Below are 281,648 nucleotides of genomic sequence, written 5' to 3' on the forward strand. Positions count from 1 at the left end.
AACGGGGGTGTAACGGGGGTGTGATGGGGGTGCAATGGGTAACGGGGCTGTAACGGGGGTGCAACAGGGGTGCAACAGGGCTGCAAAGGGTAAGGGGGGATAACAGGGGTGCAAAGGGTGTGTAACGGGGGTGCAAAGGGTCACGGGGATGTAATGGGTGTGTAATGGGGGTGCAAAGGGTCACGGGTGTGCAAAGAGGGTGTAATAGGGGTGTAACGGGGGTGCAAAGGGGGTGTAACAGGTGTGCAATGGGGTGTAAAGGGGGTATAACAGGGTGCCAAGGAAAACGGGGGTGCAAAGGGTGTGTAACGGGGCTGTAATGGGGATGTAACGGGGGTGCAAAGGGTAAGGGGGGGTCACAGGGCTGTGGTGGGGGTGTAACAAGTGTGCAAAAGGGGTGTAACAGGGTGCAAAGGTTGTGTAATGGGTGTGCGGTGGGCAATGGGGGTGTAAAGGGTGCGTAACAGGTGCAAAGGGTAAGGGGGGTGTAACGGTTGTGCAAAGGGGGTGTAACAGGTCTGCAAAGGGTAACGGGGCTGTAACAGAGGGGTAACAGGGTGCAACAGGGGTGCAACGGCTGTGTAACGGGGGTGCAATGGGTAACGGGGGTGTAACGGGTGTGAAAGGGTAATGGAGGTGCAAAGGTTGCGTCAGGGGTGTGCAGCGGGGGTGCAAAGGGGGTGTAAGGGGGGTGCAAAGGGGGTGTAAGGGGTATGCAAAGGGTAATGGGTGTAACAGGTGCGTGATGGTTGTGCAAAGGGTGTGTAACGGGTGTGCAAAGGGCCATGGGCATGTAACGGGCGTGTAACGGGCGTGTAACGGGCGTGTAATGGGTGTGCAACAGGTAACGGGTGTGTAATGGGTGCACAAAGGGTCATGGGTGTGTAATGGGTGTGCAACAGGTAATGGGTGTGTAATGGGTGTGTAATGGGCGTGCAATAGGTAACGGGTGTGTAATGGGTGCACAAAGGGTCATGGGTGTGTAACGGGTGTGTAACAGTGTGCAATAGGTAATGAGTGTGTAATGGGTGCACAAAGGGTCACGGGGGCGCAAAGGGTGTTGAATGAGTAACGGGAATGCAATGGGGGTGTGCAAAGGGTGTGCAACGGGTGTGCAACAGGTAACGGGCGTGAAGGGGTGTGTGCGGGGGGTGTGTGCAGCAGGTGCGTGACGGGCAAAGGCTGTGTAACGGGTGTGCGAAGGGTAACGAGCGTGCAAGGGTGTGCAATGGGTGCCAGGGGGGGTGGTACCGGGGTGTATTTGGTGCCGAGCAGAGATACTGGGGTGTGCACCGAGGGTGTAACGGGGGTGAGTGGCCATCGGATGGGTGCGGGACGGGCAGGGGGGCGTAATGGGGGTGTCACAGGCAGGGGGTGTAACGAGTCGGGGGGTGCCCAAGGGGCAGGTAGGGGTGGGTGCAGTGCGGTGGGTGTGTAAGGCGGGGGGGGTGATGTCTGCAATGGCGGGTGCAAGGGCAGCGCACACCAGGGCGGGGGGTGCGCACGCGGCGGGTGTCACCCCGGTCCCACCTGGGGGTGGTGTCGGGATGAGCCCCTTGGGTTCAGACCCGTCTCCGGTCTTCCCTGCTTTCCCTCGGCTGAGCATCCCGCCCCGGCCCGGCTGCCGCCCCGGGATGGCGGCACATGGCGGTACTCGTGGCACACCATGGCACAACGTGGCCTGCCACTGCACACACCATGGCACACACGGCACGCACGGCACAGCGCGGCACACACGGCACACTCTGGCACACACAACACATGACGGCACACCACGGCACATCATCACACACTGTGGCACACCGTGGCACATGATGGCACACCACAGTACACGTGGGACACCATGGCACACATGGCACACGCAGTACACCACGGCACGCACGGCACGTCATCACACACCGTGGCACACACGGCACACCATGGCACATCGTGGCACACCACGGCACACACAGCACATCATCGTGTCCCATGGCACACCCGGCACACCACGGCACACACAGCACCACATCACACACCGTGGCACACCGCGGCACACTGCGGCACATCATCACACCCCATAGCACACCCAGCACACCGCGGCACACCCAGCGCACCATGGCACACCACGGCACACCATGGCACATCATCACACCCCATGGCACGCCATGGCACGCACAGCACACCCAGCACACCATGGCACATCATCACACCCCATGGCATGCCATGGCACACCGCGGCACACCTGGCGCACCCCGGCAGCCGTCACGCTGCCTGCCCGGCCTGTTCCAACAGCCCGGCCACGTGTCCCGCAGTCGCCCCGCTGGCCGGCGAGCCCGGGCTTGCCACCGCCACCAGCTGAGCCGCAGTCCCTGCCCGCAGCTCGGGTGCTGCCGGCACCTGCGCCGAGCCGGGCTGGGGCCAGGAGGGTGGCTGCAGGCGGGCTGCGGGCTCGGGATGGGGCACGTTGCGACCTGCGGGGACGCGTGGGTGCCACGCGGCCTGTGGGACACGCAGAAGCATCACAGGCGTGTGCTGGCACGCACCTCTGCCCGCGCACACCATCCCCCGCCATGGCATCTCCTTTGTGCGGCCACGGGGTGCAAACACGTGCCCTTCCCCAAAAAGCGGGATTCATTCTGCTTCCCGGGAACCGCCACCACTGTCCCTCGGCGTTGGTAACCTGCCCGCACCGTCCCCTGCTCGGAGGCAGGTTCCCCTCCGCGTCGCTGGCGGAAGGGGAAACTGAGGCATGGCCCAGGGTGGGAGATACCCGGCAGCAGGGACTGCGGTCGCGCCCGCAAACCGCAGCCGGAGGACCGCGGTTTCCTCTTGCTGGTGGCAGCGGTGACAGCGGTGACAGCACAGGGGCTGAACCCTGCTGGCATCCCTGGGACGGGCTCCGAGCTCCCTGGCCCCTCTCTTGCCACCGAGGCCACGGTGTGTTGGGTACGAAGAGGCCGAGCCCGGCGGGGGTCTCTCCTGGGATGCCGGGGTGTCCCTGGGGTGTCCCCGGGCTGAGGCTGCCGTGGCACGGCTTCAGGCGGGCGCCGAGGGGCCGCCAGCTCCGGCGTTGGTACTTTCCCCCCTCCCTGTGGCGACGCTCAGATTAAAGCATCTGCCACTGATGCTCGATCCCGGCCATTTTTCGGTGCGTCGCAGCCAAAAATCGCCGTTTGCATCTGCTGCACGCCCTGAGCTGGCAACAGCTCCCGCAGCCCCCCCCCCCGATTCTGCAGCCCGGCGCCCGGGGCGGGGGACAGGCACCAACAGGTCTCCCTTCGGCTTCTCCCACTTCTAAGAAAATGAAATGCCAAAAAAAAGAAGATGAAGAGCGGAGCGTTGCGGGGGCCCTGCGGCGCTGGGGGTGCTCGGAGCTGGGTGGGTGCCACCGGAGCATCCCTGCTGGCGCTGGGGGTCAGCAGGGGCCCCACCGGCCCCCGCAGCCGGGCTGGGTGTTCCGGGATGGATGCTGCTGGGGATGCAGGTTGCCCCAGCAACGGTTGCTATGGAAAACGCTTCCTCGGTGAAATTTCCAGCCATATTCATGTGTCCGTCATTGTCCTGGGGACAGTCCCCGGTGTCTGGCGAGCCAGGCACGGCCGGCTCCGCACCGGGCAGGCTGCCGCCATGCCGCGGGGGACTGTCTGTGCCCGGCCTGGCTTTTCCTGGCTTTTCCTATCTTTTCCCAGCTTTTCCCGGCTTTTCCCGCATGGGAAGGTGTCAGAGGACCCCAATTAGGGGTGTCCAATGGGTGCCAAATAGGTCCCCCAAATGGGGGAGCACAGGAGGCACGCAGGGGCCAGGGCAGCAGGCTGTGCCATGCCACGTTAATTGCCTAATTGCTAATTAATGTCCTGTTGGCCCAGCCACGTCCCAGCCATCAGATGGGTTGCATTTGGTGAACCCACGCCGGGGCACAGCTCCGGGACAGTGGGACATCCCGGGACAGGGGGGTGGCACTGGGACGCTGGAAGGGCTGGAGCCATCCCCAGGGGACACCAGTGGCTCCGAACGGGGCTGCGGCTCCTGCCCACCATCCCTCGGGAAGCCGCATCCCGTCTCCTGGAGCAGCAATAGGATTACACGGGACTGAGTCTCCTAGCAATGAAGGGAGAAATAAATCCTGTAAGGCAGGACGGGATTTATTAGACTTCAATATTCTGGAAATAATGAGGACATTTCTCTCGGCTTGTAATATCACGGGACCCAACAGGATCACAACAAGGATTTATCCCCGTGCCTTTCCCCGGCGCTGGGTGGGTTTTCAGCCACGGAGAGGAGATGGCGCGGGGGAGACTGCTCGTCTTTCCGGAGAGCGGGATGGCGGGGCACCCCCTTGGCCTGCAGAAGAGCGGAGGCGGAGCGCGGCCCTGGGGCTGCCCCGACAGTAGCGTCTCTGTTCCTCTCCCCATTCATCCCCCGGCGAGGGCTGGCGCTGATCCTCGCCCCCGGCCGTGGCTCGCCGCTGGCAGCGGGAAGGGCTGGCTGTGCCGCCGCCGCCGGACGAACCTCAAACCAGCCGCCATCACGCGCGAGGACGCCCCGGGTGGGGATCTGCGCTCCGATGGGGCGGGAGACCCACGAGCTGCCCCGTTATTCCACATTAATCGGCGTTAAACCCCGCTGCGGTGCCGGACGGGGCATTGCTGAGAGGAAAAGAGGTGGGAGAGGCTGGAAACAGAAGAGGACGCCGTCACCCCAACATCACCTCCTGGGCATCGGCCCTTCCCGGACCCCCCCCGGGGCTAAAGGGAGATGCCTCCTGGGGCCAGCCCCACGCTCTGCTCCCTCCCTGTATGTCCTGCCAGCTGCGGCACAGCACACCGTCCCGCTTTGCCCCATGGTGGCTTGGCCGGCCCCGAAATCCATCGTGGTCCTTGGGATGGTCCTTGGGATGGCCCAGCGGGTCCCATGGGATGCTCCCCGGGCAGGCACCTCTCAACCTCCTCCCACGCCGGGAGCTGGACGTTTATTCCCGCATCCCTGTCGCCCAAGCAGCTTTAAATGCAGGTTGATTCCCACAGCCCCATAAAATTTGGGATTCCCCAAACCCCGACGAACAGCTCAATAAAGGCGACCCCGGCAGCTGGTTTTCCCGCAGCTCTGGAGCGTGGCTGCCGCGGCAGAATCCCCGACCGTCCCATCCCGGGCGCGCAGAGACAATCGCTGCCTTGTTCGGGGCTCAGCCGCACAAGGGGCCCCTTCAGGTGGCCGGGGAAGGGGGAGCCCCTTGGGGCGAGGTGATGCTCGGGCCATGGGGACTCCTTGGAGGGACAGAATTACCCCGAGCAAATGCCTCGGGTGGGTCCCGACCCTCGGAGGACACATGAGCTTCCCGGAGGAGACAGCTCAAGGTGGGAACATCTCGAAAGAAGGACACACGTCTCCTGGGAGCTTTGCCCCTTCCAGAAAGCTCAGGGCTGGCGGGGGCGCTGAGGGGTGGCAGGCGTCAGGGCCACCCCCCTTCGTGGGAAGGCGGTCGGGCAATGGAAATAGCAAGCGGATTGGCTTTTTTTTTTTTTTTTTTTTTCCCCTTTTTTCCCCTTCCTAAGCAGCCAAGCTGTGTTTTCTGGAGACCTGTAAATCACTCCTCGTCTTCAGGAAGGAGAGGCGAGGAATACATGATCCAACCAGGCAAAAACGCGGGACGCTTGGGAGCACGCGCCCGGAGGAAGCCAGAAACCGGCTCCAGGCTGGAGCTGCCTCTGGGCTGTCCTGCCCAGCCCGTCCCAGCTTGTCGGGCTGGGAATGGCACCGCAGCCCGGCGTCCCCCAGCCTGGCCAAGCTGAGCCGAGCCGTGCCAGGCATGCTACGCTGCCAGGAACCGGGGAGCCCAGCGGAGAGAGGAGTCGAGCCTCTCGGCCACCGCTGCTAAACCGCACTTTTCCAGCAGGTCAGGTTGCTTCCAAGATTTCAAAATTTTCCACGTTTGCTCAGCTGAAGGGAAGGGGAAAAAAAAAATGAAACCCCCAGAGAAAAGAGAGCGAGCAGTGCTGGGCTGGCGGGCAGGATCCCCTACACTGGGGTCACCGATATTCCCAATTTACCAGTGGAGGCTGGCCAGATCCCACTAACACACCGTTAGCGTGCACGTAAATCCAAAGCCACCCCCCCGCCAAGCTCTCCAGAGCCCGACGCTGTGTCTCTCCGCACACAGCCTGGAGTTCTTTAAGGCTTTTAAGAGCAGGGCCGGGCTTGGTGCCTCTGGCCTGCGGGACCTCCAAAGGTTTTCCTGTTGCATCTCCGTTCAGTTCTTCATAACACAATGCACAGAATCATCCTCCATTTCTCGCCCCCAGGATGCTGCCGAGCTGCTGGAGCAGAACGAGCCCTAAAATGCAGCCGCATCGGAGGCCGGGCACAGCAGGCAGCGTCCAGCAGCAGCCGGGATGCCCGTGCCATGGATTTTGGTCGGCAGCCCCCGGGGAGCCAGACGCCGCCGGCACCCAGCCCATGTGGGGGTGACGGGACCCTTCCCCGCCTCCGTCCAGCGAGCGAGGACCCAGCCCTGCAGCCATGGGGTGACAGAGGGCAGAGAAGGTCCCCAGTGTCCCCTGCAAAAAGCAAATGGTTTCCCCCGTTTGGCGCTGACAGTGGGGCCAGCCCTCCAGCCCCGCTGGTGGCCGCCCTGCAGCCCCTGCACCAGCGAGGATCTGCTGCCAAACCAGCCCAGCTCGCCTCGGGGTCCCTGCCGGGGGTCACCCTGCGAGCAGGGCAGCCCCTGGCCCGCGGGGAGGAGAGAGGAGGCGGAGATGGTCCTGCACCACCCAACGTGGACCAGCAGCCCGGCTACCACCACAGCCCCCTCGCGGGGCCAGCCCAGCAGTGGAGGCCGCTGCCGCCAGCCCCACTCCCGAGCTGAAACCTCCCCGCCGCGGCGCCTTGCACGGTGACTCCGGTTGTTTTTACAGCCAAAACCAAAGCAGCAACTGGCTTGGGAAGTGTTTGGAGATGAAAACATGTTGTCACCCCTGTTGTTTTGTTTCTGTCCAATTTCAGGCTGGTTGGAGCAGGTCCGCGACAGCTGATTCCGTACAGAACAGGGCGCCGAAGGCAGCAGCTCTCCCCCGAGCACGTGGTGTTTTGTTCTCCTGGATCCCACAACGCGGCCGCAGAGCAAGGGCTGACTCAGCAGCTGACACGTGAGCCCAAAGCCGAGACCACGCTCAGAGCCGCGGGCAAGTGGCCAGCGGCAGCGGCGGCATCGCTCGCCCTGTTAGTGGGAAGGATGGGGCTGGGTGCTGCTCTGCCCCTCCCCGGCACGGGCTGCCCCATGGAGCGGGCTCAGAGCATCCTGTGGGGAAAGGCCGGTGGGCACCTCTGCTCCGAGGACATGCATGGGCTAAACCTGGGGAGGTGCCGAGCTCGGCCAGCCGGAGCAGGAGGGATGGCCGAGATGACGGTGCGTTGCTGGCCTCCAGCTCCGACCGCTTGCTCCACACCCAGGCAGCTTTGCTTGCGGAATGTCCCCATGCGGCCAGGATTTGGGTGGGTTTCCTCACTCCTGCAACGCTGCTACGGGAGGGCTACGCTGGCCCCATCACCCCCCAAGTCTGGATTTTATCCCAAAGCTGTCCCCAGGGATGGGACTGGGATACAAGCACTTGCCCTGACCCTTGGGCTGCTATCAAGGCAGACACCGGCCACCTCTGAGCAGGGATTTTCACGGTCGCAGCCAGACACTCGTTATTGCGTGTGACCCTTAATTTCTTTGCCCTCTGCGTCCCGCACAAACCACGCTGCCGGCACGCAGGAGTGTCGGGATGGAATACTTTATTCACACCAACGCGCAGATCCTGGCCCATGCTGCCTGCTGCAGCTGCTCCCATCTTCTTGACAGCGTGAACAAGGAAGGATTTCTTCATCGACTTGCTTAAACCCCCCCCCCAGCATCATCAGACCCCACAAACAAGTACAGACAGTTCGGCTTTGTCCGGGCAGGAGCGCAGCACGGAGGGGCAGGGAGCGCTGCGGGGCTGGCGGAGCGGGGAGAAGGGCTCCAGCCCCGAATCCCATGGATTATGCACACACAGCAGCCACGAAACCTTCCTGCAGCTCTTCCCTCAACCAAATACACCAGCCCAGCCTTAACCCAGGCTCTGGCACCCTCCCAGCCTCGGGGGCTCCTCCTCCTGCCAGAAGCACCCGCGGTTGGCAAAGGATGGGTGCCGCCATCTCTTCTCCTTGGAAAGCCGCCTTCCAGAATCACGTCGGTCTCTTCTGTCACCTGCTGGACCCTTTAACCCTCAAAAAGCCCCCTGCCCACTGACAAACACCCTCCCCAAACTATTACAGTAAAAGGAAAAACCCGTACATTGAGACATACAGGCTGAGTCTTGGGTAGAGAACGGTTTCCGTGCCCGGTGGTCCGGTGGCTGGCGGCCCCCAGCCAGCGCTCAGGCACAGAAGGGAGCAGGATCCCCCGCGGCCACCCCCGGCACATCAGGGCTTCATCCTGCTCAGTCTGATGTCGCGTTCGATTTCGAACTGCCTGTGATCCACGCGCTCCAGGAATGCTTTCCTCTCGATGTACCTGCGGGCAGACAAGGGGCAGGGGCTGTGAGCAGCGCCGGCAGCGGCCCCCAGCCCGGGGCAAAGCCCACCCCAGGGGACGCGCAGGGAGGGAAGGCATCACCTGCCTCCCTCCCTCTCTCTCCATGAGCTGATCGCCGCACTGAACGTCTCCTGCGGACACCGAACCTGCTCTGGGTGCCTCCTGGGGGACTTGCAGAGGTCTGGGGTCCCCACAGTCCCTAGGCTGGAGCTATGGGCTGCCTGCTTCTCCTTCCAGCTCTTCTCTTACGGCTGAGAAATGACCTTCACAAACAGCCTGGGTGGGTTGAGGGCAGGTCCTTGGTACGAGAAGCAGCTCTGAGGCTGCCCAGGCCATGCTGCCCCCACACCCCCCCGCCCAGCAAAGCACCTCTCCACTGCGGCGGCACGGCCCACCGTACAGGCTGGTAACGGGCCCAGGGAGCAGCAGGGAAGCAAACGGCATCACCCGGCAAGCCCGCGGCAGCTCAGGGATTGAGGCCAGGGGTTTCCCAGCCCCAGACCAGCTCCTAACCACCGCCGAGTAGGTACTTCTCCATCTCAGCGCTGCAAGGAAGAAGGTAAGCACGCCTGCGCCTGGAAAAGCACCCTGCCGCTCATTAATGGCATGCAGCTGAATTTTAATGTACTTTGCTGCAAACCCTTGCCACAGATAGCCCGGGGCTGTGCTACTAATTAACCTACAGAGGGAGCGAAATTGCAATTCAAAACAGGAGCTGTAATTGAATCATCACAATTGTTTTGCATTTGTTCCAGGGTGGCAAACACTCGGGCTGTCATGACAAGGTCATTACGCTCGGCACCGGTGCGAGATGCAGGAGCCGTTGCGTTGCGTTCGGCATCTCTCTGCCGGGAACCGGAGAAGCCAGTCGCTTGAAAGCAGGAGTGAAGGCTGCAGGGGAGAGGAGCTCGGTGGGTTTTCCAGGCTCCTGGGTGGCTGGCAGCGTGCACGAAGGTGCCTAAGACCCAACTGCACAGCAAGGTTGAAGCCTCCTCCTACCACCAGCCGTGGTCCCTCTAGGGCAGAGGGGCTGCACCGCCTTTGGTGACAAGACCCCCGCAGCCTGGGCTGCATCCCCAGCAGCGTGGGCAGCAGGGCAAGGGGGGGATTCTGCCCCTCTGCTCCGCTCTGTGAGACCCCCCTGCAGTGCTGCCTCCAGCGCTGGGGCACCAACAGCAGAAGGACACGGAGCTGTTGGAGCGGGGCCAGAGGAGGCCCCGGAGATGCTGGGAGGGCTGGAGCCCCTCTGCTGGGAGGACAGGCTGACAGAGCTGGGGGGCTTCAGCCTGGAGAAGAGAAGGCTCCGGGGAGACCTTCCAGCCCCTGCCAGGCCCTAAAGGGGCTCCAGGAAAGCTGGGGAGGGACTCTGGAGCAGGGAGGGGAGCCATGGGACGAGGGGGAAGGGGTTTACACTGCAAGAGGGGAGATTTAGCTGAGATCTGAGGCAGAAATTGTTTGCTGTGAGGGTGGTGAGCCCCTGGCCCAGGTTGCCCAGAGAAGCTGTGGCTGCCCCATCCCTGGAGGGGTTCAAGGCCAGGCTGGACGGGGCTCGGAGCAACGTGGTGTGGTGGGAGGTGTCCCTGCCCAGGGCAGGGGGTGGCACTGGGCGGGCTTTAAGGTCCCTTCCAACCCAAACCATTCGATGATTCTATAAGGTCTCTGCTTTATGCCGTTATCGAACCTATGCTACAGACTCTGCTGTGCTTTATGCCACTATCGAACTGGCACTGAACACGCTCCCAGGACCAGGGTGCCTTCGCCCTTGCTGCAAGGGATGGCCCTGACACTCCTGCCCACCCAGCCATCATTGGAAATGAACTAATCCGAATTCGTTTCAGTGATTCCTGCCCCCCGCCAGCTCTGTCCCTGAGTGGATGAAAAGCCCCGCGCATCCCTGCTGCCATCCCATTCCCATCGCAGCCCGAGCCCGTCTCGCGCTGACACAACTGGGTCAGCTCATCTCCGCCGGCTGCGAGGGGCAGGGGCTGAGCACGGCGTAACGCAGACGATGCGCTGGCTGCCGGGAGGTATTTTTCTGGCCCCCTGGCCGTCAGGGGAGGGCTGTGCCTCGAGGCCCCCTCCCCACGCCGGCTCAGGAAAGGCGGGCAGGGGAGTGTCGCTTCCCTTCATCCCCGCAAGCAGGGAGGTGACCCGCGCCCGGGGCCGGGCTCGGAGAGGCCACGGGAAGGAAGTCGAGGGGGGGTCACGTTGTATGTGACAGTGTGTCGTATTGCTGGGCGTGTGGTTTTCCTCCCCCTCCGCTGCGGAACACCAGCCGCAACCACGGCCGGGAAGGCGAGGGACCGCTGTTATCCTGGGAACACCCCAACCACCCAGGCCACTGATTTTGAAGCTCCTTCAAATTGTGACTCCCTTCTTCCAACCCCAGCAAGGGGTCAGAGCCTTCCTCCTCCTCCTCCTTCTCCTCCGTGGCTGCCGTGCCTCTCCAGCTGGCAGGGACTCGCTCCTGGGGGATCGATACGGATCACGAGCCAGGAATGCGGTCTCACGGCTCTGCATGGAGGAGGAACCTCAGTGTTACCCGGTGCCGTTGTCCTTGGCTGGCCACAGAAAAGCGCCGCTGGGCCCAGAGCGGACCCCGCAGGGCACCACCTGTGCACGCACCATGGTTTATGGGGCAGGCAGCCGGGGAACAAGCCCGGCCGGCTTGTACTACACGCACAGGGAGGCTGGAGGGGCTGACGGACGCTAGCAGGGAAGCAGCGGGTCTGCAGGGTCGGTGCAAGCTCCCCCTGAGCCCCAAACCCTGCGCCCCAAACCCTGCGGCTCCCTCTCCGGTTGCCAGCCTGGCTCCGCGCTGCCAAACAGCAGTGCAAAGTGCACGAGGCAGGCACAAACACCCGTCCGGCCCTTCTCTAAATAACCTTTGCTACCTGAATCGATAGCTGCCCGTAAATTATCAGCCCGTGTGGAAACCGGGCAGCTGTGATGCAGAGGAGAGTAAATTTGTTGGGAGAAGGGGCCGTCTCTGCTAACGAGGGCAGCTGCAAATTGCTGCGGGGAGGGTTCCATCCGTGACCCCTGCCAGTCGCCATCAGTCACCCAGCGCACGGGGCTGGCCCCGCACCCCGAGCGGGGCTGCTCCCCCACCGGGCCTGCCCTACAAAGGCGGCCCAATTAAGAGGCCGCATTTCCATTTATAAAGCCCACGGGAGAGACGCGACAGCAAAGGGGAGAGCTGCCTTCCCTCCTTCCTTCGGCCCCTCCTGTCGAATCCGACACAACCCGGATCCTGCTGCTGGGGAAACGCGAATCCCCGTCCAGGGCTGGCGAATCCCCGTCCAGCTGCCCGAGAACCGGCACCAGCAGCAAAAAAGATGCCGTGGCCCCGTTGCTCGGGCGCCGCCAGGGAAGGGCCGGGGAGGTCGGAGGCAACAGAGAGCTCCAGGCTGCGAACAGCCACTTCTGCAAGGTTACTGCAAAAAAGAGAAATTTAGCCTGCCCTCCCTTCGGAGCAAAAAGAAACGCCTCCTGCCTTCCTCCAGACAAGCAGGGCCCATCTCTAGCGCACGGCCTTGGGCAGACGCTTCCCGGAGTGAGTTGTGGCTTTCCTCGTCAGGCAGCCGTTTTTAATTACAAAGCAGGACAGGCAGGGACCAAAGGTTTCTAACGTATGTCGGCACCAGGGATAAAGGCAGCGCCCCGCTCCCTCCTGCCTGGGTTGAAGGGTTAACAACCGCTCATTACGGTTTTTATAGAGATGTGTAAATGATTGCCCACGGAAGGGTGAGCAGAGCCTACGTTATTAAAGGAGAAGAGGCGGCTGCGGAAGGGACAACGGGCTCCGGCAAAACAACCCGGAGCCGGCGGCAGCTGCGTCTGCGTGATCCGCGCCCCGAGCAGGCTGTGACGGAGCAGGACGCTTCACACGGCGGGCGCTTGCAGGGGGCCCGAAAGCAGAAAGGCAGTGGGGGTGCACGTCCAGCGGTGCTTCTCCTTTCTCCCTCCCTTTACCTTGGAGGTGGATGTAATTCGCAGTGAGCAGACACTTGTTGTTCCCCTCACGTTACACGCCTGACTAGCAGAGCTTTGTGAGGACTGTCTGAAGTTATCAGGGCGTCACATTTCTCATTTGTTTAATGACAAAAACCACTTGCCAACAGCCCAGCGGATTTTCTAGCCTGGGATGCGAGCGGCAGCAAACCCCAAAGCTGTCCAAGCTTACAGATGCTCTTAAAATCACTGTTTTGCTTTGCTCATCTTTTTCAACGTGCTGATCCCTTCTTCAGCCTTCAAGGACCATTACGTTAGCATCTCCGGAAAGGTCCGCCAGGCGTGAAGAGCGAGCTGTCCTGCTCGTATGGGGTGAGAAAGGAGACAGCACTGCCCAAGAAAGGCTGACGCACGAGGATTGAACAAGCAAAAGATGCCACAAAACGCTGGCGCAGGGGTTGTCCCCGCCTGTCTGGGCTGGGTGCAGTCCAGCTGAGAGTGATGGACCCCGATTCACGCTGATTCCAATGGCTGCGGAAAGAAACTGTGCGTCCCAGCAATCGGTGAGAGATGGTTTGGCTTTTAATGGCGGTACTACTGCCGCCATCAGCCCCGTCCAGAGGAGCGAAGGCCCAAAGCCGTTACCACAACTTGGCAGCCACTCCGGACACCTGCGTAGGGCAAATTCTTAGAATCATAGAATTGCCCAGGTTGGAAGGGACCTTTCAGATCATCAAGTCCAACCATCAGCGTAACTCTGACAAAAGCCATCACTAAACCATATCGCTCAGCGCCACGTCTGCCCGGCTTTCAAATACCTCCAGGGACGGCGACTCCACCACTTCCCTGGGCAGCCTGTTCCAACGCTTAATAACACTTTCCGTGTAAAAATTTATCCTAATCTCCATCCTTAACCTCCCCTGGTGCAACTTGAGGCCGTTTCCTCTTGTCCCATCGCCTGTTCCCTGGGAGAAGAGACCGACCCCCCCTGGCTACCCCCTCCTTTCAGGGAGTTGCAGAGAGTGAGAAGGTCTCCCCTCAGCCTCCTCTTCTCCAGGCTGAACACCCCCAGCTCCCTCAGCCGCTCCTCACAGGACTTACTCTCCACATCCCATGTGGACAAGCCAGGCGGGTGCCACAGACAGGAACAGGAGCATTCCCTGGAGGTGGGTTCTCCCAAAGCAGCCTGCAGCTCCTGATGGACCTTCATGGGACAAGTTTACCTTCACCCTCCTCCTCCTCCTCCATCGCAGACAGAGCCTGGTAAGCAGCCTGGCTCTCCCTCCAGACTCCTGGCACGGGCCATTTCAACGGAGAGACTTGCGTACAGGGCTCCCACGGTAGCGTTCGCCACGCCGCAGACAGCAGTGGTGATGCTCTGCTGCACGCGTGCTCTGTCACGCGATGTACATCCCTTACCCCCTTGGGTTTCAGGGATCTGGGAGGAAGGCCCCGTCCCCTCCAGCACTCCTACTGAATTGCTGTGCTTGTTCAAGGGTGAGCGTCCAGAATCAGATCAGGGCAGATCTGACGGAGAAGGGGTGTTGTGGAAGGGTGCAAGACCAAACCGACAAAACCCGGCAGTTACCAAATATCTACCTGAAATATAAAATCCCATCTGGTGGAATGCAGAAGCTCTGAGTTTTTCCCGCAGAGTAAAAGAACAGCTTACAATAAAAATACGTTTTATGAGCTGGCCACTAAGCCGGTTACGTTTTCCCAGAGCTTAGCAAAGCACTTGTACGGGAAACGCCACTTCTGATCTTATTATCCTTCCCTGCAGTGCACGTTATTAACTTTCTGTTTTATTTACAGCATTGCCATTTACTTTTACGATACTTCCATTAACTTCATTGGAGCGAACATCGCTTGATGCACACAACCAACGCCCAGCGCTGCCATAATCTTTAACACACCTTGCCAGCTGTTCTGGGTTTGCATACATCTTTACGCAGGAGGAGGGAGGACAGACGCAGCTGGAACGTGTCATTTGAAGAACGGAACAAAAAAACATACCTCCCAATTTGAGATATTTAAAAAAAAAACAAAACAAAACACAAAAAAACCAACAAACCAGGGCAAAGGCAATTGTGTTTCCTCATGGGAGTGCTGCATTCGACCGGTTCACGCTGCATCTGTGCCACTAGCGGGAGAGAAAATAAAGCACAGCCAGACTCTACTTGAGCTGGACTTGAAGAACTCACGAGGTCGGTAGTAGAGAGCGATAGGTGCTTGCAGACTTTCCTGTCTCCCTGTGATACCCACAGCAGCTCCTGGCTTTATGTATCCCTAGAATAAATCCTCAAGAAATCCCACAGGTTTGCTGAACTCTCTCTGTAGCAAGCGATGGGGTTCCTGCATGTATAGGAAGTGGTGGGAAATGCTGGACTATTACTAGGTAAAGTCCCTCTTACCCGTCTTTCCCTCGGTTATGGATCGCCAGCTCCTCCACAATCCCCTCCTCCTCCTTGAAGTTCTCCCAGTCCAGTTTAGATTTCTCCAGTGTACTCATCTTCTGCTTTTTGGAGCCGATCTTCCCCAGGAGGCTGCTCATGCCGCTTGGCCTCTTCACCCTGACAGAGATAAGGAAGCAAATGTTACTTAAATGCAGGGAGACAGTGTCAGTTGGCAATGAAAAACGGAGCTGAGAAACGTCACGCGTGAGAGTGGTGGCCTTGATGGTGGCGAGCCACCTCCACTTAACAGATGGCCACCAACTCCAGGCAGCCTGCAGGCGGCAAGGTCACGCTTCCTGCAGATCCTGCTCCGCCGTTCCCCTGGAAGCAGCAGAGTTCATTACACACATATCTCAAGTGCTCGCTTTTTTTGTGAAAGGGCTTTTTCATTTATCTTCTTAAGAGAACAGAAAGCTTTCAGGCCAAAAGAGATCATTAAATCATCCAGTTTGACCCCTTGTATATACCAGGCCAAGCCATTCCACTGATCACCTCCACGCTAAGCCCAGTCCTTTGTCTTGGGTTTAAAGTGTTGTTTTCTGGAAGGCATCCAGCCTCAGTGCGTCACCAGCGCTGACAACACATCTAGGAATTAACCATTTCGTTGGTATCAACGCGCTGGTTTTCAACTTGACTTTGTCTAGCTTTAGGGTCTGGTTTCTGCTGCTTGTTCTAAATTGAAGAGTAATTTGGTGCCCAGGCTGGTCTCATTAGTAACGTACTTGCACACCATAACGAACTTACATCTGAATTTTATTTTTTTTTTTTGACAAACAGATGGAGCTCTTTATGCCCCTCATGGAAATGCATTTTGTCCCAGCCCGTACGTCATTTCTAAGGCTTTGTCCCCCTGCTTGTGTTCCAACGGCCTTTGAAGAGGGGGGCACCAGAACCGGGAGTAACCCCCACCTTCCCCCGATTGCAAATCTGCTTCTGCCCAAGGATTGCCTAAATCCTGGTAGTTACACCATCACACGACACTTTGGGTCCCGGCGCACGTGCACTGCGATCCCACACCATCTCCTCGGTCCCAGTTTAGCAGGAAGAACCACCTTGGTCTTTCATCTCCTTGTTCTTAGAGGAGCGAAATCCCACCGGCTTGGCGGGGCCCCCGAATCTCCCCTTCGTGCTGGGAAACGCACACACAGGGCCGGGTCAGCCGGGTTGCCCTCCGAGGAAGACAATTCTCAGGGCCAGGAACCCGTAAAACAAACTCGTATTAACCCCTTCTTAAACCCCCCCGGGAGAGAGGGGCAAACAGCATCCCATTGAACTCGGTGTTTACACACATTCCAGAGATAACTTCAGGTCTGCGGGGCCTTTGCCTCCGCAAGAAGCCGGAGAGGAAATGATTCTCGTTCCTGGGAGATGGAGGAATTCGGGGAGGGGGGGGCCCCAAGGAAGGCAGCCAGGTGAGCGCGGCAGACGGCTCTCCATCAGTGCTCTCCAAGCACCTTCTGCCCAGGGGTGGCCGTTCTTGGGAACGCATCCAAAGCTCTCCTTATCGCATCATTAGCGTGGTTTATGCTTCCATAATTTGCAAGCCTCTAAAGGAAAATAATTCCGCAGTTCATATGGAACTAAATCAAAGAAAATAACATCTTTGTAAGCCTCAGTCAGAAGGTTCTCAATGCAAGAACGGCTGGGACGACCACTTGGGGTTGCATCTTCCTGACATTGATATATTGGGCCTACAAACCCTGGATTAAGGGCATCTTGGCAGGCTCCACAGCCACAGGACAAAGCTGCCTGACCTTCCTCATACTGCCCAGCCAGAGGAGCAGGAATATCCTCTTATTTCCTTCAGTCCCTGCCCACTGCTGGAGAACATGCCAATAGCCCACACTTTTCACCCTGCAGGGACACAGAGCAGGCTGGATGCTCTTTTATTCTCTTTTGTCCCTGAATATCATCTCATTGAGACGGCTACAGCCCTCACATCATGATCACGCAACAAAACCTTGATCCTCGCTCAACCTCCGATTCTCCCTTGTTTTTCAAGACACGACGGCTCCGAGTATCCTTATCTGCAGGTAGCTGGAAAGTGCTGCGAGGGGGCAAAATGCGCAAAGATGTTCTCAGCGGAAGATAAAACCGGAGAGATTCGGTTCCCACACTTGGCTATCTAGGACTCCACGTGAGCCTTACACAACCACCAAACCCAGTATCAGACGCATGTTCAAGTCGCAAGGGAGTGGGAGGAGAGGAGATACGACAAGAAGGCAAACCCAAACACAACATTGGGCAAGCGTCCCCTGTGGCAGTCCTTGCCGAGCAGCTGCCTGGAAGGCAGGGCCTGATGCTTGTGCCCGGCATTTCCTTACGCTGCACTGGGAGGCCTTGGGTTTGACTTAAAGTAAAGACGCTCTCAGACAGATCTAGAGAAGTTGCTATGGCTGATCCAGCTGGCAATGCTCCTCTGCCCCCAGCTCGGCAGGCAGAAGGTGTTTAAATTAACACAAGCTATTCAATAACACATTTCTCTGAATAGACTTAACTTTCCAGACTCACTTGCGCTTACAATTCTGCCTACCTTTGAAGTGGGAGAGAAGCAGGGATGCAGAAATGGAGGGTGTTGTCCCTTGTCCCTACGTGTCTCCTAAATGGGTTTTGGGGTAAAGAACCCCGATGGCATAAGAGGCATCTCACCTGTCCAAGGGCACTCACAGCTCACCTGCATCCACCAACCCTTCCGTGGGTGGGAGCCTACGGCCGCCGCACAGCTGTACTACAGACTCCGCAAAGGACATGGCACGCACCTGGAAAACCCCCTTGAAGCCGTTTCAGGATCTCTCCTGGCTGTTAGAGATATCCCTGCCCCACAGACAGAGCGACAGGCAGGCTCGGAGGCAGGCTCGCGCACGTCAAGACTGGCGTCTTTTCAGCTGAAGAGCTGAGTTGGGACAAGGGCCAATGGGCCAGGCTGGGCTGCAGGACTCGTCCCTGCACGAAACACAGCCTGGGACGCACTGACAGGCAGCTGCTGTCCCCAGACCACAGTGGAGGACATCCATGAGCAAAGGGAACCAAAGGCAAGGGGGATCGTGGCCAGAGGTGGAAGCTGAGGCGGTGCTGGCTTCACAGCAGGGAGCGGGGGCTGCAGGCTAGGTGAAGGCCGGTCATCACACAGCTTTTCTCCCATGGGAATTGCTGGCATAAATTAACGACCTCTGCATGCACACAATCCACCTGTAACAGGGCTCAAGGCCTCTGAATCTCCCCTTGGCTGTGGATCTCAGGAACATCCCTTAAAAGATACAACTCACCCCACGTTTGAAGCTACTGAGTCTAGGTTGATGGACCTCCATCAAGGGCTTCCAGATAGCCACAAGACTACTTGCAAGTCAATGGTCCCTTCAAGGCAAGGCAACATAATGAAACAGGGCAGGCTATGTCGTACCCTTGTGTTGACGACTACTCCAAAAATACTGCTAACATCTGGTGTTGTCCCCATGCTGGAGGTGGGTCCTGGGCTGGATGACCTGGTTCTGCTCCTTTTTGGACAATTCTATGCTCCTTGAAGCAGGACCAAGCCCAGGCCAGGCAACGAGATGGAGCCAGGCACGGGCTGAAGGACATGTTCAAGTCTGCTGCTGAGTCTTCACTGCGCGCTGAGCCTTTCATCACCCTGAATAAATCCAACAGCAAACCTGGGGGTGGGAATTCCTACGCTTGTGCCAAAATGAAGTAAATGAGAGACATTAAAGTCCAATTAAAAACTTGCTTGGCCTTAAATGCCTCATCTGTTTAAAAAGCAAGTAAAGGGGCCTGATTAATTGCATTCAGTGCCAACAAGAGGAATTATTACCCTTTTTGTACTCATTAAGGGTATCTGCTGTGGCATCTTTAATCACTAAGGCATTTAAAAGAGAGAAAGTAATTTGCTAAGACATAATGGATCCCGGGGATGAGAATCAGGACAATCGCCTATTTAGGACACAAAGACACGCTCTCACTTTCCACGGTTAAAAAGCACGGCTCGAATCAGCCACTGAACCAGCAAATAAGCATGCTGGTGAGCTCTGCCCTGGCGGGGGGATTCCCCTGCGCCCCTCTAGCGTCGTCAGGACAAGGACCGTGCCTGTGCGTCAGCCGGCACCGTCACACAGAGGGACAAACAGAAAGCCAAGGGCTCCCTCGCCGACCCACCGTAGGTGAACACACTCTGTATTCCTGTCCTTAACAGCAAAGCTGCCTCCCACCTCGGCGCGAGCCTGCAGCCCGACCTCGGAGAACTGCTGCTGCACCAACGATGAAGTGTCACTGTCACATGTAATCCCTTGCTGTCCTGGAACGCAAAGGTCAGCAGCGTCCGGGAAACGCGCGCCTGCCGCCGAAGAGGCAGACTTCATCCCAAGCTTTAGAAAATAATCATCAAGCAATAGGAAAACGGGGCTACGAAGGCCTCATCGTGCGTCCTGCCAGTTCTTCTCCCACCCACCCACAGATGAGGGCTCCGAGGCCTCCTGACACCAACCCCACACGCACTAGAGGTTTCGGTACTTCATCAGCCTTTCACTTATGTTAAGTTTTCCCCAATGACTACATTTCCTTGCTCAGCCTATGACTTGTTGTCTTCTTCCTCGTAGTTACTAAGAACAGATCACTCCCTCACTTTTCGCAGCAGCCTTTTATGTCTTTGAAAGCTTTTTATATCCCCCCCCCAACCCGGCTCAGCTCTCTCTTTCCTAGACTAAACAATCCCGGGTCCTTTCAAGCTTTTCTCATTCCTCACGGTTTCCATCCCTCTGACCACTCTCCCTGGACTCTCTGCTATTGGCCCACATCTTCCTCGAAACGCAGCATCCAAAACAGGAAAGAAAGGGCTTCAGCCGTGGCTTTACCGGCACCAGGAGCAGGAGGAATACTTCAGATGCTTTGCGAAGCATGCAACTCTGTACACGGCCTCCTGTGACGCGTGCCTTTTTCACAACCGTGTGACAGCATTGACTCATGTCGAGCCTGTGATTCACTGAGATTTTTGTCTGCACCACTGCTGCCAAGCCAGTTATTTCCTTCCTCGACTGGTACAGATAATTACTGCTACCCAGAGGCAGAGCTTTGCACTGGTCCTTCCGCGCTCTTCCTCCCGTTCGCCCTCATATTTCCCTTGACACGACGGATCTTGGATGTCTTCACAAATCAGCCTCTCCTGTTCACAACACCCGTGCTGCAGCTGTTGAACAGTAACACCGGGGAAAGTACCGCCCGTTTTTGTGAAATACCAATGGAGACAATTTGGCAGCTGAACTAGCACCAGTTGGCCAACAAGATCAAGCTGATGGCCAGAAGCAGGCAGGGACCAGCAGGGTCAGACTGCGGGAGGAGGTGAGGCCGCATCTGGAGTGCTGTGTCCAGTTCTGGGCTCCCCGGTTCAAGAAGGACAGGGAACTGCTGGAGAGGGGACAGCAAAGGGCTACCAAGATGATGAGGGGACTGGAACATCTCTTTGATGAAGAAAGGCTGAGGGACTTGGGTCTCTTCAGTCTGGAAAAAAGATGACTGAGGGGGGACCTTACCAACGCTTATAAACACTTAAAGGGTGGGTGTCAGGAGGATGGGGCCAGGCTCTTTTCAGTGGTGCCCAGTGACAGGACAAGGGGTAATGGGCACAAACTTGCGCATAGGAAGTTCCACCTCAACATGAGGAGGAACTTCTTTCCTGTGAGGGTGGCAGAGCCCTGGCACAGGCTGCCCAGAGAGGTGGTGGAGTCTCCATCTCTGGAGACACTTCAACCCTGCCTGGACGCGTTCCTGTGCCACCTGCTGTGGGTGACCCTGCTCTGGCAGGGGGTTGGACGGGATGATCTGCAGAGGTCCCTTCCAACCCTACCATTCTGTGATTCTGTGAGGAGCTGTGATGGCTCATGTTGCCTGTCTCCAATGAACAAAGGATGCCCAAAGGACACCTACTCACGGGTTGATCAAGAAGCCAGCAGCGTCCCTGGCTCCACCCGGACCTCCTCCCTTGGGGATGACAAACCCTCTGCTGCTCTGTTTCTGCTGGCTCTACGGGAGTGTACAGACGGCAAACCCTGCGCTGCTTCTCCATCCACCTTCCATCATCCTCCTCCTTATGGGTAACAACAACTTCTGTAGCAGGAAAGTCCTACTTCTGTCTTCTAACAGTACTTTTAAGAAGGGCTCAATTCGTAAGAAGCAAACGCTGAACACAAGATAGGATGTGACTGATGCTTAGTTAACACCTCGCCACTCCCCCACCCCTCTTCTTGTGGCACGTTTTGGGGAAATACTGTGAGCAAATGCACTGAAGAGGACAGTCACCGATGTACGCAAATTGTGAGTGAGATGCTCGTTTTCCCTCCCTTAATGAAATCCAGCCCCCGAAGTCCCTGTTAAACAGGGTGGCTAATAACCTACTTTGTCAATGAAGATCTTGTGACAAAGTGGCTGCTGCAAGGCTTGGAGCAAGAAGCACATTTTTTAGATGATGCTGATTCCACCAAGGCCTCCTGCACACCCTGCAGCTACGTGGTGGAAGAGACAAGATAACAGAGCAGGACATCTTCTCTGGTCTCATCACAGGCTTCTGCAGCTCCCTGAACAGAGACAATTTGGTACTGGGCACCCTATCACCTTCTAGCATAACCCAAAACATCTGGTGACCCTCCATGAGGCACCGCAGAGCAACCTTTCTTTTTGCAGAAATAAATCTGGACTCACAGAGACGACATGATTTCATCAGAAGGAAATCTCGCGAGGGCAGGAAAGAACCCAGATCTCCTGCCCCAGTCTTTCTTTGTACTCAAATTATTAAAGAAATCAAATTTACCATTGAAAAAGGCAGGTTACAACTACTACCTAAAAAACCCACTCTCAAGGAAGGTTCAGAGCCAGGATGGAGAGTTTTTGTTGTGCATTAGATGATGAGACCATTGCAGTGGGGAAGGGGATTCCGCTGTCTGGCATAAGAGGACAAGCAGGAGGCATCTGCTGGCAGGTATTTCAGCATGACAGCTTTGCAAATGTTCATGCAGAAGAACCCAACCCCAAAATAAGCTATAACACGAACCACTTCCCTGCTTGCCTGCCTGTAACGCAGAGCAGCACGTCAGGTCCTACTATCAGAACAGGATGCTGGCAAGTAAATGTCACCGAGTACAGAAAGATGGCATCTCAGGCCACGCCGCCCTGAAAGCACCGCCTTCACCAGCCTGGGCTGCATCCCCATCAGCGTGGGCAGCAGCGTGAGGGGGGGGATTCTGCCCCTCTGCTCCGCTCTGTGAGACCCCCCTGCAGTGCTGCCTCCAGCGCTGGGGCACCAACAGCAGAAGGACATGGAGCTGTTGGAGCGGGGCCAGAGGAGGCCCCGGAGATGCTGGGAGGGCTGGAGCCCCTCTGCTGGGAGGACAGGCTGAGAGAGCTGGGGGGGTTCAGCCTGGAGAAGAGAAGGCTCCGGGGAGACCTTCCAGCCCCTGCCAGGCCCTAAAGGGGCTCCAGGAGAGCTGGGGAGGGACTCTGGAGCAGGGAGGGGAGCCATGGGACAAGGTGGAAGGGTTTTAAACTGGAAGAGGGGAGATTTAGGTGAGATCTGAGGCAGAAATTGTTTGCTGTGAGAGTGGTGAGCCCCTGGCCCAGGTTGCCCAGAGAAGCTGTGGCTGCCCCATCCCTGGAGGGGTTCAAGGCCAGGCTGGACAGGGCTTGGAGCAACCTGGGCTGGTGGGAGGTGTCCCTGCCCAGGGCAGGGGGTGGCACTGGGTGGGCTTCAAGGTCCCTTCCAACCCAAACCATTCTATGCTTTTGTGATGATCAAGCCCCAACCTTCCTGCAGCCCCTATCCTCCCCAGCTCCCCTCCTCACTGAAGCCTGCGATATTTCCTTGCAGCGCGGTGATGGCAGCTCTGTTCTCACCACCCCAAGCGCTTCGATGGCAGGGACGCAGGTGAGAAACTCTGCCGCTCAGAAGAGAGAAGAAGAGCACAAGGTTTTGTAAATAGTAATATCTATTCCTGCCACGAACTGCTGTAAAGCTGAATAGTTTCCTTAACGGCAGGAAATGGTTCTCATACAAACTAACCACAGCTGGGCAACTGATGCAGCCAGTAAATACTTTCATTTTAATAAAGTGGAAGATTCCTGCCCAGCGTACCATGGGTCGCCCGCCCCGCTGTCCTCCCTTCAAACAACAACGTGCATGGGTGTGAGAGACGCTGCAGGAGGAGGATGTATGCAGAGACCCGGCTGGTGGCCCGTGTCCCAGCTCTGCTCTTCACTCCCAGCCTCACCAGACCATCTTCCTCGACAGAGGAGCAAAACCGCTGGTGGGGAGGCAGAGGGGCCCACGGCAGGAAGGGGAGCATGGTGCCATCTGCTCCTCAAGGTCAGGGTGGTCTGGCTGGATGGAGCAGGCAGCAGCAGAACGATGGTGCCCGGTACTGGTAGCTTGCAGGAACCTTCCCCAGAATGATAAAACAGGTCTTCCTCTTCAGATCCTAAAACTGAGCAGCTCTTCCCATCCCTCACCCTGCGTAACTAGCCAAGGACAGAAAAATCTCCAGCCGAGGACAGAAAAATCTCCCAGGGCCAAACCCAACTGCATTTCTTTTTTTCTTTTCCCCACTTGGACTCATTTCCCGAACGGGCACTCGGATGGATGTGGAGAGCAGCCCAGCCCCATCTCAGCCCTGCCTGTCACAACAGGTATTTTAAAAAAACAAACAAGAAAGCCTCCCTGGCGCCAAACAAACAAACACTGAAATCCCAGGTGGGGGAAAAAAAACAAACCAACAACCAAGCGAGGAGGAAATGAAGATAAAAGGCAGGATGGTGATGACGCTGTTTGGAGGGCAGCAAACATGGGGCATGGAGAGGACCAGACCACCTGATTCCCACTGCCTGGCCGGGGCAGTGCCGTCCCACGAGCTCGCTGCCAACTCAGTGGTGCCTATCCATACGCTCCGCTTGCTGATACTCAGCATTTATACCCTAAATCACACATAGATTGAGCCAAAGAACCTGCCTGAAAAGCTCTAGGAGTAGCAGTGATTTATCTTCGTGGCGAGGATCATAAAGCTCCTCGCACTCTGAAGAGCGACACGCACCAAACCACGCTGGAAAAGGAGCCATGACTGGGGCAAAACCCATTTGGCGGTGCCACGGGGCACGACGGAGCAGGCAGCTGCATCCAGGGGTAGCAAGAGACGCAAGTACACTGGCAAAATGCAATTACCCTGCCTGCCATCCTGCCAACAGACTGAGGCAAACTTACTGCTACTGCACGCAGGGCTTCGCTGACAGCAGCAGTCGGCAGCTCCCGGTGAGAATACCCCCAGTACAATTACCCTGCAGAAGGTGGCTGGTCTGGCTGCGGCGGGGCCAGCCTGAAGTACTTAGAACAACGACACGAAAATGTGGATTATCTATAGATTACAACTCGAGCCGACGGCGTGAGTTAACTTTTTTCAGGCTTTTGTTCAGACTTGCCAACCCCAGTTAACCCCAAGTTGCTTTGCCATGGCTGCTGTTGCAATGCGAGCTAGCAAAATCTGAAGAGCTAAGCGGAGAACCCAGGTCCTTTCTGGTTTCCGATGTCACCAAGACCTCAGGAGACATACCACATGCCACCCCCCCCACCCCCCCCACGACTTCAGGACAGCCTCACGGTGAAGACCCCAACATGAACAGTGATGCTCACAGCTTCTTTCCACTTGTAGGAAGTCTTTGACACCGACTGCTGAGCTGAGGAGGTAATCCAGAATCACAGCACAAAGCACAACCGTTGTTAAAATAAACAACGTGTCAGACACATACGGAAGGGAAGGTGCAACCTCCCAAGAAGCAAGTGATACCTCCCCTTGCCACACACCTGCCCGCCTTCCTACGGCCAGGGCCTACTCGGAGAAGAGGTGCAGATGGAGATAAAAGGCACCGTGAGGCAAGGAGAGCCGGAGTGCTACACGCCGGCCAGCCCGGCAATCGGAGCCTGGCCGAGATGACAGGGTTTCCATCAGTGTGGAGAGGCAAGGGCCGATGCGCCAGACTAAATGCCTGCGTGATGCTGCCTTGGTGAGGACTGCTGCAGGCAGCCGCAGAGCTTGCCACGGGCACAGTGGATGCTGGATGTCTCTGTGTCTAAATATAGTCAGTGGGGAACAGAGATTTGTCACAGCGGAAAAAGCCATGTCACTCCCAGCTCCCAGCAGCAGCGAGCAACGGCCCACCAAAGGGCAACGCGCTGGAATTCCAGCTACTGTTTTATTGCTGTTTTATTAAACCAGTGCAGTGAGTTTCTGTGCGACTTGACAAGTTGTGTTATGCTGCGTCACTCCGGCAGAACACACCTCACCTTCAGGAGGGAAATAAGTGTCACGGTACCAGTTTATGAACACCAAACCCGACAGGGCAGGTGGCGAAGGGGCTTGCAGAGCATCACGCCACGGGATGCCAGTGGAGATCCCAGTTAGTGACTTATTTTCTGGTGCACTCTCCGAGATATACCAACACTCTGTGCTCATCTCCACATCATGAATCGTGCTGGATAGGCCTTGCCAAAGCACAGGGCTGGAAAACCAGACCTAAGGGCTGCCTTGCTCCAAAACAGGACAGGACAGATGTGGTACCATCTTCTTCTCCAGTCCGCTCCCCAAACTGGGGGACAGCCCAGGTGTGAACATACAGTAATACTGCATGCATACATATAGTCATTCCAGGAATAAAACCAGAGTTGGGCCTCCATGTACGCCAAGAGGCAAGTTTTCTGAGCAGGGGAGAGATGGGATGCTCAGCTGGAGCATCAAGGAGGTCCCATCCCATAGCACCCAGCTCTGCACCCACCTCTCCGGAGGACCTGGTTGAGAAGCATGGGCTGGAGTCTCATTTCACAGGCTTTGGAGGACAAGCAGCACATCAGTTCTGAAGGAGCTGGCTGGCTCAGGCTGAGCCCCTGACCTGCAGGTCCCCTTATCAGCAGGAAGGGCTCATTAGGGAACGGACCAGAGTTTCCTGCGCAGGACCGAACCCTTTGTGAAGGGACTGCTGCCATGGAGAACCCACTTCCTAACAGCCAGAGGAAGCAAAATATTTTCCTTGGGCCTCTGAGACAGAGTTGCTATGGGGTGGCTGTCAACAAAATAGAGTTGCAGTTGTGGAGCTGGGCAGCGCACGCCACGCACGGGCTGTTACTGCAGGAGAAAGGTGCTCCCAGCAGCATCACTGCCTGCCCCCAGCGCCGGGCACGATTCAGAGCGGCATAAGGCCCCTCTGTACCAGCGTAACTGCAGCTGCCCTGCGGGCTGTACTGGCAGAACTATTTTAGCAAAAACAAAATCTCGCACCCTCCTAATCAGTGTGACATTGTGCGGAGACCAGGGCTCGCTCTGGCTCCTCTCCAGCCCCCAGCACAGACGGAGCCTGTGTCAGTAGCAGACTCTCCTCCTGCATTTGCAGCGGGCCAGCCAATTACGTTACAATATCTGCGTATGGAGCTCAACAGGAGCTTAATTGAAAGAGCTGTAGCATTCAAATGACTTCTGATACTATGAAGACGTTAACGATTCCCACCCAGTGCTAACCGGCCCTGCCTGATGCTCGGCTGATGGGTAAGGACCTGTAAACTCGGGGCTTGTCCGCAGCCAAAGCTACGCCCCTGTTAACTCAGCACCGCAGCCGTGGCCAAATGCTGACGGAGTTGCCCTCTCCCAGCTGGAAACCGCAGCAACTCCTCACACGAGCTCTCCTCCGCCCAGGGCATCCATACCATACAAAACCAGACCTGCTCCTGCCACCCAAGGACCACGTACACGCACCAAAACTCTTCTCACACGGACTAATCTGGACCTGCACGGCACTGCTTGCATGGATTCTTTTCATTGAAAAATATTATGCGTGCTCTTCATACATAGTTTACGTTGCTCTTCAGTTGTGTAAACATTTTGGGATAATGATGTGCCAGTTTCAGATGGATTTTGCTACACCAGCACAGAACCAGCCCCCCTACCCCACCCCAAGGCGGCTGGCTATATTTAGTCGGGTATCTTAGGGCTGCCACCGAGAAGTGGCAAGAAATGCCTGTTATAAAGCTGTCTGCACGTGTGTGGGGGGGAAGGTGCCCTGCTTCTACTATTCCCATTTCCGACCCCATGCAGAGAAATCAGCAAAAACGCGGATACAAACAAGTTACCAGCAAGCTTACGCTCCTGCGTGGCTGTGAGGCACCTCGTGCCCCAACGGCCGGCAAGAGCAAAGAACAAAAGGGAGAAGGCACGATGCTTTTGGCATCCACGACTAACGGGTTGATGACCCGAAAGCTGCCAGAAGCTACTGCAAGTTGGTAGCTGTGGCGTTGAGTGTGTTTGCTGGGCTACAGCTTGGGTCATATGCTGGAGTATTTGAGAGTAACACCCTGCGTTACGCCCATATTTAGCCATGGAAATAAGTGTGACTTGACTTTCAAACACTCGCAGCTCCCACTGACTTCACTGGGTTCAGTTGAGATATTTCAAATAAAACAATAACGACCACAACTCTGGGCTGGGACCAAGCACAGACCGTTTTTATCTTAAAAGGCATTTCTTTGAGAACGTTCCGGGCTGCTAGAACCAACGGCACCCAAGTTATTTCACCGTGCAACCTTAAAAAAAGTTGACAGCTTTGTCTGCAAAATGACACAGATTAATTGGTGACCGATCGGTAAAAAAAGAAAGAGTTAGAAAAAAAACTGCTGGCAAACAGAGGAGAAATTCTTCCTCTCTTCAGAGCCTCACTCTTTCCGCCTTTGTCTAACAGCAGATCTTTTGTTGGGGATTTCAGTTGCGAGCAGCCCGGAGGTACGCGGGGAATGTCTTGGTTATGACGAGCCCTCCGGACTGGTGCGCGGACTCGGATTTAACCGGCAGAGAAACCGCTTCCCCATCACGCCTAAGAAGTCCTGCTAATGGAATTGTTCCAGCGCTAAAGGGATTTCAAAGTGAATGACTGCGGATGGCAGAGCAGCTGGTGCGGCTCCCAGGTGGCTCTTTCCAGCGCGGTGTGCCACGCAAGGAGGATCTCACCCCCCAGCCACCCCAGCCTTGAGAAAACAACCCCCAGGGTGTCCCCCCCCCCAGTAACGCAGAGTCCCCGGCTCTGTCCCTGTGACTCGTAGACAACCCCCAGCTTTAGTCCCAATTAGCTGCCCACTGTACGAGATCAATGCCAGGCTTTGATCAAAATGAGGTGAGAAAGGCAGGACAGAAGTAGGGAGGGACCCCCTCCCTCCTCCCCCAGTAATTAATCTGACAGCTTTAAGAATAGTTCTGATTAAAACAAATAACGCCGCCTTCCACTGGCTAATGTTTGCAAAGCTCTGCAGCCTAGGAGAGGGGAAAATTCCCAGGAAATTAAGTCAGGGCTCCCTAGCACAAATACGTCGCTACAATGAGCTAGAGCCCGGTGGAGCAGTTGCTTTGCAGCGTCATGCAAGTTAATAAATAGCACAAATATAATATATTGTCTTCCAGTGGAAAGCCTGGCCCGGCAGCACGTGGGACTATGGGGGACAATAAACATTTGGGCACTGCTACAAGCGGCCATAAAACAAGAATGAGGGTTTGATCACGTTTAATTGCTTTTGGGAAGGGTAACACCACCGGGGTATCCATCATTATTACCTTCCCTTGCATGAGACTGTCCCATCACGGATTAAGGGCTGGCAAAACGACCCAGAAACGACCCAGATCAAAGAGGGTATTTCAGGGGGTAAAGAACGGGGGGGAAAATACCCTAAAAAGCTTTAAAGATGTTTGCCATATAAAACCTCAAGTCCAACACACGAGAAAGCAGGTAATAAAAAGTTAACTGCTGAAAGGACGTGCTTTTCTTCTCAACTACAACTTTCTAAGGCTCAGAAAAAGCTCAGTAACAAACCAGAGGACAAGCGCAGAGAGCCCAAAATGTATGTAAGAAGAGAAACTAAGATTATCCCGTGGGGTTTTTTTGTTTGTTTGTTTGTTTTTTTCTCCAGGGCTTCACTGAAATGTTTTGCATGCCTGAGGCTGGCAAAGGCTACCTCCCAGCGCCTTCCAGCTTTGGCAGCAGCCACTTTGAAGAGCTGCCCTTCCTCTTCCCAGGGACCCACCTCACTGGAAATAGATTTCAAGTCCCCAGAGGAAGACCATGGAACCAGCTGACTTCTCCCAGCCACCAAGCTCAGTTGTCACCTTCCAGCTGGAGGCAGGCAGAGGGGTAAGAGCAAGCCTTCCCTTCCGCCCACGCCAAGCGGGAGGATCCCAAACGGATTTTGCAGCTAACGTCCACCTACCAAGAGCTGCTTGGGAAGCCACAGCTCTCGCTCAACGTGGGGACCGCAACCCAGCGGGGCTCCCACTACCTCCAGCAGCCCCCTGCCGAGGGGGACGGCAGGGCAGGAGTTTTCATGACACATCGTCTCTGGAATTCACTGGTGAGCGTCCCACAGCCTTTGCTTGGTACGATGCCAGCGCCGTTTCTCAAATCCTGCGTGACCTACCAGCTGCTGAGGGCAAAACAGCAAGGCATCCATCATCCAGAGAGGAGACGAGATCGGCAGGCTGCTGATGAACGAACAGATAAATTCCCTCCCATACTCTTGGTTGGAGGGAGCTGGTTTGGGTCCCCAGCTCTCCCAGTCATTCCGCATGATGCTGGGCAGGTCATTTAGTCCCTTTGGAGCAAGAGTTCTGTCTCGGGAGGCAGAGAGCCATGCAGCAGCACTGAGCAAGGCAGGCAGGCCGCCAGCTGAGGACTCAAACCCCTTCAGGGAACTGTAACAGTTACGCGGTAAACGCATTAACCATGGGAACAGCTTCCCAAAGGATGTGGTGGATCTCAAATTGTAAGTCTTTCCATTGCGAGTGGATGCCTCTTTCAAAAATGCAGGCTGTAGTTCAACCACAAGCGCTTGCAGGGAAACGACCCCAGTGAGGGCAAGAGCTCGGACCGGGTACCCAAGCAGCCGTTTCTGACCTTCCGGCTACAAACCTGTGAAATCCCTGCTCTTTGCACCTTGCCATAGCAATTCAAGGCTTTTCTTGGCTATACTCCTTTTTCATCTCTTGGTGCAGCCCAATTTTCAGCTGTTTCTGTGATCTAAATTCCCTTCGACCCGACCTGTTGAGCTAAACAGGTCCTAAACCCCCCTAGCTGGTTTTGGTTGGTTGGTTTTTGGTTTTTAATTACACATCAGATCTCCTGAGGAAAGTTTCTCTGTCTCTTTGCTTCAGATTCTGTTTCCCCAGCACCAGTTTCTCGGTGAAACTCCCAGATGAGGACTAGCCAAAGCCCCGACAGCATTCAGTAGCCAACGACCCACGCTGCTAGAGACAGGTCTTCCACCATCCTGCCTGCTCTCGGTTCCTGGAGAGCATTCCTCGGCAAGAGAGAGATGAGACTGAATCTCACCCGTAGCACAACGCCGCCTTTTCTTTGACTTCAGGCCCCTGGAATGCTGGAGCTCTGGGGAGTCCCCAGTGGAACTCTGGATCGGGGAGGGGAGCCATAGGATGAGGGGGAAGGGGTTTACACTGAAAGAGGGGAGATTTAGGTGAGATCTGAGGAAGAAATTGTTTGCTGTGAGGGTGGTGAGCCCCTGGCCCAGGTTGCCCAGAGAAGCTGTGGCTGCCCCATCCCTGGAGGGGTTCAAGGCCAGGCTGGACGGGGCTTGGAGCAACCTGGGCTGGTGGGAGGTGTCCCTGCCCAGGGCAGGGGGTGGCACTGGGTGGGCTTTAAGGTCCCTTCCAACCCGAACCATTCTACGATTCTATGATTCCAGTGGTTTGCAGTGGAAAATCTGCCTGCAAACAATTCCGATGCATTTCAGAGGCTACTGTTAACAAACGGGGAGAAAAACACATTTGAAGGGAGAAGAGAGGTAGGGATAACAGGGGACAAGTAGGGCTAACACTTCATTTTCCTGAGGTCCACCCAAACCAGCCTGTGCTGGTCAGGAAGTTGGAACAGGCAGGTCCTGTGCACCCTCCTGCCTGCAAACCACGCTACAGGGCTCTCCAGCGCCAGGACCAGGCTCCGCAAATAGCAAGAAGGTCACACTGAACATGGCAGGAGACCAGCGGGAAACAGGAAACTTTCTGCAGGAACCAAAAAAAAAATAAAAATCCCCTCATCTGCCTCAATCACAGTAATATATAGTGTTCTTGTCCTTATCTGGAGTGTCATCGGGCATTTCAGCGGGCCTGCCCTCACATCTCTAGCGGGGCTCAGCTGACCCACACGCACACCTTGCTGGAAAGGCTTACTGTGTCATACACAAAGCTGTTCCTCCTTTTCTCACCTCTTGGCTTTCAAATTTCTACTTCTCTTCAGGATCTATAAACAGAGATTTGAGGAGTCGGCTTATACCCAATAACAAGTGACAGCCCCCTCCAGGATGTCTCTGCTACAGCACTTCTCCTTCTGAGACTCTTTTCCTTCCATTCCCAACCTAAACCATCTCCACACACAGAAAAGCCCAAGCAGGGTAAATCCTTGCCAAGGGAAGAAACTCTCCCATTATTCTCATCCAAGAAAGTGGCACAAAGGAAAAAAAGACCAGAAGGGATGGCTCGCATCCCCGGGTCACAGCAGCGAGCTGGAAAAGGCTCATCTCCAGGAGGACAGAGTGCCAGCACTTCTTTTTTTAACTTAGCAGCTGCAGAATTTAAGCTTTATTAAAAGCCTATTTTGCCCTTGCTAATGCAAAGGAAACCACCTCCCTCCTCTCCCCTCCCAAATAAAAAGCCAAAGTCCGCAGACAGACATCCTGTAATGTCACCTTAGAGAGAGGTGGCAACTTGACTCATCTCAGTGGGACGTGCGGCACGGAGCAGTTTTCTTTCACTTCAGGTTACAACAGGAATATACTGCTCCCACAGCTCAGCCTTGCTTTGAGGTTTTATTATGAGCAATCCAACATACCTTCAATATTCTCTGATTATGACAGAGCAAGACAGGAAGAGATAAGCAGGGAAAACAGGCAGGCTGGATTCTGGGGCCTCCAGGCACCGCTCATCACCCTCAGTCTCCCACTTATTTGCAGCGTGGCTGCAGGCAGACACCCCTCTCCCAGAGATACACGCTCCGTGATGGGTCAGAAAAACCCCTGTTTAAACAGCCTGCCTACAGTATATTTTAGTATGACACAAACAAGAGGCCGCGTTATTTGTCAGGTCAGAATAACAAGCGATGGAGAGCACTGAACTACACACCATTTACTAAAGGCTGTTCTCCAACGACTATTCTAAGCCTGCCTCAATTTATAGATTAATCTGCTGGATCGGTAATTTAGGCCATTTGATGGTTAGCGTTTAGAAGCGCACGTTTCTAGGACGGCTGAAAACCTGCTTGTGATTTACAAAATTACTGTGGGGTCTCTAGTGGCTTGGGCATTTGTCAGAGGCAGGTGTTCTGCATTAGCCACATTCTCCCTTCTCTCCCCCCCATCCAGGTTTAATATCAGCAATGAAATACTAACTGCTCCCGCAGCATTCACTCTAAAGCAGCAGAGCAAGCGTGAGTCTTGTCCCCCTTCCCATTTCTAGCCCGCTGCGTCAATCACTATGTGATATTAAGGCTTTAGGATGATGTCTATCAACCAGCTGGGATGGGGGAGAACGGGATCAGAAAGCATCCAAATAATTTGTGCCCTCTCCACGCCCCGGGGAGGGTGTCCTGAGCCACCCCAGGACAAGCAGCATTCCTCCCCTGCATCCTCGCTTGCGGAGGACCCAGAGCGGGATTTGAAGAGAGGAAGAGCCAGCCTGCCCCTGTTCGCAGCTAGCCCCTCCTTTCGCCCAGCCCTTTCTGACTCCCACCCCAAAGCTGCTGCTATCTCTCAGGCCTGGGTCGGGATTCCCTTTGGAATCTGGCAGCAGAGCTCTTTAAAATGGCAGTGGGAATCCCTCCTAAGCAACGGGACTAACCGTCCTTCCTCGAACACTGAGGCATCGGCTCCAAAACCCTCCCGGAGCCCGCAGCGTCTCTGCAAAGCGGGCAGCAAGCGGTGCTTCAGCCGGCTCTCAGCGTGGCCCGATTCATAACACAAAAGGAAGCTCCAATCCCTCAGGGCTCAGATTTTTTTTCCAAACTGGGTAAACACAGGCAAACACGCATTATTTGCATGCACAGCAACTGGGACAAAGGATCTGTGGCCAGGTAGGTGTCTAACCGGTGGTCCAGGCGTGCGGGAACATGTGTGCAATCCTAGAAGTCTCCAGCTAAAAGAGTCTTATCTCTAGACTGACTCTGTGCTGCTTCCAAGTCTCGCTCCGAGATTAAAAAGCAGCCTTTGTTGTTTGGAATATTACCATTTCAGAAAAAAACCCCACCCCTGCTCGGCCTCCCCCCACCCCAAAGGTTTGGTTTGTAACCCAAAACATTGGCGCCTTAATAGCAGAAGGTCAAAGCCCTGCAGTCATTAGGCAGATTATATTTAAGAGCCCGATGTGCAGCTGATCAGAGACTTATTCCGTAAAGGATTGAAATGGCAAGACAGCGCACCTCAGCAAGCAATCTCATTTAATAGTCAATTAGCAGAGATGTGCTCCTCTGAGCTAAAGATCACTGCAGACAAAAAAAAAAACAAACCAAACCCCACCACCATCAGCTTTCCTCCGCTTTTGCCATTAAATCAAGCCAGCTGATCCACTCCTTCAGCCCACCCTTAACTGGCAAAGCTGGGATGCATCTAAAAGTCAACCAGCAGTTTTATCCCAACCGGGACGGTAATATTCTTGATAACAAGCAATTTTTATTTTTTTTTTTTTTTTAGGCTAGAAGGGGACTGGAGGGACTCAGAAGCCAAAAGGAAAAACCCCAACATTTTCAATACAAAGCCTGGTCTCTGGGCATGTAATTAAACCAGGGTGAATTACAATCCTCCAACAGCGACTCCCCTTGCCGATCCGAATACCTAAACCCCACATGGGCTGTCGCACATCTGGGAGAAGGAAACAGCTAACTAAAGGCAGATTTGCATAGTGTTGATGTATTCGCACCAGCCAAATTACAGAGGAGGGGGCAGGCCACCTACATCCAGCCACATGTTGGTAAGAAGGGAGCGCTGCGAACCAGAGCACCCACCCACAATTTCCCAGGCACACGGACATCAGCGTAACCAAGAGCACATGGGAGCTCGTCTCTAGAGCTGCCAACCCCACTGTTCAAAAGCCGTGACTCAGCCCCCCTCCAGTCGAGGTTAGCTTAAAAGCCAGACATTGCAGAAAAATAAGAAAATCGGAAACAGTATTAAGTTGTCTCCTAGTTTCTAAGCCTTAGGTTAAGCCAGCCAAGAGTGGCTGGGCTTTCCTTCCAGCGACCAGAGGCAGAAACTTTCTTCTCCTCGCTCGGAAGCTGAGGTTCTTACCTGATCGCCTTCCCCCGGGGACTCGAGCATTAGGAGGAAAATTTGCCAAATATTTTAAGACTTGGCGGCGCATTCAAAGCTAGCATCCTCCCCTCCCACAATCAATCAAATATAACACTGGGTGACTCTGGATTTGCAACAGGAGGCTTGTGCTAACTGGTTAAGAGGAGAGTTGTTGCCCACAACCCAGCCCGGAGAGCCTGACGGAAAAGTTTATGCCACCAAATCAGTGCTCTTCACCGAGGCCCTTTTTTAAGGGTTTCAGCAGGGAGAATAAAGACTTAAACTGTCGCTTTGAGTGACCGCGTTGTGACCACAGACCACGTGAACGACCCTCAAAAATCCCCTATGCTGGAGGAGGTTGCAGCGCAATGTCACGCTGCAGAAAAACAGGGTTACTAGCGCAATCCTCTGGAAAGCGGCAAAAGCAGGGTATGAAAGCGGTCCATACCTGCACAGCGGTACTGCCAGAACAGAAGCCCCAGAGATTTCAGAAAAACACTCCTCTGATGCAACGCAAACAACTCCTGGACACAGCAGAGAGGCAACACGAAAGGATCTAGGCGTCAAATTAGGGTTCCTCCACAAACATCTCTGCAGGCTGGAACCTGCCCTGGGGACTCTGGTTTACTCTCCTGCCCTGAAGAGTGGGGAGAACACAAAGATGCCCAACGCCTGATAACCAGCCTGGTGATGATGAGCAAGGAGAAACGGCAGCTGACTTTCTCCTCTTATCATTGCCACGCTGACTCCGCACGGGGGTAACACAAGCAAAGCAAGAGTGTCTGAGCGCCCTTTTTTTTCATCAGCAGAGCTAAACTGAATGGCGCAAGGCTGGGGAGTGGATCTGCCACTAGAGACGACCATTTTTCACTGTATACCCTCGCTTGAATGCCACAGCAAGAAGAATAAATTCTGTCGGAAGAAAAACTGACAGCTCTTTCCATTTAAATACATGCCTAAAGGCACAGCTTAGAAGCAGGATTCTTATCTTATGAACAAAAAACCCCTTCAGTTTTCTTCTCCCTCGTAGCAAAATCCTACAGAACCATCTCCCAGGTGGGGTGCTTACCTGAGCAGACCCTGCCACGCTCAGCTCTGCGGAGAACAGAGCAAATGGGAACATCTGCGTCGGTACAATCCCAAGTAACCACTTCAGAAGGCAAGTGTTTATTTTACCTGGTTCCTCTGCTTTCTGAATTTGAGGCAGAATTTCCCCGCTGGCTTCCTGACCTCGCACACTTGGTTGAGCTGAAAGAAGCACCAAGCGCTTCTTCCAAACTCAGGAGGAGCCAAGAACAGCTGGCGCACCAACACACGAGCAGAGGGGCCAAAGCTACAGGTGATACTGGTTTCTACCAGGAAAGGTGACCCGGAGGTGTTAACTCTCAGGGTTAAACCATTGGAAGAAACAATGCTGCACTTCAGAAGAGGACAACCCCTCGGTCCTCCAGGGGTGTGAATGAGGCACACCTGGGGGGAGAACACACCTAGGGGAGACAAAAGTGGTACAGAGAGATGGAGCCAAGTCTCCCAGCAAACTCGGTGGGAGGGCTGAGGGTATGCGCTGGCTCCTAGCTACATCCAGCTACCAGGATCACCTCGTCTTCACCTGGCACTTCTCACCTTCAAGCCCCGAGGCTGTTACTACTAAAAAAGCAAAGGGATCAAGGCACAGCAACTGAAATCCCTCCTCTGGATTAGACACGCAGCTGAGTTACCAGCACTTTCCTAGCACGGCCAGGCTTTCTCAGCCAAGCCGCACATACAGGTAGCATACAATCCAAATGAAAAAGGAGACAAGTAACAAAGGGTACTTTTAGCCACGGGGCTTCCCCAAGGCCTTCACCCCTTAATGGGGTGGCTGCACCCAGAGCCACGTGGAAAACCCAAGCGAGCTCGGAGCATGGCAGCAGCGGGATGCAGAGATTCACCCTTGCCTGGGCTGCTCGCCGCTTCGACCACCCTCTGCCCTGCAGACACGCACCCTTAGATTGGGCTGAAGCTCCCCACATCTTCCTCGGCCACACCACGTGTGCCTAGTGATACAGAGGGTGCTGGGTCTGGTGCGCCCAGCTCCCCCCCCATCCCCAAGACAACTGAAGTCAGAGCTTTCTATGTCCAGTTAAGCTATTAACGAAGCGAGCGTCCCAAGACATCAGCTAAGTCTGTTATGCCATACACAACCAGCTCACCGGCAAATGCCCTTGAAGCAGCTCCATCACTTGTTTCAACCTGCCGGCGTAAAGACGCACGTCTGGCAGGAGCACCTTCAATACTGCTCAGGCCGCTCTGGAGAAGGTTGTGTGGGAACCGTTCACACCCTGCCGAGCGTGCGCTGGTGCGAATTCAGTCTGTACGCTGCTCGTTCCTACGATGGTGCAGCTCCAGGAACAGCATCCTTGTTCCTGCCACATATATCTGCCTCAAAGGGGACACGGAAGCTGCTGGGTTTGTTTTACACTGGGATCCAGGCTCTCCCCACCTTCCCACATCTTTAAATACAGACAGCTGGAAGCCCTTCTCCAAACTATTTTCCCTTGCTTCTTTCTTTCTTTCTTTTTTTTTTTTGTTTTTTTTTTTTTTGTTTAGGACAATGATAATCTGGTCCTTCCTGATTTTGCCAGGTAATTTTCTGGAGATCTCAGGGATGGTTGTTTTTCTACTGAAGGGCTAGGGCACCCCAAGGCTAACGAAGGCACCCCGTCCCCAAAAAGGGTTTGATAGAGAGTTGAGACAGCCAAGGCAAGCGGGTACAGGAAACTTCCAAAGCTTCTCGCATTACAGGGACAAGGCAGGCACAGAGAAGAGATCATCCTCCCCTTTGTTGTTCACGTTTAAAGCCTACGAAGCCCCATATATTAAATTCCCACGTACGTTGCTCGGTCTCCTGCATTGCAAGCGAGGCTATGTCATGAGAACTCCAGCACAGCACATCCTTACCCATCAATTTTGGGCACCAGGGCAGGGCTGTGGTAAGCAGCAGACCAAGAGGGACGTGGTTTTATTCCCTGTAGGATCTCCACACGCTCCCCTACCCCCACCCCACTCAGAGGAAGCAGCGAGGAAAAGAGGAGCATGCTAGACGCTAGGCTTTGGTATTCTTCGTATCTACAAATACAAGTTTCTTATTAAAAGATAAAGAAAAAACCCTTTCATCCTCCACTCCCCGACCTAATCTTTAAATACCTAATGAAATATAAGTAATCGAGAGATGCTTCTAGCAGCTGGGGGCTCAGTCATCCCTTTCATGTACACAGACAGAAGCTGACTAGGACTAAGGGTTGCTTAACTTAAAACTGACAAAGTTTGATCGCTCTGCCTGGCAATGAATATTAAAAGCAATGACAAGATTGACATTATCTAGCTGCACCGTAGCTTCTATTTTTTTTTTTTCCTATTTAAATGCTCCATTCCTCGGTTCTTACTGCAAGGATCCGAGTCAGGAAAACACAGCTCAGGCTGACATCTTCCAGAAGTGCCTGTAAAGCCCAGCTTTCGGGGTGCCAAACTTAATCCACTTGAAAGGGCACAACTTCGAAAGCAACACGATTTCCCGAGCACAAACATGAATAAAAACACTCCTCGCGTTGTCACGCGCTGCGCACACGTTCGAAGCTTCAAAGAGGCACCGCCTGATTTCTCTAGATGTAGGGCGATGTTGCAAAACCCCCTTCACCTTCCACAGCCAGCTCCGTTCTCCCAGAACCGACTGCAGAGCGGCAGTAAGAAACTGGAGCTCTCCCACACACCCCAGGGACCGCCTTAACTACAGTTTCTGCTCCGAACGATGACAGATGTTTCCCTGAATGCGCAGAATTCATTTTTTCCCCTAAAGAAATGTCTTAAAAGCTGCTAAGTGGCTCTCCCTGAACGAGCGGCGGTTAAACAAGCGCATAAGGCGGAACAAGCAAGTTGCCAAAATGCTTTCTCTCTTTGAATAGGAGGAGAAAGCACCATCGCCTGCACAGACTTGCTCCAACACCCAAATTGCTCTCGCCACGAAATGTATGCCTTATTTCTAGCTCTCTCAGTCACTGCTTACAGCTGCTTCTTGGTGGGCTGGGTTAAAGAGCACCTCCCGGAATTAAGAATGACGTCCTCGTGCAGAAAACTATAGGCTGAGGTCAAGTCATGTCGTACATGATCCCTTCTAACCCGAAAGCTGTACTTCAGCTCCCACGTTCATCAGAGCCCCCACGTGATCCGACGGACAACTCGTGCTGTGTTTTGTAGGGGAGGTGGGAGCTGTTTCCAGGTAACAGAGCGAAAACCTTGGGGCTGCCCAAGGTCACAGAGGACGTCTCCGCGGCAGGGCACCCCTCAGGCCCTTCTGCAGCTGCTGCCCCCAGCTCCGCAGAGAGCGGACAAAGCCTCTCGGGGGATCCCCTCGTCCGTTAAGGCTGGGCCAGCTGGTTTCTCTGCAGCTGTAGAACAAATCTAAGCAGAGCTCTCGCGTGGGCTGGCAGCCCCACCTCTTCTGCAGCAAGGACGCGGGCTGCAGCAGCACAGCTTGCCTCTCCATAGCAGAGATGCTCTCCTCCTCTCGTCCCGCGGAGATGCACAAGCATCACTGACAGGCTAGTCCCACGCTGCCACCAAGCCTCAGCGCTGTTCCGGACTCACCTCTTCAGGCTGCCACTTTAATCACTACAACTCCAGAGAGGCAGAGGCCCACCTCTTCCTACCTCTTTTTTTCCCCCCCATCCTTTGAAGGAAAGAGGCATTTGCTATCAGTCAACCACAAACACTGTTTTCATCACCGGATGTACTCCTTGAGCATCTTGTCATCAGAATTTGTGTTCTTAAATCAGAGAATGGTTTGGGTTGGAAGGGATCTTGAAGCCCACCCAGTGCCACCCCCTGCCCTGGGCAGGGACACCTCCCACCAGCCCAGGTTGCTCCAAGCCCCGTCCAGCTTTGTCCCTGAAATCTTGAAACCTTTCAGTAACAAGATGCTCACTGAATGAAAGCTGAAGGTCAAGCGCTCACACAGCAAAATCTAACTTGGCCCGGCTGCTTTGCAAGTAGGATATTGTTTTACTGTACATTAAAAAAAGGTAAGAAAGGCCAGCACTGGGCATAAACAAGCTGACTGTACATAATGGACATTGTTAGGTGTCTGAATAGGTCACTGCCTCAAAGGAAAGTTCAGCTCCGCAATGCAGGTCTCGAGCTCTAAATACCAAGCAGAAAGCATCCCTGCACACTCACGCCCCATGCATTCAGCGCAGCTGGATCTTTTTGTATTTCTCACTGTCCATTTCCTCCTGAATTTCCCTAGTTTCCTTCCATTCGAATTATGAGCCTTTGTTCTTTCTCTGCCCTCTTCCTCCTACTATTTTGAAGCGTACAGATGGAGTCTATGGGTAGGGAAGCAAGCAGAGTCACAGCACGTTAGAAAAACAACTTTCGCAGCTTACTCATAGTAAAAATAGGACAAACCAGCTCTAGCATTGTATGGAAGTAGTGACCCCCATTGCAAGAGACAGGACCCTACCAAACTGCAGCTACAACCCCAAAGAATTTTGTCTCTATCAAATATTAATGCATTAAAATAGGGCCCTCTAGGAAGTTCATTTAAGCCTGGTATTTGCTAAGACCTTCAAACCTTGATGGGGCTTTCCACCAGGACTCCTATCATCCATCATGGTGGAATATTCTTCTTCCCATTTTCAGGTCTCGAAGTACCGCAGCAGCCTGTGCAGTAGAGCTGTCCCAACTTTGAACATGGCTTAACTGAGACATCCCGAGCAACCGGTCTGAGTCTTTCAGTACGGGTATGATGCTGACAAGCTTCTCCTTTGGACTCGTCCAAGTCGCAGATTACCCACTACCGAGATGAATTTTCTAAGAGGCACCCGCTATGAAAAACAAACACAGAAGCTGGGGTCGCTGGTGTACGGCTCCAAGCACGTGCACTGGGGAAGCCCAGCGGGCAGAAGGGCAAGCTGAGAGGGGTACTCACCCCAAACGTGGAGGGTTAGAAAACAGCATTAAAGACAGAGCCGGGGAAATGCTGTAAACACCTACAGAAGGAGTTATCTAGCTGTCGTCGCCCTCACTTTTCTCCAGATTTCATGACTAGAAGTGCTCGCCATTAAGGTCCAGACACGCCGTGATCTTAGGGGTGCTCTGGGACCATGGCAGTTCCCGCTCCAACGGAGCGGCGCTCAGCACTCCCCCTCGCAGCAGCAGAGACAAGCTTCGCGCTGTGCACGTTTTCTACCGCCTTTCTTTCCAAATATTCAAAGACAACCTGTGTGCATTACAACTAGCATCAGGACTTCTGCAGCACTTGAGACTACCCGCGCTGTCAGCTCTTTCAGCGATAATAATCACCTGTCAAAAATGCAAATCAGACTGGAGAAGGGTTAAAAGGAAGAAATATGAGTAAGCACCTGGAGCTGTAAGCCAAGGCAATCAAGAGGCTGAATTCAGCTGCTTTGGTAAGTACCTTTTAATGCAACATGTTCCTCCTCCAGTGCAGGAGTCCTAGGGTGATTCCACAATAGTCTTGTGCCTGTGGCTTTAAATTTGCTAAGAAATAGCCTATGCACTCATGCACACCATGGATGTGGGGGAGGGTGAAAAAAGAAAGATTTCAGATTACAACAAGAACAGCATTTGTCACTTGCTTTAGATGGTGTGAGAGGCAGTTTCCAGGCTCTTGGACTCGGGAAGAATATTTTCTGTTCCATTCCTGATGTGCTTGGCTGCCTTCTGCCAAAACCTGTTTTAAATCCGTTAATGAAACTAGGCTGAGTCTGCATAACTTCTTAATTCCCCAGTGGAAAAAGGGCACTTGAGTATATTTCCGGGAACGACAGACACCCACAGTTCCCACCATTGTCATGCGAAGCGTGGCGCTCTGGCCAGCTCCCTCCGCAAAACCCACTTTCTCTCTGGAATATCACCCCAAGTTGTCACCGATTGTTTATGGAGAACACAGTAACTTAATGAGATTTGCTTTTCTCTTTATAGCAGCACCTCGCTACCGGCTAGTCCTGCATTGCTCCCACGTTCGCATCCAGTTTCACACACATTAGCAAAAGCACACTCGGGCACATGGATCAGGTCTTGACACACATCTGCTCTGAGGTCACGAACGGATCTGCTCCAGGTAGTAAGGATGGTGGGAATGATAAGGAAGGCTTTTTATTCCTGTATTGCCCCACTCGTGCTCTAAAGAGACCCACCCAGCACCACATCCGTGCCCCCTCTCCTCGAGAGAGGAAGCACAGAAGAGCAGCAGTCATAGAACCATAGAATGTTGGGGTTGGAAGGGACCTTAAAGCCCACCCAGTGCCACCCCCTGCCCTGGGCAGGGACACCTCCCACCACACCACGTTGCTCCAAGCCCCGTCCAGCCTGGCCTTGAACACCTCCAGGGATGGGGCAGCCACAGCTTCTCTGGGCAACCTGGGCCAGGGGCTCACCACCCTCACAGCAAACAATTTCTTCCTAAAATATAATCCAGATCTCCCCTCTTTCAGTTTAAAACCATTACCCCTTGTTCTATCACTCCACTCCCTGCTCCAGAGTCCCTCCCCAGCTTTCCTGGAGCCCCTTTAGGGCCTGGCAGGGGCTGGAAGGTCTCCCCGGAGCCTTCTCTTCTCCAGGCTGAACCCCCCCAGCTCTCTCAGCCTGTCCTCACAGCAGAGGGGCTCCAGCCCTCCCAGCATCTCCGGGGCCTCCTCTGGCCCCGCTCCAACAGCTCCGTGTCCTTCTGCTGTTGGTGCCCCAGCGCTGGAGGCAGCACTGCAGGGGGGTCTCACAGAGCGGAGCAGAGGGGCAGAATCCCCCCCTCGCCCTGCTGCCCACGCTGCTGGGGATGCAGCCCAGGCTGCAGGGGGGTTCTGGGCTGCCAGAGGACATTGCCGGCTCGTGATGAGCTTCTCATCCACCGACACCCCCAAGTCCTTCTCTTCTCCTCAGGGCTGCTCTCAATCCATTCTCCGCCCAGCCTGGATTTGTGCTTGCAATTGCCCCGACCCACGTGCAGGACCTTGCACTTGGCCTGGTTGAACCTCCTAAGGTTCACACAGGCCTGCTTCTCAAGCCTGTCAAGGTGCCTCTATATGGCATGCATCCCTCCAGCTCCATGCAGTGTGCAAGAGCTGTGGGGATGCTCCTAGTGGGAACTAGGTTTGGCCTCTCCAGAACCAATCCTGCTTCCAGAGAGGAGGTGGAGGCCCCATCCCTGGAGACATTCAAGGCCAGGCTTGATGAGGCTCTGAGCAACCTGATATAGGTGAAGATGTCCCTGCTCACTGCAGGGGGGTTGGACTAGACGGCCTTTAAAGGTCCCTTCCAACCCAACACATTCTACGATTCTATGATTCCAGGAGCTGAAACGGTCCCCAGCAGAAAGCAGGCAGCTCTTTGCAGATCTGAGCGCAACCTGGAGATGTCCCTGGGGACAGAGAAAGACCTGATCTAGAGGACCATGGGTGGGCCTGCAAAGACATACCCATGTGCTGACAAGTCATGTCATAAGCAAGGCCCATCCACCTCCATACCGCAGCTCCCAGGACTGCAGTTTGCACCAGCTGAAATCCTTTAAGGACAGGGACCGCTGTTAGTAGCGACATGAGCTGTGCCCTGGGACGGAGCCTTTCTCCAGAGATCCGGAGAAGAGACGGCGAACGTTTCTTATAGAAAAATCAGAATTTTTCAGGCATATGAAAAAAACCCCCCTCTGTCCCAGAGTGTTAAGGCACTAGTAGAGTACATTCTTTAAAAAACTAAGTTAAAGGACAGAGCAACAGCTAATAAAATGGGCACACAGCAGCAGTATTTTTTTGGCAGAAGTATTTTAAGGCTAACCTCCTGTTCCACGAACAGTGGCAGCCTCAATGGGAAGGATCGCTGAGTCAGCTTTTGCTTTGGGCTTCACAATGTGCTCTATGTTTTCCAGCAGGCTATAATCTACCAGGGAAAGATGAAGTGGGGGCAGGAAGGGGGTGAATGTAAGAGCTTTGAAGAAACGTGGAAAAGAAAAATATGAAATTCAAGCCTCTGTTTAATTAAGAAGTTGAAGAAAATGATACCACAATGCCATACGTTTGAGTGAGGTATGATTGCAAAGACCATAGGCACCAGCAGTTGCACGTATGTGACTGCAGCGATGCTCTGCTGGGACACGAAATATTTTTTCTTGCAACACTACGCAAGAAATGATGATGTTACCCTACTAATCACCTTAATACACATGCACGTAGAGCAGCTCTCGGAACAGGAGGTACTGCAAGTCATCTGTTGTCCAAAGGTCGAGCCTAATCCAGGACCTTGTCTCTAGCACTGCCCAATTGCACGCAGGTAGGGAAAGATGAAAGTTCAAGTGTAAAATGATCCTTCCTCAGTGTACCTTCCCTGCTGCAGGAAAACAAGGTCATTTGGGAAAGATGAAGAGAAGACCTTTAACTAAGATGGAATTTCCTTCATGATTTGAGCCCCATCCACCTCTTCCCTGCCATTGGCTCCAGCGCTCAGCTGTTGCAGAGCTGTTTTAGCATTCGACGCTGGCAGCCAGGCTAGTTTCAGCTAAATGAACTGAAATAGCTCAGCAAAAAGATCCACCGAGCACGGATGTGAGAGGACTAGCGGGAACACAACAGCCAGTGGCCCGATCTTCTGTCTGACGCTGCAGCGGAGCCTCAGCCTGAAAGAAGTGTCATGCACAGGACCACTCTGCGACCAGCGCCTTTTGCAAGTAGCCAGGAAAAAGCCTTTATGTTTAAATAAAGGACTTGGCAGAGAAAAATCACTTCCTCTCATTTACTCGCTCCACATTGAGTGAAACTTCAGTTGAATTAAGAGAATGGGTTGTTGTCCCCCTCTTCCCCCCCCACCAGTCTTTCAGTGTGGTTTGCTTTTTTGACGTGAAGATAGCTATCCAAAAGTTTTATAAGCTTGCTTTTTCTTTATCAACTAAACATGCTAAAGTGCTCAAAACTACAGAGCAGCGTACGCAACTAGCGCGCACGCTAACTGATGACAACTCCTCTGCCTTTGATTCATCAGATGCTGAGACCCCTCTGGCTCAGGACAAAAGGTGGGTCTTCTCCTGCACAGCTTCACCTTGCCCAGATGAGTCCCAGCTGTGCCACGATGTTCTCTGCCACCCTCAGCAACAAATATTTTGAACTTTTTTCCCAGCAGGAACTCTACCCTACACTGGAACAGCCTGTAAAAATTAAATAACTAGTTATATGTTGTAGACTACACTTATTCCAACCAGTTAACGTAAAAGCTGGCAGTGAGACGCAGAAGATCTCCTACAGCCAGCTCCCCATCTTCAGAGCAGCAGGGGAGGAAGAGGGGCCGCAATGCCCGGACAAAGCTCCAGCCCTCTTCTCGCCGCTACGCAGCCAGCCCGCGTGCCTCGACAGGCACTGCCCAGCAAATCCAGCTCCGAGAGAGCTTATTAGAGCAGGCACAGCAAGGCACAAAGCCAGCTGGGATTCGGAAGCAGCGCGGCTCAGCCTGCACAAAGCTATGCTTTTGCTAGTAAGCCCTCCAAGAACTGGCAGGTAGACTCTGCGGGGAGCCAGCTCGGGGGTCCGCGGGCCCCTCTGACAGTTTATTCACAAGCCACGTGATGGCTCCCTCGCTGGGGAAGGGGCAACCGCACGCGCAAGAAACCCAGCGTGTTCTGACTGCGTATTAACTCTGCACGCAGCTTGAGGTCCGAAAAGGATCAGCGAGATGAGAGCAACGCTGAAAGTTACTTTGAAAAGTTTTCTCAGCCTTTATCGTGCCTTCTGGATGACTGTTTGACTTGATTAGCCGGTGAAGAACTGCACAGCGGAACAACTCGGTACTCTCTGAACTAAGGCTCTGGAGATGATGACGACGACCTACCACATCCAGCTCACCATGCCTCCAGCATTTCCACGGAACGGGGTCTTCACCTCGTCCTCCGCAGCAATCAATCCATAGGCGCCTGGGTTCCTGGGCAGCTGCTTTCTTTTCAGTTACATCACAAATCACAGTAAATAAAAAACTCTGTCAGGGGCCTCTTCCTAAGACTCAGCCTGAATCTTTCCTTTCCCACTTTCAGCCCCACGAGTCCACAGCCTGTGGACCCAGGAGGACGCCGTCCATTATTTCTGCATCTGAAGCACGTTATCGCTTTGCAAAGCCCTTTCTTTTGTTTTGCACAACACTGAATTCCCCGCAGCATTCAGCACAATCTCTGAGCTAACGCTTCAAGGCTCCCAGACTGTCACAGCCACAGCCCTGTTATATTGGTATCAGTATTTAAAACCAGAAGGCCCCTTCCTCCAACACAATCTGCATTTCCCGGTTTATCACAAACAGTAAAAAAAAATGCACGCACGTGCGCTTGGCTCAAGGTGCACATACAAAACCAGATTCACTCATGCATCGGCCAGACAGCTGACATCCATCCTGACATTTATCTCCGTGTATGAGGAGGAAAGATGAATTACTCCCAGCTATATGACTCCAGAGTTTGCCCTTGGTCAAGCTGGTTAAGTGTCATAAATCAGCCACTGTGCGTCCTCAAATACAGAGACAGACACCTAGAGAGAGCTGGAGAGCCAGAGGGGCAGGAGCAGACTGAATTAAGTAGGCATAAACCCAACCATGTCCTAGTGACATCTAAATAAAACCCACAAGAGCAGAGCTCAAGCAATTTGCTGTATTCTGGGAAGCTGTGGTGTATTTCTAACTGTTTCAAATGATTTGTTCAACAATTAGCTGCCGCAGTTAATTCACCGCAAAGAAAGGAGAGGTCTCTTCAGTTATTGAGGTCTTCAACTCAAGATTAGCTAAAATCCTTTACCAGGAAGGCCAAACAAAGGCCACTGGTTTGGCTGGGGAGAAGCGTGCCGTGCAGGAGTTCAACCCAGATCAACTCCTGAGCGTTTCTGGCCTTCAGCTCCAGCAGCCGGCCAGAGGTTTGCGCTGAAAGTAGTTGACTAAGGAGCTATTTTGCAAGTCTGCCGACGTTGGGCATGCCCAATTCAGACAGGGTTTGTTGGGTCTTCCTCGGTACCACCAGCATATGTCACAAACCCACTCTTAGGGCTCAGATTCTCTAGAGAATGACGCTGGAGCCTAGAGTCCACCCTGCAAAGCACAGCTCCTGGCAAAGACGGGGCACCGAGGCTTTGCGTTTTTTCATTGCTCCCCAAAAAACCCCAGTAGCAGCAAGAGGCCAGGGTAGGCTTGTAAAGGCACCGCGTTCCTGAGGCAGCTGTACATACTGCCCGAAACTGCTACAGGCTGAGAAGTTTGCGATGGTTCGGTCTGCCAGAGTGGACAAAACTGGACTGCGCTCAAAGCGCTCCTCTCATTTCAGGCAGGGAGCTGACTCCAAATGGTCTTTTGGAATGACTTGGGATCCTGCACTTCTACTGGCTAAAAGGTATATGAGCTGACTGAGGTCCCCATCCCAGGTTCAGGATTCACCCCACTGAATCCCCAGCTACTGAACTCTTGGGGCTTCCAATGGCATCTTCAGACATTCTTCCACGAGCCACCTGTCCTACAGGGCAGGTAGTGGCAATAAATCTGTATGTTGTGAAGGTTTTTCCTCCTGTGTACTATACCAAGCTGTAACTCATGAAGCCAATCCACCACCAACAAATGCAGAGGCATCCTCAAAGCTTTCCCCAATACCCTGAGAATGGGATGGCTGGAAAGCCGATCCGGCTCGCCTTGCCAGGCTTCTGGTTCAGGGTTGTGCCCTGCAGTGAAGTTACACCCAGCACAGAGCGGGATACGTTAACTGGCAATCAACGCTACAACGCGACACGAGAGGCGTGGAAGGGGGAGGAAAAGCACAGCAAATGGGAGAAGAGACAACTGCACAGTTTGCTTTGGCAATCTTAGGCGGAGAATGACTTGGGAGCTTTCAGGACCATCCCAGGCTCCCTCGGTTTATAATTTTGATACAGAAAATTAAGACTTCTTGACTCTAATGGCTGGTATCCAGGTACTCCCCGTGCCAGCCTGTCACCAAGCAAAGCAGCAGCAGCTCTGGCACAAAGATGAGCACGCCTAGGGAACGTGCCAATTTCTGCCTGGTCTTTAAACCCCAGGACACCGCACTGAAGGTTTTCCACAACCTGTGGCAGAACCTGCATGGATTTATATTCCCTGTCCTGTCAATATGATCCCATTGCCTCCGAAAGGAAGAGCATGGCCAGAAATCCCACAGCCAAAGACAACACTCACTTATTTGTTTACAGGTGTCTGTGGTGCCGATGATGTCCGCCCCAAGCTACCGCAGACCTGACACAGAGTCCCATACTTGTTAAAGATGCCTTCAGCAGCTATGGACAAGGCAGCACGGATACCTACCGACCCGGCACGACATGAGCATGGCAGGTCGTGGCGCAGGAAGGTATCAAAGCCGGCCAAAGGCTCTGCGTGCCATGCAGAGCCAGGAAAGCACTCCTTGTAACGGCAGCGCTACCTACTTCCCATCCAGCTCGCCTAGGGCTAAAGCAAGGAGGCAGAAGGCATTTTTTTTTTTCCTGGAGACATTTGTTTGTAACAAAGGAAGTTGGAGACAGTCAGCTCTGTAGTGTCCCTCAACAGCTATGACCAACAACCTCTTACTAATACTCACCAGCACTTTTACTCCCAAAGGCTTTGAAGAGAAGTTAGTATGAAAAACCCTGCCCGTTTCTCTGAGTGTGGATATTCTAGCCCTGGAAAAGATTCAAACCCTGCCCTGCAATCACAGCACTGACCAGGGGAAAGCTGCTAAGCATCTCGACTGTCCTGTAGGACTAGTAAAGCTGACGATATACTACTCCTTCAAAGGTTTCTTAAGGGTCCTTGTTAAATGCGATGGCCATGAAACCATAAAGCAAGGAAGGAGACAGCTATCTTGTACAGTCTTCAGAGTCAGCCCAAAGCACACGACCTGTTTTGTACTCATCTGTTTGCAGAGGCCATGTAACTCTCTAGAAGTGGTTTTGTTTCCAAAACAAATGCTACACACTCTTCTCTGACTTGGGAAAGTAGAAACACTCCCCCCCCCCCCCACCCCCCCGCCTCCAATGCAAACAGCCAAACAGTGCTGGCCAGGCTCGCAAGCGCACGCGTGCGAGAGGGAAAGGAAACGGAGAGTCCTTCCAGCTTTCCAAAGGGTTATTGCAAACAGCAGGGAGGGAGAAGGGATTTTACACATTAGGAAAAAATACCGTGATGGTGCTTGTCCTTAAAGGGAACACTGCACAACAAAAGGCCTTGGGCTGCACCGTCCGTTTAGCACTTCCCTAATGCAAAATGTGCATTATTCGTGAGAAGGAGACCCTGGCAGCAGGGTGTATATCGCAGGCTGCAGCACAGCTCAGCGTGCCGGGTGCTGCACAAACCACTGCTCAACCACCTTCATATTTTTCTGGCCTTTGCTGTGCATCATCCAGAGCCTACGGCAAAGCCAAGGACGTCCCCACATACCGGTCTCCAGAGAGTTAGAGATATCGCATGTACCAGCTGCTTCCTCAGCCGTCCTGCAATGAGAAATCTGCAGGTCACAGATGAAGAGGCAGGCGTGCTGCATACCAGCCATCGTGCAAGGAAACAGCACGACCACGCTGGAAAATGAGTCTTTCAGCTCTCTCCCAAGAAAGTTTAATAATCTCATCTTTCACGCGCTTACGCCTCTGCTGTTTTTTTTGCAGAGCTTCCCCGTGCTGGCAGGGACGCAGCTCCAGGCGATTGGGGAAGGTTACGGGGAAGGGGGGTAGGGGGAGATGAAGCCTTCGGCTGAATTCCCACCGGCTTTGCATTATGAAAGCCATGAGCTGCAATCAGCCAGCCTTTGCGGGTTGGCTTTAACCCCCTCCTCGCTGCCAAGCGAGCATCTCAACTGACCTCCTCACAGCATGCACACACCGGTGACGCAAAGCATACACACGCTCAACTGCAAGGCAAAACAGGCAAGCACCTAAACAACTGCCATTTGCTTTCTCTGGGTGAGTATTTTCCAAGAGGTGCAAGTTTCCCCTGTGCTTGCAGTTGTGGGTGCTGCAACCCGGCCTGCTGCTCTCAAGCCTGCAGCTTAAAGGGAAAAAAAAAAAAAATTGAAAAAAAAAATATAATAGTGCTACAATCCAACCCTGCACATGCCCAGGACTTGTTACTTCAAGAAATGCCATCATTGTTCTCAAGCCAGGCAGTCCGGCGATGAACAGGCATCTGTATTGTCCACTGGCTGCCTGGAGGCTTATAGCAACAGCGCTGAAGTACGAGCTCCTAAAAGAGTATGAAAAGCTACCGCGCAAGGTCAGATCAGACTCATCTATCCAGGATTATTTGCTGATAATCAACAGTAGACACTATGAGAACAGAGGGGACAAAATGCCTCTGCCCCTGAGATCCCCAGAAAAAAAAACAACCGTCTCCAATAGAAACTTCAAATAAATCACTTCCCTCCACTCCCTGCCTCAGTGGGTACAAGAGCATCTCGCACACGTCCTCCCACACCCGGAGGGACGTCTGCGCGGCTGCTGCCAACGCAACACCAGTTATCTGCCTCCGCAGAGGGTCCCCGGGCACAGCGACCGCCCCGAGGACCCTGCTCGCTCTGAAGAGCGCAATGGCAAGGGCTGCGGGGCAAAGCCGACTTGGGCTGCAACCCAACGCTTCAGGAAGGCTTTGAAACTCCTTGGATAGGGAAATAAAGTACTCCATGGCTTGGCAGACCGGATTAGAGCACCCTGGAGAGCTTGAGACAGTCTGGTGCTTGCTTAAGGTGCCCTTTCAGCTCAGCCTGCGCACCAGTTCACCCGAGGCTCAGGGTTTGGGGCAGGAATAAGTAAGGGGAGTGCAAGAAGTCAGGGACTCTGAAGTGAACTCCAGCCATGCTAACCATCCTCACGGCCAGGAACCAGCAGAGGGAAATCCCCACGGCCGGGGCAGACACTTGCTCAGCCTCTCTGGAGCTTTTTTCTGGAAACGAACAAAAGAACGGTTGCGGCGACTGCTGCCATCAAAGAGGCTGGAGTTCTGGAGGAAGACCACGCACCCTCTGAGAGCTCGGAGTCGCACCAACATCTCCTTTGAGACAGGAAGGGGGAAAGCCGGCATTTCAGTTGGTAACTAACCCTAATTGCTTGACATCAAGCCAGCCAGCCTGGGCATGCCGGTTTTCTAAGCCTGGTCCTGCACGAGGCTGACAACCTAGCGAGCAGATCAAAGTTTTGGCTCACAAATGGGCTGGAAAATATTGGTGTGCTGATTTTTCCATGAATGAGGCCACCAGTATGTGATTTTCCATGAATGAAGCCACTAGTATGAAAAGCCTGGGGCAACCAGGCTGCCTGAAAGCAGGGAGCATCGCTCGGCTCCGACTGCCACTCCAGCCTTACTTAGCTGGTTCATATTTTCTGAAGGATGATTCGGCTGAACTTGTTCCTTGACGTGAGAAAAAGGGAGGAACGCGAGTGTGGGAAAGCAAGACGATGTAACACAAACATCTAGTATGGGGGAGACACTCAAGGGACACGGTGCAGCTCAGTTAATATGCAAGGAGGCACTATAAAAGCAAAATAAGGCAGGAGTGGAAACAATCTCCTTGGTAGACACATCCCCAAGCCGTGGCACAGCTGGGAAGAGGAGCTCTCAGCATCCACCTCCAATCCCAGGCTTTCACCGTAAAAAAAAAAAAAGGCTGCCCCTCTCACTCCAAACAGACCGAGTCTAACATGGGAAGATACAGGGGCTTCCCTTCGCAACCTTGCAAGGGGTCTGGAATAAAAATACAGCTGGCTTCGTTCCCCATTAGCAGTTAATTTCCTCAATCATTTTCACAGAGGGAGAAAGAGAAATGCTCATGATCTAAGAGATGAAAGCAAATGAAAATAAGCCTCATAAAACCTGTGCTGCCCTGAGGGAAAACTGCCCCACGACTTTCATTGGGGAATTATCAAAGGCCCCAGACTGGTGGGGGGTTGTTTGTATTTTATAAGACAGATGCTTTAGAGAGTATAAGTCCTCAAATAGCTGAGATTCCATTCTGCTGAACCTCCAACGAGACTAGAAAAAGAAACAGCTGATCCCAGTTAGTCCGGCCTGGGGATCCAGCTTAGCCACATCAAGACAGAGGACTGAAGCAAGGCACGGAGCCATACGAGCACTGCTAAACTTCTTTCCAATAAGATGCCACTGCCCCAAGCAAAAGCAACCACACGCTTGCTAGCATGGCCGCAGGAAAGAGCGGAACGAAGCTAAAAAATCTCATTCATTTCTATTGCAACATAGAGGCTGGGGTAGAAGGCGTTGACTCATTTAGCCTGAGAACAAGAAAGGATTGCTCCTAAGAGACTAGTTTAAAAGAAGGATGTTTAGTGCACGTTCTGCTTTGAGTCTGGGAGAGTGGGTACGGAACTTCCCACACTCAGAGCTCTCTTTCTTATCGGAAAAGGCCTAACATAAGCTCAAGAGCAAGAAGTGTTCAGAGAACGGGCAAAGACTTACTTTGCTTCTCAGCAGGGCTGCAAAGCCCACACCGGTGCCCTTGCTGCCACCAAACCTGCGCCAGCCGGAGATGGGCATCCTCTGCGCTGCAGGCTCTGATCTCGTGTGATGCTGGAAGCCTTGGTCCATGCTGACTTCAGGAGGGGAGGCAGATGTTCGGAGGATAAGGTTGTTTGGAATGCTTTACAATCAGCATCTTATTTACTACGGCTGATGGAAACCCGTCTCTTCAATACTGAACCAACCATCATTTTCCCTAGTGACAAACCACCCCCTTCCCCGCGCTTACAAACACCTTTCCACACTGATCCCCGTCGGGTAATTAATTTCAGTCCACCTAGCAAATAAACCCAAGATACTCCAAAAAATCACCCAGCCTCATTACGACGTGGATTCAAGGAGTGGATACGCATAAGCCAGTAGACAGACACTAACAATGAATAATTAAAACAAAAATAAAACCAACAAAGGATCTAAGACCTGAAGAGAAATTACATGCTTGGAACAGCCACCACCACGTTTAATCTTTCACAACCAAGGTGTACGAATAGGAAAGAAGTAAAACTAGCTCTAGGGCACACGGCTGTTGCCCCTGGCTGGTTCATCTTGTGCACAGAAAAACATGTCGTGTACTACTCGCCCCCAGAGGTTCGGCTGTGGTGCCAAGGGCCGCATCTCTCCGCCTGGGAGAACAGCACTCTCTGGAGCGCAGGAAGGGAAGCGCAAGAGAAAGCTGAGGAGCCCTGAAATCACTAACAAGAACAGAGCTATTCAATTGCTTGAGTGACTCCTGAAAAAAACACCACCTCCAGCCCCCTCAAAGGTCTTGGTTACTTGATTTGCATCCTCGTTGAGCCCATGCAAGCAAGATGTGCAAGAGTTTTAGCTAAATAACCGCTCGCAGCTCATGCTGAGCTCAAACTGGACTGTAAATTCCTGCTTTCTGAAGGAAAAAAGCCCATGGGCTTGCTGTGAAATGAAATTGCTCCCTAGAGGCATGCGAGTGCTGCAGCTCTTGCTCTAGATCATCTGAGGTTTAAAGAAGCTGAGAGCTTGTGCCCATTTCACCAGCGTCCACTTAAGATCTCAAGTAACCGGTGTTGGTCATGACAGCAAAGGGATCCAGTTAGCTCCAGCCAACTCCCGCAGAACGAGCACCTTTCACAAGAGAAAAGCTTTGGATGCAAAGCAGCTCCTAGGCCTGAGGGGAAGGTTAGCTTTGAAATCGCAGTAACGGGTCAGGAGGCTGCAAACAGGCTGAAGGTTCTCCCACCATCCATGGCCTCCCACCATTCCTCCTCCTGCACGTTGAAGGCTGGAGAGAAGCCATGGACAGATGCCTTCGGGCTGGAGTCCCTCTACTCCAATGCCAGCATGCAGCAGAATAAATGACTTCTAAAAACAAAGCCCTGAAGCTTTTCACACCATGTAATGGTCAGTCCACATGAGCTGCTCTACGAGGGGAGGAAAGCAGCCATGATGAACAGGCTAGATTTCATCTTGCTTGCTTTGTTTAGGGCATGTATATGTCTCTGGGTCGGAGCTTTCTCGCAGTGCCTCATCCTGCTGGGTCTTGCACTGAGGTCCAAACCCTCACGGACCAAACTCAGCCCCGGGGTCGGCAAGCACCGCAGCTCCTGAGCTCCGTGGGAGCGGTGCCCACTTGCTTCAAAGGCAGATTTTACCCTGTGTTTATACCAGCCTACGAGGCATGAAAAGGCCTAGGAGGTCACACATCCACCGCTGCAATTTCAGGCAGGATCAAACAGAAAAGCAACAGCTGGGCTGAGTGAGCAAGTCCAGGTTTAATTACAAATGGTTTTGGTAATAAGCAAAGGCAAGAACAAAGCCAGTGAAAAACCTCCCTTTTTCTTCCTGGCTCCTGTTCAGGCCGTGTAGAAACAGCTGCCTAGAGGAGAATCTCAAAAAAGATCCACCAACTATGTGGGTTTTTTGAGTTTTCAGGACTGCCACAGAAACACTTTGACAAGCAGCAGGGACCGACGGGCGGATGGGAGCCGCTCACGCCGAAGAGCATGGGTCTGTGTAGGTATTTCCCAGCCTGTAGCTCAACCCCCCCCAACCCCTGGCCACTGCGTCTCAAGGCACACGTGCACGAGTACACGCACACAGTCATTCTGCAGTAAGCTGCGCGGAGGATTTCATTTGCTTTAACATCCTCTGAATATGAAATGGTGTTGCAAAATAGGATTACTAGCGCAGAGGATGATGGAGCCAGCTCGTGGGTCCCCGCCTGGCCCGGGGGGAGAGGGCAGCAAGCAGCAATAAGAGCTCTGGGGATGCCCACAGAGCTGACTGACCCCTCCATTAGGTCACGTACTTACAGCCAGGAGCTGCTCTTGCTGCCCCCAAAAGGCCCAGGAGGGGTGGTAAGGATGGGAAACAGGCCCTAAAACACATAGGCAGGTGAGAAGGTGTAGCAGCGTGGGTGGAAGGCTTTTTTTGAATACCGGGAGCCTTCCACCCGGTTTTTGTGATAGCAAATTAGAAGAGATCGGTGGATCCCCTCATCACATCCGAGACCTCTGACAGCATCTGTGAGAGCCTAACACAACCTAAGAGCACTACGGAAACATTGCTGGAAGAGAGAACCAGCCCCAAACCCCTCCAACCAACCGATACCCACTGCTGACAGACCGCTGCCTAGCTGGGCGTCACGGGAGGACACGGTGGGAATAATGGGAAGGCTGGGAAACCATCACATCCCTGGGAACCAAGGGCTTCTGACCTTTCTAGCAAACCCTGCTGAGAGAACTGGGTGGGTTGTTTTGTACTCATGGCTTTAATTACAGCCAAGTGTTTAAGTTATTCTCCAACCACCCCCATGTCCCTCACAAGCACAAATCTAGCTTTTTATAGCACATCCGGTATGGATGTTAAACACATTCAGGAAATGCACTTTCAGCCCCAAACATCCCTTCCCCTGGACCAGTTAGGCTGCAAGGGTTCGTAACGTGGAGATGGGGAACCGGATGTTTGGTTTTGTGACCGCTGCTTTCCTGGATTACTTCTGTCTGTTTAGAGAAGGGAAATTAAATAAATGCAGGGTAGGCTGGCTGCATCCAGAAATAATGCGAGCTGCTTGCAAGGTGAAGAAAGAAAAGCCAGATGGAGAGGCCACTCTTAGCTGCTTGAATTCCCTACACACAGGGCAAGGCTTTTTTTTTTTTTTTTTTTTTTTTTGAAATAGCTGACAAAGCTCCTGGGGGCTAACAATGGCTCACAGCCCAGCGGGTGTCCACAGGCACATCTACATCCAGGATCCCAAAGCACATGTTTTTTCGGTGCCTTCCAGTGATACCGACCCAGAGCAGGGCTCTCCTCTAACGCACAAGGGAGAAACGCACCCTCTCCTGCAAAACTTTAAGTAGCCAAAGGGCACCAGCAAAGAACCATCAGGCTATGCAGGGCTCCGTCGGTCCCCAGGTGCTGCTCTGGCACGTCACCGAGGCTTGTGGCTCTCTGCTCCAGGGGAGCAGGGCTTGGACAATAGCTTGGCTCCAAGTCTAAAACCTGACCTTTGTAATTTTCTTAACATAAGGGACTCGCCTCTGGCTTGAAGGAACACTGCAAGCCTGCTAGTAATTTTCTCACCTGAAAATACCCTGGCTGACTTCCCAGCTGGAAGCACCCTCCTAAGCCCAAAGGCAATCTCAGGGATCAGTCTCAGATGCTATCCCAAGGTAGAAGACTCCCTGGAGCGCTCGCAGACCAGGGGGCACACGCTGGCCAGGCTGCCCCAGACAGTCTCCTGGTAAACTCTCAAGAGCGCTGGGCAGCTCCATACGTGGATCAAAATAACCGCTGCCGCCGTATCACTGCACAAACCCAGGATATTCTGCAGCAGGTTGCGAAAGGGAAGGCACACGGGGCTGCACTGCATCAGCATTTGCTGCTCTGAAAGAAGGCAAGCCATACAAGCCCAGGGTATTTTTCCCCTCCCTTCCCCACAGCCAGGCCATCTCGTTTTCTGGGCAAGCAACTGCCAGTAGGACATCACACATCAGCAAGCTGAAGGATGACCTAATTAAGCTGCTTCCAAAATAATTGCACCGGAGGAAAGTTAAAGGAGTCCTTGAACTCATTATTTCTTATATTGATTTTTATTCCATTTTTTCCACATTTGATGCGGATCCTTCACTTCAAGTGTCTGCAGCGTTAACTCAAACTGGGCTCCGGCTATTTCTCCTGAGCGAGCAGAGCTCCAGCACAAGCAGCCATCACCTCGGTAATGACTAGGCTGTGCAGGCACACTGGCCACCCACCTCCTCCCCGGGCCAGTTGATAGAGGAGGAAACACAGATGCCAGCAGAGCAGGAGGGGGAGCAGCCCATGGGGCTCCCCCAGTGAGCCACCAAACCTGCCTGCACTCAGAGCAGCAGCGTGTTTGCTGGGGGAACTGGAAGGCAGGTCTGAAGACCCAAGACCACCAGCAGTCCGCATGACAAGGAGCTTCCCTAACTTCAGCTGCCACCTGAACCACCTCTGTGGCTGCCCAAGTTGAAGACAGGATGCCAGTCCGACTCAAGGCAAGTTCTTCCAGCAGAAAACCCCATACACAACACTTGGGTTACAATTAATGACCTCTGCAGGGACGAACCCTTGTGCGGCGTGAACAACAGCAACAAGACTACGCTCGTCTATGCATTCATTCATCTCAGGGAACGGCAGCTGTCAAGAGTCACACACACGCATACTGTGCTTTCACTACCCTGAGCTAACTACAAGCTCTGCAACACTTAGCTGGAAAAAAAATGAGTGACAATTCAGCTGCAGCAACTGAATAACAGCCTATCTCGGGGAAAGGCAGCCTCAACTCGCACTGGAGAATCGCTCTTCAGCAGATGGGAAGGACAATGTATTTATTTGATGGGTCTCGTTTCTATGTGACCAAATCGTACGCAGCTTATGTCTTCCAAATATAAATGCAAATGACTGACTTAAATAAAAATCATTGTTGGAACACAGAAGCATCTCCTCTGTTCCGGCGGAGCGGGTGATCTCCCAAGCTCATCAGGAGCCGCAGAGTGGCATGTCAGATGCACAGGGGACCTGACCTCTTTGCACCTTTGACAAACATTATGATAATCTCAGAATTAGGTGTTAGAGCTTGAACGGAAAGTGACAAATCCACATCGAATTCATATTAGAAGACATCAAAGAGGCAAAAGCATCTCTCATTCAAATGCTCCCCCAAAGAAGCCACAGCCCAGCCTGTCGTGGCTTTTTATGGTCCAGAGAAGCACCTTTCAAAGGGACTGCAGGCAGTCTCAGGCATGTTCCTTGGCTACCTGCAGTTTCATCAGGCCGCTCAAGACATTCAAAACAGTATTTCCTCACTAGGATGAATGATTTACGAGGATTGAGAAATTCGAGCCTGAACATATGAAGTGAGTCACTGGGACCCATGGGTTGCTTCTCCCGCTTCCGCCCCGCCCCCCACATTAACACACCTTCCAGGCCTAGTCTTGCTCCCGCTGAAATCCTGCGGAAAACAAACACCCATTAGCTTAAATACCACAGAGCCTATGTAGACTTGAGCGCTGTCTTTCTCACTAAGGGTCCATACCTGCGTAAAGAAACCACATACTCACCCAGAGACTGTCGGAAAAGCAGCTGGAGCTGCTGCCTGCCATTTTTCTTGCTGCTTCAGAAAAGATTTAGCTTCTTTTGAGGTTGAGTCCACTTCTTTAGTCACTCTGGTGGAGGAAAAAAGATAAACCAGAGGGTAAGGAAGAGCCATACTCACAACAGCAAAACCAAAGATCCAGCAAGGAAACGCAGAAAACAGGTAGAGGAGTTCCCCACACCACCTGCCCAGGGACCACCTCCATCAGCTGCAAGCTCAAGAACATGCATCTTGTTAAGATTTCATTCCAGTGACAAACCCTCTATATTCATGGCAGAAAAAAGGAAAAGAGTAGCTAATTAGAGCTGGGGGAGGAGGGTTGTTTTTTTTCTTTTTCTTCAAACGAACAGGAATGCTTATTCATTCAAACAGGCCTGTCTCACTAGCAGCTACTGAATGCTCTGCTCAGGTCACTGGGGGCAATTCCAGGCTCTTAATTGGGCTCTTGATTTCCTCATTTGTTGGTCAGTGAGGCAGCTCTTCTGCCACAGCTGTTCTGCCGCCCACGTCTCACAGCCCACGGCACCCGGGCTTGGCAACATCTGCAACCCAAACCAGAGCACGGAAAGTGGCTGAGGGGACGGGGAATGGGAGAGAAGGCTCTGACGAGGCAGAACGCAGAGATTTGCTCTCATTTTCATGTTAATTTTTGTTTGAGGCCCCGAGGGCGCAAAATATTGAACTTCAAAAAAATTTTAAGTCAATACGGCATCTACAGCAGGGAATGAATTACAAACATGAGAAAGAATCTCTAGAAAACCACTCAATAATTAATTGTTAGAAAGCCCCAGCTACTTTAGCCCCCATTTACAATGACCTGCCTCCAGCAACACGCTTTTCACACTCTCAGTAGCTCTTAATGAGGTGCCCCCCTTTGCCAAGCTAACAATTTTGCTCCCTTGGAGCACAAGGCTGCGAGCATCTCTGGGGCCCTGCAGCTCCGTGGGCTCTGGGTGCATCTGCTGCCGGCAAGGGTGGGTCAGGCTCGTCCCTGGTGTAGAGCATGTGCCGACGAGAGGCTGAAAACCTCATTGCTCAGAGGATCTGCCGCGGTTACAAATCAGGCTAATCACTGTTTGCCTCCTGCCCACCCACTTCCGTGTGGAAACTGGGTGATGGACGCAGAGAAAGCCAAGGACCTGCAAACCTCGCTGGGTTACTGCTGGGTTGGCAGCGAGGAAAGCGCTGTGGAGTTATTTGCGAAGCCTGGAGGCACTGATGCCCCTAAATCCCACTTGCACGCAACTAGTGCACACGCGTCCCTGTCCTGAGAGCGAATCAGCGTCTGAAGAAGCTGTTAGGGAAGAGAAACTGTTCTTCCTCAATCGCCCCAGACTGCAAACACAGTGGAAAAGGCACGTTCAGAAATAAGAATACATTCTTGTGCTGTACACCTCCTGCTCAGCCTTGTTCTGCCAGTGCAGGAGGAGATTAACCCTGTTTCGCCCCCCTGCACTGTCACATGCCTTTCAAACCGGCAGCAGTCACGCGGATAGACAAATCCCACGTTATGAATATTTAGAAGTGTTTGCTGATCAGATTGGAAAGGGGTGGGGTGGGAAAAAGCAGTTCAGGAGGGAACAAAAGCCTGGGTACAGCACTGTCACAAGTTAGGACGCCCCAAACACACCACCCAGTCACAGCCCTCGGCAAGGACAGTCACGCCAGGCAGCAGTCATACCCCGAAGGTTACTCTACGTCCACCAATTTCCTTCGGCAGAATAAACTCAGTATCTTCATGCAGCAACTAGGCAGAACTCCCCACAGAGCCCCCCCAGCCACCAGTGCCGGGTTCGGATTAAAAATAAATAGGCTGGGGGATTGTATTAAGCGCAGCATCCAAGGGGCTGGCTCCGTCCCCTGCCCAGCTGGGGAGCAGCACCGTTTCGCATGTACTCTGCAGCGTGGGCTCCCGGCACGGTCCCCCTCCTCTTGTCACCCCCCTGCCCTCTTGTACCATCAGGGCCCACCCCCGGCGTGCAGGAAGCGCAGGAGCCGCCGTGAGAAACAGCAGGCTGAGCCCAAGCACGCAGGAATTTCAGAGGCGTAGCGTAGTAACTACATGGCCTGGAAATAAAACCCTCTACGCTAGCCTTGATGCAGCCATGGGACCTGCTCCTGAGCTAGGTCTCAGCAGGTTTCTGGGACTTGAAGAGTAAAGGACCAAGAGGAGGCAGGGAAAGGAAGCCGAGGTCACAGAAAGCACGCCTCGCCGTTAACTGCGCTTTTGGGCTAAGAGATGACAGCCCAGCTCAGCTCCCACAAACTAACAGGAATCCGGCAATTAAATAGCTTAGAGGATTTGGACACACACAACGGGGAGCAGGTCTTCAAAGTCTGTGGCAGAGCTTGGATCTAAGTGTCGGGCCCCTTGGTCTTGACCTCAGGAGTACCTTCAGTCTTCTCTAAGCCAGAGACAAAACTGACTGACGTCCGTCCCACCAGTTGAGGTAAAAGGCAGGCATGAAGCTAAGATGCACACGAAAAACTTGCCAACCTGCAAGAGTAACCTACAGAGTCAGCACGCCGTTGGTTGGAGCAGCTCTTCAAGCCGCAGCTCTACAAGCCACAGCTCTCGGAGCAGGAAGATGGTCAAAGCCAGAAAGGGTGAGAAAGGAGGATCCTCCACCTGCTGAGGCCCCTCAACGTGATGCGCAGGGAGGGTCTGGCATGGCCCTTTGATGACAGACACTTCCGCAGCAAAGAAATCACTTTACTATCCAAGAGCACGAGACGGGTTGCTACTGAGGGATTACTCAGGCTTCGATACTTGCTTCCTCTGCGGCTGGGCACAGAATAGAACACTTTGCTCAATTTTTTTCTCCCCCTCTGGCCCGCCAGCAGCTGCTCTAGCATGTATTTTTGAAATTGTCCGCTGTAGAAACTGAGATGCAAAGCTGCGGGCAACCTGTTCCACCAGGACTGCCCAGCTGGGAACAGAGGAATGCGTCAGAAATGTAATTAAAAGTGACCTTTCAAGGCGATTCCATCACAAGACCCACTGATTGCCTCATAAACTGAAACAAAAGCAGCTCTGAGGCAGGCTGCCGCTGGGCCGATGCCAGCAGCGGCTTCTGCACCACTCCACCAAGAATGACAAAAGAAAGAATATTAAAGGGCTTTACAAGGTATTAATTCAGGTTGTGCACATTTCAACCTTTCCCAGATCCCAGGCCAGGAAGGAAAAAAAAAAAAATCCTCCGGTCTGCATTATTATGGGAGACAATAACTCTCCATGTAGAAACCAAAACATTTCTTGTTCTCCATGGGGAGAAATGGGAGCCATTAATCCAGCTGGAAGAAATCACAGTCATTACTAAGGAAAATTACAAGACCTTTCACTTTTAAATACTTGATAAATAACTATTTGCCTGACTGTTTACTGGGATGCTATTCACACATTGTAATCCAGGAATAAACAAGAAAATAAGTATATTGTCAGCAGTAAAACAAGTAGCTAGTGTCTCGCCCACTTGCAGACCCTGTAATCACACACAAAACCACTCGCTCTCATCACTTTCCCGTAAAGATTTCATTATACTGCTATGCTATTAAATTGCATAATAAGACTTTCAAAACGCAGAACAGTTATTAATTTTTTGAACCGTGCTGGAGCCTGGTAGCACAGATGATGCTACTGTACAAGGTGCAACTGTGAAATAGAAAGGTCTTCTATATTTAAAAGTTATTATAAGGCAAATACACTAGAAACTAGATCACTAAGTGCCTCTAATACTTACAGGTGTCCTCCTTAGGACCCTTCATCTCTGAACAAAGCTCAAAGTGGTACCCAAGCATTTATCCACCTCGCCTGCTGTTTTCACGGAATCACGGAATCTTCAGAGTTGGAAGGGACCTCTAGAGATCATCTAGTCCAACTCCCCTGCTAGAGCAGGATTGCCTAAAGCACATCCCTCAGGGCTGCATCCAGGCGGGTCTTGAAAATCTCCAGAGAAGGGGACTCCACAACCTCCCTGGGCAGCCTGTTCCAGTGCTCTGTCACCCTCACCGTAAAGAAGTTTTTCCGTGTATTTGAACGGAACTTCCTATGTTCTAGCTTGTGCCCGTTGCCCCTTGTCCTGTCAGTGGGAACCACTGAAAAGAGCCTGGCTCCATCCTCCTTAAACCCACCCTTTAGATACTTGTAAACATTAATCAGGTCCCCCCTCAACCTTCTCTTCTCCAGGCTAAAGAGTCCCAGCTCTCTCAGCCTTTCCTCATAAGGGAGGTGCTCCAGTCCCATAGTCATCTCGGTTGCCCTTCGCTGGACTCGCTCCAGTAGTTCCCTGTCCCTCTTGAACTGGGGAGCCCAAAACTGGACAAAATACTCCAGTTGTGGCCTCACCAGTGCAGCGTAGAGGGGGAGAATGACCTCCCTCGATCTACTGGCCACAGTCTTCCCTATGCAGCCCAGGATGCCATTGGCCTTCTTGGCGACAAGGGCACACTGCTGGTTCATGGATAATTTGCTGTCTACTAGGACCCCCAGGTCCTTCTCCGCAGAGCTGCTTCCCAGCATGTCCGCCCCTAACCTATACTGGTACTTGGCATTCTTCCATTTTGGTGCCCAGCTGCGAGTACATTACTTCCATCTTCCACTGAAGAACTTCTCACCCTTCCCTTTACATTTACCAACTGCAGCCCGTGTGCAGGGAAGAGGCCCCAGTTAGGTACACTGGGTACCAAGCCACAGGAAGACAACCCACGTGCTGTCATGGGCTGTCCCAGAAGCTGTTCCACAGTTCCACCAACTTACAGTACTGAACTGCAGCATCCTAATTTAAGAACAAGGGTTTGATCTGCTCCCAGCAGTCCCCTCAGCCACATACGCAGCTAGAAGGAAGGAGGAATACAGGCTAAAACGAGCACCGCATTCACACAGCTCCAGCTAATCTGTGGGGCTTAAAACCGAATTGTCGTGCTTCGGTTCAGTGGCAGAGTAAGCCTGATACGCCAGTTTTTTCTCCTGCGTTCTGGTCTTTACACCAGGTGCAGAGTTCCTAGGTGGGAAGAGGAAGGGCCCAATCCATCACATCATCCCACTCCTGCTCCCTTGGCACAGCACATCACCCACACCCCGGGATTCACCCCAGCGCAAGGGTCAGGCGCCTCTGCTCTAGCACACTGAATCCAGTCCTGTTTGCAAGAAACAGAAGCGGGGTGAGGGATGCCAAGGGCGCAGCGCGTCAGGGAAGTGCCCAGCTCAGCAGTGAGGTGCCCTGCGAGCCCTTACGGAAGCTCATCAGCAGAGCCACATCCTTGCAAGGACGGGAAAAGGGTCTCGGAGGCAGGACAGGGGAAGCTGGGAAAGACAAACAGCCACATCAAGAAGGCTTGCAGGCTTCTGCCCATAGCCTACTGTGTAATAGCAACCTTATGTATCCCAAGTGCCAAAATCTTTCCAATTTACCCCCAGGTGGCTCAACACAACTGCACTCTCCTAACCAAAATGCCTGGTGCACATCCTGATGAGAAAACACGTGGTGGTATTTGGGTATAAGGGGACTTGAGGCTGAGAAGATGGTTAAGATCCCTTATCTCAGCAGCACAAAGGTACCATCTCCCCTGACCTCCATGCTGAGAAAGGGAGAGTGAGAGTGGAATCTGAAAAAAGCCAGCTCTTCACCACTCGACTCAGGACACACAGCCCTCACTTGGGAAACCTGCCCCAGTTTAGACCTGACACAATTATAAAACTTTCCACATGATCTTAATGTTGTTAGCTCTGGGGAATCACAGACCAAGGCGGGGGAAAATGAGGCTAATTACGCTTTTCCAATATTCCCCATCTGTGTCTAGCCTCATTAAGTAGTCCTCCAGCCTTCGGGAATGATCACTTGAGGAGCAAGCAATACTCATCTACTACAGGGGTCTGTAAAAAAAAAACAAATGCCTTCTGAGCCAAGAGGAGTATTTTGTCTGCATATTTTTTCGGTGGGCTCGTGCGCTTGAGCTGCCACGTTCTGGGTGCCTTCCACAGACAGATGCTGCAGCCTGCAAGATCCTGAAGCCGCAGGAGCGCACATGTTCAGCGCCTTCCAGCAGAGGATTAAGTCCTCACACAACTGAACCTCCAGGCCACATCTGCCGGCACACTGGGTACGCATTTATTTTATGCTGGATTACCTGGTGTAAAGCAAACAGAGCTAAAACTGACAGCTCCCCATCACTTTTCTAATTTCAAAAGCAAAATATTAGTTTTCTCCCTTTCAGAGAAAAACCAACATTCCCCAAACCAGGTGGGAGAAGCTGTTCCCTGGGAAACTGAGCCTGTTCCCTGAAGCAACACAGACAAGACCAGGCTGGAGCGACTGATAATTTTGTGGGCTGTCTCTCTGCACAGAAGCTGCTGGCTGGTTTTTAAAAAGAAACAAATCTTATCAGAGGCTCTCCCGGAGGCAGGCGAGGGCCAAGCTGCCTGCCTGGTGCTGCTCCTCTCCAACCAGTCTTGCCCAAGCTGCATCTCAAACCAATTCGTCTGAAAACAAGCAGAGACGAATGGTATTTTAACATCAATAATGGATAAAAAGTACTTTTTGACATCCACGTCCTAACCTCATAAGCCTTGAGGGAAATGACCAATTTTCCATCATCTCCTGCATGGCAAAGACTCTGTGACAGATGTAAAGAAAACATAGGGACAATGCTGCCACCTAAGATGCTGATCAAGCTGTCGGGCCCCTCTGGGGCTTCTGCTTGCTACTTCCAAAAAAGGGTCTCTAAATCCCAAGGGGAGTAGCACTCCAATGACCGAGCTCCCACTGGGGCTTGCAATAGGTAGAGCACATCAAACGCGGCTCCCTGGAGTCCCTGACCCACAGGGCTTCACCTTCCCCTTAACTGGAGCTTTATCCACCCCAGTTTAAAATATCTCCAAACATCGGGTCTCTGCTTGCTTCTTCAGATAACTGTTCCCTTGGCCAGCCCCAAATCCCAACGAGCGCTTTGCATTTCAGTCTTTGAGGCATCCTGTCGTTTTTAGTTGTACCTCCCAAAAGGATTAACTTCAAATTATGGAACGCACCCGGAAGCCGAGCAGCTCAGGTGAGCAGATGGTGTGAGTGCGACATTCCTCTGACCCTGTCAACCACGACTTGCAAGTATGCCCAAAGCAAGACAGACCCCTGCAGCCCCACAACTCCTGCAAAGCAGCGCAGTGTTCATGTTGCAGGACTCTTCTCCCGCCAAGGTAAGGAGTATTGTAGGTCTGAAGAGCCAGGGGTTCAAAATTCAGAACTTAACAGCTATGAACACTGGACACAAAGGTTGCGCAGATCGCAACAGGAGCCAGCACACGCTACAAAGGAAAAGCATCCCCATGGGGAAAAGGCCAGGCTGAGCTTGACTCGGTTTGTAATGTGTTAATGAGATAGTAAGGCAGAGAACAGCTTTGCTTTCCCTTCGGGCTAACACAGAAACCCTCCTGCTTCAGAATCTCTTAGTTACAGAAAAAAAAATAATCCATTTCGCAAGCTGCACTTTCCGACAGGGGAAACCCCAGGCCCAAGGGCTGCAAAGCAAGCTCTGCCAGCATCTCACCAGACATCAAAAGCCCCTTTCTGAGCCTGGAGCTGTCAGGAATGAAGCAGCAGCTTGGAAGCAAGGGAAATATGGCAAGCAGCAAAACGCTGGGACTGGATCTGAGGCCCCTGCGACGAAGGCATGAACAGAGGGACAAAAGATCCCCTTAACGAATAGCAAAAGAGCCCCTGTGAGACCTGAATAGGTCACTAAGCGCCTTCTGTTTCCAGATTTTTAAAAGTCAGGAAGTTGTCTGAGAGCCAGGTACAGAAACAATGTCTCCTCCCTTACCTACTGGGGAAGGGTGGGGTTTTTTCTTAAATATTTCCACAGTAACTACACATAACACAGGCAGAAAACACTTGGAAGAACCTGAAGATGGGAGAACAGTCGGCCATGCTTCTCAAAGCTGATGGGGCACCCAGATATCACAGGTTTGAAAGCCCTCGAATTGCCCAAGCTAATCTGGAGGACAAGCCATCATTTTGGAGATGCTCTGAGACTCCTCCCACCTTAGGAGATCCCAGCTGAGCCTTTTCCATCACACTGATTACCAGCCAAAACGCACAAACGAAGCCGGCACACACCAATTATTTCCTTAAAAGCATCAAAACCGTATTAGGAGCGTAAGATGCCTTTCAGGTGGGCAACTGCTCAGTCACTTTGGGATTTTCGAAAGCATGGTAAGATAAAGGAGGAAGACAGGAGTCAGCACGTCGGTGAATGCCAGGTAACGCGCTGGACAAAGCTGGCACTACTGTGTAACACTTTGCAAGTCACAGCCCCTCTGCGCTTTAGTTTCCCCATCCAAGCAGAAGCCTCATCTGCACATCGACTAATGAAAATCCTCAACAGGATTTTCGTTAGGCCGTTCCCCTTCTCAAAGCACGTTAAGCAGACCGTAACATGATTTACTTTAGAAGCAAGTGCTCTGGCTCAGAGTTCTGGCTAGGTTTCTCACACTGTTTACAAAGTTTTAATTTCTGCAGCTGCCTTTGAGGAAGGCAAATGCCTAACGAGTGAACCAGCACACAACACAGCTCCTGCTCGCACTTAATGACCTCATCTCTGGGCCACCGTCGTGCCCATCGGCGTTGTACAACATTAGGATTCCCCAAGGAAATTCTGAAGCATCAGGGAATGGATGCAGACAGAAGCATCAGGGAATGGATGCAGACAGAGGAAAGGTTATCCAAACGTGCCCCCGAGACCCTTTCATTCTTAAGCGTCTTTTGAAAGGTAACATATTTTCACTTACTGGCTTAAGCAAAAAAAAAGAAAAAAGAAAAAAAAATCAATAGCTGTTTTTTAAATTGGAAAAGCCAATATAAACTGTGGATAACCGAGGCACACTCTGACCTCTAAGAATAACAACAGCATAAGGACAGGAACAGGCTGCTGCCTACACCCCGTTTTGCCAAGATCAGCACTTTGGTGCTTGTTTGTAGAAAAGCAACCAGGCACTTTTTAGACTCCCAGCTCTAAACAACGGTCACATCGATATTCCATGTAATTCTGGGTGGTTTGATTTCTCTTATGGTCCCAAGGCATCATTCCCAGGCTCCTACTGATCAGATTAAATTTCTGGAAAAATCTTAAAAGCCAAGGTTTTTGCACTGTGCAAGCCTCACTGAGGAAGTGGGCTATCACTGGAAAGTGGCTAGAATACATTTCTCCAGAAATCCTCAGCCAAGGAGGACTGAGGATAAAACCCTGTGAACATCTAGCATCACCGGTCATCAACACGAAACCGAAGTCCTCAGAGAGGCCAGACTTCGGAGCAGCTTTTCAAGGGGCTACTGAAATTTGTCTTACTTTTCCTAACACTTCCCTGCTACTGTAGACAAAGCCATTGCAAAAATCACATCAAAATAGGACGAGTGATTTCTTCCTCTGCCCCTATTAGTTCAGTTCATTGTCTTCCATATCTAATCTGAGCACACCCATCTATTTCATCTGGTGGAAGCTGTGCATCACTTGCTATCCACCTGGAAAAAAAAGGCACTGCTTTCCAAATACAGGGCTTCAGGACAGATTCTGATAATGTTCCCCCACCTTCTCACGTATATAAGCAATACAGTACAAGCTGGTGAGGGACTTTTTAGGATGCTGGGTAATGGTGGGACTGGATTAAAACTAGAGATGGGTCGATTCAGACTGGACGTTAGGAAGAAGTTCTTCACCATGAGGGTGGTGAGACACTGGAACAGGTTGCCCAGAGAGGTGGTGGAAGCCCCATCCCTGGAAGTTTTTAAGGCCAGGTTGGACGGGGCTCTGAGCAACCTGGTCTGGTGGGAGGTGTCCCTGCCCAGGGCAGGGGGGTTGGAACTGGGTGATCTTCAAGGTCCCTTCCAACCCAAACCGTTCTATGATTCTAAAGGCTTTCATAAAAAAAGCACGCATGGAACATGTCACACACGTATCAGCCTTGAACTGACACTGCAGCATCACACAACATCAATAAGAGACACACATCCAAATGACTGATCTTTCTCCTGATTTTAACAGCAACTGTCCTTCACTCAGCGCTGTGCAAAACCCCACGAGCACAAAACAAATGACCAAGATTCACACCCAGCAAGAAGCAGGAGCGTGCTGCCAACCCCTTGCTATTATTCATCCACTGGCTTTCCTGAAAAGCATCACAAGGTAAGGAGAGAGTTAATGGTATTACGTGTTCTCTCCGTGCTAATTAGCCTAACACATCTGACTGAGCCATGCTGAGACCATGGAGCAAGAACACAGATGGACAATTACACATTTTTAAAATTGCTCTCTGTGCCAGCTTTAAATCCTGAGACTTGTGGGAGTCAATTCCCTGCTCTTTTTTTCCCCCCCTTGAAACACATTAACTCTGTCAGCCTCAGCATTCTCCCCACTCCTGCCCAGTGCTTGCCAGGAAGAAACAGAAGCAGGAGCAATTGCTCAGCTACCTTAGCTGTCTTCAAAGCAATAAAATAGGAGGTAGTCTCCCAAACTCCTTGGCTTACACCCCCTTTGCTTCCCAACTTTGTCACATTTGGTCGGTCCCAGTTGTCATGTAAGGAGCAGATAGGACATCACAGCCACTGAGAAGGAAATCAGAGGCTGAAGGAGGACTTTGGAAAGCTGGAGCTGTTCTCAGATGCCTCATCTGCTTCTCCAGCAGCCACTTCCACCTGCTCTCTCCTGAAAAGGGTCGGGATCAAGGGACTGAAGTTCTGGAAGAGGACAGCAGATCTGGGGTTAGAAAGAGTGAGCAGTCTAGGACATAGGTGCCATTCCTTTATATTCAACAAGCACACAGATGAGCTAAGATTAAAAAAAGAGAAAGAGTATTTCAGTAGCGAGGGGCAGCACCAAGAAATCCCCAAGAAGCAGCATTACAACTGCAGAGAACTGAGTTATAACCTCAGCGCTGCTGCGCACAGGTCAGCACTTCTCCTCGGCACAAGGGAATAAATCCGTCCTTAACCAGCTCTGCACAGCTCTCCCGAGCAGCTCACCAAGGTGAAAAGTGCGGCAGCCCAGCTCGCAACGCAGACCGGGCTCAGAGCTCGCTGCCCCACTCAACCAGGCCTAAGCTGAAGGATATGCTGACCTTGAGAACTCCATGGGACACCAAAAAAAATAACCACCCAACTATGGCCATGGCCTGTCGCCCTGCCTGCACAATTCCCATCCTCAGCAGCAGTCTTGTACAACGGAGATCTGCACTATTGGCCGAGAAAGGGCTTTTGTTAGCACAGGCAAGCCTCCTGACAAGAACCTACCCACAGCCACCTCACTTCACCTTTGCTTCTGCTCAAAAGGTCATGAATTTCACCACCAAAACCCACTGATCCAACTTAAGGTCCTTAAGTTCCAACTTAAGAACAATCTCCTCTAAATAATCTTTTCTTCTGGAATCCTTTAGGCAGGATGAAAACCTGTGAAGCAACGACACAGAATGTGTAATGAGGTTTCTTCCAGGAACATCCCAGGCGATAACCATTTACAAACAGTAACAGACGAGAATCCGGTTCTCTTTAACCCCACATCAACTGTAGCAGATGAAATATTAACCTCAGCCAGTATAAACCCCAGTAATTACTACAATGATTTAAGCTTATAACGACTTGGTTATTAATGAGATGCTTCATGTACCTCTTTCAAGCTTTGTGTTTTGCTTGTGAGATGCAACAGCCCCACTGAGAACCATCATCTTCCCTAACCTAGAACACAAGCTGCCTCTCCCTCTGCTCAGCACACACAGCCAGCACAACTTGTTTCCTCGCAGCACGGCGGGCGCACAAATAAAAACACTCATCTTGTGGGAGACCAGAAGCTATTCTATGTCACAAATCCAGTCTCCTAGAAGAGTCAACAGTAGGGAGCCGTTATCCAGGGATGGAATTCATGTCTCACATATAACAGCCCAGAGAAATTTTCCTGACATGAGTTCGCCCAGTTCCTTCTACGAAACTGTATGAACTTTTAAGTATTCATTATATGCAGCAGCAAGTGCCATACTCAGCATGACGCTGCTTATTGTCTAGTATGTTTGGCATCTGGCCCTTCCTAGTTTTATTTGGTGCACGCAATGCCTGAGTGAAGCTTGGATCCCTGGGTATCCTGAGCCATGAGATCCGGGAGCCCCGGTGAATCAGTGCATGGCATCAACTCCAGCATGCCTTAGTTTTCATATTCCCAAACAGGGAATAACAACATTTCCTTAAAAAGTGCTTGAGATACAGGGACTGAAAGTTCTGTAGGAGAGCTAAGGATTTTCCCTCTTTTCATCTCTAAAGCCTTCAAGGACTTTGAACACATCAGAGAGCTTTGTGCTCCTTTGTATATACCTCTGGACTAAACGCCTTAATAAAACTCACGTAAGAAAATCTTAAAAACGCAAACAATATCCACGGAATTGGGTCATCATCTGTCCCTTGGAGCAAGAAAAAAAGACCACCGTTAAGTCAGGTGATTTTCACATCTGTGAATTTAGGCTGAGAGCTCTCCCAGTGAGAGCACTGCGCAGGGCTCACTGCCCCACCAAACTTGGGCACTCCTGCAGGGAGTTTCAAAGCAACAGTACGCTTTAATCAGGCAAACACTGAAGAATAGTTTCAAAAGCAGTTTCCTGAATTAATCAGGAAACAGGCACTTAAGAAGCAGATAAAGATTACCGAGCTCAACCCGAAAAGATGAACTTCAGTCAAACTCAGCAAAAAATCTCACCCATCTGCTCAGCCTTTAAATATTAAAGTAATCGAAGAGTTCACTGGAGAAACATTTAGCTGTTATGCAAGGTGCACGGTAAACCCCCAGCTCTAAATGCTTGAGGTTCAGGGCTCTGTGGTCTGGCAATTCCTGACACAGCAGTAAGAATGATGCCTTCAGCACTTCTCAGCTGCTCGGTAGGAGGAAGGCAAGCAGCATGCAAGAAAGTACCCGCTGGATCTTTGCACTCGCTTATCCCAGCATTCAGACAGCAGAAAGGAGATCTTGAAACCTCTTCCTGAAACATTTCTACATGGATCCAGGCCCAGCACGCTGCCAGCGGGCCACGCAGCTTTCATGACAATTCTGGGCCCAGATGTGGTGAGAAGCCAAGAATTACAACATAGGAACCTCTGCCAGCCATGCCAGAGTGCTGAAAGGAACAGGTTCAGAGTGGGCAAGCACAGCAAAGGAGCTCGAGAAAAAAGCTCAAGGGTTAATTCAAAATCTAAGAAGTCAGATTTCGCATCTGAGAAGTTATCTATTCGCCACCTACCAGCGGTGAGGACTGGGCAGGAAGGGACCACGGTGATGGCCATCGCCCAGCCTGCTGGCAGTCTTTCTGGATCCCCAAAACTGGTATTCCTGGAGAAGACAGCCTTGTAGGAAAGTAAAGGGAGCTGTGACAGGAATGCCTTGCCTTGAGGAAAAGAGCAGGGCTCTCCCCAAAGACAGATGGAGAGTGGAACCCTACTACGGTCTTGCTTTAGCTTGGCTGCTTTGTTCGCGCACCTGGGGAAGTGCCCGAGGGTCACTGAGGCAGCAGAAGCCACAGTTTTGCCAGCACGACACAACACTATCGGTACAGCATGTCGACTCTGCGATACCAGGAAAACGTTCCCAACAAAAGAATAACCTGAGCGAGTAAAGCTTTGGATTTAAACCACGCACGCGCAGAACCATGAAGCTTCTAGTTTTGAGTCCTTTACTCAGAATCTGCAACATATGAACAAAGCAGGGTGTCGAACACAGGCCTCCCATTCCTGAATTAGCACCCAAGCCAGACACCACGACTCCTCCCAACTTCGTTTTGTCTCCCACAGACCAAAGGAAGGTAGACAGAAGATGTTTCAAAGGCCAGATGGCACTTTGCTCTCCCCTCCCACGTTGTCACACTGACTGTGACTGACACCAGGGGCTGGGCCAGCTCCACGGATGCGAGCTCCATCCTGCTGCAGTCCTGGACGGACACAAAATTGATTTTCACAGAAGGAGCAGAGAAGAACCATTTTGACACGCTGAGCGCCGTGGCGGTTTAAAGAAAGCCAAGGGCCAAAGTAGTTTGGACCACCAAAGAGAAAACAAGCCTCATCATCCAGCAATCATGTTTTGCAACAGACAAACCCTGGCACCAGGGATGCGATTCCCTATTAATGCAACCACACGTCCTGCACTGCGAAGCAAGCTGATAAAACAGAGGCTTCAAAGGAGCTTAAACCTCCTCTGCCGGTGAGAAATGGCTTGAACTCCCATTTGGATGCTGAACTGCTTTGCAAATTGGTCCCGCTGCCCATGGTTACAGCTGTTGGGGTGACAGTCACCTGCTGCTCCTAATCTATTTAACACCAGGCAGGAATGAAAAGCAGACAGGAAAGTCACAACTGGAAAACAGAGAAATCAGGTAAAGACCGTTTCTAGTTCCAGGATTCAACAGCTTTGGTTTTACAAGGTAACACTGAATCACATATTTTATAAAATTAAAAGCCACTAAATTTAATTCTTTATTTGGAAATTGGTAATTTGTAATACTCTGAGCCTGAAGTTCAGCATTAGCAACTGACACAAGCACAGACTAATCAAAATGGACATTAAGTGCAACAATAAGCTGTAGGCGAGTTGACAGCTTAAAGAGGAAGGTCTTTCACTATTCCAGCACAGCCCTGTAGCTGGAGAATTCTTTCAAGAGACTTCTGCTACTCCAACCATGCAAGAAAAGTTATACCATCTTCTTACAGGAGAAAATAAATTGTTCTCCAACACGAGAACACGGCTAAATGATCTTCTGTTAAGAGCTTCAATGAGCAGACTGTTGAAATTCGTGCCCTGAAACTATCAGTGCTTAAATACTGATCTAAATTCTTCTCAAGCTTTCAGAAGAGCAACACTCAGAAGTAGCCCCAAACCATTTAGACAGGAAAGCAACAGAGACTGCTCTCTCATTTCAGTTCTTTCAGTCCAGAAACGCGCACACACGCACACAACTACCGTGCGTTGGCCTTCGCAACCAGCAATTTGCCAGCTGCTTCCCCAGGCAAGGAAGTCAGCGTTTGGTATTCAGAGCATTTGCAGATGTTAGGGTCCTGCAAAGAAATCCTCCTGCTATTCCAAAGAAAAAGCAGACCTCTGGCCCTCACCTACTGCCGTTACAGGAAAGTACCAGTCGCTGTAATCAGTGATAATGCCTGATATCCTACCCACAGCTAACAGCGTAATGCACTCAGAGATGCGAGACGTAGCAAACAGCGCAAAAGCTTCAGCTTTGAGTATTGCAAAAAACAAGGGGGCAAAAAGCATTGAAGGATTTTATTTTTTTTTGTTATCAAAGAGCTAAAGAAAGTAGCATGTGGTAACTCTGGCACCAGCAGAAAACAGTCCTCCAGACCTCGCTGCAAACTTTCTGCTGCTGGCTCTGTAACCTCTCGATACAACGGCTGCTGCAAACAAAAAATACATTAGCCTTGGTAGTTTGCAGGATTACAAGCTCATGGTTGCCCAGCCTCTACCTTCTGCCTATTTGATCAAAATTTAGTTCAAATTTGTATCAATTCCTTTGCAGTACCCCAAGGGAAACAGTCAGTACTGAGCAGGACAAAGGACAATAGAAAAAGCAACTGGTGCAGAAAAATACGTCTTTATCTAACTTGGAAACTTCTTACTATAGCTATTAAAAAACTACAGATAAGATACCGATGTCAAAAGCCTAAACTCAGCATCTTGGGAGCCCTGGACAACTTCTGTTCACATAAGGCAAGCCACTCTTTGAAGGACAGAGAAAGTATCCCCAACTCCTCCAACAAATATTACCAATAAAAGCAAGAGCAGTGCTGGTCAAGCTAATTTGTAACCGCCATGCAAAGTCTAGAATGCCAGAATCAGACCAACATCTGAGTAATTCTATGCTTATATCAGAATTATCTGGGGCTTCTTTTAAGAGACAGATAAACAAAAAGCTCCAAGGCAGACATTTTTACTACCTCCCTACTTTAAAGAGTCCTGCTTCACAAAAAACCCTAATTCCTTTCCGCTCACGTTCTGAAGGAAGCCTACGAGGCAAGCTTCCCTGTAAATCAACCTCCTCCTTGAAGCGATGCTTATGTTAGGACATGATGCTCACCTACAACACACAGAGGGACACGTCCAGGCTCCAAATCAGATTGCACGCTGATTTCATGCGACCCCCAAAGCACCAGGAACGCAGTTCTGCCATACGCCATCTGATGATGCGTCAGAACCCAACCAGGCTTTTGTATGACAGCCCTGAGATCCTATAGCTTCAGCTATTCCAACCTGGTAGGACATCGTGTTTGAACCAAGAAAAAAAAAAAAACCAAAACAGGAAAACTGGGTACAAACAAGCTGGGAGCTGAGGAAGGGAGTGAGCATCAGAAGACAAAATTTCTGTCTGCAATTCTGCTACAGAATTTTATCTGTCCATGGGAAAGACTTAGTCTTTCCTTTGTAGGAAGGGTATGATGGATGCTCTCTCTCACAAAACCTCCAGTGGCACGTTCTTTGCCATTTCATCAGTGAATGGAGGGTATTCCTACAGCCCAGGTTTTGCAAGGAAATAGGAAAGTCGCTTCAATGAGTCACGATTCTCCTCAGATTTTTCAAACAGCTCAGGCAGCAGTGCTGAGACGAAAAGCAAGAGCAGCGGAAGGCCCTGCTCTCCGCTTCCTCCTCCAGGTTTAGGCAGCGCGTGTGTCATTGCTGGGAACTGCTGCCCTCTGCTGTCACACAAAATACCGGCGAAATTCTCACCTGACAAAACCAAGTTTACAGCTACATATAAAAAAAATAAAAGTAAAAATAAAAAAAAGGAATTACACCATGGTAACAACCACAAGGTCACAGTGCATTCAGATTTCACGTGTGTTCACGCAGGCCCCTCAGTTCCGGTCTTACACACTTATAAAATGCCTGCCCCTTTTTGCGGCACATCCTAAGAGGCATCTTACAACCCAAACTCAGCCCAAAGGACGATTTTTACCTAGCCCACCACCTTTGTTGCAGCGGCTTCAGAGGTAAAAGCGCTCAACTATTAGTCCGTTCAGCAAAACGCCACTTGCTCTCTGCAGATCTTTGTCGTGGATTGCGCGCGTCACCAGGGAAAGTGCCAGCAAGTATCCGGCCCCCAGCACAGGGCTTGGACTAAACTGCAGGAATAAAATGCATTACTGCCATCCCTGTGGGGCCACCTGCTATTCCTTCCTTATCTCAACCTTCACAGTGGCAGTACCACCACGAAGTTTTGCCAACGGTGTCCAGATGGGGAAGGCTAAGTGAATTTACAGGCATGTTTTGAAGTTGAGCAAAGACTGAAGTCTGCACATAAGGATACTCTGCAGCCCTCAGGCAGAAAAATCTTGGCCTCATTCTCCTTGAGGCCTGTCTGTGCTCATCATCAAAAAAAAGCGTGAAGGAAAAAGAAGATACACTGTGCTTCACAGCGCATCTCCAGCCTGCTAGCGGGAGACCAGCACCCAGCTTGCACTGAACCCACAAGTAGACGCGTCGCATCTGCCAACTTACCTGACTTCCTCACCAGCGAAATCAAACACTTTGGTGATGGTCACTTTTCCTGAATCTTTTGGCTTCTCAGACTCTTTTGGTTTCTCCTGAAGCTTGTTCCCACTCTTCTCTTCTTCAGTCTGTGAAACATATGAAGGAGAAAGCAAAAAAATGCATTTGTGGGGCCAAGCAGAGCTCGGGTAGCACTGCCATTTAGGTTGTCTGGTCAAAGCAAGTCACCCACAGACAAGACAAAGGAAACAAACACCCCTCCCGCCAGAAGGAAATTCCCCACTTTGGTTCCAGGCTCTCACTGGAGCTCAAGGATCAAACCAGACCCCAGACGAGAAGTGAAATTGTAATTAAATGTAGGAAGGGGCAAGAATAACACTGCTGTGGTTCAGAAAGGAAGCAAAAGCCTGAAGACTCGCAGAATGGCGGGGTTGGAAGGGACCTCTGGAGATCATCCCATCCAACCCCCTGCCAGAGCAGGGTCACCCACAGCAGGTGGCACAGGAACGCGTCCAGGCAGGGTTGAAGTGTCTCCAGAGACGGAGACTCCACCACCTCTCTGGGCAGCCTGTGCCAGGGCTCTGCCACCCTCACAGGAAAGAAGTTCCTCCTCATGTTGAGGTGGAACTTCCTATGCGCAAGTTTGTGCCCGTTCCCCCTTGTCCTGTCACTGGGCACCACTGAGAAGAGCCTGGCCCCATCCTCCTGACACCCACCCTTTAAGTGTTTATAAGCGTTGACGAGATCCCCCCCTCAGTCATCTTTTTTCCAGACTGAAGAGACCCAAATCCCTCAGCCTTTCTTCATCAGAGAGGTGTTCCAGTCCCCTCAGCATCTTGGTAGCCCTTTGCTGTCCCCTCTCCAGCAGTTCCCTCTTCTTCTTGAACCAGGGAGCCCAGAACTGGACACAGCACTCCAGATGCGGCCTCCCCAGGGCCATGGCAGAGGAGGAGGATGACCTCCCTCCACCTGCTGGCCACACTCTTCTTGATGCCCGCCAGGATGCCATTGGCCTTCTTGGCCACAGGGGCCCATTGCTGGCTCACGGTCACCCTGTTGTCCACCAGGACTCCCAGGTCTCTTTCCACAGAGCTGCTCTCTAGCAGCTCAGCCCCAACCTGTCCTGGTGCAGGGGGTTATTCCCCCCAGGTGCAGCACCCTACACTTGCCCTTGTTGAATTTCATAAGGTGTCTCTCCACCCAACTCTCCAGCCTGTCCAGGTCTCTCTGTATGGTGGCACAGCCTTCTGCTGTGTCAGCTACCCTGCCCGGCTTTGTGTTATCAGGAAACTATCCCCTCATCCAGGCCATTGATGAATGTATTGAAGAGGACTGGACCCAGTACTGACCCCTGGGGAACACCACTTGTCACTGACCTCCAACTAGACTCTGTGTCCCTAATCACGACCCTCTGAGCTCTGTCTTTCAGCCAATTTTCAATCCACCCCACTGTCCATTCATCAGTTCTCCCAAACTAAGAACCGCCAGGCAGTAAAACTGCTGTGGTGGATTACATAGAAATATGTTTATTTTCACTCAAGAATATAGAAGAACACAACCCATCAGCAGGTAAAGCAACACTGATTTTCACAGAGAACTCTGAAGATATTAAGCTACTTGTCAATAACGTCTCCCTAATTTGAGAGGGAAATATCTTTATTAAGCAATTTGTCAACACCACCTCTTAATTTACTCCATTGCAACTACAGCTTTTAACGGTATACACAAAAAAATCTCAGACCCTAAGACCCCAAAAAAAATCAAAACAAAACCCAAAATTCTTGCTCTAAATCAACCACACACCACAGAGATCTTCAAACAGATATCTTAAATCCAAATCAAGAAGTTCACAAAGAGAACAGAGGAACTGCATCTCTCCATAAATTATTCTGGGCTGTGGAGGAACTTTCAGAGACCATTCACGTTTTAGTGATCTGCCCATAAAAGCAGAACTGCTCAGAAGAGAACTTTCCCCTCTCTCCTTCTGTAATTCTACCTGTAACCATCCCAGCTGTTCCGCCAGTGACAACTGAGGTGGAGAGACACAGGAGGGTTCAGATGAAAGGACTTGTCTCAAAAAGCTGCAAGCAAAGATTACACAACCGCACTTGTTCTGCGACCTTCCAACAGTTGTAGAAAGAAGCTTCACACAGTGAACTGCACTCGCCAGGCATCACCGAGTCAACAGTCCAGACTTGTGTTACAAAATACTTTTTTAGCTGCCCACTCAAAAAACCCCATGACAATTCTAGCAACAGAGGGTCAGTTTTGGTACCTTCTTCCCTTCTGCCACCCTCAGTGTGAAAGGTTTTGCAAGGCAAACACATGCATTTGGTTTTATTAAGAACCAAATCCTTTTAAATAGCTGACTACACACAGAATTCTCTCTACAGAGAACCTCTGCAGACAGAGAGCGAGAGCACGTAAATGACATTTATGAAGGAAAGTAGAAAAAGCTAGATTCATTCTTGTTACAAACATCCATCCCAACATGCGGCATCTTCCAGACCCCCACAGTGTATGAGGATGAAGGCACAGACATGTCAGCACAGGTCACTTCTGCTTCCCCACTCACACACACGGAGTCTCCCCTTTTTTGAGCAACAGGAAAGGCAAAAGCCTCAGGGGAGAGCCGTGCCCACAAGCACAACTCATACGGAACCTCATTGTGCTGCTGCTACGTCACGAGGAGAATCCAGGACCGGGAAGAGAAGCCAAGAGGGCTCCGTGGGACACTCTGAGATGCTGACAAGCAGCTTCAAGAGCAGCACCGCCAGATCACAGACCTCCCCACCTGGAAGGAAACCAGGAGCTTGGTTTGCCCCACGACGGGACTCCAAGCTTACAAAGCAAACAGGCAGAGGTGAACCCAGCCTCTTCCCAGCTCTGACTGACTTTTGGTACCGGCTAGAACCAATGCCATGTGGTCTAAAGCTTCAGGCCCTTCCCACACTCCCTGGGTGAAGGCCCAGGCCCCCGTTACCTTCTTTCCTTGTGTCACTTGTGTGGCAGCCACCGCTTTGGGTTTCTGTCCCACATCGCTAAGGAAACTGGCCCAAAGAGCATCCTCTTTCCTTTTTTCTTCTTCTTCTCTGTTTCTTTCCACCTGCTCTACATTATCCACTTCCTCCTCTTCCTCCTCCTCTTCACTCTGCTGAGCCTTTTCTTCCTCTTTCTCATCTGGCTCTAGCAAGAGACCTCCTTTCTTCCTCTTCCTGGAAGCAGATACCAAAAAAAAAAAAAATATATATATATACACACACAGAGTGAGGTGCTGCAACAGTATTCCAGAGCTGAACCAACACAGTATATTGTGTTCTCGCTAAGACATTCTACCTGAAATGTTTCCCCTAACGTCTGGGGGTGAAGCTAATTAATTAAGAGATGATGCTGTTCAGAGAACGCAGCGAGACCGCAGCAGGCAGACCCCTGAAGTGGTCTGGCACGCGTATAAGTATATAATGGACTCCGGGATGTTGTAGGAACCATGAGGGGAGGAGAACCCGGGCAGAATAGGAACCAATTTTAAGTAAACTGCACATATGTGGCACCAAAAAGTGGTTTTTACCTAAAAAGGCTTATTCAAAGGACAAGAACTAGCTGCTGGGGAGGGTTTCCAGGCACGGCGTCTTTCGAGCCCGAGTATCTCTGCCTTTGACGTGAAACCGGAACGAAGAAAAGCCGTTCTCAGCCCCTCAGCGCTGCACCCGCCGGAACGAGCCCCGGCGGAGGCGGCTCCCGGCCGGGCCGGGCCGAGTTAAACGCGGATGTTCCCACCCGGGGAACCGGGGGCGGCTCCTCCCGCGGCCGTACCTGCTGGCGGGTCGGCGGGGGCTCCTCCTGCCGCGGGGCGGCCGCGGGCTGTCCGGCGCCTCCTCCCGCACCAGCTCGCTCACGTCGTCCTCGCTGTACTCCGCACCTACAAGCACAGCCGGTCAGCACAGGGACCACCGGAACCGCCGCCGCCGCCCCCGGCCCCGGCCCCGCTCACCCGAGGGCACGTAGTCCTCGTCCTCGGCCGAGGAATACTCCTCCGAGCCCGACATGATGCCGGCCCCGCCGCCTCCTTACGCCCGCCGCCGCCGCCGCCGCCTCCTCCTCCTCACGCACGCCCGCCGCCGCCCAGAGCGTCGCCGCCGGTGCCGTGGCGCCCCCTGGCGGGGTGGGAGGTGACTGCGCCTACCGAGGCGGCGCCGAGGACGGGAAGCAGCGAGGGGAAAGCCGCCGAGGGGGCTAGAACGCCCCTCCAGCCCCGGAGGCGCTTCCGGTGCGAGCGGGCTCCCGGTTTCCTTTGCGGCCGACAGTCGTTCCCATGGCAGCGCGGGGGCGGGGGGGCGTGTCCCGGCGAGCGGCGGTTGGCGGGCAGCCCTGTCTGTCACGGTGCGGCGCTTCCCATTGGCTAGGAGGGGCGGAAGGGGGCGGGCGGAAGGGGAGCCGGCGGATGGCGGCGGCGGGGCCGGTGAGGGGATGGAGGGCGGCGAGGCGGGCGGCGGCGGGGGGCTTCTGCAACAGATCCTCAGCCTCCGCCTGGTGCCCCGTGTGGGCAACGGTACCACCACCTACTCCAGCCCGCTCTCCACCTTCCCAGGTACCCTTCCCCGCCGCGGGGCCTGCTCGGAGCGGGGCCCTCAGGCCCGTGGGCCCCGAGCCTGCTCTCACGGCCCTTCTCTCCACAGAGATGTGGTATGGCGTCTTCCTGTGGGCCCTGGTCTCCTCCCTCTCCTTCCACGTCCCGGCCGCTTTGCTAGCGCTCTTCACGCTCAGGCATCACAAGTACGGCAGGTTCATGTCCGTGAGCCTCCTGCTGATGGGCATCGTGGGACCCATCACCGCCGGCATCCTGACAAGTACGGTAGATGCTCGAAAATAGCGGCCGGGTGGCTTTTTCAGAATCAGAGGTTGCCTTCGGGAGCGTGGTGTACCGCGGCATTCCCTGGGTGGAGAGGAGATGAATGCTTTGGTTATATCCCCCCCTCGCCCCATGTTTGAAAGAGTTCATAGAATAGAATCATACGATCATCTAGATTGGAAGGGACCTTTCAGATCATCGAGTCCAACCCTCAACCCAACACTGCCAAAATCACCACTGACCCACGTCCCTCAGCACCACGTCTGTCCAGCTTTTAAGCACCTCCAGGGATGGCGACTCCACCACTGCCCTGGGCAGCCTGTTCCAATGCTTGACAACCCTTTCCGTGAAGAAATTTTTCATGGTATCTGATATAAACCTCTCCTGGTGTAACTTGAGGGCTCTTGTCCCATCGCCTGTCCCTTGGGAGAAGAGACCGACCCCCCCTGGCTGCACCCTCCTTTCAGGGAGTTGCAGAGAGCGAGAAGGTCTCCCCTCAGCCTCCTTTTCTCCAGGCTGAACACCCCCAGCTCCCTCAGCCGCTCCTCACAGGACTTGTGCTCCAGACCCCTCACCAGCTCCATTGCGCTTCTCTGGACACGCTCCAGCACCTCAGTGTCTTTCTCGTTGGTGAGGAGCCCAAAACTGAACACACATAGGTGGAGCATCCCACCTACCAAGCCCTTTGTCAGGGATATAGCACATGCCCGTCAAGTGTAGAGCCGCGTGGGCTTTCAGGTTTCTGAGCACTGGGAGCAAAAGCACTTGCAGGTTTGGTTTCTGTGCCCGGAAGTGGATGATATTTGTGGTTTGTGGACTGTGGCGTAGAGGATCTTGTGATGAGAGTATGTCCAAAACTGCGGCAACCTCCAAGCCTTCTGGAGGCCTCAGTAGCGTTTCCTCACCAATTTACCCATTGCCACGTTGGTTACTGGCTGAGGTTTGTCACTGTAAACCCAGTCCTGCATTTCTGCCAGCCGGTGTGTAGGGGTTTGGGGCCCTCTCCCACAAACCCCCTCTGTTCTCTGTCCCAGTCTCACATCCTCAGAGACTTCCCCCTTCGTCCCTGCGGTTTAACAGCGTGTGTCTCACGTGCGCTGTCACACATTCACGTTTTGGCTTTTTCCCCTCTCTGCAGGTGCTGCCATTGCTGGAGTTTACAGAGCTGCGGGGAAAAAAATGATTCCCTTCGAAGCCCTCATTTTAGGAGTGGGCCAGACATTCTGCGTGGTGGTGGTTTCGTTTCTGCGCATTTTAGCCACTCTCTAGCTCTTCCTCAGACGCTGGAGATCACAGATTGAAGGAAGAGCAAAGGATCTGCTGCCGGCACCATCTCTGAAACAACCAACCAGTGAGCGCAATTCGAGGGGTGCCTCACCGTGTGATTCTCCACTGGTTAAAAGATACATGAAGGCCTGCTCCTGCCTCCAGCATGGCTGCAAATTAAGCTAAACATTGTGAATTTTGTTACTTTTTTTTGTAACATGAAGTGCCAAGTGAAACTTTATTTCCCTGGAGGATAGGAAAATGGATTCCAGAGGAGGAGGCCCACGTACCTTTCACCAGTGATGAATTGCAGGTGACAGCGGCTGTTCTGGGGTAGAAACACTGCCACAGAGTGATGTGATGTCTTCGGAGCTCACTTAACGCTTTGAACTCTTGCTGCTTTGTTTGCAGTGAACCTGAAGCTCTTTTAATGTGAATTTTCTAAATGAGAAAATTAATTTGTTTTCTTCCTGGCCCCAGCTTCCTAATACCAGGTCTTGGTCATAGTGAATTTGGGAGCAGCAAATGGAAAACTCTTTTTAGACAGATGAAAAGTGCAAATCTGTGTCCGAGAGCTGTGACTATGAATGCTGGGGCAGGGGAAATAACTGGCACTGTTTTTATGAATTTTATTATGGTGAAGCTCTCCTGGCGCTGTGTACCTCCTGCCCAAGAGGCAAAGCAAAGCTGAACGGGCGCTACGCCCTGCTGCCCACACTAGAAATCCCAGGGCGCATGCGTGACCGTGCGCTGTTGCTTCTCAGGCTCTGAAGGAGCCTGGTATTTTTAATCTTCTCCCTTTTCTTTTTACTTGCTGATCATGTTTACATTGGTGTGGCGGAACTGGGTGTCTTCACTGACATGTAAACATCGCTGGCCGGCTTACAGAAAATGCAGCTCGCTGCTGCTTCGCTGGCTGCGCTGGTGACAACTGCATGGCTGGCACTGGGCTGTTGTGACTGGGGCTCCCCGGGTGTGGGGGCGGGGAGCGTGCTGCGTTTTCGGCATCCCACCTGCAGCGTGCCAGTGTGGGGATGCCTGCGAGGAGCCTGGGTGATTCCCGCGTCCATCAGGGGCATGCTGTGTGAACGCAGCCCCAAACCAACCCTTGCAGCAGGCAGTATGATCTCTCCTAATGAATTGTTTTAGTTTGTTTCATTTTAAGTGATTTTTAACTAACTCTTAGATCTGCCTTTTTGCCTGGAGGCATGCCACGCAGCCGGGGCTCTCCGTTTGCTACCTGGGCGCTTTCTGGGGGCTTGGTTTTTTGGGGTCCTTGGGGAAGCGGAGGTTGAACTCAAAGGATGCGGCTTTGTAGCCGGCTCCGTGGCTTTGCTGTGATCCGTGTTTGTTTATCGCCAGCTGACAGTCGTGCGGGCTACCGAGGGAAGGCGCCGTCTGTGTCCAGCCTCCCAGGACACAATTCCCATCTGTGGTTTTGCTGAACTCTTTTGATTTCTAAACCAGCTTGCCTTTTTTACCTGCAACATTTCGTAAGGCCAGTTATCTTCCATGAATCCCATGTCCTCTGTGCTGAAACAACCCTCAACAGGGCCACGGGTTGATCATGAAGAAAGGACTTCTCTTTATGTACTAAGTTATCCAGAGTGGTCTGTTGACAGCTGATGGAGAGAGGTGTTTTTTGGGAACTATTTACTGAGGTGACTCGTAATTTTTAGCCTGTGTTAATTCAGGGAATGAGGCTGTGCATTTTAGGAAAGACTTTAATGTGAATCCTTCTTAGGTGGGTGAGGTCCGAGCGGTGTAACACATACTAAACCCTGGATCTTCGGAGTGCCCTGTGTGCTGTGCTGATGGTAGAGAGCCGGCTTTCCTCCCGCCGCATCCCCCGGGGGACGGTTGAGCCTCTCCCTCCCTCTTTGCTTCTGCCCCCAGTGAAAAAGCAGGAATAATGATCTCTCTAGATGTCTTTCCCCCTTCCCACTTCTTATTTCAAATGCCTGCACACACAGCGCATGTCCGGAGTCCCTGGTTTGATTCACGTGAATTAAACTGTGTTTTCCTGGACGAATTAAAAGTCCCTCATGGGACTTAGACTGGGCGGGTCTGGCCTTACCTTTCGGGTGACACTAGAAACTGTGTCCTGGGCACCCGCTGTGCTTCCCTTTCCCCCTGCCCTGGCGCCTGGCATCCCTCAGTAGCAAGGACTAAGCTGATTCCAACTGGGAAAGCACTTTATCAGCGCGCCATGGCACAAGGATGGTTCCTCTGCAGTAACGGGGCTGAGGCACACAGGGGACTAATCCAGGCTGTTAAGAGCTCAGAACAAATGGAAAAAAAAATCACTTGGTGCTGGGCAAACTGAAAACCTCCTGATTTTTACCCATTGTGATGACCCGAAGTCGTTTTTGGGGATGTGGGGTGCTGCTTCACTTGAAAAGTTGGCAGCTCGGCCAGTGTTTGGAAGTTGAGTGGTTGGAGCTGGTGGTGCCTCTCTGTGCCCAGGCGCTGGGGAATTTTCAGGGAATTCTTGCATAAAAGGTGAAAAATCAGCTGCTGACTTGTCGTGACAGGTATTAGCGCTGGGGAAGAGCTCTTTGTGTCGCCCCGGTACTCACAGACCTTCCTCCGCTCCCCCAGCTGCCTTCCTGACCTCCCTCTCCAGTAAAACCAGATCCAAACAGGAAGGAGGAATGGTTTTGAGTTGATGCACCAGATCGGTCGCAACCGGTGGTTTCCTCCCCTCTCATCACGTCGCTTTGGTCTTCCCTTTGTGTTCCTTATCCTGAGTGAGGCGAGGCGAGGAATTCCTTCAGTTTTCAGCGGGTTTTGGTAGACTTCGCTCAGTCAAACTTGCCAAAAGCTGCCAAGAGCTTGCAAAACTGTCAATGCCGAGGTGTCCCGGGCTGGGCAGTGCCCTGAACCCCCGTCCAGGAGTATCGGCCCAGGAAACACCTTGCAGAGAAGCCGCTTGCCCTGGGGAAACGTTGCTGCGCGAGTCGAAACTCGTGGCCCCGCTTTGTGTGCACGAACATCCTCTGTGCTGATTTAGATACCGCCCGACTTCCTGTCTCACTAACGACTGCGGCTGTCGCGAACAAATCTTTGTATGATAGAAAACTCTGTAAATTTTATTTTTTTACTGACACTTCTGATCCTGGTGGTGATTATCAGTAAATTCTGTAAAGATGGAGGTGAACGGAGTCACGTGTTTCTCCTGACGGGCGACGAGGTTGTGGTTTGGGAAACAAGCTTTGCTCCTGCCTCACACGGGGCAGGTTTCTCCCGCCCGGGGCCCTCAGCACCAGGAAATATCCTGGTTCTGGTGGTGAGTTTTGTCTCCATCAGGGGCTGGATGTGCGCCTGCAGCCAGGCACCGCAGCCCGAGGTGACATCTTGCTGCTTCTCGGCTGTTGGGGATGTCCCAGCTTGTTTCAAGGCTGGGAGTCCCCGTTCCCCAGCGGACGTGCGGGGTCCCCACAGCCCCTGGGCTCGGTGCTGGGGTTCTCACCCTGTGACCGTGGCTTTGCCGGGGCAGTGTCTCCGTCCCTGTACATGGCTCAGGCTCTCCTTGGGGAGCAGGCGTGGGGGGTCCCACTGTCCCCTTGCTGCTCTCTGGATGGCACCCTACACCTGACCTGCATGACTCCGGCTAAACCAAGAGCCAGAGCGATGCCTGTGATACGGGACCTGCATTATTTTTCTGTAGAACCATAGGATCATAGGATGGTTTGGGTTGGAAGGGACCTTAAAGCCCACCCAGTGCCACCCCCTGCCCTGGGCAGGGACACCTCCCACCACACCACGTTGCTCCAAGCCCCGTCCAGCCTGGCCTTGAACCCCTCCAGGGATGGGGCAGCCACAGCTTCTCTGGGCAACCTGGGCCAGGGGCTCACCACCCTCACAGCAAACAATTTCTGCCTCAGATCCCACCTAAATCTCCCCTCTTCCAGTTTAAACCCCTTTCCCCTCGTCCCATGGCTCCCCTCCCTGCTCCAGAGTCCCTCCCCAGCTTTCCTGGAGCCCCTTTAGGGCCTGGCAGGGGCTGGAAGGTCTCCCCGGAGCCTTCTCTTCTCCAGGCTGAACCCCCCCAGCTCTCTCAGCCTGTCCTCCCAGCAGAGGGGCTCCAGCCCTCCCAGCATCTCCGGGGCCTCCTCTGGCCCCGCTCCAACAGCTCCGTGTCCTTCTTGTGCTTGTACATATCTATCTACCTGGATACAACCTACAAAGGCTGAGATGGGCAAAACATGCCTTTGTAAGAGGGTTTCCCGAGAGCTGGTGACCACGTGCCTTCGCGTCTCCCCTGGACTACTGGGCAAATGTGCTCCGAGGTCAAACCAAACCAGCCTGAAAAATTCACATCCCGAGTCGGCGGGGGTCCAGGAGCTTTTATTGGCAGTAAAAGGTCAGCACGTTCTCTTGGTTGCCGCGGGTGAGGATGACGGGGGGTCTCAGGTCCTGCGAGAGGGTCTCCAGCCAGGCCATGTAGAGGGAGCTGGGGCAGCGACCCTTCCTGCCGATGGGCAGCGTGCTGCGGCGGCAGCGAGGGGCCGGCTCAGCGCGGCCGAACACAGACCCCTCGGCCAACCCCCCAAGCTGAGCTCCCTCCTTAGCCCCTCTCCCAATCCCATGCTAATTTGCAGGTTATTTCCCTAAAAAAAAGGGTCAATGCCACATCCTCCCCCCACCTTCATGGTGGCCGGATCCCTTGGTACCCTCCAAGGGCTTTTCCCCGCGATGCTGCACCGTTCCAGCGTGGCGCTGGGGTGTGCGGCCAGGATCTCCCCGCGCCGGGGGAACATCCAGAGGGACCATTGCCACGGGGTAAGAAACAGGCGGTGCTGGCACCTACATGGCTATGAGCGCCGCGTCCCGCGAGTAATCCAGCAAAATCTCGTTCAGCCTCACTTGTCGGAGCGACTGCGGAGCAGAGAGGGTTGACGTGCAAAATAATTGTTTCCAAAAAGACCGAATTTTGTCTCGAAAGCAGGAGACCCTCTGCGGGAGTCGTCCCCACCACCGGCGCTACCTTGGCTCTGTTTTTGTTGACCTCCTCGTCAGAGATCTTCCAGGGACAGCCCTGCCTCATCTCGTTCACCGTGGCCTCGTCCTTGAAGCCATCGTTCAGCCGGAAGGGAGCGATCAGGTCCTCGAACCTCCTGATGCTGCAAGACAAGCAGAAGGTGCCAGGGAAGGGGGCCCGGTGGGGTGGGTGGTGGGGTGTTTTGGGGGTGCTGGGGGCGGGGGGAGAAGGAGAGGGGGACGGTTACTGCTCCGGCCGGGGTTTCTGGTTGATGTCGGGGAGGATGTGGACCTCGTGGAAGTCAAGGCGGAACTTGCTCAGCAGAGAGACGATCCTGCCGGGGGGAAAAGGAAACATTTGCCAAAAATTAGCAGGGCGCGGTGGCTCTGGAGGGGACCCGTCCCGGCAGAAACAGAAACCCCCGCTGCCATCCTTGGTTTCCACTTGGGTTTCCCCCACACGGCAATCACATTGAGTTTTTGTAGGAGCGAGGCAAAGAAGCCATGTTGGAGCCCAAAAACCCATTACAGCAAAGCCCAGGGGACTCGGGGAGGGGGAAGTGGCTCCTGCCACCCCCCCATGGGGACAGCGGCGGTGGCCGCGTGGCTCAGAGGAGCCGCAGGTGTGAGCGGCCACCAGCACTTACGCCTTCCTCTCTTCGTCCATCCTGTTGATCTGCCCGCCGACGAACACCCGGATTTTGCACTTTGCCCACCGCTTCTTGCGCCCCAGGAGGTAGGGGATGAGCAGCGTGAGACCTGGCCCCAAAACACCCCGTGGGAGACGCGGCAGCGGTGACCCCACGGGCTCGCCAGTGCTTTCTCGATGCCAGCGATGCCCTGGCACCACTCGGCGAGGACTGAGCCCTCCCGGGCAGCGCGGTGGAGGGGCTGGGTTCGCCTCAGCTGGACAGACGGACGGTGAAGAGCCACAGCAGCTCAAGGTGAAGGTTACCTCCGTCGTCGAAGAGCCAGTAAATGTCGATGGTCTTCTTGCCCTGCTCGTTCTGGAAGATGGTGCTCGCCTGCTGCTCGCCGGCCAAGGCGGCGGGGTCCGCTGCTGGGGCGAGAGGGTCCCGGTGTCGGCGATGGGCACTGCTGGCCACGGATTAAAGGCCACAGATTCCTCCTGGCCCCAGCTCTGCTCCCCATCGCTGCCGAAACCCACTGCCCTGCCTGCGAACGTGGCTGCCCGAAAGTAATCCTCGAAGCCGGGGATGCTCTTGGTGGCCCCGAGCCAGCACCAACCTGTGCCCGGGGCTGCTCTGCCGCCGGTGCCATTCCCCTCGGGGTGCTCCGCTGCCTCGAATGTGGGGTTAACTGGGGAGGGAGGACAACAGCACGGGCAGCAGGGCAGCACCCTGATGTCCCCATCCCCTTCGGTTCCAGCCCAGGAGTGTGACCTTCACCTGGGGACACGTTGCTGGCTGGCACGTCCCAAAGCTCCGGCACGTCTCTGAGCATCTGCCCAAAACTGCTTACCGTGAGCGTGCATCACTCGGGAAACGTTCAGCCCTTCCTTCATTCTCATTAAGCACACGCCGTACTTGAAATCGAAGGCGTCGCTGGAAGGAAGGAGAACGCACTTAACGGTGGCCAGCTCGTGTTGGGTGGCACTGCCAGCCTGACCAGACGCCGCACACGTGGCCACAGTGTCCCCACATTCACTCGTGGGGCCACCACCGGCGTCCCCGGGGGTGGAGGATGCAGTGTGGCCGTACTGCAGGATGCCCACGTAGTCCTCCAGGCTCTGCGGGGACACCGTCCGCCAGTTCCTCTTGTAGCCCAGGGCCAGGATGTTGGGTCTCATCTTCCCAAGGCCGGCAGCCTATGGAGAGATGTCCCCATGAGACGCCATGGACACGGGCGATGCCAGCCCACAAGGGATCCATGCAAAGTAGGGTACCCGGAGGTCGGGGAGGGGGGTCAGAGCCCCCCAAACCGTGATGGAAGACCTGACGGTCAACGGCCAAAGGTGGCTCTACCTGGATGAGCATTTGGACGCCGCTTCTCAGATCCTCAGCCACCACATCTGTGTAGAAAGCCTTGATCTTCCTCTTCCTAAGCCACTTGATGTGTCCATCTGCCGTCAGCCGGGACTCCAGCATCTTCTGCTTCTGCGGTCCCTGGGGAGAGAAGGGGAAGGGACTCAGGTACAGGCAGCCCCTTCCAGCTGCTGGTCTTGCCACCAAGGACCTCCAGCTCCTCTCTTCCCAAATCAGTGGCAAGACCTGATGGGTGGTTGCAATCACAGCAAGAAAACCAGCAAATGTGGGAGCCAACAGCCAACACACACGATGCCAGCAGCCCCCTGGCTGTGGACAAGCTGGCGTTTGCTGCACCATGGCTCCAGCTGCTCTTCAGGGCTGTAGGACCACTCCTGTCCTCTGAGCAACCGCCTTGTCCTACCCCATCTTTTCTTTGGCAATTAGTTGGCAAGGGGGAGCCATTAGCCCACGTGGACATCCTGGTGCTTCATCACTGTTGCTTAACAAGCTGGAGAGGCTTTCAGACAAAACATTTCATCATCTGGCGGCATGCAGATGTGCACGTTTCCACCCACGGCCCCGTGATCCAACCAGGACACATCTGGATTTCCCTGGAGCCCCCAGGACAAGGAACCAACTGGCTTTTGCAGGCGACTCACGATGAGCACATTGCCGCAGAGCATCAGGCTGAGGTTCTTGGTGAACGTCCCCACGAAGTCCACCAGGGCCGGGCGGAAACTGGGGGGGCCGGTCAGCACCAGGCACTGGGGTCTGCGGGCGGGGAGAGGGAAGGGCCAAGGCTGGTACTTGGGAGGCACCGAGCCTCTCTGGAATGAGCCACGTCTCTTCTCCCGTGCCCAGCCAGTGGCAACTACAGGGAGCATCTTTAGGACGATACGAAAACATGTGGTTGAGCGGCCACCCTCACTCTTTGATCGTTTTATATCAGATGAGACCAACGCGTCTGTGTCTGCCTGGTACCGGGAAGGGAAGGTTTGCCCTGCTTTCCACCTCTGCCCACATGGCAAAGGCGTGGGATTTTGGACACAGCCACATTTTGCTGGGGCTACCGGTCGCTGAGGATGGTGGTGAGGACGTGGCCATGGGCATGAAGCCATCCCGGGTTTGTCGGTGGTGGTGGTTGGCTCTGCATCCCCCCTCCCTCCACGCCTGGCATCATGGCGAGCCGCCCTTGCCTGTAGTTCTTGATGTGCTCCTCCACTTCACTCAGCCCCACCGAGTAGTTGAGGGCCATGTTGTACGAGCTGGCTTGCATGGAGGAGCCCCAGTTGACATCTACGTGGGGAAGATGGATCAGTAACGGGGCCAGACACCTCCGGGGGCATCGCCCGTGCCGGGTTACCGCCACGCACCCGGCTTTTTGTAGAGGACGTATCCCAGGAGGAAGATGACAATGCCGAAGGCAATGAGGGCTGCCCACCAGGTCAGCAGGAACATGATCACCACCGAGACGGCGGCCCCGAAGAGCGCGGCCCACTTGCTGTAATACCGAAAGGAGGGTCGCCAGCCTGCACGCAAACACAGACAGCGGCCGCTGCCGGGACGGGGAGCCGGACGGGGAGCCCCCCGCCACACGGCACGGCGTGGCACGGCACGGCACAGCCCACCTGGGGAGTTGGTGATGGAGGCGTGGAAGCAGCTGAAGTTGATGAGGGCGTAGGAGCAGAGGAAGAAGTTGGAGATGATGGGGGCGATGGCGTTGAGCTCGGCTGTGGGGAGGAGGAGGAGGAGGAGAGTGAGTTGGTGGCGGGGACGAAGTCACCCGGCTGGCGGCGGGCACCGGGAGGGCGCCACGCACCTACCGATGAGGATGAAGCCAACGGCGATGACGTAGGTGAGCATGTAGCCGCGGATGGGCTCGCTGTTCCTCCCGTAGCCCTTCCCGAAAAAGCCTATGAGAGGGTAGAGCTGGTCCTTGCAGAGACACTGTGGGGAGAGACGTGTTGGGGTCTCCAGACTTTGCCGGGGACGTGGGATGGCAGCGCCGTGGTGCGTCTTGCACCCGTAAGAGCAAGGACCAAACTGGTCTCATGCCTTCACATCCTCCTCGCCCCTCGTGGGGCTGCTGGTGGCCACAAAGCCCCACGGCGCTGAGCACGTCCCCTCCCCGCAGTCGTACATCTGCTGCCAGCAGCGTGACGCCGGGAGCATCGCCCGCTCCTGCTGCTGGGCTCGGGGACGGGAGCCGGCGGACACGGACATGCCACCCCCTTACCTGGAAGACTTTGGGTGCTGAGACGAGGCAGGCCAGCGCCGAGGAGAGGGTAGCGCCAAAGATCCCTGCCGTGATGAGGGGGCCGAATCCGGACACCATGCTCATGCTCTGCCCCAAAAGCAGATGGTCAGGACCCCCAGCACCCCCCGTGCATCAGCCCCTGCCCCGGCCCTAAGGGATTTCCAGCCCATGGGCCCCATCCTGCCACCCACAGGGCTTTTCCATCAATGTTATCTGGACAGTGAAGTCCAGCCACATCCAAAAGCCCGAGGAAAATATGTTCCCCGGTGTCTCCCGGGATGCTGGGGGCGAGGCGGACACGGGGCTGTCCCGGGAAACCCACCCCTTGCAGCACAAACCCGGTCAGGAGCTGGGACCGGGGGGGAGTGACGGCCCCCAGCAGCACCTGGTAGTAGTTGCTGAGCCCGTATCGGCAGCTCTGCCGCTGGGCGCAGGCGGTGAAGTTCCAGCCGAAGCCGCAGGCCAGTCCCTCGCAGCCCGGCGAGCCCACCGCCACGCTGTCGTTCAGGCTGCCCGAGGCGTCCCGCACCACGCAGGCGCCTGGCAGGGGGACACACAGCACCCGCTCACCACCCGCACCCGTGCCGGCCCGGGATATCGGTGCCAGCATCTATGGCTCGCTCCCCCTTCCCACCACCTGCTTCCTCCCAGGCCACCCCTTTCAGCTCACCCAAGGAGGTTTTGCTCACCGATCGTAGCAGAAAGCACCAGGTAGGACACGGTGGTCCAGAAGATGGCCATCAAGGTGCCCTTGGGGATGGCCACGGCGGGATCCTGCCCAAGGGAGTCGCAGAGAGATGTAAGACAGCTTTCCAGCAGCATCTTAATTGTGGCTGCTGTTTCACAAGAGGGATCTGAATTCATTGCGACACAAAGGGGCAGAGCATCTCCTGGCTGAGCCTTCCCCAAAGTTTCCGGAAGAAATGAAATAGAGTCTAAAAGCTGGATCAAAGCCAAAGACCTGGGAACACAGGGTCGAACCCTGAGACGCACCGGCTCAGGCAGCAACGCTCAAAACCCACCTTCAGGTCACCTGAAATGTTGGCCCCAGCCAAGATGCCAGTTGCCGATGGGAAGAAAATGGAAAACAAGCCGAAGAAGGAGCCCTCGGGCCCACGCCAGTTGGGCACGAAGTTCTGGGCAAAGATTTCAGCTAGGGAAGAAGCAGAGGAGAAGCATTTGGGGCCTCCCAACCGCCTTTCTCCTGGCTGAAGCAGCTCAGCGCTGGCTGGAGGCCCACCGCTTGTGGCGGGTAACCCATGGGAGGAAGACGTGCATTTACTGACATCTCTCAGCGAGGCGCACCTGCCCAGAGCAAACTTCTCCCCCAAGGGCAGCAAAAAGCCGGGCTCTGGTGATGCCCTTGGACCTGTTGAGCGTAACCCTGACCTGTGGTGGACCCACCTCGGTAGCTGAAGAAGCCCTTCGCTTGCTTCTCGGCAGTGGCCGGGATCACCGTCCCCACCAGGTAATTTATGAAGGAAACCAAGATGACGAGGAAAAACAGTATCTGCGCCTGCCAGACCAGAAAAAGCCAGCTGAGGGGTCAGGGTTTGGGTGCCGAGAGGGTGAAGGACGTGTTAGGAGACACCCTCGCATGTTTTGGGGGAGCTATGGGCATCCTCTGCTCCTCGGATGCAGCAGGGATGGCTCTCATCAGCCCAAGGGGACAAGGTGAGCAGAAGAAGCAAGCGGTACCTTGGCTTCCCACTCCATGCCGGCCAGGGAGATGCCCAGCAGCACCGTCACAGTGACGACCCCGATGATGCGGATATCGTTGGTGGGGTCCACGATGAGGGAGTTGTGCTCCTGGGGAGGGGGAACCGTCCACGATGTGGAAATAACCCTCTCTCTTACCCAACCACCGGCATTGCCATTTCTTTTAGTAGTTGGTGGTTGATTATCGGTGGCCCAACGTTAACATAAACGTTGATAATTAATGCAGCTTGTGCGGGAAAGACGTGGGGATGAGGAGGTGGGGATGGAGGAGGTGGGGATGAGGAGGTGGGGATGGAGGAGGTGGGGATGGAGGAGGTGGGGATGAGGAGGTGGGGATGAAGGAGGTGAGGATGAGGAGGTGGGGATGGAGGAGATGGGGATGAAGGAGATGGGGATGGAGGAGATGGGGATGAAGGAGGTGGGGATGAAGGAGGTGGGGATGGAGGAGGTGGGGGGGACGGGACACAGAGAACACACAGAGCCGCTCTTTCACCTGCAGCAGGTCCCGGACAGTTTCGGCAAAGCCCACCGTGTGCATGGCCACGGCTACTGCGTTGGCGAAGGCAAAGATCAGCCCGATGGAGCCACCCAGCTCCGGCCCGAGGCTCCGGGAGATGAGGAAGTAGGTGCCCCCTGAGGTGGCAGGAGCACCCCATGGTGTTATCTGCCTCCCCCCGCAACGTTATCTGCCCCCTCTCCTTGCACCTCACAGCCCGTGCTGGGAGGGGCACAACATGCTACCTGACTTCACTTTGCCGTTGGTGGATATGGCAGAGATGGACAAGCCGGTGATGGTGGTCACCGTCACGGACATCAGGATGATGAGCCACGTCAGGGCTGTGGAGAGAGGGCACCACTTCGTTCCTGCATCCCCCCAGCCCCATAGACCCCCCCCCGGCCTCCCTAGGAGACCCCCAGGGACCCTACACATGGCCCCACGCTCGATGCTGCTGGCACTGCCACCATCCCCAAGGTGTTTTGGGGAACGGCGAGCCCGGTGCCGCCGTCCTGCCCGCCATGCAGCGCCGGCACCCACCGATTCCCGCCTGGGCGGTGATCCAGGGCAAGCGCAAGTAGAGGATGACTCCCCAGATGTTCAGCATGCAGCGGATCTGGGGAGGGGGGGACAGAGAAGGGGACCTCAGTGGGCGGGCGCCCGGGGACAGCGGGGGCCATGCCGGCTCTCCTGCTCCTCCAAGAGACCCGCCAGGGAGGGCAGGGGCATTGTCCAGAACACGGACGCTTGCGAAAAAGATTATATATATGTATATTGGGAAAAACGTGACGATGGGGAGCAAATGCATCGCCCCCCTGCTTGGAGGGGGGTGGGAGGGCAGGAGGATGCTCCCCGTGGGACCAGTCGCACTCACCATCACGCCCTTCACCCATCCGAAGCGGACGGGCTCCGGCGTGGGGGCTCTGCCCGGCTCCTCCGGTGCCTCCTCTGGCCCGGCCTCCGGCACGCCATTGCTCCGCTGTGGCTCCGACAACGGCGGGCGGAGGTGGCCCGTGTCGGGCTGCGGGGACAAGGGGAGGGCAGGTGAGGGCGGGCAGGGCTGAAGGCAGCCGGCCGTCGCTGGGGGAGAGCTCTGGCACAGCTGGAAACAGCTGGGTTATCCCTTCTTGGGATGCGCGTATGGGCACGACCTCAAGAAGCAGGAGACGCCACTCCATGGTGGCCCAGCCAGGGGGATGCCGGAGGTGCCAGCGGCGCGGATGACCCCCGCCTTACCTTGAGGATGGAGTGGAGGTCCGCCAGCGAGGGCCTGCCCCTCCTGCCATCGCCCACCCCGTTGCTGTTGGCGTAGTGCTCGTAGGCCGGCACCACGTCCACCGTGTTGTAGCCGAAGGTCCTGGTGCAGAGGGTGCTGCTGGAGAGGTGGGTGCCGTCGCAGCCGGCCCCCTCGGCGGGCGTGTAGGGACCCCGGCCGCCCTCCTCCATGCCCAGGAGGGTGCTGATGGTAAAGCGGCCGCTGCAGCGGGACAGGGTGGGGGGCAGCTCCGGGACGGGCAGCTCAGCCATTGCCGGGGCGAGGGACGGGGCGGAGAGGGGTTCACCAGATTTATACCCGGCAAAACCGGCGCGAAGTGACCGGCACCCACCCGCCGCCGTTGCTAACGGGGAAAGGAATCGGCTCGAACCACCCCGAGCTGGTCAGGGGGAAAAAAAAATAGCTGGAAGGGGTATCAAAGCTGCCGTAATGGGCACCGCTGCCTCCCGGCGCGCGATGCGGGCGGCGATAACGGGTTTGAAATTAAGTCCCAAGGACAGAGCGGCAGGGAAATGCGGTGCTGAGTTTGCCTCCGGCCCCGACCCAGGAACATTCGGTTCCCACTGGGATTTATTATGGAAAATGGGAGTAAGACTCCCACGCACCCTCGCCCTTCCCTGGGATACTGCCCCCGACCCAGCAGATCCCGTACATCTTGGCTGCAGCATCGAGTGTGCGGACACGGGGAGGGAAATGGCCCCTTTTTCTCATGGTGAAGCCAGGGGAAAGGGGGGAGTGCGACCCCGAGGGACGGGAGGGATGTCGAGGGGCTGGGAAGGGGGACGGAGGGGCCAGGGGACACGGAGTGGCGGCAGCCGCGTCCCTCTGCGATTGCCCAGGGCTGGCAGCAGCGATGCCCACCCTCCCACAGCCCCCTTTCCCTCCTAACCCCGGGGAGGGGGAAACCCCCCAAAAGCACCCAGGGTTCCAAACTCCCCCAAATTTAGTTTAATACGCCCGATTTAATCCACCGCTTCCCATAAAAGAGGAGCGGAGGCCACGCTGCCGCTCAGCGCTCACCCTACGGCCACCAGCAGCGAGGACAGGGGGAGGGACGGGCGTCATTTATACCCCGGCAGCCCGCTGTCACATGTGCTCCGAAAAGCAGTTACAGATAAGATCGCCGAAGACGGCAGGCAATAAAATTGGAGGGCAGCACCAGAGTCCATTTGAATTTCAGCACCCCCCCCGCCGCGCTTTGCAAGTTAATGGAAAATTGGGGCTGCCCGCCCGGCTGCCTCTGGCCATCTTTCGCATTCATGCACAAATTTTAACCTGCTTTTTGAGGACTTGCTTTGTGTTGTTTGTGCGCGAGCGGCCAGACGTCGTCCCCGACGGCGTAAGGCAGGCAGCCCCCCCGCACCCCACCGCTCAGCCCCCCCAAACCCCGGCACCCGTCCCTCTGCCGGCCCAGGGGAGGGAGAGATGGGGACGAGGGGAAAAACCCTCGCCCCTCACGCCGCCCGCAGCGCTGTCCTGGTTTGAGCAGCACAGGATTGATTTCTCTTTCAGTAATTTTACTTTTCAGTAAGGTCTCTTCTAATGCCTGGGAAAACTGCACTTTCAGAAGACTCCAGTGCCTGAATTGGTGACAATATTTACTTTATCGCCAGCTCTGGGGCGCGGGTTTCAAGGTCTCGGTGTTTTCGAGGTGCGGGGACAAGGGGGAGCGAGACCCGGGCATTGCCCCAAGCTGCCAACAGGGTTATTTCATGCCATGAACGGCACATTCAGTATAAATTAGGAAGTTTGCTGAGTTCTCCCTCTCTCCCCTGATGGCTGCCATCCTGAGCACTCCTCGCCCCGGTGCCGCAGCCCTGAGCCCTCCCCTTCCTCCCGCAGCCGCAGCGCTCGCAGGGTCCCACCTTGGCTGTCCCTGCGGGGAGTGCACGGCTTCTGCTGGGGAACGGGCTGGGAATAGTCCTCGTGTGGTTTATATTGGTATCGGGATCAGTACTGGTTCTTTATTATTATTATTAATGTTAATTATTTAGTCTTATTCTATTAAATGTGTTTATATTTCAGCCCTTGGGTTTCCTTGTTTTTTCCCAATTCCCCTTCCGGAGTGGGGAGGGGTCACCGGGCGACAGAGTAATTGTCTAAACGACAATAAATTGCTGTGGGTTCCTCAAACTGTGACAAAGGTGGACACCGGCTTCCTCTCACAACAACAGAGGCAGCAGCAGACTCGTGCCCAGCAGGAATGGCTTTATTTTAGAACCTCATTATTTCACCAGAAACGCTAACTTGCCCAAATCAGCAGGAATCACGGAGTCTCTTAACCAGGGGGTATCTCTGTTAAATGCGGCGCGGTCAAAGATGCTCCAGGCGAGAGAGGAGACTCCAGAGAAGATGCTCCGGGTGAGAGACGAGACTCCGGAGGCCGGGCGAAGAGCGACGCGAGTGGTATGATGCAACCCTGGTGTAGTGAAATAGCCGGATAGTAGGATGCGCTTGTCGTCGGCCTGATTCACAACACCAGCTGCAGCAACAATACCGGGGCCGTCCGGCGCTGGGAGCGGGAGAGGAGAGCTCCAACCCCTCCGCTCGCGCAGTGAGAGCTGCCACGTTGCTTCCGCAGGGCTTTCCCTCGCTTCCAGCCGATCCCCTGGACCATTCTGGCTATTAAACGCATCCAGTGAACGTGAATCGAATTAGGCAGAGAGTGGTGCAATGCTTTCTACGCACCTTTCTTTTAAAGTTTGCCAAAGCGCTGTATTCTGACTTCAACGAAGTTGTTAATTGTCCCGTTTCCATCCCCGCGGAAGAGGGAACCTACCGCCCTGGGTGACACGGGAAGGAAGCAGGGACTCTGCAAACCCACCGTGCGCAGCAGGACTCAAGCTTCTTGGCTGTGCAGGGAAGGAAACCTGGGAAAACAGATGGTTATTCAGGCCACCACCAGCAGCCTTACCTGCCAGGGCCAAAGGCATCGTCTTCCATCTTCCAGACACTATTCCCATCCCTTCCAACTTCAGAGCCAGAGAGAAACAGGACAAAAGTGCCGATACGGGGACATGAACGGTGGCCGCATTTGAGCGCGGTCCCACCCCAGGGACACACAACTAGAATTAACAATATCCCCTTTCTTTCCTCCAGGCTGGAAAGCAAAGAGCTGGCTGCTTCGAGAGGCCGGGGTTTATTAAGGTTGGGGAGACAAGTGTTGAGAGGGTAATAAGAACAACAACAACAACAAAAAAATCATGATTTCATTCTTTCTGAACATAATTCCTTCAGCTCCTGCAAGGAACAAGGTCCAAGTGCTGTCTTAGACAAATGCAGCAGTGGCAGGAGAATGGAGGAGCCACCCCGTTTAGCATTTGTCTGGAAAACAAAAAAAATCAGGATGGAGATGCAGAATCTGCAGTCCGTGGGGAAACCCAAGCAAAGGCAGAGGAGCGGGGCCGTACCTCGCAGGCCGGAGGCAGTAACCTGACTGTAGGACCAGCTGAGCCAAGCGTACGCTGGGGTAACGGTGCAGGCACCGCTCTGAAAATACTTGGAAGAATGAATGTTGTTGGGGGGGATAAGAAAAAATAATAAAACCCCAAAACCCAAAGAACCTGAGCTGAGAGGACGGGACGCACTGAGAGCGGCTGCAGGGCAGCGTTTAGGAGGGCACCCAGGGCACGGTTCAGCAGGGCTTCTGCTCCTTGGCACCCGTTAAAGCCTCACATGAGCTGGCTTGTCTTCCTTAGCTCAGTTTAGTTTTTACCAGAAGCCCACGGTTAACCCCCGGGCAGAGCTTTAACTTGTTTTTTCCTCCCCCCTGCACTGGACAGGTAACATAGGGCAGATTCCTCTGCAACTCCCCCGTAAATCCAGACCACGTCAACTCCGAGCTGGTTTGAAGGACGTGCAGGATACGAAGCGTTCCGAACTGCCGTGCTGACACCACGGTGCTTGCGGATGTGAAACATGCACAGGGATGAGCCATGCAAACCCTGGAGAACGGACCGGGATGCGCTGCATGTTGCATCCATAGCGGGACGGAGGGTCACACACGCTCCCACGGCAAACACCTTTTCACTCCTTCCTCGAATCCTCTCTAGCAACACCAGCCTGAGCTGCGTTTGACTCAGAGTAACAAGCCCCCCCCTTAGGATGCACCTCATCTACCTGGAGGCTCTTCACTGCCGAGGGTTAGTCCCAGAGTAGGAAAAAGCAGATGGAATTACCCTAAATTTAATCTGCAGCATTCACCTGTACTTTTTTCGTGTACAAAGGGTCAGAGCCCTCCACTGACTTAGAGAAGATTTATTAACTTAATTAAGATTTATTCTTATACTCAGAATAAATTCAGCTCAGATGAACGTCCACAGATCTGCTGCAAACTGTGCTGGCAAACTACAAACACTGACTTGCTCCGATGTTGCCGCACATTATCCCAATTTTCAGTTCGACCTGTGCGAGTCTGCCCAAGCAGATCGAAGCCCTTTTTGTGTATGAGGAAAACGGAGGCAGCTCTCGCTACGCCCTGGACGGCACCACGCTGGAAAAGCGAGCATTACTCCCTGGTGTAAAGGGAGTGCTTAGTGACACCACCTTTGAGCAGGCTGCTCCAAACACAACCTAAAAATTCACTGACAGCCCGAAAAGCCCCTCCAGCAGAAGGAATACTTAGAAAACCAAGGCTAAGCCTTAGCAAGTCTGAGTGTGAAGGTACAAAGACCCAGGGGAGCAGAACCACGTTGTCCCCTCCAGCAGAATAAGTGTGGGGTGGAGAAAAAACAGTGACATCTGGAAAACCACGGGGGTGCCTTACTCAGCAAAGCACCAGTACGTGCGTCAGCATCTACCTCAATGCAGCAAAGCCCTTGCAGTCGTGCAGAGAAGAGACGGGTTCGCCAAAGCCAGGCCCAGGCGTGGGGCTGGAACCCGCCGCTCTTGGGAACGCGGGAAGACGGACGTTCTCAACCTGCACAGGAGCAAGGAGAAATCACAGGGCAATCAAGAACAAATCGTTTAATTCCAACTACGCGTGGCACCTTCTGTTATACCCACAGCCTCTCACATCTTGCCTGAAACAGGGCTGGGCTTTACCTTTCCAGGGTTAGTCCCAGGGCTTTGACTCCCTGGGGTTCGTGTCCTCTGTCTGTGTATCACAGAAGGACCATCTTGGCTTTTCAAAGTATGAAATACCCCAGTTTCTGCCTAGCTTAGAGGGGACCAGAGGCTGGAGTGACAACCACTGAGCTCAAAGGGAGCAAGCTGCATACAGTCATCAATTTTCTCTTTTACTAACACCTGTGACAGCTGAGAAGCACTGGAAAGCATCTGCTACAGCCATCCTCCAAGGGCAGACTGGAAAAGGGCAACTTGCTGTGTTTACAAGGTCCCTAGGTTCAACGTTTGACATCAGAAACACACCAGTGAGGCAGCACAACAGCTCAGCTGAGCAGGGGATGGGCCAAAGGCAGGAGAACGAGGTCCCGCACACGGCCTCAGTGAGAGCTGAGCCCCAAAGGACTTCTGTCCCTACGTGGAGGGTGGAGCAGGAATTAGAGCGGGGAAGGTGGCTTTCACCCTTCCCAAACAGACTCCGGCAGACGCTGTCCCTCTCGCTCAGGTCAGCGGTTGCCCGAGGACAGGTACAGACTCGCCAGCCGCTCCGTACGTGAGCTGGTTTGATGCTGGGAGTGACTCGAGGACAGGGGCTGAGCGCCAGCAGGAAAAACACAGCAGCAGGGATTATCCGTACGTGGGGCAACCCTCCTCCAACCAGGTCTGGCTGCGAGCGTCAGGAAAGATGCCTTGCTCTGCCTCCTGCTTTTTGGTAACCTTTTCTCTAGGGAACTGGATGAATTTTCGACCGAGACATACCAAGAAGCACTCACGCAGCAATACGCCAGAAATATAATAACTAATAAAGTTTTCCACACTCACCTTTGACATTTTGTTAGACAATTCAATTCTGCCCCCCCCCAAAATAACTCCCTGGTAACTCACCAAGGCCTCTTTACCTGCAGGGTGTTGTCCGGGTCTCAATCAGCCTTCAGCTGCAGCAATCCCGACCGTGCTGTAGGAGCGCTCCGTGCCACGCATTCCCTAGCTATATTGGCTGGGAGCCCCAGCAGCCAGTTCGCTAACGCCGAGATGCGGTTTTGGGTGGCTCGGGCAAGCCATCCCTTTGCTTCCTGTCCAAAAGGTTGACAAAACTTATGCTAAAACGTTTCTGGTGGGAAAAAAAAATGATTAGGAAATTGTCATCAAGCCAGTCAAATATCGCTCTATGCTGCTAAACTCAGACATTGCAAAATGGAGATTAATTCTCTCCCACGATAGCTATTAACATGCAAAGGTTGAAAATCAGCCCCTAGAGGTTTTGTTGCCTGTGTTGCCTGCTCTGTACCCAGAACCACATGAGTTCTCAGATCCCAGTAACACAAACGGAACGAGAACAAGACAGCAGCAGTGTGGAAAGGCGTGTGTGCAGGGACCAACAAGAGCAACCACCAAAACTCCTCCCATTTCATTTCAAAGGTAGGCAGCCTACGTTCAAGAGAAAAGCTTATACTATAACACACTCCCTGGGCTTTCACACAGAGTTAATTCTATCTCAAAACATTTAAAGCCAACTATTCTTTAATGCCCCTCGCTTCAGCGGGACTCAGGTTTCCCGCTAAACCAACAGTCATATCTACCCACGCCCAACGCAGCCACACTTGGACTTCTTACTTCTCCTGGTGAACTCGATACGGGATCATTTTGAACGCAACTGGCAAAAAACTCCTGTGTTGATCCAAAAAAATCTCTCCTACCAAAATATACCTGTTTCCCAGCCCAGCTGCTCCTGCAAAAACTTCGGCGGAGCTCCAGGATTTGCAGAGCTGTGTACATCTGAGACGCCGACCCAAGAGTTTAAACTTCGTTAGGCATAAAGGAGTCTCTGCAGCACACGGAGCTCATTTGCACCACATAAACACACACACACCCCACACAAGACAACATTATGGACTGACAACAGCGTGTCACGCGTGCAGTGCATCATAAACAGATTTTCAACATTTAACATGCATTCAAAAAAATAAACAGACCTAAAATTTGCAAGCTGTATGTTCAGCAAGCATTAAATCACAGTTTTCTTCTCCACTTCCTCTTCTGCTATATAATTGCTCATTCACCTCCTTACTGCAGATCATAGAACCATAAAACGGTTTGGGTTGGAAGGGACCTTAAAGCCCACCCAGTGCCACCCCCTGCCCTGGGCAGGGACACCTCCCACCACACCACGTTGCTCCGAGCCCCGTCCAGCCTGGCCTTGAACCCCTCCAGGGATGGGGCAGCCACAGCTTCTCTGGGCAACCTGGGCCAGGGGCTCACCACCGTTACCATAAAGGATTTCTTCCTGATATCCAATCTAAATCTCCCCTTCTTGCGTCTGAGGCCGCTCCCCCTTGTCCTACGGCTCCCCTCCCTGACCAAGAGTCCCTCCCCATAATCTATGGCTTCTTTCTCTGCACAGCCCCTTAACCAATTCAGAACAATTTCCTAAATACAAAACAATTTAAAAGAAAATGAATAGAAACATAAAACCACAAAAACCGGTGAAAATGAAAATGTCAAAAACAAATAGAAACCAAAGAAATTTATTTCCATCAACAAAAATACAGAATACAAAACGATACTGGTCCCACCCTCTGAACGCACTAAAGACAGGCACGGGATGCTGCAGCCCTAAGCAAAAGCTTCTCGGCTAATTCATAAGGACCTCCATTTGCACCAGTCTTGCGTTGGTGTCTCCCGATGTTCTGTAAGGGATCATCCCCGCAAATGTTATCAGTGCACGAGCTTGAGATCGAAGTTGCTAAAAAAACCAGAAAAATAAAGCACAGTTACTTTAGCATCAAAAAACCCCACAATGAAAGCCGAGTTAAACACTTGCCTTTTCAAACAAGCAAATGTAACCTTTATTTCTCAGAGCTGCTCTCTGGATAATATATCTCCGCCTTTGGAAGGAAATCCGATTATTTCCTTTTGCAACCATTAAAAGCATGTCGAGACACCCTTTTGCGTAAAAAAAAAAATAAATCCCATTTATTTAAAATTACCCAAGAAAAAACATTTTCAGCAACGTGGGCCGTTGCTGTACTGCAGCAATCTTGTAATTTCTGCAGGGAGTGGGCTTTCCCAGGGCAAGAGGATTCTTTCCCACAGTTATAAACACCGTCCCTGATGCCCATCTGGGAAATTCTACCCCTTTTTCGGGGTGATGTTAAACCAGTCGGTTATTCAATTGCAACAGAGGAACTTTGGAAGCTGATAACGGAAAAGCCGGGATGCTCGTGTTTGCTTCAAGACACTTAACACCAATGCCGTGGCTACTTAATGAGGTGGCCCGAAAATTACTCGTTCAGTTCCAGTCACAGCCAACACTTCTTCTAGTCTGCTTCCAAATCTGTTACAGGGTGAGGTGGTGTAATTATGTCTGACCTCCTGCTTTTCAGTGGAGGTCAAAGCAGGTGGTAGATGAAAAAGCATGTCATGGTATCTGACTCTTTGGAATTAAAATATTAAGAACCAAAACCTCTCACTGTGACTAAGAAAGGCTTAGGAGCAGTGCAAGTTACTGTTCCCTTTACCTTTTCGGTAGCAATGATACTAGAGCCGGTCTATTTTTAAAAATCAAACCAACATGACAGGTTGCAACACTTCAGGAAGAACGGTCAGAGGTTTGCAGAGGTTAAGAGCAGCCTGGAGGTCTAGATGTTCTATTGGCTGTAATTACTTAATGCATGTTAGTAAAGTAAGATCACAAATAAATAATAAAAAAAAAAAAAAAGAATTCCATTCCTTTCATGACCTAATTTTGCTGCCGAGATAATGCCCTTGGGCTGCTCCAGAGAGCTGGCCACCCTGGGTCAGGGCAGGGAGCGTATGACATTGCTGTCATGCACTCCCGGCATCTGGGTCAGGGCTGTCACTGCGGCCATAGTTTCCAGCACTGCAGTCCGGGCTTGCGGCAATCTCTGCCTGAAATCCAACAAAATGGAGCAGGCCAAGCGGGACAGGACTTTGCTCCCTCATTCCCAAAATTAATTAATGTATATACGTTAAAAAAACAAACAAACAAAAAAAAGAGACTCAAAACAAAGTTTGGATAATTTAATTATGAAATAAACAAATGGATAAAATTCCAGCTCCAACTCCAAACCCGATAATTTCTCAATACAGCTCACTTGATCTCCAAAGCGGGACAGCAGATGTCCTAGCAGAGAGCATCGCTAGGTTCAGGGGGCTCCCCAGGTACTATTCCTCTCCACCCTGCTGGCTCCACGCTGGTCCTGCCAAAGCCCCTCTACCCCCCACCCACTCCAGCAGGATCCAGTCAGACCAGTGCGTGGCACCAGAGGGCAAATTCAAGAGCCATGTGTTCCTACTCTGGGGGACTCCGTTCCCTGCTACGCACCTCAGTCTTACGAACAGCTACTACCTCTCGTTTTCAAATTCTTCTGATGAACAGAGTGATTTGAACCTGTCTGCTCCAAAGGATCTAGAGAAAACCCAGGGACTTCAAAGGACCTGTTCAAAGAAAGGTCCTTTTTTGCTTGCACTGTCTACTGGGCAACACGCCAACACTGTTAAAGCTTCTGGAAGAACCTGATTTCTCCTAAAATTTGCTTCCCCGTGGAAAAAGGAAAAGCTGCCTTTCTCCCAGGGAAGTTCAACAGAAAAATTCTTGCCAAGCACAGCCTGCAGAAGCTCATATCGGCAGTGAACCGGGAGATTTTGCTGAAGAAACACCTCTCTTCTCACATTCGAAATGTCCTCATTTCTTCCCACCACGAAAATCCCCCGAGTTGCTCCCCAGAAGCAGGGAAACTGAAGTGATCTAGATTCCCTGCTCCCGCAGTCTTGGAGGAAATTCTTCAGGGTAAGAAAAAAGGGGAACAGAGCCTAAAGCTATTCTTACCCTACCTTCCATGTGCCCATGCCTGGTATTTTTCTGCACGTGCAAATCTTTAGGCAGCTGGGAGGTACAGGGCTGTAAATTTTTTTCTCTCTAGTTAATCCTACATTAGGAGATTTATGCTTCCTTCTGACGTTACAGTCACATAACTATTCTCTTACCACCTCCCTGGCTGCAGAGACAGCAGCCACTTTTCCCCTCTGACCGTTAAGCGCAGTGTTTATTGCCCACGGCAGCCAGATTCCACAACTCAGAAACCCCGTGTCTCCAACACCACTGACACCCCGCTGCCAGGAGGATCCTACCGCAAGGCCAAAAGCTTGATTAACAAAACCGGAAGCCTGATAAAACAAAGCTTTCACAGGTTTTTTGCAAGGTAAATCATCAACTGATCTCCAGTAAGAGCACAAGAGCGCAGAGCATGTTTATGAAGCACGCTCGCATTGAGCACGTTGGTAAGAGGCACGCTGTTGGTAGGACACGATGTCGCGGCGGCTTCCTTCTACACAAACTCCTGCCAGCAAAGCTGCTGAGCCCATCACCAAACAGCCCAACAATCTTTGGTAGGCCACAGCGATGGTATTCATACTTAGATGGCACCTGACAGCATTACAGCCCTGTGGAGATGGTAAATGCTTCTATGTAAGGCACAAGACTGAAACACAAACCCAAAATAAAAATCTCACGTGGAAAGCAAGGAGCTGAGGCTGTTTGCTCAGTGCTAACCTGGGGAACACACAGAGCAGGTAATAGGTTGCCTTAGCCTGGGATTTCTTCACACGTGCAGAATTTAAGATGGCAGAAGCCCAAGCAGCGTGCCTTCTCCTCCCGTGTTGCGGATCTAGAGCACAAGCGCAGTTGCAAGGCAGGATCCCGCAGCTCACCCACAGACAGCACCCCGCAAAGGCTGCATCGTTACTTGAGCCTTTCATTTTCTGATGTAATTTAGAGACGCTACTAAGACTTTTACCAATATTGCAATTCACAGATCAAAGGCACTTTTGCAGATGACTAAAGCCTGGAGCAAAGCTGGCTGGGGCCCGAGTTTGTTTTCATTCTCAAAAGAAGTTTATATTTATTTCTTAAGCTGTAAGATGGGATGAGTGGTTTGGTCAACTTGGTTTTCAAGTGCCTGTGGCAGCTTTAACTTAATAAGACCTGCAAGACCAAAGCCGAGGACAGCTCAGCTGAGAACCCTTCTGCTCGACACAGCATGTTGACAGGCCAGTGCCCACAAATCTGTCTGTGCCCTTTAATGAAGTGGCACCTATTCTGAGGCTTGCTGAAGGCGTGGGCTCCCATAGTAGGTGGGGGAAATGCTTCAGCATCGACTCTAGCAGTGAAGTCAAACCCACCGTTGTCAGCCATTCAAAGCAGGCGGGCAGACCAAGCACCACCGCCCCTGGAAGCTGCTCACTCTGCTGCAGAGGCAGCAGAACACCACTGGCAAACCGCTACAGCCATTCGCCACGTGAATGTACTTGGGCATCGGGGTGTATTGCTCAAGGGCACTTTGAAAATGTCAGCCCACATCACTACAGAAGCGAGTCAAGGAAGGGGCTTTCCATCAGGCATCAGTTCTGCATGAACCGGGCACTAACTCAAACGAAAGGAGTAGAAATCGGGTTCTTGAAAAACAACAGCTCAGTTGTCAAGGCAGCAGCAGCAACCATCCTAGAGACACCGCACTGTCCACGTCTGTTAACTGTTTAAGAACCCACCAAGAAGCAAACTGAACACTTGTTTTCTCTTGCTAGGAGGTGGATATATAGTGTAGATCTTAATTAGCTCAGTGACATTTAGAGCAATATCCTTTCTTTACACTAAGCTGAAGTTATGAGAGCCTAGCCTCAGGACTAAGTAACTGAGCAAGCTGAGTAGTCTCAGACTCTAAGTAACTGAGCACTCAAAAGCAAAGACCATGAGAGATTCACAGTTATTTGAAGCCCAGTCCCTTGAAATCAGGGGAAAAAGTAACTAGGAAAACTTGTCAGACAGGGAGGATTACAATCTTACCGAATCTCTGTCTTCCATTACCCGCTGGGGTCTGGCAGGAGTGGCTGGGCTGGTGCCTTTCATCCTCTTATACTGGGTGAATAAAATATTCATGGTTGCAAGCAGGACCTCTGATAAATTGTGCCTGATCTACGCAACGAAGGGGACCAAAAAAAAAAAGAAAAAAAAAGAGACACATTGCAATGAAAAGTGGGTTGACAGAATCATTACCCTTGCTACACGCTATCAGAAAACCAAGCAATGGTAACTATGGTTGGTATTTACTCATAGAATAGGCACACATTTAACAGTTACCCCTGCTGTGACTGTACTGCCTGGCAAAAAAAAGTTACCCAGAGTTTTGAGACAGAGGCATACAATGGCTGCACCTTCATGTTTGATAGTTCTGATAAAACCCAAAGTGCCTGAAGACAAAAAAACTCCAAAGCACCCAAATACACACAAACGCTGTCTAAGAGAAGCGTCATCCTCCAGTTAAAACAGTTCAAGAGGAATAATTAACCTTCCTTTATGCTTCATCTGCTAATACCCAACTACATGAGTGCCTCTAATTTGGAGGGAAGGAAACACGAGACCCTACAAAAGTCAGCAGCACAGCTGAAAGTTTGCAATATTCTGAATTCTTGAATCAAACGCAGTAAGTTCAGAGAGATTCACGTCGGCAGATGCCTTCCGCAAAATGGAGACAGGATTTCTGGGTAGGGAATTCTAGTGCTCCAAAGAGCAGCGCTAAGGTGAAAATGTTGCAAGCCAAGAGTCTACTTGTACAAATGCAAAATAATTCCATCCTATTTCCCCATGAAAGAATAAGAATGATGAGATGACAAGGTTTTAAGATCCCTTTAACACAGCAAAAGGCTTTTGGAAGCTAAAACCAAGAAGTATTACCTACCTCATCGCTGAAATTCCGGAAGGCAGCAACCCTCTCCTCCACGCAGTCTTGGCTAAGAGGTACAAGCTTTAGGCGTTCAATGATCTTCAAAAACAAAATCAGGAATCAGGATAGATAATCAACGTTCTATGTACCATGTACTAATAAAGTACAGTTTTGAAGTGTTAATGGAATGCTCTGATTCCATTCACGAGAAATCATTTCATTGTTATTTATTGGTTTATCTCCCGACTTTGTTAAGCAGTAGGAATACTTTGTTCAGTGTCTACAAAACAGCTCCAGAAAGATCTTCCTGATTATTAAGCAACAGGGAAGAAATTTTTAAATTCCTATAGCACTGCAGCACCTTCTAAGTCATTAAATATAAATTTTTGCTTTAAGTGATGTTATTTGAGACATTCTGGGCTTTCAAGGGCATTAGGAAGGCTGCACTTCAAACAGAACTCTTGAAACTTACATCAAAGGCCCTGTCAATGTGACCGGCGTGATACTCATCAAAAAACGTGATTAAGTCCAGCAGAAGGTAGAACGTGGAGTCAATGGATTTCTTTGCACTTATCCCCTGAGCTTTGTACCTGAAAGAAATTGTATTACAATTTTCTTGTGCAAAATGGCAAACGCATTTATAAACGTGCACTTGCAATTCTTGGAGGCGGCGACATCAAGCCCAAGGACAGAAGGCATCTAACAAAGGACAGCTTTAATTTTCCCTCACCAGGAGGCAGAATTTGCACAGGTTGTGGCTTCCCCCCCCCCCTTTTAATTTTCCATCAGATCCAGCATTTGCTTCCTGTTAAATGTTTATACTTCCCATATTCAGGGGGCAAACAGCGCCAGGAATGAGAGACCTGCAAGGCAAGCGCTGTACAAGCGTGTTTAACATGCTGCTTTACAGCGGACAATTCCCCGGCACAACCGCCTGCTTCGGGCGAGAAGTTCAGAATTAAAAACGGATTAGATGCTTGTGCGTGCTCTTTCTAGCTACGCCTGCCAGGAGATGAACTGGAGGGGCTGGCTGCTCTCTCTCCTAACAGCACGAGGTCAGACAGGAGCTCCTTCAAGGTAACAATAAGAGCGGTCAAGTGCACAGTACGCAGAAGAGGAAGCCAGATAATGACCAGAAAAGGCCAAGAGCGTATCTGCCCTGTTCCAAAACCACCACAAGAACTCACAGGAGGAAAGCTGTATCGCTACAGTACTGTCTGCGGCACGGTACATGAGGAAAAGCTCTCCATTACGTTTAATTGGCAGGAAGATGAGCTAATCAGAACCGTGCTGGCTTCGCAATCATGAAGGTTTGCAGCTGTAAAGTGGCATTATTGAACAGCAATATTTAGCCCCCATCATGCAGATCAAAGCAAGGAGCAAAACAAAGCCCATTACGGCCTTTGTTGAAGCTGAAATTCAAGCCCTAGGTTTAATTTTCCTTAACTACCAAATGAGTCTCTCACTAAGTCAATACGGCATTAATTTTCACTCAGCCTGCAGCCTGACGAACTGAAGGAACAGCTGGCTGAAGCAGTGACTGGCAACTGCCTCTCGTCAAAAGAAGAAAGGCAAAGGCCTCTGACTGAAATCAATGCGTTTCTGTATTTGTCTTCCCAATTTCACAGAGCTGGCAAGCGTGCTCAGTTCATTTTCATTCCCCCCCCACCAGAATGGTTGGGGAAAAAGCAGTAAGACATTTCTCGCAGGTACCCACGTTTTGCTCTAGTAAAATACAGGAATTGTCTTCGGCAGTCACTGTGACAGGATGCACCAAAAGAAGACGATTTAAAAACATCCCAAAGCTATTTTGCAATTACGACCTTTCAGGAGCAGATTATTCCTGACTTCTAGCTGCTAATGAATCTTAAGCACTGATGTCTCTCAAACACAGACCCGCATTAGCACATCAACACTGCAGGTGACCTGCCTTTTGGTCACTTCCATTTCTCTTTTTTTTTCTGAACACCCCATGGCGCTTTCCTAAAGTAACAGGCTGGGGAAACGAGGTCCATTGGTTACGTTAGCCACATACACACCTCAGCTTCAATGTTCCCTTTTCAGCTTTCATTAAAGCAGCAGCAAAATAAAGTTTGCAGACAGCTACTGAACTTGGCACTCTGTTGTTAGAACTCGGAATTACTGGTTTTGTAGCGCTCTCTCAATACTATATCAAACAAGTGAATTGCAAGCAATGAATCTGCAATTGTTATATTTTGCTTTAAAAATCATCTAAACCATGCAATAATTTATCTTTATTGCTCCTTACTAGACTCTGTCTCCGGTTGGCAATCCTGCAATTCCCTTTTCCTGATTCACCTACAGATAAAAGCTTCTTGTCCTGCCCCTGAAGGTTATGTTTCTGGTTTGGGTACTACAAGCCATGACGAGCAGGACAGGGTAAATTCTGCCCTCTTCTCTCTCTTCCCAAATGCATTGCTGCAGATGCCATGGTCCGGCCAGCAGAATCGGAGTCAGGAATTAATACCCACTGAATCGCCAGTCCTGGGTCAGGTCCTGCCCTCCCGTCTTACCTCTCGGCAATGGAATGGGCCATGTTCTTCAGCCGCTCTTTGTTCGACTGGGGAGTGCTGATCTGGGGAACAATGGGACTGAGGAGCTTGTTCATCAGTTCTAAAACTTTGTCAGGGTTCTGTTGGTATTAAAGTTACAGACAAATGAAAGGAGCATGTTGGGATTAGTGTTTTAATCTCACTGGAAAAGCAGAAAGGTCTAGTGCAAGCTCAGAGATGCCTCCTCCCGCCCATAAAGAGGCAAGAAAGATCATATTAGCTAGCAACAACATAATGCTGCTGGCTCACGTGAAAAAATATTTTCCCCTGATTTTCCTCTAAAACTATGGTTGCATCCACATTTATTTCAAATATATTTTGAAAGCAAAAAGAGTACTCACTATAAAGCCCAACTATTTTAGACTTCAATTCAACAGCTATGAAACTCGAAGAGCACACTCCAGGTAAATAACCTCACTACCCACAACAGAATCATGCATGGGGCAATCTCTTCAAAAGACCACGCTGATCCAGACCCAGAATGTCTTAAATCAGAAGGGGTTGGAGCGCAATCCATCTGGGTTTGCTCACTGAAACCCCCCTCCATGCAGCCAACGGCTCTGCTTTCAGAGCAGCAGAAATAACCTGCTTTAATAAGGGTAATTCAATCTCCGAGATTAAATTTAACCTCCTCATCACAAGGAGAATGTCTGGGGAAAAACAATGGTGAACCAGGTACATATTTAAGGTAGCACATAGAAGATATTTACCTTTGCAAGATCATAGAGTTTTGCAGCTTCTTCAAACAATCCTTTGTTTTCTGCTGCAGAAGCCACTTTGTTAATAATGGGTTTTGTGTCACTTGTAAACTTGTCTATCACTCCAGGCTAAAGAGGCGAGACAAAAACGAAAGGAGAGAAGAGAAATTAGAATGCTTAAAAACTCCTGAATATTCTGTCAAGGCAATGAATATTTTACTTGTTGGATTATGATTAGAATGGCCTGTACATTTCCATGGGAACGCGCAAAAGGGACACGTTAAAAATAGAAAGAGCTCTTGTGAGAGAGACTTTCTCCAAAACAGAGTCAACACTGAGACATCTGCAGTCTCTAATTCATTCAAAATGACCCAGATAACAGGTCAAATTCTAAATTATTTTAATGCCACATTATAGAAGAGAAGAAAACACAAAAGACTTCAGTGTATAAACGTGCCAGGGTCTCCAGGGATGCTGTTTGTGTATGACAGGTTGCAAGTGAAATCGTACACAGATAAACGTTAGTGCGACAAGAATTTTAAAAGAAACAATAGATAGAAGTAGAATAAGAGAGAGGAAAGAGTCGAGGATATCTGGGAAGGATTTTACTGTAAGTGAGAATGTAAAAGTAAGACTAAATCATCTGGAAGAACTTATTTTAAAACTGAGATTGCTGGTTTCATATCAAAAGAAACGTAAGAATACAGTTAAATATAAAAGGAATAAAGTCAAGAAAACAGGATTCTCCACTAATGGTATAATCTAAAAACTATCTATCTGGCAAAGAACTGTAACATTAAAAAAATATTTGTGAAGATTACCAAATTACCTTGCTCCCATGTGTGCAATCCCACTGCTTTGAAACTGACAGAACAAAAACACGCAAAAGAAAATCCTGCCAGAAATAACTTTTTATTTTTGACAGCAGCAATGATTGCAGCATGAGCCCTCATCTTCGAATTAAGACTTAAACGTAAAATATAAACATAAATCGTCAACTCACCTTCCTACTACCATCGTTTTCCAGCTTTCCAAGAATCATATCAAACTATATCCACACGGGCGTAAAGTAAGATAAAAGGAAACAAAAAGAGAGAGATGAACCGCACAGATTTCACAAAATATTTACTACATACAAAGATGCAGTCGTGGATGAATGAAAAACAGTCATCGATGTCAAAATTATCTGTATATAAATAACAGGCAAAAAGATGTAATTAAATATCTTAAACATATGGTTATTGAGAGATCTCCCGTCATCTAGGTTTGCATCAGGCAGAAAGCGTTAACAACTGCTTAGGACTGTCCTGCCTAATAAAAATTGCAATGAAGATGTGAATTTCAGCTGAAGCGAGGCAGGCAAAACATGGCCAAACATACCTCTCTGCTTTCAATTGCTAGTTCACTAACGCAACGCAAGAACATATTCTCTCCTTGGCTGTCCTTCTCATTCCTACAAAAGAAAGGGAAGGAGGAAGGTACTCTTGTTTCTGAGGACTTCCCAGGTAAGAATAATTAAGCCGTAATAACTAGGAGATAAATCTAGAGAGATGTATTAGCTCCTACCTGAGAAAGTAAAAATACTGCAGGGCTTCCCTTGGATCCGTCGATTCAAACTTGCGGGTGTAAAGCATCAAAAGCCGCACAAAATTTAGACGCCTGATGCCAGGAGGGTCACCAGCTTCATGGCTTACTACAATGCCAAAACCAACACTATCAGAGAACCTAACGCCAGGAAACGGTGCTCTGATCTTCATCTCAAATTAGTCAGAGCCACGATGCAGGGCTCTACTGCCACTAAAACAATTAACTTTTAGGAGATTGTTCGGACAAATGCTGCTTGTTTGATCAATTACATAGACTTGCAGTGTCTACAGGGGATTCTAAGGGCTCAGAAAACATTCCTTTAGTGTACAGTAAACGTGCAGGACTTACATAGCTGCGCACTCTGCCCAGAAGATTTCAGGAGCAATTTTAACTCAAACAGGACCAACGCAACATGAACAGCATGACAACGCAAGCGCTCTGTCCGGAAGAGAAAAGCAATTGCGGCTTCAAACTGTGCTGTCAAGAACAATACTTGGAAGTAGAGCAATGGCTGCTGGTTTACTGCAAAATGGGATTCACCTGAAAAAAACAAAACAAAACCAAACACAACAAAACCCACAACAGAGTGTAAGTGAAAATGATTTTGCAATCAGAGATCACCGACAGTGGATGCTTCCTGTCACAGTGCATCACTATTGCTTACTCAGTGCCAACAGAAATAAACACACTAGACCAAACCGAATGCCTAATCCCCCATCAGTGGCTTATCTGTAACTGTTCCACTGCGACATATCACCAAAGACCACAGCGTAAGGATATACGCAGGAAGTGAATGAGAATAGTTTCTCAAAAGAGTTCCTTTGTTCTTTTCGGAAAACAAACCATCAACTCTAACAGACTGTAATATATTCTCTAAAGACCACAACATTTTGTCTTCAATTATACTTATGCCAAGCAGCACAAATAATGTTAAAAACTTGGATTTTACTACTCATTGACACTAACTGTAGCTTATTGTATTTCTTTTCCACCCATTTTTATCTGTGTGCGAGTGATGCTGCAAATAAGAAGGCTGTGGAGAATTTTGGATAATCCAAGTGACCTAATTTTGACTGATTGGAAGATGACTACGGGAAAAGGTACTCTCTGGGGCTGTGAATGTTCCTAAAACTTTCTGAAGTGGAAGGAACAGTGATTTGGGTCCCTGGAAAATTACCTGAAATAGTAATTTAAAGGAAACAATGAACAACGGACGCACAATGGGAAAAGCCCGGGAAATACATAACTACATTAGGTAACGATTGCTTTTCTGTTCTGTATTGCAAAAGTTGGGAGTTTTGCTAAAAGACCCGAGCATATTTATGGCGAGATAAAGAAATCCATAATTTAGTATGGATACAGTGCAAATAGCAACAGTGCTGTTCCCAGATGAATATTCACTCCCTGGATTTCCGGGAACACACAGGACTCATTCGTTGTGTCTTACTGAAGTCTGCCATTACTCGAGGGACTCAGGCTGCCCATGAACCCCCTAAAGATGCCTGTCACTACTGGAGAGGTTTTTATATGGAGTTAGGTTTGTGTAACAACTGAAAAGTGCCTTAAGCAGAAAAGCAGAGCCCCAAGTAACGCATCTCTTTGTGGTTTCTCACCATAGTCTTCCAGCAACTGCTTCTGGAACTGGGATAATGTTAGTCGGTCTTGCGGAGAACTTGCACCATTGTCATCAAAACACACTTGGTTCAGCTACAAAAACACATCCAAAAAAAGAAGCACAGATATTTCAACTTCACCTTGCACAAGGGATGCAAGCAAAAGGTATTTGTTCCATCTGAAGCCCCTCCTAGGATCTGACTGACTGACTAGAGACTACTTCTAGTCACAACATCAGGTCCATCCATTGCTGGGGAGCAAAGCTCTCTAAGGTAGCAACAGCAGAAAGCCCTGCTAATAGACCCCAGGGGTCCTTTTGTATCTGTCCATGCCGCCAAACTCCCATGCTGGGACTCTGAATATTCACTAAACAATAATTAAAAGCAACATTTTTTTTTACCCAGTCTTAACAAATACATCATTCTACTCCCTCTTTCTGATAAAGGGAGAAATGGGTACTGACCAGTATCTATCACACCCCCACCAAAACTGGAAGGGCTTTGGACTATAGAGATATTGACAGCGTCGTCTTCTGCCAACTGACACCAACATTTCAGCCATAATCCATGCAGAAAAGGCAATTCAAGGGATCCTCACTGAAGCAAGCTAACGCCACTTGTAAAAACAGCTGACAAAGATCAGTGTCAAATGAAGAACATGACACTTCCAAAGACAAGTGTCCCCAAACTAAGGACTGATAGCACAGAGGGTAACAGAGCAGCCCTGGGACTCGTGTTCCCAGCACATCACTGTCTGCAAGGTCAAGTCACCCGCATGACATTGATGCACAACACCACACCTAGAAGCAGGGAGGTTAGAGCAGGGCAGAAATGCAATACCATTTAGGTCTATTCTTAAAAAAACCCAACCAAACAACCCACAAAACCCAACAAACACCACCACGACCCCATCACCACACTTACTTTTAGCCAAAGATAATCTTCTGTTTTATCAGCGACTTCACTCTGGTTATCTGTAATGTCACAACGGCCAATAATACAGTAAACAGCCCTTTTGTAGGGGTCAGTATTATTTCTCAGAGCTCGTCTGTAATGAAGACGTAGTTTATTTTCTGTGGCAGGAGATAGTCTAAGGGAAAAAAAAAAAACCAAAAGAGGTTGAAGGAAAAGACATGAAACCCATCTTTCCCTGTTTGAGGAAACCTGGATAAAAGTCAATGTAAACAGGCGCAGATTCACAGCAAACGGCAGTAAGCACTGGCTGATATTTCTTGCACTTTCTGTGCAAGATATTTCTGTGCACCTGTAAGTAAAAGTTTTGCACACATGAATTTAAACATATAATTAAAGTTATAGAGGATCATCTTCAAATATGCATTGCAGGGGAAAAAAAATAATTAAATTCAGATGACAGTCTCTTTAAGGGTACATTGATAGTGTGGTAGATGAGCTATTTTTGTCTGACTGCTATTTCATCATTTCAGAAAAAGAGAGCTCACAAAGTCTTTGAAACTCTTTGGGTTAGTAACTAACAAGTGAGCAGGTCGTTGTACCATGAAGTCATTTAGGAGAGACACTTTCATCCTTATCATTAAATACTGTCACAACGTTCTTTGTCATTCCATTTCTTGTCCCCTCTTGTAGAGACTTTTACAGAATTGAATAAATAAAGTGTTCTCCTAGACTAAGACAGTGTTTGTCAAACCTGTAGAGGCAGAGCACCTTTTCATAGCTGTAATAAAAACAAAATAAATCAATTATACTGTATCTCATTAAAGTGTTTGTAAGGAAAACAATGACAGTACCTTCACTAAGGTTTCTGGAACAACCTTATCATCATGAGCACTCCTAGGTATACTCTACAAACCAGGTTCATTTACAATTTACATTGGTAAATGGCACTTTAATTTTTACTTTTTCCTCCTCTCAGTCTGTTGTGGGTTTTTTCTTGGGTTTTTTTTTTTTTTTGTTCATTAGGTTTGTTTTGTTTGTTTGTTTTAAAAGACGGGCAAACTGCTATGTTCTTGCTCACATTTTCATGCCTGAAGAGCCCCAGTACATTCAACACATTGCAGGGTGAGGGCTCCCCACATATGAATGAAACTGCCACAGGCTGAGGAGGGATATTACAGGTTCACGTCCTGGCACCTACCTGGCCCCGCCAGTTTCCCCCAATTTCAGCCAGTACCTCAGCACAGTGCCGTTCCCCTGCAGGGAGCACAGCTATAACGCAATAGCTGACCATGCGCTCGTTCGAAATTCATTACAAGTGGAAAGCTAAACAACCTCACACACCACAGCAGAACTCAGAGCACGCCTGAGGATGCACTAACTCAACTGCTTGCAACCACATCATCAGTAGTGCGGCCAGCGGCTTCTCTCAGTGATGGACAGCAAAAACCGGAAGAGGAGCATAAGCACAAGAAATGTGAGAGTGAATGCCTCTAGCAAACACTACTTGCTTTTACCGTGTGGCATTCTTATGAAGAGAGGTGTAGTAAAAAGCGTTCCCCAAAGAAAATTCCACTAAAATAAGCGACCGGGGAAATAAAGAGACACAGGATCTGTGACAGCAGACTAAATCTGATCTATTGTATGCAGTATCCTACCCTTACACAGGGCAGATCCTACAGTAAAAAAGCAAAGTTACACCACTGTCTTATTTCTGAAATGTAAATTTTTGCATATTTTCAAACAACCCTTTCTCTATGGAGATGTCTAGACTTCAAAGCCACAAATTAAAACATGCAAACTTCTTACATGTAATTTAGGTAGGTAATATAAATACCAGGCAGCCGTCACCACCAGAAAAAACCTGAGCTGCTTCTATTTCTACCAAGCCACCGATTATTTCACTACTCCACAGCAACTCCCACCCCTCCCAAAGACCTTTCCTAGTTCCCAGTTACCTTTTATCTTTACTGTGCATGTACTCCTGGAACCAGGTTTTAAACTCTCCCAGCTGGTGCTGTGCCCGTTTCACCACATGCATGGCCGCGGCCAAATCTCCGCAGCGCATGCAGTAGTAAATCAGTGCCCAGACAGGATGGCCTTCCACCTCACCATCCTGAAAATAAAGTAAGAAATGATTAATTATTTTTTTTAAAGCAGCATATTTGAATTCGTTTTCTTTATCATTTGCCTCATTCATTATTTCTGCCCTTATACCCACACACTGGGTAGGCGTAGGTGACTGCAGGTGCACAGCTATGCACTTTCTATTTGGTGCAAGTGAGCAGGATTCACTTTATTCAGATTTATTCAGATTCCTAAATAAAAGCCTTGGGCTCCAAAACTCAGATTATTTCATTACATATTTAGTCATCAACAACTGGTGTCACCACCTTACAATAAGTGCAAAAAAAAAGAAAAAAGAAAAACAGGGAGATTATATCATAAGGTATTTTAATACTTGCTTGTTGATCTCCAAGACCACCAGAAGAGACTATAATTTCTAGAATTTAGAACTCAAACTACTAGGCACCACCATGCTTTGGGACTAGCTCTGAACTCAAAGTGATTTTGTCTACTGTCTTCATTTTCCTAATGAAAAATTCTAGAGAAGGACTAACAGCCTGCTGCCCTAAAAGCAGTTTAAGCAATACAAAACCCACTGGAGGCTGCACCAGTTTCCTGGCCGTGCTGGAGCAAACAGATTTGCATTATTATTTTATGTCAAGTTGCTGAAAGTACCTGGAGACCAGGGACAGGCGCCGGGAGTTTGATGTTCAAGAAGCTGCGGACTAGTTGGTAGGTCCCTGGGACTCCACCCAGCTGAGCCTGGTGCAAGTTTCCAAAGACTGTCACAAATGTGTAATTTTTGTAACTGAAAAACAACACAAGCAAAACAAATACATGAACAGACTGACATATACTTGTTACACATCCACCGCCTTTCAGATCCAACTGAATCAGCAATTTAAAGCAAATGACCTTGATGTTCAAACATCATCATTACAACAAAATGAGGCAGAGACCTGTGTTGACCGAGGAAGATCCTTGTATTCAGCGGTCTCAAGAGAAACCACGTTTGGAGTCCATGGTGTACGGCTCCAGGTTCATGAGAAGTTCCTCTCGTTAGGTGCTCTTAATACTAAATAAAACTCAGTTACCCTAAGTGGCAAAAAGCCTTTGCATCCTAACGCTTCAGCTCTCAATATGTTTGTCTCTCCTCCCTGCCCTATGCTCAAATACAAACTGGAGGGCCATGGACTTACCAGAAGGAAATCACAGAGAAAAAAGGGAATTTAGAGGAAAAACAACTGGTAAAGGCAGCTTTGAGAACACCTTCTAAAATAACCCAAAGCCTTTAATCAAGGCAGGTCAATGTAACAAATATTCATGTTTAGAAGCAAGAGTCTCGAAAGTCTGTACGCTCAAGGAATACCCACAGAAGCAGCAGCAATAAATTACATGAAGGCCTTTTTTTTTCTCTGCAGCATAGACTCGTTGCACCACCAGACTATAAAACCGAAAGGTTATGCTAAACATAGGCAAGTATCAGTGCATCTTGATAACTAACATTACGGCTGAGTTAAGCACATGCTCCTCAGGACTTAAGATCCCAGTTGCTCCAAAGCAACTAAAGCAGGAACAGCACTGCGTCTCCTCCCCGTACATGCGAGGGGCTGCCGAGACATGGAAACACCCTGCTGTTATCCAATTCCTGCTAGGAAAGAAAGCTACAAAGCAAGGCATAGGTTGTTGTTTTTTTTAAAATCAAGTCTGAAGGGCCCAATTTCCACAATTGGGAGGGTTGAGGGGGAGCTATATGTAACTAATTCCTAATTTCAGTGTCGTGGTTTAGGCCGGATTGGCCAACGACAAGACAACAGCAGTTAATGGCACTATGAAAATTTAGCAAGTTGGATATTTGGCAAATCAGGTTAAGAGTCACCGGCTCATCACACACTGACAAGACTGAAGAACTGCAAAGAGAAGATCCTGCGGACGTGTCAGTTCACCCGTGCACAGGCAGGCACGCTGCCACCACCCCTGGGTGACAACCAACCCTCGGGGGCCAAGAAGAGCCTGTGCCAGGAGGCAAACATCTCTTTGCAGAGGGCGGTATCAGAGTGCAGCGCTTTCCGTGCTCAGACGGCAGACCTGCGTCCGTAACAAGCGCCCAGGCAGTGCACTGCAGCTCTTATGTGCTCTCCACTGCTGAACCAGCCTGCTGGCATCACTAGATGATGCCACCAGCGGCGGCTACTAGATAAGAGACACTGCAATATCCACGTGTGCAGTGAACACACAATATGGCCAGCTGGGGACTCAGCTCTGGGCTGCTCCATAGCTGGCAGTTCTCCAAGCTTCTTTTTCGGTCGAGGAGCTTAGCTCTCCATGATACTTGCTGATACAGGCTGTAAACCACTTTCCAGAGTCTGAAAAATCATTGCTAGATGTCTCGGCTTCAGCCTCTTCAAGTTTTACAAAAACCTTTCAGTGTAGGAAAGGCATGATCAGAACCTGACTCGTTGTACCAGATTTGTCTCCAGTGCTGTCCACTTCCTCCCAGCACTGGCTCCCGGCAGTGATCAGCAATCACAAAGGGAGTACAGAAAAGGGGAAACAGATCTCTTTCCACAAGTGAAAAATCTTCACATAAATATTCTACATCTGTCATAGTGATAAGGGCAACATAGAAGAAAGAATAAAAGGTCTTTGCATCTTCTAAACAACCTCCCCACGGATTCAAGGCCTTTTTAACTAAAACAGTTTTTAACTAAATCAGTTGCATACTCAAGTGGCTGCACTAAGCCCTGCAGAACAGAAAAGACAAGCAAGAGACACTTCTGCAAGCAGCAAGAGGTAGCTGACTTGTTAATACGTTTGCGTGCGTTACAAAGTCATTCTGCCTTATTATTAGGGAACTGTGCCACGTGGAGCATTCATCTTACCTTTGTTCTAGGTAGCGCAGAGCCTGCCTCACGAACTCCATGCGCACCTCCATGTTGGTCCGTACCTTCAAGGTATCGCTAGCAGGAACCAGGGTAACATCGGTCATTTGTTTCACCATGGTCCAAAACTCAGAGATGTTCTATAAACAAGCCATTCCATGCAACAGCGATGAGTACAGAGATGAACAAGCAACACTGTTTTCAGCTACACGGTGTTTTGATGCTTAAGAAAAGCATAGAGACACAAGAGTAACGACTGTTTAGATTTGTAATGGAGATACCGGATGCAGTCACGAAGGTAAGCCACTTCTGTCCTGCAGAATTCTTGTGTGAGAAGATGGCTATAAATATTGTACCTGCAATTATCACCCAGGATCGACAACAATTTCCAAAACTAGGCTGGGTACTTGGTGCTCAGACTCCTTCCCCGTTTCCAGCTTGTAAACATCCCACTCAATAAATACATCATCATCAGCTTTCCACATAAGCAATTGCTCTGGCTGCCAGTGGAAATCTGTGCTATCAGCTGTGATGAGAAGTACCTAAAGGACACTGATCACTTGGACAAAGACTCAGGTCTGAAAAAAAAAATGTTGAAAGCCATCCAGGTCTGCTCATTCATAAGGAGGAGATCGTATCAGTATCTCCAGGACTAAAGCATCCCTGCTGAAACAGCAAAATACTGAGAAGTAACAGCACTGTTAGCTCCGGCAAGGGCAGGCGTTTGATCTCGGTGCTTCAAAGCAGCAGGAATGTACAAACTCGCCGCACTGACTCCAGCGAAATGAGCAGAGTTGTTCAAAGCAAAGACGCACACCGGTAATTCACATCTGACTGAAGCATTTGCCCCTCAGCTTCTGAACAGCTTTTTGCTCTCCCCGTTCGCAAAGTTTTTTCACGACTTGACTCTCCTGCAGTATTCTCCTCCAAGCGTTTCTCAAGGGCGGCCAGGTTTGTACATTTGGTTTTTGGGGGTGAATCAAGGCAATGCAATTAAAGGAGTGGAAAAAAAGAAAAGCAGCATATCTTTGGTTTAAAGTCAATCCTAGGGGCTTTACGCTTTGCTATGGGAGCCTACTTCAGCTCTAGCAGGGGCTGACTGAAGACCCTTCACCTATAGCTAAATGCTTCTAAAGCATATTAAGAGACCACGTTTTGAAAACCAAACGCAACAGAACCCATTTAAAATTAAAAGCAAGTATTTTTTCCCCCCAGCAGCTCATCACTGATGATGGGATGCCGCAGCAAAACCAGGTTCCCTTCTTCCTCACTCTTAAGACATTTTCACCGTGACCAAGTCCATCACAGGTGGGCCCTGCTGTACAAGAGAAGATTCCAGTATTGGCTCCATGTTTTCTGTGGAGCCACGCATTTTTTTGGGGCAATATCAGTATTTTTCCACCAACGTCAGCAGGCTGTTAATCACAGCTGAAAACAGATTAAATACATTTCCTTATGTAAACTCCCTGGCAGTACCTTATCATCCAGTTCTGTAACAGCAGCGCAAAGGTCCACCAGGTTAGGCTGCAGATGTCCATTCACTATCTTCTCATTATAAATATAAATCTGAAACATATTGAAAGTAAGCAACTTTAACAATATATATTATTCCCCTTCCCTCCCGGCCTGGCCACAGCAGCAAAATCTGAACCTGGCCTCAAGAACAGAGCATCCCCAAGTCCCTTCTGCTTCCCTCCTGCATTAGCTGCTTGTAATGCAACGCAAGAGGAACAGGGACCAGCACCAACGGCGCTTCCACAATAACCAAAGCCCCCGGCCTGAAGGCGGGCAGCAATCCAGCTGCTCAGGGGTCCTGCACGGCAAAGCGCTGTGCTGAATGCCCCGTTAGCCTAACGGCAGCTAATTGTTGGAGGACAAATATGCAGAAGAGGATGGCAACTGGATGGCTGTGATATTCCCCTGCATGGCAGCCTTCTACCTGCTGACATAAAACAAACAGAATTTTGCTGGTTTGTGACAGTATTCCGAGAAATCTGACACAGGGAAATAAGAAATCTGACCCTTCAAAACCTGCCCTTAAACTTATATACACACCCCCCCACCCATTTTGATTTAAATCTTGGTCTTAATTTAGTTTCTTCTACTATTGTTTAATCTACTCTCAGCCCAAAGCCCTTCCAGCTATGCCTGAAAGAGAATCGTTCTCAACGCTAGAAAGGCAGTGCCGTCCTCCTTTAAGTCCCTTTTGCACGCACTGCTTCTTCAACAAGCCCAGCCTGCAAACACAATGCGGAGTTCAGGATTGCAACCAGAACCTCGCATCAGCGAAGTCACATATGCGGACTTCACCCCGTTTCTGTGGAACCGTTTGAACTATTAAATCATTTCAGCGTAATTAAAACACATTTCATGGCTGATGATAAACTGTAACAGCACAGACCGCCCAATCTCCAGGACTCCTAACTACCCATTGAAACCACAGGTGCTGAAACCCAGGTATTTTTACACTCAAGCAGAATGATGTTAAGTACAGCTCAGCCAGGCCAGCTTCTCCAGAGAGCTTGCCGGGAGCACACGGTTACCGCACCAAGTGTTTTGGTAGCCAAAGCCTGGCCACAAATGCCACCTTTCCATGGCACATCGCAAGCAGCCTGCAAACCTGCCCACCCATGGGGAAGACACGGTGACTCCACAGCCACCCCTGGAACTAGTACTGCCAGAGAGGCTGGGCTTCCTATGGTCACAAATCATCAGGGAATAACATCAACTGCCTCAAAATACAGCTATAACTACTCTATAAGGAAGACCCTTACTGCAGGTGTATTACAGTAGATATAAACCAAATCAATCTACTATTAACAACCACTAGATCAAACGTAGACTTTATCAGCACAACCACACACCCTATTTTGCGATTCATTTCTTCACAGTTACCAAAACTGTAGGCAGAGCTAGCAAAACAGCTGTACAAGCCGCTCTCTGGCTCAGCAAAGCCTGAGCCAATGCACACAATCACAGTAATTGTGTGCAAATTAGGCAACGCTTTGTCTATGTTGTTTCACATATTTCGTTTTGAAAAGAAAAAAAAATAAAAAAAAATCAAGTCCTTCTCTTTCATTTTGTTTCCAACAGTGCTGGTAAACAGATCATCTCAAATAACAAAAGTAACAAATTGGTTATGTAAAGGTTTATCAGTTTCCCCTGAATATTTTCAGAGGGAGTCTAATGCTACCAGGCATATTAATTCATAGCTGATGCACTAAAGCTTCTCATAAGCAATGCCATTAAAATGGGATATAATTTGACAAACATCAGGATTAAGACTTCAGCATGTTTTTTCCTACACGCACACATCTCACATTCCATATGTGAGAATAAAGGGAATATAAAGTCTTCATTTGTGTACATTGACACAAATTCTAAAAAAAAACTTCCTTTTTTTTTTTTTTGGAAAGGTTAAGAGTTTCAGTTCACCATACGAGCAGAAATGATTTCTACAGTCATATATGGCGTTCAGGATCTCCTTTTGACAAAAAATCCTGGAGCAGACAGGCAAGTACTCTTCTAAAAAGTCACGCTACATTTCTGTATTTTCCAATTTTAACTCTAGGCAGACATTTTCGTGTTTTACCTACCATAGTTTCTAACACACTAGGCTCACAGATCTTTATTTCCCCCACCTCTCTCTCTCTGTAGAAAACAATGTTTGACTATGTTTTTTTAATTTCCACTCACCTGACGAGCGTATGCCATCTCCACGCTGTCCAAAGAGCTGCGACCTGGAGGACCCAACTCCCCAGCGTAGCTGGGCTGTTTCAGGAGAAGTGTAGAAGAAGGTATAAAATTAATGCAATATAAAAACGCAATGCATTTTACCAATATATCGATTTCTAGAACACAACAGCAAAACCATGTTCCTGACAGAACTAAGAACTGGGCTTTGAACTATCTACAGAGTAAAATGCAGTTCAAACTTTCTAAAGTGACAGAAACCCTCTGGATTCAGTGCGCAAACCAACCATTGACTCTCTAGAATTAGGACATCAGCGTCTCTTGAGAGCATCTTATAATTTTAATTCTTTCCTTTTGTTTCTTGAAAGGTTGCTTCTTGTCACATTAGTGTCTCGCTGCAAAGCATCTAGTCTGAGCCTCCATCACAGAATTCAATGGACCAGCTCCAAACGGATCCAGACTAGCAAACCTGACACCCCAGTTTTGTCCCAGTACCATGACAGACACAAAATGGACTGCAGCATGTGCCGAAAAGTGCCCCGCTACTGGTAAGCTGCAGGAGAAAGAAGGATGCTGGCAATATCCTGACACCCCCCCCCCAAAAAATCATCTTTCTACCATAGAAACCACGCCAAGATTGAGATGTTTTCAGTGTACAGCAGGGAGGGACAACTGATGGAGACATAGCATGGAAAATTTGTTCTCGTTTATAAAACTCAAAAATATAACATACCATAATAGTCTTAATGCTGCATAAAGCTATTCTTATATGTGTGCGCTACAAAACACGGGTGTTTTCAGTACAGTCACCACTGAACACGGACGTTCACCACTCTGGAGGAAAGAATACTCCCAATTAAGTACGTAATATTCTCCGATGTTTCCTGCTTCCTAAAAACGTAATTCTTCATTTCAGCATCAGCATTGCAAGCCTTGAGTTTGAAAAATAAAGTGCACTCATTTTAAAGCCAGATCCCTTTGAGGTAAGCAGCACTTTAATATCAGCTGCTTCATAGGCAGCGCTACAGCCACGAGAGTTGGAAGATAAAAAGGAAGACAAGCTCAGTATAGAAGCATAATATTTATTACGAAGCCAACTGACATAGTTGGGGCAAGCAAAGAGGAACAGACGAGCTTTCAGAAAAACAAGGGTATTTCAGGTCTGAAACTGAAACAGCCGCCTTTGAATTTCAGACTTTGAACCCAAAAGCTCCTTTGCCTGTCCCAGGTAGAGCTGGTCTGGTAATAGATGTCACCTCTCCACACAAACCTTGTTGAGGTGTCTAGCTTAGGTAGTTATGAGCACCTGAGATAATGATTTACTTCCACCAGGAGAGACAATGCAAAGCACATCATAAATACTAAAAGTGTCCAAGCAAACACTGAGAAGTTGCCTTGCTTTGTTACCAGGTAACTCAAGTCCATCTATATTCCTCTCAACTGGAATCCGCAACTTTTTCTGAAAGAGCCAGTACATCTGCGGAGTTTTAAAGTTAAGCTTTTTACCAGCAAAGTGGGTTACAGCTAGCTGGACATCCTCATTAGCTGTTGTGCTGCACCTTCGCAATACCGGCAAATAGCTTTACTTTTTCTTACATCAGTTACCCAGAACGTCAGTACTTTATTGTGTAGCCGGGATCACCTTCAACGACACATTCGAGTCTTTCCTGTAAGAATTTGATTAAATGTGACCAGCTTGCTGCCTGTACAAATGGACAATAAAGCTCAAATGCAATGCAAAACCCATCGTTTTCACTTTCAATTTGATTGGCTTTAGAGTTAAACTCTGCTGACCAACATTCCTGCTATAACCTGGCTCACACGGATTTCAGGAAAAGACCCCAGCAATGGGTAGCTTTTCTCCAGATGGTGTCATCATTCAGCTTCTTGTTTCAAATGAAACACAGACAGGGTCTTCAAAAGAATCTCACTTCTTTTGGGCACTGTATCCCCAGCTTTGAAATGAAATAATACAAACATAGGAACTTCCAGCCATGTTACTGATCAGTCTATGCGCTGAAGAGTGTCTCAGTCATTCCCTAATGCTTATAATTTTAATTTGCTATCAGTTTAGCCCAGTTTATCTTCTATGGTGTAGGACTCATGAGCCTATGTTCTTGCAAAGACAATGGCCACCCACTGTCCTCGTCTGGGAGTTTTGATCAGGAACATTTTGGCGATTGTGAATTTGAAGACCAAGGAAGTGACACAATCGCAACAGCCAAGAAGGTGTCCTGAGTTAGTTGGGAATTAATACGTGAAGGGCATTGACCTCCACTGAGAAATTATAAGAACTTTGTGATGTTTGATTCTGCGTAGCATACAACAGTTGATTACAGAATAAAATAAATATTAATTTGTGTTTGTCGCTGATACAGTGAAATACAAACGAATGAAGGTATCAAAGCTGAAGCAAGACAATCCTTTCAGATTGCTGGAATCAGTTTATCACTGCATTAATTTCTCAGTAATGGTGCAATTTAAATTATGTCCAACCTGATTATAAAATCAGGCAGATGCACTTAGACCTTAGGCAGTATAAAAACGCATTACCAAAGACCCCAAAGAAAACCCACTTTTTCTTTTTGCAGCTGAACTTACACTAAAAATACTCTTCGCAGTCACTCCTAATGGATACTGATATTCAGAAGCATTTGCATTTTTCTTTCAGTGCCAAATCATCTGACACAAATTCCTTTAAACCCACCTAAAAAACGACAAATTCTTTGTTCTAAAGAACAAAGAAGCTGTTAAAGCAGGTTTCCTGGGAAACAGACACGATGGCAGAAATAGCGCTTTGCAGCCTTCCCTATGCTGTGCCAGATAAATTGCAGAGTTATTTAAAGTAACACTAAATTATGGACGTTGTCATTAATTACTGATGAGGTTTCATCTTCTAAAGCAAGTGAAGAAGGGTACATGGTGACTTTAGTGTCACTTTTCAACCAGTGCCCAAACACTAGAAACGTAAGGGCTGGGGCTTTGTTTTGTGAATCTGGTTCCTTTTTCTCCTGCTGCCGCTTTGCAGCACCAAAGAGCATCCATGTGGCTGCCGCTCCAGAGCGCGGTGTGTGACGGACGGGTTAAAACCCCCAGGTAAGGATCTGAATTCAAAAGCGCACGCCTGAAACTAAGAAAGAACTGCTCTGGGGCTTGGTTTTTGTTTTCTTTTTTCCCCTTTCCTTTCTCAAATTTTAATTTTACCCTCACTGTTATGTTTTGAGGCTCATTTATTAAGCCTGCTATAGCTGAGAACTGTTACGTTGAAAATAAATTCTTTAAGTGTCCACTACCGACTTGACACTTCAGCAAGGAAAAAAATTCAGGAACTCAAGAATTTGTCTTGTTTTTCTTTCCTATGCCAAGAGCCATGGGAGCAAGCTTATTTCCTATTTTTTTTTTTTTCCATCTCATACTTGCATTCTGGCTTCATCTTTGAATTATTAAACTTACAAAAACCCCACGCTATCTCACTGAACTCTCTCATGGCTGTGCTAAAAGGAAATTTCAAAAGGCAAGCTAAAGCAGTGAGTCAGCGTGGGGAAGGCCGTTCCCACTCTTCACCCCGCACTGCAGACATGGAGTTACGCAGGCAAGCCAACCCTTCTGTAACTGGTACCCAGCACCTGAAAAGGCATCCCCTACAAGCTAAATGGGGGGAACTGGGAGGATGACCTTCCGTGGCAAGTCAGAACTTACCAGTTTTCTAGGGAAAGGTTATGAAAGAGGTGTTGAAAACAGCTGCTAGGTGCATATAAGAATCATCTTTCAGGTCAGGTTCTTAAGCTTAACTGGAGCAGCAAAAGGAAAACCAGAGGAGCGGGTAATGCACAAAGGACTGCAGAAGCGCGAGTGCACGCACGCATCTCTGCATCTCTAGCCTGATACGGCCGAAACGGCTTGTGCTGGTTCTATCAACCACATTTGCTTCTCCCTGCCCTGAATTTAGGTCTTTCCTAAATGTTCTTCAGAACTGTAATATTTATTCTGAATATTACCCACTCGCGAAAGAGGCAGCTATACTGCACTGCCGTCACATTTTTATCTTGAAATTCATTTAGCCTAACGATGCTGCTTTCCAAAGGAGTCCACCCTTCATTTGTACTCAGCCAAGCATTCAGCTTCGCTCGCACACCAAACCACGTGCAGCTAAAGATGCATTATTCATCACCCTCATATGCATATGCACATTCCTCAGCAGAAGTCTGGGCAGACATTTTGTCAGCACTCCAAATGGCTTGGCCAGTAGATGCGGCGAATAACTAGGCAGGAGACTGAGCTGGAGAAACACCACAAAATACACTGTGGCGCAGCGGAGAGCATCTTCCAGTCCTTGGGATTTAAGGGATATGATACAGAGCGGCAGAAGAGAAAGCGAGAGCGACAGCGTTCTCTCGATCACTGCGGGAGCGGGTTGCTTGACAGCAGGAATGGAAAAAGCTTGGGGTGGAGGTGGAAGAAAGAAAAACCTGGAATAAGAGGACGAAAGAAATGCCTCGGCCCCTAGTGGAACAAGACTCAGAACAAACACCTTGAGAGCATAAGTGTTTGATACCTTGAAGATAAAACCCAGGCTTTCCTGCCTTTTCCCCAAGAAGCACCTTTTTGTTAGCCGTGTTTTCCCCTTACGGGAAGAAGGCCAGGCTGGAGGACAAGGGGCAGCAGAAAACCCTAACGGCAAGTCCTGCGCTAGGTTCTTTGAATCATGAGCATTGCCTGTTAATTGGTCTTATTTCCATGAATAATGTGTTGGTATTTCACTCTGCCCAAATTAGCTTGCCCAAAGCTTGAGAATTGGCTCGCAGGCAGAGCGGCCCCCTGCTGCATTTGGATCTCTGCCTTTTCAGTTGATTCTCCATCTCCAGAGGATATCAATTAAACCCCTACTATATTCTACAGGCTGTGTCTGTTTGTGTCACACGCACACAAAAAACTTATTTGACTGGAACAAGGCTTTAGAAGAACAACCTGCTGTGGGGAGGTTAGATAACAGGCTTTTAACACAGTAGATGCACTTCAAACCTCTCAGACCTTTGACTTCTGGAGGCTAAGACTAGAATATATCAAGGATTTTAAATGCTCTTGAAATGACATACCGATACTACAAGTGCTTTGAAACATAGAGTGGAGTATCACTGAGTGATAGTGTATATTGAGTCTTTAAACTCATTCATGAAAAACATTAGAGGGTTTTTTTTTCCCCCCTGCTCCCTCTCGCTAATTTGATGCTTGGCATCTCGAGTGCCATGGACTGGGAGTAGTGTCCATTTGACACTGAAACACCAGGAAAGGGGTTTTACCTTTTCAGGGCAGGTTATTAAATTGCTTCTCCGAGCAGTCAATATCCACTCTTCGAAAGGAAAACCCCACAGCAGTAGCTCAGACACAAATCAAAGATGTTAGAAGCTATCAGAATAGCTGCCAAGGCTTCAGACTCACATCCTAAAATAATGGGAGAGCTGTTCCTAGTTTTAAATGGATTCAGCCTGCATTATTTAGCATTTCTAATATTGGAAAGCTGGACAACCTTCTGAGAAGTCACAGTAAAGTATCAGTAAAATACTTTCTGGGGAAGAGAGCTTCTATAAAAAGACATATGCTAACTAGGATTAACCTATATTTAAGAGAACAGTAATCAGAAAGGGACATTTCATTAACAACTTTAATTATTTCCAAATCCCTATACAGGTCATACCCTAGTAACACCAAGGGCTTTTTTTATTTTAATGCACTTTGCAGCACTGTAAGTCATTCCAATGAACAAGGGGTTTTTATATATATATATATAATTTTATTTTTTTTTTTAAAGGAGGGGTGAGGACATGGCTATAAAAAACCCTGAGCCTGTTTTCTGGCCTGAAAGCACAGCAACTTGCATTCCCCCACCCGTTATCACCTCTCCTCTCATGGCTCCAGTGCTCATGGAGCACCGTGCAGGGGCTGCGATGTACCTGTGTGCTGCAGGGATCCCAGCCGATGGCTGGTGCCTCTAGCTCAGAGGGGTGGATTACTCTGCTTTATTCTACTCATGTAACCGGAGCATTTTCCTTAAGAGAATAAACTGTAAAGTCTGAAGTTAAAACATTCCTTATCTTATGTTACAAGTTGCTAGTCAATACCTTTCCATGCTAAACACCAGGTCAGTCCTGCCCAAAAGATTTGGTCACTACTGGATTAACCTTAAGTTGCTGAACACTAGAGGTCTTAGCAGCCCAAAATTTTAATTTGCACTGCATAAGACAGCAAAATAAAGAGGAAAACATACTCCTCTTTTCTTGGGGTTTTTTCTTTTTTTTGACTATTCAGTTGGTTTTGCCAAGAAGCCTGAGAGACTTCATCAGCCTCCCACGAAAAGCCATAAATCCTGGCTAGCACACTGTGATAAGGGAAAGAGACACGCCAAGACCTACGTGTGAGCACAGTTGCACCTGAGAAACTGTCTGGTTTCATTAGTGTTGCAAACGTTTCCTGAAGGTGATGTTTACCCCAATGTGTTTTCTGTCCCCTGGGTATATTGACCTAATATGTGTTAGTGTGATAAAGTTTCCAGCTTGCACATACGTTGCTTAAAACATAGCTTCAGCAATAGCAGCTCCATTGCCTTTACCCACCAGTCCATAAAACAGTCATAAAGGTATGATATTCTGCTAGTCACAGCCATTCTGGAATTAAGTAGAGATTTGATATTTCACATTTTCACACAGTTGTAGCTACAGCATAATGCAGAGGTGGCTTCAGCAGTGCTGGAGTGCCAGCTGCGTACGTGTCCTGCATGACTCTGTATGATGTTTAGAAAGACAGAGTTACCTCATTTTCCTGGGTGAAATCAAGAGCATCTTCCCCTGATGCAAGCAGAGTATGAAGAATCCTTTGTTTCACCTGTTCCCATTCAACCAGCATCGATTCTCGGTGATACTCCTCAGCCATAGCAAAAGTCTGTTGGTGAAGAAGAAGAAGAGCTAAGGAAGACATCGAAATACCAAACAGCCTGGCCCTGCTATTAATAGACCAGCTCAAAAATGAAACAGAAAATAGATAAATCAATCAGGTCAGCCCTCGAGAGCTAATGATGTGCTGCACGTTATTTTAACAGGCTTCCTGTTCAGGTACAGGGGGATTCAGAAAGTAAGTGTCTGTGGAATTAAGACAACTCTCACATACCCAGCTGGTGAAACAGCGAATCTGTCTCTCTCCCACGGTACTGCAATACACACAAAACTTAGCAAGGCTGGAAATCGATAGGCTTCCTTCTTTAATTTAGCAGCATGCACACAATATCCAGGTCATCACTGATCCACGCGGTTTGTTGAGAGTAACTTCTCTAATGGCAACTAGCTTTTTATCTGCCTGGAGGCCATAAAGGTTTGACTTACTGCATTCTTAACAGAGACATCTGTTTATTGCCCATATTTCATTTTCAGGTCTTTTATGTTTTTCTTTTAAATAGGAAATAGAATAAAATAAAAATAAAAACATTAAGGAAAATTAACCAGTGCCAAAGAATCAGAAAGTCACTCTCATCAGGAACGTAACTCAGGAAAGCATGTAGGAAAATCATATCCGGAGAAGGAACATCCTTTTACCTTTAAAATGCCTGATGTACGACATTGTCTTCAGATCAGATCGGGGAACTTGTGGAAGGCAACAGCTCTTCCCCCTCAATATTCCTTATTTTGGCAACAGAATTACAATCGAGAAGATGCCTCACTGCCTTTCCTGTTATTGTTGGGATGATGCTAACTAGCAGCCTCAAGTATACCGGGACAGGAAATAAAGAAAACTCCCACTAATTCTAATTAGAGAATAAGCTATATTGGATCTTCCACTTCTTCCTCGTTCCCAGCCTTCTCTGTCTCACGCCGCTTTGTGCTGCAGTGCGCACAACTAAAGGGTTTGCTTGGCTGAGTAATTTTTTCATCTTATTACAGCCCACTGTTAGGTTATTATCAATTAAGGGGCAAAACATTCCCCAGTATAAATGAATCGATAAGAGGCAGTCACATTTGGCAAACATTTAATTGTGGTGCATGTGTGCAACTAGAGCATAAGATTTGCGTTTCTTTGTTTTAATAATATAAATTCACTTTATACTGCCATGGTAGAATATAGGTCTTATCCTTACCTTCTCTATAATAATTTCAACAGGATTTTAAATATGCTTCAATAATTACAGTATAATTATATGTAATTAAAATAATTTAATAATGCTTAACTACTATTTCTTCTCATTTGAAAGAAACACAGGCTCAGTTCTAAACCTGATGCCCCAAGTGTACATGGAGGGAAACAATCGTAAGAGAAGCACCAGGAAGCATGTGATGACATTTCCAAGCAGCAGTTTTAAGACAAACAACAGGAAGCATTTTTCCACGCTGCATAATTCAATTGTGAAAGTCATTGCCCCAGAACATGACACATACCAAACGTGTAAAAAAGATTCAGAAACAGGCTCAGATGAATTTCACATCAGGAAACAACTTCCAGCATTGGTCCCTTCGAGGGCAGAAAAGTGGACTCAGCAAACCCTGAGCCTAAGTGACAATTCCTGCTTTCTTATTATAGAATTTTCTCCATTTTTTTTTTCCCCCTATATGAGAGATTTGCTTTGGACAGCGTGATGCAGTATTGCGTTCTAGCAAGAATTAGACTTACAGCACGTCTGCTGCACAGGCCTGAATGTGGTCATATGTACTTCAACTCCTGAAACCTGGAGAAACAACTACAATAAACTCATTGAGCGCCATCACCGTGCTGGAAGTCAGCACACACGGCACTTCTCAAAGGAAATAACGCCCACATCCTAGCATTATCATCTCTAGAAGAGGGAGCATCCATGCGGAGAGGCTCGGAGGAGTGTACTGTTCCTTACGAACAACAATTGCTCTGTTCAGATTTGAAACATTGTGAGCCTCCTGGCCCTGCAAAATACTGCAGTTGAAATACTTCTGAATTTCTTCTAGAAATTCTATGTATTTCTTAACATCTAGTTTTTCCATATTCTCCATACAGTCCTCTTAAATTCCACTAGTTTTATTAAATATCTAATTTATTAATTCTTTAGGGGACCCCCCCATGTTTTAAAAAAAAAAAAAAAAAAAAAAAAAAGTGCTTGCTTCCAACTTACCCTCTTCCTAGACTCTTCAATAGCTGACAGCAATGCATTATCTTTTTCATTCTTCAGGAATCCCTGCAGAAAAAGAGAAACAGAGCTTCAGTCAAAAAAAAAAAAAAAAAAATCAGCCTTACACTAATATCAGATGCATATTGTAGTACTCAGCTCTTTCAACTCTGAGAAGCGCTCGCAGCTCCCCCCAGTCCACTCCTGAGAAGTTTAAAGGTCACTTCACTCCACCAGAGGTGCAGTAAGATGCCCATACAGAGCAACGGGAAAATGAAAATGCATTAATCCCCTCTTTTAATATGCATTAAATCCTAGTGAAACGTCCTGCTCCTATTCTCTTTTATCTCCGTGTCCCAGCAACTGCTTCCTCTTGCTCTCCATTTGAAGGCAGGAGGATGAAAGCTGGTAGGAGCGATAAGCCAAGATAAGATTGTTGGACTTGAGTATGCTGGAAAAAAAAATAAAAAATAAAAAAGGTTTTGACTTGGCAGTTTCAGGCAGGAGTGGAGCTCTTGGAGGCCCGATAGGAACTGGGAAAAAAAAGCCTTAGACATAGTCAGTTGAGGAAGGACGGAAATAACTAAATAGCTGGAAAGCATACAGGGAAAAGTTTCCCGCACAGCCTCTCCCTGTGCGTACAGCTGGTGTGGGTAAAAAAATAATACATAAGAACTATACATTTAATCTCAAAGAGGTCAGGTGTACATGAAGAGATGCACTGGTTAGCTCCTTATCCCAAAGGTTATTTTCATGACTCATACTAGGAAACATAGGATATTTTGAATTTTAAACAAATAGCCGTGGGGTAAACTGCAGTAACACACACAGACAACAAACAGGAAACGTTTCTTACACCCTGACTTGAATATATTTTCCATTTTCACTGTTATATCACTAGTTAGACAAACCAAGTTGATTCGTACTCCCAGACTTCAACTTAATCATTATTCAAATCACAAAAAAAAAGGAAAAGAAGCTTTTGTCTCCCTCTGAAGTAATCAAGTGTAACATTATCAGCTCCATTAAGTGCTAATATCTTAAGGGTCTGTCCGCTCGCCCCACAGCTCTAAAGTTAAGAGCCGCTAACAAAGCCAGAGAGTGGGAATTCAGTGTACCATGCTTTATACTTTTACAGTGAGGAGACACAACTGCAGCGGTGTTCCATCAAACTTGTCCGGAATCGGGAGGCTTTTGTGCCCTTTGTTTTCCACGTCTTCCTGCAAATAAATGGTTTCTGCCCCAACAATCTGACAACATCGGTATTGAGCCATACAACCTCGGCAGAACTCAGGATCTCCAGAGGAGCACGGATCCCATGGCAGGAGAAAAACTTGTTGTCGCAGGGATCTAGACCTTCAGAAAAATATATTTACCATAGGGCTTAGAAACCGTCCTGCAGCAGTACTGCATGCAACCACAGGAATCACAGGTTGCTGCTTAGCTCTGGGAGGTGAGGAGGGTTTGAAAGCTCCCCCAAACTGAAGAGATCTGGCACGAAACCATGCCGCATAGGCGTGCTGTCTGCCTTCCTGCTACCCATCACCAGCATGAGAAATAAAGGGCGTTCCACCCTTTCCTTCTGAAATCTGTAGAACAAGCTTTTGAGGTATGGGACAGCCTGTGACCCCCTTCAGCTGGAAATAGGAATGTGACCCCTTTCTGGATAGGGGAGATAGAGATACATATCCCTGGAAGTGTTCAAGGCCAGGCTGGACAGGGCTTGGAACGACCTGGTCTAGTGGGAGGTGTCCCTGCCCATCTTGGAATTAGACAGTCTTTAAGGTCTCTTCCAATCCAAACCATCCTGTGATTCTATATACATATATTCTGTATATAAAAGATAGAGAACAAACTGCCATCCTCCAAGACACACATGCGATGCAGTCCCCCCAGAAACAGTCCCTGAACTACATGTGGAAGACGGTGGCCACTTCTACATAGTCTATTCTTCATTTCATTGTCCGCCACATTCCCCTTCATTGTTAGACTAACGCCCACAGAAAAGGCGCAGTTACAGCCTGAAAAAGGGAAGGTAAATCCAGATCCTCGCACACGTCTGGGTACCAACCATTACAAGCAGCGGTCACCAAGGCAAAGGCCGTCCGCAGCCACCCAAGTGGGCCAAGATCTGATCTCAGCTCCATGCAGGAGAGGCAGGGAGGGATGGAGACATGACTTTGTAAAGCTTGTCCATGTCTACATGGGTGGAAGCACTTTGGGAGGGCAACAATTAGGGTTTGGGGTTGGTGGTGGTTGTTGTGGGGGTTTTTTTTGGGGTTGTTTTTTTTGTTTTGTTTTTTTTTTTTTTTTTTTTTTGTTTTTTTTTGTTTTTTTTTTTTTTTTCCTGGTTTGTGTTCCCCCCCCCCCCCCTTAATTTCCCCACCTCCACCCCAAATTGGAGAAGAATTATCTGGAATTATAACATGCAGAGCTTCTAGACGTTCAAAGCACATACGCTTCTGACGGTAGGGATGTGATGCTGCAGAGAACACCATGTGCTGGCCATATCCTAACAACGCTACTATTTTTACAGGCAAAAAAAGCCCACTGTCTCTAAGACGCAGACCTACAGCTATTGGGATGCGATGGAAGGTGCTGAGCACACCCAGCCAGTCACTACAGCTTGCAGAGGTCCTGGGTGCCCAGGCCCCCTGATGCTCTGGGAGCACCGGGCTCCTGAAAGCCCCCAGAGCTCCAAGTCCTACCTTACTGCTCCAAGTCCTACCTTACCTCCTTGGAGGGATGTGTGCCCTCAGCTGAGCAGGTACCTGCCTAGAAAGGTCCATATCGATGATGGTAATTGGCAGGGTAATTTAAGACATGCTTGAACTTCCCTGGAAGTCTGTAAATCCAGGCTGAGTATCTTTCTTAATGAAACCTCCCAGCTCCCAGACAGTTCACCAGGTCCGTTGAAGGGATTACATTACACTGAATGCCAATTAGGGGACGATAATTGTCTTTTTCAATCTCAAAAACTACTCCTTTAGCAAATGAAGATCCTCACACATTCCAAATAATATCTGTAATGCCTCACTGAGGAGGGGCAGATTTTAAAAAGGCTGCCCTATGCCTTGTGCTAAACATTATGACTGCAGCATGGCAATTGTTGCTTCAGTTAATTACAGGCTAATTGTTAAGCCTCAGAAGAGGGAGTTTCAGTAGCTGGTGCTGGGACTTCTGCTACTGCTCAGGAGATGACTCCTGCTTAGTTAGGCCAAACAAGAGCTCCTGGGCTTGTCACTCTAGGCTTTGGTGGCCAAAATTTCACACATTAAGAAAGTGAGGAGTGTCCAGCTGCTCTAACAGTATTTATTCCCTGGGTTTATTGTGTTGCCACCTAGTGGTGCACTATGCTTTGGGCACTGGACATTTACATTTCACACATGCACACAAACGTCCATATGCCATAAGAAAAAGCAGAGCTCTCTGGAACAAGGATGGGCAGAAAGATGGAAGAGATGTGCTTTATGCTAGAGAACTTTGGTCTTCAAAAACCCCAGGCCATATAACAGCTTTAATGGTTCACGTATCTCTTAAGTCTGGGCCTTGAACAGCGCTGGTTGCGCTCACCGAGTTACATCTGCCCTAAAAGCTTTCTGCAATCCCAGAGGCAAGGTTTGACTTTGCCAGGAAGGCTTGGAGAGCATAACGAGGATAAGGACGGTACAGTGTTCGGCATGCACGGGGAGTACACGACCCACATCGCAGGAGCTGCCCTCTCTGGGGAGATGCTACTGATTGTACAACGAGCAACGAGACATCGCTTCATATTCAGCATCCAAAGAGAGAAGCAGAAGGAGAACAGAGATATTGTTAGGAGACAAAGGGCTATTTCACAGCAGCAGATGGCAGAGATAGGAATAGCTAACAGGAGCATGGCTAAAACCTCAGAGGTGAAATCCTTACCTCGCAGCTCTCCCGGCATAAGCGCTGCCATTGCAGGCAGCCCAACGTAGCCCAGATTTTGCTTGAAAATGAAAATTTATCTTATTTCCGCGAGGCAGGTTTACACAAAAAGCTCACAGAGCCCTAATGTCACATCATGCTGTCCTGCTTTAGTGAGTGGCATTTAATTTTCCTTTCTGTTACTGTGGGACTCCCACACATTCTTCCTGCATCTAGTTTGGAAGGGAAGCAGCACAACTCTTCTCTATCAGGTTCTCCGCAACACTCGCAGAGAATCTTTCCTACACATGATTTGTACAATATCTGATGAGATGGTGTTTGCAAAACAGGGACACAGGCATAGAAATACACCCACTCTCCCACCTTCAGGTTCCCATTTTCCAGCTTGTCCCACTTATTCTTGCATGTCTACAGGCTCTCAGCATCTTTCCCCAGCACATTTTAGTTCCTCTTGGATCTCTTACCCCTTGGATTCCAGTCTGATCTTCTCACATTCCCCCCCTCGCCCCGCTGAAATCCTGCCTCGCTCGAGGATGGTTTGTAGAGCTGGCCCCACCAGCGGAGAGGCAACAGCCCTGCGAGGCCACACCATTTCCCTGCTCTCGCCGTGCTCCTTGCTCCACCATCAGTTCTCATCTCAGGCAACCGCTGCCTGATGCGGGCTGATGTGACAGGAACCAGCACCTGCCTTGCTCCAGCCTGAATTCCAGCAAGAAAGTCTTCCAGTAACCAATTCATTATTGGTAGGAAAGGGCATGCATGCACTGATGGTCTCTTTTTGACAGGAGATTGAAAGTCTCTTCCATTCACCGCAGTAAATGAGGTTAGTAAACTCTCTCCTGGCTGATAGAAGTCTCTTAATTACTTCCATCAGCCAGGCCATACTTTTAATACTTGATCTTAGTATTCAAGCTGTCAAGAGAAGGCGAATGTTGCCAAATAGTATACTGAGGCCTTGGATGTTGACAGCAATGCTTACTTTTTCACTGGCAGCAGAAGAAAGGAGAAAATGAAATGAACAATCTGGGGCCATTTCAAGTCAATTGCTCTTTGATTAAAGTATTTCCAAGTGATGGATCTCCAGTAGATCCAGTGAATCCTGCAAAGGACCAGTGGGGATGATGATTATACAGTTAAAAAAAACCCAAACCAACAACCAAATCACTCTTTGGCAATGGTTTGGGAACAGTGGCTCCAGATGAAGCACCCAATTTTATTATCTCTACTAGCAATTTTAAGAAACAATTTGCTAAATACAATCCTACTGCAAACGTGCACACGTCTGAGCACACTCCCGGGTGATGCACCCTGGCACAGCCCTCCTGGCCATCTTCTCCCTGGAAACAGAAAATGAAGCAAAACTACCTGGAACCCACTGCCACAATAACAGACCACACTATCTATTATTGCCTTTTTTTTTTTTTTAATCTAAATTATTGTTTATGCTGACACTAGCATCAGTGCTTGCTGGCTGGCTTTAAACAGCCAGGCGGATGGCCCCGTAAGCAGCAGTGTGTGGCCAACTAATGTATTCCTGAGGATGGGAACACGCCAGTGTAGCACAGACATTTTCATTTTGCATGGATCTTCGTCTCTTGGAAGCTTCTGTAGGTCTCCTAAGATTTGTTTTGCAGAAAGCATCAGCTTTTGCTAAAAACCTGTGCTAAAAACACAGATAGGCAGCTTCACTACATACCTTGGCAATACAGCGTCCTTCAAAGCAGGAAGGCAGCTGCCCAAAGATCAGCTCCCACACGCAAGGGGCGAAGAGCGTTTGTGAAATTGGCTTTCTCCTTAGAAGACTTCGGACGGCAGAACTGCTACAGGGCCAATGCAGACTGACTGGCCCATGCGCAGAGATCCTCGGAGAGGAAGAGGATGCAAGGAAGGGTGATTTACCAATCTGCCTCGCGTCAAAGCTGCGTGAGAGACAAGGAACACTGTACACAACTGCAAAGGTCCACTGAACAGGCAGGTCTGACAAGGCTCATCCCACAGCTGCATACAGCATTCAAGGCAAGGATTTAGCAAGACAAAATTTGCCTAGCCTAAGACAGCTGAGCTTGTCTAAATACAATATGCATTTCTCGAGAACCTCACCACCATGTTTAGAATGGAAAATCCAGCAACATTTTCCTAAAAAAAATTAATTCGCAGTTGACTATACAGGAGAAAAGGCAGGGAAAAACCAGAAGGGTTTACAGTTTGCTAAGACCCAAGAGCGAGTTGTTGCATCGGAGACTTTCAAAGCCATATTGAAGCTTAAGAGGGAAAACCACGCAGACTAGTAGCTATAACACAAAGCTGTGCTAATACAGCCAAACACTGGCCTTGGGGAAGATTTGCTGCTCCGCTACCTGCCTTCACAGGGCTCTCAAAACACATCCTCCCATGTACCGTGACTGGGCTCCACGCTCGTAGCCAAATGTTCAATTCATCTGAAAGACGAGCTAGGAGAGCTCTTCCCCACCCTGCGAGCTGACAGCATTTCAGTGGCACTAAGTTATTAAAATATACAAACCCTGGCCTAATCTCTGCTGCACTGCGTGACTAGCAGCGACTTTGAAGATTATTTCACTTCTTTAAAAGCAGCTTTCTGCTCCGGCAAAATCAAAGTTTTGCGGAGCTGCAATATGGTCCCTTTTCATGATGGAGAAGCAGCGACACGGACCTCACTGCGGCAGCAGCAAGAGCTGATGTATGCGGTGCAAAAGCCTGTGCAGAACGAAGAAGGGGGACCACCACTTGCCCACAAGCCTTCTTCGACAGGTTGGGTGCATTGTGGAAGATGCACAGCAGCAACCTTCACCAGAGACAAGTTCTGCGGCAGGAGCAGGGCTTCCCTGCCCCACCATCAGCACGCCTTTGGTGTAATGCTCAGTTTTGAATGCTGCCTTTAATCCGTGTCGCAGAGCCAGCCTTAGGCAAATATTTACAAAGTGCTCTCTGCTGTAGGTTAGTGCCAGCAGTGCAAAAATTAGTACTTTTTTCGGGTATTATTTTACTGGTTTAGACTGTTTGATCTGTGAAACTCATGCAGTTTTCACAGTAATCTTCAGACCGTATCCAGGAACATTGGATTTTGCTGTGTTGGATAAATATCATTATTCCTCCTAGCTGTGACAGGAAAAACCTCAAACTGCTGAAAGAAGCGCTCCTCAGGAAATCACAGATCAGCTCCTAGCAGAAGCAGGGGCAGATGGTGCGCGCTCTTTGACTTTTGCTGGGACTGTATGGAGACTGGAAACGTGCTCCTTAGACAGACATACGGCCTTCAAGGGAAGAAATACAAATACCTCTTAGCTCCTGCTTCTAGGAGACCATCCGTTATGTGTGGAAGGGCTAATATCAAACCATCCCCTAGCACCGAGAGCTACCATCATATCCCACACCCAACCGCAGCCCTCCAAAAGGCGTTTGTGGCATGCGGCCATCATGGAGAATGCAAGGTGTTTGCAGCAAATATAAGCAACATTTACCATGAAATACACAGGGAGCACAGCTTTATCACACTGGAAACGTCTAGAAAATACCACTGGAATATTGCGCCAGCCACTCACACAGCGGCCCCAAAATTGAACTCGCGCTGCTACATGGCACCGCTTGTTCTGCGTATAAACAGAGATCAGCACTGCTGGCAGGAAACACGACTGAGCTTCGTTTTAATTGCTTCTAATTCGACATAGGATGCTCGGCGAGTTCAGCCTTTCATGCACTACAAGATCTCAATATTTCACTTAAAATCATACTTACAAGTGGCTTAATTCCTAACGTAACATGGAAACGCGCTGCAGCGTTCCTATGTATTTTAAGATTTTATAAAATACGTCGGAGAAATTCACAAGATTTAACAAACCCAAGCGTAATGATTGAATCGAGTGAAGGAGGACACTGGGTTCTAAAAAGCACCAATCATAATATGTGTAATTTATGTATTACTTATACATTGTAGCTAATTATTGAAATATTAGTAGTTATCCATACTGTTTGTTGTGTCTTTCCCCTTCACAGTGAAACCAAAATAACTCCAATTACGCAGATTAAGTCCCTCATTCTCAGGCTCTAAAAATCTTTGCCATGTCATGTTGGGCTACACAGCGCACAGGAATGCTGTTATAAGTCATTTTAGTAGGCTTCCCCCCCCGCCAAAGTCACAAACACTTTAATGGCATAAAACTAGGATAATACCTTTTTTAATTTAAAATTTTACAGCGAAGTTGCTCAGAATGAGGTTCTCTTCCACAAACAATTATCAGCCTCCACTGCACAGATCATTTTTGACAGCGATTGTTAACGCAACGCTAAAATAGTGTAAGCAACGGTGCTACCTTCCCTAGCGAGCCTCTCTTCCTGCCCAGGCATTGCCTCATTTTCTCTCTCCCTACAACGCAACTGGGAGCTGTGCAGCAAGAATCCCAGGTCCTACCAAGCTACGAAGCACCAAGGAAATCTGCGCAGCAACAAAACAGGAGGTCTTGAACAACCCCAGCCCACTTAGAGGTCATGCAAAGAACAGAAGGAAGAAAAACAGTGAGAAAAAAAAAAAATATATATACACACACAAACTAAAGAAAGAAGGTGGAGAGACTCTTGCCTGCCAATTACAGCAGTAGGAAACGTTACTTGAGAGCCAGCAGAAGGAGCTTGGTTCAGCTGGCTAACACTGGTAATCACACCTGAAAGCATCTCAGACAGCATTTCCGTTTGTCTTAATAAAGATAAAGAACCCAAAATGCCACAGAGGCAATTAAATGCAACGTCACCTCACTTGGAATACAACTTCTGGAGCGAGGGAAGGTCTCCGCACAGATCAGGCCAGCAGGACCCGCAGGAAGCCCATCTCCTTTGGCACCGGTGTTTCTCCAGCAGCAATGGCAGCGGCACAGAGCGAATGAGCCACACGATCTGAAATCTGAGCTCACGCATCGAGTTTCCAAATACATGGCTATCTGTTTTTCCTCAAGATTTTAAGGTGCGGAGGGATGACCATGGTGTGGGGCTTTGCTCAGCGCCATGACAAGTGATTACAGTCTCTCCCCTGTGCTATAAACATCCTTGTATTAGCATCCCAATTAAAAATACAACCCTAAAAAATCATAAATGCATCAAGAGGTTCACAATCAAAGCAAAACTGAGGGCTTTGACTTTTTTTTTTAAATTTAGTTTAGAAATTAAATTATGAGGTAATTCCAATGGGCTTGAGATGCAAAATGGAACCCTATATTATAAATATCTATAACATGCAAACAAAGCTAATTTCTGATCATTAACTGGAATAAGCTATTAGATCCGCCTCTCTGGTATGATGCTTTTTAAGGGAATACTGAGGAAAAAAAATACAGATTGAAGTGATTTAAAACCTTTCTATAGTCATAATCAAGCCCGCAATGTGATACCTCTTGCTGAAAACATCCTCGCGTCAGGCAGGACGCCTCGAATCAAGCCATGGCAACTAATTTCACTGATGACGCCATTTTCTTATTTCTCCCGCTGCCATTTTAGCATCGTGGTTAACTCCACATTTTCTCCAGAAGTAGCTGTGCGTTCTTCCCCCCTCCTAAGAGGGAACCACGCTCAAACAACGCGGTGACAAATAAGAGCCGTAGGTTGAATTTCTGCACCGTGTCGTGCCCTTGCGGGGCAGGGGCAGGAGGAAGTGTGCGGTTGCCATTGCGGACCACACCTCAATTTACCGGAGCGAGAGCTGGTGAGGAGTCTCCCGAGATGGGGTAAGCTGAGAAACCAGCCACTGGAAATCTGTCAGCACCGCACAGAAAATAGATAACGCCGAGGAAAGAGGAGCGTCCAAGCCCTGTTACGGGAATACCACAGACACCACTAGCTAATAAGGGAGCAGTTTGAAAAGAAAAGAAACAGGCACAAAGCAGCCTTACTGACAAGCTTGCAGTGCCTGTCGCTGGACTAACTGTCCATTAGCATTAACATATAGGCAGATACAACAACCCACTCAACCTGGCGGCAGAAAATTCATTTCTCCGGACCACATCCAAAAGCCAAACTACCCCCTATCAGTACAAGTATTTCCCAGCCTGACAGGGCACGTTTCTGACGGAACACCAGCAAGGAGGACAAATTATGAAACAAACCTGCTAGTCGTTAACACCCAGTCTCCTCTAACCCACTTCTGCAGATTTTAGTGCAATCCTTGGGTCTCTCCCACCCCTGTAAATGCTTTAGCCACTGCCCCGCTGGCTGGGAGCATGCAACCTTGCTGTTTGCGAGAGAGGGATGTTCTTGGGCTTTTTTAGGAAAGCAAAAATGTTATTGGTATTTGCACATCTCTTCCTTCACAATTTCAGATGCATAAAAACAGTTAAATGCCTTCAAGTTAGTCTGAAACTGTATGTAAAAAAAAAAAAACAGCAGTGAGAAAAATTGGTTTTCTTTACCTCCTCTAGGTGCAAGGAGCCCAGCAGCGCGGAGCCTGGCACTCTCCCTGTTCTGGGGCTGACTTGAGCTGAAGGATTTCGGCTGCTGTGTCCCCATCCCACAGCAGAAAGCCCATGTACCGCCTTCCTGACCGTTCCTCAGGAGCACTACTTATCTTTCTGCTTTGGTTAAAAAAAAAAAAAAAAACACACAAAACAACAAACCCCAAATAAAACAACCAAGCAAAAATCTTGCAGCCTCCATCTGTATTTCAGACACAAAGTGATTCAGGCAGCAAACGCTCGCTGCCTCCGAGGGACAACGCCTGGTTCACAGACAGCAGAAGGCTGTCAGCACTGGAAATGCGATAACCAAGTCAAACTGGGATGCAGATCCTACGCCCCAGCATAGGTGGCTTTCCTCGGTGCCGCACCTCCACAACGGGGCTTCCTCCCTGTAACATTTCTATCGCAATTTGAAGCCTCCCGGGAAAGCCCACATAGAGAAAGAAAACCTTTCCAAAGTTAAATCTACTTTATGTTGCCGACAGTGGCTGGCTAACACTACAAAGAGCCAAGGTTAGGTCCGTTTTAGCGTGAAGAATAGAAGTGTTTTGTCTTTTTTAAACACACACTGGAATTTCAAGAAAATGAGCAAATGTAAAGTTCAGCCCTCTTAAATAACATGGGATGATCTGGCAAAATCATCCGCCTGACTTCGAAAAATAAGCCCAAATCAGCTAGCCCATCCTTCCTCTTCGTAAGTAAATCATAGCTACTTTGTTCACCTAATAGGTATTTGCAACATGGCAGCATGTGCCTTAGAATATAAGTATTTCACTGACAGTGAAAGCAAGCAATTTGGAGGAGTTCATATGTGTCATATCATCTTTAAATCCTCAATTTAAACATGCCGTGGTCTTTAGAAATGGTGTTTCCTTACTACATTACTGATACATTTCACAAAGTTAATTATTTAAATTACCTATGAATTATTAATTGCAGATCATTAAAATAAACACCAGAAGTCTAGAATATGCCTGTTACAATTATATTTTGAACTGTTAGACATTATAAAGCTTGGAGAGAAAAGCATGTCTTAAAAATCTCTGCTGCAACAAACGATATAATAAAGACTTTATCCTTTCTCAGCTTATTTCCCCTATTGTGTAATAAACCTAAGGTTTAAACTTTCCCGACTTGGGGCAGGGGAGCAGTGTGCTGAGGATACACGGGAGACAAAAGGTTTCCATTTTTCTCCTCCGGCTGTACTCCACCCTCGCTAAGGAACTCTCTAGCAGTCCATGCCTTTATTTGCGCGTTGCATTAACAAGGCACGCAAGCTTTCGGACTTTAATGTAAATGAAATGCCAACTCCAGATGCTGCCACCAGATATCACGGAAACCCCTGCTATAAGAGACCCACAGCTAATTAATAATTACAGTCATTTTTGCATATATTAATTTCTGGAGCCAAGTTGAACTCTGTCTCCCACCCACTTCAGACAAAGGAAAATAATTTGCCACACTGTACCAACTGCAAGGATAATTGAGCTGTCTCCCATACGGGGTCAGTGGCGATGGCTTCCTCCATCTTTTTACACATGCAAACCACACATTGTCTTTTACTTGATTTCTTGCCGAGGCAAGATCCCCCCCCCCACCTTAGTACAGGTAATCTTGTTCAAGAGAGGCAACTCTTTGGCCATGGTTCCTGGGTCTCCCCTTCTGAGCGTTTCTCAGGTGACGAGAGCGCAGAAGACAGCATGCAAGCACCTTAATTTTTGGGGAGGGAGCCCTGAAGGAGGCAAGTCATTCTCTGCTGCAAGAGCCCTCCTGGCGCAGCACGTTTCATTAACCTGCTTTCCTCCGTACAGAGAAAAAGAACTGAAAGGCGAGGAGAAAAAAGCAACCCACCCTGGACTTTTGTCCCCACACCGAAGGCAGGCAGAGCTTCCCCTTTGCGGGTAGCCTCCAAGCCCCTAGAGCAGAGAACACGAAAATCAGCTGCCACCCACGGCCACCACATTTATATAAACGTTAATTCCCTGACTGCTTCCCTTTACTCTGATTTTACTGGCTTAACCCCTTTCACAACGTACCCATTTCACTTGCAGGAGAGGTGGGGTCTAGGCTGCAAACTCCAGTTGACTAAGCAAATAGACTTCACCACCTCATTTCGGAGACTAAAAAAAAAAGAAAAGGCAAATCCCCAAGTGTCTTCTTTTACTTTAAGAAAGTAGAAATGTTTTCTATCTTATTTTCATTCTCATGCCACATTTGAAACCCTTCCTTTGAAATAAAATTAAAGAAAGTTTAGCTTGTCTTCTAAATAAATCATAAATGCATCTCTAGGAACAGAGGAAACAGAGTGGACCAACATCTTTGCACCACAATGAAAACTAAGAAAAAAAAATATATCACAAAATCAAGCAGCATCTTTATTGTTATATTTTTTTTTTGTTTAAAATACTTCCGTAGACATTTCATAGCGTAAGGAAGCGAAAACAGGAATAAAGGCACGCAGAAAGTTATGCTACTGCATTTCTGCTTAAAAGAAAAGCCAAGTCAGCAATGTCAAGAGGGTCTGTAAGGAGGCAGCAGGACTGAAACCCCAGGCAGACCCTGGATGCCCCACCCAGCAGCTGCTCTAGCGGAGAATATTCCAAGGTAAAAGGCACAAACCTTAAGGTTTCTTTTCTGTGAGCAAAGGAGGATTTCTCCAAAACTCCCCACCTGTTCTCTTTAATTACTCACCTACAAATTTCAACACCCTGCAGCAACAGCACAAAGAAAAACCGCCACAGAAGACACCTGAAGGAAAACTCTCTCTTATCAAAGCAAGCTTTTTACCTTCATTTTATACATTTTTAAATATATGCATTCCTACCTGTAGATCTCAGTAGTGAGGAGTTACAAACCCGTCAATGCTGGCTGTAACTGCCACACTTCAGTTGCCTCGTATTTAGACTCACACAGCCGTATCTTTCTGTATTAACGCTCAAGTTTTTTCATCTTAAATAAAAATAAAAATAAATCAAACCTGCAAGTCCTGAAATGGCTGAGACAGTCAAGAGTCCAGCAAGACAATAAGAAAGGAGCTGCTTTCCCCGCCTGAACACCACTGTCTGTAAAGCATCTATTTTTTTAATTTATTTTTTTTCCAGTGGTGCTTTATTCAAATTCTAGGGAAAGCATCAGTCTGAAACCAGTAACTGATAGGAGTAACAGTTTATAGGTTACAGAAGGATATTTTATTGTTAACGGACTGTACCATGTCAGAATTAGGAGGGGGTGAGGCGACAGGAAGGCAAGAGGAGAGAGATGCTCCTATTTTTTTTTTTTCCTCCCCGAGCCACTGCAATTACTCTGATGTGAATTTTTGATGACTTCCGACATATTGCATGGTTAATAATCGTTTCAGCTGTCATGTTTGGTTAATGTGGAAAATGCATTTGCTGCATTGTGATGCAGCACTCCAGCCACAGATTGTAACACCAGTTGTGAAGCTATTCCCCTAACTGAGCTGCATGAATTTGCACATACCATGAGGCTGAAATAAATGGTAGTTTGATTCTTACACAGCAACAGAAAGCTTCTGCCATTTTAGACCTGCAGAGCTGTTGAAACAACTTGTACAGGCAGATAATTTCACTGCCTAGTAATTGGTGTCAGTGTTCTTTAAAGGAGAGCTTTGATTCTCTATTGTTTTGCTGGGTTTGGTTATTTAGCAGTTAAAAGACTTAGATACTATTTACATTAAACATCGCTCTTTCTCGTAGCTTTGAGCTGGTTATTTAATTCTAAGCATCTATACCTCAATGAAACTGTCAGCACTACAGAAACGCAGCCCTGTTATTAATACAGGCTTAGCCTAACTACTTCTTCCTCCGTGTGATAGTTACAAACCTGGTTTTATATATAATGTTGTCTTACAAATGATTGCACATGAGGGGGGAAAATATGCTGCTTGCAAATAAAAAGGATTTTATTTACAAAGTACCACTTCTTCACCTACACTTTAACCATCAAAAAAAAAAGTATAAGGCTACGGAAAACGCTAACATGTGTCTTTCATTGTCACCAATAGAAAAACAATGCTGCAAGCGATCGTGCAATTACAAGAGGGGATGTAAAACAGCAGAGATGAAGCCATGCTAAGAGCCAGTCACCCGATGATTAAAGTCAGGCCAGTATATTCCAGCAGTCAGGTGATGGTGCCATCATTACAGTGCAGAAAGCCAGAGAAAAATCGAGAAGCGGACCACCCCCATCTTAAAGGAAAAAAAAAAATTAGAAGCAGCAAAGAAATAAGGAATGCATTTGCTGATACGCAAAACGTACCACCGTGAAGCAGCATTTCACAGAACATGAGGGTGACACTATCTGGCAGTTACTTCCAGAGGTCCCAAGTGCACATTTAACCTGCGGTGCCAACACAGCTCCCATCCCTCTGCAAACACTGGCAGTGGCGACACTCCCAAATTCAAAGTTGTTTCTTCTTAAATCCCGGAACGACAGTCCTGCTGCAATAGTACTGCATTTCACAATTCAATAATTCTGCTTACCAAATGCACATCTTGTATTTGCAAACACACATAAAAATATCCAGACTTGGGATGTCTACGTTTAATTTAATGAAGCACAGAAAGCTACCAGGAGAGCGTTTTACTGTGCATTAACATTGACGTATCTGCAGAACACCACCAATTCATTATTTCCACTTCTGTTTTAATTAAAACAACACTGCAGGGGTATCGGTTGGACACAAAGTACCGGTAAAAATGGTGCAGGATATTTTATATAGAGGAAAAACCGAGTCTCTGAATTAACATTGTACTCTCTGGTTTGGGAGCAATTCCCATTAACAGCGTTGTATCTATAGAAGGTGCACTGTGAGTCAGGCTTAACCTACCCCAAAGGCATCACTGGGCACCTTGCACAATTCAGAGCTTCACGAGTGGCAGAGTGGTCTCTTAAATACAGTGTATTTTGGCTTTGAAACTAGCAAAGTTGATCCTGAGGGTGATTTTCCTCAAACCACTGCAAGGAGCAAACCCTCCCTGCTTGTGACCAAAGGAACACTGCCCTGAATACAGGTATACCAGGAGTCTCCTGAGCAGAGAAGACAGGTCCAAACCCACCGACATTCTTAGAGGAGAACCGCAGTCAGTTGCATTGCAGGGAAAACCATGGATCACGACCAGCTACACCCAAAAAGTGCACAAAAAGTCCCTTTTGCGAGAGGAAGGGTATACATTTGCAGGAATAATTTAACTCTGGTGTTCCTCCTGCATCTCTGAGCATCCATGCCTGGCAGTATCCCTGCAGCCATGCACACCTCTGTAACGTGCCACTCACCTCACACGTGTTTTTGGATGGCTTCTCCCCCTGCTTCCATCTCTTTGTGTAACCCACTAGCGGTGCAGAGCCAGGAGCACACAGATACAAAGAGCTTTTGCTTTCTGTCCAAACCTTAAAACAGGTAAAGATACCTGGAGAGACAATGGGCTTTGGGGACAGGCTGTAGCCTCCTCAGGGATTTTAGGAGTGTAACGATCCATCTGGAGCTGCGAGCCACAACTTTAAAGGTGCTTTTTTTTTTTTTTAAAATCAACAGACATTCTCTGTTATTTTCTGGCCATGTAACATTACTGCAGAAGCTACTCCCAACTGCAGAGCTATGCATTACAGATCAGCACAGTTTAGATATATTTTTGTTTTCTGTATCACATTAGCAGCTCTCCATACCGCAGGGAAAGCTTTCCCAGGGTGGCTCAGCACAGCACTGTCTCCCCTTACCTATGGATTTCTTAAAGCAACAGCTTTGAGGGATACGAGCAGAAGCTACTCACCCCAAATGGCTGTTAGTGTAAACAACCCTGAGAGGTAACCCAGCTAAGATGTCGGAACTGCTATCTGTTTCGCTGGCAATCAATTTAGTGGAGTGTTCAGTCAGCTCACGCATCAATCACTTCTGCACTCAAATGGGAGCGTGGGAGGAGAAGGAAGAAAACTACTGCTCAGGGCTGCTGGGCCACAGCTAAGGAAAACCATAAAAGTTTTCCTTCCGAGTAGAAAGCATGATATCCCCAAGAGAACGATGATGCAGAGATCATGCAGAAGCTGTTGGAATATGAATACCCTCCTTTGTGTTGGGATCACTCCCTCTCTCCATCTCTGGGTGGCCACAATGACCTCCTTCCCTCTTAAGTACAGCTGCACCTCTGGAGTTAAGGAGATTCCCTTTGCTGTAACTACAAAAATCAAAGATGCTATCACCACCACCTTAAATTCAAGAAAAACCCATAAAACATGCTCATCTACAGTCACTGTAATCTTTTCTCCCTGTCTTGCACTGGCCAGGGGAAGACTACGAACAGCAGCCCTGGATCTGCTCCTGTATTAGCTCCTTTTTGAAGTCCCACAGCTTTGACGCCTGCCATCATCGGCGAGCATCAGCCGGCAAAAGTAAGAGATGTTGCTGGCAGCGAGTTAAAACAGCGATAGGTAGCTCCTTCCCCTCCAAAAAAATCTTTTCTTCTCTGCTTAATCCAGTGCCGTGGCAGCAGCAAATATTGCACTGTCATACTGGGTCTGGAGCGCGCCTTAGAGCATTAGCTCCCCTCCTCTCCGCAAGGCTGGCAGGGTGATTATCCAGCATTAGCGACACGCTCCGTCTCTTCAGAAGGAGAGCCGTCATGCCCAGGACGCCGCCTGTGTCTTCCGTACTGCACACTCATCCTCTCCCGTCAGAGGGATGCAGAAAGAGGAGCCGGAGGGTTCAGGAGTCCGATTCAAGCCAGTTGCGGTGAAGAGGATAGGAAGAAAATCCAGGCTAACGCTTTCACATCAACGTGGTTATATTCGCACGCAAATAGTGCGGAGTAAAAAGTCAGCTGGGCTGAGCGTATTATTATGCCACTGGCCTAGCCGGCAGGGAATTTGGGCTTTGTGGCAAAGGGCTAACTTTCATGGACTAAGAGAATGTGAATTATCCAGAGTCAAAGCAAAAACTAGTACTAGGAAGTGGCCAGTAACATCTAATACCATCACCACAGAAAGCCACCCTCTTGCAGGGGAAAAAAACTACCAACTCACTCAGACTGGGAGTCGCTGGCTTGTTACAGAGCTCAAAGGAGACCTAAGTTTCAACAGATCTTTTTCTGGGGATAAATTTGCAGCAAACAAGAGGCAGCATGGAAAGGCACAGAGTGGGAAACACCTCTGACAGCACCGATTGAGGAGCACTGCTTTTCGGGATCAGGCGGATGGGGGGAGGAAAGAGAAACACAAATCCTGGAAAATTAGAAGAGTGCTGGTCCCAAGCAGGGGGAAGCCCAGCCAAGCAGAGCGGATTAGCACCAACACTGGCAGCGCTGTTCCTGCCATCCACACCCCACACCCCAATTAACGGTATCACTTGTCAGGATGAATGGGGAACTTGCACTCCATTCGGCAATTTGACAGAGTGTCACTGAACTACCTCACGTCCGTATTTATCCAAGAGGCAAGAGCAGGAACCAGTTTTAATTAGAGCCTTTTTAACAAAGAACCAAGGGTATTACCCATGCTCTCACCATCAATTGGTAATTGAGATGTAATCGTTTAAACAAAGCGCAACAAGTGTCCATTTACCCAAAGCCATTGTTAAATATCTACTAGGAGATTATTTTCCAAATTATAATGTGCCATGAATATGCAAACCACTTTCCATCTTTAGCATTAAAAAGAGTAATCACCTTTTTTTAAAAAAAAAGAAAAAAAACAAAAACACCCAAAAAACACAACTGGAAGCCAAACAGCTATTTTGCAGCAGAATTTGAGAAGTGTTTTAAACATGCCCATGCTAATTTAAAAGGAGGGGGGGAAAGAAGTGATGGCTCCGCTTCTGGGCCATTAAACTCTGCCTGGAAAGCCCTCTTTTGTACAGCCCTCTTTAGTGTGTGCTGTAAGTCTGTAATTATGCAGAGAACGTGTTAATTTTTAATTCAGAATGCTAACCCCTTTTTTATATACAAGCCCTGAATGTCAGTCCCTCTTGCCAATGACTGCAAGCACCGACATGACCAAATTCATCTCTCAGTGGTAAGAGCACACTCTCCCTGGGAGGTTAGGCACTGCGCCTTGGAAAGCATCTCAGCTCCGTAGGAAAATAGCTCTTTTCTAAAACTGTCGCCTCAGCATCGTGGCAGGGAAAATCCTCTCAATCCCACAGCCGATTAAACCAGAACTGTATGGTCACCGATAGTCACACCTTTGGTTCAGCATTCTTCTGTCTAGCTACTGAATTTCTTAGCACAGTTTCACAAGCAGCCAAATTCCTGTGTCCCTCACATTCCCAGAGGGAATGGCAGGACAAGGAAGTTAACCTAATGCTGCCTACAGTTAATGACTACAAACAATAAGCCCATCTTTCATCTCTTCCGACTCCTCCTGATGCCTGCAATCCACGGAGGGACCTGACTTAAGAGCAGGCTTTGACACAGTCCAGCAATGAATTATTAACTCTGGCGGAAGCCACAAAGCATCAGCTAGTAGCAATCATGATCCTTCTACGATGATTAACCAGAATGCAATTATCAATGCCCCAGCTTCTTGCAAAATGTCTCCAAATTCTTCATCGCATGAAGCCCAAAAGGCAGCATGCAGGCACACACTCTCACACATACAAAACCAGAAACAGTTCTGTGCTTTTAGCTTTGTTTCGTCAGGGTTATATTATCAATTGCGAATGGTCTGAGAAGAGAAAGCTCTGCCTTTCCCCCTGCATTATAACAATTATACATGGACTTGCATCACTGGAAGAAGAGTGATGTGCAGAATCAAGCCCGTGTTCATAATTTCCACAGCAATTCATTCCACGCAGCCACAGAAACCTGCCAGCAGTTTCAGAACCCTCCTTTCCCACATTACATCATGTGGCAGAGGCTGTTTCCAGCCCAGGGCCCAAGTGGGCGCATTCATGTAACCAGCTGTGGCTCCCAGTCTGCTCGCCAACAGTGGAGAGATGAAGATAGACGTATTCAGCCCTTATTACAATGAGCGCTGCCCAAAAGGGTATCCCTGGCCTCCCTCCAAAAGGCAGGCAGATCCTGCAAGTTGGATATAACCTGTGGGGCCCCAGCAGCATCCCAACATGCAGGAAGAACAGCTTGCTCAGCTCTCTGCCAAAGGGATCCAGACAGCCCCCAAGTGGCAACAGACACTAGTGATGGTCCTAAGTCGACCTGCTGAATCCTAAGATGCACAGGGACATTTCCTTGGGATGGGATAACATGCAGTTTCACAATTAGCAGCGAAGATGCAGGGTGAAGACAGCCTTTTAGGTTTTCCTTAGCAAAGGAACTAAATTTGTGCTTTTCCTTTAATTACAGCTGCCAGTTCTGAAGATAGTGGCACTAGAACTACTGGCCTGTGTGGGAAATGAACACCCACAAGCATGATGGTTAAAATCAACCCCAGCGGTGCATGCCTGCTTCGTCAAATCATCCTTGTATTTTTCATAGTGAAAGTACAACTGAAATCAGTATTGGCATCTCAGCAGGCTTAATTAGAAGTCAGGTCTACTCTATTCAGGTCTTTATACTGTGCTCATTACATTAATATCCAAGTGACTTCCAGTCCTACATTAAGTGACATGACTAACATCTGTCACATGTTGTTTGTTCTCTTCTCTCTTTCCTAGGGGAGTGGAAACACAGCGTTCAAGGGGATCATGGCGCAGCCAACAACTGGGGAGGGAGATTCCTCCAGCCCTGGCTCAGCCTCCTCACGCAGAGCATGGGCTGGCCATGCCTGCTGAGTTAACGGCTTCATATTATCATCATCACCATAATAATTAAGAAGCTGTACATATTAAAAGGTGGGTTAGCACCAAGTCTCCTCCCAGTAACATTTCTATGCAGGACTGACAGAATTGGAAGACAAAAAAATCTGTCCGATGCAGATCAAATCAAATCATTTGGAGTTTTATCACTTCATTTCTCTGCCTGACTCTCCTTCCCTTGTCATCTTACACTAGACAATACTGAGGATACAACTTCCAACAGAGGAAACAGAAGTATTGATTTCTTGGGTTTGACTAAAAAGGAAGACAAAGCCACGAACAGCTTATCCTACCCTTAAATCCCTTCCAAAACACACCACATCTTAAAGCTACAGAGGTTTCACCTAGAGTATCAAAACTAGAAGACTGAAGTCAGTGATTTTATTTCCTTGGTGCTCACACGCCTTTCACCTTTCCCAATGATCCTCCATCTGGATATCTCTGTGCTTTTTAATGTTGAAAAGTACTTCCATCATCTTGCTTCTGAGTTACCACCCCGTAATTCTTTGCAAAGAGAGTTGTGAGTATTGAGATAGCTAGAGAATGGGAAGGGCTAGAAGGAAAAGAACCGGGAGTGATCAAATCTAAGAGCTCAATCAAGATGATGAGCACACAACACTATGCACCTTAAGGTCAGCTAGCTGTGATTAGACAGACACTTCTAGCAGACGCAAAGAAGAAAGGTCAAACTCAAGAACATAAACTTGGTAGAGATTTGGAAGCAATGAGCTGCAGGGGAGAAGACCCTCACCACCACCTTCTCCCTATTTGTCCATCCAAAGCCTCCAAAACTGAAGGTAATATAAGCCCACGAGTTACAAACTGTTAGATGAGAAGAGAAGCAAGGACTCATTCAAGGCGAGTGAGGGGAATACACATAGCTTTCATTTAATGCAATGTGCATAGCCATACAAAATGAGGATTAGTCTTTCACAAAAAAAGAACAACCTTTTCAAGTGTACAGATAAAGAGACTCTCAGGAAGGGACAGAGGCTGACTCAGAAAACTATTAAAAGGACAAAGTGACTTTCAAATAGAGGTCACTAGTTCAAACATGAACTAAATCAGTAGTGGCCAAGACTAAAGGATCTAAAGACTGATTAGTAGTTTAAACAAAAACGTACTATTAATCTTCCTTCAGCTCCTGCTACATGAGTGCCCATATTGCAAGTTCACTGCAGAAAGTGACACTGATCCTACTTTCCATGCCGGCCCTGCAGGAATGGCCAGGGCTTCAGCGGGTACCCAGAGATGAAGCGCCTGTCCCCACAGTCACTGCAGAAGCACAAAAGGCTGCACAGCTCCATCTGCTCAAAATGGGTAAGTGATTTCTTTCTGTAATGACTCTTTACCTTATTATGCTCACCTGTTTGTTGCCGGCTATATGTAATCAGCTAACATGCTTAAAGATATCCACTTAGATGCCTTACTGCGAAGATCCTTCCAGAAGAAGCCCAAAGAGGGCAGACAGGATTCCAAACCATACATTTCCCTAATAAAAAGCAGTAGACACACAACGTTTAGCACTCAGGAGGTACATCCAGTAATGCAGCTGCTTTAACTTTGGTCATCGAGCAAAACCAAAGTGTCTTCCATCTGTCTTCACAGGGAATTGTAGCTCTACTACAGCAGTGTGCTGTATAACAGACACCCCCAGTGAAGCAATTGCCTTCTCATGATTATAGGGCACAATTACACAGCCTACACATGTATTTACTCAGAGTTTGGGGGTCAAACCACGCTCCGCATACTATTCATTAAGCAAGCACTTCCTTGTGGACCAGCAGTTTCAGTAGCATGGTGTTTGATAAAACAAATCAGTGCATATTTTTACGTAAAAGTATTAGTTGCTAACCAATTATGATGTAATGTATTATTCACGTACTATTACCGAACTAGTCTTGCAACATTAATTATTGTGTATGTTTATTGGAAGTAGGGACGTGCTGGAAGCAGAGATAAAGAATGCTTGATTTCCCTGTTTAAAGAAAACTTTAATAATATTGGCTCCAACCGAGATCTTCCAGCTGAACTTTAATACTACCCAAAATGCACTTTCCCTAGGGTCCTCCATTATCAGCAAGGGCCTTTCTTGAAAGTCCACATATTCTTTCAACAGATTCTCTTTGCTATCTAATGTGAGAGCCTTAGGTGTTAAGCGTTCGAGGAATGCAATCAAATCCTGCCCCTTCCAGGCCTACTGGGACACCTATTAACTCACCCTCCTGTAGAGAGAGAGTTTATCATCTTGTGCAATTGCTAGCATCTAAAAAAGGTGGAACAGGGCAACTTAAACTGGCATTGCAATTATTTAAAGTCTATAAATAGTTGTTGCCACAGCGTAAATTAAATCGCTAGATGGTAGTGTCCTCTCTTTTCTACCTTTTAAAGCTAAACTCTAATTAAGTCAGGTAAGCAGAGCCCACGCTATGCAAGAGTCCATGGAAAGTTAACATGAGTCCTTAGAAATTGCGTTGTACTCCACACAAAAATGAGATGAAAATCTGAAGGAGCTTGTTAGGCTCTCTCATTCTCACTTAGTACGAAAGAGAAGAGACTCATTTCCAAATTGCTTCATCATCTGTCACCCAAGCTCAAAATATTTAAAAGTCACCATAAAATTCCACAGACCAACCACAGTAATTGAATGGATATGAACAGCATAGGAAAAAAAAAATATCTGGAAGTTTTTCTCCAGCATCTTTATATGTTTTGGAAAGACAGATGAGCAATGACGACGACAGCCTTAGCAGAGAATGACAACATCTGGCAGACTACTGAGAGGGGAATGGAGATGGCCAGATGGGTGGGGAAACAAACACTAACCCCAAAATATTCCATGGCAGAAAAAAAGTCAACTTTAACACAACTACCAACACAAGCTTCATTCGGGTAATTGTATCCCTCGCACTGGTATTTGCTTCAAAGATGGAGCAATGGCTACTACTTCCCAGTGAGAGAAAACCATCTATTTTTTTTGGCAAAAGTATCATATTAATTTATTTTAAAAATGTAGACTAACAGGCAATAACCTTACCTTACAAAATCTTATTATTTAATGGAGAGCTGAAATGACAGGAACGGGACAGCAGCAAGTCTTGGCTACAAGTCTGAGTGAGAAAGATTAAATAACACTCAGGACAGCAGCCAGAAGGCAAACTCTTGATCCTCAACTTTTGTCAAGTGTTTCCCCTCACATTTGGTAGAGCAGAAAGCTGTTTCAGTCTCCCTTAATTTCCAGTATTCATTTCTAGCTTTAATGAAGTATTTACGCTTTGTGTAATACTACCTGATAGAACCAGAGAGCCCAAACAATGTCAATTTCCACCAAAAGTGTGTTCATGTCACCACCCAAAACCAGATATGCATAGACCAAAGCAAGCTTAATCCTCTTTGTTTTGTGCAAGTGTTTCTATAAAGGGGAAAGAGAAGAGGAGAGAGAAACGGCAGACAGAAAACTTGAGATGTACCTGAAGGAGCGCTGGGCACCTGTTGCTGCGAGCAGTTGGAAAGGAAAGGCGGGGGGCAACTGCTGGCCAACATCGGTGGCAAATGATTCATAGCAATTAAAACTTCAACCCCTGTCTACCTTACCAATACAAAAAAAAAGCCACCACCACCATCAGGACAGCTGCTTTGCACAAATATTGATTCTGTACAAGAGCAATAGCATCAGGCCTTCCATACCCATCTCTTCAAAACCTGACGCAGTCTTTTCTACAAGGCAGAAAGCCGTCCAGTTTGTGGCACAGCCCCGAGACTGGGGCGGAGGGGATCAAGTGGAACATGTACCATTAAACAATACAGGGAAGCGCCCCTGGGAACTGAGCGCAGATTATGGACGGTGCCGCAGGGGAGAGCGAGCAAGCCCTACCTCAAATCTGAGAAGAATTACAAGATGACAACAGTCAGGTTTTTACGGGCAGTGCTACTAACATGCAACACACTTGTGAAGCAATAAAAGCAAAACTTTCCTTTAGAAAAAGCAATGACTGTTTTAGACTAATAAATTAATGAGTCAGTAATATTACTCTGCAGCCCTGAATGACTATCAGCTGCTCAGCAAGCGCTGGGCATCTCAAAGATAAAAGGTGGAAAACGTTAAGAGGCACAAACCTCAGAACATCAGGATTCCTGCCTGCTGCCTCCTGTCCTCTTTTCAGCGTCTCCTGCTTCAGAGGTTCATTTCAGTATGTAAAGGTTAACAAGTACAAAAAACCAAGGAAACTCAAGACTTGCCTATTTATCTTTTTTTTTTTTAATCCAAACCACATTAGTACTTTTGGATAGCCAAATTATATTATAAAACGCAGGATTCCAACATTCTGGCACCAAGCCCACATTTTAATGGACATTCAAACACTAACTAAGGAAATGGTTGTGCATTAAGCCTACCAATAAGTCAACAATCAATACTTCAGTATTACAGTAAAAATTCAATGCACCCTTTATAACTGCCTCTGGCCTCATCCTTCTATGTCAAGCTCAGCTCTAAATAAATAAAAAAAGAATAAACAAAGTCTTGAAGCAAGAAATGAAGTATGTATTATTTCACAGCCACCAAACATTTTTCTTAAAGTCTAGACCTAATTGGTCCTCTGGACTGCACAGATTTTTTTTCAGCTGTGTACTGACAGGGCAGAAAAGTCAGGAATAAAAAGGACAGAAGTTCAGACACAAAATTAATCAAGCAGGTCAATAGGTAAGAGCAGCAAAATAAAGAAACCTCAAACAGCTAAGCCCCAAGCAACTGCAATTAGGAGCCTGGTTTCAACTTTATCTCCAAAAAGCATCTCAGTCAAAAGAAAACAAAAAAGAATTGCATCAAAGCATACTAACATTTGGGTTTTAATCCAATTCATAGATTTTAATTGCCTGCACAGCATCAGTCCTGTATGTCCCCTCTCAATGCATTCTATCAGTTTGATCAAATGAAGCCAAAGGCAAGCTCTGCAGAGGATGAGACTTGGACACCCTCTGGAAAGTGCAAGCATCAGGCAGCGTTGCTCTGCAATAGAACAAATGCTTTAAAATTTAGTTAACTCTGGCTTCCCATTCTAAGCCATGGCCATAACGCTGAGCCACTGCCATATTTCTGAACAGTGGAAAAAACCCATGGTTTATGGATGCTTGGAGCAGCTGCGTATGTCTGCAGAAAGGTTCAGGGTAAGCCTGTTTTTCCGGAAGAAGTGGTGGCAGCCATCGATCCAATCCTGTGAAACCTGAATGTGAAAACAGGAGGACAAAAACAATCAAATTGATCATTTTTATCTCCACAGCCTAGTAAGCTCAGTACTGAAATGGAACTTCATCATGGAACGGTTAAGCCAGCGTAATAGCTTGGGTAAACAAGCCAACTGAATTCTCCATTTTCTTCTCAGAGTCTGCAAATACACAGAGGGAAACAGAGAATGATTGTTTCAGCAATCCCTCCACAGATCCCTTACGTTTATTTGCTAAAACTATCTTGCATCCCTGGGGTTTCAGTTATAAACAAGCGTGCGGCAAGGCTGGGAACTTGGAAAGACTTTTTGCTCCTGTTTTGAAGCTGGGGCGTCTGCACCTTGAGGTTGAGCTCTGCCAAAGGACCCAAGGCTGCGAGCCCAGCAGCCAAGGAACAGGAATACGCGAGTCTTCATAGACCACAGAGCAGCTCACACATGCATGATCCAAGCTCGGCAGCTGGGTACGTGTCCAGCAATAGGCTGGACCAGACCTCTGATCATTAGGTTTTGCTACTTCCATCTCACTCTCTCTACAACCAGGCACATCCTAAATAATCCATCTCAAGCGACAGTCGCCACACTACAAAAGACTGCTGCATAAAATGATTATATTGGGTAGCGGGCGCTAGCTGTATTGACTCAGGTTTTAGCCTATGACTCTAATCAACTGCCGGTTTAATCAAAGGGGTTTTGCGTGGCCACAGTTGCAGCTCAGGGCAGCAACTAATAGCAGTTTTAGCATACTTGCAGCTCAGGGACACTGAAGACCTCTAGTCCAGACTGGTGACAGCCACTGCAGGTGTCTTCACAATCAAAAGGGTGGTTTCAGCAGAGCTACTAGTTGATGGTGTCTGCAGCACGGCTTCAGTTTCTGGTTTCAGGTGGGGAAAGGAGCTCTGCTGACAGTCACTGTACCACAGGGGCAGCCAGGGGCTGTGCTTCTCAGCACCGCCAAACCCCAAACAATCATATTTTTCAAAAGGTCTGGTATCCGAGGGAGAGAAGGTAGAGGCCAGTGAAATGCTGTTGAATACTGATCAGAACTGTGAACAATGAAGAGGTTGGAGGAAATAGTAAAAACGAAAACATCCTTATAAGCTTCCACTACAGAATCTCGCAACCCTGTGAGAGCCAGTGGTAAATGCAACTTTTATTTCTCAGGTGAAAAAAATTGATGCCTGGGAAAGTATTTCTTGAACTCAAAGTCAAGCATGAAAATCATGACAAGAATTGGACCAAAATCCAGCTTTCCCGATTTCCTGCACTGAAAAACAGCTGCCGCAGAAGGCTGTTTTCTAAGTAAATATACCCATCATGGGGTGCCAGTCAGGCAAGGATCCAAAAATTCAAGGGTCAGGCGCTATTCAATATTTGAATCAGTGCAATAAAACACTGCATAAATATTTAAACTGGCACTGCTGCTCCAAAATACTCTTGGAACATATTTCAGCCGCTTGCTTTCAAAGTTTATAACAGACATTCCCTTCTTCCTTCTGTCCTGTGGAACCTCTGAAAAAAAAAAAAAAAACATTCCCTGCTCATCCCCAGCACATCTGACAGCACTTTGCTGCTTTGGTTTGCGTGTGCTGCTTTCAGTCAGCAAGTACAAATGGATAAGTCTAAAGTACCAAAATCCTGTATCCTTGGCTCTTTAGAAGGCCTTGTTCTAAATTCCCCTCAACAACAACAAAAAAAAACAACCCAAAAAACCCACAACCCAAACTCCAGAAGACTCTCAATTTTTAACTCATTTACAACCTCTGGCTTCAAAAGGTAAATGCTTAGACTCCATTTTAGCTGTTCTCAGAACGTGGGCTATAAAATAGTGTAAGATGCAAGCTGGCATTATGGAAGACTTCTTAGATCTGAATATAAATATCAAGAACTCAGAGCACAGTGACAAATGCATTTTGATATTCCATGTGCAATTGAGTCTCTTAACTGTTTTAGCTTGACATAGAAAAAATATCATGCCAGCCATTAATATAAGTTATGATTCTGAGACTGTAGGGAAACGTTTTCCTATTATTAGTCACTACCTGTGCTGCCCTGCCCAGGCCCTACTTTTAAACTCTGCAACATTCAACGAGATAGAAGTCACTGTAAAAGGAGGTAGAAGCTATGCAGATGTGCACTGCCAATACCCCCGCCTGGCTGCACACTCTAACAATTCAATCCATTGAATCGCAGTTCTGCTGGATATTCCAGTCCTGACATCTCCACAGTTACACTCAATACCGATGAGCAGAAACTGCTCCTATTTCAGCCTTCATTTCCCTGTGCTTCTATATCCCAGGCCTGTCTGTGCAATTGTGCTCCAAAACAGCCGGCGTTTCTCTTGTAACTAAAGTTAAAAACTCGATTAAAAGGTATTTCAATAACACATTTTAAGAATCACTAAATTGTTTTTTGTAATAAGCACATCTAACTAGTGATCACAGAAATTCAACATAGCATCTAATACCTGTGGAGTTTTACTTCTATTGGTAGCAATAGCTTGTTCAGCAGATGCTGCTAGTAGCACCTACGCGAGTCCTTCAAGAGATTAATAGTAAAAACAAGCAAAACCCCAAAACCAACCCCAAAAACCCAGGAATGAAAGACCACTCTTCCTTAACAGTTTTAGTTGTGCTGGGCTATCAGAAGTAACAAGCGACTAAATCTTTGGTATTAATGCAAAGGAAGCTCTGATGCTCCCACACATAAGATTACCCTGTCAGAATGTACCATGGTGTATCAAAAGGCACCGCTTTCATACAAACACTCTGAAGGGCAGCGCTGCACTTGATTCATTTATGCTCATGACGGCCCTGGAAAAGAAAAGGAGTCCAAAGGAATCAGCTGAGAGATTGTCAGTCAGAGTAAACAAGACTTAGACTTTGCCCATCAAGGAAAGCTAAATGTATTAATACACTGCACTGCTTTCACAAATAGTACTAGAAAGGTTAATACTTCAGCCTTTCCAATCTGTCGCTTTTCAGTGCCATCCAAGCAGCATTACCATGTGGGCACGAGGAGGCCTCTCTGGAGGAACAGGTTGCCACTCCTGGTGCTGATATGATGTCACTCCTGATTTGTTCTGAAAGCTGCAAGTTCATTTTTTAAGATAATTAGTCGATTCTACACAGCGAGACCAAAGATGGTGTTTTAACTGTAGCAAAGGGTTGTTTCAAGATGGGGAAAAAATGGAGTAAAATAGATCAATAAGCTCAGGAGTTATCTTTAAACTCTGAGGTCCTACCTACCCTGCCCAAGAACAAAAGCATCCACAAATTCACGCATTTAACTTCCTCAGCTTCCCAAGGAAGTACATTAACTACACATTCAGCTTACAAAAATAAATTGCAACACTTGCTGAAAAATAAATTGTGAAAGAAACAAAAAGCCCTTTTCTTTAGTCACACGTGACAGCGATTCAATTTCACTGTCTACTGCATGCATTTTATATAAGGCAGATAGGTACAGGATACTGGCCATGATAGTTTTCCATTTATCATCCTGGAACTTCAGTTAGAGAAAGGATGAAATCAAGCAAGCCACTGCCTTTGACGCTAGAACAAGAGCCTCACTAATGCGAAGGCACAGCCTTCAGTGGCATGTACAACCAGATCATAACTCCTGCACCAGATGCTGTGCAAAAGTGAGCTTTTGCCTGTTTAACTTGCTTAAAGTCAACTAGTCAGCACATAAAATAGTGCCAGTAAAAAAACATTTCCATTTTAAGTGGTGGCCACCCTTCTCTGGCTTCAGCATTTGACCCCTTCAAACTTCAAAGTTTCCACTGTAAGGTTCATACAAAGTACCAGAGAAAAATTCTGTTTCAAGAAATCAGTTAAACACTTTCTCCTACAAACTGAGATAATGTGGCCATGGACCAGACAAAGAAGGTCTTCTACACAGTACATTCACAGAAAGGGTATGGGCTTTAGAAAAGCAGGGGAAAAGCTGACACCGTCTTCCTTGGTGTGAGATGGGCATAACCATCCAGCACGCTTGCAACAAGACAAACACGGGATTTGCATCTCCCAGGACAAAGGTGCCCTCTTTCCTGTAGATGACAACAGCCCATGGTGCTGAAGGCAAAAGGATCCACCTCAAAGGTCTGCATAAAAATCAATGGATTTAGAAAATCCTCCGAGATGGCAAGATGAACCTTCTCTGGATCCACAGGGGCGCTTCCCACATGCAACATGTTCTGCTGAGCTGTCTCTGCAACGACGTTAAGTCTTTGAATTGCGCTTCCCACCTTCCTCTCAGAATATGCAGTTTCAAGCAACGTTTGTTGCCAGGATGCATTGCTAATACATAATATATTGGCTGGAAATTAGTATTTCATCTCAAAGAGAGAAAATGTTACAGGCACTTTTTAAGAGGCAATGAATGCAGAAGAGTTTCAGGAAGAAATCTTCTGAGACAAACAGAGCAAGCCTATAACCAAGAAAAGATAGATCTATCGAGACAAACTAAATCCTGCCCTTTAAGACAGACTGCACATTCAATCCCCTGATGCTCATTTTACTGCTGGAAGGAGATCTGTTCTGCTATTCTACTGCAAAAGGACGTTATTTCTCCACAAAGCTTAGCTTTGGGTATTTATTATAGGAATAACTTCTGACTGAGAAGCAAGACTTCCTTCTTTTTTCCTGGTGATGCTTTGCAAAAGGCATGCCATTTCTGGCATTCCTGGAGAGGGATGGACTCACGTGTAGTGTTTCCCCCCAAAATCCAGCACCCCTAATGTCAGCAAGAACCATCAAAACAAGCCCCAGATTCTTTTCACACAGAGGACTGCCCTGCTGACTCAGTGGACCTACCATAAACAAGGGGGCAGGAGGCCTAGAGGTCCCCAGCCACCTTCTGACAGCTTTCAAATGACACAGCATAACACACCCTACGTGCTGGAGAGATTCCTCTGAAAGAAAACGCAAAAGGCTCAGACAAAGCAAGGAAAAAGCAAGCAAATACATACAACGCCCAGCGGAAAGAAGGAAAGGAGTTAACAACTCTGCGACAGTGACTAACAGGAATACAACTAAGTGACAAGTTACAGACCAACTCTTAAACAAAGATTTTACATGAGTAAGTTGATGGTGATCCCTTCCCAGCTCAGCTCCCCCCAGTTCCAGCGACAAGCCAGAGGCGTCCACCTTGAGTACCTATTTTCATAATTCACTGAATCATAAGCTTATTAAAAACAGAAACCACTGAGAAGATGCAAAGCTTTTCCTTGTAAGGAAAAAAAAAATCCCAATAAGATGACATTAGAAGAGGCAGAAAATAAGGCATCTAAGCGTACAAAACCACAGACAAACAACAGAAACATTGAGCATAGCACATTAACTAATTATATACAGCATTATCATCCTACCAGCAAATATGAAGCCAAAACATTAACCTCAAGTCAAATAGCAAAACAAAAATAAGAGAAGGGATATTGATTCACTCTATCTGTTGAGTAATCAAGCTTCTTACCATTAGAAATGAGCTGCAAATTTTCTGGACAAGCCATCTTTAGCCTTGGAAAAATTAAATCAAGCTAGACAGGGACTAAGAAGAGAAATACAGCTGGGTTAGCTCTATGAAAAAAAAAACCAAACAACAGTACAGTGTCTAAATTTGTAATTCTACAGCAAGGTGGGTCTTTGCATCCAGCTTCCACCATTTAGCTTCCACTAGGACCTCAAGATAGGCATGGTCTCTTTTGGTCAAGACAACGGTGGGCCTTTTGACTACTGAATTAGTGCTTATTCCAGATTCATTAAAGCCCTTAGGTTTTTGTATCTACTTAGCAGACAAAGTAAAAGGATTTAAACATGCCATTTTCTGTTACAAGCCTTGGGGCAGGAGAGGAAAGAAATAATGAATGTTTCAGAGTTACTATATGGTAACCATAGCAGGCAAAATCAATTACTGCTAAGAGGATCTGGAGATAACATGCAGGTTCCCACTCATCTATTTGAAATGTGGGTTGTTTTTTTTCCTCTCCATTTCCTCCCCCACTTCTCTTCTGAAATGTCTTTTCTCATACATTAGAATCTGGCCCAAAGAATCCTATTGGGTTGCAAACACATTTAGAGATAAGGATTTGTCATGATACTGTACGGTATCCCCACCTGTGCACTCCCACTTATCTGAGACTAAAATCAAATCCTTCCCAGATTGCTACTTCTGCCTTTCACACTAAGTTTGGCTACACGAGACTTTATTATCAGCGAAACCAAACAATGATATAGCTTTAATCAAGGACATCGTGTAAGCTGGACAGCCACCCTCAGAAGAAAAACTGCAGGACAGATTTGGGGATTCGCAAAAGCATATGTACCCTCTCATGTGCCATGGGATGGGAACACTTTCAGGATGTAGAGCATAAAAACAAGAAAAAGGAACCAAGGAAGAGCTTTAAAGTCTGTGAAATAAGTCATCTAGAAAGGGCAGATGCAGAAATCCAGTTCATACAGGTCTGAACAACAAGGAAAGGATGTCTGTTTAAATGATGCCAAGCTCAAAACCAATAAAAGGAAATAAATTTTAACACAATCTGTAATTGAATTGTGGAACTTACTACCACAGGAAGATGGCAAGGCCAAAAACGTAATGGGATTAAAAACTGACTCAGTATTTATATGGATATTGACAACATCTAGAGCTGCATTTAACACTAAAGTTGTGGAAAGAATTATTATCCCTCGTGCTTTGGGGTTTTAACCAGTTTCTAACCACTAGAGAACAGGGTGAAGCCTAATAAAGCAAGCAGATATCCCCGTGAACATCTTTGTCAGTGTTTCTCCTCTGCATTATCCGGCGCTGGTCATAAGCCCATAAAGGCAACTGAATAGATGTGACCCAAATCCGATCTAATAAATCAACTATGACAAATTTAGTTTCAGCTAATCCCACATCTCCGATTCAAGCCTAGGATAGCAAATTGAACCATTCAAAAAGGTTTAATAAAGCTGCTGAAATTGAAATTAAGCACTGACATGTCTACCAGTCTTTGCTCCTTCACCAGCCTTTGAGCAGCACTCCCGTAACACTGGCAAACCTTCCCTTTGCTCCCTCAGAAATGCCACGAGTCAGAAAACCTCTCTCCCCTTCCCCACCTCCACCCCACAATAAACACTGAAGATGCCACGTAATCCAGAAATCAGTGCTTGAAAAGGACAGTTCAACATGAAGTTTTATTCTCTATAAAGCTATCTTAAAACTAAGTCTCTCCAACCTTCTCAAGTCATTTTTATCAAGCAACAATTAAGCATGTTGTTCCAATTAAGTTAAAAAATAATCCGTTAGCTGTGGCTCAAACTGCTGCCTAAGCAGATCCTCTCTGGTGGAAGCACCACACATCTTGCATGCTTGCCGAGATACAAATAATGGAGTGCTATAGAAAATTTCCAACTCCTCTCCCTAAGCTTCTTTTGGTCATTTCCACGTGCACAGAAAACTAACATGAGCCATTTTGCAAGAACTGCTTTTTGTTTAAACAGGAGTTTACTCATTTAGCTCAAAGTAAGTAAATAACCCTCTTACACCCAAAACATTGTCAAAGCACAGACCTGAGTAAAGACCAGGCAGGAGGTAATAAATGAATCCAAAGTAGGAAAGCAAAGGGAATAAATACAACTGGAGTAAGAAAAAAAATGAGAGTGGAAGAAAGATGAGAAATAAAGGACAGGAAGGAAAACAGAAAGGAGGCAGCGAGAACAGAAGTTGTGCCAAAAATCTAAATGAGTGAAGCAAATGCATGTGTCCTTAGTTCCACCTCAAAAGGCTGCAACTTTCTTTTAGGAGCATATCTTGGCAGGGATAAGAATTCATTTTGACTTCAAAAAGCAAAGTTAAAAAACACATCCATACACACAACCAAAACACCACTTCTGCAAACTGCCAAAATTTCAGGCTGCTGTTTTGGATGGGGAAAATGACATCCAGTTTGATGCCCAGGCATTGGTAAACAGTTTACACACTTATTAGTTAGTGACTATTTTAAACCAAAGCTTGATAATGGCTAGGATTAAGATTTTGGATGTGGAGTCAAACTGACTAATTACTACAGTGGAGAGGAGGGCACGCACAACAATCTACCTGTGGCCTTTCCCAGACTGCTAAATTACTCAAATGGTTTAGTAATAAACCCCAGTGGAATTCAACAGTGGAGTAACACTTTCAAGCGGCCCGAGTAAATTAGAGGGGCTTGAAAGGAGGGGAGGGAGTCGAGAGCTGCAGCAGCTGCTGTTTTGTTTTTTGTTTTTTGGTTTGTTTTTTTTTTTTAAAAACAGATTTGATGAACAGCCTCACTGGAAAGAGAGTGTCCAGGGTTTTGTGCTGTTTGGGAGCAAAGGAGTTCAGTGAGACTGTCTGGCCTGCTCACGTTACAAGCTTCCCTTGTGGAAGGGTGATTTGTTTTGTACAGCTCACAGCACCAGATGGATTAGTTGAAAAAGATGTTAAAGACAATGCTTAAGTAATAAAGACACTAGCAAAAAAACCTGAAAGAAGCGTAGTTCAGGGGAAAGGTAACAAACCCCCCTCTCTTTGTATAGGTCAGCTCCAAGCCACTCTGTCCCATTTCAGAAAAGTTTGCTGAAGATCAGAATTCTTTTTTTCCTGTTGCAGTTGGGAAGTTTTCTTCTCCTTTTCAGAAGTAAGAACTGAAAAGCCATACTGACTTAAATAGGCAAACATTCACTTTTCAATCCCAAACCTATAGCTTAAATCCATTAACCCACCACAGATGCAGCCCTGGGACTGAAAGCTTCTGCCACTTGTGAAAAGCCCCCACAGCAAGACCTCTGCGTGGCTACGAGCAGGGCTTCCCAAAGCCCGGTGTCTCGGGTTCCGGTTTCCACAGAGGCACTAGAAGGACACACCATGGTCCACTCCGGATCGAAAGAACTGGATTATTTCAAAATTAAATACATTAAAAATTAAAAACAAAACAAGTCACTCCAAACTGTGGTCTTATGCTGTTACTATGTAAAATGCTGTTAATATTTTAGAAACCTTATTTACCTTCTTTTTAGTTTTTCACAATTTCTCCCCCTCCCTTAAATGCAACAAAGATTAATTGGGTTCACTTCTGTGTATAACCAGTTCCACTGCTAACTTCCAGCACAGCCCTGCAGATCTTTTCTTTCAGAACTACAACAAAGGTACTGGAAATCTCCAAATCCTCTCCGTAAAGTCTACGTCTTCTTTGTAATGGTTTCAAAATTGATGGAAATATCAATATTTTACAAAACAAAATGGAGTGCTGCTTTGCAAAAGCTACATTTGAGCCTCTAATAAATAAATAAAACCATGTCTTTAGCCCAAGTAATTGCTCTATCACATGATACGTGGAGGTGGCAAATTGCCAGGCTGCAAGAATTTGCATCTCAGCATTGTTTCTTCTCACCAATCTGTATCGCCACAGAGATTAAACTGCTCTACTAAGTTTTTCCAGCACCATGAAAATACTAATTCCAATAGTTCATTTGCACATGCTGAGCACACACTGTCTAGGTCAGTAGTCAATACAAGACCTCAGCGAGCACTAAATTAATGGGATGACGTGACATGAAGAGGTACCGCGTTGCCAGAAGTGCCGTCCTCCTGGTAAGAGGAGCCAGAAAGTCACTGACGATCCCACAGTACTTCTTGCAATACTAACATTGCTCCAAGAAGGGTCTTGGGGAAATTCTGACTCAGATAATCACATCCCACCAGCCAAGGTTCACTCTAGAGTTTCAGCTACACGTGGTGTTTTAGAGGATCCTGCAATGCTGAGAGAAGCAGAGATGTCTGCACTTCAGCACAGGAGAGGCCATATTTTGCATATGTAAACTCCAAACTGCCTTTTATACTGTATGTGCCCCTTCACAGGGATGAGGGTTAAGATTTAATTAGGAACTGCAACAATTTTCTTTAAAGGACAGAGCTATGCAACGTAAGGAGGAAAAAAGGGGAGGGGGGAATGAAGTCAAGTGTTACAATTCAAAATCTGGTCTTGTTTTAAGATGTTTATGATAGAGACTTCAAAGATGTTTATTAGAAGTCTACAGTCGTACCTATTTGAGATGCAAAGAGCATATCTGGATTAAGCAGACAGGAAATATAAAGTGTGCCAGGACATATCAGAATTTAAATAGATCAATAAACATAGCTACTAGAACAAGAGTTCTCAATTTTTCCATCTCATGACCTTGCATTAGCATAAAGTTTTGAAACGTCCCTTTCATACTCTCTTGTTTACCCATGATGAAAGAGAAAGGCAGATCATGTCTCTCCTCTCCCTGTTCCTAACCCCTTAGGGTTAGGAATCCACAATCAGAACCACGATGAGCTGGAAGATCCCCACACAATTACTCCAGTTAGCATGCAACCAAGCACACAAAAGAAATTTGAAATAATTCAGCATCACAGCATTTATTGAGTGACTGTAATCTGGCCAACTAACAACATGCCAAGGAGTATTCTACATTAAATATGCCATGGTTTGGGTCTTTCAGGGGGTGCAAGTGTTTGGTTTTAAGGTGAATAAGGCCAGGGTAATTTAAAACTGCACTACTAAATCATGCTATTAAACCACTAACAGAAACTAGAGAAAACTGATGCTTAGATGTAAACTAAGCATGTGAGGGGAAAAAGTGACAAGCAAAAAAAAAAATAACACCCCAAAACCCCAAACACATTCCCAATGTTTTGGGCTTCTCCATTTTGTTTTTGGGTTGGGTTCCGCCCCCTCCCCCCCTTTTTATACAGTGTTGTTAACTCACCTACCTGATGCCAAAAGGAGCTGGTTTGGGTTTTGGTTTTTCTTTTTTACTTAAAAAACCAAACCAAAACACACCCCACCCTCCCCCAACAAAAAACCCACACTGGCTATGAAACAGAGAAGGCTGCACTCTTAAACGCCATCACATCCCAGCGTACGCACACCTTGGCACTTCCCAGGGCGTTCTTTGATCAGCACAGGCCTTGGGAGGCTTGGGGACAACCTGTTCATTTAGCGACTGTCAGTGTCAGGAAGGTGGCAGCCAGGCCATCGAAGCCCCGGCTGCCTCTCCAAGGCTGCGTACTGCAGAAGCCCTGGCAAGTCTCAGCACCCAGCAGAGAGCCACAGACAGGCTGCAGGTTTCCTGTAGAGGCTTATGTAAAATTGTTACACGCTATCTAAGAGAAGGGAGACATGCAAACACATAACAGAGGAGATGAGGAAGTTTCTGTAATTTATATTTCTAAGGTCCACATCCCTTAACTCCATTTGCTGCACATCAAAAACTCACTCATTCCACATCACCGCTTTCTTCAATTGTGTTAACACTGCCTCTGGCCACATTTAATTACTAGGATATTTATATTCTTGATTTACATGCCTAAATGTATCCATTAAGGGTCAAATCCTGAATGAAATCAATGAGACAACCTAGGCAAAGAAGACAGCAGGGTTGGATACGAGCACGCACTGTAAGTGGGAGGTAAAAAAAAAAAAAAAAAAGGACTTCCGAGAACCTTTGTAGAGAGGTATTTTTGAAGCATCAGATTTCTACAGCTTTTGAAGAATTCACAATTATGACCACAGATAATATTTTTCATTCAGCCTGAAGTAATGCAAAGAAACCAACGGCTAACGACCAACCCTAAAAAAAAAAAAAAAAAAAAAGAAGGTGGAAGATTGTCCTCTTGCATTCAGTGTCCTGGCTCTGCAACAGTTAAAAGGTCCCCACAGCTGTGCTGGCATCATCGATTAGGGTGAACAAGGAAGCGACAGAAAAATAAAGCCACCTTAATTTCAAGCTCCATTAGAACTGAAGGACTTGTGGCGGGGGGTGGGGGGAGAAATCAATGTTTGGCAAATGGGAAAGGACAAAATCTGCAAAAGGAAAAATGCATTTTCAGGCTAAGCTAATGTGAACAATGGATGGTGAACAGCACTTGAGGTTGCCCCTTTAAGGTTGTGTCAGCATTTCCATTTATAAACTCTGATTTTAGTTACACTCTAGTAGATTACCACAGGCTTTGGTATTATTCTAGCAGATACCACAAAGTATATCACAAATGGTAATATAAAATAGCAGTAAGAGCTTACTGGTTGAATAATGCACCCTTTCGGTACCTGATGTCAGAGTAAGCATTTTTAAATTATGAGTCATACGCATACATACACACAAACAGAACAAACAGTGCTGGGACCCAAATTCTACCAACACTAAAACAGAAGTCAAAGCTCCCTGTTTACGGTATTCTGAAAAACTTGAAAACATCCCAGATACTTAATTTCAGTCTGCCTCAGTTGCCACTTGGACAGATTTCAGTTTAACCTTCTGCCTTCATTTAGATAAAAGCTCTTATTTCTGTACCTGGACTTCCAGAGAGCTACTCAGTCAATACTCTGAACATCCACACCCAGAAGTCAAACCCAAAATGCAACCTTTAATTTCAGTTCTGCCCACATCAGAAGGCCAAGGTGAACTGTTGTACAAATAAGATAATTCAATAAGATTTTTCCTTCAGTGTAATGGAGCCAGGACTTCACCTCAAACTTTCTAAGCATATAAAACAACGTATGCAAGAAGAACTCTAGCATCCATACAGACGCAGAGAGCTGGATCAAGCCTTAGAAGTGAGAGCAAACCCAGTTCTTAAAGTACCACCATAACATTTCAAAACAAGCATGCAGGGAGGGCTAAATCTAGCATCACACCAGTGTGACCTGTTCAAAACACAAAGCACACAGTAAAGCATACCGTGATCAGTCAACATATCTTAGTAAGCATAAATCAAGCCTTGATCCTGCAACTAACCCCTACCAGGTACCCCAAACAAGTTTACTAGAGCAGCACCAAACCTCTCTGACATCCATAGATAAACCAAAGCACCACAGGTGCAAGAGCAGGTCCCAGCTTACATGTTACAATAGCGCGCAGCCTTCCCATAGACTTGTAGTAATTCCTCCTCTGGCTGCCATTACTGTGACCTGAGCAAGGTCTGCTACAACAGGGCTCACCAGAAGAGGACATCATGGCTTGTATCTCTGCAAGAGCAAAGAAATACCTTTTCTGACCAGAATGTCAATATTACATCTATACATACACATCCCATCTTTGAGATGCCAGCTTGCACAATCAACCCTTACCTAGGATTTTTAAAAGCCACAAGGAAACAAACAAAAATCGCAACATTGCATTTACATACTAAATATGGCATCAAGAATCACTTGACTACCATATTGAACTTTGAAAAGATTTTGCCAAAATAGGGCTTTTTGACAATTTAGAAAATCTTGATCTTCATAAACTCTTGACATAGGAATTGTTATGAACTGGATTTGCTGCAAGATGTGTTTATTGCGTTGCATGCAACTTAAGAACACAGTCTTTGAAATAAGAGAGGAAAAATACAAATTCTATAATTTAGTGACAGGCCTAGAATCTTTTTCATAATCTTCCCAGCCTACTGGTCTGGTGGGAGACATTTCCTGGACTTACAACCCTTTTATGTGCGAGCAATCTACATTTTACAACTGATAAATAATTCAGATAATTAATTGAGCTGCAATTTGGTGCACTTCTTTTTAGTCAGCACTATGGAGCACCATTTAAAAGAGGTTCTGTACAGAAAGTCCTTCTTGCTTGTTAACCCAAGCAGAGGCTTCTGTTAAGGTGAATTCCTAGATTCTCTTAATGCTTTCTAGATGTTTCACATCAGCATCCTGGGACAACATGCCCTAGGATGCTCCCCTCTTGTTTTTCTTGCTGTGTTTTACTCTGTTTATAAGACACAGGATATTTCCTGGAATTCTCCTTCTGCAGTGCTAACTGCCATCATTTGAGAGATTAGATTCTAGCACATCTCTCTATGCTGCCCACATACAGGCTGCTAGAACAGACCGCAACATAAGAAGGAATAGAGACTATAAGTAAATACTTCAGGTTAGAAAGCTGGAGAAGCTCAAGCAAACTGTCAGAGAAATCACTGGATGCAAAGGAGTGATGTAGGAGCACATGGCAGGAAGTCTATGGGGTATTTTCATGCTGTAAGAGCTTTGATAGAATTTAGAAGTCAGCAGAAACCTAAATTCATACAATGAAGATTTAATCATATTTGTACCCTTCGCATAACTGCAATGGTCAGCAAAGGCTAAGCATTAGGTCTATGCCTCTGGTACAAGTGCCCATATTCACCTCCAGAGGCACCACCTTCTCCTGCACTGTGGCGTACACTGGATGTACCAACACAGAGTCCCACTGCAGCTTTATGGGGAAGAAAGAGTGCACAGATTTGCAGTTTCAGGTGCTTACCTGAAAAAAAGTTTCAACCTCTTAATCAAATGATGCTGTAGAGTATTTATGAACTGATAACACCACTTGCTCAAACTGAAGCTTGAGGGACACCACACATACAAGAATAATTAGAGTGTAGAAGAATCTACAAGTGACAAGTAAGTTTCAGACGGGATTTAAGGCTAAATAAATTTGGTGTAAACTATGCAGGCTTAAGGAGTATGTGTGTTGAGCATCAGGAAGAGACAGGACTAAGAAGGGACAGCTGAGCCTACAATACTGATGACAAACTGCAAACCAAGTTCATCAAGTATCTGGCAAGAAGTTTTTGTTGGTTAAAAAAAAGAGTAATGGTAATTCTAGAAAGTGTGGGCTGCAGGCTTGATCCAGGACAGCGCAGCCCTTCCCAATCCACAGAGTTAAAGCCTACCAGTACGTCTGTGTAAATCCTGAGTAACAGCAGAGGAATTAGCAAAGTCCTGTAAATAAACCAGATCCCTTCCTTGTATCACACTGCCTTCTAGGATACAATGGGAGCAACTTACGGAGGGAGAATTCTACACAGTATAGAGGGATAGCTACACCAGTCCCAAAATAAATACAACAAGCCTGAAGAAGCCTTATGAAACTAGTTAGCTAGGAAGAACAAAAACAAATCCCAACAACCATCTGATGGTATGAGAAAAATAACATAGGAAGAAGCTTTTGCAGCACATCTTATCTAAAGCATCAAATAATTTTAAGACCAGCTTGGTTAACAGAGCTAATTAGAGGATAATCAACAGCATTTAACCTGAAGGTCCTCTTCGGTAACTAACAAGAAAGTCTTAAAAATTACTCTGAAAGGCCAAGATTCTGTTGTTGATGGCTGCATACCAGAACCTACAGATGAATGCAGAGACTTGTCCATATTCTAAGCAAGTTCCTTTCAGGTAACAGACCACTGTCAACATCAGCCAGACGGCTTGAGATTTGGCTGCAAATAACCTCAGACAGGGCAGAGGATGATGTTCTGCAAACCAACGTAAAAATCCTCGCACCCGTTAACTGCAAAACAGACAGCGACAAAACGTTTAAAAGTGACACTTTACTCAGGCACCTGCAAGAAGATCTAAAATGGAGCACCTCGCCATGCTTCCCACAGCAAATCGGCTTTAGTTAGTTTAGTATGTTTTCTACACATGGCCTGCAAAAAAAAAAAATATTAAAATTCAAAGCACACGTGTTAGGCCTCAGACATGAGCAGTTAGGTTTAAATTAAAGTGATCACTGATTAAATCACCAGTGTTAATCATGATTCAAAACAGCAAGCAGGGAACTTTGATTTAAATGATTGATTTTAATCCTGTTTTTCATTTGTACTTTTTAGCTGTTTTCCTAAAGGAAGGGCTGAATCTTATTGGCTGATTTGGCCATTTAAACACATTGATTTGCAATTAACCACCATTTTTATGCTAGATTTGAAGCGTTTCCCAAACAGGAGGATACAATTGTTTCTATATTCACAACACAAACTTATTTAAAAAGCACAGTATTTATTCAGAATCTTAAACATATTTATTAAGCTTGAAAACAATGAATGAGAAGTTTCTTATTTACTAGATGACGCTCTTAAACATGTGCTTCATGTCAAGCTCCACTAGGATGGATTAGAATCCCATGAGAAATAGACCATATAAAAATGTTCAGTCAATTAAAATGCCTTATATAAAGAAAAAAGTATCCAGCTTGCATTTCAAAATGTTCGCATTTCAAATTGTTTCAGTAAGACTAAAGAAATCATTAACTTTTGTGGCAAAAAGACAGATTGAAAATGATGACTAGACAGAGAGGCATTTTGACACCTAAACATGCAAACAAACTGATATTTAAGAAACTTTCAAGAATGCCTACACAAGGTAAGTACCCAAGTCCCACAGAAATCACCTGAAGTTGAAAACAATGAGTTTCAGATACCAAATCTGTTTAAGCATGGCTGAAAATCTCTTGATTTCAGATGGTAAGATATTTTAAAAAAATCTCCTCCCACATCCTTCAAGATTTTGCAATTAAATCTTGTCCCCTTTTTTTTTAAAAAAAGCTTATTTTTTACTTAGATAATTTTAATAGTTTATAGTATGCTTAGTCCATAGTGTCAACTGCCATGAATTCAAACTTAAACACTTCCTTTTTAAAAGAAATAAACACATTCTAATGAAAAACACTCAAGTATTGACGTGGGTCTTAAAAGAAATACACTAGAGATAAGAAAATATACTGAGATGATCACCAGAATATACCAGAATTCACTACTTCAAATGGTGAGTCCTTGACATCTGGTATAATTAAGAAAGAAGAAAGCCTTCATGTTTTTGTTAGGTAACCAATAAAAATAAAGTAAAATCTGAGTATTACACAGTCCTATCCATTTTCTCAAATGCCATCAATCTCAAAGAGTCAAGAGCTCCACTGCTTCTGGGCTTGAGAATCTACAATAAGATTGCTCTTAAAGCAGAAAGGAAAAACACCAGAAATCAAAGAAGAATTAACAGCAGTAGTAAACCTAAAAAAAAAAGAAAAAAAAAAAAGAGCTCTTGAAAAAAGTCTAGACAGAATGGGGTCAAGGAAGACACGTACCAAGTTTAACATCGCTAATTAGAAATACACCATCAGAAACTGGAACAAAAGAATAAAATAAGACAGAAAGTGAACAGTGCCAGCGGTTTAGAGCTCTCGCTCTATGATCATGCAATAGATAGTCTCCAGAGTGCACTAATTTTTAGTGAAAAAGAGGGGAAAAACATCTGGGGAGGGTGAGAGAAGATAGCCAAATATGCTAGGAATTGCTGGAAGGTGAAGAGGTGCAGAGGCACAAGAAGAAACCCCATCTTGGAGAAACCATTAGATGCTCCGAGTAGTCAGTCCTCACACACACAGAGTCATCCCTCTGCACTCCCAGACCAAGAGGGCTGAAGGCAACCCCAACACGGAGAAGTACTGCTTGTGCTGCGAAGAAACATCTTGTCACACGCCCCAGAGCAAGCACACACAGCCTCTGGGAAAGACTATGGGCCTTAGAGAACAGGGGATTAAGTAAATCTGTCTGAAGACAGGAGACCCCAGGGCTCCGACACTAAAACGAGACCAGACTAAGGACCCATCCATCCAAAATGGACAGTACCAAATGCTTAAATAAAACATACCATTACATAAAATGGGGTAACTTCACACACCTCCCTTGCCTCCTTTTCCCTTCTGAAGTTAAATAGTTCAGGGCATACTACATCTGCGAAAAAGAAGAGTTTACAACTCCTTTTGACCCTCCTAACTTAGCCATCTGCCAGTAAGGAGAGAGAATATAAACTTCAAAATGATTAACGATTAATTCATACTGTTATCTTCAATGCAACCCACATCATCAATTCTAAAACCAGCTCTTAACTTGGTAATAAATACCGCAGATTTCTTCATCATGAGGATATTCTACAAGGGCAGGCAACTATCCTAAAGCAAAAATAGATGGGTCACGTTAATTTCTAAGACACCTGGGGAGACGACCTAAAGGAAAATTTACAAGATTAAATCACACTGGTAAAGCATATGAAACATGGCAAAGTCAGTCTACCAAGACAAGGTTATGACATCTGAGATACAGTGAAAGAAAAAGCTATACTTACCTCTTTTGCCTGTTTACTTAAATGCCCCCTACTCCAACATCTCAAAATTGCCAAGTGGTTCCACATGTGTTCTTCCAACCAGACATAAAAAGAGGTCTCAAAACTATGAGAGAGAGGCATCCCTCTGCAATTCAGGCTTGCAAAGCCAACAAAGACAGGTTCGCAAAGGCAGTAAGTACATACCTAGTTCCTCTTGACTTCAGCAAGAGTTTAGAACTTAAAGTACTTCTGCCGATATGGTACTTAATACTGTGTCTGATGGTTAACTCGAACATTTTTCATCACTGAAAGCAGCATCTCTCCTCTGTACTTCCTCTAGCCAGCGAGCTAAACACACAGCAAGACTACTTCCACAATGGCCTTAGAAAAGCTTTGAACCAGAGGACAGGAATGGCAGTTACAAGGGCAGTGTAATTCACATGTCAGAAATGCCCCTACCTGGATGTCAGTGTCCTTCACCGGTTCGAGAGGCTCAAATGTAGTGGCTGCACTTAGACTCTCTAGTCGCTGAGAAATGTGAGATATATCAAGCCCTCTAGACCCGAGAATCACAGACCTATAAGGAAGAAATTGTACAGGTATGAAATTAGTATTGAACAGACAGAACTCTAAACCCAAATTCATTGCCAATATTTAGGTCAGCAGCTAGCCACATACAGATAGCACTCCCGGCTGTGTTATGAAAACTGCACAAAAGCCAACCTCTGAACAGCCCTATGTGTCTATCTAACCACCTCAGCCCTGCTGAATTCTTTCTGCTGTTCCACTGCAGTACTGCACAGCTGCCAAGTCCTTCCAGACAGAAAAATTCTATAGCATGTTGGTAAATGTCTTCAGCAGCAGCCAGAAACGGGTACTGCACTTTTTGGCTTTAGTGCCTGAAATCAGGAATGGTATCTCCTCAGACAGAAAAATATTAGTATAGTAATAGAAGGATTTAAGTAGGAGAAAGAAAGGGGGTGTTGGGGGCAAACAAACGGCTTTGCAGTCATTTTGTGTCTCCCAGGCATGTCCTCCTGGCAAGACTCCCCACGTGTTAGAAACCAAACCCGTAAACAGCTTCTACCCTCTGCATAGAGTTTGCAATGCCGGTGATCTGTACTTACGCCTTAACATCTGCAGTCTCCTGGGAAGTGCGGGTCAGAGTGCGGGAACGCAGGCGCTCCCCAGCCTGCTGGATCTCCTGCAGATTGCGTTCTACATGAGGGAGCTCAGAGATACCTTCTGTCTCAGCTGCAAGCTGTTCTGCCTGCTGGAGAAGTTCTCCAAAGCCTTCAGTATCCATCTCCGCTGCAGGTTTCACTCAAGATGCACAGAAACCTTCAGAGGAAGACAGAAAAATCCTTGCTCAGCTGTGAACAGTTTCTATACATACAGGGGCACAGACAGACCGGCAAAAGCAGATCTTCTAGAACATCATACTCTTCTGCTCACCCTCCCCAAGCGCTAAACATCAAGAAAATGATTTCAAGTGGTCTCAGAGAGCTTTGCCTTGCAGGACTACGTTCTTAAGGCAGATCTATGGACCTGTCAGAAGTGGGCCGCAGATGCCATATGACAGCTCATATACTGCTGTGTGAAGAATTTAGTGTTATTTTAGCTATAAACTGCTTGTGTACACGTATATATAAGTAGTTTGGAGAGCTGGACTCGATGATCCTTATGAGTCCCTTTCAACTCAAGATATTACAGAATCACAGAATGGTGGGAGTTGGAAGGGACCTCTGGAGATCATCCCATCCAACCCCCTGCCAGAGCAGGGTCACCCACAGCAGGTGGCACAGGAACGCGTCCAGGCAGGTTTGGAATGTCCCCAGAGACGGAGACTCCACCACCTCTCTGGGCAGCCTGTGCCAGGGCTCTGCCACCCTCACAGCAAAGAGGTTCCTCCTCATGTTGAGATGGAACTTCCCATGTTCAAGTTTGTGCCCGTTCCCCCTTGTCCTGTCCCTGGGCACCACTGAAAAGAGCGTGGCCCCATCCTCCTGACACCCACCCTTTAAGTGTTTATAAGTGTCCAGATGCTGCCTCCCAGGGCAGAGCAGAGGGGGAGGATGACCTCCCTCCACGGGCTGGCCACACTCTTCTTGATCCACCCCAGGATGCCATCGGCCTTCTTGGCCACAAGGGCATATTCTGTGATTCTATAGAATCAGATTCTATATTTTTATATATTACAAATGGAGATATATACACATGCCTGCATAGGTATATATGTATATGAGGGCTGAAAACATACATAACTTATAAACATGAGGTTAAATTAACAGCAACACAGAGTAACACATACATGTACATATACAGCCATAACTAGCCATCTATTAAAATGTGTTAATCCATACATCACTAACCCCCAGAGTCAAAAGAAGCAAGTATATGTCGCTCCAGTGTAGAAGACGTGTGTCTAACTGCGATGCACGCAGAAAGCTTTACCAGTGTTTGTGAGAATTGCTTGCAGAGATCAAATGAGAGAATAGTTAAAGAAACTATACAGCATAAGGCAAGGGTTGTAACAGATGAGGTCATTAGTGTGTCATGGAGTTCCACTTCAGAATGGAGCCTGTTGTTTTTACAGACAGTACAGAAACGTACGTGCTTGGGATCAATGTGGAAAAAAGTGTAGCTGCAATGGTGCCCACATTAACAAAATATGAAACCCAAACCCTCAACTTCATACAGCACGTCCATGATTTGCAGCTAAATCTGCTACGTGCTACGGGCACCTGGCACCTCTGTAAAGCCACAGAAATCATAGAAATCTAGTCTTGCTAAATGGTGCTACAGACATGGGAATGTCCAGGACAATCTCTCATAGCATTTGCACCCTAATCCAAAGTGCCTGGGATCAAATAAGACAAACCAGATCTCAAGCATTAACTCCAGCTCTTTATCATTTACTCGAAAGTAAAATCAATGGAAACTATCTGCTCCAAGGGAGCCCACAAAGATGAAAACTGGGCATCTTTTACAAACTAAAAAGAACCTGCAATTCAAGTATTTCTTGGTATCCCTCAACCATACCAAAGTAACTTAATAGTACAATTTTAATACTCCTCACACTCTCAGCCTCACCACCATTCCCAAGTACAACCACCAGCGGCAATGGCACTGCTTTTGTCTGTCTGGACAAGTGATTTAAAAGCACCGCATGATGATTCATTCAGACGCATGCAATTAGAAACTGATCCCTACTGCCTGGGTGCCAGGACAAACCCTAACAGCCAGCATCCAGGAATGGAGAATTTCACAAGCACTCCCCACCCACTTCTGGAAAGCTGGGAGCTGCTGGGGGAGGCAGAGATCATATTTGCACTGAGTTGTTAATCAGGTGAGATAGCGGAGACTGGATTTGTTTGAACAGATTAGCGTGTCACCGAGATGAAGGGGAACAGGGAGGGGGCGGTGGTGGAAATAAGCAGTTTCATGCCCTGCAATGCAGCACAGAACATCTTTCCAGTGTTCACTTGCGATAACTCAGGTGCACCCCTGCCAGAAGCAGCCTCTGTTGGCAGACACTGACCAGAACAGCCACACTCCCGTACAGTTAAGAACTGATCAAATCCTCCAGGAGCAGTGACTGCAAGAACAGCACAGACTTCAGCTTGATTTGATCTGATCCGGTCCACTTCCTCTTTTCATTACCAACGAGATAAAAAGCTGGGAGCGTAAGAAGGCACTAACTTCTCAGAGCACTGAAACCAAAAGCATGGAGAATCAGTGCACTATAAAACTGCTCCCAAACCTGCACTTTTTCGCCATAAACTCCCCATCAATACCATATGAGGTCTGTCACGTAAATTTGCCGTTGTAGGACAATTGCAACAGCTCTGTGAGATTGAACTGAATCCAGCAAATATAGAATAAACTAGTTATTTTGGAGCAAGTTAAACTACCTGTGATGATAACCAAGCACTGGAAGTGACAGCTCGAAACTAGAGAGCCAACACTAAACAGCTTTTTCTAAGTCACAGAATTCAAACATTTAGACCAAGTAACAGCACGAACAACTTTGTCTCCACCCTGACAGAATTTACTGCATTCAAGAGACTGCAGTCTGACTCTTAATGCTGCTGTGCAAGATTGAAACTGCTACCACAGTAACAAGCAGAGCAATGGCAGATTTTCATGTCTGGCTGGGGAAGGAGCAATAACTGACACCTAAGGGAAAGAAAATACATCAGAAATTAAACTAACTTCTGTGAAACCAAATCGACCTTGGGCTAAAAGCCAGGACTGAAAAGGCTCCTCTGTAAAACAACTTTGATGACTTATCAATAGAAACTGCTGCATTAGACTATTCCGTTAAACCCCAGTTTAATGTTTCCCCAACACTTAAAACCACAAATAAATGCTATATATTGTGCAAGTTGACTGGATTTAAGCCAAAAAGAAACCAGAAGAGATAATGACAAGTTTCTTAAATCTATTTGGACTGGTTATAAATGACGATTTATTACCTCAAAAACACTAAAAACTCCTCAATAGCACTACAATGCTATCTAATGAAGAATGCTGTAGCTATTAAGACTCCAACTATGGCCCCAATGAATGTCATCTAATCAATTAACTTTGAGACACAGACTAAAAAATTTAGATTTTTACGGTGCTTTGAAAAAAAGAAAGGAGGAAGACTTCACAGGAGAGGAGGAAAGCCTCACCCACGACATTTAGAACAGCTGACGGACCAATACAGTTCCACAAGTTGCAAAGAGATTCTTCAAAATAGGAAGTGAAGAGGAAGAAATCCAGCATTGCCCTCTTGCAGAGGCTCCTGCCCCAGAGCGCTCAAGAGATTCAGTCTGACGATTTGGGATCAGCTTCTTTTGGAAGGAAGATACAAGAACACACTAGTAAGATAAAGTGGGCAATTCTTTACTTGCTGCAGCTGAGATCTGAGGCAAAAGTGCTTTTTCAACAGGCTCCAAGCCTGGGCTGCTACAGATAGCATAACAGCTTCTGTCTACTAAGCTCAACATGAATAAGTAAAAGGCCCATTCTGCAGGCCTGGGGAATTCTGTATGAACAGCAGCAATAATACCTAGCTCTTGCACGATGCTTTGCATAAGCAGGCATCCAGACATTTCAGAGAGGAAATCAGCAGTATAATCCCCATGTTACAGACAGGGAAACTGATTAAGAAATGCAGAGATGGAAATGAAAGAGCAGGTGGCCAAATTTTTGTTTGTTAATAAGGAAAGAACAATGACATTTATAGGATATTAGTTAAACACTGAAATAAGTTGCCTTCTAAAGATGCAGATGCTCTGTCCCTGGAGCTTTTTAAGAGTAGGACAGACATAAAGCAGAAATGGTGCAGACCTACTGGTCCCTCACCAGGGGCAGAGACACATCATTGAGGTCAACCCTTGAGATCTCCTCCTGCCTTGTTTTTCCATGTTCCACAAGTGGAAGTGATCAAGCACAACCCAAATCTGCTGCATATTTCCAGCAGATTCCCCTCTAGTATGTAAAGCACAATAATAAATGCTTAATCAAACCTAGTAAAGGGAAAACTACCATACCCTAGCTACACTAGAAACATGAAATCAGCATAGGCCAGCTTAAAAACAAGCACCTAAAAGCTCCAAGCTATACTTGGTATTCCATCTGGTACAACAGCCCGTTCCCCGAGCAACAAAAGGCTGATGCAGGAAAATCCGAAATAGGCCACACAACAGTTTTCCAAACTTATTGTTTCTTTTACCGCCCACCAATTAATCCTCCCCTGCCTCCCATAAAGACCTGTATGTTTTGTTCTTCATCTCATCTGTAGGCAGGCATGCAAAAGCAAACTCTTTTTATGATCTCAAAGAACTCTTACAGTACATACATTGAACAAAAACGTTTTTCAAAGTTTTAAAGGCAATAACATTCAGTTATTTGCTCTTGCACTGGGAGAAAGGACAAAAAAGGGCACACAACTCTTCTCTGTCCTGTTCACTATTTAACCTGGAACCGAAAAGTAGGCATTTTAAATTATTTCTTCCAATATCTACTATCACACATTTGTCAACACTGCCTTTTATCTGCCATCTGACTTTCAAGTTCCTCACAGAGGTCTCAGGTCTCCACTATCCTGAATAGCTGACTCGGCTGGCAGTTTTGCCATCTCATCACTCTCCCTCCTTTCAGAAAACTTAGTGCTTATTTTAAGCACCTGACTCTCAGCCAACTCAGCAGGGCACTAACTTCCATGGGGTGGCAAACCAACACTCATTAACTAGAGCATTTAGTTTGGTATTTGAAATTCCTTACATGAAAACCCAGATCCTCCACTGAAGTTCCTGATATTATCACTAGAGGAACATCACAGTTTTAGATGACAGAATCACAAGCAGTTTCAAAGATTTTACTATTTGTAAGCCCCTAGTTTTCCCAAGGAGTAGGAAACCCTTTTAGACAGAAAAGTGAACAGCAGTAAAGCACACAGGAACTGGCTTTTCTTTGTGAGCCTCACCTTAGCTGTCTATGACCTAACTCCTGTCCCGTAAGACAACATGACCAAATCAAAGGAGAAGGGAAGGAGCCCTTGTTTGCAGTTGGACTTTAATCCAATCCCTTCCACTCTTAACATATTTTGGTTTAGAATAATGCTGGGACACAGATGGCACCCAGCACTCCACAGCAGTTACTAACTACCGATATTGGGTCCATTCACTGCTCAAGTTTTAACACAAAGGCAGTTCAAAAAATCATTTCACAGAAGTTTGGCTATTGCCTACAGTTGGGACCAAACAGCACGTTACATACTCTGTACAATTTGTACACTTTATGATGGCTCTGGGAAAATCAAAACCAAAACAGGGACTGAATCTTGCTTAGGAGGGACTATCAAAATAGCATTCTTTAGGTACAGAAATACAGTTCTACATTATCACAGAGTGGCTCATGTTGGAAGGGACCTTAAAGACCAGCTAGTTCCAACCCCCCTGCCCTGGGTAGGGACACCTCCCACTAGACCAGGCTACTCAAAGCCTCATCCAGCCTGGCCTTGAAGCATTATCATTATCACCTGTTTTGCACCAGAATTCAGCACTACTGTTGGTAGAGAGGACTTGTGAGCTGGGGTAGGGGGAAAGGGCTAGTCATCATTCTCATTCAAGAATAGCCTGAAGGGTCCATATTAAGCATATAAAAATAGCTATTCTATCCTGCATCAAACTTACTGACCTGAAAAACATGAGTCCCAAGTATCATATATGGTTTCTTCTACATATATGGTACCTTCTCGATTCAAAAGTCTTCTATATCCTGCCAGACATATATGAAAACAATGCTTGGCAACTACAAGAGCTTACCAAAACCTGCTGTGAAACAGAAGTTGAGCCAGGGGCTGTGTAGAGAACTCTTGTGCCTTTCAGGAGCTCCCACAACCAGGTCCTTGGCAGCTCTTCCCCTACTCAGGAACCAACCAGTAACCCCACCGTGGCAAGGAATGCCTTTCCCATCCCGTCCCCCCCCCTCCCAACTTGAAATAGAGAGGCCAAACCACATGCATACACAGACCCACTCTCCTGACACCTCCCCATTCAAACAATGAGCTTCTGCTTCCTGAAGCACCAACACGGCACCTTGATCAAACGCTAAGCTGCCCCTCTACACCTGAGCTTTGCACTGCCGACCAGCACAAACCAGCTCGGATGAAAAAACCACATCTCACAGGCACAAAGCCTGCCCCGCTGCTTTAACGCGAGTTATTTTTCGAGCAGAGATACACAGAAATCCCCGAGAAGCCCCAGAAAAGGCCCACGAGGAGGCCTGCGGGTGCTCCCCACCAGCCTCCCGCCGCTGCGGCCTGCACTGCGGCTGGGGGGACTCCTCAGGGAGGGCCAGGGCCCGGAGCTGCTCACGCCCTGCCTCAGGCAGCCACCTCCCTGAGGTGGCCCTCCTCAGGGGAGGCCCCGCCGCAGGGCCCGCCCGGCGGCCACAGGGAGGACTCCCCGGGCGGAATGAGGTGGGGGGAGGTCAGAAGTCACCCCAACCCGCTGAGGGAGGGGAAGCCATGACAGGCCCGCGAGGCGCCCTCACCTACCCGCCGCTCCAGCCGCCCGCCTGCCCTCCCCGCGCCGCCCGCCCCTATTGGCCGCCTTCACCCACGTCTCCGCACTCCCATTGGCCCAGCCGCCGCGCTTCCCCGCGCCGCGCGCTCCCATTGGCCCAGCCGCCGCCCGTCCCGGCGCGCCGGCTCCCGCCCCCTCGCGACAACAGCTTTATTGAGGCGCTGGGAGGCGGACACGGGACAGCGTGTTGCGGGGGCGGGGGGGGCGGGCTGCCTTCAGACACCACGGGTTCGAGGCTGCCCCCCGCCTTCTCCGCCCCGTGTGCTCGGCGCTGCGCACGCCGCGTAGCGGTGAAGTCACCACAACAAAAAAAAAAAAAAAAAAAAGAGAAATACGGGAAGATATAAAGTGCATGCGGTTTTTCTTTTCTGTCCTCCCTCTCCCTTCATAGTCACTGCTAACTCATGCTGGCAAAGCCCATCCAAGAGCTGATTCCTTGGAAGATAAAACGAGCATAACGAATTCGTCTTTCTTTTCCCTCCCATGGCCAAATGCACCAGCAAACCAATGCACAGCCAGCGGGTGCTGTCTCCATCGCCAGTGGAAGGGTCTCTGGAAGGTGCACAGGGATACACCGCGTTTGATCCCCTCGCAGGCACGCACGCATGATGGCGGTGGGGCAGGATGTTGGCACAAGCATTACAGCAGTGTTATGTTTGAGGAACCCACAACAATTTGTTGCCATTTTAACAATTATTCTCTCACCCAATGAGCCCTCCCCACCCAGGAAGGGGAGTTGGGAAAAAACAGGGAAAAACAAGGGCTGAAATATAAACAGATTTAATAAAATAAGACTAGATAATTAACATGAATATCACTAAAGAACCAGTATCGATCCCGATACCAATATAAACCACACGAGGACTATTCCCAGCCCGTTCCCCAGCAGAAGCCATGCACTCCCCGCAGGGACAGCCAATGTGGGACCCTGCGAGCGCTGCAGCTGCGGGAGGAAGGGAAGGGCTCAGGGCTGCGGCACCGGGGCGAGGAGTGCTCAGGATGGCAGCCATCAGGGGAGAGAGTGACTACACAGCAAACTTTCTGATTTCTATGGAATGTGCCGTTCATGCCCGGGTCTTGCTCATAGAATGGTTTGAGTTGGAAGGGACCTTAAAGCCCACCCAGTGCCACCCCCTGCCCTGGGCAGGGACACCTCCCACCACACCACGTTGCTCAGAGCCCCGTCCAGCCTGGCCTTGAACCCCTCCAGGGATGGGGCAGCCACAGCTTCTCTGGGCAACCTGGGCCAGGGGCTCACCACCCTCACAGCAAACAATTTCTTCCCAATATCTCAGCTAAATCTCCCCTCTTTCAGTTTCAAAACGTTCCCCCTCGTCCCATGGCTCCCCTCCCTGCTCCAGAGTCCCTCCCCATCTCTCCTGGAGCCCCTTTAGGGCCTGGCAGGGGCTGGAAGGTCTCCCCGGAGCCTTCTCTTCTCCAGGCTGAACCCCCCCAGCTCTCTCAGCCTGTCCTCCCAGCAGAGGGGCTCCAGCCCTCCCAGCATCTCCGGGGCCTCCTCTGGCCCCGCTCCAACAGCTCCGTGTCCTTCTGCTGTTGGTGCCCCAGCGCTGGAGGCAGCACTGCAGGGGAGTCTCACAGAGCCGAGCAGAGGGGCAGAATCCCCCCCTCGCCCTGCTGCCCACGCTGCTGGGGATGCAGCCCAGGCTGCGGGGGGTTTCTGGGCTGCCAGAGGACATTGCCGGCTCGTGTTGAGCTTCTCCTCCACCAACACCCCCAAGTCCTTCTCCTCAGGGCTGCCTTCCTTAAGGCTTGTTTTAATGGGGCTCCCTTTTGCCCAGCTCTCTCCACATCCCAAGCCCATTCTCCCCATGCAGAGCGATTCCTGATGAGGAAATCCCAAGCACCACGGCCCAGCTGCAGCGACCTGCTCGGATCCCTCATACCCAGCAAGGGAAATGGCTGCAGCACCACCATTTCCTACAGCCCTTCAAATCCCAATGGATTCCCCCATTAATACAGCTTCTACATACAAAAGTTTTCCAGATTTACCAGCAATTACCATGCCTGAGGCAGCCCCGAGCCCAGGGGCTGCAGTCCCTCCCCCGCTAATTGCTGCTACAATTCGGGGGGTCAGGGTGCGTCCCTGCCTGTCAATTCATGGCCCTGATGCACTGAAATCTGCCCTCACCAGGATGCGCTCGGGCAAATTCCATCCCAGCCTGCCCCGACGCCACAATACGGACTTTCCCAAGGGTATCTCCTTGCCTGGAGGACGACAAGCACCAAGACACGACTTTCCTCGGAAGTTTTCTTTTCCTTGCCTCACTAAATACAAGTCTTTTCAAGCCTTCATTCATCATCTCCTGCCACTTCAGTATTTCCCAGTCACAAGCATCAGTTGGGGCATATAAAACACCCAAGGTGGCTCTGAAACGTAGCTACCCGGGGAGCCACCCGCCTGGATGGTCTGCCCGTGCCCCAGCCACCCGGATTGGGAACATCTTGGGCATGTGGCAGAGATTTAGGACCACATCAGAGTGCGGGGTGGCCCATAAGCACTTCTGCTATAAATTCCAGCCCTGCGGGGGCTGCCCCAATTCCACCGGCCCTGCTTCAGGTCTCCGAGGAAGCGAAGGTGACTCGCAGACATTCCAGCTCGGCTGCCTTCCCCAGCAAAAAAAAAAAAATAAAAAAAATAGTGCAAATCCCAAATTCCACCCCCCTCCCCGAAGCGGTTGCATTGCTTTCCCTGCGCCGTGACACTCACCCATTGTTCAGCGGTGGCTAGCAACCCCCAAAAATCAATGTTTTCCCATGCTGGGTGCCTGCCTGGCTCCCTGGAGTCTGTTTTCTTTGTAAATCTGTAGTTTTAACTCTTTCTGATATATTTAGCACTATATGCAGAGACTTGGCACATCTAAAGCGTGTTTTTCACAAATCAGCACGAGCTGATCCGTGCCCTGGGCTCCGCTGCGTTTGGGCTTGGCCCCGGGGCGCCCAGTTACACCCTCCATGGAGCTTCATCCCAAAAATTAGCAGGGAGTGAGTGCTTGTGGCACTGGGGTGTTTGGGACAGCCACTTCGAGGGGTAAACTGGTCCCTGATGGGGTGCCCTGGTGGGATGGGTGTCTTGGTGGGATGGATGCCCTGGTGGGACGGATATCTTGATGGAATGGGTGTCTTGGTGGGATGGATGCCCTGGTGGGATGGGTGACTTGATGGGATGGGTGTCCTGGTGGGGTGGATGCTCTGGTGAGATGGATGCCCTGGTGGGACGGGTGTCCAGACGGGATGGGTGCCTTGGCAGGGTGTCCGTGCCATCCCAGCTTTCCCTGAGCCTGTCCAGGCTCCCGGGGCAGCTTTCCAGCGGCAGCAGGAGGGCGCTGAGCCTCCCGGGAACAAGTGCTGGTGCCCCCCGGGGCGGGCCGGGGGGAGCGGCCGCCCCCGCAGGGCAGGTGACACGGGGGGGGGACACGGGCAGCGGCGGGGACAGCGGGGCCGGACGGGGACAGCGGGGCTGCGGGTCGGCGCTGGCCCGGAGCAGGAGGTGGCAGCAAATCCTTGTGGAAAGGGAGCGGCCGGCAGCGAGCGGCGGCTGCCAGCGCCGGGACCCGCTCCTGCGGGCGGCGGGGGCCGTCCCCTCCCCGCGGGGGACACGGCGTGCTGCCCCCTCTGCACGGGGGACACGGGGGGCTCTGTCGCCTCTGCACAGGGGTCTGTCCCCCCTGCACGGGGTGCGCGGGGTACCTGTCCCCTCTGTACGAGATGCAGGGGGTGCTCTCCCCTCTGTACGGGGTGCCTGTCCCCTCCGCACGGAGGATACGAGGTGCCTGTCCCCTCTCCACGGGGTGCTGTCCCCTCTGCACGGGGTGAATGTCCCCTCTCCACGGAGGACACGGGGGGCCTGTCCCCTCTGCAGGGGGTACACAGGGTGCCTGTCCCCCCTGTACAGGGTATATTTCCCCCCTGCGCTCCGGGCATGTCCCCTCTGCACAGGGTGCCCAGGGTGCCCGTCCCCTCTGCACAGGGCACCTGTCACGCCTGCGCAGGGTGCTCGTCCCCTCTGCACACAGCGGTGTCTGTGCTGGGTGCATTTCCTCTCTGCGCTTGGTGTATTTACTCTCTGCACACGATGTCCGTCCCCTCGTCACAGGGTGCCCAGGGTGCCCGTCCCCTCGCCACAGGGTGCTCAGGGTGCCCATCCCTTTGGCACAGGGAGCCCAGGGTGCCCGTCCCTTCATCACAGGGTGCTCAGAGTGCCTGTTCCCTCATCACAGGGTGCTCTGGATCCCATTCCCTCATCACAGGGTGCCCAGGGTGCCTGTCCCCTCGTCACAGGGTGCTCAGGATGCCCATCCCTTTGGCACAGGGTGCTCAGGGTGCCTCTTCCCTCATCACAGGGTGCTTGGGATGCCCATTCCCTTGTCACAGGCTATGCCAGCACCACCCAGGGCTGTTGTCCCATGTTGCTCAAGCCAGGACAGAGACCCTGGGAGAAATGCAGAGTGTGGCCCTGGGGGCACAGACCAGCCTCGCAGGGCTGATGCAGAGCCAGGAGCGGTGCTGGGCACCACACCCCCAGTGCTGCGCCCCACTGCCAGGCTGGGGGTGCGCCCAGGCCACCCCTCCCCACCTCCCCCGGGCACCCAGGGGAGAGACACCATCACCTCAAACCACCTCTGCCAGCCGAGCTCTGCTCTTCTTCCAGGGGCTGCGTCCTGGTTTGAGCAACACAGGACGAAGTTCTCTTGTAACGCCTGGGAAAACTGCACTTTTAGAAGACTGTAGTGCCTGAATTGGTGATAATATTTACTTTATCGCCAGCTCTGGCATGCGGGTTTCAAGGTCTCAGTGTTTTCGAGGTGCAGGGACAAGGAGGAGCGAGACCTGGGCATTGCCCCAAGCTGCCAACAGGGTTATTTCATGCCATGAACGGCACATTCAGTATAAATTAGGAAGTTTGCTGAGGAGTTCTCTCTCTCTCTCTCCTTCTCCCCACTGATGGCTGCCATCCTGAGCACTCCTCGCCCCGGTGCCGCAGCCCTCAGCCCTTCCCTTCCTCCCGCAGCTGCAGCGCTCGCAGGGTCCCACATTGGCTGTCCCTGCGGGGAGTGCACGGCTTCTGCTGGGGAACGGGCTGGGAATAGTCCTCGTGTGGTTTATGTTGGTATCGGGATCAGTACTGGCCCTTTATATTATTAACGTGAATTATCTAGTCTTATTTTATTAAATCTGCTTATATGTCAACCCTTGGTTTTCCTTGTTTTTTCCCGATTGCCCTTCCTGGGTGGGGAGGGCTCATTGGGTGAGAGAATAATTGTCTAAACGACAATAAATTGTTGTGGGTTCTTCAAACCATAACAGGCTGGACAAAGCACACCGGCCCTCTCTCGCATGAAGCCTTTATTCCCATCACCCCCCTGCTACACGCAGCTGGGTGCAGGCTGAGAGCATCTCACACTTCACTAAAAAGTGGATTTTTTCCGTAGAACACACTCCCGCCAGGACCAGAAAGCCCCCCCCACCTCACTGAGAGCAGCCACAGGCAGAGCCGGGTGCTGGGCACATTCCAGGCCAGCACCTCCCATGGGTGCCTGCACCCATCCTGCCGCTCTTATGGCTTTCCCCCTCCCAAAATCACCCCTGAGGAGGCTGAAAAGGGCATTGAGGATGGGGGGGGCACAGCGGCTGCTGCCAGATGGGGGTGCAGGCAGGACGCCGAGCAGGCAGGGGGTGGAGGTGTGTGCCCACGTCCCACCCTGGCACCCAGCTGGGAACGGGGAGCCGTTGATGCCTGGGGTGCTTCCTGAGAGGGGAAACCCCATCCACGCCCCAGCTTTGTTTCTGCTGCGTGATGCAGGCGCCCGGTCCCTGGAGTGGGGGGGGGGGGGGGGGGTGTCTCATCCTGCAGCCCACCCACTGCATAGGGGCCGTGTCACCCCCACCGCCCCCTCCCCGGCACTCTTGTGCAGCACCTTCCCATGAGATGTATTGTTTTTTTTTTAAATGCATTTAGGGCAAGGCAGGCCCCTGAGCCCCGTCTCCGCACCCAGGCCAGGTTGCGGCAGGCGGCGCTGGGAGGCTGCTTAGGCAAAAGGCAGACGCTAATGCAACGAGGCAACACATTTAAAAGGCAAAAGCGGGTGCTGAGCTGGGTGTTGCTTTTCTCACCAGCGAGGCCAGGTGCTGAGCAGGCCGGGCACACCTTTGGGGAAGGGGCCAGGAGCTCCCCTGGGTATTTGGAGCATCCCAGGAAGGGCCCGAGCATCAGGGGCATTGCCACACACCCCCTTGCGGACACCCCTCCTTGTGCCACCCAGGCGGGCAAAATGGACCGCAAGGGGTATTTGGGTGGCCCCGTTTTGGGGTGACTTTTTAAATTCATCTTGTCCCTGGCCACCAAGGGTTGGAAGGGACATCCCTGCCCAGGCTGAGCTGAGTGCCCCCCCCACCGCCTGGAGAGGGAGGGAAGGGGTGAGGGCCTTGGCAGCGGGGCTGGGAACCTGCCTCCATGGCAGGGCGCACCCAGGGGACACGTACAGGCAGGTAGGGGCAGCCGCCCCAGCCGGCGGCGGAGGCTCCTGTGCATAAAAAGCCACTCTTTCACTTGGCAGAGACTTTCGGAAGCAAAACACGGCCCACACACCTTCCCATCACACCCCCCTCCACCCACACCATGCTCCCAGCACCCACTACCCTGCAGCCACGAGCAGCATTTAACCCACCCAGGGCTTACTCAGGGCTATGGGTGTCTGTCCTGCCTGCCCCAAGCAAGATGCCACCCAAAAACGGGCTGGAAAAGTGTGCTCAGCGGCCATGCCTGGGGCCGGAGGAGCCCAGCACTGCAGCTGGAGGTCCTCGGCATGGGGCAGCATCCCTCTGGGGACAGATCTGCCCTGCATGGGGGTTGGGGTCTGCAAAGTGCAAGCTCTTGGGGGAGGTTTGCCCCTGCCCAGGAGAGAGCCGCGTCCCCACGGGGGTTCACCCGGGTACCTTTCAGCAGCACCTCAGGGCAGGCAAGCTGCCAGCCCACGGCACCCAACCACCCACCGCGCTTCTTCCCACAAGCTCTTCCACCCCGAGGAAGCTGCAGGGTGACGCGGAGACACCTGCCACGAAGCCTGAGAAAGGCTGGAGGCGCCTCCCCCCCAGCCCCCCAGACACATCACCCCTGTCCTCACCAGGGAACCTTAGAGACGCCCAGAGCCCACCCCACATGCAGGATGAGGTCCATCCTCTGTCCTGGGAAACTGCTTTTCCCCCCAGGGAGGTGCAGAGCCCCCTCAGGGAAGGGGGGGCGGGGGGGGGGGGGGCGCGTTTGTGAGCAGCCCGCCACCACCCCAAGGCGATGATCCCCACACAGGAGTCACGAGCGTCAACAGGGCTCAGCTCCAGCCCAACAGCACCACACATACCTCCAGCCAAACTCCTTTATTTCCACCCAGTTTCACCACTGGTAGAGAAGATACAAAATCATGAAAAAAATAGGCATTTTTGTGCCTCCCACCCCCACCCCCCCCCACCCCGTCCCCAAAGCGTGCCGGCTATTTACAGGCGGAGGCGAGCAGCTCAGTGGCAGCAGCTGCACTTGCTGCTGGCCGGCTCCTTGCAGATGCAGCCCTTGGCGCAGTTGCTGCAGGTGGCGGGGCAGCAGGAGCAGCAGCCTGGGGGGGGACACACACATGAGAGTTAGCGGGCGAGTGGGAAGGGATGGGGGTCCCCATGGGGCAGGGGCACCCTGTGGAGAGCAGGGGACACATGCCCCCTTGCCATGGGTAGGGCTGTGATCCCAATGGGGCAGCAGTTGGGGGTCCTACAGGGCAGGGGCACCCTCCCAGAAGGGCAGGAGGGGGGTCTCCAGGGGACAGGAGAAGAGGGAAGGATCCCCATGAGGGTCCTACAGGGCAGGGACAGCCCCCCCAAAGGGCAGCGGGGCGGGGAGGAGGTGGGCAGGGAGTGTCTCTAGGGGACAAGGGAAGGATCTTCATGGGGGTCCACAGGGCAGGAGCACCCCCCTGGGGGAGTGGTGGGGTCTCCATAGGGAGCCCTATGGGGCAAGGAAGCGTTTCTCTATGGGGCAAGGGTTGGGAGGTCCCACGGAGGTCCTGCAGGGCAAGGAGGGGTACCCCTAGGGACAGGGACACCCCACCAAAGTGGAGCTGGGGGGGGGGGTGTCTCCAGGGGGCAGGGGAAGAGGGAAGGAGTCTCATGAGGGCAGGGGACACCCCTATAGAGAACCCTAGAGTTTCTCTATGGGGCAAGGGTTTGGAGGTCCCATGGAGGTCCTGCAGGGCAAGAAGGGGGTTCCCCTATGGGACAGGGAAGTCCCCATGGCAGTCCAACAGGGAAAGGACGGGCCCCCCCTGTGGGGCAGGGAGGTCCCCACGGGGGTCCTGCAGGACAAGGACAGGTTCCCCTCGGGACAAGCTGTGCCCCCCCCGGGCCGAGCCCCCCCCACTCACTCTTGCGGCAGCTCCGACAGCGGCAGTTCTTGCACTTGCAGGACCCGGCGCAGGAGCAGGAGTCACCTGAGGAGCCGGGGGAAGAGCGGCCGTTAGCCGGGACGCGACGGGACGGGGGCGGCCGGGACGGGACGGGACACTCACCGGCGGCACACGTGCAGTCCTGGGGGTCCATGGCTTGGCTTGGCTTGGCTTGGCTCGGTTCGGTTCGGCTGAGCAAGCTGGTCTGTGCTGGCAGCGGTAGGGCAAGCGCCGGCCGCCCGCACTTTATGCGGCGGCGGAGCGGGGCGGTGCTCGGCGCTGCGCACGGCGGGGCGGGGCCGTGCTCACCCCGGCGCCGTGCCGTGCTCACCATGGCGCCGTGCCACGGGGCCGTGCTCACCCCCGCGCCGTGCCGTGCTCACCATGGGGCCGTGCTCACCATGGGGCCGTGCCCTGGGGCCGTGCTCAACCCGGGACCGTGCCGTGCTCACCATGGCGCCGTGCCACGGGGCCGTGCTCACCCCGGGACCGTGCCGTGCTCACCATGGGGCCGTGCCACGGGGCCGTGCTCACCCCGGGGACGTGCCGTCCTCACCCCGGGTCATCGCCCCGACCCCCCCCCCCACCCCCCCCCACCCCCCCCGCGCCATGCTCCCAGCCCGGGGTTCCCACCCGCACCCCCATGTGCTGCCTCCCGGGGCGGGGTGGGGGGTGGTGGTACCAAGATGCTGGAAGATGCCAAGGAAGGGGTGCTTCCCGGCCCCTTCCCAGCCCCATGTGTCCAGAGGTGGGGTGCGGCTGTGCCCCCACCACCCACCCCAAACCCTTGGGGAGCCCACGGGGTGCAGGTGGCTGTCCCTGCAGGTGGGACAGTCTCAGCATCCCGCCAGAGAGCGGGGTGGCCCCAGGGCAGACCCCGTGGGGCTGGGGTGTTCAGCTGGCCCCCCCAGGAGGGGGTGAGCATGGGGGTGCAGTGCCGGGATGCAGCGTGGGAGCGTGGCAGGGGGCTGCTGGGAATCATGGCTTTGTGCCACTGCCGGTGCCGATGGGTTTTCCCCCTTGTCACGGTGTTTACGTGCCAACCGGCTTCCACTGCCCTGCATGTGCCCATGGCCAGTTTGGCACCTGGTAGGGAAACCCGTGGCTGGGCCAGGGACAGGCCGTCCCCATGCCTGCACCCGGGGCTCTTGGTGGCAGTGGGGGTTTTGTTAAAAATGGGGCAAGTCTGGGCTCGGAGCTGGTGCTAAGGACGGGGTCGGTCCCCGTGGTGCCCAGGCCAGCGGGTACTGGGACAAGGAGCAGGTCTGTGGCCCTGGGAGGTTGTGCCAGGGAACGGCTCGTGCTTGTTTGCAAAAACACTGATTTTTTTTTATTTTTTTTTTTCCCCAGCAGTGTTTTACGGGCAGCAGCAGCAGCGAGGGAACATAAGTAGGAGGCTATGTCAGCAGTCGTTGCACTCGCCACTGGCTGAGCGGGGAAGGAGGAGAGGTGAAATCACTGCACACGTGTGGTCTTACTGCACATAAACACGGGTTGTGAAATCGCTTCCTGGACACCGCCCCCCCCAGCACGCTGCTGCCGGCCGGGAGCTCCCCCCAGCTTCGGGGGTGGGCTCTGGCGCAGGGAGGGTTTCCTGTTTAAGAAAAAGGAGACACCCCCCCCCCCGCCACCCGATATGGGGATGTGCACCCCAACACGGGGCTGGACCAGAGACCCCGGGGGAGCATGCAGGGAGGAGGCGACAAGGGAGGCAGAAGACTTCCCAGATTTCTGGGAATCCTGCACGTCACCCATGGAGGGGCTGTCTCAGATCACGGGGTACATGGCCGCAGGCCCCCCGCCACTGCGTACGGGAAGGGGCAGTGCAGCATCCCCGCAGGACTGTGTGCGGAGCTGGGAAGGGAAAAGAGCCCGGAAAATGCCCTATTTCCCAATCGGGGCATTTCCACTGAATAATGAGACAGGGAGGGATGAGCTGTGTGTGCCCTGAGCCGCAGGTTTGCCAAAACGCTGGGGTGCAGGGCATGTGGTGGATAGCAGCGGGGAGAGGGGACCTTGGGGGGGTTTCCTGTGTGTTGCTGGTATTCCCATTTCCTGCGACCAGTGGGAAATGGTTAATCCCGAGGCTGTGCCGGTGCAGGAGGAGAGCCAGGTCTGACTCTGGTTTTATAGCAGCCATAGAGCGAGAAGAGGAAGTGCCCAGCCCAGGTCTCAGGGCTCAGAGCTGAGCCACCAGGACCCCCGTCTGCCCCCCGCTTCCCACACAGGCCGGGGACAACATCCGAGAGCTGCTCTCCATCAGGCTGCCATGGGGGACGGGGACAGGCAAGGGGCAGAGCCACAGGGCAGGACCGGATCCCCCCCACTTCCTTCTCTCTACATTGGGGAGAGAGGGATTTGATGGATGGACTGTCCAGAGGATGAGGAGTTGGCTGGATGGTCGCATCCAGAGAGTAGTGGTCAACGGCTCCATGCCTGGATTTCAGTGCATCAGGGCCATGAATTGACGGGCAGGGACGCACCCTGACCCCCCGAATTGTAGCAGCAATTAGCGGGGGAGGGACTGCAGGCCCTGGGCTCAGGGCTGCCTCAGGCATGGTAATTGCTGGTAAATCTGGAAAACTTTTGTATGTAGAAGCTGTATTAATGGGGGAATCCATTGGGATTTGAAGGGCTGTAGGAAATGGTGGTGCTGCAGCCGTTTCCCTTGCTGGGTATGAGGGATCCGAGCAGGTCGCTGCAGCTGGACCGTGGCGCTTGGGATTTCCTCATCAGGAATCACTCTGCATGGGGAGAATGGGCTTGGGATGCGGAGAGAGCTGGGCAAAAGGGAGCCCCATTAAAACAAGCCTTAAGGAAGGCAGCCCTGAGGAGAAGGACTTGGGGGTGTTGGTGGAGGAGAAGCTCAACACGCCCCGGCAATGTCCTCTGGCAGCCCAGAAACCCCCCTGCAGCCTGGGCTGCATCCCCAGCAGCGTGGGCAGCAGGGCGAGGGGGGGGATTCTGCCCCTCTGCTCGGCTCTGTGAGACCCCCCTGCAGTGCTGCCTCCAGCGCTGGGGCACCAACAGCAGAAGGACACGGAGCTGTTGGAGCGGGGCCAGAGGAGGCCCCGGAGATGCTGGGAGGGCTGGAGCCCCTCTGCTGGGAGGACAGGCTGAGAGAGCTGGGGGGGTTCAGCCTGGAGAAGAGAAGGCTCCGGGGAGACCTTCCAGCCCCTGCCAGGCCCTAAAGGGGCTCCAGGAAAGCTGGGGAGGGACTCTGGAGCAGGGAGGGGAGCCATGGGACGAGGGGGAAGGGGTTTAAACTGGAAGAGGGGAGATTTAGGTGAGATGTGAGGCAGAAATTGTTTGCTGTGAGGGTGGTGAGCCCCTGGCCCAGGTTGCCCAGAGAAGCTGTGGCTGCCCCATCCCTGGAGGTGTTCAAGGCCAGGCTGGACGGGGCTTGGAGCAACCTGATCTAGTTGAAGACGTCCCTGCTTATTGCCAGGGGATGGGACTAGATGGCCTTTAAAGGTCCCTTCCAACCTAAACCATTCTATGAAACCCACAGGGTGCAGTGAGGCTGGAAGGATGCTCTCAGGCCCACTGGTTAAACCACATGTTTGGGGAGAAATCCCATTAGCAATCTCCCCTTCACACTTGTTGTGGGCTTGTGTAAGGGATAATAGAGGATGGTCCGAGTGAGACGCGATGGAAAATTACTAGTTGAACCAAACCCAGTATACGTGCCGAGAAAAAGGACCTCAGTACTGTTGCTGCAAAAACTATGTGCTTGTCCCTGAGAACCTGACCTTCACAGAAGAAGATAACAAGAAGGGAGTACAACAAGTGGTCGCGTATCCGACAGCCGCTGTTAGCAAACCTGGATCATGAGTCTGGTGAGGCTCGCTGCATGTGCTGGCCACCCGTGCAGCGACTCTGGCCTGTACTTTTCCACTCAATCCGGTGCAGGATATAAGGGGGTTGTCTCGGGCCGGAGGGGGAGAGAGAGAGACATGAGCGCACTTTGAAGATACAGGGGACGCCCTGAGAAAGCGCTGTGCCTTGCTTTCCTCTGCCGTACCGATGTAGCCCCTCATTACCCTGCTGCTCAGCAGTGCTACTACAATCTGCGGAGTTGGTAAGACTCTCTTAAATAACTTTTGGGCCATTTGGGAACTGCTTATCAAGGCTTTGCAGTAAAGCTGAATTCACTGTTTTCCCTGTAGCAAGGCTTCACAATAAACCGGAGTTAACCTTTCTTTTTCCTTTGTGTGGGCTCCGGGTTGTACGTTGGAATCTTTTAAAAACAAACCGGTTACAGGGCTCACCAGCAATGTTTTTGCATGGTTGGCATTTAAATCTCCCCGAATAGGAAGGAAGAGAGATAACCCTGCTATTTGAGGAGCGGAGTTTAATTTGGCGCTCCAGAGCTGATGCTGCACCCTGCCTGCGGCATCCTGCCCTGCCCTGCTTTCAGCTGGCGTGGGGACCTGCTTCACACCCTCGGAAGCAGTGGCGTGATGGTGACAACTCAGGGGACACCCTGGGGAAAGAGCCCTCCTGGAGCAAAGGGGGATCCCCTGGGCATTGGCACCGCAAGCAGCTGGTGGGCGGCGGGGGGCCTTGGCTGTGCCAAAACTCTGGCTGAGTCCTGGCAGCGGTGGCTGGATGTGTCAGGAAGGGGTTTGCAGCTGAAAAGAGGCCATAAAAGGCTGAATTCGGGGAGTGCGGGGACAGGCAGGACGCCTTGTGTGTCCTGGGCAGCAGCACAGGGCTACGTGGCACCTGGGGTGCAGCGTCCTGGCAGCGGAGTGGCTGCGCTTGGGCAGGGCGAACGTCACACCCCAGCATGGGCATCGCATCCCACTGTGGGCATCGCACCCTGGCGTGGGCACCGCATCCCGTTGCAGGTATCACATCCCACTGTGGGCATTTTATCCTGGCACGGGCATCGCATCCCATTGCACCCCGACATGGGCATCACCACTCATCATGGTCATCGCCACCCACCATAGACATTGCACCCTGGCATGGGCATCACATCCCATTACGAGTATCCCACCCCATCGTGGGCATTGCACCCTGGCATGGGCATTGCAACCCATCATGGGCATTGCATCCTATTGCAGGCATTGCACCTTGGCACAGGCATCGTAACCCATCACAGGCACCACATCCCATCGTGGGCATTGCACCCTGGTGTGGGCATCACAATCCCACCATAAGCATCACAAACCCATCATGGACATTGCACCCTGGCATGAGCATCACAACCCATTGCGAGCATCCCATCGCACTGTGGGCATTGCACCCTGGCATGGGCATTGCAACGCATTGTGGGCATTGCACCCTGGCACAAGCATTGTAACCGTCGCAGACATCACATCCCATGGTGGGCATTGCACCCTGATGCAGGCATCGCATCCCATTGCAGGCATCGCACCGCATTGTGGGTGCTGCACCTTGGTGTGGGCGTTGCAACTGATCACGGGTATTGCTCTCTGGCATGGGCATCACAGAATCACAGAACGGTAGGGTTGGAAGGGACCGCTGGAGATCATCCCATCCAACCCCTGCCAGAGCAGGGTCACCCACAGCAGGTGGCACAGGAACGCGTCCAGGCGGGGTTGGAATGTCTCCAGAGACGGAGACTCCACCACCTCTCTGGGCAGCCTGTGCCAGGGCTCTGCCACCCTCACAGGAAAGAAGTTCCTCCTCGTGTTGAGATGGAACTTCCTATGCTCAAGGTTGTACCTGTTCCCCCTTGTCCTGTCGCTGGGCTCCACTGAAAAGAGCCTGGCCCCATCCTCCTGACACCCACCCTTTAAGTGTTTATAAGTGTTGATAAGATCCCCCCTCAGTCGTCTTTTTTCCAGACTGAAGAGACCCAAGTCCCTCAGCCTTTCTTCATCAGCGAGGTGTTCCAGTCCCCCTTTGCTGTCCCCTCTCCAGCAGTTCCCTCTCCTTCTTGAACTGGAGAGCCCAGAACTGGACACAGCACTCCAGATGCGGCCTCCCCAGGGCAGAGCAGAGGGGGAGGATGACCTCCCTCTACCTGCTGGCCACACTCTTCTTGATGCCCCCCAGGATGCCACTGGCCTTTTTGGCCACAAGGGCATTGCACCCTGGCACGGGGATCACAACTCTTTGCAGGCATCACATCCCATTGTGGACATTGCACCCTGGCCACGGGCATTGCAACCCATCGCAGGCATCACAGCCCATGGTGGGCATTGCACCCTGGTGTGGGCATCGCAGCCCATCCCAGGCATCCCACCGCATTGTGGGCACTGTGCCCCTTCGTGGGCATCCGAGTGAGCTGGGGCTCCCCGCAGCAGCACCCCGCCGGGCTGGCAGAGGGATGAGCAGGTTGGTTCTGCCAGACAGTTCAACTGAGCTGCCAGGAGGAAAACTAAACCTGTTTCCCCACCGCCCCACCTGCCGTGGAAATGTTCCCCCTGGAAATGGGCAGGGCCACAGCGGTGATTATGCTGGCGGTGAAGGCTTGTAATAACCAGCTGCTCATTAGCCCCGAGGATTTCTGGTGGAGGAGAGGGCCTGGGATTTGCCCTTGGGGAACGACAGGGCGGGGGAGAAAAAAAAACAACCCTATAAATTACTTTGTTGTGTAGGGAAAGTGTTAAAACAAGAGTCGGAGCTGCTGGTAGGGAGGGCAGAGCCAAGATTGGAAGAAAAGAGCAAAAATAAGAGGCGGGCTCTTTGCCATGACCCCCCAGACGCGTTACCCTCCCGTGCCCCAGGGAAACCGCCCCCTCCCACAGAACTGCCGGGTTCCTTATAGACCTTTATATACACATCACTTTATTTAGGTAGCTTATTACACGTCACAAGTGACAAACACTAAAGATATCTGAACACATATAAAAAAACCCAACAAAACCCCCAACATACACAATAAGGTTATTCTTTCTTCAGCCCCCCAGATGTGCAGCACCCCAAGATGTGCAGCCGGGGGGGGTCCCTATTTGCAGCAGCTGCACTTGGCAGAGGGGGGGCCCTTGCAGACGCAGCCCTGCGCGCACTTGGCACATCCCGCCGGGCAGCAGGAGCAGCAGCCTGTGGAGGGGGGGAGAAAAATAAGTCAGGAACATTCCCGGGGGGGGTCTCAGGGTGGGGTTTGGGGGGTCCCCCAGGGGGTGGCTGGTTTGGAGACCTCCCACCGACCCCCGTGTCCTCCCCTTTTAGCAGCATCTCCATCCCCTGCGGCGTCTCCCGGGGTGTTTTTGCACCCAGGGCTGGCACTGGGGAGGCAGCAGGAGGGTGCGGGACCCCCAGGGGCTCACCAAGCCGCCCCCCCAGCCCGGCGCTGGGCAAACCCTCCCGCACACGGCTCTGCCCCGGGGGTGACGCCATAAGGAGCAGCCGGAAGAAATCCCGGTGCCCGTTTCCTCCCGGGGCATCCCCTTGCGCTGAGGGTACGCTGAATTTTGGGTTCTACCGGGTGGCTCGTATTGCCTGGTGGCGGGGGAGAAGCAGCGGGGGGAAGTTCACCCTGTCTCCTTTTGGGGGCGAAAAAATACAGGAGGAATAAAGTGAACTCTGGCAATGCTGAGCCTGATTTGATTCCGTGTGTCCAGGGATGTGTAGTGAAAACCCTCACGAGTGTTTCTGCCCGCCTCCATGGGGCTTAGGACCCCCCACTTACCTTTTTTGCACGATGTGCATTTGCAGTTTTTGCATTTGCAGTTGTCCCCGCAGGTGCAGGTGCCACCTAAAACACAGAGAGAAGGAGAAGAAGGGTTGAGAGGAGGATCTGGGAGGGGATGCTCCGAGGGCATCGCTGTCCCGCCGAGCATCCGCTCTCCGGCAGCACCGACCGGGGCTGATGCTTCGGCCTCTCTCAGCGGGGAGGTCACGGCATTCCCGGCCGCTTCCCAGTGAGACAATCCAGGTGTACCACCGGGAGCAGATTTCAGCAGCCGGTCCGGCCAGGATGAGAGAGAGCATCGGGGATGACGGAGGAGGCCGGCGGGTGGGAGCATTGGTGGTCCCGCCGGGATGCTCCGGCTGCTGCGGCCTCCCGGGGCCGAGGCGGAGGGAAGCGCTGGCTTACCTGCGGCGCAAGGGCAGTCCTGGGAGTCCATGTCTGCCTGGGCTGGGTGCCGGCTGTCGGAAGCGTTGGGTGATGGGAAGAGCGGCTTTGGCAGGACTCGCAGCCGCCTCCTATTTATCCTTGGCCGGGTGAGAGCGAGTGCAAAACCTCCGCCCCCCACAGCCTGCGCACGGCTCGGCCCGGCATCTGCCCCGGGCGCTGCTGATTCACTCCCTGGGCGGCCGGGCAGGACCGGGGGCTCCCACGTCCCGCCTTGTCCCCCTCCCCGGGGTGCCAGGGGCAGCAGGAAGGGCTATGTGGGTGACCACCGCTCTCCGCTGAGATGTTTGGGGCGTGGGTGGGTGGGTGCAGAGAACAGCCAGCTCTCATGACATGGATGGCACCTGCCTTAGGAGTGCTGCTCTGCTCCCAGAGGCTGGGGGCTGAAGGGGTGCACACAGGTAGACCCCCACAGCCCAACCCTTTGCCAAAATCAATGTGCCAAGTCCCCATATGTCTCAGCGGTGGGGTGTTAATCCCAGGGCTGCTACCGCAGCCCCCTCCTCCCAGAGCCGGCACAGTGGGGTGATGGGGAGCTGGCATAGTGGGGTGACAGGGATGCGGTCCCTGCCCCAGACCCCATCCCATGTCTCCGACACCCTCCCCGCGAGCGGGACCAGCAACAAGCCGGACTGGCCCGGCCGGAGCCTGCTGTGCCCTCCCAGCGCCCCGGGACGGTGGCACCCACGTCCCCTTGGCGCCGCGCATGGCACCTCGGGGTGCCTCGTCTCCTTCCCGGCTGCGGTGGCTCCGTCCCACTCATCTGAATTAATTTCCGCGCGCCATTATCCAGGCGCGCAGGGGAGGAGGGTGGCGGGTGAGCTGCCACCACCCTGGTCAAATCCTCCGGCGGGTTTTACCCACCCACTCCAAAGAGCAGCGAGGGTTTGGGGTGGAAGGCGCAAAAAAAAAAAAAGAAGGATGCTTTCTGAGATTTTAGGTGCAGGGAGGGACTTGCCCCACAGCCAGGAGGCACCGCCAGCCGTGGAGCATCCTTCCTCCTCACCCCCCATGTCGGTGGTACCCCCTCCCAGCTGCCCCGCGCTCCGAAACTCCTTCGCTTCGGGGTTTTCTCCAGTCTGGGTGTTTGCCTGCGGCACCTGGCTAAGGCGGTTCGTTGAAGGCGATGCTAATCCAGCCGAAAGAGCGGGCCAGGGAGTATTTTTACCACCCAGCTGTCTGGGCATGTTGGGAGCTTGTCGGGTGACCTGGCGGGGAACGGTGCCAGCGCCCCGACTCGGCGTCTCCTCCAGCCCAGCCAGGCCAGGGTGGGAAACGGGGATGTAAAAGCCGGAGGAAGGCAGAGGTGATGGGCCCCTTTGCGGCCCCGGCAGTGCCTTGTCGGTGCCCCGTTGTGCCAGCCCTGCGGCCATATGAGTGTCACGCTGCGGCTGATGCACCGGGGTGTGATGGCAGGGGATGGTGCCAGGGACCAGGCGCGTGCCAAGGGTGTCACTCACTCCTGCGGGAGCAGGGAAACTCAAACGTGCTGGGGAACACACGTGCAAGTGGCAGCCCGCCAGCCCCGGCTACGGGCCTGTGTGCTGGGGGTGTCAGGGCAGAGCGGGGGACATCTCCTTGGAGTCCTGCACGTCCTCTGCTCCTGAAACAACCAGCTGAGCACTCCCACGGTGCAGGAATATGCCCAGGGAAGTGCTTCCAGCTGTGTTGTGATGGACGTGTGGGGGAACAGCAATGCTGCCGTGGCACCCGCTGTGTCCTCCCGCACCACCCTTGGTCACCCAGAGGAAGCCGTGGTGTTGGCAGATTGTCCCTCTCCCTGGCTGGTGGTGGCCCAGGGATGTGGGGACAAATGGTCGCTCTCCTCCAGCCTGGGGGGAGGAAGGAGAAGCCCATGCTGGTGGAACAGAACATCATGGGCTGCCCTGTGCAATCCCTGCCACACCGGGACGGGGCGGAGGAAAAACTCTCCAGCACCCATTCTCCGCTCGGAACCCAGCCCTTTTGCCCTTTTTTCCTTCCTTTCTTGGCACGAAGGAAAAAAGCATCTTCCAGGTGACGCAGGACTTGGGGTCAGGGCTCTGGGTTGCTCCTGGTCCATTCTGTAATTAATTTGGGATAGGGCTGGAGCAGTGGGCTGTGAATCGGACATGCGTCAGCAGCTTGTAACTGGGGTGTTGAGCTGCAGAGCTGGGACCCCAGGGAGACCTTCCTGCTGCTTAAATATTGCCCATTACAAAGCCCTGTGAGCCCCAGTTTGCCTTCTGGCCCCTGCCCTCGTTTGCTGGGAGAGCCTGGGGGTTCCCCATCACTTAAATAAGCCTGAGCAAAATGGGCAGAATCCCTGCGTGGCAATTATTCGCCAGCCCAGAGCCGTACCCTTCAGCGGCCATGTCCCCTGCGTGGGATTCTCGGCTCTGTCCCCAGGCACATCTGTGGCAGTCACCCTGAGACTGCCGGGCAAATGAACGCGGGTGAGTCAGCGGGATGCTGCACGGCTGTAGGCAGAGCCAGAGGGGACGCTCGCCGGTGGGATGGAGATGGCCGAGCTGGGGTGATGGCTCTGCACGGCCTGGCGGGGATGGGGCGCTCCGGGAAGGAGCGATGGAGGCTGACAACCCTCAGGAAGACGTGGTGGAGGCGCCGTCCCTGCGACACCCCAGGGTGCCTCAAGCCGATTGCTGAAAGCCACGGGCCGGTGCCGGGGCTGGTGCGGGTGGCCGGCTGTGACTCAGGGCTGGTGCCAGGCAGGCGAGGAGGAATGGGCAGCAGCCAGCTCCCGAGGAGGTGACCTGGCACGGGTCTGCCCTGACTCCCCGCTGAAGGACGCGCACGGTCATGCCACGCCACGTGAGGGACCTGCTCCTTCCTCCGGTTGCCTGCGATTTCCTGCAGCCATGTCACCTTTCGGGGGGACCCCGCAGACAACTATGGGTCCCCCTCTCCCCTCTCCGAGGGCATGTGTCTCCCCAAAACACTCACTCCGGGCTCGTTGTCCCCCCCCGAGCGGCGCTGGGTTCGGTGAGCTGGCAAAGCACCATGGCCCATGGGCAGGGGTGCCAGGGGGCTGCGAGACCCCTGTGGGCACAGGACAGAGACCCCAGGGGACAGTCCCTGCCCCTCACCATGTCCTGCTGCTTGCTGGGCAGGGAGATGCCGGCCCATGGCACCCGGCTGTGCCAGGCACCCCGGGGTGCCCCTGGGGCTGCGGCGGCAGCGAGGGGAGCTCAGCTCTGCCCGTTTGTGCCGGGCTTTGGGCAGGAGACGCAGGAAGGAACCATAACCCACCCGGGACTGGCCTTTCAAACCGAAATAGAGAAAATAAGAGGGATTATGCACCCCTCCTGGCACACAACAAATACACGGCGTGCTCCAAATGCTGAGATCCCACAGGAAGCCGCGGGAACGATCGTTGCTTAGAAAGCAGGCTTGGCTTTTACTTGACGAGTATCTCAGGTTATTATTTGCTGATGATAAACAAGTGTTTAAACCAGGGGAAATAGGTGCTGACGTCGTTTTGTTTTGCCAGCGCTTGCCAGCCCTTTGGCAGAGGAGGAAGAGGATGAATCACCCCTGGCCTGCCCCGGGAAGCCATTCCGAAACGCTCCCTGTGTGCTTTGGAAATCATTTGGGAGCGAAACCGGATCGGTGGGGTGACCTCACGCTGTGGAGGCTCCTTTTTGTTGTTTTTTGTTTTTTTTTTTCTTCCCCTCAATAAAGCGGTGAGCAAGGGCTTGTTCTGGTCCCAGTGGCAGACGTGAGCTCAGCCCGTCCTCTGCTTTCCCTCCTGGCTCCTTCCCCGGGAGCTGCCCGCTTCCCTGCTGGCCCCCGGCCCGCTCCCCCACCACAGCCTCGGGAAAATATATCCCAGCTAGGGCTTCTCTGGATGCTCGGCTATCGGCAAAGACACGGCGCGTCTCCATTGACCCCTCGGTCCACGATCGCGTCCGTGGCAATAGAAACACACCTTTGGCGAGGGCCGCGCTGGCAGCGGGGAAGGGGATGAGCCGGTTTTCGTTAAGCAGGAGTTGCAGCGCCTGCAACGCTGCCATGCTTTCGCAACCCTGCAGCGGGCTTTGATGTGGGCTCTCTGGGAGCCGCCGTGCATCCCAGCCGTCTCCCAAAGCCCGGATTTGGAGCCCGGCTCTGCCGCCGGCCCCTCCTATGGCTGCAGGCAAGGGCTTGAAATTTATTCCGGATTTCTTATCTGGAAACAAGCTATCAATATCACCTTCCCCTTGAAAATAAACAGTGCGGAGAGGGTGGCGGTTTGCTAATTATTTATTTGTAGGGGGAAGGGAAAGGAAGAAATGCTGAATCGGTGCCGTGCGGGTCCAGGAGTGTAAATCCAACCCCGCGAACTCCCCACCAATTTTGGGGTGCGCATCCCAAAGACCCCGGCACAAAGGGGGAGCTGCCGCCCGGCGGTACGGGGGTTTTGGGGCCGGGCGATGTGTGTTGGGGCACGTCTGGAAGATGAAAGGGCCGATTCCTCCTTTTGATCGTGAAACTCTCATAAATGTTAATGGGAATTACTTCGAGGTCTAACGAGGGCAGAATTGCAGCCCCCAAGGGGAGGAAGGGGGTGAGGACGGACCAAGCTTTGGCTGGGGAATAAAAGAGCTCAAATTTACCTTGTCCCCCCACCTGCGAGAGCAGAGAACCGGTGGGTCGGGGGCCACCCCGTGTCCCTGGGAAAGGGGGTCCCCACGTGTCCCCCACCCCTCCCAGCCGCACGGATAGGCTTTCAGCATCACCTCAACCCTGGGCGTGGTTTTAACTCACAAACCTAATGCTTTCCCAGTGTACAGTTCGGATTTTCTTCTTTTCCTTTGTAATTTCCCCCCCTTCCCGCCCGCTCCCTGCGTCTTCCTTTCCCTTTTGCGTCTTTCAGGTTCCCACAGACTTCAAACTCACCTGCTCCAGCTACTCGCCGCCTCCCCCCTGGCTGAAACGTGACCTGAAGTTTCCAAGTATCGTTACCTTGGGCATATTTCATTATTTCATTCCCCTTCAGTTGCTAATTAGAAGCCGGGAGTAGAGGGGGTGAGTAATCCCCTGGGACGTCGAGTAGACGCTTGCCCGAGCTTGCAAAGAAAACGCCAACCCCCTCCGTATAAAGGTGTGAAATAAAAGGAGGTGATGTTTTCCTTGATATCTCCTGAGATCCAGAGGTCGTGGTTGTCTGTCCCGGGAATGATTCACGCAGCCGCTGCGCCGGATCCTGCCTCCCCCGAGAGCTGCTCTCGGGGGAGGCAGGATCCGGCACAGCGGCTCTTCCCATCCCCATCCGAAGGCATCTCCCATCCCATCCGTGCATGGAATGCGGGGAGAAACGCTGCTGTGGCTTGGGCGGCAAACCCGGCATGGGGTTTCATTTTTAAAACGTATTTAGGCGTGTGGATGCTCTTGCGCATCCCTCCCCGCTCCCTCCCTGCTCTTCCAGGGCCGGGGGATGGTTATTTTCGCCACCGTTTTCCTAAACTCAGCATCTAAGCGCACCGCGGGGTTTAGCCTCTCACCCGGGGAGACGGAGCGGGTGGATGCCCTGCCAGGTGGATAAGGGCAGGGTGAATTTTCGGTTAGATTTGAAGCCTTTGCCAAGAAACAGCTCCTGGGTGGGTGACGATCCTCGTACCTGTTGAGCTGTCACACCCAGAAAGCCTGCAACCGGGGCCAAGCCTCTTTTGACAATATAATATAATATAATATAATATAATATAATATAATATAATATAATATAATATAATATAATATAATATAATATAATATAATATATAAATTAGTTATATTATAGTACGGTATAGTATAGCATAGCATAGCGTAGCATAGCACAGCATAGCATAGTGTAGCATAGTATATATATATAAAATATAGTAAATTATGTTCAGAGAACCATAGAATATCTCAAGTTGGAAGGTACCCATAAGGGTCATCGAGTCCGACTCCAATACGTTACGTTATATAATGTTACGTTATATTCTTACAGCATAGTACAGTAGAACATAGCACAGCACAGCATTGTATAGATATAAAATATTATAGAGAATTATGTTTGTAGAATCATAGAATATCTCAAGTTGGAAGGCACCCATAGGGATCATTGAGTCCAACTCCAATATGTCATGTTATGTCCTATTAGGTTGTATTAGGTTATATCATGTTATATTATGTTATATAATATCATGCTATATTATATTATATTATGATATGATTTTTTTTTTAAATATATATATATATCCCCCCAGCAGCTAGAAAGGAGCAAAGGCTGGTGCCAGGACATGGCCTTGCCGAGCCTGGGCAGAGCAGGTCCGGGGTGGCACGGGAGGGAGGATGGGGATGAGCCCTTGCCGGACATGGAGAGCCCTGCTCCGGTGTCACGGCCGAGTCACCCATTGGGTAGAGCCACAGCATGCAGCAGCCTCAGCCGTGCAGCAGCCATACCCAGGGCTCAGGAAGGATTATATGGGATTTTCCTCCCCGTAGAAGTGGGGAAAGGGAAAAGGACCCCCGTCCCCAGCGGAGCTGGATGGCTGCGATGCGAGCAGGGCGGTCGCCGAACTCAGGGCTAGATGCTGAGCGTATGATCTCTACGTACGGTACAGACAACGGGCCTTTCAAACGATGCAAAATGGGCACTAAAAGTCATGGTTTCAATTTTGAGATTTCCAGAGCAAGCAAATTCAATGTGGTGGCTGTAACAGGCAGCGTAATTTAACTGTGTTGCAGATGCACCAAACCCAATAGTGTAATTAGTGATGCAAAATAATATTTACAGCCCAGATCATACATATTTAGCAAGCAGTTGGAATTTTCATCCATTTATGATTTTACCAGCCTACGTAGGGCTCTGAGCATAGTTTTTTCCCCCTTTGTGCTGTGTGGGGTTTGGAGAGCCCAGCTTGGCACTGCTGGGAGGGGAGCTGGGGGTTTTCCTGGGGAGGGCAGTGGGATTTGCTGGGCTGGAGCAACACCCCGTTGCCCCTCTGAGCTCATGCCGGTGCTTTGCCTTTGTGCTCTGGTGTCCTAACCGGCACCCAGGAGGGGGGGACCCACTGCAAGGCTGGCACCAGGACCAAAACAGATGCACAAAAGGGGAAAAGAAAAAAAACCCTCTTTAATATGCTGTGTGCGATTGCAGCCTCGTTATCCGCAAGTATAATGGCACATTGATAGAGCTGCCAGCAAAACTTGGTAAAAACAATTAAAAAAAAAAGAAGAGAAAAAGGCGGTTGTCACATTCAGAGTCGCATGATCTTGGCTTGAGCGCTGCCTTTGAGAGCCCTCCTTGGCATGCACGGCAGGGACGCCGCTGCCGGCCAGGGCTGGGCCGATCCACAAGTAAATGCCAACTGGGACGCGCCTGCCGGCTTTCCTAGAAGTAAATGAATCCTCGCCTCAAGCTGGCGGCCTCTGCAGGGAAGGGCTGTTGTCCCAGTGCATCCTTTCCTCTTGCTGGCATGGGGGTGATAAGGTGCCAGTGGGTGGCAGGTGCTGGATTCGGGTGCCGGTCAGAGAGCGCAGCGTATCTACGGCACCCGGGGAGGCTATTGCATTAAAAATATTTCTTAAACCCAAAAGAACGTGAGGATTTTTAAAGTCAGGACCTGGAACCAGGGTTTCCCTCCCCAGCCTGCAGATGGGCAGGTCGCTGCAGGGAGAGGGGACTCTGGAGACCCCTAAGGGTCTGGGTACCGAAATCCGGGATGGGGACCGGCATCGGCGTTTCTGCAGCAGCTCAGCAGGTGGTTGCCCTCTGTCCCCTGCCCCGTTTCCAACCCCTGCCCGGCACCCCAAGGGCCGGATTCTGTCCAAAGCCCATCACAAAGCAGCACCGATGCTTTGAGGTTGCTCTGTCCCAGGCAGCAGCTGTCCCCCCAGTACCTCCAGTTGCTCCCCCAGTACCTCCAGTTCCCCTCCCAGCTCCCCTGACCTCTGCAAATGCCCTCCCTCAGCTCCCCCATTCCTACACTCCAGTTGCCCCCCAGTGCCCCTGACTGTTGCAACTGTCCCCCCCCAGTTAAAAACCCTAGCTGCCTCCCAGCTTCCCCAGCTGCCTCCCAGCAGCTCCAGTTCCCACCCAGTTCCCCTGACCTTTGCAGCTTTCCCCCCACCGGTCCCACAGCCCAGCTCCTCATGCTGCCCCCAGGACCTCCAGTTGCCCCCCAGCTCCCCTAACTGCTGCAAACACCCCCCGTGTCCCCCCCAGTCCCAAACCACAGCTGCCTCCAGCTACCCCCCAGCTCCCCCAGCTGCCTCCCAGCAGCTCCAGTTGCCCCCCCAGCTCCCCTGACCTTTGAAAATGGCCTCCCTCAGCTTCCCCAGTCCTACACTCCAGTTGCCCCCCAGTTCCCCTGACCTTTGCAACTGTCCCCCTCCAAGTCCCACAGCCCAGCTACCCCAACTGCCCCCCCCAGTACCTCCAGTTGCCCCCCAGCTCCCCTCACCTCTGCAAATATCCTCACCATCTACCCCCAATCCCACACCCCAGCAGCCCCCACCTGCCCCCCAGTATTTCCAGTTGTCCCCCCAGCTCCCCTGACCTCTGCAAATGCCCCCCCAGCTCCCCCAGTCCTACTCTCCAGTTACCCCCCAGCTCCCCTGACTGCTGCACCTGTCCCCCCCAGTCCCACGTCCCCCAAATGCCCCCCCCCCAGTCCCACGCCCCAGTTCCCCCCACCTCCCTCCCAGCACCCCAGCCCCGCTGCCCCCCCGTTTGCCCCAGCCCCAAATGCACCCCCGGTAACCCCGCCCCTCCCCGCCATGGCCCCGCCCCCTCCGCCACGGACACGCCCCCTCCCACTCCGGCCCCGCCCCTCCCCGTGACGCAGCGGCGTCGTGCGCGAGCGGGCGGTGCTCGGCCCCAGCGGAGCCCGCGCCCGGCGGCGGGGCCCGTGGCGCGGCCCGGTTTCTCCGCCGCCGTCATGCTGGTGCCCGTGTTTACGCTGAAGCTCAACCACAAGATCCTGCCCCGCATGGTGGCGCTGGGCCGGTACGACGGGACGCACCCTTGCCTGGCGGCCGCCACGCAGGCGGGCAAGGTAACGGGGCGGCGCGGCCCGCCATCCCGCCAAGCATCCCCTCACGGGGCCGGGCCGCCGCTGCTGAGCTGAGGGGAAAAGTTCCTTCTCGCGGGCCGGGGCCTGCCCTGGTGGTGCCGCCGGGGCTCCCCGGCGCCCGGGCGGGCGTTCTCCCCACGGTAGGCCCCGCTCCCCTCGGCTGCAGGGCCGGCCTGCGGCCCAGCGGCGTGTCGGCGGAGGTCTCAGCCTGTCTCTGGTGTTTTGGCTCCGGCAGAAAACCGTGTTAACGCCCGCCAGGTTCCCTGCCCGCCCTCACAAAGGCAGGCGAGGGAGTGAGGTCTGCTCTGCTGTCCGTAGGCTGGGAGCGATGGAGATGGTGCTGGAGCTACCTGCAGGCACGGGGACCAGCACTCAGCACTCGAAGCTCTGTTTTGTGGCAACAGGGAGTTTGCAGAAATTAATATCTGGTAACCCAGCTGAGCGGCTGAGGAAACTTTCCCATTTTCTAGCAGATAAGGTTGCCTAGGGAAGCAGCGGCTGCCCCATCCCTGGAGGTGTTCAAGGCCAGGCTGGACGGGGCTTAGAGCAACCTGGTCTGGCAGGAGGTGGCACTGCGTGGGCTTTAAGGTCCCTTCCAACCCAAACCATTCTATGATAATGGGATTTTTTCAAATTGTGGGTTTTATCATACTGTTCTCAGTTCCAGCAGCGAGCCTTAGTGCCGTTACTAGCTAACCTCAGTGCTGATAGAGGGAGCAGTGCTAAGGTGTCTGTAGGTGATGCAAAGACTGCCTTGCGGGAACAGAAAACATTGTGTGCGCTCTGTTTGAGTTTGAAATACAAACAAAAGAGTGTTAAGTACAATGTAACTAATAAACAAAACATAGGTTGAAGCATAAACCCACAGAGGCATTTAGGTTGCTGTAAATACAAACATGGTTCCTCTGTGATGTTTCCCGGTGTTATTAATTTTATTTTGGAGCCTTCAGGAACAGCATAGAACAAGGTCTTGGTTGAGAGACAGACTGTACAGCTATAAAGCAAGGGCTATTAAGCGTAATATCCTGTCATCCCCTGACTCCGCTCCAGAGAATTACAGTGACTGAATATTGGTCAGTGAGAATAAAAACTTGCTTATCACAAACCCCTTTTAAAATTGCCATGTTCACCTACAGATGGAGGTTACAGATAGGTACCAGGTAAATTGTCCTAAATGTTTGGGGTGTTTTGGTAGCGCTGTTACCAGCTGGATATAATTTGTTTAGTTTGTTGCTGCTCCCTTTGGTTTGCTCTTTTTTGCATCTGAAGACTTGTCATTTGCCATTTTCAGAAACAAAACAATTGTGACACAACTCTGCTGCTTTTTCCTGCTGTTTCCTTGTTTTGGTATAGTTTAAAGAATAGTTTTTAACTAAAGAATAACAGATACAATATTGTCAGCAACCCCCCCAGTATTTTGTCCTCGCCTTGATTGCATGAATGCCCTTCTTCCCCATCGCAGTTATTATCCAAACAGCAGTCTGTAATGTTTGTATACAAACACATACATGCTTTCTGATAATGCTTATATCTTTGTTTCTACAGGTTTTTATTCATAATCCTCATGCCCGAGGGCAGAGAACAAACACAAACCGAATGGTGCAAAGTAACCAAGATTCGGACATTTCTCTTCTCAACATTAATCAAAGCATCACTTGTCTAGCTTCGGGAGTGCTGAACCCTCAGCTTGGTTACGATTGTCTTCTGGTTGGAACACAGACTAATTTATTAGCTTATGATGTATATAACAACTCAGATTTGTTTTACAGAGAGGCAAGTTAATTTAACTGTCTGCTTTTTTTAGTATCTTCGTTGTCGTCTTTTTCTTTCCATTCTAAAGATCACAGTTTTTACATTACTTTGACAATTAATTATGCTTCTGTTGTTTGCATTAGTTATATTACTGTGTTCAGAATGTTTTGCCTTCAGAATAGCTAAAATATTTCAGAAGAAAAATGTGAATGTGATGTATGTTTGTGTATGCACGTGCGAGAGCAAATTTTCGTGTTATCACACATCCCCTAGCAAGACAAAATTTAGAAGAATTGATAGGCATTCAGAGCTCAGCTAAACTGATAGTGATAATGTTGGCAGCTCTCTTTTTTATTTGTGTACTCTGATGTCTCATTATCTGCCGTTTCTTTTTTCATTAATGTTTCTCTGTAGGTTTCAGATGGAGCCAATGCAATAGTTCTTGGAAAGCTGGGAGATATTTCATCTCCACTTGCCATTATCGGTGGAAACTGTGCTTTGCAGGGCTTTGATTATGAAGGAAATGACCTTTTTTGGACAGTAAGGCATAAAGCTTTTGATGTTATTACAAGATTCTTTCAATGGCACTAATTCCTTTTGAATTATTTTTTTATATGATAAATATTAATTTGGTTGTTGATCTTTCTAAATTTATCTCAGACCTCAAACTGTATTTTGGTCATGTATTTAGTGCACTCAGATGTTGCTTGAATGTTGGCTGTGTCAATTGTTCTGTTGCAGTTGAGATCATAAAAATAGCTTTGCTTCTGACAGCTATCATGAGTATTGAGGACTGTCTTTCTTATTTTAGGTTACCGGAGACAATGTTCGTTCATTAGCACTGTGTGACTTTGATGGTGATGGCAAAACTGAGGTTTGTAAACATTTACATGTGAATTCATCTGTTTTCATGGTCTTGTAGTGAAATTATAATAAAAAAACATGGGTTGTCAAATATGACTGCTTTATATTACTGGTTAGAATGATCTCTGTGCGGAAGCTGTGCCTGTTTGAGGCTACAGTCTGGCAAAGACGTGCACAAATGCTCAGCCCACATACAGGGCGCAGCACTGGTGTCTGGGACTACTTGGGGTGTGTAAAACTAGGATATCTGGGGTCTTCACAGCACTACTGCTTTGCTTTGGTGAATCGATTGCCAGCTGTAATGGAAAACGTCTCCAGGAGAAAAACTACACCAGGACAAATACAATTTCTGTGATCATCAGTTGCAAGGCACCTGTTTCAGTGGTATTTCATTAATATGGTTATAAATAGTTTTTTTTTTTTTAAATTTCAGAGAAACAACTTGCAAGGATCTTACATGTAAAAGTGAGCTCTTAAAAAGCTTTGCTGTGAAGAGCTTCACTTACAATTGGCAAAATCAAGAAACCTGTCTTCACATTCAGTCCCACTGTTTCTTCATAGTGACATGGGGAAATGAAATATTCTTTGCTTTTCTGATTTAAAATGAAGATAACTTCTAACAAGCATCTTGCTGATCAGGTGTGAGACAAACAATAGGAAACAGCTGCCATTCTGATCATGCAGGCTGCAATGGATGGATGAAGTTGTGAATTTGTATGGCTTTCTGTGCTGTAAATATTCTTCCATTCTGAAGTAAACGAAGGATGAGGCTTATAAATATGAGTCTTTAAGAAATGTGAAGTGTAATGCCTTCCTAGTATACATCAGATGCAAGTAAATATGCTGTTAAATCACCATGCGAAAAACACTTTTGTCATCTGTCTTTCATTTAATCATAATTACTTAAGTTTTTCTGTTTAGTTCCCTGAAAATCCATGTTTGGAATGTTTTCTTGGACTATGTAACATGTACCTTGCCAAAGATTTTGGGGAAAAAACCCTTTTTCCTTTCTTTGCCAAATTCCAGTCCAGTGGTATGAAAGTCATTGAGGGCAATGAGTTGAATCAAATGGGAAAAAAAAAAAATATAGGCACCTCTAGGAAAGGCAGGTATCACCAGTAATTGTTTCAGGATTCTGTACTTTTAGCTGGTCACTTCTTGCAGGTAGTTAAGACTTGTCAGGAAATCTGTACCTCTTAACATATGTTGTTTCTTGTAAATTATTTCAATAGCTACAGTAAGCTTAGGTTGGTGTAATTTACATTGTCATAATTTGAAGCACCTTTACTTTGGAAGAAAAAAAGCCTGTAATCTTTTTAAAAATCCAGCTTCAATATGGATTTCTGTCTATTCTGCTAAGTAAAGATGGAAGACATCAGTTCCAGTGGGGAAAGGTACTACCAGGTTTTAAACTTTCATTTATAATTCTGTTTGTCATTGATTTGATGGATGACTTTATGGGCAAGGCACTAAGCAGATCTGTTCCCTGGTTTCTCAATTTGCAAAATAGAAGCCGTGACTTCTCACCATCTTTAGGCAGTGCTTTTCCTGTCTGAAGGGCCTGCTTTTCAGTTAATACTAAGATCTAAGATGTAAGAAACAATAAGGAATGAGAATACAGAAGACCTAATTCAGTGCTGATGTCCTTCTTATCTGTATAATCATTTACATTGAGTTAAAGCCCATTTTTCTCATGCTTTGCAGTAGAGGCAGCGCCATTTAGGTTGGAGGAGCAGTGGTGGTTTGATACTTGGATTAATTGGTTCTGAGTTGTTTTGGTTTTTTCAAATGAGGGATGTTCAGTGCTAAGCAATGATTTATTTTTTTTTTTCCAGCCGTTTGCTGACAGGCTAGTAAGTGGGAGTCTGTGTTTCTCTGAACCCACGGAGTAATAAGTCAGAACTGAGCTGCAGGTCTCCTGTTCTGACACAGCGTAGCATTTTTGATGTATATAACTGCAGTTACAAATGGTAACACTGAATGTATTACAGTAAGAAAAGAGCATAGCCCTGATGTTCCGATGTATCTTTTTTCCTTCCTACTCGAGATATTGCGCTATGCTTTTGTAGAGTCTAGATTGACAAGAAAAGGTATAACTAATATTTAATCAATGGGGGACTCCTGAAATCTTGACTCGACAGAGGGTACCGTTTGTTCCACTGGCAACTTTTCATACAGCTGTTAAAACTTCTTCATTTCTGGACTTGGAATGTTTATTTGCCCTCTGTGTCCTGGAGTATGTCCTTTTTATTTCCTTAGCTCGAATAACTATTTTTAAGGTAGACTTTATTTTTTTGTAGCTTCTTGTTGGCTCTGAAGATTTTGACATCCGTGTGTTCAAAGAAGATGAGATCGTAGCAGAAATGTCAGAGACAGAGGTAAATTATTTGTAGCTAATGTTTACATAAATTGCTGATGGAGCTGAAAGTATTGTGTACTGTAAAGCTTCTCTGGTTACTCTCATTCAAATTTATTGTGTAGTTAAACAGTTACTTAACTATTTGGCACGGTATCTATTCTGCTAGAACTGCAAAAGTTCAAGTTTAATAATGTCTTTCATTATACACGGGGGGTTTTTCTTTGTTTATTTACAAACCTTTCACCAGGTTGAGAAAAGTGACTATTGCTCGACTGAAAGTCAGGGCCCTGTCCAAAAGTGATTAAGGTTATTGGCTTGTGATTGAAGCTCTTCGTGCCTTCTGAGCAAAAGAATGTATTCTACGGTTTTTCTCAAATGCATTGACACAATCATGATGAAGTAACTTGCCCCTGTGTGTAGCCAGACAGCGCATGGCAGGATAGAAGGGGATTGCCCAGGTAAAATAGGAGGTTTGTGTTGCAGTTGGAGTTATGTGCTGACTTGTAAAATAAAAAGAGCTGCACCTTTGCAGTGCTTAAAGTAAAATATGGGGTGGGTAAGTTTTCAGAGGGATAGCTAAAAGGTGTGGGAATTGCTTTTTAGCTTAAGAACCATGAGATCCTCACTGTTAAATTTTGGTTGCTTGGAAGGGAGAAAAATACCCTTATGTTCAGGAGTTTTATTAGCCTTCTCATGACCCTTCTGGGCCCAGGGTAGGCTAAGGACACATGACAGACCTTTTGTCCTTGAAGATCTTGGGTCTCCCTACTGCCCAAGTTGGGACTAAAAGGCTTAGTTAGCTACTAAACCACTTACGAAGAGCTATAAAAGACAAATCCCCGGGCAGTGTTCTAGGAAAGGAAGTTGTTGCTATAGCTAGGATTAGAACTGGGCCTGGAATATGTTCTGCTGCCTGTACAGTAGCCACTCTGGAGCCGTGTTGTGATTTCTAGTTAAAGGGAAGCTAAAGGTCCATCGCTTTCTTGTATGATTTATTTCCAGATCCCCAGAAGAATTGTTTTAAATCCACACCTTCAGAGTCTTTAGAGACCTGTTAAAATCCTACTGTTCTAATTTAAAAGGGCACAGCTGCTCCTAAGCCTTTCCTTTAAGAAGGTAAATTTGGGGAACAATGGCTTTATCCATTGTGCTTGTTTTGGAAGACTTGAATAGTTTGCATTTTCTGAATTTAATCTCTTACCCTGGTGAAACTGTAGACTGTTGTGATTCTTGAATTTATAAATGGGCAATCAGATATTAAAGAGAGTATTGCTATGTTTGTGAGTTTGACTGTTGCTGGGGTCTTCTGTCCTCACAATTTAGAAGGTATTGTTACTTGGGAAAGGCTTTGGAGAAGATCTGTCAGTTGAAAGGGTAAAGGGTTTGGAAACTATGTTTTATGGTAAAAAAAATCAAGGAGCAGTCAGCTGAGTTTAAGACGTTTGTGAATGATTTAATTTAAAGAAGTCTCCTGTGCTACGTTGTACAGAAGACCAGACAGATGATTGCAATTGTTCTTCCTGACATTAAAATGTCTAGTCTTAGTGCATGGAAAGACCAGCATTTCCAAGCCCTGAGAGCCTTAGCTCGATGAAGAATTGTAAGGTAATGGGTCTTACAAGGAGTGAGAAACAGACCAAGTTATGACTCTTGGGCCTTTCCCTGGATATTCAGGTATTACCTAGCCTGGTGTTCTAATTGTGTTCCAGACAAAGTCCAACTGTGGGAGCTGTTAATTTTTATCTTGCTAATCTCAGGCAAAGATTTTCTACCAAAAATATCTCTGGGGCTTTCCCAACCCATGTAATCTTGAACTCCTTACCATCCTCACGCAGCTCCTGAAGCTTTAAGGAATGTTGTGTGTTTGAAGGACGTTTTCAGTGATAAGTGTTAGCACTGATGACCACAGGAATCCTATGAGCAGTTGTTTTGCTGCTTGTGGTAGGACATATTTGGTCAAAGTACACAGTTCGAGGGCAATTCTGCAGTCTTTGGTGAAGTGTGTTTTAGTGTTGGCAATGCAGCATGTGTGAGGAAATCCGATAAGGCCTTTGGTGATTTCAAACTGATTTTTAAAAATAATTACTTCAGTATTTATTGTTGTTTTCCGCAGTAGACTTATGTACCGTTTAAGTAATGTACAGTTCATAGGAAAGAGATATTGTGTAGTCTGTTCTCTGTTACCTGAAGATGCAGAAGTTCTCACTCCTGTATCGTCTCTCTCCCTCCTTTCACCCAAGACTGTTACTTCACTTAGCCCCATGTACGGCAGTCGGTTTGGCTATGCTCTCTCTAATGGGACGGTCGGAGTTTATGACAAGACAGCCCGCTACTGGAGGATTAAGGTTAGTCTAATGGTGGAATATCATCACTTAAGGCTTTGAAGACTGCTAGGAGATTTAGTACCTAATCTCGGGTTGTTATGGTGTTTTTCTTACTCCTTAGATGAATTAGAAATTCTCTGCTGAGCATAGCACTTAATGCAATGTTGTTCTTACAAAACCTGTTTTCATAGATACATGCAAAATTAATACTGTGTCAGCTCCTTCAGTGCTTTTGGGACTATTGGTGATGGCTTAACACCACTGGTACAACTGCGCTACTAGGGATGCTTCAGCTTTGCAGCATTGTTTAAGCAGCAGAAATGCAACAGAGAAATTTGAGTTCAGTGTTAGAAAATGCCTCCGGCTGTATTGTTGAATCAATAAACTGTTTTTCAGAGACTGAATTAATCTTGCATTGTCTGTGTTCGAAGCTAATTTTTTGCATCAAGAGCAATTTGCTGCTGCAGCAAATCATATTGGCAAGATCCTTTCCTGATGCTCATTTTAGTATTCTTCCTGTAACACAGATCAGACCAGTCTATTTAATAGTAATAAAAGGAGTAATTCCTTAGGAGGTGGCAGGAAGAGGCTAATGGCTTTTCTCAGGGATCTCATTTTATGACAATGTTGAAACGCCGATTTATTTGTTTTTCCTAGAGAGTTTGGCTTTTTACGCTTGTTTTTTTTTTTTTGTGAGTTCTAGTAATTTGCTTGGATGTAAATGTATTTAAAGGAAAGATCAAGTCCTTTGAGAGCGGTGGACTAGATTTGTAATTCAAGGGCTAAGATATCAGAGATATGTGTGACCTTACAGGAAGTGATGCTCAAACTTCCCGTTAAGGAGACACTTTTCTATTCCTTTCTGTGATCTCTGTAGCCTCCTACTCCTGTGTCTTACATGTTTCAAGCATATGCAATTTAGAAAACATACCCAGGCTTCAGTTGTTCTTTTTTTTCTGTCTTCAGTCTAAGAACCAAGCAATGAGCATACATGCGTTTGACCTGAACTCTGATGGCGTGTGTGAGTTGATCACTGGCTGGTCCAATGGGAAGGTGAGTTTATACAGGGGGCAAACGAGGAGCTGTAAATCTGGAAGTTGTGTTTGAACAAGGCTGTTAAATTGTCTGAAGGAGAGCAACCTAAAATTAAAAAGGCTGTTGAAAACTGAGTCCTGAAGATTTATTGCAGTAAACCTTGTTTGGCTGGTGTATCCTGTGCCAAGTGCAAGATGAGAGAAAAGCTGCTTCCTCTGCTTAGTTCAGAGTCAATTGCTAAGGTGTGGTAAGTTGTTTCCATGGTAGTGGAGATCATATGCCACATCCTGGAGCTCTTGAGTGTCTCTTTTCAGCTGTGTCTTGAGCACATGCTAATAATCCTCTGCAATGTTTCCTGAAGGTTCTCAGACTACAGGGGAGAGAAAGCGGTTGTGTAACAGGAGAGCAGCATCAGTCTTGACTATGGCAGGATTAGAACAAATCCATCAAGTATTATTTCATTTCATGTAAAAGCATTCTATACAGCCAGTCCTAGTCTCTTAAGCCTGTTGCTTGGTATTCCCCTTTGTCAGAAATGACTGTCCTGGATTCCAAACCTCTCCTGGACGCAGCTTGCCAGGTTTTTTTGTAAAGCTATGCTTCTTTCTTCACACCTCTCATTACTCTCATTAGCCTGGGGGAATTTAATTAACTTCATATCAAGCTGGCAGTCTAGAGCCCAGATATGTTGTAACTTATGTTGGATTAGGTGTATAGCATTGTTAAAGAGAGAACCTCTCCTTGCTTTACTCTTTTGTTCTGTTCTTTTCCGCTGGCAATCTCTACCCTGCTTGCTGGTCTGAAACAGTCCCTGGGTCCTAGAAAGAGTAATGCTGGGTCCCGTGCTTTGGAAAAGGCACACTGCACAGAACTGAGCCCCCCCTCTCTGTTCCTCTCCAATGAAAGATAATTAAAGGTTCTGGTATTTGTGTATAAAAGTAGTTCATCACGGACTGCAGCAAAGAGAAGAGATTGTAACTATCGCATTAAAGCTATTCCTGGTATAGTGCCATCATTGCTGCGTTCATGTTTGCATAACCTTCCCAGTGCAGACTTGCAGTCCCCTTCTTTCCTTCCTCTTGTTTGTAACATAGGGAAGCGTCTCTGAAGAGCAGTTCCTTCTAGCTGAGCCTGTCTAGAGGTCATTTCTTGATGGTATTTTTTTCGTGTGTGGTGGTCTGATCAGCAGAGCTGCAAGTTCACCTGCAGTTCCATGAGCAGAGCTGGCTTTCAGTTAACAGCTCAGAGTACAGCATGACGTATATTTTTGGAGTTAACTTTTCTGTTCATGCTGTGCCTTGGAACTCTTTGTTGTTCCAGGTTGATGCACGCAGTGACCGCACCGGGGAGGTCATCTTTAAGGACAACTTTGCTTCCTCAATTGCAGGAGTGGTGGAGGGGGATTACAGAATGGATGGGAGCACCCAGTTAATCTGCTGTTCAGTTGACGGTGAAGGTAAAAGAATTGTTCAGGATATTAATTTAACACACAATAATATCAGACGCATCACATAATTTCAGATTAGCTAAACATTTTGTTTCCATAGGCATTTTTGTCTGCCAAATTCCCTTTGCTTTATGTGAAGTTAAGGGAATTTTGCGTTACGCTATCTGCAAACAGGATTTTGAATATTGCCTTCTCTGTGATAAGCGGCATGTGTTTCATTGTGATCCAAGAAGTCATCAAAATTCATTTGCCTAACGGAAGAAGTCCCATCCTAATAATGCAAAGATAACTATATTCTGTGCAGACCCTGGTTGTTCAGGCCACATTATTATAGAAGAATGTATAGGAAATCTTCTTTCCTATATGTGATAATTCTTTGGTTGCTTTACAGTGGGTAAAGGTGTTTAGACAGCTAAGGGGGGTGTGTGTTTTGGCTTTCTTCTTACGACGAATAGTTTTTATATTCAAAATCTTAGATGTTAACAGCCCTTTGTTTGCTGGAAAATGCTATCCTGAGATAGGAGGACTGGTGGATTTATCCCACCATGCATTTGAGAAGTCACACCTGGTTTCTGTGAGTGGAAACAAGTATCATCACAGGTAATTTAAATAAGGTCAGCATAATTTACAGGGATGGCTCCAGGAAAGACACCAGTGTGATTATCCAACTGCTTGGTGTCGGTGGCCCGAGACAGGCAGGTCTGGCACAACCCATTTGGAACAAAAGCTTGTTAAATAGCACAGTGTTTTGCGCTCTGTCTTAATCATAGGCTGTGGGGATTTGCTGTGCTTGGGCTTCAGCATATAAACCTTTTTCCCAAGCTCACAGAAGGGGAACATTGTACACAGTTCTGAAGATACTTTGCCCTAGGAGAGCTGTGTAGGTTAATATCATCCTTTTCTGATGGGTCCATCATAAACAAACCTTGGCACAATGGTTTGTTTAGGCTGGAGCCTTTAGGTGTTATTAAATAGTAATAGCTCTGTTTTGGAGGTTATATGGACAGTGTACTCTCATAGTCCTTGTCATTAGAGTTCTGTTTGGGGCCAGCATCCTTTCACTTGGTGTTCTGTGTTTCAGTGTATTTTCTGTCTTGCTCTCACTTTAAATGAATGAATGGCTCAAATAATAAAGCCGGTCCTTTCATTGGAGGACAGTGTGCTTGCTGCATGCTTTTCAAGTTCTCTGCAACTTTTTACGATGATTACACAGCCAGGCAGCATATTCTTCACAGGTATAAGATTTTTTTGTTGCAATCAGAGCACACGGCCCTAGAGCAAAACAGAAGTTTATGGCAAGCATCTTTGTCTCATCTGTTTGGCTCTTCTGTTTCCATAGGCAGATGGAGATATTTCCATAACTCTGTGCTTTACTGGGAAACTGGTCTTACCCCTTGAAGTGAAGTATCCCTTGATTTGGGGAAAAACTAATGTGGGTAAATCTTGTTTACTGGCTGATTGACAGTGACTTACAGTCACCTTCAGACAGTAACAACTCCTCTGACCAGCTCTAGAAATCCAGGTACACATTTTATTAATTTTGCATAATTGCAAATTTGCCTAAGCACCTGAAAGAATGATTGCAGTGGGAATCCTCTCGCAAAGGGACTGGGCACTGCCCTTGTTTGGTCAGGTAAAGACAGCTTAAAGACAGGTTGGTAATTCACCTTTTTTCTTTTTTAAAATGTGCAGTTCTCTTGTCCTGATCACCAGGAAAATCAAAAGCCTTGGTGGGTGTAAATCAATGCTCAGGCTCTCAGCTGAATGGTACCAAATGACGACGAAAATCAGTGTCTGCTGCTGAGGGTGGTAGAAGGGGGTCTTGTTACAGAAACTAAAGTTTTGGGGAGATTGTGAAAGGTTTTGCTGAAATTGGCTATGTTTTGTTTCTGTACAGTCCGAGGCTATCTGCCAGGAGCTGAGGAGATGAAGGGAAATCTAATGGATACGAGTGCTGAGCAGGACCTGATCCGAGAACTTAGTCAAAAGAAACAAAATCTGCTGCTGGAATTAAGAAATTACGAGGAAAATGCAAAGGTACTACTTAAATAATGTGTAGGGCCAAACCACACCTTTCCATTGCTATAAATCTGGAGTAATCTGGGAAGCAGTCTTGAGGCAGTCCAGACAAGTCAGAGCTCTAACCTGTTAGGATGAAGCGAGATTGCCTACTGAGGATTCCTGCTTCTGCATCTGACTTGCTCCTTGTGCAAGTTCAGAACTTGCTTTTTGTATTTTAATAAATAACATTTTCCTTGCTCCTTCATCTTGCCAGAGCAGTTGTGTTTGGACCTGGATTCTGTTCAGCCCTGTGCTTTGGCTTACAACTGCAAATTGTAGTTTTCAATGCATAAGCCAACTCGGGGGTCAGAGGGGATTGCATGAGAGGATCAGGTAATTAATTGGGTGAGGGCTGGGAGCACTGCCAGTGTGTAGGAAGCGCACTTGTGGTTTGATGGTGAACGTGTAGAATTAAAGAGCTTCAAAAAATAGTCTGAGGAAAGAGAAAACTCATATTTGAACAGTAAATGACCACCATAGCAAAAGCATGGAATTATATAAGCTTATGCTTAAAATTGAATATATGTTAGGTGCTTTTCTGAATAAAGGCGTGGGTACAGAGCTGAGCTCCATCGACAATAAAGCACTTGAACAAATTGTAGCACAAGTGTCCACAGCTCCATGCCTAATCCAGCTGCTGTTTGTAGCCATGTGGAATGTCTGGGAATTGCTGTAATGCAACCTTCTCCTGCAAGAAAAGAGAACTGACTTACGCATATATTTTCTAGGTTGCTTGAGTGAAAATCGTGAAATTCTGATACTGAAAGGTATGTGTTTTGCAACAGGCTGAACTGAAGACTCAGTTGAAGGAAGCTGATGGGCAGAGAGGTGTGATTCCCGCAAATACCCAACTCCAGACAGCCCTCTCGGTTAATCTGGGCTCTGACAGCCAGTCTGCCCATGTGGAGCTGTGTATTTCCACCACAAACGGTGAGTGGTAACCTGCAACCATTGACATTAATTTCATGTAAATTCATGCAAACCTTTAGTTATATTTAGCTGATGATTTGCCTGTCTCCCCTTTATTGTCTGTAATTTCCCCTTTGTGGTCGCTTTCCTTTCACACAGTTTTGAATCAAGCTGTGATCCTTTGATGGGTCTTGGGGGAGAGGAGTTTGATGGAATTTGTTTCTTGTTACGTGTTTTCCAAGGCAATTAATGTTTAACTTGGACGAAATGAGTCTTGGTGATCCCTGCAACGCTCCTTGTGTTGACTCTAAACATTAACCTACAGCAGTGTTAGTGAGGGTGTTGCATGAATGCAGCTGAACCTCAGCTGGCTTTATATGCAAAACTGGAGCTACCCCAAGACAGCAAATGCACCTAGCACCAGGCGTGCTGAGGACACAGTCAGGTCCAGATGTGATCGTGCTGGTCAACTGGGGTATTTTAACAATTCAGAGGAGGGGTGTAAAGAGTCAACTGTGCTTACTTCTGAAAACAGTGGTGGTTTGTTGCCAGAGGACAGCGGTTAATTTAGGAACTGCTTTTTCTTCCTGTTGCTAAGACACAATCATCCGTGCTGTGCTGATCTTTGCTGAAGGCATATTTGAAGGAGAGAGCCACGTGGTACACCCCAGTCTCCAGAACCTCTCTGGTTGTGTCCGTGTTCCCCTTATTCCCCCCAAAGATGTCCCTGTGGATTTGCACATCAAAGCCTTTGTGGGTTACAGAAACAGGTGAGTTTTGTGTTGGGATCTCTGCTGGTCTCCAGAGCTAACTGTGTGACCAGGGAACAGCAACGATGTGCCTTCATGCTTGTTGTGTGGGGAGCACACCGTTAATTCCCTGGTGCCCCACTTCTCTGTGTTACTGGAAGTAGAGCTGGAGTACTTTCTTAAAAACACTCTTGCACCTGTGATGCTGAGCTCTTCTCCAGACAAAGTCTAAATGCTCTGGAGGCACTGGGACCTGCTGTGCTCCGGCTCTGCCTCTGGGGGAACAGCAAGCATTTCTTGTCCGTAGATGCCTTATTGTGGGTCTCTGGAGGGAGCTGGGAGAGGTAGAGGTTGTATCCAGGCTGCCTGCTCTAAGTGCCTGCCTCTCCAGGCTCAGAATGATGCCTGCTCTGGCTGAAGTACCTGAGCAGGCCTGAAAGCACAGCGGTGTCTTTCAAGCTACGAAGTTAAGTTTGTCTTCAGGGCAAGTAGAAAGTAGCATATGCCTGACTTCAAGACAACAGTTTTCCAGTTTCCAATAGAAATAAAATGTCTTCATATACACTTGACACCAGCTTTTTCCCTGCTCATATCTGCTTCCTTTCCCTGAATGAGGAGGCATATTTTGAGAGCTAGCCAACCACTGCAGAAGGAATGTGTAGAGCTTAATTCCTTTTTTTGTTTTCTCTATTTGTCTTTATTATTGCTTTTAGTAAGACTTCGCCGAACCTGTAAAGAAAATACTCAGTCACATAGTAAGATCTTAAATATGTTAGCCTAGAGAACATATTTCATTGGAAGGATTATGGAAAATGTAAGCAGTAGGGAGGAATCATTCAACCTCGTGAATGAGGTTACCCCAAAGCCTGGAATTTTCAAGATCCAGTGTTTTTTCTGGGAAACAGAGCTGATTACATGTCTGGAAGCTGCTGATGTCAGTAGCCAGCTAAAAATGGACTGGGAACCATTGCAGTAGGTGAATACCTGGTATGTTAGTAACTGTCTCTATTTGTCCTTTGGCTTGGTTCCAGCACACAGTTCCATGTATTTGAGTTGACAAGACAGCTTCCTCGCTTTTCCATGTATGCCCTGAGCAGCCCAGACTCAGCCGCAGAGCCACTGAGCTTTGTTAACTGCACAATGAATGAGAGACCGCAAAGGGTGAGTTTCTGCTCTGCTTCCTATTTCCCACTCCTGCGTAGAGACACTGCAAGTGGAGGGTTTGCAATTAGCTTGAGGATTCCGAAAGCAAAGGGAAAATTATGCAGGGAACTGCAGTGCTGGCCTTTGGAGTCTGTGTCAACAACTTGACTCAGTGCTTTTTTACCTTCTTTGAAAGATTGCTTGAGGAGTTCCTGAAGCTGTGGGAACTAATGGCCTGAGAACGTGAGGTGTTTCAGATACTGTATTGTTTGCTGTGTGACAATTGATGGAATGCCAGCAGCGGCAGCTCTGTAGTGAGTGACGAATTCTGTAAATGACCAGCAAACAGGAAAAAGGCAATACAGTGCCCAGATAATGGTTCCGTTTCACAACATATGAGCAGCAGTGCTGTAGCTTTGGTTCTAAAAGATGTGAATTGTGGGATGGGGGTAATTAGAGCTGGTTGTTTCCCTCATAACTGGAGGGCTCTGCCCTATTTACATGGCCTTTACTGCATTAAATAGCCAATGCAAAAAAAAAAAAAACAAGATGAAAAGAAACTTTCCTTGAAAGAACCAAGCCTTGCTTCCCAGCTTTCTCCAGTCCCAAGGCCCAGGCTTATGCTTTGACCTTGGGCTGTGGTCTCTGGTTGTTGGATTTGTTTTTCTGTGGAATATTCAGCTTTGGAGCAAGGATTCAACTATGCTCATTCTAACAAGTTCATGACATGGAATTAGGGGATGAAATTTAGTGAATGACATTTCCAAGGCACCCTGTGTGCCCTGGCGCACATCATATGCAGGGACATTGCATGGTTCTCCAGGCTTTTCACGCAGTTTGATGGCTGATGCTCTTCATTTTATTTTTGCAAGATTGTTATGTGGCTGAATCAGAGCTTCTTACTACCAGAGGATGCAGAGTTTCAGAGCGCTCCCTTTCAGGTTTGCTTCACTTCCCTTCGTAATGCAGGTCAGCTCTGCATCAAAATCAAGCCCGGCGGAGAGGTGAGTACCTTCATGGACAAAGGGAACACCCGTTTAATTACACCCTGGTGAAACTTAAGGGTGGTGTCAATACAAGGCAGTAGAAATGAAAGACAACTGAACAGGCAGAGAAAGTACTCATGTTTAGGGATTTTTTTTTTGAAACTTTTGGGTCTTTTTACTGTTGGTGGGTAAAATTCCAGGACCAGTTAATGAAAAAATCCTGCTTAGCCTACAGATCTGTAGGAAGGCGTTTGTTCCCACACAGGGTGGTTTCAGGGAGCCATAATTTCTGCCTGTAACTTTTGCACTGGTCCTGTATGCACAGATGCCTCTTTGCCCCAGGCCTGAATAAAAGCCCCTTTGAAATCAGTGTCTTCTTATCTACTGAAAGCCTAGAGCTTGCTCATACAACAGTTTTGCCTCTTGATAGAATGAACTGCTTTGAGGCCAGGTAACTGAGAGGCAGTCCTGCTGGGCAATTCTGGGAGATACTTTGGCATGGAAGAGCACCGAAGTGCTTTCTTTCCTTTCTGATAGATTTCCATCAACACGGATGATATTGATCTGGCTGGTGACATTATCCAGTCAATGGCCTCCTTTCTGGCCATCGAAGATTTGCAGGTGGAAGCAGATTTCCCTGCGTACTTTGAGGAGCTGCGGAAAGTGTTGGTCAAGGTGAGGAGGCATCGGACGTTTCTAAATTGTCAGCTAAGCAGTCACTGGGGGCATTTGTGTGATAGGATCTCTGAACTGCTTTAACACTTTGCGGAAATCACGCAGCCATGGCTTGCTGTGCAAAGACAATGGGACACCCTCAATTTTCTGTTTATTCTTTGTTTTGTGGAACAGACCCAGAGTGCCAGGGGCCCTTTCTCATGACTGTTTTTCTTGGACAGGTGGATGAACACCACGCGGTGAATCAGAGGCTCACTGCCGACATGGCTGAACACTCCAACCTCATCCGCAGCATGCTGGTTCAGGCGGAAGACGCACGGCTCCTGGGAGACATGTGAGTAATTGCTGCTTGGCTTGAGTGTTTTAGGTTTAGAACAGCCAATCTTTGCTTTTCAGGCAGAAAAGAGCACAAAACCCATTTGTGTGATATAGGGGTTATCTAGTTACAACTCTTGTTGTTAAATTGGTACCTTTGCTGGTCCCACCATGAGCTTTCCTTCAGCCTTGTTCTTCAGGTGGAAAACTAGTCTGGGAAGACAAAAGGGCGGAGGTAGGGGCTTAGCATGATGCAGGTGGGGTGAATCAACCTCAAGATGGTGAGATAATTAGAAAACACACAATAAGGGAAGAAGGCAATAAAAGCTCTCTGCACTGTGTGAACTTTTGAGAACACCAAGAAAGAAATTTTGGGTGTAAGTCCTTTCACTCTGACTTGCTGTGTTCTCCTGCTAATGTCCTCTCTTTACTGTCAAGAGCAGCAGTAAAGAGGTCTGAGCTAATGTACGGTGTTACTTTAACTGGGGAAGGTGGCATCTCCTCTGTGGGTTGCCGAATAAAATAACTGCAAAAATAGACCACTTTTTTCAGTAAGATAATTAGTATAACCAACATGTCTGGACAAGTCTGTGTTGTAGCTGGCAGACATGTGGATAACTGTGGTAGCCATCACAACCACGTATCGCAACACCTTTATGCTGACAAACCAGGAATGACATCCTTGTCCCCAGAGATGCAAATAACTGGACTGATTGTTCCCCCAGGAAAAACATGAAGACACGGTACATCGAGCTGTATGATCTTAACAGAGACTTAATAAATCAATACAAAATTCGTTGCAACAATCACACGGAGCTGTTGAATAATCTGAAAGCTGTGAATCAGGCAATCCAGAGGGCTGGGCGGTTACGCGGTAAGTATATGTGTTTGGAGGGAATGGGGAGTCTTGGACCCCAGTGAGGCAGATAAGATGTGTCTCGGAGGCCGCCTGGGTTAGTTAAGTGACTTCAGGCTTTTTGACCTGAAACTGAATTAGTAGAAGTAATCTTCTGTTTTTCAGCCAAAGCCAATTGCCTGTGACGGTGAACTGTGGGTGTCCAGTGTAATCTGGGATCACGATTTTAGAAAGAACAGTTCAAAGCGGTTTCCAGCTTGCTGGATGGTATAGAAATTGCTAGTTTTGTTGAATGCAATTTTAAAAGCACTTTTAAAGTAGTGTTTCAGTTCTTAATTTGTAATTCTGCCTAAAAAAAAAAAAGTCATCTTAAGCAGGCTGTTTATCTATATTATTGGTTCTGTAGGTCTTTGGGGAAGGAGGTATTTTTTGTGTATTTATAGCATTCCCCTTTCAACAAGTCCTTTAAGCTGCTTTCTAATAGAGCTATCAATGATTCTTCTTTAAAGAAAGGGGTTTGTTTATGTACTAGAGGAAAGGTGGCATTTCACTGTGTATTTAAAAAATATTTGAAAGAGACCCCTAAATTTTTGAGGCTGGGTGAAATAAGTATTTTTTACCAGTTTCTTACTGAGTAACTGAAGTGCTTTTTCTTTTCTTTCCTTTTATTTTCTTTACAGTTGGCAAACCTAAAACACAAGTGATCAGCGCTTGTCGGGATGCGATAAGAAGCAACAACTTTAACATGCTGTTCAGGATAATGCGTGTGGGAACAGCCTCTTCTTAAAGTGACTGGAGGAGCAGCAGGTGCACAGGGCCAGCGTTTCCATGCAGCGGGCAGATAACGGACCAATAACGACAATTCAGTCCCCTACCCCACTGTAGGGGGAAGTAATTGCAAAGGTAGCATTTTAGTTAAGCCATCAGGCAATAAATGTTATTATGCAGGCCAAAGCTTCATGAAGAAAATATCAGAGTTTAAGTGCAGATGTGATATTTATGCAAGACAGAGGTATAACCTTGGAACGGTTATTTTTCTTACAGTAACTTATTTATGTATTTTAATATATTTTGTAGTTAAGGCATCGGTCTCTTCCATTAAAACATAGACTGGTTTGACTGCTTTTGGTCTGATTTAGTTGGGGACGTGCGTATGGTTAAGTTTATTTGTTGAAACAATCAAAACCAAACCACTCTTCTGGTTTTTCTGCGTAGTCTCTGTGCACTGAACACACTCTCTGTGTCGGAGAATCCCAGGTTTCATTGCAGGGATGTGCTGCTTTCTAGGTAAACTGCAGTTCAGTGCCCTAGAAGCACCAAAGGGATAATATCTCCTTGCTGGCTTTTAAGCCAGAAGATCTTTGAAAGCCGTCCAGTTCCACGATCCATGTAGGTAGGAAGCGGTCTGTTTCAGATCCGGCGCTCTCCCCACACCTGGATCGCAGGAAGTTTTGCTTCCAGCTACTGGTTCCGTGCTACTGCTGTCAAAAAACAAACCTGCAGATACTGAGGTGGGCAAGGGTGCATTTCGGGAACAACAAAAACAACTACACACCCAAGCTTGGTGCATACTTATGAAGAGCTGGCAGTACTTAATGGGATCAAAAGAAGGTATTGAAAAAGGTCTTGGCTCCTGGCTCAAACCTGTTATTAATTGTGGGATCGCTTAGAATTGGATTAAAATATTACAGTAAGGCTCTATCTTTAGATCTAAGATATTTTAGAACCTTTGCCAAAGCAAATTTCTTCTAGAAGCTAAAAATATCCTGCACAGGATGGAGGTTGGGCCCCAGTGCTCCTAGCTCCTGTGCCATTCATCACATCTCCCACCGTATGGATCGGTGTTTGGAACGTGGTCGGGGAGGAGGCAGTTCACCTCTGTGAAGCGAAGTTCTTGGGTGGCTTCTCAGGGCTGCCAGGAGTATCCACATCCTGTAGCTGGTCTGTCTCTTACTTGCCATTACTGAACTAAAGCCAGCAGCCCACCATCCATTACAGAGCAACTGGTGAGCCTGCAGCCACTGGAATGGGGAAAGTAATTCTTGCAATTTATTTTAATCCCCAAAATGTCCCCTTGCCACTGCCTCAGACCCTTCAATATGAAGAACTGCCCTGCCAAAAGTATGGGTCTCTGTCACTTCTAATCTGCAGCAGGAGCTCATTTGAATCCTTTTAAGAACCTGGTTGTTAGTCAAATCCAGCTCCTCGGTGCAAAGGGTGGTGAGCCACCCATGCTGTTCTAAGCAAGTGAGCTTTAAGACTTGATTATGGAACAGTCTACTGGCATAAGCGCTGGGCTTTCTGCCGCCTCCTGTACCTGTTCCCACTCTTTCAACCTCTTCTTCCGTATGTTCAAAATCCTAATGCTTGCTTGCTTACATTTATGTAGTCCATTCAGCGATGACAGAGCGGCTCTGGTCAGAAAGCAGCTTTCCCGTCAGCCTGATGGTCAGGGCTACACGCCAGGCACTCCTAGTCCTGGCTCTGTTTTCCTCTTGGCAGTCAGGTCAGTCCTTCGGTCACAGTCCAGACCTCCGATAAGGTTGATTTCCCCCGGTTAAGTTTCTGACAACAAATTTGTCATTTATTTTCCGGTAAAAACAACTTTTATCTTTGCCAAATGTAAAATCCATGTCCTGTAAGCTGAAGTGATACCAAGATTGCAGTTGCCTGTTGAAATAAAGCAGCCCTTGGCTGTCACACAGCAGCCAGCTGACGTGAGCTGATCCTGCACTGAGAGATTGGTGGCAAACAGTCCCCACTGGTATGATTCATCCCAAGACTAACACCGAGTGATCCCCTTCTCAGGTATGGAAGGGCAACTGGTCATAGCAGGTTAAGCCACTGGTCAAGTACAGAATAGTCTCTGAAACCACACTGGTAGAGCTGCGTGTTGCTAAAAATTCATCGGCAAGGCTGCTGAGATGGCACCACGCCTTGGTACGTGCGCTGGGGACCGGGTCTAGACCACAGTCCTTCCTGAAACTTCAGTTTGGGATGGAGCTTTCCTCCTACGGCCCCTTTGCTGCCCAGGAAACACGCTGCAGAAGTACCGTGCTGGATCAGCACCCGCTGAAGAGGGATCTGTGCAACAGTGATTTTCAGTCTCCTCGTTTAAGTTCCAGTTTGGAGTTTAAAAAACAAAAAAAAAAAACTGGAACTGACACTTGACAACAGGTTGTCTGATTTTAGCCCCCGTTTCTCCCAAGTCCCATGGGTGGCTGCTCATCTTAATTAATACTAATTCACTGAATACCCGATGTCAGAACTTCTTTGCTGCATGTTTGTGAATGCCAAAACCATTCCTTCACTGTTCTGTCTTGCTCCGTATTGAATTGTTCCTGGTTTTAGCTACTTGGCAAACTGATAACCACCACATCCCAAAAAATTTATTGTGAAGCGTTGCTCTAAATCGGCACTTCAGTAACTGAAAGCTGCTGGTACTGTGTGCCAAATGCCAGGCTTTGGAGGTGCAGCCAGCCGGTGGGAAACCGGTGTCCGCGTACAGCTGAGCTGATTGACGTCTGCGTGAGGCCATCTTGCTGGGTATGAAGTTTCTGTTCTCTCTTGCTCACGCTCTGTAACTCCGTTCGCTTGCTGTTCTCAATCCTATTTTCCTATATTGCCCTGCTTACTCATTTTGGGGGTATGTATATATTTCATATTCAGATTCCTTCCCATAATGATCAGAGTACTTTGCAAGCAGCTACGCCTATTTGTAAATACAGATTTGTATTCCGCAAAAGCATCTATAGAGAGGGCTCCCATTATTGGTTTGGTCTAAATTAAGACCTCTCCCTTTCCCCGAGTAGCTCATGTCATTTGAAATTTCGGCGAGTGGGGTCTTTCCCCTGTACCCGCAGTGCCAGCCACGTGTGGGGCTGCCTTTGGCTTTCGAGGCTGAACCGGAAGGGTGGGAGAGCAGAGACGTGTTGATTTTTAAATCTTTGAATGCTAACTGCAAATTTGGCTTCTTGAATTACTTCATCTCAGTCACCGGAGGCAGAAGGGTGGCTCCGTGTGCGATCGGGGAGATACAGGCTCACTCAGGCAGAGGCTGGTATGCCCTCTAGTGTATTATTTATTATTAAAAAGCAGCAAGCTTCAGAGCGCCCAGCTTCTTCCCAGTCTTCTGGGAGGCTGTTCCAAGATCTACTAAGCATGCTCTTAGGTTGGCAACGCAGTAGACTAAGTAACTTCATTTTGTTAATTAATTTACTCCCAGCTTTGCCTAGCTGACTATGCTGTGGTATCTGTCACCTTTGCTCAAAACTACCCAAACAATTTTATTTAATTATTTTTTTTTTCTTGGAAACCTCCATCACTTGTCTGTTTCTACTGGAGCAGCTCAGAATAAGAACTATTTTCTCCCCAAGAACAGCTGCTGCCCAGAAACCAGTAATTCACAGAGAGCGTCCTGTCCTTGTGTTTAACTTCATCCCCTTGTCTTTTAAGTAAGTAGCTTAAAGCAGTTGCGGGGGCTGAGACACCTTTCCTTTTAGAAGCAACGGCTGCGGCTTCATGCTTTGGTGGTTCCTTTTTCGAACCTTATGCATTGGGATCGCAGCTGAAGTTTGTTACTCCCGTATCTTCATGAAGACATGCCCGAAGGACATCCTGCTGCTGCGCCGAGGGGTGCAGAGTACTCGTGTGCCAACGCAGCTTGTCTTGTGTTGAGCTTACTGCTCCTCTGCTGCCAGCTGTGGTCTCACGCCACCACGCTGGTCTTCAGTAACAGGCCTGGAACTGGAGAGGCAGCAGACTCTAATCCAAAGCTGCCCTCTCCCAGCCCAAGAGAAGCAGGAATAATGCGTGTACACTCTCCCCTGCAACTGTCTGGCTTGGAGGAGCTGAAAGTACACCTGTGTCTATTCATTGCCAAAAAATCTAAAGTTTCAGGCAAGCACGTGCAGGCCAGGGCCGAGCTAGCAGCAGGGTATCCTGCAGTCTGGCTGCCTCCCGAGGCAGCCAGCACGGCTCAGCAGCAGCACCTCTTGCTGGGCTAGACACCTCAGTCTGGCACAGTCCTGCTCGCAGTGAATGTGGGGCAGTGCTGGAAATGTGTCCTGGAGGAAAGTATGGCACCAAGACTACCGTCTGTCTTGTACTGTTTACCACAGGAGCTGTGTATCTGCTGCCTGGAAAGATCTGAGCTGGTCTCCGGTGACAGAAGCCGTGTCAGAGCTCAGCAGACCCCAGGACAAAACACAACACAAGGCCACGCTGTTGGTGACCCTCCCGCTGCCTGTGGATGACAAGCCAGGGAGAGGTGAGTTAGCACCTTCCTGCTACCAGCCCACTGCCCATTCTGAGGCTGGAGCCACAACCCTCTCACAGAGCCATCCACGCAGAGAAGGACGCAGGAGCGTCTCATCTCCTGAGCTTGTAAATTGTTCGGAGAAAGGGCTGCATCTGGGTCTGTCTGCACAGCATTTAGCATAATAAAGTCCTGGTCCTTGTTACAGTGCCAGGTCCTGCTCAATGCCAGCAGCTTTATAGCTTCACTGTCTTCTTTCCCAACTCCACAGAGTTGTGCAGCTGGAAAAACCTCATATTTCCCGTGGCAGCTCCTTTATTTCTGCCTCTACAAACAGGGAACACAGTTAAGCCCCAGCAAATGTCTTGAGCGTTTTGTAACAAGACTTGCCCAACCAGACTTTGAAGCATTTAACTGACCCATTTCCTTTTTTTTTTTTTTTAATAAAATCAGTCATAAGCTTGGGGCAATGTACAACCGCAATTTTCACCCTGGCAGGCTAGAGCTGCATCCCACCGTGCTGTTTTCACGAGAGAGCAGCTGGAAAGCTGACAGCTATGTGATGATGATGCCCACCACATAGCATTAAAAGCAGTCAAGAGTGTGCGCTACAAAGGACTCGGGAGGAGACTGAATTTCCATTTGTACAGTTAATAAAAAAAGCCACCTGGACCCCACTTAGCAGGGCACAGCTCGTACACGGCATGAGGAAGGTAGTAACAGCAAAGTCTCTCTGGGCTTAGGCCCCAGCCAAATGCCTGGGTACAAACCTGCCCCCCCCTCCGTGCGACACCAGTGTCCCACTCTGCACCATCACTCATAATAGACAAAGGAAAAATCCCAAAATCCTGTTCTGTTTGGGTGCTTTTTCAGGCGTGCCAAGCTACGGTGATTGATGTATTTCACAAACTTCATAGTTTCTTTGTCTCTGTAAACTAAGGCCAAGCAGTTGTCCTCTGGATTCACTGTCAGCAGCTAGAAGGAATGGAAGTAAGGGAGGAAATCAGTTTCCCAAAAATGGCTTTAATATCATTCCTAGGAAGAAATAACCGTTTCAAAAGCTAGTCAGAACAAAGGTCTGGTGTTAGAAAATTAACTGTGTCACTATTTTCATTTTAATACCCCTCAACCTGAAGCCTTGTTGATTCTGGACAACTTCTTAGTATGACTGCTCAGCGCTCTCACTAGTCTGACACTGAATGTGACCCTAGTGAACAGCCCTCCCCGGGAACACATCACCTCTGCCACAGCCTTGTGCCCCTCTGAGGCTTCCCAAATGCCACCAGGTGCAGGTGGCATTAGGCACCGTGAGAGCTTAAGCTTTACGGTGAACATTAACCTCTTGAAGCTGAAGCCAGAGCTACACCCTCGAGTAGTAATTCAGGCATTAAGGCTCCAGTGCGATACCGAGCACCCGCAGGATTATGTTAGCATTACAACAAAGTGTAATTATGCCTCTCCACCCTAAACAATTTATCTAATTTGCAGCTAGCAACTGAGGTCCTTACCTCTTCATCTTCACCTTTAGCAATGTAGGAAGTAAAGCCACCATATTCTGGATCCCAGTCTTAAAAGAGAAAAGAAAGGTTCTTAGAAAGTTCAATGCTGTCCAGGCTCCGCACAGCCTTCCTGGAGGTGCTTGTTTTCCACCCCACTCCCCGCAGTTACTGGATACAGGATGATCCCCAGTTTACTTCTTGCCAGTCTGGTTTTTATTATTTTTTTTTTTTTCAAATCAGAAACAACTTGAAGCAAATGTACCAGACTTGCCTCTTACCACAGACGGGCCATTTAAGGCTGCTTGGCGCTCTGCTCCTCACATGCAGAGCAGTTTTGCCTTAGCAGATAGATATGCAAAAGGCTTGCAGTATAATTATCGGCTTGTGCCAGGCGGTTTCAGCCATGCATTCTGGGCTTAGCTAGTCCAAAATGCTTACGTTTAGATTTTTGTTTTCACCACTATCTAGCTAGCGATCAGCCGAAAATGCCTAGACATGCCTGAAGTGACTTTTGAAAACCCTGGGCTTTGTGAATCGGAGGCAGTGGTAATTTTGATGAGAAAAGGGGCAAAATACACCACTTTTAGTGGGTACTCTGGCCACCTCACCCTCTGCCGTGCCCAGAGCCATGGCCCTAGTGAGAGGGAAGGTCTGGGAGACGCATCCTTTCCCTCTGCCCAAGCGCCACCTCCTGGCTCCAGCCGGAAAGGTCAAAGCTGGTCCCAAGGCCACATTCCCAATCTTTGGGCAAGTGCTTACGCAGAAGCGAGGACTAGGATAAAGTCTGCAGAGCCCTTCTATGTAGGAAAGAACAGGGAAATTCTTGGCTATCGTAGCATTGCTGAGAATTCAGAAGTCCTTCCTTTAGGTAGACCTCGTAAGGAGAGTCTGATAACTTGCATGTTGTCTGCTTACCCTCACAGCCACAGAAGAAGAGCAGGTCGAGAGCAAATTCTGTTGCTTGAGCGTCATGGACTAGAGTATAGTGCCCGTGGGTCCAGCGCCGCAGCTCCCCTGCACACACAGGAGTACCCGAGCCTAGAAGAGGGCACAGAGAAGCCAGGGAAAACAATGACGTTGTACAAGAGCTGACGCCTGCACAGCTAAAGGCATGTAGGGGGCAAGCCCCTGCGCTGCCATGCCACTGTGGAGCTGTTTGCCAGCCCCAGGAAAGCCTTCAGGGAAGACAAAGTAAAACCACAGATCTCATGTTAACTTTTTTCCTAGATGCAGCTCTAAGTTATGTGCTTTGACCAGTGTGGAGGAATGGGATAAAATTTGCTCTTTGAAAGGGACCAAGCTGTGACGCGCTCTGGTTTAACCAGTTCCTCCTTTTGTTTTCGTTGTTTTCCCCCTCCTCAAGATTTACAGTAGCGCTCCAAACTTCAAGAGCCAGCAACGTATCTGTTCTCGAAGTACTGAAACAACCGGATGCTTCAGTGAAGAATGACATTGCTCTGAACTCACTCTTCACTTGCCGTCCCAGGAGGTATGTCAGAATTTGGGGAAGCCTTTCTTGTCTGATGGCTCTAGCTCAGTTTTCAATCCCTGCAGCCCCAAACTATGCCCTCCTCGAACGTGAATTTAAAATCATGCAATGGGAACATGGCAGGTAGAAGAGGCAAAACGACTAGCTGTGAAAATCGGAAAAACAAAGCTTTTGTACGGGGTAAGCGTTCTGATGGGATTTTCAGTAGGATTTGGGTTTTTATTACATTCTGTTCCATTGTCTACTAACTTGCCTGACTCAGTACCAATATGAGCATTTTCAAAAATTCTACCCTTAAGCGTCAAAGGCACTGTTCTAAATAAACAGCACCAATCCATGAATCCCAAATTAATCTTTTCTAGCAACGATATCTCGTTGCTGACAACTAAGTGGTTATTTAGGCTGGCAGCATTTTCTGAAAGGTTAAAGCCTAGTTTTAGGTATTGGTTTTCTAATTCTGATTATCTAATATCTAATTTATTTCTGATCTGTTCACTTTCTTCCTTTTGATCTGGTCTCCTACAAGAATCTACTTTAGGTGAAGCAGGGGTGTAACTATTGGCAAAAGATTATTGGGCAATTAATTAACACCCCCCCTCACCCATGCCTTAACTCCTACAGAAGTCCCACCCTTAAGACTTAAGTCCGTTCAAAACGGTATCTTCAAGTTAGTTGGTTTTATTCCAAATTCTTTTGCAATGCTCACTTATTTTGGATACCCAGTGTGACATGCTTCAAGTGCCCCGTTTGTGCTGCTGCCTTGCGCTGGCTGTAGTACAAGGTGAAATCTAGTTCCATTAAGATCACTGGGAATTCCGCTACCAACATCCTTCATGTCAGGATTCTGCTCCAGCCCTTTCATGCTGCTGCTGGACTTACCATTCTGTGTCTCGCCACCTTGTGCTTCAGGGATGTTGTCAGGCTGGTCTGGCTGGTGGGGATTGCCATCAGCGTGTTGTTCAGTCTCTTCCTGCTCGGATTTGGGACTGCTGTGCCCAGCGGTGTCTGCTGCTCTTCCTTCCCCAGCATCTTCATCCTCATCAGAGGGAGCCAGGAAGTGCAGCTTTAGGCCAGTGAAGTTGGAAAGCAGTAAAAACAAGGCCTCGGAGCGTAAGAACTGCATGAATTTCTTCAGCATGTCAGGGAGGCTGTCTTCCTCTGCTGTCTCATAGAGTCTGAAAGACAGTAGATGTATCAGCAGATGTATCTCCTTGTTGGAGAACCAACAAGGACCACATCCATGGGGGCAGCATCCACCAGTGCAGCCTCATGGCAGTTCCTGCTCGGCCTGACCAATACGTGCAGGATGCTGTCACTCCCCACCTTTTATTAGCAGGTCCTCGGCTACTCCACTGGATGTCTTTGTTCTCCAAAGCTTGACATAGTAGTTGGTATTTCTCTTTCTAAAGGAGAAAGATAGTGCAGAAACTTTAACATTTAGCTCCCACATCTCCCTTGGTGTGCTAGAAGCAGCCATCCTCTGCTCTCGAATAAGGCACTCTTAATTATTTTTCTAACTTGTTTGAGGCTCCTAAGGGCTCACCTTAAGAAAATCCTTCAGGAGAATTTCTGATCGCTCCTCAAATTCTTCCTGGATTTGAGCTTGGGAGTCCATGTCCAAATAAACTACATTGATCCACTCATACAAGATTTCATGCTGGAAGGGAAATGGATTTGAATGTTGGATTTGCAAAAATAAAAAGGATTCCCCAATTACCCAGCTGGCCACAGGGCTGGATTCCTCCACACACACACTCCATTCCTTTCTCTTTTTTTTTAATTGCACTATGAGTATTTGCTGCCTTCTCTGCACTATTGTAGGTGTGCAAAATGTACATAATCAAGAAAGACAGACAAGAAAGGAAGAAACCAGCTACAAATTTATGGACAGGAAACAAAAAAAAAAAGAGAATGGGATAAGTTAAAGATTAAAGCAACCCAAGCATCAGTGCATCCCGTAACAGGTCTTGCAGGGACAGGAAAGAAAGAGAAATGTAGAGAAGCAGACGTAGGTTGTTACTCACGTCGTAGGGGATGTGTGGGCTCCTGGGCAAGGCAGCTTCGATGTGGCGTGCAGGTCTGACGATTGGTGGGCCGTGAAACCAGCCGCTCACTGACAAGCGGCACTTCTCCTCAGACAGAACTTCTGACACCTGGAACAACGTTGAGCAGCATGTTACTGTTTAGAATACAACACGTTTAAGGAGCAGCTGTAACAGGCACCACGTCGACTCATCACAGGAGATGGAGCTGACTCCAGAGAGCCTGCTGCATACACAGAAAAGTCAGACAAGGGCTACACCAGGCTGGTTACTTCTTGATTAACAGAAAGAGGGTTTAAAGCAAACTCTGATGCTCGAATCCATTGTAAATTTCCAGAATGCCAGTCCAAGCTTTTACCCTAAGCTCCCAGCAGAATCCATTCCATTTCTCCAGGAGCATTGAGTCAGTCTGATATTAAAAGTAATGGTATTTTAGTTTTCTACCATTCGTTCTGTTGAAGAACCAACTATCATAGGCTGCAAAAATTAGCTGTGACAGCTTAATCTGGAAACTCGGGAAACACTGAGTATCTGTGGGTCCCTGCAGACTGTACCAGTCTACTTTTTTGTGCTTTAATTTTTAGAAAGTGCTGTAATACAAGCCATCGTGAAGAGCGTTTGCCTGATGCTTTTGGCTCTGGATTAAAGATCTACCTGTCAGACTAAGTGCAACCCCTCTGTCCTGGCTTTTAACCTGGTCTGTGGAAACCCTTGGGTTTTGCGGAGTGATGGCCACTGTTAAATCTTGATTTCATCAAATTGCACACTAAGGTAAGTTGGGTTAAACTGAAAAATTTCCACATTCTAGGGCACTGTACTGTAATGGCAGGATGAAGAGAAAGCCACCCCGTTATGACTGGTTGCAAGCCACAAACTGAATTTTTGAATAGCACATAAAGACTTTGCACTGGGTTTTTTGTTTGTTTGTTTTGTTTTTGTAACAGACTGGATGGAACAGGAGGAAGAAACAGCGAGTTTGTTCTGAAAGGGTTTTGGCTCTTATTGATTGTTACAGAGCTGTAGTGGCCCTTTCGTATACCACGAAGTCCAAAACCTGAAGATCTATTAGGCAGTACTGACTAAATGCTCTTTGCCCAATATCAGAGAGGGATTTGAGGCTGGCACGTGCTGTGAAGGCTTCGTATCGCTCTGAGCCTGACACAGTTCTCTTAACAGTAACTTGCAGGCTCTACGCTTTACTGACAAAAGGGTCAAAGAAATGATTCAGTGGTTCAGCAAATACTCCGAGCACCACCAGTGAGGTGCAGATCTGGGAGGCTTCGATTCACAGCACTCCCCGTTAAGCTTAATGCTTATTTTAAAAATAAGTTTGATTTAAGCTGAGTTCATTGCCTGTGCTAACAGTATCCGAGACAGTGCACAGGACTGGATAGTGCTAATGTGTGGGATTAAGTTTAGGTCAGTAGGAGGCAGTCACAAGGCTAAGCGGAACGTGGATTTTTATGACAAGATTAAATCACTCCCTGAAAACAATTAGGGCAGTGACCAAGTAGATGCTTCTGTTAATTAAGAGATAAATAACACAGAAATAAACCCTAAGCAGTCTAGGTGAGAACATACCCAACTTAAATCACCAATTTTCTTCCTCTCTAACCTTCTGCTCTGTGGCCCTGTTTGTAAGAGTCCGTGGTATTCTGGAGTACACAGGAGTTTCAGACTTCAAGCCAGGTGTTTGTATCATGCAAGAGGATGATACAAGCATCTTCCTGGTAAGTGCCACAAAGTCCTACTTAACCATATCAGCATTTCTACTGTAGGGAACCCCGTTACACCTGTGTTACAGAGGGGGTAAAGCCGTATCTGCATAGTGCCCTATGGGTAAGGTGATGCGCTGAGAAGCTCTTCTGGAGCAAAGTCATGGCGTCTGCATGAAAAGCGTGAGCTAGTTTAAACAAGCAAGCAAACAAAAATCTCTCGTCACCACAGCCAAACCAACAGCTGTTGACAGATATTAGTTTTTTAGCTTAAACAAGTAAGTTTAATAAGAATACATGACTTAGGGTTATAATATGGTGTGATTTATGCTGTTTGCCTAGCTTTACTTAGCATGAGCATCTAGATTTGCTGAAGCCTTTAGGCCGCAATAGATTTTCTTAGCAATTTTCCTAGCAGCTGGTACAGTGCTGGGTTTAGTCTTCTAGCGTGAGGAAAATGTTGATAACACACTGATGTTTCACTAGTATTTTTCCCTAAGTCTGGGACTTTTCAGTTCCCCCTGTTCTGCCAGCGAGTGCAGGTACACAAGAAGCGTAAATCAGACAATAAGGAGGCTCCAACCCTCAGCAGAGACTGCAAATTAACAGGATACGAGCAGTCAATGGCCTGCCCGCCTGGACACAGAGGAAGAATCCAATAAGGTATTACAAGACCCCAGAACAAAAATCACCATTGGACTAAAAGATGCGTGAACAGCGCGTGTACAGATCACAAGGGTTTCATTGCCCAGGGATTTCTTCGTTCCACGCCCCTCTCTGGAAGCACCCAGCCCGGGCTGACCCTGCACCTGTACCTTTTGATTAAATTATTTACTTTTATAAAATTCAAGGCCTGAGATTCTGCTGCGGGAAAACAAGGGTTGAGCCTGAAGAAGGAGGGATTGCACCCGAAAGTAAGAGTGCGCGTATGTGAGGAGTCGAAAGGGGCACCCGTTGGCCCCCTGGAGTCACCCGCTGCGAAGGGGCCCTGGCCCTAGCAGTTAAAGACTCTGGTGGGCGACTCCTTGAATGCTGTGTGAATGCTCAGGCAGCGGCTTCTCCTTTAACACAGCAATAGCTTGCCAGGATAGCAACACAAAATAATGGATATTTTTCTTCCCCCAGGATGTTGAAGCTAGACTGACAGTTTAAAGTTGGCTTTCTCAGTTCTTGTCCTCCTTGGAGTCCTGCCCTTAACACGCAGCACTTAGCATGAGCATCCATTCTACCTATGCTTCTCCCTTTCCCGTCTCCCTCCCCACCAGGACTGTAATAACCCACAGAATGAATAACCACAACAACAAGAATCAAAAAATGAACAAAAGACAGCTCCTTGCCTGGTGGAAAGAGACTGGAGACACTTCAAAGAAAACCAGCGTGTTCCACGAAGGCACTAATGACTTGACGATTTGCTGTGGCTGAAAGTGCTCTGAGGAGGAAGAAAACAGACTCTGGTTAAGATATGAACTGTAACTCACTAGAAACTGCCATTTCTCTCTGACTTCATGACATTGCGACTGGCGATACACCTGGGAATAAGGGATGGAGCTCAGAGCAAGGGCTTGATGAGGAATCAGTGGACTTCTGTTGCTGGAAAGAAAAGTTATCTCCATCACTTTAGAGTTCCAAGCATAGCTATTGGCATCACTTCCATCCTACCTCCACTCTTGGCCCTTGAAAAAAAAAAAAAACGGAAAAAAAGGATTCCCCTCTTCACTATCTTCTCCTGTTCCTCTGCTGTTGCCCATTAGCACTGTCTGCAAAGCCCACTACAGCCCATCTCTAAAGTGCAAATTTTACCTATACGATTTTACCAGCTTCTCTAGACAAAGGAGAAACTCTTTATCTCCCTTGCACTGTTTGAGGAGAGAGTTGCTGCAAGGGGCACGTAAACTTCATCTTTTTCAGCCGCCCGAGGCTGAGCTCGCAGCTCTTACCGTCTGTGCTGTACAGGTCCAGCGTTCCGCCGTCGCTTTTCTCCCAGGGTGGCACAAGGTACAGGATGAAAGCAATTCTCCGACCTTCCAGCTCATCATCGTGGCACAGCAAGACATCTGCAATTACACACATTTTGCTGCTGTAGCACCTTTCCAGTACATGCATGAGTCATTCCAATGGCTGCTTCCCTGCTTTGTCCCCACAAGAGTACAACAAGAAAAAACACGCCCTTTCCAAGAACTGCATTTTCACTCGTCAGCATCACCAGCCCAAGATTTGCAAGATTAACTTCTGCGGGACTGCACTACAATCAGCGGATTAGCCCACTCCGGAGGTATGGGCAGTTATAACTCATCAGCCACCCCTCCGCGGCTGTCACTGGGTGCAGTGGACAGAGATTCCTGACTGAAATAATGATTCAAGCTCTTTTAAATACAGAACTGCCTTTTGAGTAGGTTTGTTGCTGGAGTAGAGGGGAGGGGGGAGCCCTGGGAACAGAAAAGCTGGACCAACAATTCAGCGCACAAAAGACATTGCGCAAAAGTAGATAGAACTGACAGCAGTAAAAATTTTTCCCCTTCCTACAGCGTTTTTTCACGGCTAAAAGGGTAGGTGCAGTTGTAACCTGGACTCACCAAGGTGACGGTTTAGCACCAGCCTTCACAAACTCAACCGTGGCAGCTGGAAGCGCAACACGTCACCCTTTTGCATGGAAGCAAGATGCAAACACGGGCTGCACGTCTCCGAAAGGAGGGAGGCGTGCTGCAACACTGGGCCCAGTTAAAGCCATCAGCAGCATGAATTACAGCAACAGGGTTTTGTTTTCCAATAATTGGGACTTCATTTTAAGCGACTCTGATTTGCTGCTGATAGCTTCTAGGACCCTCCGGAACTAGAAAGGGGTTGTGGTGGGTTTATGTAATTAGGTATTCTGTAGTTTCCTATACACCCATAGAAGCTCTGGGGAAAGGATTGCTTATAGACTGACCGGTATATTCGTATTTAGCACAGGAGATGTCAATAGTCGGCTCCAACTCAATCTGGGTCACAGCAGAAAGCCAAGCTCGGAATTCTTCACACAGGGCATCCCTGAGAAGCCAAGCAAAAGGTATGTGTCCTCCCACATTATAAAACATATCATCATAGTTTATATATCTCCCTTCCAACTATCAAACAGTCATAGAATGATCTGGGTTGGAAGGGACCTTAAAGCCCACCCAAGTGCCACCCCCTGCCCTGGGCAGGGACGCTTCCCACCAGCCCAGGTTGCTCCAAGCCCCGTCCAGCCTGGCCTTGAACCCCTCCAGGGAAGGCGAGAGCACTGTTCCCGCCAGAGATGCTGTGTCCCTGTGGAACCGCACGGGAGCTGGCCAGGGAAACCTCACGGTGTTTACAACACCGCTGACGACAGCCAGCAGCGAAGCTGGAAGTGACAGTGTGAGGGCTGAATCAGCTTGCGCTGCTCAGAAGGAAACCTTTAACCGACTTCAGGACCGCGACCTACACATATTCAGCTCTTCAAGACCGGTTTCTGGCATGACCACCGTGTCAGGAGGCGGCCCCAGCCCTTGCCTTCCCCCGGGGAGCAGGCTAGGGCCGCTCCCCTCACCGAGCCCACCGGGAGCTGGCGAAGCCCCGAGCTCGGCGGCTTTACCTCAGCGCGGCGACGTGGGGCTCCGTCCTTCCCCCCAGCTCCTCGGACTGCGGCGGCCCATGGAAGAGAAGAAGGGACGGGGGTTAGGGCGGCGGGGCCCGCCCCGGCGCGGCCCGGCCCGGCCCGGCCCGGGGCCCACCTGCCGCAGCGAGAGGAGGTCGTTGCGCCGCCGGTGGAAGCCGAGGCCCAGCAGCTCGTCTCGCAGCGCCTCCGCCGAGGCCGAGCTCGCCAGGAAGCCGGGGATAACGCCGTGCCGGAACGGGGCCGGCTCCACCGCTGCCGCCTCTGGAAGGGAAAAGCCGCCGGTGAGGGGAGGCGGGGGCCCGCCGCGGCGCAGGCCGGGCCGCGGGGAAAGGGGGCTGTACCGTGGCGGAGCGGCTCCCCACCGCCCCAGGCCGCCGCCGCCCGCTCCCGCAGGGCCGCGTCCCTCATGGCGGTGCAGAGCTCGGTGGGCGCCTCCCGCTTCCCCCGCTTCTTCCCCGCCGGCGGCGAGGCCCGGCGCCGCTTGGCGCTCATGCCGCTGGTCGCGCCGCCGGACTACAACTCCCAGCGGGCACCGCGCCGCCCACCGGGCCAGTCGGGTGGTGCCGGGGCGCTCCGCTGGCCAATGAGGGCAAGGGGGTGCGACGGCAAAGCGCCAGTGAGAGGGCGGGAGGGGGCAGAGCGTCCCCTCTCTATGGTGGCGGCGGAAGCGCGGCGGGCGGTTCCGGCGGGTGTGAGGCCTGGCGGGGAGGTTAATGGCGGACGCCGTTCCCGCCGCTGAGCACTGACCGCTTCCCTCGCCGCCATGTCTGTCGTGCCGCCCAACCGTTCGCAGACCGGCTGGCCCCGCGGGGTGAACCAGTTCGGGAACAAGTACATCCAGCAGACGAAGCCGCTCACGCTGGAGAGGACCATCAACCTGTGAGCGCCGCCTCGGGCCTGCCCGGGCTTGGGCCCGTCCACTCCCGTCCCGCTAATGGGCCCTTCCCCGCTCCCTCAGCAGCCGCGGGGCCGCCCTTGGGCAGCCCGCGGGGGCTTTTTCCCTCAGTACCGGCCTTGCAAGGGCCGCCCCCGGCCCAGGGGCTGAGGGGAGAGCCCGGTTGCCAGTCAGGGCTCTGTTTACCCCTGCAGTGGCGTGCTGTGAAGCTGCGAAACGCCACACTGTAGGATGTTGTGGGCACTGAAGGCTTGCCAGCTATCGGGGGAATGTGCGGCGTTTAGTGTATATGCTTTAGGATATAGAAACAGCATCTGAGTGGGGAATGCTCCGGGGAGACCTTCGAGCTCCTTCCAGTCCCTAAAGGGGCTCCAAGGAAGGCTGGGGAGGGACGCTGGATCAGGGAGGGGAGCCATGGGACGAGGGGGAATGGTTTTAAACTGGAAGAGGGGAGATTTAGGTAGATCTGAGGCAGAAATTGTTTGCTGTGAGGGTGGTGAGCCCCTGGCCCAGGTTGCCCAGAGAAGCTGTGGCTGCCCCATCCCTGGAGGTGTTCAAGGCCAGGCTGGACGGGGCTTGGAGCAACCTGGTCTGGTGGGAGGTGTCACACTAGCAGAGGGTTGGAACTAGGTGATCTTCAAGGTCCCTTCCAACCTAAACCATTTTATGAAGTGTGAACCCCAAATAGCAAAGTTATGGAGTATTTAGGCATGTGAACATCATACGTGCATCTTCTCTGGTATGCTCTTTCATAGGCATCTGCCTTTGCCGGCAGAGAGAGAAGCAGGCCATTGGCCTGGATGGAATGTGGGCTCACCCTGTGTAGTCAGTAGGATATGGTTGCCTGGTGTGCCTGGTGATTCAGGTATTGTAATTTAAATTCAGAGTGGTTGCTACCAGAAAAAACTTTACTTCTGTCAGAGTTGCAAACTATTTGCTAGAAAGTTTTACTTTTTTGGTATGAGAATCCCTATATTGTAGCTTCTTCCAGTAAACTCAGATGGATTTATTCTTGATAAGTGCATCTGTCAAGTTGCAGAAACATGTTTACTACAGAAAAATGTTAACTATGACAGTTAATATTCAATTTTAGGTATTAATCACAGAGACTCATGTATTTTTTGGTATAGCTGAGTTTATTCACAATTAGGAGTTTTTTGGAAGTTCAGCTAGAAACTTGAGAGATTGTAATATTTTTATATTGTTTCTCAAAAAAGACTGGGCAGGAAGCTGTGTTTTCAACATCAATTTTTTTTTAAAGTATAGGCTAAGGATTTTGATGTACAGACTAATGTATTCACATTAGAGTTTGCATAGTAGTTTGTTAATAATGTTTTTTGTGTATCTTAAAATGGAAATGAATGGAAAAAGAAATGTAGATGGTTCTAAGCTATAAGTGAAGCAAGGGGAGCTGACTTGTGATTTTGCCACTGTAAAACATGAGGGGGAGTTTGAGGATGGGAAGAGTATATACTGCTTAAGTTTGACATGATTAAGTATTGAGGAAAGAATACACAATGAGATGCATCTCAAGGAAAACACTCCCTTTAAATCAGTCATTTATTCTGTTAATTCAGTTGCTGTATGCCACAAGTCAATAAAACCGTGATGATAACTTGTTACAGCTCTGCCCAGCACCAGTTTTCCTCTCCCTTTTTGACTTAGTCTGACGATCCCATTTTCCCTCCAGGCCTTGTGCTGTCAGATTGCTGTGTTACTTGGATTTTGCTGTTCAACAACGTTTTCCTGTTGCCCTCTGTGCTCTCTAGGAATGACTGATTTCTTGCCTAAGTTTTCCTTACTTTTCTGACTCTTCTCAGTCCCTCTTACCTGAGGAAATCTCTCGAGTTTCCACTGTAGTGTCACTGGAGGAGGCAGAGGTCCAGCACCTAGCCCAGCGGAGTGATCTGCTCAAACTCTTGATCTTACTCCAGGGTCTCGGCCCTGCCCTTAGACACTCAGCGTTTCTCCTCTTCTGTGATCCAGATGTCTGATTTCCGACTTCAAAACAAAAACGCTTCTGACAGTTTAGTTCTCAGGCTCTTCATTTACTTCTGCGTAAAAAAAACACTGTCCTGTGCAGCTTGCTTCCTTCCCAGCAGAGCTTTTTTTCTCCTGTCCCTTTCCCAGCGCCTCTCAGAGCCTCGGCTGCCTTTTCTCTGCGGTGTGGAGATCAAAGAAGTGGCTGTTTAATAACAGTTGCTGCTGATTCTTCTGGGTTTCTTTCCTTCTGTTGAACCAGCACCACACTAGCGTATCGATCAGCAGGACTTTCTGCACTTGTATGTATCATAGTGCAGATCTTGGTGCGATAGGAGCTCCCTAAGTCACAAACAAGAACTTCTAGCCCAGCGCTGTGAATGAGATACTGTTCCATCAAGCACAGAAGGTTCTGCCTTGGGGTGCGTGTTGTGTCAGAGTGATTTAAATTTAGATTTCTTGTTATGCAGTAATGTATTTTCTCCCCCCTTGCAGGTATCCTCTGACAAATTACACATTTGGTACAAAGGAGCCCCTGTATGAGAAGGACAGTTCGGTGGCAGCTCGGTTTCAGCGCATGAGGGAAGAGTTTGACAAGATCGGCATGAGGCGGACAGTGGAAGGAGTTCTGATTGTACATGAGCACAGGCTGCCCCACGTGCTCTTACTGCAGCTGGGTACAACTTTTTTCAAGCTGTAAGTGTCTGCTTCTTGAATGTAACATTTCATTTAAATTTATTGTCACAGACCACTAAACACACATGCTAGAGGTTAAAGTGTGTTCCACTGACAGATGTTTTGAATGGGATTCATTTCTTCCCAAAACTTCCCGTGGGAAAACTCTTTTTGAATGGTGGGGTTTTCATCTATTTGCCTGACTCTGCTCGTGAGTGGGGTAACAGTTTCGAACTGTCTGGAAATCTTCAGTTCATCACTATGGTAAAATCCTGTTTAAAACTTACTATTGGTAGGTAGTGTGTTGTTCTTACATTGTGAAAGATGTTATGCTTACGTTTGCTCGTGCTATGGCTACAAAAATGGTGAAGTGAAGCTCAAGTAGTAAACCCCAGTAAACACAGAATGATACTTGTTTACAAACTACTGGGTGAGCTGGGCACAGTAAGAAAGGTAGGCTTCTGAATTTGAGAAAATTGCTTCAGTTCATTTAATGGTTATCAGTGCCAGAGTGAAATTTCAGTAGTTGGATCATATGATTGTAGTGATGGTGGCGGTGCTCGTTTTCTTTTTTTAAACTGAATGGGCTTGACTTGTCTCGAGTTATCCTGCTTGTGTTCTTGGTCTTATGTTTTTAACACTTACATTGTTTGTTCTGAATTGCGTGTGCGTGAAACCTAATGTTTAATCTGGATTCTTCTTTGACATCTTGATTTTAGGGGATGTGTGTGGGCAAAATATGCTACACTGCAGAAGTTTTGCAAAAACTTATAATGATGAAAGTGTGGGTTTAGGTTTTTTTCATTAACCTTACATCAAATGCAGGATGATTCCCCACACGAGTTTTATTTTCTGCTTCCTGTGTGCTTCAGTGAGTGCTGGCTTTGAGATAAGAACAAATATGGTCAGTATTTGCAACCCTTTCTTCAACTTCTGGTGCTTTTATATTATTGTTAAAACTTTACCTTTTAAGTCTCCCAGTTATTATTGTGGATGTTGTTACCCTTTGTCCTGCGGAAGTATTTTATATAATGGGTGTTTTTTGTTAAGGGACATACAGTAGTCATTTTAGTCACGGGTTTGGTGAAAGCTATCCTTTTGCCTTCAAATTTGACAAAGTTAGATTTGGAACTTCTGACTTAAAGGCCTTGAGTGAATTTGTAACTCCCTGCCTGGAAGCACATCCTTATTTACCTGTGGAAGTCTGTGAATGCAATAAAACATAACTTTAGCTTTCATCATTGATTATTTTAACAGACCTGGTGGTGAACTCAATCCAGGAGAAGATGAGGTAGAAGGGCTCAAACGCTTAATGACAGAGGTCTGTTTTCTTTCATTATGTTGCTATCCCAGAATGTTGGATTATTTTAGACTTAACAGAATAAGCCAAAGCATTACAGTAGTCGTCTTACCGCTTCTGTTATTTTGATGCTTTTGTGATGTTCTCGGGTAGTTAACACATAAAGCAGTAAGTTTTAATTTATCTGCATTGTGAGTGTGACAGAGCGGTCTAGTGGCTGAGCTCCTCCTACCTGCTGCTCAAGTCCTGTGTTCCTTTGCAGCTTTGCTTTTTGGCTGGCTTCAGGCAAGTGAGTATGCAGATGGGCAATAAAATATGTTGCGGAGCACAATTGATGAGGACTTGCTTCTGAGATAGTCTTCCCAATGCACCAGTTAACCTCCCATGCTCTCTGCGTAACCTAAATTAATTCTGTCAGGTAGTGTAACAATGCATTTCATTCTTCCCATTGGTCCGACGGGACTTAGTTCAACTGAATACAGCGTGGAATTTGAAACGCTGTCTAGAGTGTCCTTGTCCTGACGGGTGAGGCTTTTACTAAAAAATGTCACTTTATACAAAAATACTCTTTAAATCTATTAAAAGCTGTTCCAGAGCAGTTCTGAACTATACCAGACCCTTATTACAGCAAGTCTTCATGCCTCCACTGTGTCTTTTCTAAAAAAATTGACACGGGGTATTTAGAGTTTTGACTGTAACTGGATTTTTGATAGATACTGGGTCGTCAGGATGGTGTTCAGCAAGACTGGGTGATTGATGACTGCATTGGTAACTGGTGGAGACCGAACTTTGAACCTCCACAGGTGCGTACTCATGTTGACTTTCATCTTCTTCAGTCACATATTGATTGTTCTTCCAAAAGCCTTCAACCTACCAGTTGGGCTTTTTGAGTACCTGCTGCATGAGCAATTAGTTTTTCTGGTTTTTACCTATTTCACCTCCTTTCTGTGGCGGAGGAGAAACTACAGGCTTTTTCTCGGGGAAACTCCCCTCTCCTTCCTCGCATCTGTCCTGATGGATGAGAAACCACTGGATGTAATAGCTTCCAGTCCTGTGCTGAGCCAGACACACCATTTAAATCCCTAGCGTAGCCACAATGGAAACTCCTGCGCGGCTGCATATGGAACAGATGCCCTGTGAATCAAATAGTCACGCTACCCTGTTTCTAAATGCTTTAATACTGAAAATACTTGCTCAGTTGTGCATTTCTGTCTTGTTGGGTTGTTTAACTGCTCAGGAGTACTTGGATCCTGTCAATAGTTGTGACAGCAACAGCATTCCTTTCTGAGTACTTTTTTATAAAAGTGGTTTTCATTATTTGATGACACAAAAGAACAATTTGACACATTGAAAGCATGCATAGTGCTTGCTAATTTATGAAGTAGCACTTAAGATTGCACAATATTTTCAAAGCTCTGTACAACCAATTTTTATGGTTTTTCTTCCAGTATCCCTATATCCCAGCTCATATTACAAAACCAAAAGAGCACAAAAAGCTTTTCTTGGTCCAGCTTCAAGAAAAGGGTAAGTGTTTGTTTGCAACAAAGGGTTGTATTTATAACAACGTCTAAATGCTTGCATTTCATGCAAGAAAATGTGTTATCAAGTTTGTGTTTGTATGCTTGCAGTTGTTTATAGTAGATCACTACAAAATTAAATGCTGATACCAGTTTTGAAGATGGGTGGTTCTTTGAACGTGAGTTGCTAGTAATTGCTCATTCCTGCTCATGCATCAGTGGATGTATAGCACATGAACCCCATCTTTAACTAGAAAAGGAATAAACTTACTCGAGTGCTATAAAGTGATCTTGTTTTGAGGTATATGTATCAAGGGTGGTGATACCTTGGCTGAATCTGTGGTGGTTTTTCTTGTATTTGTTTTTAGCTTTGTTTGCGGTCCCAAAAAATTACAAGCTGGTCGCTGCACCGTTGTTTGAGCTCTATGACAATGCACCAGGATATGGACCCATTATTTCCAGCCTTCCTCAACTTTTGAGCAGGTATATTAGGATGTATTTGTATTATAGTTCTTGGGAACACATTTGCCGTGGGAAACCAGAGCAATGCTAGGCACTACAGAAACCAGCTGTGAAAAGGTTGCAGCTATCCCAAAGAGCTCAGAATCTACCTCGGATAAGGTGTGACAGACAATTTAGAGGCTCTGATTGCAACTTGCTAGCACCAAAGTCCTGTCTAGCAGTTGTAGCGTAGGAAAATGTGAAATATAGTGAGGGTGAAGCTGTGCACATGCTAAGGAACAGCTTCTTGTAAGTGCTGTTAGGGAGTAAAAGCGAAGATGCGTGTGTGAAGCACTGAATGAGGTGTGCATGTTATCACAGCTTTGTGTTGATTAGATGTGGTGGGTTTTTCAGACTCTGTGTTCTAGAGTTTATCATGCGTAGCATCTTTATAACGCAAGTGTCGGTAGGGACAGCTCTATTTTTTCCTGCCTTTTCCCAGTGTACACGCTTTTTGGCGCTCTCACCTAAAAATGGTTTGTACCTCGGGTCTCCAGGGCGCTCTAGTCTTATTGGTTTCTGTTACTTCAGCAAGTGTTCGGGCATCCCACGGGCTGTCAGCTGTTACTTGGGGAAGTACTTCTGTCATCCACCTACTTTGATGAAAAAAATCTGTTAGCAGAATGTCGGCACTGGTATTGCCCATAACAAGCTTGTATCGAGCTCTGGTTTTTTTCCCCTCTATCTAGTCCCAGTTTTGGCAGTTGTAGTTCTGGGGGTTCCTCTTCCCCTTCCTCTTCCTCTAAAGACAGAGGATACTTTCTCCTGGGTACCAGCAAAATCCCGGCTGTTATGCAGCCAAATGCTGGTTTGGTATCAGTGCAACAGACGCTTCCAAAGAACGGACATTGGGAAGTTGAGAAGGATGCTTGCTTTCACCCCGTGAACGCTGTTTATTGTGAAACTTAGTTGAGAAGAACCAGCTCTGCTGTTGAGTATGTCCATCTGTTACCTTGGAGTATTATAAGGCTGGCCCTGATGGCAGAAATGCTGCAAAAGAGTTGCTGATGAGAGTACATAAATCTCACTGGTATTTTCATATCTGTGAACCTTTCTTGAGAGATGAAATGTTAATAACTAGTTCTTCTGCAACCTTAAGAGACTGATGGGCAATGCTAGTGTAGCACTGGCTGTTAAAAACCATGCTTCCTGCTATACTGTAAAGCTGCCTTACTAAAAAGTTCCCTTTTGTTCTGTCAGATGGAGGCTTATCAAGAACAGAAACAAAACATTTGCTTATTCCAAGATGTCACTTAAATAAAAAGAATGAAAATTCCTCACTTAGTATAATCCTTTTAATTTTAGGTTCAACTTTATTTACAACTGAATTCCCATATGCCTGAAGAGCCCAATAGAAGAAGCCGTCTCTGTGAGCACAGCTTTAAAATGTAGAGAAAAGAATACGTGTGATGCAAGGATTTTTTTTATGTCGTTCTTTTCCTGAAGGCCGCTAAACTTTCTATGATATGAATAGAGAAGTGAATCTCAACTGTTTAGGTAGTAGGGTGGCAATGTGATATAAGTGTTTTAATCACATTTCATTGTAATACTCACCGAATTTTTTTTGTACAACATTAAACAAAATGGTTCAGATTCTGTTTGTCCTGTGTTTGTTTGGTTTTGGGGTTTTGGCGGGTTTTTTTGGTCTCTGTTTTGCTTTAGTCTTTGTACCTACAAGTCTCCTACTTGTAGGAGGTACATATTTTAAACTTTATTGCTTTCCTTCAGGAATACAGAAGATCCTGGAAACCAGAGGAGGACCTAACCCGTTCAGGGACCATTCGGATGCTCTGATCTGCATCCCTGAGCAGAGAGTTAGTCAGAGAGAGATTAAACAGTATGAGTAGGTACAACATAATTTTGAGTCTGGGTTTTTGTTTTTTTTTTTTTTTAACGTAGAGAACAGAGTTGCTGTTTTGAGGGAGTATAAGTACTTAAAGGCAAGCGTAGCCTTTGCTCAAAGCTTACGAGAACTGAGCTGGAAGCATTACTGTGTACAAGGCTTGGAGGGGGTATAAGGTATATCTTTTCCCTCTGTGCCCCCTTAAGAAAGTAATACCCCAACAAATTCTGTTGGGCTGGCCTGAGGTCCAGTTAAAATATGGAAAGTGAGATTAATTTTGTATATTTTTCTGTAGCTACAGGACAGAATTTGGGTCACGTTGAAATATTTTGTTAATGTCATATGCAAGTGGTTCCATGTTATGGTGAGCTCTTGTAGTGGGCCAGCATGCTGTGTCATCCTGCAGGGGATACTCGTGCTTCCTCACCTCAACATTTCAGTCTCCTGTGGCTAGTAAATATCAACCTTTTATAGCGTTTTTTCTTTTTACATGCTTGGCTAAACATCAATTCCAGTTGGATGTGTTCCTTCCTAATGAATCCCTTTAGCCTTCCGTAGTTTTGCTTAAGTCTTTTAAAGAGTTGGTTCCAAATGCTGCCTCTGATCAGAAGATGCACTGTTGCTTATGTGGTGTCCTCAATTATGAAGGCATCGTTGGAGAGTGCCCGCTGCCAAGAGAACTGAGATTTGCCAAAGTGCTTGGTTCTGTTGCCAGCTGTAGGGGTAAGCTACGTGCAGAACAATTGTGACAGCTTGGAGCTTCAGTCAAAATGAAGCTGCGCAGCATGGGATTGATACTGAAAGAATACTGGAAAATTGAGTGGTAGGGCTCTTTACTTTGGTCCTGTGGATCACAGAATGGTTTGGGTTGGAAGGGACCTTAAAGCCCACCCAGTGCCACCCCCTGCCCTGGGCAGGGACACCTCCCACCACACCACGTTGCTCCAAGCCCCGTCCAGCCTGGCCTTGAACCCCTCCAGGGATGGGGCAGCCACAGCTTCTCTGCGCAACCTGGGCCAGGGGCTCACCACCCTCACAGCAAACAATTTCTTCCTGAAATATAATCCAAATCTCCCCTCTTGCAGTTTAAAACCATTACCCCTTGTTCTATCACTCCACTCCCTCCCCAGCTTTCCTGGAGCCCCTTTAGGGCCTGGCAGGGGCTGGAAGGTCTCCCCGGAGCCTTCTCTTCTCCAGGCTGAACCCCCCCAGCTCTCTCAGCCTGTCCTCCCAGCAGAGGGGCTCCAGCCCTCCCAGCATCTCCGGGGCCTCCTCTGGCCCCACTCCAACAGCTCCGTGTCCTTCTGCTGTTGGTGCCCCAGCACTGGACACAGTGGTCCATAGAAGTATGGATGGAAGGGCTGGACATGTAGTTAGCAAAATGTATGGTTTCTTAGACAACCAGATAGGGAAAACAAAGCTAGTAGTGGTGTGTAGAACGGAACAGTTCTCGTGTGGGGAAGCGTGGAGGGATAGTGGAGGTTCGGAAGTCAGAGAACAACCAGCAAAGCGCTGCTGTCAGGGCCAGGCATTAACCTGTATCCCCCATCTCCATCGCTGTCTGCCCCTTGCAGTAATTTTCGTTAATAATTGCATTAAGCTGCCACTGGCAGAGCTCTGGGACGTCGTGTCCATTCCCTGCTTTTCCCGTCGCGGGGCCACCGGAGGAGAACCCTCCGCTTTCCCGCAGCCCTGCGGCGGTGCGGAGGCCGGGGGGGAGCGGTGCCTCTCCCCGTCCCATCCCGTCCCGCCCGGGCCCGGCTGGCAGCGCCGCCCGGGCCGTGACTCAGCGCGCCGGGAGCGGTTAGTGCTGGGGCGGGGGGGGCGGTTTGGGCCCGTTGCCTGGCCCGGCCCCGTGGAGGGGCGGGCGTTGGCGGCGGGGCGGGCGTTAGGCCGCAGCGAGCCGGCGGCCGGGCGGCGGCGAGGTGTCCGCCATGCCGCTGCTCTTCCTGGAGCGCTTCCCCTGGCCCAGCCTCCGCACCTACACGGCCCTCAGCGCCCTGGCCCTGCTGGCCACCGGCCTCAGCGCCTACCGCGCCCTCAGCCAGGCCCCGGACGGCGGGGCGGCGGGCGGCGAACCCACCGGGCCGCGGGCCCTGGACGTCGCCTACTACCTGCTCTCCGACAGCCTCTGCGTCTGGGTGAGCCCCGGGCGGCGGCGGGGCCTGCGGGCCCGGACGCGGCCTGCTACCGGGGCGGGCGGCGCGGCCTCCGCCGGCACCTCGGCGCGGCCGGGGAGGGGCGGGGGGAAGGCGGGCGGGCTTGGGAGGGGGTGTCCGGTTGTTGGTGTGTGAAAATAAAGAGGGGGGTCCCGGGAGAAGGGGGAGGAGGGGGCCTCAGCCGGGCCACGGGCCGCTTCCCCTCAGGGGCTGCCGGGGCGATGGGGCTGCGGGGAACTCGCTTCTCTGGAGCGAGCCCAGGGAAGGGCAACGGAGCTGGTGAGGGGTCTGGAGAACAAGTCCCGTGAGGAGCGGCTGAGGGAGCTGGGGGTGTTCAGCCTGGAGAAGAGGAGGCTGAGGGGAGACCTTCTCGCTCTCTGCAACTCCCTGAAAGGAGGGTGCAGCCAGGGGGGGGTCAGTCTCTTCTCCCAAGGAACAGGCGATGGGACAAGAGGAAACGGCCTCAAGTTGCGCCAGGGGAGGTTTAGGATGGAGATTAGGGAAAATGTCATCACGGAAAGGGTTGTCAAGCCTTGGAACAGGCTGCCCAGGGCAGTGGTGGAGTTGCCATCCTTGGAGATGTTTAAAAGCCGGGCAGACGTGGTGCTGAGGGATGTGGGGTAGTGGTGGGTTTTGCCAGTGTTGGGTTGATGGTTGGACTTGATGATCTGAAAGGTCCCTTCCAACCTGGGCAATTCTCTGAAAGCCTCGAAGTTCAGGGCTTGGGCTTGTCCTTGAGCCATGGGTGGGTTTGGGCGAAGCTCTGGGGGTGTTTTGCTGCGGTGCGGGTTGGATTGTGCATTAGCCCTTCTCCAAGCACTGCGTGTCCTGCTGAACCATCAGGTATTCCCAGCCCAAGCTTCACCTTCTTATATTTTTAAAATAACATTTAAAGTCATGCAGGTAAGAGGAAGCATTGTCACCGTTTAAGAAAAAAAAATTCTGTTGCTCTCAAAACCCAAACCCAGCAGTGTTATACACATCTCGGCTCAGTAATTCCTCAAGCTGAAATAAAGTCTGAGCGAGGGGGCACCAGAAACCTAGTTGCACGGCTGCTGTTGAGCTTCCACGTGTCTGTCAGTCAAAGGTGGTATTAGTTGGATGTCTGCTCCATAACGTGCTTGCTTTTTGACTCGGGCGCTGATTTTTGAATATACTGAGCACATTCAGCCTGTCGAAGCTCGGTCTCAGGACCTTAAATTAAGAGCACTGGAAAAGTTGATTGTATGTTCTTCAGAAATAACAGGGTGAGGCCGCTTCATCATCCCCCCCCTCCCCTTTATTAGTGTTCTGCATAGGTCAAAAGTTAATTACAAGTGTCTTGTCAAATGTTAGGAGCAGTTTTCTGCTCCTTGCTGCTTTGCTTTAAAGCAGTTTCCCCAGACGGATTTAAGCAGTGTTGTTACAGAAGGGGGAGTGTGTTATTCAGTATGTTTCGAGACAATGAATCTTGTTCCTGTAACAGCAGATTCAAACTGGAGTTTTCTCATTTGTCCTACGTTAAAAACAATGAGCATCTTGGTGATCTGTAAGTTTTGTCCTCACGTTCCTTGGTGCTAAGATTTGCTAATCTATATAAAACAATTTACTGTGAAGAGGTAGGCTTATGTGTTGGATATACTGGTGTATCAAACTGACTGCGTTAGTGTTTCTAGAAAAAATTTAAGTGACTTATCAGCTACTGTACATGTCTTGGAAGAGGCCAGGCTTAAATTTCACCAAAAAAAAAAAAGGCAACTAAAACTATTCTGTGAACAATGGTAGGTTTTGTTAGACTCATTCTTTCCCCTCCTCTCTCTCTCTTCTTCTAAATAGGGCAAAAGTATTTGTTGCTGACTGCTTTATTTCTTTCCAGGTACTAGTGAACACTGCCTGCTGTTTTCTGATGTTGGTTGCTAAGCTAATCCAGTGCGTCGTGTTTGGTCCCCTTCGTGTCAGCGAGAGGCAGGTGAGACAGCTGTTTGTCGCCTTGGGTACCTGTGCTGGTTCGTAATTTCTTGGTGTACGGCTGGTGTGGTTTTCTGTATGGGGTGGCTGAAACTACACAAGAAAAGTAAATTTTAGAACAGCTTAAATCTTACCATTTGGACTTCTCACTTTTGAAAATGTTGTCCGGTAAAACCATACAGAAAACAATCTGCCCGAGAAAACTCTTCCTGGTTAGCTGGGACACCCGCAGCCACAAGCTTGCAGTTTATTTCTGAAGGCAACTTTTCTTTTTCACTATTGCTGTTGTATTTTATAAGCCCATGGTGGACTTGAAAATCCTGCTTCCTTAATGAACGTTGTCAGATTTCGTACAAGCGTGCCTCACTTAAGAATATTTATAAAGTGTTCTTCCCTATTCAGTTTGCGTTTGGCAGCATTTCTGCATTGTGTTTCGTAGTTAAGTTATCAGCACTGGCAGGATGAGTTCTCTCTGGTACCTTGTTTTGTGCCTTGACTGCTGGAGGAGCACTTTCCATCCTCAGACGCGGAGTGGGTGGTTTATCTGCCCTCAGGTTTAAGAGGGCATGTGCCAGAGGAGGGAGGTAAGCAGGGCTGAAAACTCCAGCTGTTTCGTCCTGCTCTTGAGCTAGTTGAGAACGTTTTTAAAAATTCAGCAAGGGAACCATTAAAGCCCAGGCTTTTTAGAAACAGGATCCTGCAGAAGATAAAAGCAGCAGCAGTGGTTTGAATAATATCTGTATATTTTTTTAAAAAAGGAGAAAGTCAGATGCTTAAGTTGCTCTGTGTAAATGCAGTAGCAGTGGTTTGAAGTGTGTTCGTATGGTTTGGTTTTTTTTTTTTTTAAAAAAAAGATGTAAGTGCAGTTCTTTAGGAAAAACGGGGATTTTTGACATGCAGAACTGAGGCACATGAAGCTTCTTTAATAGCCATGGATCCCTCGACGCCCATTGTATTTGTGATTTGCACCCTGTAGAGCCTCCAAGTGAAGCGTATTAAAAACAAGGCACTCTCAAACTGCATTGGGCCAGACTTTCTTTCGTCTGTGTTGGCTCTAAGGATGTGGAATTTTAACCGGTGATAATTTCCAGGATTTTCTCTACCCTCTTAAAAACTGAAGTGAAAAGCAGTAGCAGTGTGGATCCCTGTGCGTTTGGACAGTGGGAATATGTTTCACTTCTCATGTAGAAGAAAGCTGGTTATTAATGTTGGCGTGCCAAAAACAGCAGCATCATGAAGAAATTCTGGGCCTGTCTTAACTAAACTCCTGGTGATTTCATCGTGTTCTTTAACAAAACGTTTTATTTCATATTTTTTTTTTTATCCCCAACAAGCTGGCTTGCTATCTACTGCTTCAGACCATCGTATTGTTTCTTTCATACTGCATTGTGCATGGAAATAATTTTTTTTTTTTTTTCATTGCTCATCCATCTCCTTCTCCACTGCAGGCATTGTGCTTTTTAAGAGCGGACTTTGTCATCCTTTCTTAATCGTCTGTACTTTTTGGCAGGTTTTCGGAAGCGAGGTGCTAGGCTCTTTGGGCATCTTGTCTGTCTAACTGTGGCGGTTCTTCTAGCAAAGAGGACTTTGTGTTTGCGGCCCAGGAGCTGTGTCGCTTGGGCGTGGAAAATCAAACTGGGATGAAACTTGGTTTGTTTTAAAAAGTTTTAGAAGTATGGCAGGAAATTACGTTGTACGCCACATTGCACAATTATGCTGTGGTGGTAAAAAAGACTAGATAGGTACTAAGGACCACTAATATCTCGAATATGTTTTTAATTCAGTAGGGGTAACAAATACTATTCAAGATGCGTGTGCAGCAGGCTTTTGCTAACCTATTGTCGCATTTCTACTTCCATCTTTCTTTTTTCTTTCTCTTTTCCCCTCCTTCTCTCCCCTGCATGTGGATTGCCAGTGCTTTCACGAGAGTAACCGGATGTCTTCCTTTACAGCATCTCAAGGATAAATTCTGGAATTTTATTTTCTACAAGTTCATCTTCATTTTTGGTGTGCTGAATGTTCAGACAGTGGAAGAAGTGGTGATGTGGTGCCTCTGGTTCTCTGGACTTGTGTTCCTTCATCTTATGGTTCAGCTCTGCAAGGATCGCTTTGAATATGTAAGTTCTGATGAAGGGCTGCCTTTTGGGACATGCAAATTCTGCGTCTGGTTTGGGCACTGGCTCATAATAGATTACAAACACATCATTTAGGCCTTTTCCCCACCCTGCGGTGCTGAGCACGTGCACCTCCCAGTAGCTTTGAATACTTGCTTTAAAGTGCAACATCAATCTCACTCCTTCGGTTTTCCCATCAGACAAATGGAGCTGAAGATACTTATTTTCTTTGATAAATTGCTCCTTACGCGTGCCCTGTAATTACTATTACATAACTCTGTGAGATGTCTTCATAGCTCTCCTTAGTGAAGAAATCTTGACAACAGAACATCCCCTAGATTGCTGCCCTTCAGTATGGGTCCCTAACGCCCATGTCTGCGGATTCTGTGCTCGGGGTTCAAGCTCGTTTACATCTACCAAATATTGACTGCCCATGTCTTTACAATATACAGTGCAATTTTCTCCATAAGCTGTATCCCAGTTTCTGTTAACACCAGGAATAAATTCAGTAGAGACACAGAAACTGAAGGCTAGGCAAGGAAGAAGGAACTGAAATTTGAACAATAAATCTTGCCCTTTTAACATCTATAATGGACACGCATTTTCCTCAGCTCCTCTGTCCTGGAATAAAAGTTTGAACTAAATTGAATCTATGAATTTCCTTTCGATAGCTCTGTGCTTTGTAATAATTTTTTTTTTTGTTATTAATATCCAGTAGGGCCTGTTAATTCACAAGTAGCTAAGCACTAAGTTTGAAACTAGATTGGTTGGGGTTGGGAAAACTGAGACAGAAGTGAACAAGGCAGTCATCTGGTATTTTTAGTGTTGTTCAGAAAGCTGTAAAAGAACAAAGCCCATGTGGGAAGAAATCCTTATTATATGCCTTCTGCCTTCAAAGCACATATCATAATTTTTTACTTGGACAAACGGTACTTGTGTGATCTGCCTTGCAAACTCAGGGGGATGTGGAGCTGAACCAGATATGAACAAGAAAGAACCAATTTAAAAACAAAGCATGGGAGCCAACTTCATCCATCAGACCAGAGCGAAGCTTTGGGCAACTTCTTTTTTCCTTGTTGTCTTCTTCGTTTTCCTGCCCTGAAAATAACGGGATGGACCACCTGAATACCTTGCCTCTTGAGTTGTCTTTTATTTAGACAGCCTAGGTGTAGCCTACCTTTAAGGTAGTTTAGAGAATTAATACACTATATATGCTATTCAGAGACAACTGTTTTCGGTAGGTTCTGTCCAGCAGTCTCTAGGTGCAAGTTAAATTTTTCAGGGAGGTGTCTCTTTATTCCAGAAGAAAATGACATTGGAAGAACTAGAGGCTGGAAGATCAAGCTGGACAAATTCAGATCAGCTGTAGGGTGAAAAATTGGCAGAACATTTATTCTTATTGCTCAAAGACTGTATAAGTTCAGGTGTGTTTCTAAAACGTGTGTTCATCTTAAGCAGATGCTGTGGATTTGGTGCAGAAACTACTGTGTGAGAAGGTGCCTGTGGTTTTCTTGCACGGGTGATCCAAACGTTAGATCAAATGATTGTAATGGTCCCTTCTGACTTTAAAAGCCTAGTGAACGTAAACGAGAGCAAGATGAGCGGGACTTTGGGGTGGTGTGTGGTTTTAGCTTTATTCTGCATCATTTATTACCACAGTGTGTGGTTGAGGTCTTGGTTTTATTCTAGAAAGCAGAAGATTTTCCTGAATGAGGACTTGTTTGGTGAGGCGACTATGGAAGGCAGGGTGGCTGAAGTACTCCTTTAAACCTGTTATGCACCTATATGTTTGTGTTGCAGCTTTCCTTTTCTCCTACCACACCCATGAGCAGCCACATCAGAGTCCTGACCCTGCTCATAGCCATGCTCCTCTCCTGCTGTGGATTAGCAGTCGTCTGTGGTATTATTGGCTACACCCATGGCATGCACACGTTGGCTTTCATGGCAGCAGAGGTGAGACTTCCTTCATAACGTGTCGTGGTTTCTGCTTTGCTTTTCACCCCTCACTTGGGGGTCTCTTGGTTTTCTTTTAGTTTCCCACAAGGAAGAAACTCCAAAGATGCAAACAAGTCCTCCCGTCTTCTAGAGTAGTTGCCAGATCAGCTTGCTTTCTCTCTTTAGAGTTTAAGCCTGCAAAAAATCTTGATCTGAAGAAGAGAATGAGAGGATAAATCTGTAAGGTGATGCTGAAATGAAATGGCAGCCTATGAAAAAATAATGGTTGTGCTTCATGAGCATTGCAAGAGGGGTTAGTTGAAATGGCTGCTAGAGAGAGGGAGAGAGTGTGTATGAAAGTGTAATGCGCACCTCAGCCTGTTTCTTTGAGGCTGTGTTTTCTATTTAATTTCCCCCAAAAAGGAATGAGACTAACATCCTTTCCTTAAGGCATACTCAGGGGATTTGCTTACGTTTGTGCAGAGAGATGCGTCTCAGCTGAGATGAGCAGCCCATGTTTGTGCACTCCTGAACCCATTGCGGTGTGGAGTCAACATCAATGTGTTTGTGGGGTGAACATCAGTATGTTTTTAATGTTACGGTGAGTTGTTGTGCTCTGCCTGAGGAAGTAATAATCTTAAACAAAGGGGTGGTAACCAGAGTAATTGCAAACAAGTCGTGTTAACACATCCTTGGTTCAGATAACAAGTAGAGTGTGTGGTTATTCTCTGATCTTGAATTCATACTTGGGAGTTAGTGAGGGGGAAAGAAAACGGTCAGCTGATCGTAGGAGAATATGATGCTGGTCACACCACAGTTCGGTTATTTAATATGTCAGTTTACCTTTCCTTAAATGTGAGAAAATGCAAGGCCAGATTTGTAATTACCCAGTGGAAGGGTGTTGAAGATTTGTCAGTGTCCCTAATAGGTGGGGTCTCGTTGGTGGTGTGTCTCTTATCTTGGCTTGGCAGAAGGATGTATCAGCCTTGTACCAGCATGGGGCAGGTTTATCAGGGAGCATTGCAGTGCCAAAGTGTTGCCCCGTTAGTGCTGCGCCATGTAGTGGTGTACGTGTTTTGGGTTGCAGGATGGGGCCCAGCTTTTCATTTCGGTGGGAGCTGTTCTGTCTGCTTGTTAACAAAGGAGGGGCTCGGTCAGCATAAACGTGTGGTCCTCAGCCAAGCCATGGATCCACGCAGCCGCTGGTGGCCAGCAGAGGAGGTTTGTGGGGAATGTATAGGAAAGGGTCTTCTACCCTTGCTTGCAGCGGCTGGCGTTTGAGGACGTTCCTGAGCTGAGCATTGCACAAGCCTGTTGGGCTTGATAGCCCCAGATGGACTCTGGAAACTTGTCTGATTGTTTATTGAACTCATTTATACTTTGGCCTCCGCAATATCCAAAGGCACATTTAACTTGGCTTTCTGTACACAAAAGAGCTCTGTTAGTTGTTCTGAGTCTTCTGTCTGATAATGTCCCTGGCTGTCATCTAATACATTTATGGTGAAAAACCACAAAGACTCATTCCCTTTTTACTCTTGTTCACACCATTTGTTGTTTTGTAGACCATTCTCTTGTTCCCCTTCTGACTTTCCTTCCAAGCAAAAGACTTCTAGTCTGTTTAATATTTCCTATGTGAGATTGTCTCATATCTCGCCCTTCCCTGAACCATTTAAATATGCCCTATATGGGTTAGGTGACCATGAGTAGTTTCCATGATTTTAATACCCAGCGCTCATTAAGTGGCATAAAACGTTTAGGTTTCTTTCTGTGCAGTTACGAGCAGTGACACCTCGTGGCAGTCCTCAAGCTCTCAGCAAAAAGCATTCAATCTTGCAGCCTAAAATGTTTTCCTGATGGTGGCTTGTGTGATGCTGTTCGAGGGGGACCCTGCCAAGTCTCCTCCATTAGTGGCTATTTAATTACATTAAGTTACATTAAGCTATTCATCTCTCTCTCCTGACTCTGCAAACATTGATTTATCTTGATGCCTCAGGGTTTTCAATAAAGCAATTTAGATGTTTTTCTCAGGTTTTAGTTAGGCTTTCCCTTGTTCTGTGTTGTTGGTCAGCATTTTTTTTCCTGCATAGGGTGGATGTGAAATTTGCAAATGCCCAGAGGAGGTTGAGTAAGGACAGTCTGTATTTTTGAGTAAACATTAAGCTGTTTTGCCTTAATACATGGTATTCGAGAATTAGGGCTTAGCAAGTAATGTCCAGTCCATCTTTGCACCTTTTTTGTTGTAAGAAGGAATTATTCCATTCCCATAGCGGCCGTCCTCTAATCCTGTTTCATACAGCTCAGTTAAAGCTGCATAATGACAGTGATATTCAAATCTTAGAATTGTACCTTACAGATAACAGTATATTTTCCTGTAGAGCTTCTTATGCCGCATCCATTATCTTAGGGTTTGAGTGCCTTCCAGTCGCGTGCTCATCTACGTGACTGGTGTCTGCCACTATCACGGAGCCCCTGGGGGTAGAAGCGTGTGTGTAGTGGAGCAGAACAAGAGCTCTTGAGGTGTTGGTACTGAAAATGTCCTGCTGTACATTTAGAACCTTGGATTACAGAGTTGTGTAACTTGTGATGCAATGTTGGGCTTTCTGCGAAGCATTTCTTGTGTCAGAACATTGAAATGTGTTTCTGGAAACAGTGGGGGAACCAGAAACTAGCACCTTGACCCAGTCCACAGCAGCTTGTCTTTTTAATCTTGATGCTCTTGCTGCCTCAGCACTAACCACTATAAATCATGTCTTGGCAACATTAACTTGTTAAAAGTTGCGAAAATTGGACTCTTCAGATTTCTACCTGACAGACGTCTTCCTTATCGGAGACTTTATGCCATGTGTACTGGTTTTGATACCAATTAGTGCTCGATGGCATGTCCATCCAGCAGCTCAGGTAATCGCCCTGCTTCATCACTTGCCTGGTTAGGATTTGGACATATTTACTTTTCCTCTGTGGTCTGCTCAAAGTTTCTCCATAGCCAAAAGCCTTGTGTGAGCAAGGTGTTAGTCTCTGGTACCCACATGTGGGGTAAGAGGAGACAGAAGAGGGTCTCATATCGTGCCTTGCAGGAGCAGCTAGGGTGCCAATTTAACTTTTTTCTGAAAGATGTTAATGATGAGAACAGCACAACATGCTAGATGACTGCTGCTACCTTCTTGCCTTTTTTTCCTGTTATTTTAATGATGTGTGCGTCTTACCCTGAAGGCCTTTTTAGGATGAAAGATTGCACTGATGTTTAGTCACAGGAATACTTATTTTAAAGCCAACTAGCGAACAGTTGGCAGATATGTTGGGTATTACTAAGGGTTAAATATCCATCAAAGTATTTTAAGAATGCTTTTTACAAGTGGAAAAAAATGCTTAAACCAACTGTTTTATTGCTATATTGGGAAGTTAGTGGTTTTGATAGTTCTTCTGTACTGTTTTTGATACTTATGCTGAAGGCACGCCATCAGACCAGTTTTACAGAAATGGTTTCAGTTGCTCATGGTAAATCCCCTGCATCTCAGTGTCACTTGGCCCCTGCTAACGAGGGGACAGTCTCTGGAGGGGGTTCCTCCTGTCCGGTTTTCTTTCGCTGGGAGGATACAACAAAGGGACGGGGCTCTGTGGGCCTGACAGGTTAGAGAGAGGTGATGGGACCACGTTTCTTAGATGACAAGAGGCCATGGACATGTGGTTAGGTATTCTGGAACCAGGCCTTTCTAGTGACTTGTCTTTGTACTTCTGATCTGCTTATGCTTTCTGATACACTCTTTTTTTTCTCTGTACTTAGCCTAGAGAAGTATGATTAAAGAGAGAAGTTACTTTTGCAGTGTCCACATCTCAGCAAAGGGGAAAAAATATTTGAAAGTGCTTCCATGGTATCACTCATGCTATTGAGTGATAAGAATAGAAAAAGGTGATACATCCTATGTAGTGGGGGAAAAAGCGAGACTTAAACAACAGTGATGCTAGTGACTGCTCCAAGAGCATTGTGTGCTTGAGAACAATTTCTTCTGTATTTATATATGAGCTTCATGTTTGTCACAGGTATATTGTGCCCACGGTCATCTATAGTGACTGTTGGTTCACAGGAACTTGTTAAGCTGCAGTAAATGCGTTTTGTATTACAGCCCTTTAGCTCCTGCCTCAGTACCACTCTCCCTGCCAGAATGTTGTTAACGTACCTTTTGTTTTTTCCCTCCTGTCTTCCGCAGTCTCTGCTTGTGACAGTCAGAACAGCTCATGTGATTTTACGGTGAGTACCTTACGTTTTGCAGGGTGGTTGTTCAAGGAGGTAGCGCATATAGCGTGTTGATTTAAGAGCTATATGTAGTTACCTTATTGCAGTGCAGATGCATGTTTGGAGATGGACAAAGGTGCTTAACCTTAGCCTGTACTATTTTTAAGCATGAATTCTGTAGTGCATAGATAGCTTTAGTGGGTGCTAATAGTTTGAGGCATGGATTAAAATGGATTGGTGCTGCCGTATGAGTGTTGATATATGCTACTTAATGTCATCCTACTGTGTTTCTTTTAAGATCTTTACCTCTAGAGCTTTTGCTTTGACAAAGTAATGTGCACGTGCAGCTGTAATGCACATGTATATGCGTATGTAGGACATGATGTGTAGCACAGAACCTTTTTGTCCAGGTGACTATTGGCATTCCAGGTCTGTCACCAAGCTGTAGTGCCTCACCTGAGAAACACCTCATGTGCTGAAAAACGTCGGTCCATAGTTACTGTAATCCCAAGATTGGCTTTTGGTACATGCAGGAGTTTTTAGCAATCTTCTTTGTCAGCTGGTGGTATCTGTCATGCCAGCGTGGCTAAGCATTGATTGCCTTTTGTCTTTTTAAAAAGTTGCTGTTTGAAACCAGTAACACTAAAAAAAGTCCCCCATGAAAGCGCAGAGTGTGGGCACTGAGCTTAGGAAGGGCAAAGAATCCATATCCAGAAGTTGTTTGAAAAACGGATAAAGTAGTTTGAATGCTAGAGATGCTATTTAACAAAAAGGATAGAATAATGTTAATTTCCCTGCTCTTGCAGATACGTAATTCATCTCTGGGATCTCAACCATGAAGGAACGTGGGAGAGCAAAGGCACTTACGTCTACTACACGGATTTTGTCATGGAGCTAACCTTGCTTTCACTGGATTTGATGCATCATATTCATATGCTGGTATGAAATACTGAACATAATATTGAGCAAATAGACTGGCCTTAAAATAAAAGGCGCTTGGTATATGTATTTTATGTATTTTTTTGCTTTGCTGATATCATGAACCAAGTATTACAGAGAAGTTCTTTAAATAAAGAGGAAAATGTAGTGTGGGGGGTTCTGGCATTCTTTCCTGCTGTGTAATTGGAGTCCTCACAAATAACTTTGTTACGGAGTATTAACTACTGTGTAATTATTTGTTTAATAGGTGTTTAATTAGCTCTGTAACTGAGTAATATCAGACTGAATTATTTTAACTGGCAGGGGACATTAAACTGAACAGGACCAGATACAGTTTATCCTTATAAATACTGTGCTGCTTAAGTTGTATCTGAAGATGTAACGAGTAGCGATACCTGTGAGCGCTTGTGGTTAGTCTGAATGGGCTCAACAAAAGGAAAATTCTTCAGTGCTGGTTTCTTGATTATTTTTTTTTTCTCTTAAGACCTGATGCAATTTACTGTGGCTGCCTCTTGGTTCCCGTGGTGTTTGTTTCTAATCACCATTCTGTTTTTTTCCAAAGCTATTTGGCAATATCTGGTTGTCAATGGCGAGCCTGGTGATTTTTATGCAGCTGCGGTATCTGTTTCATGAGGTTCAACGAAGAATTCGGCGGCACAAGAACTACTTGCGTGTGGTTGGAAACATGGAAGCAAGGTGAGCCTCTTCCTTGCTCTGGGATCTTGATGTGCATCTTGGAGAGAGGACCCTGATGAAGAAGTTGAGATTCTTTTTGCGTTCCTTTGACACACGATGGCATGGTGTAAGCTGGAGAGATGCCATCTTGCAAATCAAGCTTTTAAAGTCTGTACGCTTAGGGTATGTTTTTACCCATTTTATTTGTTAAAGAGGGACACGCTTTTCAGGTTTAATAGATATGTAGGATTGACTGCTATAAAAGCAGTATTACTGGTAGCATATTACTGGCAACAAGTGAACTACTCTGTCCGGTATTTTTTCTCCTGTATTCTCTTGTATACTACCTGAGGTGCTGGGGTGCATAAGCTCTGCCTGTTTCAGTTGACAAATATTGGCTTTGGCTGTGATAGAAGTAAATGCTCTTAAATTTCGTTAGGCCATACTATTCATTTACTGCCTGAAATTAAAGCAAAATATTCATTAAAACCTGCTCAGCTTTAAGTATGTATTTATTAAACCTGAAGCCAACTTTAAACACTCTCTACTTGTAGTTGAGCCGAGAGTGCCTTGGGATTACTTTATTCCATCCCCTGCACTGAGGCAACATAGAGAAATCATGAGGCCTGTTAAAACCTAGGATTGTGCCAGATCCTACTGCATCTCTGATCCACTGTTTTCATAACTCAGCTACATCCTTACTAATTTTAAGAGCAACAGGCAGTTTTACTCTTTCTGTGCATCACTACCATTTTCATTGTGGACTTAAGTGGGTTTGACTACCTCTGATACTTGCTGCCATTGTCCAGATGGAGAAGACTAACTTCTCTAGAAATTCCTGAGGTTTTCGTTGTGAAAAGTCATTTAATGTCTGTAATATCAGGTTAAGAGCTGCATAATGAAGTTCATCCACAATGCGTTGTTTCTTTTCAGTAAGATGTAGCCGCTAAACCCCTTTAAGCTGCTCACAAAGCTGTTTGAGTTGCAAGTGTCTCAGACTTCTTGTCTGAGCAACTTGATGTGGTTTTGTCGTTATGATTGTTCTGGAAGAGCCACTCTAACTTCCTCCTGAAGCTGCCAATGGCAGCGAGCTCCCTGCCTTTTCAGATATATTCCACACCAGCAGTACTGTGAGATGTTGTTATACCACTCGTCTCTATATTGTCCGTGTTTGGGTACTGTGTAGTAGCTGCTTGTATGGCTCTAGTTTAAAAAAAGAAAAAAAAATGAAATCAAAGACAAATGAGGGTTGGCAAAATCTGAGGCCGAAATTAGTCAGACCATAAATGCTTATGATCCCAAGAAGACATCTTAATGGGTACAGCTATTAAAGCTCATTTAGAAAAATGACGTAAGCCAAATCCATACATGCTATAATTTGAGGTTCTCAACCTAATGATCATACTTCTTGGAAGATACTCAGTCAAAGCTTTTTGAACCTAGGATGGATGCAGAGATGTGCAAAAAAAAAAATGTGCCTGCAAGAAGGTATATGGGAGATACGTGTGTGTTTGTGTGTCTTCCTTTGTGGAATGAGTTCCAGTAATAGAAAAAAAATAGCAAACCTGCTGGCACTCCTCTCCCAAGGAAGAGTTAACATGGAGGATAAGGTTTTCTCAGCGCGGATTCTCTAGACAGGAGGTCACGCTGAGCTGGTGCAATCGTTATTTCTGTCTCTTCCTTTTTCTTCCTTGTAGGTTTGCGGTTGCAACGCCAGAGGAGCTAGCAGTCAATAATGACGACTGTGCCATTTGCTGGGACTCCATGCAATCCGCACGGAAACTCCCTTGCGGCCATCTCTTCCACAAGTACGTTGGGTGCACCTGACTGTAGAAAGGAAGGGATATACATACAGGCACGTCTGAAAGTTACAGCAGGATGACAAATAATATCTTGCTGCCTGGGCCATCTTGGTCTGACAGTAATAACAAAGTACAAGTCAGGTTCACTCCGGTCATTTTGATGTTGGGAGTTGTTTCACCTGCTGCATTCTTTTCCCCCCCCCCAAACTGAGAGTATGCGTCTTGTCAGCTAACAGGTAGATAGTGTTGAGTTATGGTATCTCAACTGCAAGTCTGTACCCTGCCTTGCTGTGTAACTGCTTGCTAAAGCACACTCTTTTGCCCCTTACTTTATCCTATGCATCACCTCTTCCTTGAGGGTGTGTTGATTTCCAGGAGAGGAATTAAAATTAGAGTTAGATCCTTAAGTACCTTTCAGATACCAGCTTTAAAGAGAAAATGAGGAATATTTTTAAGTAGTGCATCCTTGTATGGTGATGGGTCCCCCAGGACAATTGTGGAGGTCAGGTCTGATTATATGATTTCATGGGGGGATGAGTCCATCAGGGCTATAAAAGAGATTAATCAAATTAGCTGAAGAGGTCCCTAAGCAGCTGGTAGTTGGTACTGGGAGGCTCTTGACCAGAGGATCGCTCTATATACTGTTTCTTACACTCGGTAGTGAATAGTAGCGGATGCTTGTGGGGATGGTGTGCTGAGCTAGATGCGCCTTTTCTTACCTCTTTTGTAGCAGTGCTTGTATTTTCATGCTTGTGCTTAAGAATGAAAGGAGAGATGGGGATTGAATCGGGTGTTTCTGAAGCGCCATGGGTTTAACATGCATGGTCAGTTAAATCGTCCCTGTGGTGTAATATGAGCAAGTTACTTTCTGCAGATAGATTTTTGCTTTTCTGGTAACTGTCAAACCAGAGGTTATAATCTGTTTGCTAATTTGTTGTCATTTATGACAAATCTCGCCATAAATATTTATCTGTGTTCCAAGAAGTCTCTAATGAGATAATGTGCCTCCATAGCAGAAACTCCTCTTCCAGTGCTACTGAATCGTATGAATATTTAATCACCTACTGAGCACTTGAGAACCCCAGGGTCTTCTCTTCAGAAAGTTGTTTTCTCTGTATCTAAAAGGATCCTTTTGGATTTTTTTCTGAAACTAAGTTACACTTTCCTCCTTGGTGCATTTGGGGAGGGAACATGTTACAGCGGATAACTTAACGCTTGCGTATAAAACCGGATGTAATTAATAACCCTAATTACAACCTAAAAAAGGTTTCTCTTCTCGTAAAAGCCTGGTGATTTTGCCAACAGGCTAAACATTGCATCCATTCTCAATCACACGGGAATTGTTTCATAGCCATTTATTTGGACGAGAAGAGAAGATGGCAGGGAAGGTTCACAATGCTGAGATCAACTCTGTGCCTAAATATTAAGGAATTTTAATGGAAATAGCTGTCTGAATCTCTTAGCCTCTGTGGAAACTCTCTCCTTTGTCTTCTAGGAAGCAGTCAATTTCAAAAGATTGTTGCTCTGAAATGTTGCTGACCTTGACCTGTTGTTAGTCATCCTTCTACTGAGGTGCTGTAGGTGACCGAGCCCTTCTGCCTGCGCGGTACAGAATGGGTATAACCACGGCTGGCTTGCTGCTGATGCAGGCTGAGGGCTTCATGTCTGCCCCAGCACCTCAGTGGTCGGGCTGGTGAGGAGCTGTAGCGTGGTGGTAGCTTGTCTCACTCCCGGTGTTTCACAAGTGACCTTTTGAGTACAGCTCTAGTGGAGGCTGGAGTTTGGTGTGTGCGGGCTGGTTTTGCTGCAGTGATGGAGATGAAGTTGTCCAGCATCGGCAGTGCTGACGTGCCGGCTCTGCTGATGACCAAGGTGGTGGAAGATGGTAGATTTTCACTGTAGTGCTTTGGTTGTTTCTGGAAAACCCATCACTGATTTCTAAACTCTGCGTAACCCTCCATTTAAATATGATGAAAACCGCTTTGGCAATACGTCTGTACGCTTCAGGAATTGCGCAGAGGGCTTGTATCCTTGACTTTGCTCTGGTCCCGCAGTTAGGGCTTTCTTCTTGCTCTGTTGCCCAAACCTGTAATCCGTGCCTTTGCTCCATTTGTGAATGCACAATTTGGGAAACAGGTTTATTTGACCTTTTTGTATTTCTCTACCTTTCTAAAGTGTTTTGAGAGCTTCTGCAGGAAAAAAACTGTCACCCTGCAAGCGTGAAGTACGTGTTACAATATTGAGATGTGTTCAGTTCTGTGAAATTCAGTTCTTCCACACTGAAAATTAGGTTTAACGTGCCAACAAATAACACAATTGGGTCATACCAGTCTGAGTCAAAAAGCAGGGAGAGCTCTTGAGTGTTTAAACCTGCATTTCAAACACTTTCACTTTCTGCAAGGCAGCAAATGTTCAGAATTAAGTAAACGTAATGGCACAGCACTGGTTAGCATTAATAAATGTTTGGAGAGTTTCCAGAGTGGTACTCACCTTGGTGGTGATTTGGGTATTGATATTTTTGAAAAGATACTCGAAAAACTTTGGAGGTGCCATTGCCACTTCACGCTGACAGGACTGCTATGAAAATGTGTCAGTATATATTAAATATTTCTCCAGTTGGGTTTTGTCCTTTTTCAGTTGGGGATGGTGAGAGAAGAGAAATGCTTCGTTTCCCCTTCCAGCCCAAACCTGCTTGTTCTGAGCTAGAGGGACAACAAACTTGGAGAATGTTTTAAGTTGGTGATAAATCTGCATGCTTGCTTATAAAAAGTGAAGACTTGAGTATTTTCAGCTGAAAGAAAGAAGAGCCCGGTGCCAGAGTCATCAGGAGCTCATCAAGCGTTCCTCACAAATTATCTCTGAGCAGTCCTTGTGCATTTGTCGATGTTCTGTACAGAATATGCTACAGCTGCTTGATGTACTCCTGATACCGATGTCTTGGAAAAATGCTGCAAGCTCACCATAACATTACTGTTTTCCCGTCAGCTCGTGCCTGCGGTCCTGGCTGGAACAAGATACATCTTGCCCTACCTGCAGAATGTCTCTTAATATCACTGACAGCCATCACGTGAGGGAGGATCACCAAAGGGAAAATCTGGATGAGAACCTGGTCCCCGTGGCGGTCGCAGAAGGCAGACCACGCTTGAACCAGCACAATCACTTCTTCCACTTCGACGGTGAGCTACGCGCGTTTGAGAGCTGATGCTGTTCCCCAACTAAGTGAAGGGAACAGCCTCCTGTAGAAGGGAATTCTGTCCATGCTTCAGTGGAAACTTAAACTGGAGTTTGTCAAACACGTGTGTTTCTTACAGTTCCGTTGCAAGAGTTCAGATAAGTGTCTCTGAGGTTGTCCAGAGCTACAGAGATTTCTTGAAAGATTTTGTACAGTTGCCCCCTTTGCCTTGATTTGTTGTCGTTAGCAGCTTTAATGCTGGCCTTTATTCATTGTGTGCCATGTTGACCAACAAAATGGGAAATTCACATGTCTTGTTTTGCTACTGGGCGGTGGGTTAATCAGTGGCAGTTGAAGAGGAAAAAAACCTCTGTGGTGGTCTAAATACAGTCTAAAAGTTGATCTTTCTGCTATTCCTAGCTAATGTGAGGTTGTCAAAAGTCCATTTGCCACTCCATTTCCAAGAAACTCACAATGCTTGGTCAGGTGCAGAAGTCCGCAGAAGCTTATCCTTAGATGGCATCATGTAACCAGAATGGTTTTACATACTGGTTCCAGTGACTTCAGTGGTGTGTTATAACTACGCACAAAGCAGAAGTGATTTCAGACCATGGTAGTTCTGTGTGTGCAGGTAAACTTGTTCTGAAAGAGACCATTTCCATTGATATCTTCCAAAATTTTATAGTTTTGGTGTTAGTGTGTGCTTGTCTTCCACAGTTGCCCAATATTGTGAAAGTTTTTTGTTGTTGTTCCTTCTCAGAAGGTTTCACTAGTGCAAATACCCAGCTTTGGGCTTTGTCCTTGTGGAGCTCCTGTGATATAGCTGAGATGCTGCAAACTTACGTAGTGACCCGTTCTTTGTTGGTGCTGGTTTTGCAATCTTTGGAGATTGTGGGAGGAGAATAATGGTCAGAGAAGGGTCAGACATTTCTAGGTACCCTGAGACTGGGTGATAGCTTCTTGCATGGCTCCTACTTTTGGGGTGCTTTAGGTCTCCAAAGGACATTTATGTGTAGAACACCACTCTGTTTTTTGATAGCTGTCCTCCCCAGTGCTCTCCTGTGGATTGGAGACCCACAAAATTACTGTAGAGCTAGAAGGAGAAGTGGCATAGAGCAAACCCTGTGTTTATTTAAATGGAAACACAGAAGGAAGAGGGAGCCAGCCATTTGCCCTACTCCGAGCCGAAGCACACAATTGCAGCAGCAGTCGCTTTGTTCTGTTACTCTCTGTCCCTTTATAGTAATATTTTCTCAGTGATGCCAGCCACGTATAATTTGACCCATTTTGGGACCAGTTTAGAAGCTGTCCTGTTTTTAGTAAAATTGCTGGAGTTCTTCATGTATTCCAGAACTGAATTTGGCTCCAGATTATTTTAATTTTCTTTTTAACGGGAACATTAAAACAAGAAAACCAGGATGTGTTGTTTTCTTGGTCTTCTTCTGGCCCTAAGATTGTTAAGCCACTATGACAGCATGTTTGAAGACAGTGTCGGCTCTTACTGATTTAGTCCAGCCATCTCCGTGTTTGGGAGACCTTAGGGATGGATTGCGCTGCAGAACTCCCCCGATGTACCTTGTGGAAATATGAAGACTTGTGTTAAATGCATGTAGAAGTACTTTGCCTGCTGAGAACCTCATATTCTTGCTTGACTTTCTTGGTGATTTCTTATTCTTAGGCTCTCGAATTGCCAGCTGGCTGCCCAGTTTTTCGGTAGAAGTGATGCATACTACAAACATCCTGGGTATCACGCAAGCCAGCAACTCCCAGCTGAATGCTATGGTAAGACTGCTTTAATAGTTCGCATCCCAGCCTTCCTATTATTTGCATTGTCGGGGGGAGGTACGTGTAGATGGAGAACATAAAGGGGAAGGAAGTCAAAACAGTGTTTAGGTGCCACAGGAAAGCTATTTTTTGAGAGAGAAAAGGTTTATTTTAGTGAAGTTAGGGCTATATGTTGGTTCAAATACGCAAACGTAAAAGAACAGGTTCGGAGGCAGGTAAATGAGGGAGAAGAATTGCACATGCTTTCTGCATAGGCAGGCAGACTTTTTCTCAGCTTGCTTAGTGCAGTTTCTTTAGCTTTTTTTCAGTACTTACCTTCACTCACGACTTGCAGTAGCAAAGGGTGTGAGTCTGTAACCAAAAGAATTTAGCTAGTTAGTCAAGTGGTAACTGATCCAATCCTTTCTATAGCTTTTGATTTTTTTAGTATTTATTTTTAATAGCGCTAAGCTCCAAGATAGCTCTTTCTGTTTGAGTGTCTTGTCAGTGCGAGATGGGCCTGAGTAGCACAGTTAACACTTGCGGATTCATGGTGGTGATGGGGGTGTTCAGGATGAAATCCCAGGTTTGTTGACTTCTTACATGTAGTACAAAAAGAGAAGGATACGGCCTCATGAAACACACAGTCTAGCTGTTCATGTAGTTTGAGAAGTGCTGTTTGCTTTGAGTTCTTAAAGTGACTGTGTGCTCTAGCATGTTAATAAATGTTTGGTGAGGTATCTCATGAAAGTGACAGAATTTTCTGAAGGGGAGATCTCTCCTATCACCTTCACTACTGTTTAAGTCTCAACAGGATAAGGCCACAATTTTTCGGGGGTTTGAGGCAAGACGGGCAGGGAGCAGTAAGGTGTTGGCAGATTAATTACTAGTTAAATACTCAGGAACTCTCCATCTAAGGGTAGTTTAGTTCTTCTTTTACTGGACACAGTGACACAAATGGGCTTTTGTTAAGGATGAGTAATGATTTTTTTACCATCGGGTATTATTAAAAGCAGAGTAGCAACTTAGATTAAAATGCCCGCTTTAATGGAAAAGCCCAGGTTAGCAAACTATTAGCGCATTACACATTTTTAATAGAAAATAAGTGAAATTCTCCTTTGTGTTACTGAATAAAAGCCTAGGGAAGTGTTTTGAGGGAAAGCTCAGAGGCTGAAATGCTAAATCAGTTGTTTCGGTCACAAGGTAGTACAAAGGAGAGTTAGGTTTGCTGTAGTTGCTTGGGTTTGAACTCACTGTCGGCTGGTGTATAGTTTTTGCTTTGCTCTCAAAACTCCTTATATCCTTCTTTTCTTCTTGTTGTTTTCCTTGCCCAACCCATCCCCCTGTAACTTTCAGCGTTAGTTAAAATATAGATTTCAATATGTAATGAAGTGTAGCTGTTGGCCTCTAAAAGCATATTATTTGTGTGCTCTCTTACTTTTGTCTATTTAATTTTGATATTATTTAAGTAACTTGAAATTTGATAATAACAGTTCCCTGCCAACTCAGTCTGATTTACTTGAGCTTTCAGACCCCATTAAACTGGTTTGTAGGCAGGGTGGCTGGAGAGAGAAGGTTATTAAAACTTACTCCTCTTGTCTTTACCAGTACCATTTTAGAACCTGTCTGGGACAAGGAAATATGATACATTGTTTTTTCGGTGTTGATCTAACTTTCAGTGACTCATCTGAATTTTGTATAGATCTTCATTAAAAAGGCTGTCATAAAACCAAAAAAAAAAACCCTGTGGGTTGGGGAACTTTTGAAGCCTTTGTGCACCTACAAGCACTGTTCAGGAACATAAATTTTCAGGACCACATGGTGTCTCTATAGGAGTTGCACTTCTGCTGTTGGCTTCAGTGGAGTCAAAATATTGCCCTGGAAGTCAATGCCAGCATGGGTTTTCTTGCTCTTGTTTGTCTTTCTGTGCGTGGGTTATCATATCGTAAACAGGATCTCTAAGCTGTTCATTTTTTTTAATCTCTTTCTGTTGAGATACGTGCCAGCTAGCTTTTATTTACTGCTGATACTGACTGTAGAAACCTCGTTTTCTCCAGGCCCATCAGATTCAGGAGATGTTCCCTCAGGTCCCTTATCATTTAGTTCTACAGGATCTGCAGCTAACTCGCTCTGTAGAGATCACCACGGACAACATCCTAGAAGGGCGCATCCAGGTACCTTTCCCCACACAGGTAAGTCATAAAGCCATGCCCCTAGAATAACTTACTTCCTTACCACACAAGGTGTTGCAGTCGGAAGCACCAAACCAGTTTTGGCAGTCTAGGCTACCTTATATCTCCATGTTGCAACATCTGACTTGATTGGAATGTCTCACAGTGGTGTGTGGTTGAGGTATGCACGTCTGTTCCTTGCTGTGGCCCTTAGAAGACGGCCTTTTAATTTCTTGGGATGGGTCTCAGGTCTGCTTTAGCATTATCTATTTGTAACACAGGGTATTTTCTTTATGAAGGGTAGTCAGAGTCTATTACCCATGCCTTATAGCTTGCCCCCAGTTGATGTGATTGGACTGCAGATTGCATGAAGTGCTTGCATATGGAGTCTCAAACACGTTATATAGTGCTAAATTCTAGTAAAAAATCCTTGCGGTTTGTTTTTTTCTTTGTTTAAATCTCTGTCAATGCAGTATATTCAGTCATGTACGAAAAATATATTGAAAATGTCCTAGCTAGACTAGAGACAAATATTTGTTCAGTTAAAGCAGCTCTTCTCGGTTGCTGTTGTGCAGAGCCTTTAGAACATTTCCAGTTGATTTCTCTGCTGACAGATAATTCAATTGTACCACTTAGGAAGGTTTTCTGCAAAGAAAGTAGTCGGCAAAATGATGCCTTGTTCTTAATTAGTGATAGCAGATTTCAGTAAAGCAGTCTGGGGACAGTGTTTCTGTTAATAAGAATATTGAATTCTGGTTCTGTGCACATCAGATAGTACTGTTATCTGGAGTCTGCGTGTGAGGAAGCAGAGAGAATTCTCTTTCAACACAGTGCATTCTGTTTATTGCTAACTTATCTGTTTCTAAATTGAACATAACACATGACGTTGCAGAGGGCAGGGTTTGAATGTGTTCAAAGAACTTGTTTTTGTTTTGCCATTTCACGCACTGTATTAAACCCATGATGTTTGCATTGCAGCGTGCAGATAGCATTAGACCTGCACTGAATAGTTCTGTGGAACGGCACAGTACTGATCAGGAGGATACTGAAACTGTCACCCAGGTAATTTGGCATAAAAACAGGCAAAAAAAAAACCCCAACCCCACAATTAGAAGCTGCATAGACAGATAAGTGCATTTTGTTCTGTCCCAGGTCAGGTTGGTGGCAGCCCTTCCTTGCATTTCATGCCAGAACTAATACTGTCAGGCAAATGAAGTGAGACTCCAGCATGGTGCTGCCGTAGAGAATTATCTGTGTGCTTTTCTTTTTCCTCCTTGAAGGAAAGTGCTCTCAAGTGGCACAAAGAACAGAAACAGATCACGTCTCTGTTCACGTCTGGTCAGGCCCATGCCCAGCGGTGGAATAGGAAGAGCAGGATGCTTTGCTCTTCCCCTTCCTTTTCCCATTCTGTACATCTCCAGACGCTTCCCTTAAAATGAGCAATATTTCTCTTCTGGATATAAGAATTCATTTGTGTTCTTGGAGGAAGCACTTGGAACATGGGGAGCTTCAGTGTGAATGGAGTGGGATACAAAGATGACCAAGAGATAACAGCCCTTTTGTACATGAAGCCCAATAATGGTTTTTGCTGTCCTCACTAAGGGCTTCATTAAGCAGCATGTGCTAGTTAAAATGTGTCAGGAAGAAAAAAAAATAGCCTGCAAGTAGAATAAGGTCTTATTCCGCTTCTGTTTTCCCTGACTGTAATAGTAAAATGGTGAAGGTTTCTGTTTTATAAACCTGCCTTTCTGCTGTGTGAATTTGTGAGGCGTGTGACTTTCTGCCTCTGCCAGCTTTAATAACCTCAATAGCCAGCCTGTTACTCACCTGAAATGGAACTGTGGCAGGTCCCTCGTTAGCAAGACAGAAAAAACTTTAAATTGGGTTGATACTGCCATTGAGGCTGAGGAAGAGGTATTGATGCAGGTGTTTGATAAGAGCCTGGGGTAGGAGATGCAGAACTGCAGGAGTGAAAGTCTTGATCTGGGTCTAGCAACTCTTTAGTAACTTTTTGGGTTAACTTGAAGGTTTTGGTGGCATTTTCCCTGTTCTTTGAGTAAAACCTCTCTTTCTACAAATGGCATCTAACTAGTTTTCCTTAGCTTGGTTCTGTCTTCGAATCCTGCTTTGAATTTGTGGTGCTGCTCACCTTCTTTCCTTCCTGCCCAGTGCTACCTGTGTTACCTGGGTCTCTGTCCTTCCTTCTACAGAGCATGAAAAACGTGGGAGTGGTGTTCATGTGTCATGTCACTGAGCACGTGCTCTCTAATAGTCACATCTTCTTGCTTGGAATTCAGCTCAGCGCTTTGCTCAAACGGTGTGTTTTAGTTGGAGCAAATGGTTTGGATGGAGGACGTGTTTTTGTTTTGTAGAGCAGTGCAGGTCATAGCCTGGAGATACGTGATGAGCGGTTGCGAATTTCCCAGAGCTGAGCAGGGCTGCTGGTGGCTCTGTGTGTGGGATGAAATGGTGGCCCCTGCGCGGGTTTACCTGGATGGATAGTTACTGTGCCAAATGGGATTCATAGGCAAAGGCTGAAGTGGGAGACTGAGACTGCCGTGCTCCGAGGAAATCTTGCTGCTGGGTAGCGGCGTGGAAGCTCCAGTTGCGGCTGTCCTCTTCCCACCTAGTAAATGCTTTGTGCATTTAGTGTTAACTTAGGGTGGCTTCCAACAAGCTGATCACCCTTGTTACATGGCCACCGAGGTCTACCTGAGAGCCACGCTTGCTTGCCTCCTTGCTGTTGATAGTATTTCTGTTGTGGGGAGAAGACTTGGGAGTGTAGGGGTGTCCTTCCTCTAGGAAATACCCGTCACTTCTGTGTCCCTTTGCTTTTGATTTCAGTTTTTAAGTGAGTACCTGGCGTATTGTAGGTGTTCTCTTTGTTCTTGCCAGAAGAGTGTGTTGTGGCAGTCAGCCCGACTCTTGTCTGCGTGGAAAGGTCTAGCAGCAAACAAGCTACTTCCGCAGGTTGTGCTTGATTTTTAAGAAGCTTTTTAAATGCAAGCGGGAAGGGACGTAAGAAGCCATCATCATCCCCTCTGGGTGAGACTTGGCTTTCCAAATAGTGGATGGATGTAACTTCACACCTTATGACACCATCCCTGTGAAAGGCTGTGGCAGCTCTAGTTGCTTTGTGTACTTCAGAGTAAGTTTTACAAGCTCCCTGTCTCTCTTCTTTTTAAGTTCGCATACCCACTGAGAATCTTTATAGATCTCCAACAGCAAGTGGCTGACCCGTTGGAGTTCTGCTCGTTGGAAATTACGTTTCTTAGGGGAGCCAACGCGCTCAAATAAAAGCACCCGTCTTCATGAGTAGCACAGGTTTTCCTCTGTGCCGTATGTCATATTATAACTTAATTCTGTCTAGAATTCAAAGATCTTAAGATAGAGATAATGACTGATTATTTCCACCTCCCCCACAAATGTAGCTTATGGTTTTGAGGTGTCAGTGCTGAGAGAATGTAAGGGTGGTTCAGAGACATCTCTGAGCACCATCATGGTATAAATCGTGGCAAAGGTTTTTGAGATAGTGCTCTAAACATTGCCTGCTTCTAACAGTCGTGGCCTGTACACTTAGCAAGATGCCGTGCACATGCTTTTCTGCGCCCGCGCATTGGGATGCTAATGCTTCCAGCCTTGTGCACGTGCTGTACCTGCTCGCTCGCCATCCCTGTCATACTTGCCCTCCCTCCCCTCTTTTCTGGCTCTGCTGTTGCTCCCTGTCAGAACACATCCCAGAGCAGCTATCGCTACTTTCTGCAAGCTTGTATTTTCATGGGCTAAAATGTATTTAAAGATTGTCCTTTAAATTTGTGTGGGGTTTGTTTGTTTGGTTTTTTTTTTGTGTAAAGGTATGTGTTTCTGTAATCCTGGGTGGAGATTAGGTAGGACTGCTCAGACCTAACTCATAAACTGTTGTTATAAAGCTGAAGCTTGTCTGGTGCAGCCCTTGCCCCCCGTCTTGAGAATCCAGTTCACTGTCATTGCTAAAGTACTCGGTGACTCTGTTTAGAGACACTTCTGAGGCATCCCATGGCTTTTATGAAACTAACGCTTTTGCTCTTGGAGCCTGAAGGAGTGGTTTCTGTAGCACACAGGTTTGTGCATCTGAGACCTGCTCTCGTACTGAGGCTTGTCATAACCTTTAGTGCAATTAGTTTTGATATTTTTGTCTCTAAAACCTCCTGAGTACCCACTTATGTGTTCAGATAGAAGAACGGGCTCTGGGTATCGATTTTTGCATCTTTGTAATGTTATGAAAATAAAAGCTTAGGTGAACTCGCTTGCATCTTTGAATAGAAATGGCCTAAGGAAAAAAAAAAAAAGCAAGCCAGTGATCTTGTCCGAACATCAACTATAATGAGTGCCCTTTTCACGGCTTTACCCAGCAGAGATTCCCTTTCCCATGTCCACCCGTGTGGGGAGCAGCAGTTGGGTTGCTCCATACCTGTTTCTCTGGGTCTGCCGAGGGCATCTCGGCCATGGATAAAATCCGTGAGATTGTTCTGCAGAGCTCTTGCATCCTCCTCTGGGATGTGGCGTTGCTTTGAGGCAATTCCAGCAGTACCCCATCGTGTTGTCCCAGTCCATTAGTGTCTGTGATACGGGGAGCCCTTCCCAGCACACTGCAGTTTATAGGTTTTGCTGAAATAGAACCATAGAATGGTTTGGGTTGGAAGGGACCTTAAAGCCCACCCAGTGCCACCCCCTGCCCTGGGCAAGGACACCTCCCACCAGCCCACGTTGCTCCAAGCCCCGTCCAGCCTGGCCTTGAACCCCTCCAGGGATGGGGCAGCCACAGCTTCTCTGGGCAACCTGGGCCAGGGGCTCACCACCCTCACAGCAAACTATTTCTTCCTAAAATATAATCCAAATCTCCCCTCTTGCAGTTTAAAACCATTACCCCTTGTTCTATCACTCCCCTCCCTGCTCCAGAGTCCCTCCCCAGCTTTCCTGGAGCCCCTTTAGGGCCTGGCAGGGGCTGGAAGGTCTCCCCGGAGCCTTCTCTTCTCCAGGCTGAACCCCCTCAACTCTCTCAGCCTGTCCTCCCAGCAGAGGGGCTCCAGCCCTCCCAGCATCTCCGGGGCCTCCTCTGGCCCTGCTCCAACAGCTCCGTGTCCTTCTGCTGTTGGTGCCCCAGCGCTGGAGGCAGCACTGCAGGGGGGTCTCACAGAGCGGAGCAGAGGGGCAGAATCCCCCCCCTCGCCCTGCTGCCCACGCTGCTGGGGATGCAGCCCACGTTGAAGACGTACGTGTGTTTGAGGTTGCAGTGTTCATACTGCTCTGGCTTGGGCCCTGGCATTCCTGCTTGGTTCACCTAGCTGATGGGAACTGACATTTGTCTTGGTTTTTGCTCTCCGAAGGCATTGCGTCAGGGAGATGGTGTTACTGGTACGTCTCTAGGGCTTTGGAATGACTCAGCTTGTTTTCCACATCAGCTGCTGAAACCTGTGCAGTGCACGCCGTGGTGCTGCTGAGCCCGGCCTGTTGGGACTTGGTGGTGCCTCTGTGGTGCCCGTGTCACTGGCCATTGAGACTCTTGCAGTGGGTAACACCGAAGGCCCAAAACCGGGCAGTAGGAGCTGCCTTGGCTAATACCTCTCTGATGCACCCTACTCGTTTGAGTAATCCTCTGGGATACCAAATGATGGCTAAACTCTTAAGCCTTTCATTCAGGTGATTTGTTTCTTGACGCTGCCACGCTTAGTAACATCTTGCTTTTCCATCGCAGAGCTGATCTGATCGTATATGACAGGATGTGATCAGGATACGCTGTTTCACCTATGCTAGTTCACCAGTGTCATCATTCATCAGCTCAATTTTCCCGTTAGCGTTGTCGGCCAGCTGTCAAGAGGTACTATGTGCGGGGCTGCCAGCTTCTTCTATCGACACGCCGTGCTTGGGACGCTTGCCAGCCTTGCTCCGGCAGCCCGAATACACCATAATTTGGGTGCTGCAGAACCCAGTGAACCGAAACCTCATAAATTCTCTTCTCAAGCACGCGTCCTCTTTGCAGATACGTTTGCTGTTCTTTTCTTAGTACATGGATTTCTGCTTTTTCAACTCCTTACTGTTGCATTGCTTGTCAGGTCGGCTGCAGAATCTGGCTGGTTCAAATGCCCCGTTTTCGTAGAGCATTAATTATGAGTAATTAATGTTTGTCTTTGAGATTACTTTCAGGCAGGCCATAAAAGATACAGCGTTATAGAATACAGACTCTTCGACCATGTTTTGAAATAGCATTGTTCTCTGTTTTGGCTGGGGTTTTCAAGGCAGCCCAAGGGAATAGGGTGCAGCAGGTGAGAGTCTCGTTTCTTCCAATGCCTCAGAAAATGACCGTTGTTCGTAGCTTGTTGATTTGATGCAAAGAAGCCCCGCTTGCAAATCTTGCAAAGACTTAACGGCTTTTTTTCCTTTTCTCTTAGACTGAGAGAGTGCCACTTGAACTCAACTCAAGACTGGAAGAAATGGTGGAATTCAGCGAAATGGAAGCAGAGCCTAGTGAAGCAGAAGACTTCGAGGCCAGGGGGAGTCGCTTTTCAAAGTCAGCTGATGAAAGGCAGCGTATGTTGGTTCAGCGGAAGGAGGACTTGTTGCAGCAAGCTCGAAAGTACGTTCCTTCCTACAACTCCAGCCTAGCCACTGGGTTGTAGTCCCCCAGAATGGGTTTCAAATGGATTATGACCACTGAGATGCAAAGAGTAGTACGAGGAATGAATACATCTGCTACAGCAGGCTCAGGATGCTGCTTAAAACAACCGTTGCTGATAAACCCAACGCTGAAATAGCGTCGCATGTCCCACCATGTACACAGCTTCCTAAGCGGTTGATGCAAAGCTCTTGGAAATCAGAGTGTGATTTCTCCAGGCTTCGGTCTGAGCCTGTAATAAGCGAGAGCGCATTACTTGTGTTGAGTCCTCTAGTCATCTTTAGCTTGTCCCCTGGCGTAGGCGTCGGCCCACGCTGCCCGTGCTGTTACAGCTGAAATGACTGTCAGGAACCGCTTTTTCCAAATACAGAGCGAGTGTCTTAAGCACGAAGCAGAGTTGACAGGTGACCACTTACTAAAGCACGCCAGAGGAGCTCACGACCCGCAAGTCGACACCAGTAAGGAGACAGTGATCAACTTTTTCTTTTAGCCCCACTAGTAATAGGTGTTAGAGGTAGATTTTAATTTTTTTCACGCATTTCAGTCACGTTGGTGAGCTTTACTAGCATCCAGTTGCTGACAAAAAGAGAAGGAAAATTGCTTTAGTGATGCAGAGAAAACTTTTTAGCATTTGTAACAAATGTTGTCCCTTCCTCTGTGTTGCAGGGAGACTACTGAACGGGTCTACAAAATCTACACTGTTTTGTGTCCTTTGGTGGTGTTGGGCTATCTACGCTCTTTTTTTTTTTTTTTTTTTCCCCACACTGAAATGCGTTCATATAAATAACTGGGGGTGTGACACCTTTGAAGAGTTTTAAGTGTACAAATAGGCTTGCTCCTAGAATTGTTTTTTCTTTATGTTTGGAAAATGTCATTTAGGAAGGCAAAGTATTTCTGACTTTCTGCTTTACTGCTTCTCTTCCTGCACCGAGGGGCTGTGGAGTTGCAAACTACTCTGTTTTGTCCCTAGACGTAAAAATTCATCGGACCGTTAGCTCTGGCGGCTGCTTCCTTGTATTTTTGCCTTGCCTTACGCTTTGCAGCCCTAGTGCCCCTTCTGTCCCAGGCTTACTTACTGTCGTCAGACTTCTCGTGGGGGACACTGCCAGCATGTTACAAATGGTGGAATAACGGGGACAGAGGGATTCAGTGACTCACCTGCAGTCTCGGTGAATTGCTCTGGGTTAAGAGTAGAGCCTTCAGAACTGGCTGCCTCCCACGGGCACAAGGATCTTGCACAAGCACTAAGAGCTTCCGCCAACTCTGCAAAGCCTCTCCTAGGTTATACAGGCTTTTTTTTTTTTATTATTATTTCAATACGTAGCTTGTGTGTGCTTTTATCAAGGTATTTTCCCTCTTTCAGTGTGCCTTGCGCCCTCCCTTACCTTGTGGATGTGCCAGTGGAGTATTTTGCAGAGCCAAAATGACATGGGCTCTGCTCACCCGTCTTTTTCTTTTTCCTCTCACAGGCGTTACTTAAACAAAACCTCCGACGAGGAGCTGAGCACAGAGAAGCCCTCTCCTCCACCCGAGGGAGCCTCCGCCGATCCCGTCACCCTGCGTCGCAGGACGCTCGCTGCCGCCGCCGAACGGAGACTTCAGATGCAGCAAAACTCTTAGCGCTCGTTGCCCTTCCTTCCTCCTCCTCGTGAGCAATGTTGAATAAATAAATTAAATACAAAAAAAAAAAAAAACCAAACCAAACCACCCTGCGCTTTCTATACCAGCAGGAAAGTGTCTCTCTTCAGAGTTCAGCT

The 281,648-nt window shown here is 48.8% G+C and overlaps 10 protein-coding genes across 23 annotated transcripts in view; 4 read left to right on the forward strand and 6 right to left on the reverse strand.

The window, feature by feature from the left end:
- Window positions 1-7,735: 7,735 nt before the first annotated feature.
- CFDP1 (craniofacial development protein 1) lies at window positions 7,736-79,164 on the reverse strand. The gene is made up of 7 exons (XM_063334194.1): window positions 78,889-79,164; window positions 78,711-78,816; window positions 77,881-78,112; window positions 74,907-75,025; window positions 57,358-57,462; window positions 14,902-15,060; window positions 7,736-8,512 (listed from the first exon to the last, which is right to left on the reverse strand). The coding sequence occupies exons 1-7, from the start codon at window positions 78,941-78,943 to the stop codon at window positions 8,422-8,424; spliced, it is 867 nt and encodes a 288-aa protein (XP_063190264.1). The 5' UTR covers window positions 78,944-79,164; the 3' UTR covers window positions 7,736-8,421.
- Window positions 79,165-79,324: 160 nt separating this feature from the next.
- On the forward strand, window positions 79,325-84,166 carry TMEM170A (transmembrane protein 170A). The gene is made up of 3 exons (XM_063334195.1): window positions 79,325-79,485; window positions 79,574-79,744; window positions 80,885-84,166. Exons 1-3 carry the CDS (start codon window positions 79,365-79,367, stop codon window positions 81,013-81,015), a joined length of 423 nt encoding a protein of 140 aa, XP_063190265.1. The 5' UTR covers window positions 79,325-79,364; the 3' UTR covers window positions 81,016-84,166.
- A 1,122-nt stretch (window positions 84,167-85,288) lies between these two features.
- SLC12A3 (solute carrier family 12 member 3) lies at window positions 85,289-94,056 on the reverse strand. 3 transcript variants are annotated; one of them, XM_063334196.1, is made up of 26 exons: window positions 93,692-94,056; window positions 93,330-93,476; window positions 92,996-93,071; window positions 92,701-92,796; window positions 92,453-92,592; window positions 91,939-92,049; window positions 91,645-91,756; window positions 91,263-91,393; window positions 90,930-91,014; window positions 90,626-90,780; window positions 90,220-90,327; window positions 89,807-89,930; window positions 89,612-89,713; window positions 89,357-89,512; window positions 89,180-89,279; window positions 88,643-88,754; window positions 87,981-88,121; window positions 87,717-87,823; window positions 87,478-87,560; window positions 87,244-87,315; window positions 86,951-87,055; window positions 86,643-86,754; window positions 86,244-86,330; window positions 86,003-86,138; window positions 85,826-85,893; window positions 85,289-85,504 (listed from the first exon to the last, which is right to left on the reverse strand). In XM_063334196.1, exons 1-26 carry the CDS (start codon window positions 93,980-93,982, stop codon window positions 85,363-85,365), a joined length of 3,099 nt encoding a protein of 1,032 aa, XP_063190266.1. In that variant the 5' UTR covers window positions 93,983-94,056; the 3' UTR covers window positions 85,289-85,362. The 3 variants fall into 3 exon arrangements, 1 of the variants encoding a protein (XP_063190266.1); XR_010070955.1 differs by lacking the exons at window positions 85,289-85,504; window positions 85,826-85,893; window positions 86,003-86,138; window positions 86,244-86,330; window positions 86,643-86,754 and having other exon boundaries at window positions 86,761-87,052; window positions 87,244-87,560; window positions 90,930-91,140; XR_010070954.1 differs by lacking the exons at window positions 85,289-85,504; window positions 85,826-85,893; window positions 86,003-86,138; window positions 86,244-86,330; window positions 86,643-86,754 and having other exon boundaries at window positions 86,761-87,055; window positions 87,244-87,560; window positions 90,930-91,140.
- A 7,248-nt stretch (window positions 94,057-101,304) lies between these two features.
- Window positions 101,305-183,021, reverse strand: NUP93 (nucleoporin 93). 10 transcript variants are annotated; one of them, XM_063334200.1, is made up of 22 exons: window positions 182,979-183,021; window positions 176,053-176,266; window positions 175,385-175,502; window positions 131,684-131,746; window positions 129,367-129,495; window positions 122,563-122,637; window positions 120,343-120,432; window positions 118,867-119,006; window positions 116,660-116,792; window positions 115,876-116,033; window positions 113,930-114,095; window positions 113,006-113,099; window positions 111,741-111,932; window positions 111,372-111,498; window positions 111,186-111,258; window positions 110,809-110,853; window positions 109,818-109,934; window positions 109,069-109,187; window positions 107,007-107,124; window positions 106,550-106,633; window positions 105,658-105,786; window positions 101,305-101,538 (listed from the first exon to the last, which is right to left on the reverse strand). In XM_063334200.1, the coding sequence occupies exons 2-22, from the start codon at window positions 176,229-176,231 to the stop codon at window positions 101,428-101,430; spliced, it is 2,460 nt and encodes an 819-aa protein (XP_063190270.1). In that variant the 5' UTR covers window positions 176,232-176,266; window positions 182,979-183,021; the 3' UTR covers window positions 101,305-101,427. The 10 variants fall into 10 exon arrangements, with proteins under 10 accessions (XP_063190270.1, XP_063190272.1, XP_063190271.1 ...); XM_063334202.1 differs by having other exon boundaries at window positions 182,975-182,998; XM_063334201.1 differs by lacking the exon at window positions 182,979-183,021 and adding an exon at window positions 182,245-182,386.
- Window positions 183,022-190,383: 7,362 nt separating this feature from the next.
- On the reverse strand, window positions 190,384-191,721 carry LOC134514465 (metallothionein-2). The gene is made up of 3 exons (XM_063332323.1): window positions 191,574-191,721; window positions 191,430-191,495; window positions 190,384-190,631 (listed from the first exon to the last, which is right to left on the reverse strand). The coding sequence occupies exons 1-3, from the start codon at window positions 191,602-191,604 to the stop codon at window positions 190,537-190,539; spliced, it is 192 nt and encodes a 63-aa protein (XP_063188393.1). The 5' UTR covers window positions 191,605-191,721; the 3' UTR covers window positions 190,384-190,536.
- A 6,468-nt stretch (window positions 191,722-198,189) lies between these two features.
- LOC134514448 (metallothionein-1) lies at window positions 198,190-199,617 on the reverse strand. The gene is made up of 3 exons (XM_063332294.1): window positions 199,468-199,617; window positions 199,060-199,125; window positions 198,190-198,470 (listed from the first exon to the last, which is right to left on the reverse strand). Exons 1-3 carry the CDS (start codon window positions 199,496-199,498, stop codon window positions 198,376-198,378), a joined length of 192 nt encoding a protein of 63 aa, XP_063188364.1. The 5' UTR covers window positions 199,499-199,617; the 3' UTR covers window positions 198,190-198,375.
- Window positions 199,618-208,291: 8,674 nt separating this feature from the next.
- Window positions 208,292-227,123, forward strand: BBS2 (Bardet-Biedl syndrome 2). The gene is made up of 17 exons (XM_063334210.1): window positions 208,292-208,508; window positions 210,072-210,299; window positions 210,693-210,818; window positions 211,090-211,152; window positions 213,443-213,520; window positions 215,742-215,846; window positions 216,792-216,878; window positions 218,181-218,316; window positions 220,205-220,344; window positions 221,154-221,298; window positions 221,876-222,047; window positions 223,058-223,187; window positions 224,042-224,173; window positions 224,693-224,830; window positions 225,052-225,164; window positions 225,871-226,019; window positions 226,682-227,123. The coding sequence occupies exons 1-17, from the start codon at window positions 208,392-208,394 to the stop codon at window positions 226,786-226,788; spliced, it is 2,166 nt and encodes a 721-aa protein (XP_063190280.1). The 5' UTR covers window positions 208,292-208,391; the 3' UTR covers window positions 226,789-227,123.
- A 4,353-nt stretch (window positions 227,124-231,476) lies between these two features.
- Window positions 231,477-242,159, reverse strand: OGFOD1 (2-oxoglutarate and iron dependent oxygenase domain containing 1). Its single transcript, XM_063334211.1, has 13 exons — window positions 241,961-242,159; window positions 241,735-241,880; window positions 241,596-241,642; window positions 240,930-241,030; window positions 239,941-240,057; window positions 239,341-239,432; window positions 236,271-236,399; window positions 235,790-235,903; window positions 235,570-235,649; window positions 235,126-235,421; window positions 233,673-233,795; window positions 232,767-232,825; window positions 231,477-232,233 (listed from the first exon to the last, which is right to left on the reverse strand). The coding sequence occupies exons 1-13, from the start codon at window positions 242,109-242,111 to the stop codon at window positions 232,072-232,074; spliced, it is 1,617 nt and encodes a 538-aa protein (XP_063190281.1). The 5' UTR covers window positions 242,112-242,159; the 3' UTR covers window positions 231,477-232,071.
- A 77-nt stretch (window positions 242,160-242,236) lies between these two features.
- Window positions 242,237-250,080, forward strand: NUDT21 (nudix hydrolase 21). Of its 2 annotated transcripts, XM_063334212.1 has the most exons (8): window positions 242,237-242,498; window positions 244,990-245,190; window positions 246,427-246,490; window positions 246,732-246,758; window positions 247,183-247,272; window positions 247,918-247,993; window positions 248,355-248,469; window positions 249,793-250,080. In XM_063334212.1, exons 1-8 carry the CDS (start codon window positions 242,383-242,385, stop codon window positions 249,812-249,814), a joined length of 711 nt encoding a protein of 236 aa, XP_063190282.1. In that variant the 5' UTR covers window positions 242,237-242,382; the 3' UTR covers window positions 249,815-250,080. The 2 variants fall into 2 exon arrangements, with proteins under 2 accessions (XP_063190282.1, XP_063190283.1); XM_063334213.1 differs by lacking the exon at window positions 246,732-246,758 and having other exon boundaries at window positions 242,242-242,498.
- A 2,058-nt stretch (window positions 250,081-252,138) lies between these two features.
- The window catches only part of AMFR (autocrine motility factor receptor), a 29,974-nt gene continuing 464 nt past the window's right edge, over window positions 252,139-281,648 (forward strand). Inside the window, exons 1-14 of one of the 2 annotated variants that reach the window (XM_063334221.1) lie at window positions 252,140-252,471; window positions 254,345-254,437; window positions 256,389-256,553; window positions 258,351-258,503; window positions 262,691-262,731; window positions 263,523-263,655; window positions 264,218-264,351; window positions 266,028-266,138; window positions 269,118-269,308; window positions 270,983-271,086; window positions 273,126-273,260; window positions 274,218-274,301; window positions 279,668-279,852; window positions 281,361-281,648. The exon at window positions 281,361-281,648 is cut by the window's right edge and continues 464 nt beyond it. In XM_063334221.1, the coding sequence (XP_063190291.1) occupies window positions 252,265-252,471; window positions 254,345-254,437; window positions 256,389-256,553; window positions 258,351-258,503; window positions 262,691-262,731; window positions 263,523-263,655; window positions 264,218-264,351; window positions 266,028-266,138; window positions 269,118-269,308; window positions 270,983-271,086; window positions 273,126-273,260; window positions 274,218-274,301; window positions 279,668-279,852; window positions 281,361-281,511 (1,887 nt within the window). In that variant the 5' untranslated portion in view covers window positions 252,140-252,264 and the 3' untranslated portion in view covers window positions 281,512-281,648. Of the gene's footprint in view, window positions 252,472-254,344; window positions 254,438-256,388; window positions 256,554-258,350; window positions 258,504-262,690; window positions 262,732-263,522; window positions 263,656-264,217; window positions 264,352-266,027; window positions 266,139-269,117; window positions 269,309-270,982; window positions 271,087-273,125; window positions 273,261-274,217; window positions 274,302-279,667; window positions 279,853-281,360 lie in introns of both variants that reach the window. The other variant, XM_063334222.1, reaches the window with a different exon arrangement.

The sequence above is a fragment of the Chroicocephalus ridibundus genome, chromosome 4, assembly GCF_963924245.1.
Source record: "Chroicocephalus ridibundus chromosome 4, bChrRid1.1, whole genome shotgun sequence".
Lineage (NCBI taxonomy): Eukaryota > Metazoa > Chordata > Aves > Charadriiformes > Laridae > Chroicocephalus > Chroicocephalus ridibundus.

Bases quoted from the DNA above. Each gene is read 5' to 3' on its own strand.
- CFDP1 (XM_063334194.1), bottom strand. From the start codon at position 78,943: ATGTCGGGCTCGGAGGAGTATTCCTCGGCCGAGGACGAGGACTACGTG. The intron at 57,463-74,906 runs GTAAGTTGGCAG...TTCCTCCACCAG, and splicing joins TTCGCTGGTGAGGAAGTCAG to AGTGACTAAAGAAGTGGACT. The intron at 15,061-57,357 runs GTGAGTATGTGG...TATCTCTGTCAG, and splicing joins GCTTTTCCGACAGTCTCTGG to GGTGAAGAGGCCAAGCGGCA.
- TMEM170A (XM_063334195.1), top strand. From the start codon at position 79,365: ATGGAGGGCGGCGAGGCGGGCGGCGGCGGGGGGCTTCTGCAACAGATC. The intron at 79,486-79,573 runs GTACCCTTCCCC...TTCTCTCCACAG, and splicing joins CCCGCTCTCCACCTTCCCAG to AGATGTGGTATGGCGTCTTC. The intron at 79,745-80,884 runs GTACGGTAGATG...CCCTCTCTGCAG, and splicing joins CACCGCCGGCATCCTGACAA to GTGCTGCCATTGCTGGAGTT.
- SLC12A3 (XM_063334196.1), bottom strand. From the start codon at position 93,982: ATGGCTGAGCTGCCCGTCCCGGAGCTGCCCCCCACCCTGTCCCGCTGC. The intron at 92,593-92,700 runs GTAGCATGTTGT...CTGCCACCTCAG, and splicing joins CAACGGCAAAGTGAAGTCAG to GGGGCACCTACTTCCTCATC. The intron at 89,714-89,806 runs GTAGGTGCGTGG...TCCTCCCCACAG, and splicing joins CGTTGGCTTCATCCTCATCG to CCGAGCTCAACGCCATCGCC.
- NUP93 (XM_063334200.1), bottom strand. From the start codon at position 176,231: ATGGATACTGAAGGCTTTGGAGAACTTCTCCAGCAGGCAGAACAGCTT. The intron at 114,096-115,875 runs GTAACTGGGAAC...TTTTTCCCTTAG, and splicing joins ATGCACAGTAAAGATAAAAG to ACTATCTCCTGCCACAGAAA. The intron at 111,259-111,371 runs GTAGGAGCTAAT...TTTCTTTTGTAG, and splicing joins CAGTATTTTTACTTTCTCAG to GAATGAGAAGGACAGCCAAG.
- LOC134514465 (XM_063332323.1), bottom strand. From the start codon at position 191,604: ATGGACCCCCAGGACTGCACGTGTGCCGCCG. The intron at 191,496-191,573 runs GTGAGTGTCCCG...CCGGCTCCTCAG, and splicing joins GGACTGCACGTGTGCCGCCG to GTGACTCCTGCTCCTGCGCC. The intron at 190,632-191,429 runs GTGAGTGGGGGG...GTCCCCCCCCAG, and splicing joins CTGTCGGAGCTGCCGCAAGA to GCTGCTGCTCCTGCTGCCCC.
- LOC134514448 (XM_063332294.1), bottom strand. From the start codon at position 199,498: ATGGACTCCCAGGACTGCCCTTGCGCCGCAG. The intron at 199,126-199,467 runs GTAAGCCAGCGC...TCTGTGTTTTAG, and splicing joins GGACTGCCCTTGCGCCGCAG to GTGGCACCTGCACCTGCGGG. The intron at 198,471-199,059 runs GTAAGTGGGGGG...CCCCCTCCACAG, and splicing joins ATGCACATCGTGCAAAAAAG to GCTGCTGCTCCTGCTGCCCG.
- BBS2 (XM_063334210.1), top strand. From the start codon at position 208,392: ATGCTGGTGCCCGTGTTTACGCTGAAGCTCAACCACAAGATCCTGCCC. The intron at 223,188-224,041 runs GTGAGTTTCTGC...TATTTTTGCAAG, and splicing joins TGAATGAGAGACCGCAAAGG to ATTGTTATGTGGCTGAATCA. The intron at 224,174-224,692 runs GTGAGTACCTTC...CCTTTCTGATAG, and splicing joins AAATCAAGCCCGGCGGAGAG to ATTTCCATCAACACGGATGA.
- OGFOD1 (XM_063334211.1), bottom strand. From the start codon at position 242,111: ATGAGCGCCAAGCGGCGCCGGGCCTCGCCGCCGGCGGGGAAGAAGCGG. The intron at 236,400-239,340 runs GCAAGGAGCTGT...ACGTTGTTCCAG, and splicing joins CTCCAGTCTCTTTCCACCAG to GTGTCAGAAGTTCTGTCTGA. The intron at 235,904-236,270 runs GTGAGTAACAAC...TTTCCCTTCCAG, and splicing joins GCCCACACATCCCCTACGAC to CATGAAATCTTGTATGAGTG.
- NUDT21 (XM_063334212.1), top strand. From the start codon at position 242,383: ATGTCTGTCGTGCCGCCCAACCGTTCGCAGACCGGCTGGCCCCGCGGG. The intron at 246,759-247,182 runs GTGAGTATGCAG...GATTTTTGATAG, and splicing joins TTTTGGCTGGCTTCAGGCAA to ATACTGGGTCGTCAGGATGG. The intron at 247,994-248,354 runs GTAAGTGTTTGT...ATTTGTTTTTAG, and splicing joins GGTCCAGCTTCAAGAAAAGG to CTTTGTTTGCGGTCCCAAAA.